At 38.4% G+C, this 274,663-nt stretch overlaps 1 protein-coding gene across 1 annotated transcript; it reads right to left on the reverse strand.

The window, feature by feature from the left end:
- Positions 1-13,378: 13,378 nt before the first annotated feature.
- Positions 13,379-223,665, reverse strand: TRHDE (thyrotropin releasing hormone degrading enzyme). Its single transcript, XM_063155038.1, has 19 exons — positions 222,541-223,665; positions 216,828-217,101; positions 184,130-184,256; positions 143,817-143,971; positions 137,919-138,032; positions 126,541-126,678; positions 110,330-110,395; positions 92,820-92,885; positions 90,289-90,476; positions 71,200-71,288; positions 61,695-61,828; positions 61,541-61,596; positions 44,636-44,783; positions 42,430-42,527; positions 41,831-41,938; positions 30,094-30,261; positions 29,434-29,574; positions 23,001-23,082; positions 13,379-21,133 (listed from the first exon to the last, which is right to left on the reverse strand). The coding sequence occupies exons 1-19, from the start codon at positions 223,353-223,355 to the stop codon at positions 20,990-20,992; spliced, it is 3,111 nt and encodes a 1,036-aa protein (XP_063011108.1). The 5' UTR covers positions 223,356-223,665; the 3' UTR covers positions 13,379-20,989.
- Between the last annotated feature and the right edge of the window lie 50,998 nt (positions 223,666-274,663).

The raw sequence follows: 274,663 nt of genomic DNA on the forward strand, positions 1-274,663 counted from the left end.
CTTAAATTTAAAAATAACTTTTAATTCGTGTTATTCTTGTTTTGGTAACTATGAATGTGACAGAATTGTTTTGTGTTCTAATTATCTTGCTAATATGTTGTGCCTTTTATGGTTTTAATTTTTCAAGGCAGTTGCATATGCAAGCAGCCTATGATGAGAGCCCTTTCAAGAGAATTCCCCATCATTTGTCTAATCTTTATTGCTCTTTGATTCATATGAGGGATTCATGTGGGAAAGCTTTCCCTGAATTCCTTCTGGAGAAAATTGAACCAGAAGATGCACTTCAGCAGCTAATAGGCATTTATCCCATGGGAGCAGACCTGAGCTACATCAGAAACAAATTTCCTGCTGCTTAGGTCCAGTCTCTCTGCACAGAGCTGCTGCTCCTGACACACACCCACACCCCCACACAACTTGTCAGCCTTAGCCAGTGACTCGCCGTGCCACATTTTAACACTCTATACCTCATGTGATGCAATTCTGGACCAAATCATTGTTCTCCCTTGTGTATGTCCCCGTGATGAACAACTCTTTGGCATTTTAACCTGACAAGACAGAACTTCAGTTTAGCTTTACCATAAGTAATTTTCTACAATGTAGAATGGAAAAAATAAAAGGATAGCAATCCTTTTATGAGCCCAGAAGCCAGAATTCAACCTTCATTTTCCTTTGGTTTAAGTATTTTTTCCCACTTGTGTGCCAAAATAACTCATTTTGTAACATGATGATAAATATTTGCAATGCATTCACTTCTACCTGAACTTCTGAAACACTTTGCTTCTTCTTGCCCTGTTATCCTCCCAGTAGTGGAATATATTGCCACTGCTGCTGACTGCATTTTTATTCTCTCCTGTCAGGACTCAGATCACTCAAAATGTGGCACACTGCAGCACAAATTGTGTCTCTTTAAAGAAGTTGATCCCTGAAATCTAATTCTGCAAGCTGACACCCTTTTTCCTATGTTATGCATTTTTAACGTGATGGGAAAAATGTGCAGTGCTGTATTTTGACAATATGGAGGTACGTTTATCCCACAGGTGCCTTCCTTTGGCACTTCAGGTTGTAATTTATCTCATTTGATTTCTTCTGCTCCATGTGATGGAGAATGTGAAATTTGATTCTTGAGGTTTAGCATTTTTGTTGCAGACAAGCTTGACAAAGACTGTGTTATTACTTTTAGCTTAGACTACTAAAAGGATTCATGTACAGTACTTCAATCACTCATTATTTTGCCTTACTCTTTTCTTTGATTGATTAAATGTCTAGTATTCAAAAATGCTACATTTTAGGCCTACCACTTATTTTGACTACAATTCATTGTTAGGACTGATCATTTCATAAATATTGATTGAGGAAGCTGCTCAGAATTCACAAGTTAGATGGTAGTGGTCTTGTATAACTCTGCTTCCAGATAATAAAGATACATTTACAATTAATTTCGTTGGGAAAGAAGTACAACAAGCTTCACAACCTCTTTTGAATATCATGATGGTTTTGCCCAACAAAAGGCAAGTAAAGCACTCCCTTGGAAAACTGCTCTCTTAGAGTCCCATTATATGGACACAGAAGGAAGAGAGAATACATTGAGAATTCTGTGGAAAAAACTATGCAGGATCTGCTGCTGGAGTCCCTACAAAGTATAATAAAAAATGTGTCCATAGGCTCTTGTTTAATTACACCAATAATAGGAAGTAAGAGTATAATGCTAAGTGCTGCAAGGCTCAAGATTTCTTTTCATAAAAGTCCTTCTCTAGGGAAGAAGAATATAATTAAAACCTTAGTTTTTACAGAAAGTATGGAGATCTGAAAAAACATGGGAGTTGGAAGGAAAGTCATTATTCTTGATCAAAGTTATTTGATAGAAAATTACAGTCTTCCTTTGCTAAATGTGCCTGCTTACGATGTGAGAAAAATGACTATATTAACTTTTACTACACCATCTTGGCTTAAAAGACAATTGCTTTCTCTATTGCTTGTGATTAAATATTCTAAAATATTACTCCTGGATGCAGATAATATTCTTTTGGTGAATTGGTTCTGTCTGGTAACGCCAATCACTGGGAACATTTTAATGACTGTGGATATAATATCATCCTCACCTGCAGAGGCAATAAGTCATCAGCTACAATGACATCTACGGAATTTGGGGAGTTTGGATTGCAACATATGGCCTTCACCAGGTGTTTGTTGATGTAGGCTATAAATATCCAATGGGCTCTCTTGGTTATTTCAAAAAGAAAATGTGGCCTTGGGCTTTTCTGTACTTCACAAAAGGTGAATGAACTTCCTTGAAGACTAGCCCAAAAAACATACCTTTGAATTTACCCTGAAGCAGAAGTGGCATTAATTGAAATGATAATATTTGCATCTGAGTCCTCAAGGATAGTAATTTCCAGCCATGAGTCTTCCCCAGAGACTGGAACAAGAAGGATTCAATGAAGAACTTAAAAACTACTATAGTATGAAGCTAGACTAGATTATTCTAGAAATATGAGCTAAAGATTGCAAACTTCATGTGAGAATTGCCTGTGAGCAATCTGAAGATCCTTGGTTCCGAGGCAGCAGGCAGAAAAGTATCCACTTATTTGTTCTGCTATGAAAGTGACATAGTTAGCTTAAAGCTATCTATAATAACACTTGTGTAGCTACAGTGTAAGCATACACTTTGATGGGAAGCCAGAAAGAGTTTTTAAATGAGGGAATTATCATAATTTTGATAGTGCTTTGAAGTGTTTCTCTGATCAGGCGGCACTGCTCTTCCCGTGAGATCACTAACCACAGAAATTACTGCTGCTTTGTCAAGACACTCTGGCTTGAAAAAGAGAACCACGAGTCTGGAAGAGGTGTTCTGCCATTGGATTTCTTTGTGTCCATCTTTCCCAAGGAAAAATGTACACAGATTTTATAAGTATCTCCCAAAATTGTACTGGTTTCTCTTCTGCTTTAGGGACCAATTAACTCCTGGGAGTCACCCATGCCAAAAACTGTGTGAGTAACAGATGAAAGTGTCAAAAAATTACTATTAGCTAAGTTGAACCAGAAAAAAAAAGGATAACTGCTATTTCCACTGCAGAAATATACCTCTGCCATCTTTTTTATTGAATTATTTGGCAAATTGTAGAGGCATCCAGCCCTAAGGCTGGGAAGCCAGTGTGCAGACAGAGAGCCACTAGAAAGCCCAACTCCCCACAGCACCCTGTGTCAATGACAGACACCAGCTTGTCTGTGTGCACACGCTGCCAAAGGCTCACCAGTCACCAGCAGGAACTGATGGTGGGTACTGCTGGCAGGAGAGAGGAAGAGGAGCCTTGAGAAGGACGGTACTAAAGCAGCTGCTTTTTAATTCCATCTTCTCTCACAGCCTGGTTGGTGCCCTGTGCCTCTCTGAGGATACTGAGCATGAGCTCCCCCCCCATCTGCAGCTAAAGTTTTATTTTCAGGCCTCTTCCAGCAGATGGAAACTGCAGTGGCAGCACTTTTTCCCAGCTTTGACTCTTCCAGAAACATTGCTCAGTGTCCTTCCCATCTTCCTTGTAAGGCACAATGAAAATCCCTCACATTAGAAGGTATCTGGGAAGGTCAACCATCCAAGTCAATTAAACTGTGCCGCAGTCAGCACAGCCACACATAGATCTTGTATGTTCCTCTTTCTGCTAGAGTTACATTCTCCAAGGCTAATGCCTCTGCCAGTGATCGAGCATGTGAATTATTTTCATTTTCTCCAGTGATTTTTATTGCACCTTCTCAAAAAATATATTAACTTTGGTTCAAGCTCTGGATAGAGTGTCAAAGATCACAGATCTTTTACAACAATATTTTGAAACATTAATGCTAAATACTGAATTATTACAAAAAATAAATGTGGAGAATATAATTACAAACACAGTCAGGATGTTATTGAGTTCACTCACCACACATCTGTCAGCCCCAACTCCATCATGAGTGAGAAATCTCCAGGGCAGCAGCTATTCATCTATCCATCCATTTTCACACCTTCTTTTAGCTTTCAACTTAGAAACAGCAGCATTAGCATCAGCTGATAAAGACATCATGATGGTGACGGATGGAGTTGCAGAATCTTACACTGGGAATTTGACTGATCTCAGACATTTACATAAATTAAATAAAGACGCTGTATTCAGCCAATGTCTTGATTTCCCTTACCAAAAGACTCTCACTGAACTATGCAGTCATTTATCAGATGATATGGTAATTGAAGTAGTGTCAGCAAGGCATCTTGGCAGTCTTCAATGAGTAGAGTTTGTAAATTTTTGCAGAAATCCTGTTACTGCAGCCAGGAATGCCCACAAAAAGGCTGTACAAAGCTGGTAGGCAAAATATAATTTTTATTCAACCTACTGATGGATTTGGAGAAAGTGCCTAAGATTTCTGGCACAAAATCCCTTCTTTAGTTTTGAAACAGAACAATTAGAGGTAAGTTTAAATTGCTGCTTAACTTAACCGTGCTAATCAGTAATCAGTGAGACTGGGGCAATAGAGCAGTTTGTACCTGTGGGGGAGAAAACAGTACCAACCACTCAGTCCCTTTGAACAGTGCAGTCCTTAAGCTAACAAACCCATTATAGAAGAGTGGTAAAAAAACAAAACAGGCAGTCAGGCTATGAGCTGGACTGGAGGGACCACAGTAGTGCACTGTGTCAACAAATGTGCCTCAGAGATCTGGGGATCCCACGAAATCCTTCAAGGACCAGCCACGTCCCTGTTGCACTGAGTGCATCCTTTTGGAGAACACTTTGCATGGACATAAAGAGGTTGGGGACGTGTCAACCTTCTGTTTCAAGGTATCAGTGACAGCTGGATAACAACTGCATCAGTGTCAGCCTTGCCAAGACACAAGGAAATTTCAGCAGAAATGAGCAGGAAATGGCTATTAAGAGTGGTACATAGCAAATCATCCTGCCCATCACAGCATGTTAAAACAAGAAAATTTTGAATTTGCAAACCAACTTTTACCAAACACTCTCTGAACTCTTTCCCACCTTTCAACACTCAGATCTCCCAATATCCCTTGGGGGTAAAGTATTATTATGCAAAGACTAAATGACTTGAATTCTGCTAGGGATAAATGATTTGCCTCAAGACAAAGAGCAAATCAGTGGCTTTGATTTATAGCTATGCTCTGTCCTGACTGCAAGGGAAGACTTTTCTGGATTTGCATAGTCTCACTGAAGACTCCAGCCCCAATGGAAAAGAACCAGTGCAGGATCAGAATCCAGCAGAGTGTCAATACTCAATTTAGGAGTCAGTGGTCACCTTTTTTCTTGCCCAAAGTTCTGTTTGCGGAGTAAAGCCTGCAATGTATTTGCATTTGACAGGAAAATTAAAAGAATATAATGAGAATACTAAGATGTGATAATGTATGTTTATATGCATTGCCACTCTTCTTAAAATTGTGTTTGAGCAATCTAGCTCTAATATTTCTTTTTTTCTATAGAACTCTTTGCTAGCTAATTTTGCAAGTGTGTCTGATCAGGCTCATTTAATTAATCATTTTTGTTTGACTCATTAATCTCTGCCTCTCCTCTGAAAGATAATCTGCATTTAATGGCTATGTTATGTAATAGGCAGCAAGCCAGGGATATCTTGCACACTTTCAGAAGGCAATATTGTAGTGTGTCACCAGATTTATCTATGCATCTGGATCTCATTTTTAAAATGCTCAAAGTGCTAGCTACAATCCATTTCCAGTGGCAGATGTCAATCTACACTGCTTTTAGCTAGCAAGCGAATGTGGTTGATGTTTTTCAAACATCTTTTAGAGACACAAACTGACAGCAGATGGGGAAATTTAAAGATGTGACTGGGCAGTAAATCTGACCCGCTATTGATTTTGATTCACCTTTTATAATGTTCTTTAGACTGGAGAGGCAATAGCAGGTAGACCACTCACCTGGGTCTGGCATTCCTTTTTTTACCTTTGTCCCATTATTCTTTCTGGAAGATTCAGCCCATCTATTCTATTAAATTTTGGACAACTAAGCTACGGGCACCTCTCCCTTGCCCTTCTTATTGCCCCTAAAGGCCCATGTTATCATAGCAGATGTAAGGATACAAATAGCAAACACACAAATGATCAATGTACTTCAAGATAACACTGCGAATATTCTTCCTATAGGTATTAGGATTCTTCTTGTCTTCAGATACAATCATAGAAACTTCCTCCACTTTACTGTACTCATAGGCTGTTTTAGTGATTGGTCTTTCATTTAAAATTTTCTAAATTTTCCTATACCTACAGATAAATACACACACATTTTATTTTCATGATCTCTTTGCCAAGGACTGAATTTCATTAACAAGTTGAGATATGTAATTGGAGGAATCAATTGCCATCTCTTTAAATCTTGTTTTATTTCTCATCCTGAATTCATTCCTATTTCTTAAATTCTTTCTGAGAATGAAAAATTATATCCGATTGTAGTCAAACTAAAATTAGTAGACAAAGATTCCTTGCTCAGTGAAATTATGCTTTACAGTGTGATCTCATAAGGTACTTGCTCATTTACTCGCTCAATAGTTGCTACTACAACTCATTGTGAACTTGCACTTTCTTTGCTCTGACAGTTCCTCTAGACTGTGTTGCTCTGATACTATTTAGGTTTCTCCATTCTACAGAATAACTAAGTAACTGAGCTTGTAAATGGCTTTTTCCAGGAGAATTAGCCCAAAATTAGAGCTGAATCTTATTTCCTGTCCATTATAAAATTCATTACTTAGGGTCCCATAAATTTTCCCCATTCTCACAGTTGTTAACAAGTCCCTCACACTGCACAATTCATTAAAAGACTGGTTTTTTCATTCCTTTCTGAAAAATCATTAACAAGATATTAAAATTTCAGCAAATCCAGATATCCTCTAGATATCTCTCCCAAGTCTTACAGATTGACACTCCTCCTTCTCTTTTGTTAACAGTTTTTCAGACAATTTCACTCTGTGTGAACAAGTTCGTTTCCTGGTCAAATTGAATTAATTTGGAAAGCTGCTGTCTAATGCTCTATGAAAATCTAAATACCTGATAGCTATTGGTCCGAATTCATCCAATAATCTTGCACTTTTATCCAAAAAAGAACAATCATTCGGTTTATCATGCAAGATCTGTACTTGGTAAATTCACTTAGTAAAAGCTACTTAATGTTCTTGCTTTCATTATCCACCCCAACTCCAGAAATGCCTTTTTCCCCCAACACTTTTGATTTAACAACCTAATCATCAATATTAGAGTTATTAAAGGGCAACACTCTGGCTACCTAAGTATACATAATTGTTGTGTATTGCCACCCACAATTTTCTGAAGCCCAGCAGTAGGTAATAATTGTTTCATTTCTATTCTTTCACTTGTCTACCTTATTTTAATGGTTTGAAATATGTGTAGAGGCTGTGCAGCCTAAAGCTGCTTTTTCCTTGGACAAAGGCAATAATTCATCTTTATACATAATTTCCAGATTATTGACACTGTATTGTTACACTTCCATACTTCTCTCTCAGTATCTTTCTTCACTAAGTAGTCAGCTGTCTGTTGCCCTTTTCCTGTATCAGATTACAGTTGTATGCTAATCCATTTAAGTCCAATGCCTTTATTCATCATGATGAGTATTTATTTTATTTGTTTTATATTCCTACAATATTTTATTTCTTTTTTTTTTTCTCTTTTCTTCTTTCTTTTTTTCTACAGCTACCTTGTTTATAACTTATTGCCATGTGGCTGCACTACAACGAAATCATTATGTCTGCGACCACAGAGAGCTTAAATACTACCTAGCTCTCTTTTTATAACACAAGACATTACAAACTGAAAAGACAACACAATATAAAGGATTTTCTGTATCAAGTAACATCTTCCCTAACATGACATCAAAGACGAATGAAAAAATTATATTATTCATGAATAAAGCAAACCAGAGCCTTGCTCAGTGACTGCATCTGCTCTCTGCCCTTGGAGCACTCCTGGAGTTACACTAGTCTGTTCTTGATATATGTCATCAGTAAACAGGCAAATCCTAAATACACACTAATCAAGTGAACAAAAGCAAGTATCTCACATAATAAAAAAGGTTTAAAAAAAATCTGGGTTTAAATCAGATTAAAACAAAGAATCAATTTTTCTACTCTGCAGCAATTATCCACTCCAGAGGATTGTCATCTGTCAGAACAGACAGTGTCTGTCTTCAAACATATTTTGATTGGGATTTATTGCTTCCTATCCAACACAAGTGACAGAGCTCTATGAAAAAAATCCTAAACTCCTGCTGAGGCTCCCTTAGCTTGATGGTTCGCTTTTTTCATTGAGGTTCTGTCCAACTCCCTGAGCTGGGCTTCAATTATTAATTTAATTAACAGTAAATGCTGTGAAGTTTTTCCCGCAAGCTCATCTTTCACTTCAGGTTATTCCTTAACATTTCCTACGTGCATTATCCTACTACCAAAATTTATTATAGTCAGCATTTCTATCCACCTTAATGCACTAGTTGCATATTTTATGATGAGATTTGTTGGTTTTTTTACCGTGTTGGCTAAGGGATCCTCAACAACCAGCTCAGATGCAGGCTGATCTATCTAGTAGACAACTAAACTTAGCAAGTCTGACACACACTGCAGGAACCAGGCTCTTTGGAAGGAGTAGATTGCACTCATTGTCTCAGCTGTTCAAATCTCTCCAGCTCTGCCAGCATAGGATTGGACAGTACATTAATTGAATCATTACTTTGAGGACACATGGTAGTCCCAACTGTGCTGTGCTTTCAGACCACTGGATGCAAGTCTTCTGCCACCAACTCTGACACAAATCAGAAGTTACTAGCACAATGCAGAGGAAGTGAATGCACTGACTGTTAGGAAGACAAACTCAATCTTGCCCAACTGAAAATGAGTGAGCTCTGTTTATTTGAGCTTATTGCCTTGTCTGTATATACCTGCACTTAGTTTGTTCAAGTTTGTAGAGCAAATTAACGTGATGCACTTTCTTTAATCCAATCTCTTTGTTTACACCAATTTCTGAAATGTAGCTTCTATATCAGAAGATGCAAGTTCAATATATGTAGAGGGGACGTAGTAGAATTCTGTCCTTTTGTAAGCCTAGACAAATTATTTAGACCCTTAAAATATTTAGCACCATTTTATATCCAATTACAAAGTACAATTGCTGAATGTAAGTGAAATGCTTTTAAAGTTGCAATTGCATTTGCACACGTAATTTTAAAAATATGACTTTCATTTTCCCACTTATTATGTGTGTAATTTTGATTACTTAGCCTCCATAGAAATTCCATGCAGCTATATCAACTAAATATTTACCCATGTTAATTTATTGTGCACACAAAAATAGTAAAATGCAACCCCCACCCATGCCTTTGAAGTTTTTATAGTAGACAAGGTCACAGAAGAATGAATTATGTACAGAGAGATGCAGAAAGTGCTTTTATGAACCATAATCCTGATATTTTGTCATTAGTTTTTTATTCATCTGACTATTTTTCCCAGGTTGAACTATGAGTTACTGAAAAATATGCTCTTCAATAAGGAGATTGAAAAAGAACAAAAAAATTCCTGAGTCAACCATTTATCTCCTACTGAATTGTGTGAACTAAACTTAGTTCAAGCAAGAGCTCTCCCTGAGCAGTTCATATATTTTAATATGGTACAAGCACTCTGGATACATGGTGCAGTTTATGGCTTAATTTGGTTTAAAACTAAAGGGAAAAATTCGCAGCTGTGGTGAAATTCTAACCAAGGCTTCTGGCTCACCAGCCTAAACCAGGCACAATAAGGCAATATGGAAGCCTTCACCTTTTACTGCTTCTCAAACCCTTCACATTTAGCTGTGACAGTCAACCAGCATTTCTCTGAAGCAGAAATAACATCTTACAGCTGATGGTAACTGCAGAAGGAATATTTTTGAAGTGCATGTTTCATTAATCTTGTCCAGTGAAAATATTCAGCTCTCTCCTGTAATGGTGGAGATTATCATTAATTGGACCTGTTGATGTGAAATAACCCTTTGTAGATAACTTTTAGTCTTTTCATTCAGAATTTAGTTTTAAGTGCCTTCTCTGTAAGCTTTTCCCAGAGCCACAGTCCCCATTCTTGCTTTTTTGTCTTGGCTTTTTGTTTCTCCTGACTTGTTTTTTTTTTTGTCCTCATTTTTGATCGGTATCTTCCTCTGCTTGCCCTTTATAGCTACACAGATCTTCAGAAATCAAGAAAGAACCCCTCCTCAAACTGCCTGTGCTCTCCATGCTGACATGGTCTCCTTTGGAGGAATGCACCTGTCTTTGGGGTTACTTACCTGCTAGGTTTAATCTACTTTTGATATCAACCATCTAAAACCCTAAAACCCTATAGGCATTTTAAATGGACATAACTACTCTGATTTCCACTGACATACATATATGAAAATATATGCTGATTTTGTGGTAAGAATTACATAATTTTGTGATCTCCATGAAAATGTATTTGAAACATATCAATTAGCCAAGCAGATGAGTGGGATGAGAAAAAGATGTGTTACATACATGACTTTACAACAGAAACAATCTACACTTTTGGTATTAACTGTAAAGAGTTAATGGGTCTAAAACTGCATCTCTGAAAATCATAACATTTCTTCAAATCATTATTTCATCTTTTTAAGGGCCAGATTCACATTTGTGCTTGTGCCTATTGCAACCTTTTGACAGTTTTATTGTTGAAAAATTCAAGGTACATCTCATAATTGTACCAGGAACATGCATTTATCATTGGCAACAGCTCTGTGCTACATGAAATGAATTACTGTAATAGACATGCCATGTAATAGCATCTTATTATCCTCTCCCTCTTTCTCCTCACCTTCTGCAATGAGCAGGTCAAAAATGACTGCAAGTGGAACAGACAAAATGACTCCTGAAAAAGTTCAGTAAGCAAAATTATGCATGCTAAAAATAACGCTCCAGCAGTACAATGAGTAATTAATTCTAGGTCCAATACACTACATAATGAAAGCCCTAATGCTGCTGCTCAGCCCTAGCAGTGCAGCAGGGAGTGAGGCACTTTGGTGGATCAGGGAATGAAGGCCAGCACCATGGAAGACCAAGGCCCTTTATATCCTTCTGCCCTAGTTTCCTCACTGCAGCCCTCTAATTACTGCTAAAAGGCAAGGTGATACAAAGGCAAAACATTACAAAACTCACCTGGACTTTCTCTGCTGTTCCTACAAGTTGCTGTGGCCTGAGAAGCACAGCAACAGGACCATGCCAGACAGGCCAGGAGGTGACACATGGAACGCGTGCCACGAGGATCCATTGTCACCACGACCCTGCTGATGCAGTTCTCACTGAGCCTGGCACCATTAGCCTAGGTTCTTATGGGATAGCTTTGGACAAATCGACACAGAGAGGAGAGTATGGGCTAATTTGCTGCTTCAAACAATAGAGAGGAGTTTCTATAGTTTGGCATCAGCCCCATGAAGCAAACAGCCCACGGGTAGGGTGCAGCATGTCTCCTTTTAACCTTTCAGGAAATTTTAGTTTAATTCAATTTTGGCCACAATAAATGTGGATGCTAACTCAAAGATTGCATTTCAGCATAGTGAAGCTTTAATTTCCCAAGCATACCCTCATTACTTCACATAACTTACCTTTAATACAGTTTTCTTACAAATATCTTTGTGCTCATTTTCCCATCCCATCTGTAAGACAGCCTCAGTCACGTCACTCTCAATACTGTACCCCTAACATGAGGTTTATGTGCTCAATTCTCAGAAAAGATGGGACTGTCATCAGCTCACTGAATTGCTTCTTTCCACTTTCCTAGCAATATGCAGCAGAGTGCCTCTGATAGCACTGCAACTCTGAGTGGTGGCTTCCACGCTGAAGCTGCTGCTTAAAGGAACTAGATATATTTTTGCTATGAATAGGAGGAAGTAGCAAATTAGCCAGCAAAAGCTGATTTTCTGTTTTTAAGATAGCAAATACTCCTAAGTCAATTTACAAGCCAAAGGCTCTAGGCTTCTTTTCCTCCTACACCCTGCAGCTCAGCTGAGGAGCTTTCAAAGAAAATGGGTCCCTTTAAAGTTCTGCTTTTACTGAAGACACTGAGCTGAGAGCAAATAAACAGCTCTTCATTTGGTCATGTATGAAAATGTTCAACTTGAAAGCAGCTCAGCCAGACTGAAGTGCTGCTGATTGCAGTGGCCACACTGGGGAGGAAACAAGCATGTTCTCTCTGATGTTTGATTAGGAGATGTGCTGCCAGTGGGATTTCAGAGGGAAGTGCCATTTCTCTCTCCTACATCCTTCCAGGGATGCCTCCAAGGTGGTCATGCCCTTTTTCTCACCTTATTCAACAGTCACAGAGAGAGACATGTAGCAGAAAAGGGAGGGGCAAAGACCTTACTTCAGGCAGTACATCCTAGCCTCTCACATTTCATCTTACATTCCACTATCTCCTCTCTGCTGGCGCCAAGCCAACTCCTTAGGCCCACTGAACTCCTGATCAAGACCTTAACACAGGGAAAAAAAAAGGGCATGAAAGTTACATTTACATACTCTGCTGAAATACTGGATGTTTGAAATTCTAGCCCCAGCATAATACAGTGAAGTGTATAAAGGTGGGATACTATGAACACATTAATTTAGGCCACAGCTCTGCTTACCTCAGTTCCAAGCAACAAAGCTGCCTATTGTGCTTTGTGAAATCAGTACCTTAAAAATTCCCTTCAGCTTTTCAGCAGACTGAGATGTGCAATACAGAAAAAAAACATCTTTATTGCTAAAGAAAAAAGGCATTCTGGCATTGAAAGCTGTATTTTGAAAAATACAGGGCTGGCTTTTACTCCCAGTGATGTCAATGTCAAAGCTCCAATTGACTCCAGTGGGAACATGATTGTATCCAATGGGTAAATAATTGCACATATTTCACATCCAATTGTTACTGAAAACTGTTCTTCAAAAAAGGAAAATAATAGCCTGGATTCAAGGACTCTATTAAAAAGTCATTTGAACTGCATTCTAGTTGAAATCACTTTTACCAATGAAAAGATCTTTTTGTTTATTCAAAATTTACATAATTAGAAAAGCACAAGAGACTTTTCTTTTTTCTCCAGTCAGTCCTGTCAGTCTTGAAGTGCTTAAGAGTATCTCCAAGTCCATATTTTGTATCTTTCTTTGGTTCTCTGCTTTCTACTAGTCCCAGAATTTTAATATGTTTTGAGAAATTCCTCATGTCAAGAAATACCTTCTCTTGCATGGTTTTCATTGTAAAACATCAGCATATCTACTCAGTCATTAAACTGATACCTGAATGAAATGGGAACACAATCAAAAGGTTGGGCATTATTTATCACAGCTATGTCTCCACGTCAGAAAATTAAGACAGTGATGAATTACATATTACTATACAAAATTTTATTATCAGAGACAAAATTCAAATTTGTTTTGCTTAAAATACAGAAGATCAAGTTTCTCTTAAAAAGAAATTCCATTTAGTCAGTCCTTAGAGAGGAATAAAAATTCTATGTTGAACACACAGCAGTCCCATATTTATGTAATCATTGTTAAAGGCATGTAACAAAAAACACTGTTCTCATAAATTCATATACTTTATTTGGCTAATGGTTTCCATTTCTGATCACTTCTATATTCACTAATTAGCATTGTAAGAATAATTCTGCTTTTATTCAAAAGGCCTAAAAGGCTACAAAAAAAATGAAAAACTTTGTTCAGTGTGGCATTTTAGATATACTGAAAATCAGTAAACATCTTCCTTCTATATGCAAAATATATCCTTTTCTGTGAAAAAAGAAAAAAGAGAGAGAGTAGTTGGCTCTATATAAAGCTGTGATTTTAAATTCAGCAAAAACATATTACCATATACTGCACCTGAAACCTGTGCAGAAACAGGTTTTAACCTAACTCACATTCCAGAAACACTAGTTCAGTCATATGCAGGAGCGTATGTGAATATACATTAATTTGAAGCGCACGATTAATCCCACAGACATCAGTGGGACTGCCTACAGATATATATATGGTGGAATTTTGGTCAACACAGACTCACATCATGCCTTACATCCAACTGTTTTGCTGAGTTGAAACTGTTTGGGTAAGATCTATAAATACAAATAAACAATGAATAATCTTTCAGAGCAAAATGTCCAGAACTAAAAGCTATACATGCATGTACACATGGTACACAGAAAGAGAAATGCGATATTATGCAATCATCTGTATTTTCTCTATATGAAAATGGCATTCGGATCTGGCAAACAGACATTTATGTGAAAACACTGGTGAACTGTATCTAAACAAAGTCAGTTTACATGACACCTCTTACATAACAAAAACCTGAACTCCAAAGAGTACAGATTTGAGAACTGATGGAAAAATATGTTTTTCTAAGTACAGTATTGAGAATTAATCTAAGGTTGAGAGAGAATTAACAGAGGGACTCATCCATTATAACCAGCATTAACAGCTGCAGGGTGACTTCTTTCTTCTCAAGGTGTCAAAAGATCTTACATGTGGAGTCTTTTGGAAAAATAATGAAATTTATCATCAGTCCTTGCTTTTCAATAATAGGATTCATTTATGTCATTGTGTGTGTAGTTAGTTTTTCAGATAACTAGTTTATATTTATCTTCTGCAAAAATACAGCAACACCTTTCAGTAAAACATCAGACAGGGATATACAATCTGTTTTTATAAGGCTGTATGTTTCACCCACACCAAAGCCTACTGTCTCCCAAACATAACAATAACAGCAAAATTACATTTACACATATAATAAAGCTGTCTTTATACAGGATAGTTATACAGTAATTACAATGATTTTTCCATTAGGAATGGTCAGTTTGTTTTTTCTTCACTGAGTGTCTAAGTCCAGGAAAGTCCATCTCTGCTGAAATCTACTGTTCGCAGGAAAAAGAGAGGGTAGTAGCCACAGTCTTCACAGTACAGTATTCTACAGTTCTCCAAGAATATTATAAAGCTTTATCATGTTGGAACTAATCACAAAGTATTATTCTAATGAGAAGACAAAGGAAAATGTAAAACATTTGTCATCCAATATGTGCTACTGAAACCTAGATACAAATAGGTAGAATATCCTGTACAGCAGCCGAGGCGCCACCTCCGGGGCTGTCTTGGGGCAGTGGGGAAGATCCTCAGCTGGAATTCACATCAGTCACTTCAACGGATCTACCTCACTGTGCGCCAAGAGAGGCTCTGCGGCCACACACGCTCCACCAGTCTGGCTGCAGAGTATTTTGAAATTACAGAAACCAACATATTAAGTGGAGTGAAACGCATCACAAAAAACTGAGACTCCATCTTGGTTCCTGGCCTGGTCCATTGTACCATGGCTATCCTGATCAAGCAAATCCAAGTGACACTGTCCAGAAAACACTGGGACACTCTGGCAAGAGCCTCCTGGCACATGACTGCCTGCTGCAGTATGGCCCCTCTGCCCTCACAAAGCTGCTCACCTGTGCTCTCTACCAGCACTGCTGCGATGCTCTTAGGAAACGGTACACATGAAATAAGCAAAGCATTCTGAAATTCTGTTTGGCAAAGTCACACTTACTTCACTAGTTAAAAATCAGTCAAATATAAATGCCTTTTCTTCTGAGAAATTACATTTGGTCTGACTCACAGCACTTCTCATGTGGGTGATTCTCCTTAAACACATCTCAATGAAACTGGCTCCCTATGTCTTTTAAATTCCAGCCTCAACTGTGTTACCATACTCTGAGATCAAGCTCAGAACCCCCCTCCACTGTCAACATGGACACAGGACAGAGCTAAGTTTAACCAGGTTCTTCAAAATATACTTGATTTTAAAATTCTGCCCAATGAGGGCATGTGGCCTTACTTAGGCGAAAAATCCTTACTTATCTTCCTGCCCACTGAAAACAAAATTACTCATGTCAGCATGGACTACTTGCTCAAGTCAGAGTGGTTTCACTGAGTTTCAGAGCTGGTATTAAGACTGGCAGAACCTTGCAGAATTGTATGAGAAACAAAGTGACCAATTTTTTACATTTCTGTATGCAAAAGGGGTGCTGCACCATCACTGGTGCCATACAGGTTTATGTAGGCATCTGATTGGTGGGTTTTTGGGTTTTTTGGGGTTTTTTTTTTTTTTGGTTTTTAGGGTTTTGAATGGTATGAGTACAGTTACTATAATAACTGGAATTATTACCACAAATAATTTGTAGTACATCCTTCCAGCCCACCTGTTAGAAAAAAACCCAAGAAATTCTTGTTACACTTTCAAATATTAACAAAAATATCATAAAGAAACAGAGTGTCTGTGTTCCTATTCATACTTGAAAATTAAATATTTGACTGTTTGAAAATACTTCTGAAGAAGGGACACTATATTATTCTAGACCTTTACAAACATTTTGGTCAGTGTTTTTCGGCTGGGGTGGCCAGAGCTCAGGGCTTATGTTTTTTCTGAGCAGTGCAGGTTCATTAGCTGGACCTTTGCTTTCTGCTAGCACAAGGCAATGGCATTCATCTCTGAAGATCACCCACAACCCATACTCAGACAAAGGACCTTCTGTCTGTTCCATACAGCTGAAAAAAAAGTTGGATGGAGCCCTTCTGCATTTCAGCAGTTCCCAGCTGCTTTCCTAACCCAAGTGGTCTGGCAGCAGTGGCAGGTGATACAGCCAGCAGTGGTCTGACTGCTTCATCCACAGCTGTGCAAACAGACTCTCTTCGGGCTGCTCCACAGCTGGATGGTCCTTTTACTCCTTCATATACACACTGACACTGTGGCTATATATCCTGCTTAAGGCAGGCAGCCTGATATGGCGAATACTCATAGCAAGAGGGAGTATAAGCTGATTATATACATTAGCAGTTTTCAAACCCACATTCATTTTCCTCTAAGAGGAAGTTGCACATTTTCCTAAAAGTCTATTTTCACTATCACTTATGATCATGTGGAAAACCAAAACCTTATTATCCAAGTATCTAAATAAAGGCACCCTCTCCTGCAAATATTAGCTTTGCTTTAGTCTATCCAAATTAGATTTTTATGGGAAAAGTATCTCTATGGAGGATTTTAAATACACACACACAGACACACACACCCCCACACACCACACACACTTTTCATTTTTTATTACTTACTACTAAAGACTTAATTGTATGCCTCAGGATCTGTGCTGTGGAAGCACCCTTTCTCATCAGGGCATATTTCCTTTGGCACCCTAAAGATCAGTGGAATATCTACAACAGACCAAAAACGACACAAAATTCACCTTCAGTTTCCAGTGTAATATCAGAATTCGTGCTATATTCACTGAAAAGATAATCGAAGGTCACAAATTTAGATGCACTTGAGATCACATGCAGTTTTTTTTAACATAATTAATGTCCAAGTACTCCCAGTGATAGCAGAAATGACATGTCATTTCAGAAGAATGCTTTCACAGTGTTCTGCCCTTGTCACAATTAGTAGCTAGTACCATTTTAACAGCTATTAGCAGTGGATACATGAATAATTCTACCAGCTACAAAGTAATAGGCCAGATACTTGTAGTGGACAATTTTATAAAAAATAATAGCTGTTTCGTTATGCTGGCATAGAATCATGTCTATTCATATGTCTTCCTATATGATTTAGGAAACCATATTAATTAATAACTACAAAGGATCCTGAGTCATACAAAGGCTGATTACAGATTCTACACTCATCAAATCTCTATAAAATGACACCCATGTCCATGCCCACACAGCATTCACATTTTGCACATTCTCCTCTCGCTAGAAAGGACAAAGTTAAACACTGGATTAGAAAATGCTGAAAAGTATGGAGTACTTGGCTTCCTAATCACAATCCAAATCATAAAAATGAGGACCATCTTTAGACATGGACAAGGAAAGAAAAGGACTGATAAAAGAGAAAGAAAATCAATATGATAAATAGATTTTTCTACTCAGGTTGTATTAGAACGTTCCATAAGGAATCAACTATTCTTTAACACACAGCTGTGTGAAACTTCTTAAAAAAAGGTTTCTAAAGACATGTAATAAAACGCAGGATGTTTGAATATTGCAGAAAACAGTTATGGGATTTTTTAGATTTAATCCATTTAAATTTAATCCTGATTCAGTGTGAAACAGCAAAATACAAAACATAAAAAATAAAATAATAGAGAATTATAACGGAAAGGCCAGTTCAACCTTAGAGCAATAATAATAACATTATAAGAATACAACCATTAAATAAGCAACACATCAACAGGTATGTATAATGTATACACTTAGGACTTGATATCTGTGGTAGACCAGTTGCTGAAGGCCACTAAAATATCAATTTACATCCAACACCAGCTAAATGTGCAAGAACTTCAATCCAAATGAGCAAGAGCGGGAATTTCTGTGCAGTGTGCAGAACACCACAGGCCGTAATGAACTTTTGACTTTGGAATATACTGTTATCAGTGGGAAGACCAGAAACTTTTATGTGCAAGTTGCAAGGTATGTGGTTCCATCTGTGGTTCTGGAAAAGAAAATTCATCAAAGACAATACTGACTACAATTGTAAAGGTAGAGACCATTTCACACGCTTCTGTTCTCTGAAATCTTCCAAGCAATTCATATTTGAGGGCTTGGCTTTCCGCACACTCTTTGGATATCACAATTTTGGCCTTCATTACAGGGTAGAGGTTATATTAAATAGTATTTGGCTTGCCTTTTTATTATTAAAAAAAAGTCTGCAAGTGATTTTTCTCAGAAGAAATTAAAAATGTGACGCTACATACTGGCATTAAGGTTGAGTTTGGTCAACCAGATAAAATAACACTTTTCACTTTTAAATGCCTTTCATAAGAAGATATTCAAGTGCTTTGCTAACATTAGTCAAGCCTCACAACACCCCTGTGAGGTAGGTAAAATACAAAGGAGGAGGAGGATTTCATTCAGCTTTAACATGATAATGTCTCTGGGCAGAAGGTTCACTAGCACTGCAACACAGCACAAAGGTTTAGGGCTTACTGCTATAAGGCAAAGAGTTAACAGTACAAGAGCACAGGATTCCCTCTTCTTTTGGTTATACATGAGTCAAGCTAATGTGCTACACAGCACTGAACAGCTGAACAAATGCCCACACAAAGATTTCATGCACCCAATCCACAAACAACAGCCTCCAAAAGTAAAGGGCACACAATGACAGGTGGAAGATCGGTACAACAGCTCTGTTTTGGGATGGGTCTGCTAGTTTTTGAGGAGCAGAATACCTTGGGAATGAGAGCCCAGAAAACAATACTGTCTCCACATAACTCTGAAAATATCTGAAGATGGTTAGATTTGGTTTTTTTCACATTAATGTTTCAATGCACAACTTACTGGGGATAAGCAACTGCAAGTGTAAAGTATGTTAGTTAATTTCCATGCCTTGTGGGGGCAACAACAAGATAGAATGGCTGCTCTCTGCTTTGGTGGGCCATGTGTTCCCAATGTACACAGCCATGATGTGGTCAGATGGTTGGGATAGCTTGCCCCCATCTACATTATACCTCTGAAGCTGCTGCAATCGGACTCCTGAAAACTATTCTTGTGGCTTTTTCCTCCACAGTGTAGACATGAGAGAGTATTTGGCCCCCACCAGTTTTATGCTCAGCATTTAGCTTCAGAGTGCAGATAGTCATTGTACAATTCCACTGTGTCACTGATCTTTCAGATTAAGGATTGAGAAGAAACAAGCTTGATTAAGAAAAATGCCATTCGTGAACAATAGTCTACGTGAAGTACAAGGGAACAGAAAGAAAACCATGTTCTTAGTATTAGTCAGTACAAATAAACACATGTACACCCCCCTCACTTTCTCCATATTTCACTTTTCAATGATGGCATAAATAGTACATTCTATATTTGCAAAAATATTGCCCATATAGAGAATCTGACCTGTCTACCTTAATAAATCACTACAGAGACTGGTCTACCACATGAAACACAGCCCTCTTAGGTAATTTTAAGTCTTTGCATGCAAGATATCTCCCTTTTTCCTAATTTTCATTTGAATCTTATGTTTATTTATAACACTTGTGCACTATGAGCTAAAAAACTTACTACTGCACAGGCTGGGTGACCTGGGTGATCCATTGTGAGTTTCAGTGCCTTGTAAAGTAGCTGAGAAGAGGTGGTTCATGGATTCTGTGATATCACTGCAAAGCTCCTGCCCCAGCAGGCATTCACAGTTGAAACTACACTGTTTCATTGCTCAGCAATGAACAAATGTAAATTATTATAATGTAATGATGACGTCCTTCTCATTTTCTCTCTCTAACCCTGCTCCTGGCCCTTTTCTATTTCTCCTCCCTCACTATTCTTCTATGCTTATTTAAATAAAGGAATATGGAGACTGCAGATACAGCTGATAACTTGAAAAATGAACTGGCATCTTTGTAATCATTAAGAGACAATCTGAGTGGTAGACAAACTGGAAGCAAGTGGGAAAGTTGATTTTACATCTCATACTGCCCCAAGCTGGAAGCCTTCTGCATTTCTTGTTCCTGGCTTTCCTTTTGTCCATTGAAACAGTGATTGTCGTAGAGTCTTTGTGCTTTGTATAATGCCCAACTTTGATGTAACCAGAACTCACATACAAAATGTGGCTGTTATACATAAGCATGCTAAAATACAGGCAGAGACAGTACAAGCATGCACAAAATAGTCTTTGAAGGGTTTTTGTTTGGTTTTTTTCCCAACATTTACATGCACCACTTAAATATCATGTTTGGTTGTGTACATTGAGGACTGGGTTTCACAAGCATTCATGATCTTCTCTTCTGAAAATCTTCTTGACAATTTAACAAGATTTCAGTGTAAAAAGCAAAATCCACAATGAAAAAAACAATAAACCAAAAAACCTTATCCCTGCAATCTGATCTTGTCTTCATGATTTTCATATTGAACACTTTTAAAATGTCTCCTCTTCCTCTTGCAGTGAGTCATGTTAAATGATTGGCTAAAAAGACAGATTACTGTGTCAAGGATTTTCTTAGCCACTGGAACAGTTCTTCCTTATAAAGCCTTTGCCACCGCACATTGGCTTCCACTGTTTCGACAGCACGAGAGAAAGAGACAGCAGCTCCCCCTTCATAACTCTTTATAAAGTTCTTTAGCTGGAAGTGCAAGTTAACAGGTTAAATTTGCAGCAACTAAAGAAAGCAAGAATTTCCAGTGCATACAAATAAGTCAGCCATTTAGGACAAACTTCCACAATCAATGTAGAAGCAAATGCAGTATCAGGTAGAAAGATTTAATAGGAAATATATTAAGACAGCAAACTGTCAATTAGATGTGATGCAATTGCTTCACATTGCACTGGAAGATATTGATATGTCAGTGTTGGATCACATTAATATAATTACCTCCTTCCCTCTTGCAGCTCAACTGCTGCACTGCGTAGATGGCTGCTCTAAACTTTTATTTGTACCTAAAAAACCAAACTGGGAACACTGGAATTGCTTCTAATTAAGGTTTATATGCAAATATCAGTAGAAGGCAGTACTGATGCCCTCTGGTTTTATCAAGCTTCAAAACACATTAATTTTATTTTGATGTGCAGATCCCTTTTGGGTATATAATACAGGTCAGTTGCTGAAAAAAGGAAGGGATTGTTACAGTGAGAAGAGAATGGCAAAATAGCAAGTAGGCATGCATTTGATAATCTTTGAATGCCTGAAACATACTCCTTCCCTTATATGAAAACTTTGACCTTTTTTTCTGCAGATTGAAAAGGCTCTTGTACTCTTCTTGTGTATACTCAAAGTACAGCACCGGCACTTGGATTATTATAACCAATGGTGCTGGCAGGTTTTCAATTATTGTTGTTCTTTTCAAGTGAAAATTGAAAGGCTGATCTGCACAATAGTTTGCAGGTTATGTTGACTCATACAAAATTAGATGGTTTTAGCAACACTTGTGAATAACTAGTTTATTTTTTTCTCCTGGTGACACCAAATTCATCTCGGTTCCTAAACTCTGACTTCCAGCAACATCTCTGTGCCTCGGCTCAAAACTGAAAAGGTTGATCCTGCAATTGTCTCATTCCCATCACAGTTAAAAGCATGAAAAGGACCTGGAAACTATCAAAATCAGACTTTACTTGATCTCTGTACTTCTTATACCAAAATGTTTACAATACCAGTTTCTTTTAGGGAAGTATAACCAGGCAGCTTACCAATCCTGTTATGAAGGTGGAAACTAAGAGTACAGAACACTTCCTTGTGCAGGGCAGTAACTCAAATATGACAAACAGTGTCATTCCCACCTGAAGGGAGGAAATCACCTGTGGCCACTCCCTAAGCTACTGAGGCCACTAGACTTGAGTGCAGTCAAATGGTTGGATGCAAAACATCAGAGCACAATCAGAGTTCACATATTAGTGGTTGTGCTGCTTAAGAATCACTGTATCCATTTGGAGCAGCATTGAGTAGGTGCTAAACAGGGTGCAGCACAACTATACAACTACCTCATTCAGAACCAGTGTTAAGTTAAAATGAGAAATCTTTCCCATCTAAATAAGAAGTACAAATTATTGTGGTGTCATTTGGCCAACATATTCAGTTAGCAGATTTTCTCACATGGAAAATACTCTGAGAAAAACAGACAACACATGGGCAGCTTCTACTTTCAACACTGATGTTCTCAAGGACTGCCCTCTGCAGCATAAGCTAATGAAGATAGAAACATCTCATCTTCAGTTTCTCAACCAATAGTGAAGAGAAAAAGACAAACCTTCATATCCAGCCGAGCACAAAAAACTGCCTGCACAGTACCCCTCCTGTGACACCAACTCTACACACTTGTGCTTTTGTGATCTGCTCCTCATCCTTGTGCTGCCCAACAGTTGGTGCTGCACAGGCAATTGAGGCTTAAACTGCAGCAGAGAGAACAGAGTTTCTGGACAACCGTATTATTGTTCCTGCCCTGCTCCCTGCTTGCAATGAACACAGCCTCACATGACAGAAGTAGTTTAAAAATTACCTCTCTTAGTTCTCCTTCAGTATTGAGGAATTCCGTGACCCCACTGACAAGCTTTGAATTCATAAATAATGCTTCTCCATACCTGCAAGGGCAAAAAGAAGATGTACAGAGAGTTACTGCAAGAGCCAGGTCAACTGAAAACTAGGATGTAATCTTCTGTAATCAAGAGAGAAGGCATAGGACTGATTTTGGGGGATCAAGGGAATAGCACTGGAACGGGGTACTGGTATTTCAGGCTGAAAACCTAAACTGAGACCTTCTTCTAGGCTGACATGTTTCTAATCATTAAGTCAGATGCTATTAAGCAGAATGGCTGTAACTACAGGCACAGATGAGTGCTCCAGAGGAGGAGAGGACCAAACCACCTCCCACTAAATGGAACAGAGGGAGGAATTCATGGCAGTCTACAACTTCCCTATGAGGGGAAGAGGAGCGACAGGCACTGATCTCTTCTCTGTGGTGTCCAGTGACAGGACCTGAGGGAATGGCCTCAAGTTGTGTCAGGGGACGTTTAGGTAGGATATCAGGAAAAAGTTCTTCACCCAGAGAGTGGTTGGGCATCAGAACAGGCTCCCCAGGGAAGTGCTCAGAGCACCAAACCTGTCTGAGTTGAAGCAGTGCTTGGACAATGCTCTTGGGCACACATTGGGAATGGCCCAGTGCAGGACACGGTTGGACTCAATGATCCTTGTGTCATTGTGGATCCCTTCCGACTCAGCTTATTCTGTGATTCTGTGAAATAAAGCTCAAAATACAGGTGCCAATGAAGGAGCAGAGCAGCAACTATGGAGAATTATTCTGAAGAACCCTTCAAGCTGTACCATTAAATCAGACTTTTTGATGTGCTGTAGCCTTCTGTGTATTTTGTATTCATCCATCTCATCTACATTACAAATAGCCTCTCAAAAACTGAACTGCATCAAATTTTCTTGTTCCACTACCTGATAATTAAAATAAATAATGCTGATAGGAATAATACTACTAAAATAATCCCCAGGGCCACAACGCAGCATTTCAAAGAACCAGCCTGGAATGAAAATTTGAAAGCCTGGACAAGGAATATTTAAAGGATATGCAGAAGCAATCAGGAATGACATTTGGCAGGCAGTTGCTTTGAAACTGGCTGTTCAAATCCTCCTTTTCACTTGTTTTTCCACAAGTTTTTCAATCCTCCAAATGAAGCACTATAGCACCACTGACCTAGTGATCACTCCTTAAGTTTTACATTTTATGTTGGAAATAGTTTAGTTTGTGGAGTTTGTTGTTTTGGGGCTTGGGGTATAATTCCACTGGAAACCAGAAGTAAGTCAAGTTATATATCATTCAGCATAGTAAGAGGCACTTGACAAATAGTTACCCTTATCTTTATCTGCATGTATGTCCAAAGCAGTATCTAGCTAATCTAAACATGACTGGTTTTAAGATAGGGAATCCAGATCTCCTGTCAGACATGTGCAAGTATTACCAATAGACTTTACTGAAATTATGTTCATCTGGGGGAACAATTCAATTCATCGTCCACTTTTACAGACTGATTTATAGAATGAGTTCAAAATTCAAAGTGAAACGAACCAGCACAGTCACAGCTTTCTGTTCTGCTTCTGTTAATCCCAAATTGATTACCCTCAAATGCTTAGGTACTCTAAGCCACAGTTCTTTCAAAGGGGAGAAAGAAAGAGAAGGAAAATCAAAGCAATAGGTACAGAAAGATCAAGAGGGATCTCTCTGAGAAGATTCTGTTTTAGGGAATGCTTACACTATATTGCTTGCTATCTTGAGCTCTTGTGAGGAGAAACACTGTTAGAGGTATCAAAAACTCCCTGACCACTAATAAATGAATTAATAATGGCTATTTCAGCAAGTACATATCTTTTCCCAAAGTTTCAGTCACATTGGCATATACAGACATCCAGAGGCAAACTACGGGAAGCAGGGATTTCATGGTACTTTAAGTACATTTAGGCTTTCTAACAAAGCCCTTTATTATTACAGTCTCAGACATAACTGACTATTTGGAAAATGGGAAGCTCCTCTTGATGGGGTATTTTGACAAGGTTACCAATCCACTTTAGACAAGCAACTTCATAAAAACAGCTGCAGGAATTTTATTTTTCTTACAGTCTACTGTAGCCACCACAGTGCTAACAAGAAGTGACAGAATTCCTTCCACTAAAAATGATACCTTCATGCACACCTGTGCCGATTACTGCCCATTATGTATACTTGGTAAGAAGTCAGCCATTTACAGCAATTTCTACAGAAGCTCTGCTGATGAAAAAGCTAGAAAAGTCACGTTCCAAAACAGTATTTTGCAGGTGTGAAACATAAGAATAAATAGGAAAAGTGTTTGGTCTTACAAGTGTCAGTCTTCTCATCCTTCACAGGATAGACAACAGCACAAGAGATTCAGGGCCTCACATGCCTGAACTTCAGGGAAACATTCTGCAGACACAGACTCTCCAGTGCCCCTTTCCTTCTGTGGATGTAAACCCTCCAGTGCCCCATGTTTGTACAGGCTTTGCACTTGTGCAATCTCTAGAGGCAGCATAGTCCATTTACTTTGGACAGATATAAATGCCTTCCCAAATACTGTCAAGTTCCCAAATGCTGACAAATGATTCAGCACTTGAGAATGAAGGAATTCTTATAGGCATCTGATGTATTAAATTTTCACACACTGACACGTGCTCACAGGATGAAAATGCTTTAGGAGACAAGGTAGTGCATGCTCAGGTAACATGAAGTCAAGCACAGTATTTTCAATTCTCTTTTTCAGAGTTGTAGCACAGATTAGTCCCACAGATTTCTTACTAAAGACTTGTTTAGGCACCTCAATTTTTAAGTCACCTGTGTAAATTATACGAGTGACTTTGAAGACGTTATACATCATCAATATGCTCTGGAAAATGTGAATACAAGCATACTGGAAAATATGAAGGATTAAAAATATTTTGTGGCAATTCTAATTCCCTGACATGCTATGTTTAAAAGAGGAAATAGAGTTGTAATTTAATCCCCCTCAGCTATTTCACTTTACTATCTGAAACATCAACACTTTTTACATTAAATTAAATGGAAAATACCACTGAGATATCACCTTATTAAATTAATGTTTTATACAAAGTATTTTAAATGTGAATCAAATTAAATAATAAATTATAATCATAGAAAAAAGGATGCCTTGGGACAAAGTCTTCTTGAATCATAGAATCCTAGAATGGTTGGGGTTGGAACTAAAATCCAGTTCCAATCCCCTTGCTATGGGCAGGGACACCTTTCACTAGACCAGGTTGCCCAAAGTCCTATCCAACAAGACCTCACCACTCTCACAGTAAAAGAATTCTTCCTACTATCTGATTCAAACCTGCCGTCCTTCAGTTTGTAGCTCTTCCCCCTTGCCTTATCACCACATGCCCTTGTAAAAATCCCTCTTCAGCTTTCCTGTAAGGACCCTTTAGGTATTGGAATGTGCTGTAAGGTCTCCCCAGAGCCTTCTCTTCCTCAGCCTGTACATTCCCAACTCTCTCTCTCTCTTCATAGGTCAGATACATCAGGCATCATATTATCTTTGTGACTGTCCTTGGCACTTGCTCCAAGAAGTGCATGTTCTTCTTGAACCATAATTCCACAATAAAGCTTGTATTTTTAAAATGCAAATGAGCTGTGGTGAGCTCATGTCAGAAACCTAATCACAGAATCACAGAACATTAAAGGATTAGAATGAACCTTAAAGATCATCCAGTTCCAACCCCCACCCTTCCATGTGCAGGGACACCTCCTGCTAGACCAGGCTCCTCAAGGCCTTATCCAATCTGGCTTTGAACCTTGCCAAGGGATGGTTGTCCAACCTCCCTGGACAACCAGTTCCAGTGTCTCATCACCCTCACTGTAAAAATTTCTCTCTAATATCTAACTTATTTCTTCTATTTGTACCCATACCCATCCCAGTTCCTGATGAACACTCCCCCTCTGGCTCCATGGTAGGCTCCCTTCAAATACTGGAAAGTTGCTATTAGGTCTCCAGACAGCCTTCTCTTCTCGGGACTGAACAACTCCAAGTTCCTCAGCCTGTCTTTGTAGGAGAGGTTCTCCAGTCCTCTTACCAACTTTATGGCCTTCCTCTGAACTTGCTGCAACAGCTCCATGTCCTTCATACTCTGGGGACACTTGAACAGTACACAGCTCCCCAGGTGGGGTCTCATCAGAGCAGAGTAGAGGGGCAGAATCCCCTGCCTTGCCCTGCTTTGGGCGCAGCCCAGGGTTGGCTTTCTGGGCTGTGAATGGACATGGCCAGGTCATGCTGAGGTCTTTCCTCAACATCACCCCCAAGTCCTTCTCTTCAGGGCTGCTCTCAAATCCCTTCTCTGCCCACCCAGGGTGTGGGTGTTCCTGGGACTGCCATGACCTTGCATGCTATCGTGTCACTGTTTCCCTGAACAGTTAAGGGGCAAGGTATTAACTAGACTCTACTCTTTCAAAGTCTCATCTAAAATGTTCTAATCTATGATTACAAACAACATTATTTTTAATATATAACATGTATGTATAGCTTGCGTTAACTGTTTCATTTCACTGCACTGAATCTTTTAGTCATCAAAAGAAATTCAAGTGGATGTCATGCTTAGAAAAAGCAACAGCTACAATCTTTTTGGTGGCTCTGACTTGTGTTTGGAGATCAAACTGAATGAAGGTAACACAAAGAGAGTGTCGAGCAATAAGAGAAACTCTCTGTTATTTTCCTTTAAAAAAGGACAGTAGCAGGTCTTTTATTAGGTCTTACTGATTGTTATGAATCCAGATTACACAATGATGCATCCCAAACAAGCAAAATAAGTACAATTCAAATTCTAGGTGAAGTTAAGCTATTTTAAATTATAACCCAAAATATTTGGCATGTGGCAGTTTGTTAAATATTTTCTATTTGTGTACACTGCTTAACATTGTCCATATCTAAAATCACAGGTGTTAGCCGGGGTGTCAGATAAATATACTTACTAAGGCAGGACACAACTACAGCATATGTGTTTGTAGCAACACAAATTGTGATGGCTTTATGCCTAAACTCTGGATAAATCCCTGGAGGAACCTGAAAAATTATTTGCTATCTGAACTGGCTTGTGTAATAGTAACACATCTGCCATCCAGTTTCTATCTAAAAGTACAGTTCCTGGAATAATCACACCAAAAGCAGAGAATTCTTAATTTTTAAACTCTTCAGCACTCTTAGAGATTTTTTGGAAATGGCTTTCAAGAAGTATGCTTCTGCAATATGAATTTCCAAAACCAATTCCAGCTCAAACCTATTTTCCTAGATGAACTTCTAAAATCTCACTATACTACTAAGTATTATCCAAAACGGCATGAACAATATTCTGAATTTTTAGGAAAACTAAACTCAGTGTCTGAGTTTCTTTGACATTTACTTTGATGATGTAAAACCTGTAGGAAGTTAGCACCTGTACTCATCAAGCACTGGGATTTAGTTGCTTAAATACACCACTTTAAATATACCATTTCAAATATTCTGTGGTACAATAGTTGGCTCCTCACAAGTCCAGAAAGGAACAGATCTGCAATGCCTTTCCTGCCAACACCAAAGGTGTGACCTGGCATGGGATGCCTTAAAATCTTGGACACCTGCCTTTCAGAATCTGAATCTCATCCAAGCTGTGGTCCTTTTTAATCTGTCAGTATCAGATGAGCTGCTGTGCAATCTTTCAGGCCCTCAGGCTGTCCCTACAGAACTACAGAATTTTGTGATTCATTGAATTAATATCAAAATCTTCATCAAAAAGGATTTAAAAATGTTGACTGGGCTTCAGAGTAGGCACATGTAGCACTTGTTCAAAGAGAAAGAGAAGCAGGTGTAAGGAGCAATCTTGTCTCCTTTCTGTTCATCTATTTTTAATTCAAAATGTTGCTCCTTTATTACATGAAACTCACCTAAAACACAGAGTGGAAAGAAAGGGGATGACACTATATTAACATCCTTTTGAAAATGGAAATGTTTCATAGTGTGCATTTTTTCCACAACTGAAATAATATTTTTGAAAAGAGTATTTTTTCTATCTGACTTTAAATCAGAAAAATTTCTTGGGAACTGCTGTTTTTTCTCTGTATAGAAATAGGACTGCAGCCCTTGACATATAGATAAAATTCATAATCATAAGCACAGACACAATACACTAGTATACATACAGATGATTGCCAAGAGACAAATGTCTCTATGCATGTGTGTGATAATCTATGAATAAATGCATTTATGACTCATATGCAGCTATTTCATATTTAGAGATTTAGAGACATCTCTATTCATGGATTAAAAGAGAATGGACTAGATTCAGGAACTTACAGAAATACACACCTATACAATACTTACACATATTATATAAAGATAAGAAAATAAAAATAAATTAAGAATTTTTATATATACCTAGCATTCAGTATTTTCCATTTCTCTCTGAAAAACTTCCAAGCAAGATCCCTTCCATGTGGATTTCGAGCTACGTGGATTATCACATCAATTGCATCCTGATCCAGAACAACTTCAGAGTTGAGAGACAAATTCAAAAGTCTAGTGGGAGAAACAAGAACATTTAATTTCACAAACACATTGTCCAACGTCAGTGCATCAGAAAACTTTTGGAAAAAGAAGATCTCTGCTGAATTGTTTAAGTCTCCAAGTGAGTTCAGCAGATTATTTCTATGATTCCAAAGACTGGAAACATTTAGGAATCAGAAAAATCTTGATGTAAAAAGATTTCAGGAAAAGCTGAGTGCAACTTTACATGTGCATTTTTACTGATCTGTAAGATAAGATTGGTCAAGACATGGTAAATAAAGGACACGGTAACAAAAAAATACCCACAATTATTACAGGATTTAAAACATTTCCAATGAAGAAAGGAAAATCTGGAACTGAAATATGTGTCAGTTTTCATATGCATTAATGCAAAAGTGTAAGATGGTTTAAACAGACAGTAAGCCTGTACTTGAAAAGCAAATTTCTGTCCTTTAGATGAAAGCTCAAGTGATGATCCATAACTGTTGAAGTGATTATTAGTAACAGATCCAAATATTGAATAATTTTTACCTGTTAAGCAAGTTTCTGTCATCACTGCAAGTTAAGGCTTCTAATAGTATTTTCTTCTCAGACACTGCTGTGGTAGAATGAAATTTCATCCAAATGAATTCCCATACGTCTTCATCCATCAGTGAAACTCCTGTACAGTAGACAATGTCTCTCACATTGAGAGGGATTCTACAAGAGAAACCAGTATTAGCATTTTGGTAAACAAGCAGCCTCCTGATATTGGATACAAAGGAGGACCATTTCGGAGATTTCAAATTTATTGTCCAATAGTAATGGGATTTTTAGAAAATTACATTTGCTTCTCTTTACTGCTGCCAACACTTTCCAGGCCATCCTAATGGGCTTTCTAAAGGGTAGCATTTTCTTCATAACATCATCACATTGTCAGAAGACTATAAAATATGGTCACGGAGTTCATCAACTTATAATGTGCCACATAACCTACAGGTAACATAAGCTCTCCAAATTAGTATGGAGATTATCACTGCTGCTGGGCTATGTGCCAAATCTGCTCTTCCTGTCTTTTCCACTGTTTTACAACAGGACCTGAGCAGCCAGAAACTCTTTCTTGCTTGGGCTGGAAAGGGCTTCATCTTCATATAGTAACATACAAGCAAGAAAGGATGCGCTGTGACAATGATACTAAAACATGATATTGTGAGGAAGAAAGATTTGGGTGTTTTTTTTAGCATATAATACCAGTACAGAACCAACTGTGCCATAGAGAACTGTAATTACTGCTAAATTAGTATCAACTTAAACTACAGTTAAATTACCAAATTCAGACCTAGTGTATATACAGTATGTGCATATGTACAGTGTTCTTCTAAAAAGGTCTCATCTGGGCTTTCAATTTCCTACCTTGCTTATGTTTCCTATACAGGCATAGAAGCTGAAACATTTGTACCATTGAGCCATTAATTCAGGTAGGAACTGTGGGCTGGAAGGACTGTCACTCTGTGTTTGGCTAGTACAGACACAGCAGCAGATGTACCAGAAGTGGATGTCTAACCCCAGAATAGATAGTACTCCTCACTTTCAAAATTTACAGTAAAATGTATCAATTCAATGGGCTTTCCCAGCTAGCCATTTTTTACATTCTAAGGGCCAACACCAGCAATTTTAGCAGCAGTGTAGTCAGTAAGCACAGGATCATTGGCATCTCTGGAAAGGAACGAGATCTTAAGACAAGGGATGGAGCTGATCCCATGATCATAGCCTAGATGTCACCACTTTCCTCGCTAAGAAAACTCTACTGCCACCAAATCAGTAGTATTATACTTGCAGTGCTGCAGCAGATCTAATCAAAATTATCCAACCAACTGCTCCAGGGAAAGTTTTAGGTCTGTACCTATAAGCTAAGTAATTAGGATAATGTGAAAAACTCAGCCCTTACAAACCAAGACATCGAACACAAATACTGCTTTTAAAAGGCTGACTTTCAGAAACTACAAAATGTACAGCTATGAAACACTACCAACTTCTCCTGTGAGAGGCTTGCAATCAGCACTGTAGACAGGGGGGGTTCCTTTTGTGGAAATGAAAATTGCTTATGAAAGTGCAAATGTCCCCAAAGTAATTTCTCTTTAACTATTGCTCCTACAGAGAGTCCTCTAATTGAATTTTGTCCATTTGTGGGGATTTTTGCTTTCTCACTTGTCCAGTCATTTTGGGCGTGCATTCTATCATTATCTAAATATCTGAAATCTCTTCAGTCTACAGGTTTTTTAGTATTATAGATTCCTGGAAAATTGCAGTTCCAAGGCACTAGATCAGCATGTGGATGTTTGTCCCTTGTATTAACCAAATCAAGTGCATAAAATTACCATTATTTTGGTACTGCTTGGGTCCTAACACTGCAGAACACATCCTGTTGTTAGTGAAACCTCATCTGTGCATTCAAGGCTGCTCTTTTTTTTAAAGAGCTAATATGATTGATGGATACTTCAGAAGAATAAAAATAAACGTTTAAGAGCATCACTTTAAATGGCTTTAATTTGAATACTGATCCAATTTATTAAACTTTCTTTTTCTTGCATTAGAGATATGATGGTGAGAATGAAATGTGTAGTTAGTCAAGCTCATTTAAAAATTAAACACTTTAGGAGAAAAAGTTAAAAATTAAACAGTTAGGAAAAAATGAACTAAAATCGTGCTATGCCTTTACAGGGATTTCTTTCTTTCAAGAGTGAATTATAAAGCTCTACAATGAGCTAAGAATAATGTTCTAAGTCATAATTAATTGGTACATATTTGCTCCTATTTAAAGTATGTTCTAACAATTGAAGATACACTTATAAAATTGGACCATAATTATTTATCTTCTGAGGAAATTGTGTTCTAATTTTTTAAATGTAAATGCACGCAGATTAGACAGTTCTTTGATTAAGTAACAAGTTTCAACACCATTTAGGGTTCTATTTGACAAAGAAAATTAACCAGGACCATTATTCTTATTTTTGCAACAATTTAACATTTAACTTAAGCCTATTTTTCTTGATGACTATATTTATAATCTTGTTTAATAGGTTACAAGGCTAAGATAAGAAACAAGAATGAAGTATTAATACTTTGTTGGCAGATCTGTAATACAGATTCTATTACAAAAAAGAGCACCATACAGCTTATTTTTAAAAAGTTCAATCCCAAATCTTATACTCCCATTCTCTATTACAAACTCCAGGAGTCATGCTGCGGGCACCATTGTGCAGAAGGATCCTCTGCCATAGCACATACCCAGTCTATAGAGAGAGGGCAGATCTTTCCCTTGAAAATTGAGGTACAGAGGTGTGATGGGCTCGACATTCAGGCGCCTGTCCCACCTAGAATTGAGGGGACATTAACTGAGGATGTGGCTACTCAAGGTGTCTGGGGCAAAGCTATGTACAGTCCCTGTCCTGTGCTCCCAAGTTTCAGGTATCACATGGGTCTGACAGAGGCAGGCAGAGAATACATCATCCCTCAAGTGATGGTTACTGCTATTGCTCCTTCCCATTCCCACTGCAGATCCCCCACAAGTGAACATGCAAGCAGCATAGTCAAGCTCTTCAACACTGACTTTAATAACTGAGTGATGAGTTAAGTACTTCTTTCTGGCACCAGTCCCTAAGCAGATATGTCTTTGTCCATTCTGGACAGTTTTTGCAACAAAAATATGGTCGTTTCTGATCATAAAAAAAATAATGGTCATTTTCCAAAGTTGTGGAGACATCATCCCTGAATGAGAAAATTGGAAGCTAATCTATCGAAATTTTAAAGATTTCAAATTAATTACTGCTAATCCGTAATCACTACATATAGGGTCATTTTACTGTGGTGACACACAGAAGTCAGAAGACAAAAAATACTGTCTGAACTAGCTGCCCCATAATGCCCTGCTTCACCTTTCACAAGATGAAGTCCTCTCTCTATTTAGACCCAGATGGTCTTCCAGAGTGCTAAGTCCTTGATTAACTCATGCACTCAACAGTGGGTTTTTCCTCCTTAAGTTTTATTGACTTGAGTGCAAGATTCTACTCAAATGTTGTAACAACCTATTAATTACTAAATCACTTCAGCAACATTGGCTCACATTAGCTGGCAAAGCTCCAGAAACATTTCAAAATGCATGAATAGCTATGCCTGACTTTTTTTCAGTAATTAAAGCTTCTAGGGGTTGCAAACACAGAAGAAGGGATTCACTTTATTTTTTTTACATTTATCAGACACTCATGTGTGAAAAACATTAAAATAACTCTCATTTTTTCATGTTTGCTGCTAACAACTTCCAAAAATAGCTGCTAGGCATCAATCCCTTGAAAGAACCCAGTGCCTCTTCCAAGAAAATAACAAAAGTAATTAACCTGTTGGCCATGTTCTCACAAATACTTATGTAGGCGGTTAAACTCAAGTATATTTCTAAGTTGTTGCAAGACAGTAGCACTACTATGTCCACGTGAAACACAGAAATAAAATTATCTATCACAAGTAATTACATAGAGAAATAAAGGAGAAAGAAAAGGAAAGAAAAAAACGGTTGTTTGGAAAAACTTTTGATTTTCTATCACCTAAGCCAGACTTCATTGAAATTACTTCAATTAATGACTGGTAATTTACTACTCCCTCAGATCTACAGGGAGTTTTGTTTATAGACATGCAACACACTCCTATACATGCCTGCAATTGTTTTTCTGGTGGCATTTCCACTGAGTTGTTAGAGGTGCAGGCAATTAAGCACACTGCCAGCTCAGGCAGGTGGATTGATACGAATCCGTTATTCCTTCTAGAGGAAACACAAAATTTCCATGAACAAGTGTGGAGGTTCACAATGCCCAAATTTGGCTTACTGGTTATCACTGTCCTTCAAATTATGTGATGGAAGACATTTACTTCACTATTTACACCTTTCTTAAGATGATAAAGAATTAACTAATGTTCCTAACCATCATAGCAGCATGACAGAAGTGAAATGAAGAACAGTAGCCACTGAAAAACTCCATATCTACATTATTACACTTTAAAAGAAGAGATGAGGTTGTTTAGTATTAGTGTGCAGAGATGTAAGATCCTGTTTTCATTACTTAGTAACCAAAAGTGGTTCATTTGTAATTCAAAGAACACACAGATGTGTTCTGACTTAAAACCCACAGACAGAACAGGAAAGTTCATATCTTCTTCTCTTTTCAGGGATCTCTGGTCTGTAGCAGGGGACCTTGCCCCCCACAAGAGCTTATCTGTTGCTTGTTAACCAGTCAGGTAACTGAAACAGGAATAGCTGTCTTGTAGTGAGTCCTTCTGGCATCACAGGGTTGACACAGGTATAGCAACTCACAACTGACACCTTAATGTTGATGTGAGATCCAGAAGATAAGTTAGATTTTCACTGACAGACACCTCACTTTACAAACTATATAAACTACACCAAACTCCCACAAGGCAGAAATCCTCTACACATTTCATGGAAATGTATGGGGTTTTTCCCATGAGAAGGGATGCATGCTTCCCTATTACTCCCACTGAGACTGAGTGAAGGAATCTGTGTACGTTGTCATTATTTCAGTGGTAAATTATATTTGACTCCTAATCAATACTGTATCTTTTGCTAGCTTTATTATAGGTACCTTGATGTCATGCACTGGCTTATGTCATGCTGTAATCTACTAGTTCCTTTTAGTTTTATACTGTGTAGTAACTCTGATTAAGATTTTTTGTCTTTTATCTCCTGTCTGTTCAATAAATAATTAATTTTATTAAAATAGATCTGATCTGCCATCCTTAGTACTTGCGGGCCAGAATAATGTCTTAATTGAAACTGTTGCCAAAACCTGAGGCTAAAACAGGACTTGTCTGAAGCTCCCACTGGTCCTGTGACATGGCTATTACAGCTGCCTGAGGAGGTCTTCATGGTGAGAGAAGGACGAGAATCTTGTTTGATGATCAGAAGGCTGGATTTATTGATATATGATATATAATACATTATAACTATACTAAAAAGAATAAAGAGAGAAGTTGCAGAGGCTAAGCTAAGAATAGAATAGAAAAGAATCCATCACAAAGTTCTGTGTCCAGGGAATCTTTCCCCGAGCTGCTCCTGTGATTGGCCCTTAACTGTACACATGGAACATGAACCAATCACAGGTGCATCCTATTGCATTCCACAGCAGCTGATAATCATTGTTTACATTCTCTTCTGGGGCCTCTGCTTCCCAGAAGATGGACAAATCTGAAAGAAAGGATTTCTATGAAAAAATGTCTGCGACACGTGGCCCCACCTCAGCACTCCAAGATTTCTCAGAACAGTCTGGATGATTAGACCAGAACAGTTTTAAAAGATCTGCATTTGCATTCAGAATGGTACATCAGTCTCTACTTCTTCCTCATTCACAAAGACAGACAAATGCAAACTTCATTAACCCATGGGTTACTGAATGGATGCTGGCTTAGCCTAATTCAGCGCAACAGTTTGCACTCCTCACTGCAAACATCAAAACTGATCAGAGTGATTGTGACAGAAAATTAATTGTACAAATAGTGAAAAATGCATTAAAGCTAAAATTACCCCAAAATCATATGACATCAGCATCAGTGAAATGCATTTACCCTAAGTTTTCTAGGGGTATTAAGGTGATTAATTAAGGTACTTTGTTTCCATGTAAATGACAGCAATAAATAGCAATGGTTATGTTTCTAAAGAAGTTAAAAATCAGAGCAAAGAAAAGTGGCTATGACTAGCTGGGGCCTTCCAATAGGTCTGGTATCATCTCACAGAACATGTGCACATAACTGTGTCCCATGCAATACTATCATCTCCCACTGTTCAGTGCTGCATGTCAGCACAAGAACAGGGTCACCACAGCCCTACTAAGAGAACCAGCACTCCTTTTTCTGCTGAAGGCAAAATCAGCTGTCTCAAATTAAAGCAGCTCTCTCATATATTCATGTTTACATCATCCTGTTTAACTTTGCCCCAAGCAAGCATACATCCACAGGCAACTTTGCCAGCAAAAATGTATATGTGGCAACCTGTAGCTGATGTATGGTAAGAGTAGCTGGGAGGTAACTGTGCCTGCACCCACAGAGATGTTTGTAAAAACAACCTCATGTCTATTGGTAAGTTACGCTTCAAGCCATCGTGGTGTGTATTTGAGTATTAACCCCCGTTATCACCTGTCAGGACTTTACATATTGCAGCTCTCCATGCATTCTTTCCTGAACTTCAGAAATACATGTTTACTCAACCTATCCAAAGGAAGTAGTCTGAAAATGCTAATCCTCTTAGAAACATGTTTTTCTTTCAGAATAGATGCAGTGAAGGTTAAAGGGGTTAACAAGGCTGATTATTAATCTCAGGCAGGCATTGAATGGTAATTTTGTTAATTTTTTAGGCTGAACCACAATGCTGCTATATCTAAGGAGTGTGAATAATGTATTTCTTCACACATGAAAGCTCCACAGGGATGAGCTCAGTTAAATGAAGGTAGAAGCAAACATCTTTATTTTCAGCCAACAGTAGCTTCCTCTTGTACAACATTCTGCTCTTGACTGAATCTCAGTAACTTTACATTCTCAAACTACAAGGGAAATTTCAACATGGTTATATGGTTTCTACTCTGTATTCTTCTGAACATCAGCATGGAAGTTTCAAGGGTTTTCATTGTTCCAGTACAGGAGCAGCATATATCCCAATTTAAGACAGTGAAAATAATTGTTTTAAGATCACCATCAAGTCAGAAGTAAATACAGCCCTTCAAGCAATGTAATTTAAAAAAAAGACTAAAACTACTTAAATTCATTGATTACAACACTGCAAGACCTACTTTGAGGTCTAACCCCAGATCTTCAGTAGAAAGAAATAATGACTATTTTTTAACAACTGCAAGGATTAAAACATACCAATTCCTAAACCAGCACAACAAGATGTGTCTTTACAATCTCTTCTGCTTCTGATGCTATGTGTTTGCCTTGCTCCTTGTACAAACAAATTTCTTTCTCAGACTTCTTTTTTTTCCATTGCATTTTGCCCTGAAAAAGTGATCATAAGCAATACCACCTAAAGCCCCTGGCACACTAAGTATTTCTGGTATTTCTGGTATTTCTGGTATTTCAGGTATTGAAGCTCCTTGTCCTTTAGATGAAGGCTCTCTCATCTTTAGACTGGAGAGCTGTATCATTTCTCTTGCTAATGAAATAAATTCCAGAGGCTGAGCTGAAGCCACAAGAGGAAAGTGTGTTGCAGTATCTTAACACTGTCCCAAACACCTCGCAGACAGGTCATCAGGCTCGCGTTCTGCATTGGCACATACAGGGCTGAGGTATAAACCAAAGCACAGCAAACTGCTGGAATCTCAGCACTACTGCTTGAAATGGTGTTGAAGAGCAGTTGTGCTGGAAAAGAAAAGGAGCAGTCATTTTCCTGTTTTAGTGACAACATTGAAAGGCATCTTTTGCAAGGACCCCATACTCTACGATTGCCATTTATGTATTCATTTGATATAGGTATCCTTCCTACTACCTGTAGTGCTGGACCCTAAGAGGGCCCACTCACACTTCAGAATCTCATGTTAAGAGGCTCTTCTCAGCTCTTCTGCCAGCTGCACTTCAGAGGCCCCTAAATACCCCTGTAGGAAGCATAACTCTGAGCATCTGATTCTGCTCTATGAGCCAAGCATCCAAAAATGAAGCAATACCTAAGTCACTTTAAAAATTCCAGTCTTCACAGCCTCTCAGCTGTGACTTCCACTTTCATGCATAGAGGCTAGTGTTGTAGATCACACATAAATTGGGATTTTTCACTAATTCCAGAAGAAAATCTGCAGCACTATAGCTGGAAATCTAAGTACTGTTTTTCAAACAGTACTGAAAATACAAGAAGACCTCTGCTCTTGCACCAAGAATGACCATTATTTTACTTGGTGAACAGTGGCAAATTATTTGCACAGTAAAGAGTATATAATTACAAAATGCCAACAGTATCTGATATCACAATTACTTCACTTTTGTATCGTGAAGAGTAGATGGTAATTCATTTCTGGACCTACCAGATTGAATGTAATTACTAAAAACCACAGCAATTGTAAGCATATGCCAGTAAAACACAGATGTTACTATACTACCTGACATTTCATCCAAAACCAAGTATTACAAGTAAAACATTTCAAAAGGACATCTAAAAAGTCATAGATTATTAATGTGGCTAAAATGTTATGAATGTTAGGATTTCTTCAGTATTATTAATAGCACATTCTCTGTTATAGTTATTTCAGCTTTAATTGCAGTAACTGCCAGGGAATCAAAAACCTCCCTTATATGATTTACTGATTGTGCATTTATGTGGTATTTAATATCATATTTTAATTTGATACTCACTTAATTTTCACTTGATTAAAATCTTGAGACACAAACCTAATTTCACTGTCTCTACTGCTTTGAAAAATTTCTGTCATCTTCCAGAATAAAGTTTCTGGGCGGGAGGATGGGTGGTAATGCTGCAAATTAACCTTTATTTTTACTGTCACAGTGACACTCAAATTATTTCTATATATAAAATATCTCTGAGCTCTCTGGAACTCTGTTTTTGCACTCTGGCTATTCAAACCCACCAAAACCAGGCTTTCTGCAACCATCAGTCAATTACATGGCCTTGTTTCAGAAAAGGGAATGGCAAACCCAACATTATTTGCTGATGAGGAATCGAACAGGCAAGGAAACACAGAGTTTCTGTATCTGTCACCAACTTTTCTCACCAGTTGTGAGAAAAGTCTGGAGAAAGAGGACAGTGAGCTTCCCCTTCTTTGTGAGGAAGCAAGGTCTGAGGGAATCTTACAGGTTCTGAGGAGGCTGTTTGCAACAAATTCACAAGCAGCTGTTAAGGGCATCAAATTGAGCAAAACACTTGATTGATGACAAAGAATACAAGCTAGTACCTCTTAGATATGCTCTATGCATATAATTTGTACTTATCTTGCCCTTTGCACTTGAGCTAGTTATTGCCTCTAAAGTGCTAAAAGAAGCAGAAGCATGACTCAAACACCATGCTAATTAAATTCTGATTGTGGAATCATTGGTTTCTTAGTAAAAAAGCAGGAAAAATAGCCCTTGCTTTACTTTCAGGTTTCAGTCTGAGTTAGCTTAAACTGAGTAAAGGCGCTGTGGGATAGTTCTGATTCAACAGGATCTGAACATTCCTGAGAACACTGACAAACCCTATGAATGTTGTTCATTGTGGGAAAAACAAGCTGATTTTATGTTTACTGAGCTGCTATTACCAGTGGTGTTTGTAATGTTGTTTCAATGTAAGTAGATAGGAAATAAGTTTTGTACATATATTAGTTACATGCAGGATGTGAGACTGTTCTGAGAAAACTGGGAAATTCTGGGGCGCAGGACAGAACAAATCCTACAATCTTAAAAAATAAATAAAAGTGTGTCTCTATCTTCTTTGCCAGTCGTGCCCCTATTTATGAGCTGACTGTCAATCTCTATTCTGTAATTACATTATTTGCTGCAGCCATTCTTCAAAACTGTGCAGTTCCTTTGAGAAACACATTGCTTTAACTTAGTAGCTATTCTCCTCTGCCCTGCTGTGGTTCTTTTATCATAATACACATCATATGCTGGCAACCACAATCTTCTGCTACCAAAAATGGCCCCATTGAAAGGCTAAGATGAATCTTCAGACAGCTCCTTAAATTTATTCCTTTTCTCTCTTGCTACTGTTAGTAAAGCAGTAAGCTTGTGTTTTGTTATGTTTTTCTTTTCTGATGCCTCCTTTCTTAATCCTATTGGAAAGACACAGGCAGGTAGCTTTGCAGGGTGACAGCTTTTTAAACAGTGAATAATCTACTGCTGTGCATGCTAATAGGTAATGCTAGGTTTGATTAACTAATTTTGCAAATGAATATCTAAGTAAATTACTTTTGCAGACTGTTTCCAATGATTCTTTCTCTATAATTGCCTCTTTAAATAGCTTCATACTGATTGTTGCTGCTTATGATAAGAATTCATATAAAACCCTGGGGTATGTATTTCATAGTAAATATATCTGGTGTCACCTTACACAAGAAAACCTTCCACCTCACACACACCTTACTTAAAGGTATCCAGTAACAGTTTCAAGCTACTATTTTTCCAGATTTCCTTTCCTGGTTGGTTTTAAAAGACACTTGGACACTTATGTTACTGAGTATGCCCATACAGGATTTTTAAAGATTACAAAGACAGACAGACAGAGATAAGTTAATTGCAAACAAACACTGATAAGTCCAAGAAATCTCTGAAAAATCCTGCTTACTTGTATGGCTAGAGAGATCTGATTCTTTTGACAAGCTAATACAAGACTGTGACTAAAAATGAGGGACTTTTTCTCTTATTTTTTTCTTTTCTATTTGAAAGTATAATATTCTCTTTAAAACCAAAATATTACGTCACTTATAAATGTATACAGTGTAAATATTTCACATAACCAGAAAATCCACTATTCTTTCTAAAGAAGTCGTGATCTTAACCTATACTCCCCACCGACCTCATTGTCCATAGATCACTACTTACTTAAATATTTGAAATTTCAGTTATTTCATATTTCTTAGATGCTTGCCTTTAAAAGATAAACTTCATACACAATCCATGGCCCATGTTCCTTTACCTCAGCTGAATAAACCTGTGTCTTGGCAGCCTAACTTACACATTTGTTGTCAAACCACTACAATGCTGCTTATGCTAAAGGCATCAACTGTAATATTATCTGCCCTCTGAAATCTTACACAAGCTTTTCCATGTATTCCTGAATCACATTAGTTTTCAAGTCTTCACCCTTAAATATTTTGTAACATTTCCCTCCAAAACATCTCCTTCCTTATTTCTCAGTCCTTCTGTCTCTAACTCCCATCACCTCTTTAAATGTTTAGCACCTTCTGCTCTCTTACCTCAACACAGGTTTCATGTTTGTCTGACAACAAGGTGTTCACTCATCTTCCTTCCTTTAAATCATCCTTAAAACTTGCCTTCTCATCTTCTAGCACAGAATTATCCAACAGTAATTGACCAGGAGTGGGCAGAATCCCCTTCACCCACTCATATATGCAAAGTCAAATAATTCGTTCTGAAACTCCACAGACATTTTTAAATGACAGCCAGAAACCTCTGCTTCCTCCAGTAACAAACTTTGCAGAAGAGGGCACAGCAGAGAAGGCAGGCAGGAAAGGAAGAGCTGCACTGCCTTTCAGTAGGAGAGCTGTGAGATACACATGTCAGCTCCACTTACCGGTTCCTATTGCTGGAAATCCAGTCTGAGATTAACGTCGCAGCCTGCTGGTGACAGTGTTTGTTCCCGAAGCTGCAGGCCAACATGATGACTTCCCGACGCAGCTCTCTGGCCAAATTGAAGAAAGCAAGAAGGCTGCTTTAACAAATGTGTTTGAGTGTTTGCAAAAAATACTTCTTATAACAAGTGACAGCAACCAGTAGTTGGGCAACATATCAAAGACAATCTGGCTTTAGAAATCTCAGCGTCAGTTTGATGCCTGCAACAACTAAAGAAAGGTCATGGATCAAAACCAGCCCCCATTTACACTTAGGCACTCTTCCCGACCTCTGTGGACACATAAGTACAAGTTCTTAGAAATCCACAGCAATCAGATATTAAGCTGGGGCTTAGGAAATCATGTTCTCCCAACTTAAGAAAGAAGAATTCATCTTACAGCATGTTTGTACTTTCCCTGCAACCCAGAATGGAAAAAAACAGAGGGGTGACAGAGCTAAGGAATTACAATTGATTATGCTAAACATTAATAATTTTTAGGAGGGTGCATTTCTATAATTATATTTCTCAAATAATCAATAAAAAGGTAAATATAACAGTACTCATGTTGGTATGATGCTTGAACAAGTGATTTGTTTAAATTGTTTGTTGGCCATCCAAGCTTCAGATACATTGATGCCACTTGTCTTAAAATATACTCCTGGGGAGAAAAAGAAAAGTATATTTAACGTTAAAAATAATTTATTTTACTTGAAACTGAAATACTGCTGACTAGTGAGGTTTGGTCTCTCTTTGGACCCTCAAATAATGTCCAACTCCAAAGACTTAGCAAAGCTACTTGTCCACTTAAAATCTTCCTTCACTGCTATAGTAAGAAGCAGTCTCTAGACGAGCTACTTGATTAGATGCCTAGTACAAGACAATTTATTGTTATAAAATCCATGAATTTCAAAAGTTTATCACATGCTACTTTGAACTCACAATGCACAGCTGAAAAATTACAAGGGTGTCAATAGCTTAATTTCTACTTTGTGGCCAATCTTGACTACACCTTACATATTCACTTTTAAAAGAACTCTGTTTTAATATCCATAACCGTGGTCAAAACATTATGTGAGTACAGTCAATTGACTTCAGAATATGCAACAATGTGGCTGCAAATAAGCTCTGTAAACTTAATGACACTATGCTTTAAGTTTAGGCTCCTGGTGTGCTTAAGGAACAAAACAAGCACAAGATATATTTTAGCAACTTCTACTTTTCACACAGACGACATATTTACATATTCTGACCAGTTTTGAAGAAAACCATTGTCTGTTTATTCAGTGTAATCTTTTTCCAGTGGAATTCACCAATTTGAAAAAGAGAACTAAGATATACAGAACTGCATAGGAGAGCATCTATTTTATTATTACAGATGCATAGGCATGTATATATGTCAACACAAAAGAAGATTCATACTGCAGCTTTCTCTAGCAGATATGTTATTCTGTGACTCAAAAGACTTTTTATTTTCTCTGCTATCACCTCAGCTTTCAAAACTCCCATCAGTAGTGATAAAACATAACCCAGCTGTGAATTTTACTGGTTTTATTTATTAAAATTGTGTTTTCTTTATACAACCAGGTTTAAAAGTGAAATAGCAATGGCAGACTCCCAAGAATTTTTCTTTACAGTTAACAGCAGACTAAATATGCAAATTATTTCAACTGCATTTTACATTAAGGCTCTGGTTTATATGTAGGCCTTAGCATATGTTTTACAAAAATAATCTTCCATGTCATCAGGTAACTCTGTGTATATGTATGCGGTGTGTGTGTGTGTGTTTATCTATATATCTATATATCTACATCTGTATTAACATCTACATATATACATACAGTCACTTCTAATTTTCTTCTCTCTAAGCATGGTGTCTATGCTCACATACACACAAACAAATATGCATTTAAGAAGCAAAAAGCATCCTTAGGCTTTTCAGGCTTTAAAAAGCTCCTTCATTTGAAGGCTTTACAACATTACATAAAGCTACCGTATGCTGGCTGTTGAAAATATGTAGACTACATAAAATTCATAGTGAATAAAAACCCCAAGAGTTCATAATTGTCACTGGCTGCAGTCAAATCTGTGTACTTCATAAACCATGCTTCATTGTAGCTACAGCTAAATGTTAAAATATTTGCCATGTCTATCTTAATTATCTACTATGAGCTGTTACTGCTGTCCCTTTGGACACAATTATGAATGGGCTTTTGACTCAACGGTGATCTAATTCTTGTTAATTAAGGTAACTGCATTGAATTCACCACGGATTTTGGGAGGAAATAATGACTACAAATCTTTGCTTCAGTTGCATGTATTCTGCTCAGTTGTGCCTACATTTGCTGTTCTTGCTGATCTTGGGCATCCACCTAAATATCACCATGGGGCTCCTCGAAAGAGAAAATCTGGCAATAGAATACTTTGACTCTTCTAAGTGAAATACTTTATTTGTCATAACATTTTACACAAGGGATAATTACCTTTCCTTCTTCTAGTCATATATGCCTCAAACAACAGTTATCACTGTTCAATTGCAAATGAACCAAAGCTTGATAATCGCTATGTTTAAATAAAGAGTAATTAAGATGAAAGTTAATATCCCTAGGTCATTAACAGTATCTCCCTGGGGAACAGTTCAAATCTTGGCAATAAAATGAGAGAATAAGAGGCAAAAGGAAGAAAGGCAGGAAGGACAGACAGACGGAGAAAGTGGAAGAAAGACAGGAAGAACTGGAGGAAGAAAGAAAGGAAGACTGTATCTCTTACATTGAAGATATTGTAGTTTTCTGTACGGTCCAACAATTTATCTAGAGGATAAAGAGCTCGGCTGGCAGCATGCCAAGGCAGAAAATCCTTTTCCTCTGAAAGGTACCTCATAATCTCCAAAGGAATATTCTGAGGCAAATAACCAGCTCTGCACAATAAAAGAAGTTAGTACTAAATTGGTTTTCAGAAGATGGAGCATAAACAATTTCTTTTTTCTCAAATGAAATTAAAATGAAGAAAAACATAATAAACTCATCACATTTTAATGACATAAAAATCAACCTTATAAAATACCAGCAACTTGCAGTCTCTCCCAACACAGAGAAGCATACTGACTTGATGAAGTAAGGTATGAACACACATGAAAGAAAACAGACAAGCTATCCGTACTTTAAACTGATTCCTGTGGCTATGAAAGACATGAATGAAAAGTCATTGCCGTTAAGGAAAAGAAATTTAAAAATATCCAAAACAAAAGGAAGGTGCTACACTGTTGATTTGTAAGACAGAAAGCTGTCTGCATAAAATCAACAACCAAAGGCATTTTGCTTGAGAAAACATTTCTACTGACCATCAGCAATTGAAAATAACTGGTGCTGAAGAAAAAGCTTTAGTGTTATTCTCCTCACTCTTTTCTCTCTCCTTTAGAACTTCCTTGTCTTCTATCCACCTTAAGTCACTTTGGAAGGACTTATCCAGTGACATCACTTTGGTTCAGGATGTTCCAGCACTTTGCATACAAATTACAGATTTTTTTTTTAGGTGTTTATAAATAAACCAGCTAAAATTTTGTCCTATTTTTGCAATCATAAAAGACCTCCCCCTGCATGGGAAAGAGTGTACAGGGGGATACAGGAAGGGTTCTGAAATAATAGCATTACATGTAAAATGCAATACAGACACAAGAATTTGAAAGGTACTTTAAAAAGCTTTAGCTTTTGCTCATTTTTTTTTTCAGAACAGCACTTTTTTCTTAATTATCCAGACTGCAGAAACAAAGTGCAACCCTGTGGGTGTGAACCTTCCAGAAACAAGTTGTCTATTCTTCTCCTAATGCAGGTGTTTAAATCCAAAAGGAGTAAACCATCTGCCTAGAGAGGAGATATTGATTCTCTTTTCATTAAATAGTTAAAATCAGCAAGGTAGATTCCACAAAGTTCAATTTATTAGGCTACAGTATAATATAGCTTCATAGACTAGGTTTTCTCCTTCACTGCACATGTTCCCTTAATTTCCATCAATGTGGAAGAAATGCAAGCATATAGCAAATAAATAATATTACACACATTAGTACAGAAATTAACCATTTCATACATGTTAATATAATTTTTTATCTCTGCTGTAATAACATGTAAAAACTGCCTCACTGCTTGAAATAGTTTGTTTCCTTGCAATGTGCACCACATCTTGCAGACCTTCATTTTTTACACTCTCTGTTGGAAGAATTACACTCTGTTCCCTTCATGTTCTCAGGAAAAAAGTGAGTGAGTTCATGTAACAGATTTCAAAAGTATCTATCCCACCCTCCAGTCTGCTTTATGTCATTTTTGTCCACATTTTATCAGCTCTGTTTTCAACTCTGGTTCCAGCACATACTCAAGCACGAAAAACAAGATCACTTAAGGCGCCCAACTGTGCCAAGTGAGGAACTGAGCAGATATGAAATGAAAATGGTAAAGCATCTAGAGTAGGCAGTGGACAAAGTCCAATGCATCTGAAGATAGAAGGCTACTCCATTTTATCGGTCTTGTTTCTGAATCAGCAGAGTATCATTAAGAAGAGTTCTAATACTTAATACTTTGTAAAGATTTCTAAACATAATTAATGGAGCCAGAAGCGTATTGCACTGACTGCATTTAAAAATCTTGGAGGTAATGTTAGCAAAGAGGTACACTAGCCTAAAGTGGCATATACATCATAAGTTTCTAACAGAATTTCTGATTATTTTTACTGATAATGTGGTTTACATTAAAAAGTGTGGAGTAAGGAACAAGAGAAATAGCTCTAGAAAACATGTTGCTTAGGGAATAAATAGATTGATGTTTATTATAGCTGCACTAATGGACATTTAAGTTCATGTTTTGAAATTAAATTTACCTACACTAAGTACAGAAAGGAAATCAACACTGCGAAACAAACAGATAATTTCTTTTTAAGCTTAGCTTCTCCATAAAGACATGAGTGAAGTCAGAGATTGATCTCTTATTCCTGAGCTCGGAGTTTCCTGGTGAGTTTCAAAATCATGATTCTTGGATGACGATAGTCACCCATCCTCTTCACAACACCTGTTACTCTCATCTCTCACTCACTTCTAACTTGCAAATTTATCAGACTATTCAATTATGTCTGTCTCACCCCATGACTCTCACTTTTCCCATTGTTTCAGTGAGACTACTGCACAACTTACACGAACAGACTGTGGCAAAGTTAGCTTTTTTTCCTGTTTATTCCTGACCCTCCTTTCCTTTCTGGGTATGACCCTAGAAGAGCTTACACCCAGTGTCATCAGGATCACCCTCTCAACCCCACATCAACCAATTGGTCGTAAGAGAAGGGATGGGGATGAAGGGAGATGAAGGATTCTTGGGGATGAAGGAAGATTGTTGTCATTATTAAATAAATGACAACAAATTCATCGCTTCAGATAATGGTTTAGAGGAAATGTGGTGATGGCTGCTCAACTGATGTTAAACTCTTCAGTCAGCACATGCTGGGCAGTCCAGATGCTAAGATGAACCTTTGAGAGAACTTTAGCAGAGACATTCCTCAAATCCTTTTACAGTGGCAGTTAAGACAGCAACTTTCCTGAAGAAAACGTAAGTGCTTCAGGAACATTGCCTTGGCAGAATGTTCTTTGTACTTTCCACTACTTTATTTCATGGATGCCCACAGAAAATCATGATAGCCCTATTCTTTTACCCTAGTCACTAAGCCACGTTTATGAACTTTTTACTCCAAATACACTGCACTCCTAGACTATTTGGCATTAAATAGCTTCTGTCAAGAGGTAGTACGTACATTTATTGTTTCACCTTTTTCATAAAAAGTGGTATATAATGTGTATGTTATAAATTATTAACTACATACTACAGTTTTCATAACTTGAGGAGTATTTTCATTCAAAAAAAAAATCTAAAAAACCAAAAAGGAAAGATTTTAGTAAGGGTAAAGCCAAAACACTAAGGCTGCTAATTTTTACATTCATAGTTGAGAAAATAGGATATAAAGAAAAACTCTCACCCTAAACTATAAAAGGTATAAATCGTGTATAAGAAGTCCAAAAATTCAGATCACAGATCTAGGACCTGTGGGAAGCATCCCAGGAGGTAACATGACTACCATGACAACCAGGTCAGCAGAAGACAGAACCTCGATAAAGCAGTGTGACTGTGTGGTCACAGAATATTAGAGCTATGCTCTAATATTCTGCATCTTCACAAAGCCCAACAACTGGTTTCTTAAATTCTGTATTTTAGTACAGTCTCACTCTCAGTTTACACTAAAAGCTTGTCCAGTCCTAAGAGAAACTTCAAGACTCCTCTTTCCCAGGGAATACTGCATTCAGCAAGATGCACTGGGCTCACTTGAACAGTGGCAAACCAGACAAACGATGCTGGCATGATTCTAGGATTCTCCTTCACTAAGCTCAAAAAACTAGGTTCAAAGATGGTTACATAGGATCTGGTCAGCAAAAGCATTTCTGGAGTAGGACAATAACCAAAATGAGGAAAAAAGGCAGAACAGAAAATGAGCCTGTTCTACGCCTCTCTGTGAAATCTGGAAAACACCGATCTGTGGAAATGTTATACAGAAATGTTCCACAATCATTTTAGCAATAATAAAAAAACTAAAAACATCAACCTTCCCATCAAAAGCAAAACTGTAAAATAATTTCCCTGACACATAATTGCCTAGAAATATTCACTCAAAAGTACTACAGAGTGTAAGTTTAGTACATACTGTACACATGCAGCTTGACTTATTACTCTCTCTTTCAAGAAAGTCGCTGGAAGGTCAATGATAGAAATCCTTATTTTTCTTGTGTCTTTTTAGCCATGAATCATATGGCTATCTTTAAGTCCAGCAAAATTACTATCAGATATTGCCTGTCAAAGTCCAAATGCATAAGTGACAGGGCTAAGAGAGAAGGTTCTTTTCTAGCCTAGCCATCTTTCCAGGAGGAAAACTGAAATATTGTCTGTCATTAGGGGAAGAACTGATTATGAGCTATACTGAAACGAGGTGACAAGCATAAATGTCACAGAAATGTTGTGATGTCCAATCTTATGTCTAGTCTGAAACAGGCTCAGTTTTTTGTAGGTATGTCTACAGTAGCCAACTGGGAATCTTAGCAAGCATGTATCTCTTCCTTAAAAAAATTACATAGAGGAAGAATCTGGGATAATTTTGGCAAGCATTTTAACAGATAAATTAGTTAATCAAACAGTGTTTGTGGAGAGTTTAGTTCAAGCATGGCTTAAAGAAAAAGGCCATGAAGGCATACAGTTGAGAGAAAAGTAAAAGGTAGTTGTAAAGCAGTTCCAAAAGCAGTTCCCAGGCTTGATTTCTATAAACAATTAGGCTCTCTCATGCATCACTTTATAAGCAATAAGGTTCTCAGACAGTCTTCCCATAACAAGCAAAACATCCTCTCTGGGAAAAGATGGCACCCTGGGAACAGATATGGAAGTTTTGGGAACCTTTCATATCACAGTGGGAACGCTAGTTCTGTTTCTAATAAACAATCATAGGTATTGTAAAACAAAAGGAGTGGTTAGAGTTTTCTCTGTTAACCTATCGTGAGCTTGGATTTTGCAATATGCATGAAGTTAATTAACACTGTTATATAAAGTGACTGATCGATCAATAAATCGGAGTTCGATGCATCAATCGGATGGTCGTCTCCCCTTCACTTCAATAAGTGTTGATACATAAACAGTGGCTGAAAGCATACTGATGTTCAGGTAAAACACTTCTCAAGGGCAAGGTTAAAAAGCTTACAAAATTTCATCTATAGTGCCTGGAATTAAAAGAGCCTTAAGAACTCATCTAGTGTCTTCCTACCCAAAGCAGATTCATACCAGTGCCATTCCTGACAGATTTTTATTTTTTTATATAGACCTCTAGCAATGGATATCCTAGGAACACTACTATTTCAGTACTGTTCTGTCATGAGGAGATAAGAATATCATAGCTCTGCTCTTTTGCCCTGTAAATATTCATAGAAGAGTACCAACAGATCTATTTCATGTTATATATAAAATGATTTGTGGTTTACATATCTTCAGTATAAACTATGAAAAGCAGACATCCCTCTTAACAGTATTTCAGATTAGAGAGTTTTGATCTGACATCATGGGTCATGCAGAAAGCAGCCTAGACTAAAAACAGCCTCTACAAGCCCTCTCTAATCCAACTTTCCCCATACTGGGTCATTTGAAACACACGACTACAAAAGCAAAATTTAACCAAAAAAATCCCATTTTGATATGCTTCATTGCTTTATCAATTTCTACATAACTGTCCTAACTCCATCAGTTTACCACCACGTGAATCATTCTGTAGCCACCACAACACACAAGAACATGTGTTAGAAACACGGCACCACATGAGTTTTGTCTTGCTATCTAAGTTCCTGATTTCACAGTTGCCTGCCAAACTGAACAGGAGAACAGGAACATGGACTGGCAAAAAGATCTGGTTTAGTTATTAGACAGATTACCTCTATATAAACATCCTGGTTCAGCAGGTTTTCATGCCAAAGGAGACTGCTGATGAACTGTATTGAAAATGTGGTCTATCATTTTTATGGAAGGACAGAGGTGGAAAAAGATTTTCCAGAACTTATATTTAAGTATTATGTGGTTTATGATACCATATCATATAATATCATAAGCACCAGTGCTTAGCAAGGTACTATCCTGCTTACACTGAAGAAGTTGCTACAGTAGCCATTGCTAAAGAGAAAAGTGGTAATGAAGAGAAAAAGAAAGTACTGAACATGGTAGTGGAATATCCCTCACAAATAATTCCCAATAAAAATTTCATGGCAATCAAAAATAATCTTTAAATTACATGAGGTTTTAATGAGTCAGATAAAAGCAGAAAATCTAGATTATATTATGAAACATCAGTGTGTACTCAACTGCATTCTGACCTTGATTTGTTCTTTACACTGAGCCACTGAACTTATGGACAGATCCTAGCACATTCATTTTCCCCTTAGGGACAAAGTACCAAATGGTAGTGTAATTGCCAAGGGAAAATTATTACTCTGTTCTGAATTATTTCTATCATAAATCCAGCAGCAGTCAAACAGACTCCGTCACAAAAACGACAGGGTTGCCGTACAGTGATGAGAGTCCCACATACAAGGGCACCATAAATCCTTTAGTCCCACCACCCAACAAAGACATTATAAGTCATGTGTTTAAATCAAAATTAGAAAATCCAAGCTGGCAGCAAACTGGTCTGCATTACAGCAACAATGGAAATGAGGTGATTTACTTGCTGCTGGTTTAAAACTCACCCTGCCTTGTCTGTTTCTCAGAAATGTGTAAAACATGACTAGCTTTTTGTCTGGGTAATTTTGAAGGGGTAAAATGCAGCTCTTCAGAACACAGATGTGCAACTCAGATTAACATCAGTTCTGTTTCTGTGCATGTGCAATATATGAATAATTAGACTATACTCATTAACTCCTAGAGACAGTTTAAAGCAAGTTAGGATTCTTAACAGTTGATTCATTCTTTTATCTTAACAGTCAAGCGTGTGGAATAGAATAACTCAGAGAAACTTGGCACCAATGAACATCCACATATAACTTTATCTGCCTTTTTCATTTTTTCAGGGCCTATCAAGGACTAGTGTCTCCACCAATGTATTCAGAATATTCTTGTCCACAGTACTTTAACAGCAATTCCTTGATAGCTGAGAAAGAACATGTACGTTGAACCTTGACATGTCAAAAAAGCTTTGGGCAAGGCAACTCATAGAGCTGGGAAATTAACTCTTGTAGTCACAGACATCCCCTTCAACTCCAGCAGGGCTAGAAGTCAACGATTTAAAAAACTTAAGATGACTGGTACCATGTTCAAACACAGAAGCTGCAGAAAGAATGTTTTATCATAGAAATGGACAATCTGTAAAAAAGGCCCTGTGATCTCCAGTATCAAAGAATAATCTGCCTCATACTTCCCTCCCAGGACTGAGCTGACTTTACATCAGGACCATGTAAGGACTTTATTTTTCTAAGATGCCAAAGTGACTTGATGGAGACATTATGATCTGTACCAGCTATGGACCTCCACATAAACAGGAGAGGAATGCATATCTGCTCTTTGATGAATACAACAGCAATTTTTGGCTTACAAGATCATTTTAAGAACTACATTTAATTAGCATTCAATGTCTCCAACATTAAAAGATTCAGAGAGTAAGACAGTTTGAAGTGAAGCCTGCTTCTTATTATGTTTTCTCCCATGCTAAATATTTAAGGACTCTTCAAGTGACATTCAACTCCACACAAGTGCATTTGAAGCATCCTACAAAGAATAGTTCAAATTCAATGCAATTATCGGAGTATTATGTGGCTTAAATTATCTTGCACAGTTTTAGAGTTGCCACATAAGCAAAGACTAATATTAATTTGAATTACTCACCTCCGTTGAAAACAGAAGAAAACCTCAAATTTAAACCCCTCTATGCTTGTAAAAAAATTCCTTCAAATTGTAGTTCACAATCTCTCCTTTCCTCTTCTTCTCCATATGAAAGAAAAATGAATTTAAAAGGAGAAATACAAGAAGAAAAGGAATAATCTAGCTGCTAAAAATTAAGGCTATGCAATAAGGTATGTCATGTTTTTCATCATCATGAAACCATGATTTTTGAGAAGTATGTAATTCACAGGGTTACATTAAGTAAAGAAATTTGAATCTATTTCAGGGGCTAATAGACATCAGTTTCAGATGACTCAATTATTATAAATGTTATTTATTTTCTTTCTCGGTGATTTTTGTTGGGAAGGGTAGAATGAAACAGCTCTTCTATTCATTAAGTTGTCAACAGGTGATGATATCTATGAGAGCATGTTTGAGCAGAATCAAAATTGAATTAGTTTATTACTATGCAGAATACTTTTTCAACACTCCCTGTCTGCCTGGTCTAATGTTTATAATTTGCATATCAGTCACCCAAGTGAAATATGTGTTTAAAAGTTAGAAATTTCATATAGACAGCACAGAATTCCGATCCTGAAAACACACACATACAATCCATATTTTGTTTGTCACAATATCTGCAGAATTGGATATTCCTTTTCTAAAAGCAATTCCCAATAAACATATTTATAATAAAAGATTCTCTGAAATTCTCGTAAATCCTCACCTATTCTCTTATCTCCACTTTGCAGAGAGGAAGAAGACACAAACAATTTAAGTTATTTTACTAAGATGACCTAGGAAGACTACAGCAGAAACAGCATCCCAGGTTACTTCAGTCCCTGTGCTTTAGTCATAACACAGTCCTTCCTGTCATTTATTGCTTGATTTCTGGATAGAGGAAAACACACTTCTAGCCAGATAGGAAGGAGCTAATCTATTACAACACTGCAGGAGACAGAGCATACATGAACAAAGACCAGACCTCCTCTAGACAACAATCTTGGTCAACAGCTATAAGCTCAAAAGTAGGATAATTTCTGAGAGGCAATGGTGCAGTCAGATCAAAACAGGAGGCAAAGCAGTGACTAGCCTGTCAGACTTCTTTCTTTATGCTAGTGAGGCATCAGTCTTGTCTTTTATAACTACAAAAGTTGGCTTATGCCTTCATTCATATACCCTTTGCTGATGCTAGGAAAGTCAAGGTATTTAGATCAGCACCTCCAGCTTCTCAGAGTGCCCTGATTTTGCTACCTTAACCAATGTAGCAGAAGGATCTTTTGCTCTGCACATTAGGGAGAAATTTCCACTGCAGGTCTGTCAGACCCATAGAAAGGTAAGTAATCAGGTTCTGGGGTAAGGGGTCAAAAAAGCTGCTTGTGTTGAGAGGACAGCTGAAGGATGTAGAGACTAGGGCTGATCAGACAGCTGTGGGGAAGAAAAAGGGCTATGTAAATGATATGAAGTCCCAGGGAATGGATGTATGCTTGCTATGAGAAGATTGGGTTCCCAAAGAATGCCACAGGTTTTGAGGCTGTACAAAAACTTCCCCCTACCCCACCCACACATATTCCTCAAGCCAAGCTGTATTTGCAGCTCTTAGCTCTGTTTCCAGTACTTGAAGTTGCAAAGAAGCCTTCAGCAAGCTCCACTCATTAATTCCTCTTCTTCTTTAACCTCAGACTCCAGTGTTTTTTGAAGCGTAATTCAGCATAATTCAGCATAATTCTGGTTCAATTAATACTCACAAAACAAATTTCAGATACTGTTCCCTTGCACTCACTACACAGCAGCCCCTGGCAGCTGCACTGCAAAACGATACATCCATACCAAGCTGACTCCAGAGACCAGCTTGAACTCTGAGACTAAGACTATGTGGTAAAAAGAGAATGAGTTAACACCATTAGCTAAAAATAACTCTGTCACTCCCTTGAAACCAGAGTCAAGTCTTCCTGACAGTTCATTCTGGGTTTGGCTAAGAATAGAGTTAATGTAGCTTACAGGACAAAACAATTACTGCTATAATTAATCAGAAGTACCAGAAATAATTTTGGCAAATTTTGCTGGGATATGACTAGACCAAGACCTTCCCTCTGCACCAAACACTTTGCAGTGAGATCTACGGGATTGGTTTTTAGTACATGCTGAAGAGCCTTCAACTTCTTCCCTGATTCTCAGCAGGTATTTGTATATTTCAAGACACTCTCACACCAACAGCACCAACACTTTCCTGGAATGTGCTGTACAATTTGCTTTACTGCCTTTAGTTATGTAACAGGATCAGATGCACAAATTACACACATACTACAAAAGCAGAATTGGCTTTTAGTGTGCTTAGTTGCAGGAATTGCTTTGTTTCCTCTTGTTACAAACACATGCAAATGTTAGCTGAAATATGTATGGCCACATAAAGCAGATACCAATGCTGTGATATGTCACAAAACATACGGACTGACATGCAGCATATGGAATGAATTATGGCTACCTTAAAATAATTGAAACTTTCTATTTTCTCTAAAAAAGGCACATCTACTTTGGCCCATTGAGAGAGTATTTATGTCAAAAGAAACCAAACAACTTCTGTTGGAAACCATATGTAAATCAATTGCTAGTGAACCATCACCAAAATTTGCCTGACAGTGAATGAGAGTTACTGTGGCATCTGCTGAAATAATTCAGATGAGGCCTCATTTATTAAAACAGTAAATCTATACCACTATTAATCAAGCGTGATACAAAGTATTGATCTATAACTCCCTTAGCTCATACTCAGAGGCACTAATTAAGGGAGCTGCATAACACATCTTGTTTTCCTCAGAGTTGAACTATTAGAAAATGCAATCAGGAGTAAAGATGAAGGCTAGAGTAGAACTGCAGTTGACTAATTTAAATAGATCCTATATGACTGTTTCTGAATAGCCCAACAAAACAAAGTCAACAACCCTGAATGCGGCTGTTGAAATTTTGAAGCATTTTGAAGTACATTAATTGCAATGAGAATTTCTATCTTTGTCACCTACTTATTATCCAGACCCAGAATTTCACAGGGACCCTCAAATGCCTTGACTTCTCCCGGCATTACACTGAACAGAACTTGAAGTAGCACAAACAAGCATAACATGGAACCAATTAGCCCACATATTTTGGAGGACTTAAAATGCTACAAGAAATGAAATCTTAATCTCTCTGAAGGGAAAGAGCAAGGAAGATCATTTCAATTCCATAATTTAGTTTTGCAATACATGTATTTCCATCAGACATTTCAAGAATAATTCTGGATTTTTTATGGAAGTATATGAACTGCAGTCCTAGTGATGAGTTAACTATCATTTTCCAGAAATAAGAACAGCTAATCATTATGTGGGTTGGTGCTGCCTCAGGTAGCTGAATGGATTTTTTTTTTTTCCTCAGCGTCAAGATTCCACAGCCAGAAATCAATTTTTTAAGAAACAATAAAATAGTGGGTACTAAAGACATGATTTTACAGATCCAAAAACTATACTTGATTAAGCAAGACTTACTTTTTAAATTAATTTCTCTCTAAAAGCTGATGAGAAAGTGATCTGGAGTCACCATTAGCTTACTTCAATATTTTACTTCTGGAATCAATCTTGGAATCAAATGCAGCAGCTGTTAAAGATACATTTATGTGAAGGGAGATAACTGGGATTTATATTTTGAAAACTAGGTTGGCACTGCCTTTTCTCTTGCCCTCAGACATGGGTTTTATAGAGTCAGCAGAACTCACAGCTTGCAAAGAAACAAGCCACAAAGAATTGTTTAACAACAGGAAAACAATCATCATAATTCATCATTTATCTATTTGCACCAGGATCCTGGTTTTGGTCTGATGTAGGAAATTCTGACAGAACACTTATGAAGGCCATCTACAGCATGGAAGTCACTTAGTTCACAGAAAATTCTGAAGGTACATTTTTTCTTGTTGCTAATTTCTGATACAGCTCTCCGTATTTGTGAAGCCTACAGGGGCTCTTTCATTGAAGAGAGTATAGCTCAACCTGCCCTTAATCTGTGCATGGCAATGGACAGCACTCCAACACAGGCATCCATCCTTGGAGCCTGAGAACAATTACCAACAACACCACTTTGTGCTTTCTCATTCAGTGCTTACAGAACTGGAAACAACAACAGTGATTTTAGATGACAGTAAAAGAGATATTCACAGTCACATCTGATTCAACACTGATTAACATTAAACATTAACCAGACCTATTTCTTTCACATAATACTAGACCAAGGCAACCAGTTTAATGAGAGAAATCTTTTATGAAGATTTAGAGCCCATCAAGGAAGAACCAGGGATGACACAACACTCCTAACATTAAGTGAATACTTTATCTTATGTGGTTAAGTGGTTTTGAGAGGTCAGGTGTATGTTTCTTTCCATTAACTGTCAGTGCACTACAAGGTGAGAATGTCACATTTACAGGTCTATCTTTGTGATGCCTAAAGTAAATTGGGGGGCATCCCACCTCATATACTCACTAACTGACCCCTTATCTTAAGGAAAGAGAAAGACATGAGAAGTTGACAAGGTTATTCACACTCTTATGAAACAGTGAAACTTTTGTTAATTATTGTGATGCTGCTTATTGGAGCTACCAGACTTGCCCTCTGCTCTGTCTAAACTTAGATAAGAACCACAGTTCTGTTTGTCTTCTCATGGCTTCTGGGCTTTTTCAGTCAACATTTACTAGCATCATTTACTAGAATTAACAAATTTTTAAATTCTACCGAAACCTCATGCAAACAGAAAGATAAAGAATCTTCAAGAAGAAGGGAAGAGGGAGTGTCAAGGTGCTATTCTATGTTCTGCCAAGGATACAGCTTTTTATACCGTAAGGGTATGTGCATGCACTACAGCCAAGAATTATGCTTAAAAATCTGAAAAACAAACAAATTGTAACTTTCTTTTGTTGTTATTATTCCACTCAACTCTCCTTGATGAATGTTATATAAACCAAAATACAGCAAGAAGGAAGATGAAGGAATGCATTTCCATATAAAATGGACCCAAAAAATGCAATTAAAAGCTACAGAGTTTTAAATATTCCTTGGTAGCATCATTTCATTTATGTTGTTGATTTTCAAGAAATCACTGTGCTGGTCAGTAAAAGGATAAAAAACATTTCAGAGGAATGAAATCAAAGACACCTTTAAAAAAATAAAACGTGCCATTCCAAAACAATTTATATGAGCACTTTCTTTCATTTTTCTCAAGTTTTAAATATTATTAAATTTTACTATAGAGAAGAGTGGCACTTGTTCCACAAACAAATCAATTAGCTGTATAATGACACAGAAATAATCATATTAGGACAGACAATATTATAACAGTGGAAAAATTCAGTCAAAACCTTTTGGTATTATCTGCATCAAGTAGGAAGTACTTTAGAAGTTTCTAAGGAGGACAGGGTATTTTGAAGAAATACAGTCTCCACAGGACAGTAAAAAAAACTGTTTACATCAGAAGCAATTTTTGAAAGGACCAGCATGACTTTAAGAAATTATGTTTTAATTTTTGCATTATTTAGCACTAAAGATGATAGCTAGGGATTAGAATTAAAGTATGTATTCCACAGTTCTCTTCCCTCTCTCAAAACATACATGCTTATAGTTGTAGACTACAAGAAAACACATCACTGCAACAAGGGACCAAAACTGAGGACTGAATTACTGTTAAAAACAGCCAGTCTTCTCAGAAATCAGATGTGAACTACCAAGTACTACTTCTATGTCTGGTCAATAAGGTTACTGACCTTCTCTCACGTCACAGGCAGAGACAAGTGCACGTGTTTAATGTCCCCATCACGCAATGTCACACAGGCAGGGAGAAACGCTCACTGTGCGTCGGACACGACACTGAATCAGCACAGCACATCCAGCTATGGTACTGCTCCAAAATAAAGTGGGGCAACTTTCTGCACTGCACCTTGCAGCCAGGGGAGGGAAAGCTAAGCTGCTTTTAGGCTGATGGTGGCCTTTTGAACAGTGACTTTTTCAGAAAATTGAAAGAGTCTGTGTTAGTCTGATAGCCCTCAGAGCTTGTTTTAGGATCACTGCTGTGTCACAGCAAAGTCCCAGATGTGGCAGGAGAAGCTACACCACACTGCAGCATCAGGGTTCAATTCCCATTGCCTCTCCTAGCAAGAGCTTTTCCAACTACTTTCTTATTCTTAATTCTGATGCTTTGACATCAAGGCCAGTCCTCAACATCCTGTTAAGTGTCTCTTAATGCCTTTCTAGTCCTATTCATCATAGAGGAACATAGCATGTATTAGGCCTGGTCTTTTTTTTTGGTCTGGGGCAAAAGGAGAATGAAAATACAAAATACCAAGCTTTTCCTAAAAACTTACCATACTCTCAGCCAGCCAATCATAATAACTTCAGCATCATTATAATTGTTTTTGTTTTTTTTTTTTTTTTTTTAATAGGAAGATGATAGATTGTCTTAGGTTGAAAGATGTAGCTGGAGGTGTGTATTCTATTTGCCATTTGTTAGAGGTGGGGCAGTTATCTTCTGTTAATTGGGCAGTTTTCTTTGTCTCTTCCACAGACCAATCCTCCCTCCAGGAAGCACCTTCTGTTAATGGGCCACTGAGTGTCACTGCATGACTGATAAAATTACATCATCCCATTGGGAGATGCTCCACCCAGGGGGAGGCGCCAAGCATTCCTGCCTACTATATAACCTGAGATCTGGAACACCACAGGCAGCCTTTTCCCACCAGATTCCCGGAGGAGCAGCTTTCTTCCCCACTGGATTCCCAGAGGAAAACCAGGCCCATCTACACCACCACCAGACTCTTCAGAGGAAAACTCCACCCTTCCACAGGATCCATGCTTAACAGAACCACATCTGTCACTGCAGGAGGACTGCAGCCACCATCCAATTGGACTGCTACCAACACCCTGACCAAGAGAGTGTCAGGTCATATTCTGACTCTGTCAGTGTTTTTTTTTTCCATTTGTATTATTGAATTTGGGGCTTTTTAGTTTTCCTAGTCAAAAACTGTTATTCCTATTCTCATATCATTGCCTGAGAGCCTCCTAATTTCAAAATTATAGTAATTTGGAGGGAGGGGGTTTACATTTTCCATATCAAGAGAGGATCCTGCCTTCCTTAACAGACACCTGTCTTTTCAAACCAAGACAGATTAACAATGTAATAAAGATCAACAAGAAGTATACCCTACATGGCAAGTTTAGCCAGGTCCACATATCTTATTGCTACTCTTGAACTACAGACCATAAATCCACTGTTTGCAAACAGATCCAAACTGGCTTGTAAGGCACACACTCAAGGCAACACTATTGACAGGACTCTGGAAACAGGAGTCTAGCTGCATATCCCTATTGGAAGAATATTTCCTCTTAAGTGATATCCATGTATGCACATGTGTCTAGACATACATTTATAGCTCCACTACTTTTTTCCACAGTGCATGAAGACCAAATGCAGCAGCAGTCTGCTGCAGACCATCATTAACGAAATAAAGTCAAGGGTTTTTTTAATGTGAAATCTTGTGAAAGACTTCATAAGGTTCTAGTGTAGTTACCTCTGAAAAAGGTGCCGGCTCTAGTATTCCCAAGTATCTCCATAAAAGTACTTCAGAAAATTAGTGGGGAATGCACTACTCATCTAATCTTTTGAGTGATTTTTAGGTAGATGAAACTTGGTCAGACAATTCAGGTTGGGTCTTTAATCAAGACCTCACCTTAATACTCTATAAACAAGACATCCTAGAGCACTGGCTCAGTACTGATTCCAAAGAAAACCACTCACCTACAAAAACTGGCTTAAGAAACAGCTTTTTTTAATGATCTAGACTTTCAGGGAAGTCTAGGCACATCTGACTGCATTAAGTGCATGGAAAAAGGTGATGTACTGGCTCTGTGTAACAGCATACTACTTCTCTGAGGTTTCAAAATGAAATAAAATTTGAACAGATTATGAATTTACTCAACATCTGGTAGTTCTAATAGTCTAAATATTTCAGAATAATCTGCAATAGTCTTCTAGTCAGAGAGTACACAAATCATGACCTACTGAATAAGTCAAATAATGACCTTTTCATAGTTTTTACTGTTACCAATGGGAAGATGTCACAAAGCAAGAATGAAGGGCCATGCCAAAAGCAAATGGATACACCTCTCCTCATGATACCTTCTTCCCTACTACATCTCTGGATTGTTAAGTAAGGGCTAATCACTACTTTATGTCAGCAGCAGGAACAGAGTGGTAGGGCACACAACTGTGTTTTTACTGCAGTGATGCTAGAACATCACTGAGCTGTGACACTGTGACTGAAGCCCAAACAGCCCCAGTGACCATTTGTAGTTAAATCTAAAGACACTAGTATCAGGAATTCTTTTCATGCTCCCTTTGACATGACAGTGCAAGTAAAATCCCATTATTTGCAATTTTACAATTAAATCTGTTATTATGCAATCAAAACCCTATGCTAATGCTATGTTCCCAGTACCTCAAAATCAAAAAGCTACAAATGTTCCACTATTTTCCCCTCATTTTACACTTTCACTGTCAACATAATGGCTTTCAAAATGGGGACCAATCCATTGCCTCCATTTGTAAAGAAGGAACTACCTAACCAGCACTGTATGAGGTAATTATTAGCTCTCATCATAATAAAACAAAAAATGTTGCATAAATTCCAGAAATGCTCAATGGAACTGCTTTTCCATTATGTTTGAAAAGCACCACAGAGGAAAAAAGGGGTCTGTACTAGCAGATTATAAAAAAGGAAAGATACTGGAAAAATGATATAATAGTACAAGTTAGGGCAAAAAAATTACTGAAGCTTGAAGGTGCCTTCCATCTCAAATTAAATACAACACAAGGATCAGTGGTAAAAGAAAGGAGAGGTGGGACATCTGGGAGAAACGGAAGAAGAAACCCTCAGTCATTAGAGAAAGAGGAAAGAGATTATTTATCTGCAAAGTGTTAAATTGAACTTGCTGCAAAATTGATCAAATCTCTTCAGACTCGGAAATACCCTACGGCAATTATTGATCAAGAGTAGTGAATGTGCTACAGACCATTTTTATGAGCTATACAAAAAAAAAAAAAAAAAAAGCAGAGGAGCGAAACTAAAGTGTGTTTAAAACACACTTAACTTTGAAACACACTCAACTGCTAAGTTAATGGTTGCATGAGTTATCGCAGCAGTGTGTATGAGGATAGATGATCTTCAGGAAAACATACCTGGCTAGATTGAATGCATCATCAATCAAGCCTGCTCGATTACTGACAGAGATAACCTGTGAGGGGCAAGCACAAAAATTGAACAATTTAAGGTGATGAAACAGTGAAGGTTCATCGATGAAAGCAGATTTTAGGGATGAGAAGAGGATCTTACCTCATGGTTCCTTGTTAGCTGGTTAATTAGCAGCTTCCAATTCCTAATATCATAATTAACTCTGAAGTAGCCAGTCTGGTTGATGTTCCCCAGCAACCAACTTGCCTCTTCCAAAGCAGGAACTCTGTGGTGTTCTGGAAACAAAGAAGAAGAAGGGAAGGGGTCTTGGTTTCAAATTTAAAAATTCTAAAGGTGCATCTGTTACATTTTCTCCTTCTTTAAATATACGTGAAGGCAGTAAAATTAATTCAAAGACTAACAAAAATACCGTGTTAGATTAATAATTTCTTTCATCTGTTCTGATGTAGAGAGATGCCAACTGACATTCCCATGTAAATGGGGGCCATTTACACACACAGAACTTCAAGTGTGCTTTTTCTTTCCTGCCAAGTATTATTTTTATGAGAGGTACCCGCTTTAAGTCTGGTACCCTTATTCTGGCCATGCTTAAATAGTTTTCTACAATTGTAACTCAAAAAACTCAATGAATGTGCTATAGAGAGAAGAGTAAACCTGTGATTAAAAAAATTGATTCTTAAGTGTTTCTGCATGTATTTGATTAAGTTTTTACATTGGATTTTAAATTAAAGTACTTCCAGTTGAACAGCTTCTACCTACTAAGCACTGAGAGCTTCCTCTTTAGAGCTGGACCTATTAACCTTATATCCCCTGAGCTGTTCTTCATCTTTCCCCTTGTTTTAATTAACCACTTTAGGGCTGAAAGTCTAAATTTATTACTGTTTTTCTGCAGTCAGGCACTCCACAACAATTTGCAGAAATAGGGATTTCAAAATTTCAGCAACAGAAATGCCCTGAACTCACAACATGCCCTTCTTTTTTATCAGGCACAAAGCATCAGGCTTCAACACCCCTGGAAGAAGTCTTCAATATAGTAAATGATTTTGACAAAACTAACCATGAACAAGAACTCACTAAAAATTCAGAAACACTTTTTTCTACCAATAAAATTATTTTTTACACTGTTGAAGGAGTAGTCTTGTCATTCATTTAAAAAAAAAATAAATAAATACATAAAATTTGTTATAAAATGCAATTCCATTAGAGAATTTTTTAGTGTGCTTGAACTCCCTGAAGGTAACAAATGGGAAAAAAGTTAGGAGTAAGGTCTTTACAATTCACTCATACTATCTAGTACATAGCCTTCCCAAAGAAGTTTATTTGTTTTAGTCCTTCTTGTATAAAAGTAGTTTCTGAGGAAATTATAGTTAACTAGGGCTACAGATAAAAGTTGTGCTTCTCCCTTGACTAACAGCAAGCCCACAAATAACTACTACTTTAAAGTGCAATAAGTACAAAGATCAGCAAGACCCAAATCTTAAAAACACACAATTATATGTTTAAATTCATGGACCTTCATTATGCATATGGATTAAGATAAAAAACTGCAGGATTAAAATAGATAGTCCTCTTTTCCCCTAGGTATTTCTGAAACCATTAAAATCTCTGAAAAATACGCTTATTAAAAATATTAATCCCAGAATAATTCCATTGTTGCCTGTTCCATTCACCTGTTATTGCTCTTTTATCTGTGGTAAAGCACCAAGCAGACACATTCTTTAGGACCCAATATATCCTGCAGAAATAGAACTGAGGAAATCTGAATTGAGTCCTACAATTCTGTGGACTTCTCAGGTGTTCGTACTGTCAAAGTACCTAAGATGCTTCTGCCAGACAATCTGATTTGGAACAAGGCTGTAACACTTGTGTGTCCTTTCTTCCACAAGGAGCAGTACCAATCAGTCCTAAGCAAATTCTCTTAGACTTGCTTGCTGCTCTATTTAAATCCTTTTTAGCTTGGGTCCAAGTCAGATCCAACCCATTGCTCCATCCTATTAAGAGAAGACTTGAATCCTGTTCCTCAGTAACCTTGTGCCACCTTAACGCAGTACAGCTTTCTGCCCATGCTCTTTGGTTGCACACTAACTTTTAAATGCCACCAGTCCTGAAAGCAGCTGCTTGAAACTAGCTAATCTTTGCACCTCTACAATGCTACCTAAAAGCATACCAAATTGGCTATCAGCACACATTAAAAAACAATTGGGTAAATAAACACATTAAATGGAAATTTTCAAAATCTTATGCAATTAAAAAATACATGCACCTTTTCTCCTTTGGGCATTTGTATTACATTTTCACCTCCAAAGTGTGGAAATTACTTATGCTTCAACAGAGTATTGAATGATACTTCCCAGCCAAATATGACAAGTTCAGAATAAGCTATTTCACATGTAACAGCTATGCAACACCCCCAGTATGTATCACTATAAAGGAAGAGAGTATCTATCCAAATCACGATGGCATTACTGCTGTTTCAGTCAGTTTAAATGCAACCATTAACCTCCTGCTATTATTTTTCAATAAGACCACTCATGTATTGACCTTCTCCTGAAATAAAGGACAGAAATCTTTCACACTTTCCCAACTTACATAAAGAGGTGGCTATTTTACAGGACTGCCTGATACATGTTCTTCATACAGTGCTATATAATTTACTAGAATTTGATATTTGTGTCTGTCAGTTCTCATGCTTTCTTACAAAAGAAATTATTTATTTTGGTAATTACAGGCACTAAACATTTCTATACCTGGGTAATGTTTCCACTCACAACAAAAACTTTTATTAGTTTTCTGTTAAAAGTATTATAGTTAGCAAAAGGTAGTAACTCAGTGTTAAACTCTACATTAAACCATTCATTACTTTCTAAACAACAACAAAGATTTCATTTGGAATGAAATCCATCTTTGAAGGTTTTAGTTCACCTCTCAAAAGTCAATCAAAAATATATATCCCATTATATGTGAGATTAAAGGGCATTTTTTTAAATCTTCCTCCATCAGAAACTGTTTTTCCATGGTCATGATTTGTGTGGATGCCTCAGAAAATAACACGGCTCTAAAACTTCTAGTTTTGCCGCATACTTGTAGGAAATATTTAGGAGGAAACGTTTCAACTTATTTGTTTTGAGGTAAAAAATTCAGTTAGGGTCTCATTTTTCTCCCCAGTTTTTCTGCTCACAAAGTGTGAGATAGTTACTCCAGCAGGCATACGTAGCTTGAAGTTCTGAGCACTCCCAACAATTTCAATTCCATTAAAACCAGCATGTGGGGCAGTTGTGGGAGAAGGGCACCTTTCTGCAAGAGAGTACTGCCAAAAGTATGGGCTAAACACAGTTCCAGTACCATCTCAAGTCTTTTGACTCACAGTTGTTATTTTAACTCTTTACCTTATACAACCCCTAGCATACTAAGAAATTGGTTTAAGCTAGTAGAATCCCTACTGGGGAAATGCATTTCGCTGCAAAAAACAACTGCACAAGTATAGCACAATTTCTTGACAACAACAGCAAGCAAAATTTTGCTGACAAAAAAGTTTTCCATGAGGACTTTCATAATAATTTATACTGGCTTTACTAAATCCTGCATATCTTCTTGCAAGAACTTTTCATACAGGGAGAAGAAGAAAACATTCTATCTATCTCACTTGCCATGTTGACATAGCTCCATGCTGAAAGAAAATATTTTGGTATAGAGATTAGCACAATAAATGGAGCACATCAGGAAATATGATCATGCTCCATCTCACAAAACTCTTTCTTCAAATTACCCTTCTCTCCATTAATATACCTATATGATGGAACTGCTAATGACTAAGGTGATACACAATGTAAGCAGCAGTCTTCTGCTAGGATCCTCAGCTGTCAGAATAAGGGGAATGATTCTGACTCGTTTTGTCAAAATTACACAAGATTCCAAGTCCTGTATCTCTGGTCCTAACTACAGCTGGCTGAGGCTCAAAGCAGGACCTGTATGTTGATCTTTTTTCACAGTGCTTCCCTTCTTCCTACTTTTGAAACATGAAGGAGTGGAGTCTGGAAGCAACACAGGTAAATCTCAGCAGCTGAGTTTCAGAAAAGAAAAGAAAGGGTATTTTTCTAAAGCTGCAGCTAATGCTCTGCTCCCCAGCAGGCAGCCAGCAAACCCCAGCTCAGAAGCATCTGACTTCAACAAAACACTTCCTGGAGGAGAATCTGACTGTTGAGTGGCTTAAAGTAGAGATTGTCTAGTAGGAGGTGGCAAAGTAAATTGGGACTTGCTGTTGGAAGGGAATTACCCTTCCAACCCTTGAACTTTCTTTCCCCCATCTCATGGCAATCCTGAGGAGATATTAGGAGCAATCTGAACAGCAGTCACTTTAACTGCGGTAGGGACGTCTATCTAAGGAGTGTTTCCTTGGAACATAACAAATCAGTTAATAAATAGGAGGTGGGGATGGAAAGGGCCGGGACTAAAGCTGTGTCAGCTACTTCAGCAGCACTTGCTGAGTTGCATGGAAATGTTTCCTATTTGGAGACTGAGCATCAGAAAAATTATTCCCAGGGAACAGCAAGTATGTCTTTTTCCAAAGCCCTGCTCACCTATTGGAAATGGATGCTAGCTAAACCTCCTCACTTGAGGTTAAGGTCGGTTCTAGATTTGGAGAAACATGCACAGGTAAGCCTGTGCTTCCACACCTAGTACAGCTTCATCAGAAATCACCAACACATCCCCACAAGCCCTGCTTAGCAGTCATAAGCATGGAATGGGTCCAAAGCTGGTTCCTGGCTTTCTACCCACTACTGATTTTGGACTGACCCCAAAACGCTATGGATACATGATCACTGATCATTATAGCAACTACAAAAGAGGCAACTTATCTAGGAGAAATAGAAACAAGCCCTGAAATATGACAGAGCAGAAGTTTGTAACACCAATGATTTCCACAATGCCAGTAAAATTTATCATTCAGCAGACCTGCAAGATTGAGGCACAAAGAGCACTGCAGCCATCTTAGCATGATGCTTCCAACCTCAGCATGGATAGGAAGCTCTAGCACAAGATTTTCCCTTTGTGACTGGTTTACAGTTACCTGAAGCAGAACAGCCTCATCTATGGCCATGGGGAGAGAACAGGGAAAAGGTGCTGGTGACCTTTGTGCAGCACTCTGAGAGCAAATGAGACAGTTCCACTTCACACACCAGACAAACTGAACCCAGTAAAAGGACCATCATCTGATGGCTGGTATATGAACTGATGAGCAGAAATACAGTTACATAAATGATATGGTTCATTGGGTAAGGAGAAGAGAGACTGGCAGAAGCACCTGCAAAATGAAAAGCTTTCAAAACTATGCCTACATTGTGCCTTCCACAAACAGGTGGGAAGAGCTATATTAGATTTGAAACATCTTGGATATTATGCACTGTGGATGCGACAGCCTGGTCAGAGAACAAGAAAACTAGGTAAGTTTTCCCAGAATCGGCTTGTGAGACTTTAGGGAGTTGAAGATAAACGATGATAGCCTGTTATTATAAACAACCTGCAGGTGTTGTTTTCCTACTCTGTTTTCCTATTTTTCTCAAAGATTGTTTATAAGAAAAGTGTTTTGTTAATTAACCAATCAAGTGAAAAGTATTAATTAATTGACCAATCTAGTCTATCTGTATCAGAACAATGTGTAAAAAAAGAGAATCCGAAGTAAAACAACTATGCTTGGCAACAACTGGCAAACCAGCCTTCTAGTAAGTCTGTGCTGTTTCTTACTCAACAGCGACAATGCACTTTGTCAAACAAGTTGCCAAGGCCTGGCACTGTCCTCTCTACAGGATTTCCTGCAAAGGACAATGAACTGCAACTCAAAAAGACACTGTGCAGCTGTAATTTCCAGTGTGTTCCTTCACTTCAGTGTTGTGAAGAACGGACAGACCTAGCATTGTTGCCAACAACTGTGGTGAGATGCAGTTATCTGAACTGATCCTGCCCAGCATATTGAACAATCAGTGATCGGCATGCTCACTACCCCTGGCATGTAGCCAGAGACAGACAAGATGAGGAAAGAGCAGCAACTCAATCATCCTAAATTCATGTCAGTCTCACAGAGCTGGAGAGCAGCCTCATATCTTTTTGTTCATGAAAATACCAACAGGTATCCAAAACCATCTTGATGAGGTCACAGACACAGTGGCAGAGAGGACGCAAAAATCAACAATTCTTGCTTTTGTCTTTCTGGATGTACATGAAGGAAAAGCCTCTTACATCAGCAAATAACCATTCTTGGTGAGCTAGGGCAAGGCACAGGGTTAACTCCTGATGGATACTCTTATTCAAAATATCACCAAAAAAAAAAAAAAGGAGGAACATGTTTTGATGTATTTCTATATGTAGCTATTTCAAAACTGCTATGGTTTCATTTCTATCAGATAACCCACAGACAAGGTTAATTTTATTGGAAGATTTATGTGATATGCCAAGATATCACAGTGGTAGTCATCAACTTGAATCCTTTTCCCTATTGGCAGCTGAAATTAGGTGTATGATCAGTAATAATGACTATGTTGGGTTTGCATGGGCAGGTTTGGTAGCAGAGGGGAGGCTAGAGAAATGCCATAGAGGCGTGAGAAGCTGTCAGAAGCTTTTCCATGTCCAGCAGAGGCAATACCAGCTGGGTCCAAGACGGACATGCTGCTTGCCAAAGCTGGGCCAACCAGAATTGGCAGTAATGCCTCTGTGACAACAGATTTAAGAACAAGAAGAAGGAAAAAAGAAGTTATTGCTCAGATGTAACTGTGGCCAGAGAAGAGCAGGGTGAGAACGTGTGAGAGGAACAACCCTGCAGACACCAAGGTCAGTGGAGAAGGAGGGGCAGGAGGTGCTCCAGGCACCAGAGCTGGGATTCCTCTGCAGCCCATGGTGCAGCCCATGGCGAGGCAGCTGTGCCCCTGCAGCCCATGGGGATCCACAGGGATGCAGAGATCGACCTGCAGCCTGTGGAGGAGACCCACACCAGAGCAGGTGGATGCCTGAGAGGAGGCTGTGACTCTGAGGGAGGGACAGTGGGAGAAACAACATGTGATGAACTGGCCATAAGCCCCATTCGCTTATCCCGGCACCGCTGGGGGAGAGGAGGCAGAGCTAGGAAACAGGGAGGGGTGGAGAGCGGGGGAAGGCATTTTAAGGTCTGTTTTTACTTCTCATTATCCTGCTCCCATTTCAAGTCTGCTTTGCTGAGACAGTACTTGGTGAGGGGTCTCTAACTCAGGCTTTATTAAAGATCTATGAACACTTTTTTATATTCTGTCTCCCGTGTCCAGCTTCAGAGGGGAGTGATAAAGTGAGTTTGGTGGGTGCCTGGTGGCCAGCCAGCGTCAACAGATCCCTGAGTCAACAGAGAGCTGTTCATTAGCTCCTGTCCACTCTTCCAGTCATACTGGAAGCTCCTTCACACAACAGTTTAGTCAACAAGAAGGAATTGCCTACTCTTTCCTAAAAAGGGCACAGAAAACACCCTCATGAATGGCATTTATTCCAAAATTGATTTGCATATCTGCATTTAACTACACGCACTTGAAGAACAATGTGACCTCTTCCAATCTTCCAAATATCCTCTGCAGCAGCTTGTTTCACCTCCAGCTTGCAGACTTTTTCCAAGACTACCCACTGGGACAATACTGAAACTGTCCTCTGTACAACAGAAAGTCTTCAAAATTCTTCCAGTCCACAAGAATCAAACCTGGAAATTCTCATTTGGAGTCTCAGAATTCCTCCCTCATCCCCATGAAACAAACGTACCAGCTGCAGAAAAACTCCCAGGAATCATGTGTACCAGCCTCAATACATAGCAGCCTAGACCACAATAAGTAGAAGCAAGAGGCCATTCTTGCTGTAGTCATAAGTTTACAGTCTCATTTTCAATGAGGTACAGCAAGTGAATAAGTGAGTGAAAGTAATGAGGAAGAACAAGGATAATGACAACAGATCACAGTGTCATTGATTTGCTACACAGGAGACTGATGACTCAGAAAGGTTCCTCTTTAATTTCTATGTAGTAGCCAACCCAAAATAATTGCTCACACTGGCCATCATTAATTTGTTGATTTCTTGAAAGCATTCCAACAGAAGCAGTAGATCTTAAAAGAGTGGGTAGCAGTTTTATGGACTTGTTCCTCCACAGCACCCTGCAAGTAAAAGGCAGTGAGGAAGCATCTATGTAGATAATAGTAACATGCTGAACTTTGAAGGAGGGAGTGAAGGGAGGGAGACATGCATGTGCAACCTAATGAGATGGGATCATCAGCTAGCTCTGAAGTTAGTGGGAACCTTCCTACTAACTTCAATGAGAGTTCAATCAAGCCCTAAAGAACAAAAGTAGAACAGGTCATTAAGGCAGGCTCTGAAAGTGCAAACAGGTCTTGAAGTATTCTGGAAATGCTAATGTTAAAAAGTATAGCCAAAATAGTAAGTTCTGAAAAGTAAGAGAGAACCTATATGCTTTGATGAGAGCATGTTCTCTAGATATGAAAATTGCTCTGGCTGCAGGCACACTGCTAGATCATTCTACCATGGGAGCAGCATAAAACATGTTACTTTCTCATAGGCTGCAAACGATCTGGCTAACAGCACATACCTTGTACCACTAGAAGGTTGGGGTACTCAGATTTCGGCTGATCATACACCATTCATTTCCAGTCCTTCTGGCTGCTAAGCTCTATGTGTCTAACATATTTTAGTAACTTAGGAAAGAGAAAAAACATCTCACACGGGTTTGACTCCCCTCTCTCACATTTATTTTCTATTAGAGGGAAATCTCTATATCTTTCTAATTATATAAGAAAGGGTCAGTTCTCCCTCTACAGTCCACATGTCAAGGGGATGCATGCATCCTTCTTTTCCCTTCTATATAACAATTCCATTCAAGTTCCCACATGTCTTCCCTCACTCTCTTTAATTCTAGTCCAAAACTCTCAGACAATGTAGCATGAAGTGCTAAGGAAATAGATAAATATTTCATGAAATTTCTTCGGTGGGCTTCTTTTCTTAGGTGATAAAAAACCACTGGCATCTAGCACTCACTCTCCTCCAGACAGTAACTAATACTGTTACAATCATCCAGGAACTGAGGAGGAAGAAAATAACGTAGCAAGCACAACATTGCACTTTTGAATTCCAGCATATGGTTTTCTAATAGAGAGAACAAATATTTTTTATAGATCAATAAGGAAAATTTTAATGACAGCAACCATTTCTTAGGCCTGGTTGAGACTATGGATCAAGTTAAAAATGCTAGAATTCTATGTGTTCTAAAGCATACTCATCATATCTGCTTCATTATACAATATTACATTTAACTTTCACCCATCAATAAAGTGAATTGCATTCATCAGTGATTTGATATGTTTTGCCAAATATAAAATACTTAGCACTTTACGTTTCTGTGTAAAAGCTTTACATTATACTGTCTAAATTCTGCAATATTATAAATCTAGATTGTTGCTTATCCTTCATCCTCCTCCCTCCCTTCCCAGCTCTGCTTTTTTCACAATCCATTTTAAGCAGTTAAAACTGGGTGCAGAGCAACTAAACAATTATCTAGGATCAATTCCAAAGATACATTTGAGGAAAACACAAGTATGCTTTATGAGATTCCACCGGGAGGAAAGTTTATTTTTACCTGATTTGTTAGACACCCATATAATTGCCTCTGATGAGATGTGGCTCGTATTTCCTACTGCAATTGTTAATGGAATCTGCCACAAGTAGCTGCAAGACAAAGGAGGGGGAATCTAAGAACAAAAATACTGAACTGATTCTTCTTACAGCAATCAGGGATCATGTCAAAGAAATCAAAACACAATCTCAGTAGCAGTGTAAAGATCTGTGAATTCTAACAAGTTACTTTGATTTTGAAATGCATTTGCATTAGCAATAAAACAAAGAAATATAATTTATTTAAAAAAAAAAACCCAACCTAGATTATATTTCCCATTTTTTCACAGTCTATCATCATATGAGGACTTTTTAACAAAGCTTTTCCTAGTTTAAAAATGCTTTACAAAAGAGGAAAAAATGATTAGTCATAAAAAGAAAAACACTTTTTTACATTTACTTAGAAAAAACCTCCACATAAGACATGATTTGATTTATAGGGACTTCAAAGTTAAAAATACCATACTCTTCTAGAAACTTCTTAAAAAGCTACAATGGGATTTCACTGCTGCTGGTTTAAAAAAACAAAATGAATGGGACAGATCTCCACTTCTTGGCACCATTTATGACCACCTATGCATATGCAAACTGGGCAAAACATATTACATGTGGGTTTGGTGATACACTGGTATAATCAGACCCCATCTTCCCTATAGAGTACTACAAATTGTTTCTCATTAGAAGTAAATGTTATAAATAACATCTTTATCCAAATAAACAGAAATTGACTGTATGAAGTGAATATTTTTTAGGGACAGATGGAAAGGATTATTTCCTTCATGTCTTCATCATCACCTCTACTTCTTAACTCTCAAAAGTAGCATTTCACCAGTCAGTGAAAAAGTAGATATTTCCCTCACAGGCCTGCCGTGTCATTTTGTAAATCAGTAAAGGAGAAGCACTCAGTAATGGTACAGGTGGTCCCTTTGCCTTAGGTGCCTTACAGATGGTCCCTTGGTAGGTGGTCAGTGGTAGTATGTGTGCAGTTAAGCAAGGCAGCATGGCAAGAGACTGGCCCCAACTCATATATCACCATATAGCACCACTTTGATACCAAGAATATAATTTTAGACTGATTGCATTAAGATGTTGCAAAGATGAGTGCGGGCCAGTTCTCTCCTGCTAGAACACAGCAGTGCAAAACTAGCCCACTGTACTGAAGAAAAAAATTAGGTTTGTTCCTTTCCACTCACCCAGAAGCCTGCACCATTTAACTACAAACACCACCCAAATATTCCACAGCCACAGTCAACATGGGCTGGCTTCCAAGGGCTGCCTTGCTGGCATGACTTGGGAAGCTGAGGGAGGGACAGAGCCCTGCCCCGCCACCACAGATGGCTCACAGCTCCCCACCCATTTGCAAAGAGCCCCCAGGACACACAGGACTATGCACTGCTTAGAACACAACTGTGCGCAGGGAAACACTTGTCCATACAGCAAAGATTCAGCAAAGATGGGAGTTATTTGGACAACCATACAGCTGGAAGAGCTATGAGTGACACTAGAAATAAAACGTGGCATTTACTGCCATATGAAAGAACACTTTCCATGTCATTTTACGTTCTCTGAATGTTAGTACCATGACATGAGGAAAATAATTAGCTCTACTGCACTGAAGATGAGCTCCACATAAGCACATACTCTGGCAGACACTTTTTGTTCTGTGTCATAATTAAGCTGTGTCATTTGAAGATTCTCTTGGCTTTATCAGTCTGCCCATTTCTTGGGCTGGATATTATCACACTCCACAGCATAGCCAGCAGAAAAGGATGTCCACTGGTGCATTAGTGCAACAGAAAAGGATGTCCATTGGTGCCAGTTCCCAGTCTGGGGATGTTACCTTCCTTTCTGGCTTAACTAATACTCTGGACTGCGAACTGGATTCTTAAGATACAGTGTGTGCTGTGTCCTGCTGCTTCAGCTGCGGCAGCAGTAACTCCTGGGTTCAACAGGTGAGGGCAGTCAGGAAACGCTGTGAAGTGATGCGCTGAAGTGTATGCACTACTGCCCTAAATACCTTATACCTTACTAGGCACACTAAAACCCACCAGTGTTTTAGGGTCTGTCCATAAAAACCTCCTAGTAAATACATCACCTTTAGAAACACACCCACTTCTAAATACTTGTCTCTCCAGAATGAAAAAGATCCTAGCAAACTATGATTGAGAAAAATAAGGCAAAAATTAGCATGGAGTTTCTACATTATGCAAAAAAAAAAATTAAAACTGTATTTGCATGGAATTTTTATGACACCTCAACTCCTACTGAAAAAGCTAAACTGCAAAATAAAAGATGCTGTGAGCTGATTTAAGCACATATATGCACACCCACAAATATTCATGTATGAACAAATTCATGGACACCTGTTATTTTGAGAAGGAGCTTCACAGAATGGTATTCTGTACACTGTAATATCTACACAGAGAACAATTTTATACTTCCTTACAATATTTTATATTGCCTCCAATTGAGGTAAATCCTGCTGAAGTAAAGACTGATCCTTCTCTGAAAGGGGATCTAGCTGAAGAACAAGTGTCACAAAATCTACCCACCAGATAACATGTTGGATTTAGTTGGGAATATTAGTACTGGCAAATGTAACTTTTATCTACCCAACATAAGAGACCTCCTGACATTCTTAGTGCTTTTCAGAACCTCCAAATCTCACTCTCTTGGTTAGTGGTTTCCCAGAGGAACCACAGGTGTCCTTTTAGCAGACATCCAGGAAAAAATAAACATTTTTTCCTACTTAACTGCTGCTGTTTTCTCTGTTTATCTGTCTTCTCCTTCCATTCTTCTTCATTCTCAGAGAAACTTCTGCTGCTGTTGCAGAAGAAGGTGTTGCTAACTTCTGTGTATGTGAGGGCTGGGAGCATCTGGCTCACCTTCCAAAAAGGTGCCTTCCATTCATTGTCTCTGAATGATCTGTATGGACTGTGTTCTCCAGGTATGACTAGAAAGAAGCAGACTTTTCTTGTGCTTTTCTGTCAGGGGTCTTCTAATTTACAGAGCAAAGAGGAAAAAGGGGGCCCACTCTCCTGTCTTCCTCCTGCTTTGTCTGAGAGTTGTGCAGACCCTTTATTTATTCTTTGTATATTGAGAGCACCACCAACATGCTCTCAGTATGTATCTAACTGGGGGAAAAAGCATCCCATTCCACCTGGCCACCTGCTGCCTGCTGTGACAAACGAGCTGCAGTGACAATAAGAATCCAGCCTTGAGGGCCCAGTGACCAGGGCAGCAAGGCTTGAAACAACCCATTTAGTCCTCTTACTGTCACGATTATGTCTGCAGGACTCAGATGCCTGTACAGATAGCCCACTCAGTCCCTGGGTGAAATTATGCTAATGAACTGTGTGTTCAGTCTGCCTGAGATGCTGCTCAGCTGCAGAGGTGTCCCTCATAATGCCTCTCCACAATCAAACCAGATCACTTTGACGGGCAGCTAAAGGCAAACCTCTTATTGGGGAAAAACTAAGGGCTATTTCAGGAATTTAAAAAAAACCATCTCTGAAGCTGAGGAGGAGAGCCACCTAAAACTAGAACAGACATGTTAACATGAACTGTGCTAAACATAACATTGTTCAATCTTCAAGAAATGTAAGGAAAGGGGAATCTTGTTGAAAGGTAGTATAAATATACCTTTTTTTTGCTGATCTACAAGTGAGAAACTGCTCATGTGAAATAGTTAAACTTAGGTTGACAGGATAATGCACGAGGGAATGCATTAGTGGATTTTTTGGTAGCACTACATCAATGCATAATACTGAAGCTTATTCATTCTGCTTAAAGATTAGTCAGAAGGACTTGTTTCACAAAGTATCAGAATCTTGCATCTGTCAAGGTACATGCAATACTAGAAACTAGCTAATGCAATACTAGAAGCAAAGTAATTATGCACTGTGTGGATTATATAGATTTTTTTTTGTCTTAAACATTACATAATGACTAGGCAGGCAGTATTAGTATACTTTATCTCACTTGCAAAATTATCATATTTCTTTAAAAATTATCATATTTAAATTATCTCACTTGCAAAATTATCGTATGATTACTTGCTTACAACTTGATTTTCAGCAAAAAAGAACTAGATCCCTTTGTGGGCAAATCCTGAGACCATAAAACACTAAACAATCACAATGCCTCACACTATTGCCTCTGATTAATAGTAATATTGTAGTAACATTGGGTTTCCCGTGGCTTCTTTGCAAAGAGCTATGCAAAACCAGAAAAGGGGCAGTAGTTTATTTCCTCTACTTACAAAATAAAGATCTCAGGTAATTAAAAACAAAAAGGTAAGGTTCCTAGCATTTCAGATTTTGCACACCTTTTCAACTATTTTTTCATATTAATGAAATGTGAAATGTTTTTGCTGGGATGTAAATCCATACAATTTCAAGATTCATCTTCCCAGTAGCCATAATGTACCAGGCTTCCACACAGTGCCAGCAGTGAATACCACATTCTTCCAGCGGCATTTCTCCCTTCTCCCCTAGATTCAAAACTAAACAAAGAAGTATATGTATTCCTAGTCATTACTCACAGAACAATGAAGGTACCTGCTCAATATTCAGAGGCTTATTATCCTGCATTATAAGGAGTATACGAGCAATGTGGCTGTTGCACATAAAGTGACAGAACATCTGTAACTGAAGTACCACTGTAAAGTTCAGCTTACCTACATTTGAATGGCAGAGAAAGTGAACAACCACAGTCTTCTTTTATTCTGCTTTTACAGATCTCTGGCTTAAAGACTTCTAATCTATCCTGCTGTTCTTTACAAAGAAACTGTGCTTAATCCTTCTTATTGTCCACCTCTGTATTTTTTTCTACCTATTATTTCAGGTTAGAAAACCAAGCCTTTCTTCAGTGCTTTGAAGGCATATCTACAAGGGATTAAAACTGGCATAATTCTTTTCTTTTCTACACACTTTATCCTTTTAAAAATGCTCCTTTTCTACTAATCCTTACTGTCCTATTTACTTGCTTGACCATGTCTGGACAGTGAGCTGATGTTTACACAATATTACCTACCACAGGTCCAAGATCTCCTCCTGAGAGAAAATAGTTTCTTCAGAACCCACCACTGAGTATCTGAGTTAGAACTGCTTTCCCCACATGTATCACCTCATTATCAACATTAAGCTCCATCTGCCTTTTTATTACCATGTCAACTAGCACTAAGGACTACTTCTGTCATCTTGGTAAGTAATACTTGTTTTTATTACACTCACAAAACTCCTATTACAGAAAACTCTTGACACCTAACTCTTCCACACCCTTTATCACATAGCTTAATAAGGAAAAAACTTAGAGCAGGTTTCTCAAGAATTTCATGGGCTGTGACCTTCCACTAAAAAATTCAACCATCTAATTTTTCACTTTTTGCTTGTATTTCTAAAAAGTTCTTCTCGCTTTTCCTGGTACAGATTAATTTCTTTAGGAATATGTAAGAAGGAAGCTGGACCTCAAAAACCACATAAAAACCCAGTTAAATTACAAGAAGCTACATACATCTAGATTTAGAAGACATCCATTAATAGTCTTTGATTATATATTTAGCCAGGAAATCAAAGGAGAAGAACTATGGCAAGGCAGAAGAATAGAACAATGCACAGATTTAAGGAAAAAAATTACTTATTTAGTACATCTAACAACAGAAAAATGAGGGACAAAATTAAAAAGCTTTGCACAAAAGCAAATTAAGTGAATTGGCTCTTAGCAGGATATAAGGATAATTAATTTAAAGTGTAGTGGCAATCATAAACTTGAATTATAGAATGATTTAGGTGGGAAGAGACTAGAGATAAAGCCTTCTGCTCTAATGTGATCAGAGCACAGGAAAACAAGTCTCACTGTAGGTAGAACATGATATCAGAGGAGGATATACAGCCTGTACATTCAATGGCATCACACAAAATCAATCAAGTCAATTGAGGCAAATGATTTGCCATCTGCTTTTTTCCTAATCTCTTCCACTTCAAAGCTGCTACACAATTACTTTCAGGAAATCTTAACACCAAAAGCTGTATGTATTTTCAAATACCCCAGCAGGCTGAGAAATGAAATTGTGAGTTATCTTGGGCTGGAAGAACAGCAGTCATGTACCCATCAGCTGGCACAGGTGAAATCCCAACCACCACTCTTCCATGACTCAGTTTCTCTGGGATAAATTCAGTTGTTCAAGGTGATGGCAAATGAGAGGGTAGGGTATTTGAGACCTCTGCTATGGTCTGTAAGACAATAAGGATGCTCTCGCTGGTTGGCAGCACAAGGTAAAGTAAGGTACCTGATGGCACCTTGAATGGCACCAGTCACACATGCAAGCAACTACATGGGCCTTTCCATCCCCTCAGTGTTGACAAAGAGACATTCCATAATTAAACTATGAATTTTTTTCATTTCTAAGTGAAAAAGGCAAATTTTCAAAACCAAGCTGCTTGTAAGAAAAGGAAGGATTCAGCACAGATTTTTGAACACAGCATTTAAAAAAGGCACTGCTGCAACACTTTATAAGTACTGTTTTAAAGAAGAACTTTCAGTTTGCTGATTCAAAAAATTGCAGGGAGAAGTTGGAATTATTGAAACTAAAATATAAGGTAGTTAAATTACAGAATTGAAATTAATGTTCTAAACCAATTTTCCCCCAGTTTTTGCTTTGAGTTTTGTCCTGATTCAGTGCAGGGAAATGTTTTGATATGTTGAAAATTTCTGTGGGATGGGAATCCATTTCTTGTTCATTGGTAACACTTACTAATCTTTGTTAAGTATTTTGAGAGCATAACAATCTGAAATCTCATATCACTGAGGGATATGATTAAAGCTATTTAACACAGAGAGGAAGTGAGGCATAAAAATAGTTTTAAGAGTAAAAACCATAAAAAAGAAAATCCAAGATTAAAACTGACTGGTTAAGACACCTATCTCCTTATTTTAACCCACTTAATACCCAAAATGCTAACTCTGTCTCTTTAGTTAAAGATAACAGGCTGAAGATCAGAAACAACTCCTTGGCATTAGTTTCTGTTCTCAGCTCTCTCCAGATGGAACTCCTGAAGTCTCATGCATAAACACATATGCTCAGCTGAGCAGCCCTGAGTCTGAGAAGGGAGCAGTTTCCCAGTGTGGCCCTTGCAAACACTGGTGATTCCCTGAACAGGTTAGGATGATGACATTAGCATTTCTTATCAAGGGAATATATTGTTATGAGTCATCTACATGAACTCATATGCTTTGATTTCAGACACAAAAAAGCCACAAAAGCAAAGTAATGAGAAAATCTGACCTTTTGAAAGTAAGTAAATTTCACAGAACAAAAACTAAGATTTAAAGATTTGTATTTTTACTTCAGTTAAATACCTGGCTGATCCTAGCAGATATATTTGTATATCTGAGACATATACAAATAGTGGCAAGTAAAAGAAGCATTTAGATGGATGGCTGCAGATGTTTCTGGCTAATGACCTTAATGCTTATTACAAATTAAAAGGCATAGAAAAGTTGGTAACAAACTAAATAAAGGATTGTGTGATATTTGGATATTAAATCGTTAGAGAAGGCAGACAGTAGAGATCTCTCACTTTTCTTGCCAAGACAAGTACAGTTTCTATTAGCAAGATTAGCAGGGTTTGGACTACTACTTCATAGTAGCTGGTAAGGGGCTATTGTTTTGACTGTTACTGAAAACAGTTTTGATAAAAAAGGGATGTTTTAGCTATTGCTGAGCAGTACTTACACAGCACCAAGGCCTTTCCTGTCTCTCACCCCACCCTACCAGCAAGGAGGTTTGGGGTGCACAAGAAGCTGGGAGGACGCATGGCTGGGACAACAGACCCCATGTGACCCAAGGAATGCTCCATACCATGTGACTTCATGCTCAGTATATAAAGCTGGGGGAAGAAGAAGGAAGAGGGACATCACAGCATTTGTCTGTCTACAGTCCCAAGTAACTGTCAAGCATGATGCAGCCTGGCTTTCGTGGGGATTGCTGAAAACCTCCCTGCCCATGGAAAGCAGTGACTAAAATCCTTGTTTTTCTTTGTGCATGCAGCTTTTGCTTTCCCTTTTAAGCTGATTTTGTCTCAAGCAATTTTGTCTCAAAGTTTTCTCACTTCTCCAGTTCTCTCCCCCATCCCAACGCAGGGAGTGAGCAAGTGGCTGTGTAGGGCTCAGATGACGGCTGAGGATGAACCACAACACAAGCCAAAAGAAAGCCTTTGTTTTCACTGTTAAGATTGTGAAAGTTCAAAGGTAAATTGTTAACAGAAAACCTTATGGTGTATTCAACTCATCTATAAAATCACAAGCCTTGTTGCAGTGATACCTGGAAGCGTTTCATCCTACGCTGAGAGCACAAGCACGTGTAAGGTGGTCAGTGGAATAGGAGTGAAAGCTATTGAACAGTAGAACAGCTTCAGAGCTTCCTACTACAGAAAAAGATTGTACAAGAAGCAGAACTCAGTAGGATACAATTTTGTAAGCCACACTTTCTTGAAAGATTGTGTTGGGAAAGACAATTTAAAAATATCATAGAGATTTTCCCAGGTTATTATATAGTATAGTATCTCATTCAGTAAGGAGTAATTCAGGTTCCAGGGAAAGCTCATGTGAGTATCACAGGAAATCACACATTTTTATTAAGTGCAATTCTACAAGAGTGTTAGTTCAGTTTATTGTATAAGGAGCTGACAATATATTCATGTTGTGAGTATCATTCTCAAAAGACCGAGGAACACAGAGATTTCATTAGATTTAATACATGCCAGTAAAGTGATTGCAGGCTGTGCCCAGAGGCATAACACAACAGAAGATGTTATTCCCTCTTTCACAATTATTACACTTCCTACACTGAGACAGTGTGTCAAGGGATTCCTTGTACCCTGTGAGCATGGAAGATGGCAGATAGGAAGGGAAGATTTCACTAACTTTGTAGCAAAGACAAATAGAAATGAAAGACTGATAAAAAAGAACTATTTGAAATAACTGAGATCCCCTGAACATAGCTTGAGGTACTCACTGGTCATCTGCATATGCCCAGTGTGACCTTAATTCCTGAGTTCAAATTGAGAACAAGGAGTTTAATACAAAGAACAGTGAGAAACACATGAGAAACACTGGTAAAGGCAACTGACTAAGCTGAATTCCCCTACAAGGAGCATGAAATAGCAGTCAACACCAGACTTTTTCATCAAGGAAAAGGTTGCAGTCAGCTAACTTAAAACCAGAAAGGACAGTATCTTAGTTATATAAACAGAAGAAGGCCTCCTGATGTCTGAAATGGACAGGACTTTCACAAATCCTGTAGGTAGACAATTTCTGCCTGCAACACTGTGTGCAGCGCAGAAATGAAACAGCAGGGCACAGTAATAGTGATACGCACCACATTAATTGTAGGATCCACAGTTTGCTGGGTTTAAGCAAAATGAGGAAAGGAAATGGTACTGACATCAGGATTCTGGGGTTACAGGGGTTCTGCCCTCACCCAAGACTAACAGACTGGTCAACAATCAGGTCAGGTAAGGGAAAAAAAAGAAAAAAAAGAGAAAGAGAGAGAAATTAATAACACCGACTACATGAGCAACTGGAAAAAGACTGGAAGAAAAAGGTTGTGGAAATGCTTATTCTAAGATTATTCTACACTATACTGGTCAGGAGTTTTGTGCTCCTTTACAAAATTTTGGTGGATTTGATGGACTCTGAATTAAAGACAGTGCTCCAGCATTGTCTTTAAGGAGCTCTATCGGGCTGTAATACAGACTAATTTTTTCAGTCAAGAGTCCAGATACAGTGAATGTAAGGTGCAATATAATATGCTTACACTATTGTGTAAGCAGGTAACAAAATTCCAAGTGAGGCAGACAGTATTACTCAGAAATTATTGGTCTTCTTGTTACTATCTAAGCCAAACACAGTCAAAATCCACCTGAGTTTTTTGTATCAGTTCTTCTCTTCTTTCTCCCTAATGCCCCAACTATGGAGGTGATTAAATTTTTCAGCCAGAACAACCCAACAGGGTCGGGTCATGATAGGTGCTGCCAGGCAGATAATGGCTCCACCACCACGTGGCTCTGAATGGGATTCACAGCTGAGGTGTCAGATTTTGAAGAGCATTTCAGGTTTTTAATAGAAGTGAACTCAGAAGATGTCTCATGGATGAACAGTAATCAATTTGTAGAGCAGTCTTGCCTCTTAACTACTAAGATTTACCTACTTTGTCTAAGGCTTTGATTGGATGGGCTCTTGAATATAGCTAATGTATATTTCAGAGGGAAGCAAAACTCTGGGATTTGGAAGGTATTTGGAATTGTGAACCTATTATAATTTTGAACACAAATTATACTTAGCTGCACACATGAAGGAAACTATGAATAATCTTTATGGTTTGGAGAAATATTTAAAATTGCATGAGAGTGACTAGAAAGATCATATTCTAGTCTCAAAAGAGGCTAGCACATCTAGGATGACTTGCTTCTGATTTTAAGCTTCTTTATTTGCAGGTCTGCCTCAATACAGCTGCTAATTTTATATCTTTGTCTATTACATATGCTTTCATTTAGAAACATTATTAAAAAATGCAATCATATTAGTATACTCTAAAGGAAAGGTTGACAGCTGCTTCTAAGAGCAACTACTTATACAATGGATGATGGATTGTTTGGGTTTTTTTCTGTATTTGGACCTAAATACAAATATATAGAGAGAAAATATGTCCAATGTCAGTACAGGATTGCTGGAATGTATTTGAGAGGAATGAATTTTAGAAGCATTTATTTCAAAACAATAATTGACACTACAATTCATTTGTAGTCATAACAGTGATTAACATGTTTAACAGCAATGTATTAAAGATGCAGATTTTGTGGTTTTCCTTTACTCTGCCAGAGTCCTAATTCCTCTGGATTTTGCAAGAGTCTTTGGAATAATTTTTGGCAATAAGTAAATCCTAGAGCAGGAAAAGGGAAAAAATTTACATTTTCCAGGAGTATTATGCAAAATACAATGCCCTTACCAATGTAACAACAACACAAAGTTTCAGACATAAAAAAGATTCACTGCTGTAGCAGCAGCCCTAGCTTGAAAGAGCACCTGTGTGGCTCTGCACTGTGGGTCTGCCTTAAGATGACAACCTGCATATTCTGTTAGAAAACAGCTGTATGTCTTCAGCCATCCTGTCTAAACTTCAGTATCCTTTTTTTTTTAAGGGTAGACACAAGGTAATTTAAATGACTAAATTTGATTTAAATTACCAAATTTGAAGGAAAAGAAAAAAGCATTGTCTGATAATAACATAACATAGCATAGCTAATATAATTATCTGATTACTAAACCTTCTATAAAATTTTGTTTAATATTAGCTAAATATTTCATCCAAAAATAAATTATAAATGAGACTATTATGAATATTGTGAAGCCATCTAAAACTGACTCATTTCAGTGCCAGTGCTGGCAGAGTACCTTACCAAATTTAGAAAAATGATGCAGGCAAAGAACCAATACTACAAATTCTTTGTTAGCACACACTTTTTCCTCCCTGCCTAACAGTACCTTTTAAACTAAAGCACAAAAGGCTTCATTTTCAGAAGTGACAAGCAGCTCTGAGTGCTGAATCATAGATGGACACAAAGAAGCTTTAGCAGTGTTAAGTGTCTGTCCCAACAGCTGCCGCTTTACCCTGGAATAAAGGCTCTCAATCTCTTCAACATCCTCTGTTCTGCCTTCAACCAGTGCAAAACACCCTTGCAGAATTGCACACAAAGTGCTGATCATGCAAACCCCACGTCTGTGCCGTCCTTCACCCAGAAGCATAACCCCCTGACTAGAGCACAGATCTGAGATTTCTCTGAGCAGAGCACAAGGATGTGTTATGGACTGAGAAGGATCCACAGGAGTAAGAGACAGCACTTCAGCTATGTTTACAGTCCTCCAGTATGTTCTCAGAGACTTAGTACCAAATGTTTTCAACATATTCCAGTGCTCAGTTCTGATTTTTCCTTTGAATACTGTGAATTTAAGCAAGATTAAAATATAATTCCTATGATGTTTTCTCTTTCCTCAGTAAACTTCCTGAGAATCCCCTACCAAAGTATCTCCTCCATAAAACTCAAGATTCTAATATTGAGTGTAAAGGCTCATGCAAAGGGATAAGAAAAGAAAGCCATTATCAGTAACTTCAAAAAGCAGGAGGAAGAAGATATAAAAAATGGAGCATGTTAGAAGTTTTACCCTCTGATCTACAATGGTGAACTCACATCTCAGATTGTTCCAAAGCCAACAAAATACGCCATTTATCCAATCTCATCCCTCCTATAAAACTTCTCTCTGCCAATGCTGTCTGGGTCTTCCCCAATCTGGTCTTTCCCTCACTAAAGCCCTCACTTTAAATCCCTTTCCCATTTCCCTATTCCATATTTGCCTATTCCAGCCACATAACTTTAATGCTCCAACTTTGGCTCACACTTGCACCCTGCCATGCCATGTTACGTCTCCTACCCCCGACAGGTTAAGCAGCTCCTTCCAAACACCTCTATCCATATTCTCCTCTTCATCTCCCAAAGACTCCACTCTATACTAAAACAACACTGCCCTCAAGTACATGCTCCTTTCCTCAGCATGAAATTGATTTAATTAATGTGAGTCAATTAACTAGATTGGGTATCTAGCAATTCCTGAGAGTTAATGTTAGCAAATAAGAAGAGGAAAGTGGCACATTCTGCAGTGACAATAAAATACAACAGCAGCTTTTCTCTGTCAGCCTAACTTCTATCAGGATATAAGTGCGGCCACCACACAGGAAGCAATGACACAATACACTAATTGTGTCTTCTTTAGCATTCTGCAAATTCTAACACTGAAAGTTGCCTGTATACTGCACACCAGAGTGTCCTGGAAGTTTCCCAGTGAGAAGATGTTCTTGCAAATAGAAGCTGTGAAATGGTTTTGGAAATGAAGTGTTAAATTATAATTGGCATTTCTGCTGTCTTTGATAGCAGCATAATCTTGCTGGAGACACTACCACAGATATGTATTGGAAGAAATTTTAAGAGTATTTTCTATTCTGATTTTTTTAAAAATGCAACAATCAGAAAAGCCTCTAAAAATGAAAAAGCAGGACAAAAAAACAGGATGTTCTAGTGGCTTTTACAGAAAAGAAAAAACCCTATTGCAACAGGGAGCACACAGCACAAGAGCTGGGCTAGTAAACACAGCAATGTTCCATCACGTGCCCAAGGCAGGCAGGCTTGCTCCAGGTCACTCACCAAGGCAGCCCCTGTGCCTGTTCCTATGGAGAAGCAGCACTGAGCACAGCACTGTCCTCTCTCAGGCTGCTGGGATTAAGGACTGTCCTTATGCACATCAAAGGACAAGATCTATTGGTGTCACAGAGCTGGCCTCTACTCCAGTGTGCATTTCAAGAGAGGGAACACCCCACGCTTTCCCACTCTTCTGCAAGAACAAGTATTTTCAAGTCCCTGCTTGACTAGCTAAAAAAAAAAAAAAATTGTTAAATCAATATCTGGCAGTGTTCACACACAGTTTTGTGATCCACTGAGGACTCTTGATTTTTTTCATCTCATTCCTGTTAATTCCATTTTCTCTGTGCCTAATACACTGGTACCTTTCTTTCCTGGAGCCTGTTCCCTTCATCATCTTTACAGCAGACAGAGAGACATTTAGGTCACTAGGGGTACCACACCCACTCCCTAGGTAACAACACAATAGTTGTTTCTCTTAGAAACACTGAGTTTATAAGAAAATATACAGGCACAATTTCAGGTATAGTGAAGATGAAAGGCATAACAAGAGAACACTCAAAGGACCCGAGAAAATGGAAGATGAGAGGATATTTCTCAGAGACAGGGAGGTAAATGAGCACTTTGCTTTCTATTTATATTTTGTTAGCCCTCTTTTCTCAGTTTATGGAACAATATTTGTCCATATTATGGTCCTTTTTTATTACATAATTAATACTACATATGCTACATTAATCTGCAATTGCTCTAAGAACATAGCAAAGATACTAATTAGCATTGTGCTCCCTTGTGCTCCTAATATTTTGGTTTGTGTTTAACCAGCTCCTTAGCTGGTAAGTGGACAGAGTAAGTTCCCCATCACTGCTCAAATAATAATGCTATACAACTATGTAAGAAGACACATGGCAATACCCAAGCACAGCAATGCTTTTACTATGAAAATCACTATCAGTAAAGGGACAAGCACAGCCCTTTTTCTGCAAAGCCTGAATAAATAAAGGAGCTTTGTCTAGGAAATTCAGAAGAGACTTGAAGGGAAATAAATTCTGCAGTTAATCATTCATCTTGGAGTGTCTGCTGAGCAGCTCTGCAGCCCACTCTAAAGCCTTTCAGCTGTGGCAATTACTACAGGGTGTTAGACCCAGGGGTCTGTACAGCTCTGGTTTTGCTGGTCATGTCCATGGCTTGCACTGTTCAACTGAATTTTCCCCAGCACAGCTACACAGAGAAAGGCACTCAGGATTACCACGCCACAGCATGCATGCACATCCTGTCCATATCCCAATCTGTACATCTTCCTGTTTTTCTCTTTCCACATCTAACTGTCTTCAGTGCCTAGCAAGACATTCCCCTTCAGGATATTGTCCTGAACAAGCAAAGATTAGCTATGGAAACTGCATGCTTGATAAGGACACCATATAAATGAATATTATTCCAGCAACATTAACTTAATTATTTTGATAACATTGGAAAGGTTACGTCTTGACTTTTACAGAGACAAGCTCTGTATATTTTTAGAGGGCAAAACAACCAGAAATCTTTGGTCTGCTCTTCAATATAGTATATAAAAGGTTTATGGATTTCATCAAAACTGGTTAGTTTATTGTCTAGACCACAGATTATTTTTCATAAGATTTTTGTCATATCTGTGAGCTGTTTTGTAATGATGGATGAGACTATTGCCTTAAAATCATCATTTTCTCTAAGCAGGGAAACCCACTGAACCCTGTCAGATAGAATATCGCCTTCTCCCCTGGAGGCTTATAAACTAAGGGCATAATCTATTCTCACATGGGTATACAGGAGTCCAGGACCAAGCTACACTTAACTAAAGGGTTGTTATACAGGGGTAGAATATGAATTATACAGTTATAATAGGAGTTTCAAAGTTTTGCTTGCAAAAGCTGAAATTGTTACTGAAACATTATACCAACCACAGGCTTTGGCACTCAAATCAAAGTTGGTGATTTCAGCCCCTCTAAGGAATGATGTTTCTAGAAACAGTGTCTGTCATTGTTAGTTTTGTTTTTTCATAAAATAAGAACAGTGGATCATGTGAAGGCGTAAGTGTCAAGTAAAATCTATGCTCAGTTTACAAAGAAGCGAAATTGTGTCCCTTCTATAATTTCAGTCCAAATGCTAGAGCTTAGCAAGCCATACAGTCAATTATATGCACAGAAATAAATCACAGTTTCTATATGTACGGCTCTTGAAACACATTTTTCTTCAGGTATAATGACAAGGAGCACAAATATACAGGAGATTGGAAAACGCGTAATCACTCTCTTCTGCAGAAAAATTAAAAACACTTATAGTAATGGACTAGGCATCAACCACTGCCAAAGGTATCAACAATTTTCACTTTTATCATTTATCACTTAGAAAAATCTGCTCGCTGCTTCTGTCTTACTCTACATGACTTCAGAGTTAAAAATTAAATATGCAGCTTCACATTTCATTTTTAACAGTTAATTGCTGCATAAATACACAGCGTAAAGCAAAGCACAGACACTTTAAAAACCACAATGGTTCCAAAATATTCAGTTGCCTCTTTATTTACATTTCTTATGCAGCAGATACATTTGAAAGACCTACTCTGAAGTGACTCTTTCTACAGTAAGGCAAAAAATTTAAACTCCTCATCATTTTGAAAGCAATAGAATTGACATTTATTGCTGTGCCATACCAAACTACAGCCCCACCTCTCGATAACAAAAGACTACAGGGTAGATGGATGCTTTAAGAGCCTTCCCTGGAGCCCTCCAGTGTGTACTGTGTTGTCTGTTTAGATTATAAACTCCTGAAAATGCCTGGACCTGAACATTTTTTCTGTGTTTTGTGCAGATCTACTTCTTATGGTGTTTAGAATGATCATCACGATTAATCCATAGATAAACTACCCTAAGGAAGCCAATGTTGCCTGCCCTGCAAGAGCACGGCCTCAGATGTGGCATAAATAGCATTTGCTCTCCGTTATTTACAGCGCCTATTATGGCTCCCCAGGGAGACATGAGTCCAACGCCCAAATTCATGGGTCATGCCGGGGAGGCAAGCACCAACTTTATTAGACTGTGAATTAGGCCACTGATCTGTAACACCCACAAAGCTTGCATGCTGATGAGATATATATATATATATATCTCATCAGCAGACATCAGTAAACCCCTGCCAACTCTCCTGACCAAAGACACCCACAGAACAAGCCAGAACACTGCAGTGCTACAGAGGTAGCAGTGCTACCTCTCCCCTTGGTGAATCTGTAGAAAAACTGAGTCATGTCATACCAAGTTCAGCCCTTTCAATATTAAAAACCAAGATAGAATAATGCATCTCAAATTATCTAATGACCACACACTAATGTGATCTTCCCTGTCTACTGCTTTCGCAATAACTGAAGCAATAGTCACTTCAGCAATGGAAAAAAAAAGAAATAAAATAGCCAAACAACTGAAAAATATCTAGGTCACTACCAACTAAAAGATTAACTTTATTCTTAGTATCTCAACCTTTTTTTTTAGTTAATTTGATGGTATGAAATGACATTATTGACACATGGCCATTGTGCATACCCAGCCGCATGTGCCTGTGGGCAGTGCATGGATGAATTCCATGGCCAGTGTTATAACACACAGACACCAACTTACAACTAACCATAGGACTTTAGTGTAAGTTGATGGATGATTTTTGAAAGGTGAATGGCAGAGTTAAGTTTCCCCTTTTGCTAAATATATATGGTTCCTGTTCTTTGTATTTATACTTATGGAACGTGACTTTCAAATAACTTCACCTGGGAAGCGGCAAACTAGCTCTGTGTGCTAACTGGCTGGAGTAAACAACCCATCTGTAAAGCTTTCCTTGAGCAAGGGGTTTCTTTTCTGTTTGTGCTTAAAAGAAAATGGAAGCATAGAAAAAAAAAACAATTCAAAGGGGGAAGAGACCTGCCAAAGGAGATACATATATGTACTGTACTGACTGTTAGGGTACTGAATTCCTGGCAGAGCTCACATGGATGTCTTTCTCTGTGCTCTCTCTAGCACTAAATCTTATTTCCAATGTTTAGAAACAAGAATTGTAATATAATTTGTGAATAAAATCTCCTAAGAAACCCAGCAGAATTTTCCCTGGTGGTATTGCCCTGGCCATTCCACATATGACAACATACAGTTTGAATTACAAATTAATGTCATGTATGAAAATAAAACTAAGTCTAATTCTCACCTGTACTGGGTTTCCATGGCAAGGTTTTGGTGTGTTACAGGGGTGGCTTCTGTGAGAAGCTAACAGGACCTTCCCCCATGTTCAGCAAAGCCAATGCCAGCCCCAGGAGAGGCCCATTGCTGGCCAAGGCCAAGCCCTATCAGTCAGAGTCAACTCACCATATCACCCTGGTATCATTTACACACCCAGTAGTCTTCACTCATACATTACAGTAACAGTTACTTCAATCAATATTGAATACCTAAAAAATCTATTTTTAAAAGTCTCTACAACACTTAGAAGGCTTATCTGTTTTAGTAAATAAAACACTTATCTGTTTTAGTAAATAAAAAAAATAATAATTGCTGTTCTGAGTAGTAAAATCCACTCACATTACATTACACGTATATAAACTTGCACAAAAGAAATTTTCAAGAGAGGAAGGGAGAATTTCTCTCCTGCTGCAGAGCTGTGAGTCATGAACACTTCCAATAGTCCACATTCAGTTCTTTAATCTCTTTTTCACAAAGGAACTAATTTCAGCCCAGAATTTAGACAGATGCTTAATGCCCTGTTAGGTTGCTCCAATACAGCTAGAAAAACAACTATTTACTCTGTGTCATGTTTGAGTTCCATAGTATTCATGTTCTAGAAAAAGATAATGAACTTCTAAATACTTTCCAGTAAATGTTACTATCATTTTAGGCCTTCTTCAACAGGAATATTCTACAAGCTCCAGATATGTCAACCAAAATTTTGTATTAAATTTTATTTTTCAACAATTTATATCTACTGGACTAACACAGAATATTCCAGGTTAATAGTGTACCCTCTTTCACACTGAGCATGAACAGGTCAACACAGAAACTTCAAAGGCCATCTTGAAATTCTCTAGCATCAGCTAGCAAGGGCTATTCTTGGCCTTAAAATATGATGCCAAAACTGCTCGAAACAATGAGGATTCCCCAGGATCAGGCAGGAACGTTATCTTGTCTTTGGGATGAAGGAAGCATATAGAGTCAGATGGGAGGAGGAACAAAACAATCTAATAAATGGAAAAGGCGTGGAGACAGGGACGCTGATTTCAGACAGTGTAACAGTTCCTATAGGACCAGTTCAGCTGCCTCCAAAAATGAAAGAGCTGGAACCCCCTGCCTTCTACAGAGGTCCAGTTCAGCTCCTGACTCCTTCCCAAGTCAAGCAAGGTTTGTAGCTGATATACATTTACATCTGCCTACTCAGTGTATGAGTGTCAAGAGGTTCATTCCACAAAATTTCTTAAGAGCTATCAGACCTACCAATCACATTCCAAATTACTTCATGGAATGTGACAAAATCAAAAGAAAAGAGGAGGAAATAGATGAGTGATGCAAGACACTGCCACAGAGAATTGTCAGAATGCAACTGGGGATTTTTTTTCCAATTCTTTTAATTAGCCTCAACTTTACTACAGTTCAAATTAAAGTATCACCACAGGCTATTGACCCCAAGCAAAGCTCAGATTTCTAAAAAAAAAAAAAAAAGCATTTGCATAAAACTACACATATAAAATACTTACTTAAACAACTACTGCATCTTGAAAGATAGTAATTGAGAAATACAAGTACCTGGTGTCCCCACGGGCAGGATCCTTGGGTTTAGTATCACTGTCATAAACAAAACGCTCTTGGGAGATGACTATGATGTTGTCTGTAGTTTCATTTCCCAAGATAGTGATAACAGGATAACCCATCTGTAGTGTCCACTGATCCATTACCTCTTGGATATTTACAGATTTTCCAACCCTTTTTAAAGCCTTGGAAAAAAAAAGAAAAGTTTCAATACACTGAAGCAGTATCAATATGTAAAACTTTTTTTTTTTTTGTCCCAGGATCAAAACTGTTTTTGGAGGGTAAAATAACCATCACACATGTATGCAGATACACACACACACACACCCAACACACAGACACTACATAATTGAACTCAAGGCTCTCACTACATAATTGAACTTAAGGCTCTGTGTATCTTTAAAATAAATGTTGAGTAATCTTAAAAGAGAGGAGAGTGACAGTCAGAAAGTCATGTTTTCCACATCATTCAAGTACATCTGCTGAAACAGAGAAATAACCTGCTTTACAGGATTTTAACAAGGGCCACAGAAATACAGGGTAGCTATACTTAGCCAGCTAAGGTTAAAAAAGACACAATGTTAGTTGATCTAGGCACTTATTATAAGGCATATTTGAAGGGCCTTAATTTCTAAAAATATAGTGCTTCTCTGTTCTGAAAATCAAAATGACTAGTTATTTGAAAATACTGTCCCTTATATCCAAAGTGAGGCTATGTATACCAAGATATCCCCTGCTGCTTCATAAACTGCACCTGTTAGAACACATGGAGGACTAATGTGTTCATATTTGATTCCATATGTCAATAAAAAGGCTGTTTTACAAGTGGATTTTTGTCTAAAACACAGAGATACTACAGCATCGTGGGAGATGAGACTGCATATGAGGAGAAAGAGGCATCATTTGTTCTGCAGCGACAGACATGCTCCTAGCTGTCGAACAGTCCAAGATCACAGACTGAGCAATCTCTGATGAATACAAGCAGAAGATGTCTTCAGAACTGAAGCTGCAGTTGCACTGCCTTAGGAACAAAGGGGCTGGCAACAAATGCATTTACAACTGAGGCAAACAGAATTATTAGCTGCAACAGTAGATATGAGCATACAGTATAGCTACAGTGGTTATGGACCAGAATACAGTCTCATTTTTGTTCCACTTCATTAGCTGCAGATTCTGCTGTTCTTTCAAGACAGCATTCATTCCTCTGACCTCCCATGGCCCAGAACTGTCCCAGAGGCTTTAACAGAGGCTGGAAAGAAAGATTTCTTGTGGTGACATTCAGCTACAGATTAAGACACAGATTTAAAAGCCTGACTGTATGTTACTTGTCTCAACTCTCATTAGTAGTCAGTACAGACAGAGGACTTGGTTCAGTTGCCCACATGTATGTGAATAATGACATTTGACCTTTACCAGGCACTTCAGAAGAGCAGAGATTTCCCCATATATCTGATGCTAAATTGGTTAGACACACATGAATGTCTTAAACATCCTACTGTACCTAACCTGGCACTAGTTGCCTATATTTGAACAATTATCTCAAGTCTCTAGTCAACAGTCAGTGGTTCAGGCTTATTATAAAATAATCATGTAGTGGCTAGCCAACTGAATTACTTTCTAAGCTCTGCTGACTATATTGACTAGATTTCTGGCAGTCCAGTTGTTCCTGTTCACTAGTGTCAAATGACATGTCCTAAAATACTCAACGCATTCTTTCAGAACCATTGTATCTACAACAGACATGCTTCTCAGGTGGCAGCTGGAAGCCAGGTAGAATAAATTAAGGTAAAAGCTGTTAAAAGTCTGTGATTCAGCAACTGAAGACTCAGTGAGAAGAACAGGATCTTGGACATCTAATTTACATGTATATACCTGCTTCTCTAGGTGTCTTGACCTCCAGCTAAATCCTAGTTTAGGTGTCAGTGGTTAAAACTAGATTGTGATGTTTTGTATGGCTTGAACTGGTACCTGTGCCAAAACTCTCTGACTGTACTCCACATTGTCCTCCACTCAGTCTATTTCTGGGGAAGACTTAGACTAGCTCAGACTAGTCCCATAGGGGAGAAATTCAGGGACACTTTGCTCATCTTAGAAATGATGAGCCACTGTGGAGCACTAGACCAGGTTCTAGAACTCAAGCCAAGCTTGGATATGTAAGTCTCTACAGCATGCCAAATATTACAGTAAATAGTTCTCTGTTTACATCATACTTTGAAGCTTTAATATGTTTGTCCTTCACAAAAATCTTAACTCCATACAAAATCACAGACACGTGATGGAAATGCCAAAGCTCAGCACTTTCATGTGTTTCATATATTCTAACATAACAAAGAATAGAAATGCTGCAGATCTCATCTTTTTAATATGGTTTCCTAGTTTAACTCAAATGAAATTTCTTTGCATCAGTTTTGATATTTGCTCTGTGGTTTGAAGATCTCAGTGTGCACTATTCACTCCTGATCTCACCAAGAAAAACACCAGAGCAAATTCCTATTTCTCCCGCAGTGCAATAGATTAAAGCATTTTACCTTTGACAATGTGTTCCAGAGATCATTTCTGGCTGCATTGCCATACTTGTGAATGGTTAAATAGTCCTACAAAAATAAAATAAAAATAAAAATCAGTATTAAAATACATAGGCCAAACAACTGGAGCTGTGCAACACTGCTATTAGGAGTTAAATCACATCAATGTTTGCATTTGTTAGAAATCTAGAAATACACAATATGTTTATCCTAAGGGAATAAATAAACAGTTTCTTAAGCTACTTTGCAATGCAAAAATTGTTGCTAAAAATTAAATGCTCTTCCTTTTCTGTGTAAGTCATTTTAGAAGCTAAATATCTTTAATATATATAATTTAAGCTAAATATCTTTAATATATATCTTTAGAATACACGTCTAATCTTGGGAAAGGTTCCTAGGTAATTTTCAGCAATGAAAGGAGAAGCTGTTAAAAGACAGTTCCAGTTGCTATTTTTGCTGGTCATTCTGCTTTGTCTAGTGTCAAAAATTTGTGCACTTGGATGACAGTTGGATTCATTACAGAAGATTTAACTGAGCAATAGTCCATCTGAACTCAAAACTCTCATCTAGGGAGATCCTGGCCCCCCAGTGTCAAAACACATAATGCTAGCTACTAGGGCTGCAACAGATTATCACAAAGGCTCTCCACAACAGAAAGCAGTGGAGGACATATGACAGTGGAGGACATCCGACTCCATGCTTGTGCACAGGAACTTACATGTGTGTTTTCAAGCCACCTGTGACTCAGAGTCTGAGGAGGTTCTAAACTGAATGCTTTCATTTATTCCACCACAGTTTCAATAGCTGAAGGTCCATTGTTCTCCCAAGAAAGATAATTCTCAATAAGCTTCCAGCATATTACAATAACTTCCAAAATTAATAGTTTAAGCATACTACCAGCTTGGGTCTAGGTCTTTCACGCATAAAATACTTGCTTTTTAAAATGACTTCTGGAGAGACAACACTGTTGTTTCCCACTATCCCATGTCCCTTGATAACAGTTCATTCAGTTACAAAAGTGAAATTCAGCAGCGATTATTTGAATAATATACATTTCAAGCATTTGATTGGGAGAATTAAGTGAAAAACACAGATCAGAGGTTGTACGTCAACTGGTTCTCCTACAATTGAATTTCTACCATCTTCACTTTGCACAATGGTAGAAGACAAACCCTAATTTACTGCACAATGATAAAACTAGGACAAATTTGCTGACTGTGTTATCTGTGCTTTGTGTGAAGTAAGATACTTTGGGAATAATTAGTATTTGGAAAGCAAATTTTCTGATACACAAATTGTAGCACCTGTGACAGATTTAGCTTTTGTCAGCCAACTTATAGTGAAACAAACAACAACTCCCATTTAATCACAGACTAAGACGGCTAAATGAGAACACTGACTCTTTAAATGCAGTGCTGAGTCTTAACAATGTCATGAGACTAACTCAGAAAAAAGACAATATTATACAGGCTGCCCCTATAGCACACTGTGTTTCCATTTTGTCTAAAAATACAGAACCATTTAAGGCACAGTGAAACATTCAATAGCTTCCAAGACTAAAAAAGCTGAATTGCAAATTAGAAAGCTAAAATGGGAATAAACAAAAGTGGAACAAGGTAAATAAATAACAACAGATATACAATCCACATTTTAAGCAATACTAGAAAATGTTGCATATATTGGTCCTTCAGAGAGATGCTGTTAGAATCATTACAGAGCAAAAGAAAATGGGTGCAATACTTGAGGACTTCATCCAGGCAATAATCCTGCTTACCACTCTACCATTAGACATTATATTTGACTTCTACATTTTGTGTTCAGAAAGACTGCAGAGTTTAAATGCTTCTTCCTTTTCTTTAGGGTTTGGTTTTGTTCGTTTTTTTTCCTCCCAACACATGGATTGGACAGTTCAAATGTGGCTTGTCACTTAGTTAAAAATTTATTATCCTCCAATCTAACATGTTTAGCTCACAAAGAAAAACAAAAGCAATCCTAACCTTTACCATGAAATAAGAATACACAATAGGAAACACAATGTCTTGGTACGTTCCTTGTACCATACAGCCTAATCATCAATTTTGTCATTATTTCATGAAAGTTGCATCAAGAGCATAAACACAACATAAAACTAGGAGTGCTATCAAACACATGCACAAAAATCAGTCCTAAGTGACAGTGTGTATCAACATAGGCTTTCATTAGTAAACCGACATTGCAATCTGAAATCTGAGTGTGCTTTCGAAAGCCACAAGAGCATAAGGCTTCTGAAACAGGTCTCATCAAATATCCTCTTATTCCTAGCCTCATATATATTTTTTTCAACAATAACCAGTAGAAAACACCTGAAAACAGTATAAAACTAGAAAAGCATGCAGTGGTACCTCCCACAACTGCTCTTCCATCACCCAGCACTTCACAGAACCAGAAATCCTAAGCAGATTAGTATCCTTGCATTTAATAGTTATCTTCTGTGAATTCGGCTGGTTGCTTTCTGAACAAATCAGCATTTGCAATACCTTATGAAAAATCATTTCTCACTTCAGTGATCTGTTGTGTGATACCTGTTCCAAATACCTGCCTGTCTGCTGGTTTCATCTGCTGCTTCCTACTTCTAGCATTAGAAGACACAGTGCATTACTGTTCCCCACTTCACTCTCCCCAAGCCACTCGTGTTTTTACAGATCTTTATGGAATGTGTACAGCCTTTATATTGAGAACTCTGCCAGACCCAACCACTCCCAGCTCTGCTGCAAAGTTATATTGCCACCCGAGCTGCTGACTCCAAAGGTAGTTTGGATAGCTTCTGACCCTGCCTGAACTTTCATTACCAGATGATGAGTCTCACTTCTTCTTCCACTGACAGGCATTCAGCTTAAAAAGGAAAAGACATATCAGCATCAAATACATATCAGGAAATAGTAAAATAGGAGCCAAAGATCTATACATACCCTGCTTGTCTATTCTAAGGATGGAACAAGCAGGAATAGAATCCATTTTTCCTCCTGGGGACACATATCTAAGTCTTAAGCAGCTTGCAGAGGGGCAGAATACACGCTCTCATTCACTGTAATTCTCCAGGGCTGGAGTATTAGCCACCCCTTTGCCTGTACATTTAGTAGAAAAACCAAAGCCAACAGAACAGAGATGCAAGCCACAAAACAGAAAAGGAGGATGACACTGAAAACACAGCTGTCTGAATCTAAGCTGTGCTCAGCACAGCTCCAAAGGAGGTGAAGTGACTTAAAGCCACTTATTCATAAACACATATGCCCAAAACCATCTGGCTGCAAGGCTGCTTCCCGTCATAAACTTGCAAGTCTATCACTGACAAAAGCTGTTCCATTGACTGGAGTATGCTGGAGCATGAAGATATGCATTAGCCACCTCCCTGTCAGCTATAGCCCTACAGTGTATGTGAGCACAAAAGATGGCAGGCAAATCTCTTTAACAACTCAAAGACTCAAGAGCGCTCTTCTACAACTCTTCCATTCTCCTTCACTGTAATGCTGCCTCTAAAGTTTTTCATTGTCATGAAGAAAGTAGGAAGAGTTCACAGACCCTAGGGCACTGTCACACAACACGAAAATTAATCAAAAACACACAACCAAATGTAATTAGCTGGGTTTACATTTTCAGCACGCATCCTCTTGTAATAGTCTTCCTAATATTTTCACTTTAAAACATGAAGCCACTCTTTGCCAAAAAGAATAATGGAATGTGATCAATTCACATCTATCAATAAAAAATTAATCAGACAATGCAGTTTTCTAACATGTTTTAGCAAGTCTTAACATTGAGGAAATAAATAAATAAATAAGCAACTAAGTATCCTGACTCTGTGATACCATGAAAACAAAGTCCATTTATTGCACATCCAAAGGATAAGATCCTTCCAAAAATCCCAACAGATTTAGACTACAGTATAATGTGTTATCGAACAGTAATCCTAATCCCCTCCCAAAATAGAATTAAAAGGCTCAATGCTTTTGAAATTATTTCTTGTAAACTGGAGAAGATAGATTGAACAGTAATAGGAACAGTGAAAAATACTAAAAGATTTTGAAAGATAGTTTCAGTAATGCTGCACTGATTAAGCTTTCAGATCTTTTATTGTATTAGATATTTCTAAGAAAAGGAGATTATTTAAAAGGGAAAAGTCTTTCATTTCTTTGCAATATTGCCTATTAAGAAAGCCTCTTGGTTGCAAAATAAATGAACTACCCCACTATCCAAACATGATAATGCTCACAACTAACAAAACGCAGTGACTGATAAATACAAAACAGTTAATACCAAAAAGTTAAGCAAGTATAAAGGAGGAGTAAGTCTCCAAACATGTGCCTTAGTTTCAGGGGAGATTTTACATCTATAAACAGAAACCAAAATATCAGACCTAGGACTAAATTCCTTTCTCAGTTAATCTGTATGAAGCTGACTGCTCAGCTGAAGGAACAGCTCCAGACTTCCATGAGTGATGCTGAGATCTTAAACAGATTGAGAAACTTCATTTTTCTCCTAAAGAAAACTGGAAAATTCCACTATATGAGGGAGGGAAATGTAGCAAACTATTTTCATCTCCAATTCTTGTGGCTATTTTTCTCCTTTCCCAGGGCTCAGGTAAAGCAGACCTGCCTCTACCTCCCGTTTTTTGTATTTCATTCCTACTCCTCAGTACACATCCTCCTCCCTTTGGCCTCCAATATGTTCCTGTTCAGTGCTTTTATACATGACTGCTGTATATCACTGAAGATTTAACGCTACAAATAAAAACATTTTCTTCAGGTAGAAGTCAGTCTCTAAGGCTCCAGGTATCAAATCCAGCATGTTTGTTTTCCTAGAAATTTATATACCTAACCTTAAGCCAACAGACACCATCTGACAGATGCTGACTCTGACTATAACATGACCCTTTTTCTTCCCTTCCTTCACACTGCTAGAATCAAATCTGCTATCACACATTATTTTAACATTGTCTAACATTCAAATAAAAAAGCTTGGGCCAGGATCAGAGTAGTGCACATGGCCGCAAAGGTGAGCAACAAACAAGAGGGAGTGAGAACCAGTGGTAAAGGACTACCAGCAAGCTACAAAACTCTGAAGATTCCCATAAGAGAGGAAGACTACTGAATAGAAAAGTTAAAATAGCCAACTACATTTGCAGTATTTTTCAGCTTTACAAGAGACTAATCCTGAAGAAACAGCCATAAGGAAGAGAAGTGATCACCCTCTCAGCTGGGCAGTCAGCCAAGCAACAAAGGAGTAGGTAAATTCACCTTACTGGTCATGGTCAACACTGTGTAAGGCAAAGTAGTTGGTGGTTAACTCTATTTGTGTCGGTGGTTAACTCTATTTGTGTCGAGAATTAATTTGTACAGTGGGTCAAGCTGCAGAGGTACCTCCAAACTGAAAGAACAGCTGTTATCAGACCAGTTGTCAAAGCACTACTGCAATGCCAGCCAAGAAAAAAACTGGAAAACAGGTTTTTCCTGGACAAGTAAGCCAAACAACTGCTTCACTTTCAACATGGTCTTACTAGAAGTGCCCAAAACTGCTTTCAGGCAGTCTAGTAAGAAACTGCCAACATACAGAATATACTAGAGTCATAGAATATATTTTCATCATAGCTTCCACCAGAGGATCAAAAATGTTGATTTTCTTCCTATACTTTAATCTATAATGGCATTAAAATGTTCTTCCTATGAAAACTAAAGTTACTCAAAAGCCAAGAATTTAACTAACTAAAAAACATTTAAACTCAAAATAACAAAAAGGCAGCATCAAAATTATATTGAAATAGCAAGCACATAAGGAATATAAGGTAATGCCTGCAGATAGCAGGCCTGACTATGTAGATAGCCCTTACCTAGTATTAAAATTATCACATCTGTTACAGTCACAGCATCAAATGCATTCCTGTATCTGCCTTGAGCATCACAGTTTGATGATACTTTAGTGGTACAGCCAGACTAAGCAGGTCTCACAATCTTTGCTGTTCCTTGGACCCATGCCCCTGTTTCTGATGCTACTTTTCAGATTAGAACTCCAAAATTGCCTATATAGGAGTGAATCTAGCATTCCCCACTAATGACACCCTTCCTTCCTTGATCAAGCTTACCAAGGAGGACTCCAAACTCCACTGGAATAAATGAAGTGGTGTTGGGTGGCCATGAATGGAGGAGAACAAGCAGCTGGAGGCAGCATTGAGGAAAACAGAACAGTGGTTTCCTAAGCCAGTGGCCTGTCCAAGTATGTGCCAAGTATCATGAAAGACACTGGACAGAAAGATACACAGTGGTGATTTCAGAATATAGCTAAGAGAAAGATTATCAGTGCATCACATTTAAGAGGAACAAAATTTCATTTAGAAGTGTATTTCTCTAAAAGTGATGCTCAAATGTTCTTTTCAAATGTTTAAGTAACAGTTGGTAGTGTCATTTCTCATCAATAAGCTAATTTTTATAGTGAATTAGTTAACCTTCATTAGAAATCATGTGTGGACGCTGCATTCAAAACTGAAGTAGACTAAACTCAGAAACTTAATAAAAACACTACAATCAGAAATCAAAGAAATGAAAGAAAGGAAATAACATTTAACTTCAGTTTTTAAAGTGTCCACATCGGGCTACCATGAGGTTCAACTAATCCAATTATAATTACCACCCTCTGCAGTTTTGAATGAACTTTTGTATTACCCTGTTTAAAATGTCTACTACCAGGAGCTTCTTAGCCAGCTTCTAGTTCAAACTCACAAATAGGTAAAAAGAAGCTTAAAAAAAGCCCAAAAGGTGTGCAACATACTTCAAAGCCATCATACAAAAATTCACTTCAGCTGTGTTTTGCCTTCTCTTTGGGTCACTATTTCAGGGAACACATAAAATCCTAGGGAAGAAACTCAGTGGAATCCTATCACTGTACATGTGCTGAAATTCCAGCCCTTAATTTCCAAAAGGTGCATTTAGACTTTTTTCACGTACAACAGTGATATCATGCTGACAAACCAGCAGCAACTGGAAAATATCCTGTCAATATGTAATATCTACAATTAAATCATTATGTCTAAACAGCAAGCTATAACTACTAATCAGAAAGAGTTAAACTGGAACCACACATGGAAATAAATCTTAATTCTCTCTGGAGCCAATGATGCTGAATGGGCCACATAATTATAGCATTTTATTTTGTCCTTTTTCCTTTGTAATTCATGATACTCCCATTGATGCTAACGATAATCAGATCAGCAGAACTGACATTTCTGGCATTATAAGGGCCAATGGGAGTTTTAACATTGATTTTGTGGGAGAAAATTTAGGGCAATGTTAAGAATATCTCATCCATTATATTAGAAGTATAACATTCATTTAGAGGATCCAGACAGGACCTGTGCCCTGTTATATGCAGGCTGAGATACAGGAAAAGCCAGTAAAAGAAAGCAGGCAAGAGCCATCGTTAAGTCACTGGGATTGCTTTCTTTGCTGGTTGATAAGAAACCAGTATTATAAATTAGAAATAAGCCAACTAAAATCAACATGGCCCTTCATTTTCATTCCAACACAAGAAGAAAAACTTCAAGTGACTGTAAAGAGTTCAATTTTTCAATTAATAATCTTCTGTAGTGCAACTCCATGAACCCAATGTAAATGGGGCATCTAAAACTGAATAAAAATCTGTATTCCGGCAAATTTACAGCTACTTTAAAATATATCCTGCTTTGCTGAGAATCCTTGATAAAATATGAGAAATATTAAATTGAGAGGTTTATTTCCCTTGTAAAATTCAACTTCACCTTTTAGCTATGAATATGAAGAGGAGGATGGTTCCATTTTGAAACACAGCAGCAGCAGTTGCAGTGTGGTGGCAAAGCAGTTTGTAAGTGAAGTCTAAAGGGAACAGTTAGAAGGATTGTGAAGTTAGTGCATGGCAGCGTTAGATGGTATCTGCTGTGCAGGGAGAAACCTGCTAGTATATGAAGCTTGGCTTTAAACAAAAATGTATTTGATATATTATTTGGTAGCAGTACTGAAATACTGAGCTAAGGACAAATCCTACAGAATAAAGCACTCTCTGAAATCGAACTGCATACATTTGATTGAATTTGTACATTAATTTAATTCTGTCTTGTCTGGTTGTATAATACACTTTAACCTAAAACCACACATTGCTCAAAAATTATACTTTCAGTGCACAAAAAAAAAAAAAGATGGAAAGTTTTCCAGAGATATTTAGATGGCACATGCTAATAGTGACAGGTTGGCTGCTCATTCCTCTGCATTCATCTGAACTATGACCAAGAATTGCTAACCAGGCAAAATCTCTGCTGTACTTTTCTGTAATAATTTTCTCTATATAAACACCAGACTTGGAAAAAAGTTATTGCTCTTTATTATGAAAAGGTGTCCGTAAACCAATCAAGAAAATTTTCTGCAAGCATGTCACCGTGTCTAGACCATAAGGACCTGCAACACTCACACATTAACAGTGAATAACAGATAGAGAATCAATGAGCAAATGTTTCTCATTTTGCAAAACACCTTTACACAATTCAGTACCTAGAGCTGCACCTTTTTTTTTTCCAAAATATAGACACCTTAAAAATCATTAGCCTTTACATCTGGAGACGTGTGTCAAGTTAGCCACAGTAACTTAGCTTTAAATGCATGTAGGGGAAGGAAAAGGAAGAGGAAGGGGAAGAGAAAAAAGGGAGGAGGAAGAGAAGAAAGAGATGATAAAGAAGAGGAGAAAGTTTTCCAAGAGCATGTTTTGTCCAGTACAGATTCAGGATATTTTTTCTGAATGTCCTCCACTAGACTGAAGTAGATTGATCTATTTGTTTAATTTCCAATATATATAATGTGTTAACTAGGAGTTCAATCCAGCTGTATTTGTTCTGAAAATATCCTCACTGACTTCTAAAGAGCTAATGGAAATTCTGATTGCATAAGAGCAGCAAAATCACGCACAAAATTATTCCCTTCCAGTGCCCTGTAAAATCCACTGAGCTGCCTCATAACAACAGAGGTAAGGCTGGCAAAAACAGTGTAATTCTATTCCAAAAGAAAACATTTTTGTAAATAGCTGCTGAGTCTGCTGACATTATCTGGAAATTCCTATCTTTCACTCTTTCCCTTAATAATTCCTATAATAAAAATGAAAGAGAAAACAGTCATAACTGAATTTCATATGCAACAAAAAGAAGCTCACTGAAGGCACACCAAGTGAATAGCTATGCAGTATCTGTAACATGACTGACTCTAACATTGCCATAAAGGGCCATGCTGTTCCAAGAAAACAAACTTGGTTTATACACAGTGTGTATACTAATTTTTTCTTTTTGTAAAAGCTTTATCGGCACAGCAAATTAACATTTTATCCTAGCTGAAGAACACCATGACTTCTTCCTAATGAAGGCAATACCATCCATAACCTTGCTCTGAACCCAGGCACGAGGGACACTGCTGGCTTTTGAGGTTCAGCAGCAGCCACCCTCACCACATTTTATGTTCTTTGCTGCAATCTCCAATGTGGGCAAAGTGTAACTGTGTGAACTGAAATCCTGTCTTCAAAGAGTACATCTTAGATAGAATTCTTCTCCAAAATTTTAGTCAACACCAGAAAGTACTGAAAAATACCACTTCTTTTTCTTTTTTTTTTTTTTTTAATCAGTGTGTCCTTCCATCTGCTGTCCCCATGCACTGGAGCACAGCTCTAAAGGTCAGAAGGAAAATGATCTTGTTTCAGGAAAATGCTTTTTCCTAGCACTGATCACTTAGATATCCCAGGAGCAACAGAGACCCTCTCTCTCCCTGCACCGACCGCTCACAGCTGCTTACACTCAGAGGGAGACTCAGGCCCTGAAGCAGAAAGCAAAGAGCCCATGTCTCCCTTCTCCTGGCAACTCCCACAACTCGGGAAGAAAACTGATCCAAATGCTCCAGGAACATAAAGCAGAGCAGAAAGATGGAAAGGAGATAATTTAACCTAACAGGAATATTCTGTTAATGCACCAGTTCAGGAAAAAGCTCCCTTTGCAGAGCACCAACGTTATATGGGGCAAAAATCCACCAGCACACATGATGTGTGGCTGCTAAAACTGTGGGTGCATTGTGTTCAGCCTTGCCAATGTTCTGCTTTCCAAAATGTAATAGTTAAACTGTAGAACTGTAGATAAACCAAATACCCTCACTGCTTGTTGCATACCAGGACAGCACTGTGGTCTCATTTGTAGCAGAGCTGGACTCTGTGACTGATCCTGATGTGACATCTGTTCTGAATATCTCAAGTGGTTTATAATACTAAACATTTTAACAGAATATCTTCTTGGGTTTCAAAATAGATATCCAAATTTCATGGCTCTTTTTCATTTTACTCACATTGGTCCAATTTCCCTTCAGATGTACAGGCACTCCATTCTCATTAATCTATTTAAAGAAATATTAGTTGAATGATCAGCATGTTCTGGAGGCTCACCTTGGTGTCTTCACAGGCAGAGCAGCTGCCACATAGTTGACAATGATGGCAGTGGAAGCTGTGCTTTGAACACATAAATTCTTCTGACCCCTAAGTGCTAAGACTTGGGAGTTTTGCGTACTTCACACCTATGTCAATTTTAACTTCAATTTCTCTGTGCCTAGATCTCCACCCTAGCACCATGCCTTTCTTTCCCTATCAGGTTTCTGTCCTCTACATTAACTGTTGGTGATGCACCCTGACACCACACTGGATGACATTTAAGAAAATTGAATGTAGCAATTAGGAACTGGGCTACAAAGCAAGTAAGAAGTATATGAAACTACTGAACAAAAGAACAATTCAGTTAGCATGGTCCACCCTGTGAACTGAATCAGACATTGTCCTATGTAGAAAACACTGGGTACTTGCATAATTAAAAAAGTGATAAAGGTGGACACACAGGAAAAAATAAAAAAGAATGGAAAAATAAAATTAACTTTAGCATTTCTCAAAAACTTTACATTTAAATTATGCAACTTCAAACACAATTTTCCTTTAAGCATTAGCATTTTGCTACATACACTATACTCAAATACTCTTGGAGTTAGAGGAAGAATTTCCATTTTTGGAGTGATATCCAAGTCTGGCCCTTACTATGCTATAAGTCTTTAACATTTTGAAAGGAAAAAAATATTGTGACACGAAAACTTATGGAAGTTTCTTATGCAAGAAACAGACCTACTGTCTTTTACTGACCTGTGCAAGTCAAGGTCTATAGAAATTCAGCTCATAACGCTGAATTCATTTAACAAATGTAAACTAAAATCCAGAGTGATGTAAATTAGAAGCAAAAGACATACTGAGGGGGGGAAAAAAGGTGAAAGATGCTAACAATCTCATAGGACATGCACTGTAGAAAAAGTGATGTCAGCTCCTATGAGATTTCCCATGATTTCTGAAGTCCTCCCTTTAACATGCTCAAGTTCTCCAGCTGACAATTCTCAGCTAAAGGGACTGGTAACAACTACTTCAGACAGTTAATTGCCAGAACATCTATGATGATACTTTGATGTTCACTAAGGTCATACACTCTGCTTTTCTAAACCAGAGGAGGTGGGTGCAGAATCAGCTGAAAAGTACTTTACTCAACACCTAGTAAATGCACCAGCTACAGTACCAGAGGTACTGTAGATGTTAAGAGGCTCCTCCTGGGTGGCAAAAGTTACATCCTTTGACTGAGCAAAAGAAGACTCCAGGTACTTCCATGTGCACTGTTGATATGCAGGGAGCATTGCAGTTTACTGCTTCATTGACCTCGATCCTAAGATGTCTTTTTGTTTGTCTTTGCAGATTTTTTATGCTTTTACAGAAAATTCTTGAAAAGAATTCTCTAATGATGTCTCATTAAAGACAGCAAACAACTAACTGTAATGAATTGATAAGAAAGATATAATAAATAGGTATTATTTGGGTACACTGTTTAATACGCTATGTAAAAAATAGATCATCATGTAATACCATGGAAATAGATGAAAGTATTTCATGCATTACTATTTTGTGCACATGGTCAGTGTCTAAAAAACAGGAAAAAGCAGTGTAGATGAAAGGAAGTTTAAATAGCCAGCAATATGATACTAGGAAGTAACTGAGATTTGAACCTTGCTGTATTTAATAGCCTGAACACCACACTTCCCCAGACAGCTCCTGTGAAAGACTGACTAATTTGTTTCAATACAGTGGCCATTCTACAGCACCAAAAGAGACAGTGTCTATCCAAAGCACTGTATGAAAATCCCTCCAAATGTACAATGTGAAGCCTAAAAAGTAGTTAATTTATCACAGAAGCAGAGATTCCTACGGTAACTAATTCAAACTGCTGATGATGCACTAAATCAGAGTGAATGATGAACACATACATAGCAGCAAGTGAAGTTCAAAAGGATACAGATCTATGTGATCAATGAGCTGTCACACAGCAAGTGAAATGCAGTGTTGACAAATGTACAGTAATAGAGATGAAGCTCCAAAATAATCAAACCAAATATAAGAAAATAAACCAGTGCAGAAATATATCTCATTACAGCACTGGAGGTGCCTTTTAAAACATATCTACCAAACATTCAAATCACTGGTACCTCTCTCTCTATTTAATTTGAAAAAAATAAAAACCAAGCACTGATTACTTGAAGAGATGCATTGACGTAACACAGTAAAATCTTCCCAAAAACGCAATCCAGTGACACCAGACATGTAAGAAACAATTTGTTTCAGGCACAGAGTTGGAACAACAGCCTACAGAAGAAAATCTCACACAGACCTAGTATCGTATTGCACGTTACCATGCTGAGTGATGACTGAATGATAAAGCCAACTTTTGGCTTCTACCTCTATCAATTTGTGTAGATCAGAAACATAATCAGAGCAAGTGGTGCTGACCAAGCCTCTTCATATACTAACCAACTTCTTACCTGATTAATAGCTTTTTGACTGAAAAGCAACACCATTTTGTAAGAAGAGTACTGGCATTCAGTGATGTGCACTTCTTGAATTTTCCTGGGGCATAAGAAACTGCACATCATGAAAGATGCCAGAGCCTTTACAAAGACATTAATCACCTGCTGTGAGAAGGAAGGATTTATTAGACATTCTCTACAAAAATAATAGCTGTAACTTTCTCATATGCAAGTGTTACCAACTGTGGCTACTGCTGTCATTATTCAATTATTCATTACAGCCAATAGAAATATATTCTCTTTTGCTTTTGCCTGCAGAGTGGTACAGTGAGAATTTTCTGTCTTTAACTAAATCTCCTGTTTGAAATGCCATATAATTCAAGACATCATATCTTTGAAGGGCTTTTCAAAAATCCTGCCTTCACTAGTCTCTTGGATGCAGCTTTATTGTATAATCAAATGCCCTTTCAAGTATATTTACCATCATAGGAACAGTCCAGTTACTTTTGACAGATATGAATCTCTACAAAGACATCTACACTGTAAAAATAAGCACTTCTACCAGAATTTTACTTCCTTTCAGACTCCTTAACAGAACAGTTTGCTAAACTGTTACAGATCACATGCACATTTGTAAATTTCCATCAGATTATATTTATTGGTAAAAAATATCCACCAAAGAATCTCATTTTCCTCCATCAACTTTTCTCTGCTTTTTAATGCAATTGATTGTTTTCTTTGACAAATAAGGGATTTTTCAACCCCAGCCTGTCTCCACCTGCTATTTAAAAAGTCCACATGCCAAGTGAGTAAGAAAAAACAAGCAATTAACGAATAAGGTAGTAATCCTATTTGCTTCTTGTTCTAAACCTTATTTTTTCCTCTCCCCAACCCAAAGTTAAGTTACACCTTGTCTGTTGTAGTGTCTCCTATATTAAAGCTCTAATTCTTAGCTCTTAATAATATGATGAATCATGCCTTGATTTGGATGAAACCACAAACAAATCCAACACAAATAAAGAACTACACGTTTTTGTTTATGCTACTTTATAAGACCTCAGAATTACTCTTTTTCATCTGTTAAACACTTAAGGACATAGCTAATACATTAAAAAGAACTGAAATAATACTGGAAATCTAATGGAGTGGAGAGGTAACAATAGAGAAGGTTCCTGGAGCGTGTGGAAGTTAACTTCCAGACACAGCTGCTGAGCAAGACAACTAAAAAAGCAGCCCCGCAGGAGCTCTTGTTTGTGAACAAAGACTGGGACTGGTGGGTGACGTGATGATTGGAAGGCATCATGGGCTCAGCAATTATGAAATGACAGAGTTTGAGTTCTCAATTCTTGGAGAAATTAGGAGAGGGGTCAGCAGAAATGCTACCTCGGCCTGTTTATGACACTCTTTGAGAGAGCCCCTTGGGTTTTTGCCTGAAGAGCAAAGGAGTCCAGGAATGCTGAACATATTTAAGAAATCCTAAAGGTGCTGGAGCTGGCCATCCCCACATGCTGAAAGACAAGCCAGTGGGGAAGACCATCAGCCTGGCTGCACAGAGAGCTTTGTCTGCAGCTCAGATAACAAAAACAAGTTTATGACCTTTGGAAGAAGGGGCAAGCAACTCAGGAGGACTACAAGGGCATTGTGAGGTTATGCAGGCAGAAAACTTGAAGAGTCAAAGTCAAAGTAGAACTTTATCTAGACACTGCTGTAAAACACATTAAAAATATGTTTCTATAAATACATTAGCAACAGAAGGAGGGCTGAGAATCTCCATTTTTGGCAGAATATGGGGAATAACATTTTGACAAAGAATGAGGAAAAGGCTGGGGCACTTAATGCCTTCTTAGTCTCAGTCTTTCATAGTAAGACCAATTGTTCATTGGGTACCCGGCCCCCTGAGCTGGACAACAGAGACAGAGAGCAGAACTAAAGCACCAAACATCTGAGAGAAATGGTTGGCAGTCTTTTACACCACTTAGATACACAGAAGTCTATGGGAAAGGACAGGATCCATCCAAGGGTCCTGAAGGAGCTGGCAGCAGTGCCCACCAAGTCACTTTCCATCATTTACCAGTAGTTCTGGCTCACTGGGTAAGTCCTGGACAACCAGAGGTGGGCAATGTGACACCCATTTACAAGAAGGGCTGGAAGGATGTTCTGAGGAATGACAGGCCTGTCAGCCTGACCTCAGTGCCAGGGAAGGTCATGGAGCAGATTGTCTTGAGTGCCACCAAACGGCAGATGCAAGACAACCAGGGTGTCAGGCCAGCCAGCATGCTGTAAGAAAGGTCCTGTTTGACCTACCTGACCCCTTCCTGTGACCTGCTTTGTGGATGAGGGAAGGCAGTGGATTTTGTCTACCTAAACTTACTAAAGCTTTTGACACCTTTTCCCACAGGATTCTCCCGGAAAAACTGGCTGTGTAGGTCTTTTAGAACTCAGTTACTCAGCAAGCCATTAGAATGGCACAGGAGGAATGAACCATCAAGTGCATTTTTAGAATATTTGTTATCTGAAGAGATTTACAAATAGTAGTAGTATTCAATTTTGCTATTCTACAGAAATGACATTTAGTTGAATATTAGAGTTCCATGTTAAAACAGGATTCAAGACAACATAATTCAAAAACCCAAATGATGGTACCAAGCTAAAGAGCTAAAATGCCTAAACCAGTGCATACCCCAGAAAGGGTAAATTAATCCTCCGATTTCCCTTGTCATTAGCAAAGATATGGCCCCCCAAATATACAGTGCAGGAACAGTATTTTGTTAGATTTGCAAAATGCAAAATATTAAATGACTGACAGATATTTCCCACTGTATAATTTGTAGCTTGTGAAAAACTTACGAACTTCATGTTTTATTTTGTTCAGCTTGAAAACATACACATGGAAAATCTCTATCTGGATTTCAAACTGATTTTAGTTAAAATCATCATCTTCCTACTGAACTGATGCCAAGACTTGCACTAGTCAGACTTTCACAGTTAGATTTTTCATAGACTTTCATTAGTAAACAGAATGGTTTCTATTCAGAGCCAAACTAGTGAAAAGCAGAAATAATAAGAAACCATTCAAATCAAAAACCAAAGCTCCATTACAACTTTATGGTAATTATGATTAATCCCTGAATAGCTATTCTTTGATCTGAGCTTTTTTCTCAGTCTATTTCAAGATAATTTGCACACTGTTATTTCTCAGGCAAATGTAGAAGAAAACAGAAAAACACAGTTTAAGATGTACACACTAAAACTTTTCCTTTCTAAAACCCTGAGTGACATACTCCACTGGGAAAAAGTGCTACTGAAATCTTCTGTGAACGGATCTGTCCAAACAGAAGTTTCTGGCTGGAATATGGAGTTTGCTAGACTTAGGACAGAAGTCTTACTGTGTTAAATGACATGATGGTTTTACCCTTGACGTACACAAGCCTTTGTGAAGGAAACTTCTGATTTAAAAAGTTCTCATCTGGATGAGAAATTTATCTAATTGATCTGACCTGGTGTTACAACTAATCAAATGATCAAGGTGGTCCTATGAGTAAGTTATGCTACAAACCCTGATTGTACTGTAAATTCTCCAAAAAGCTGCATTTCCTCAGCAAGTTTCCTTTCATTGCCTTTGCACAGAAAATATCTCTCTGACATGACCAATGCATTCATTTAATTTTTGGTTTATATTTTATCTTCCAATTTATTTTGGTTAGAGGTAGAATTATTCTGTTAAAAAATGACCTGATCCTAGATGTAGTTTATTTAAATTTCAAAATGAAAAGCTTACTAAGAACAGATAAGATTGATTACTCCTTCCAACTTAGCATAATTGTATTTCAGGTGAACATCAATTTACTTTAAAGGACACTTCTAAGTAGCAGGCTGTATCATACATAATTCATCAATCACAGCTGCCTGTAACATGATTTACTCAAGCAGATTTCAATGGAATAGAGGGAATTGCATTGTTTTTTATGCTTTGGCTTGTTTGTTTTTAAATAGTTTACGAAACACTCCTTTGTCCTGAATTATTGCTGAAAGGAGTTCATCCTTGGTAATCAGCATGTTGAATTTCTTTCTCTTTCCATAGAAATGTTACCTCTTCAAATTTCTTTTAAAAGACAGAGTGAGTTTTCAAAACATCGTTAAGGCAGAGAGCACTCCATGCTTATTGAAGGTAAAAATAAAGCTCAAGGATTTTACTACGGAGGAAAGCATGGCAAAATATTTATCTGAAAAGCATTATTCATTTTAGGGCTGTTTATTTTCCAGCTGGCTTATATTGTTATTATTTGTTAGACCAGTGAAATGCAGGTGAAGAAAAGTAGTTACTTCCTGAGCTAGTCCACATATTTGTCATATGGATAAAGTGGCTTTTATGTGGCACTCTACACAAAACTGTATGCCAGTTGAAGTACAATCACTTCATATATCAAGAAATATAGGTGAAACTGCATCTTCAATCAAATTCAGCTTCAGGGACATGGTGGTACTTCAGATGGTCCTAAGGTAAAGAAATATTTCCAGAAATTGATGCAAATACAGCTTCAAAAGAAAAAAGAGGGAGCAAGAGAAACTGCTAGAAATACACATCTACAGAAAGATGGAAATGCCTTCACTTACTTGTAAGCCCATTTGAAACACAGAGTGACCCATAAAGCCAGCCAACATTCGAATCAGAGCTGCACCCTATGGGAAACAATAGAGAAACAAAGTTACCAGTTTTGAATTCCAATATAACACAATAAATACACTCAGAAGCAGGCATTTCCACCCAACACTAATATGCCTGAAACCTGTAACTTATACAATCTTTATTTCTGCTAGAATGAAAGAGAGAGAGAGAGAGAGAGAGAGAGAGAGAGAGAGATAAGATAATGCAAATGCTTACTAGGAAAAGTGAGGAGGCAAAGTGATAATAAGTGTTAATAAGTGATAATAAGCATTAATATCCTGCCCCATATGTTGAATAAGGCGCAGGTCAAACAACACACTCTCCCTACTGCTGGAGCATGCCTGTGTCAGTTCCACTGGTGACTGACCCCAACCCTTCTATGCACTCAACAGAAAGGCCCAGTTTTAACTGAGAGCAAAGAAATCGTGTCAACTGCAAATTCTACCTCAGTGATTATCCACAATACTTTTATCTCCATTACACTATTGTACATCAGGATTCAGTGATACTACTTCCCTTTGTAACACCTTCAAGATCTGGGGACTAAAAGCAAATAATTTCCATTAGAATTTTATAAGATGTGGATATATATATTTGACCTATTAATAGTCAGGTTACTTTCCAGACTATCGTGCAAAGATACTTGTACAGCACTCTTTCTCTACTTATAGCAGTTTTTAGCCTCTTCCTCTTCAGGCAAAGCATAGAGATCTAAAAGACAAGTGATTCTAAATCCCAGTACTTACTGCAAGAAGCAGACAGATACTTGCAAGAGCAGCTTTTTTTAACCATCCTTGTGTCTTCTCACACACTCTCAGAAACACAGTTGCTGTGTATTTTCCCTTTGCCCAAGTGCTCTATTTCAAGCAGAAATAACTTTGCAGATGTGATCAGTTGGCTATAATATCTGATGTGACCATTTAGCTATAATATCCCACTTTACAATATAATTTCAAGGCAACCAGTCTTCCAATCCCAATATATAAATGTTTTACTTAGTACTGATCACCATACAAGAAGGGAGGACACTTGTGATTGCAAATCCATGAATTAAAGGCTTTAAGAAAACATGATGCTAGAACTCAACCACCTCATCTAGAGATGAAGGTCCATAAATTAGGTTAACACTCAATCAGACAATAATAAAGAAAGAGGGAAGATTACATAGATTCAAAAATCTACAGATTCTAAAGCCAAAATGACTTATATAAAATTTGTTCTGCATTAATTTAGTTATTTAGGCAAAAAAACCCTATGGTTTCTCTTTCTATTTTAGAAAATTCAAGATCTGAATAATGTTTCAGAGTACTATCTAATGTGTCACAACTACTGTTTACTCTCACAGTGAAACTACACACCTCTTCACTAATTGGAAGATACCTAGTTTCATTTACTTGAATTTATCTAGCTTCAGCTTTCAAAACAAAACTCTGTGTCTTTTCCTGCTAAATTAAAGTTCAGGATAGTCTGGAAATTTAACTTTTGTACTTTTGTCCAATTTTTAGACCATTTTACACGTTCCACTGATTTTTTTTATACAGTGACTATTTTTAAATACTGAATGGATCTGTAATAAACAACACTTGAAATAATGACATAAATAAAAAGTATTTGTAAATTATTAGTAAGTTGTAAGAAAACAAAGTCCTTCAAATAGGCAGCAAAACCAAACACTGTATAGGTTGCAGAGTAACTGAGCTGCTTTTAGGAATTGAATAGTGAATAAACCAAAACATGATTTTTGCATTATTAACACTAGGGTATGTTGTTATGGTGGTATATGATCTTACTGGAAGACAAATCATGTCTGGAACACATTGCAGAATAGGAAGTAACACCTTTCAAAACAGATTATTACCTGTGCAGACAATACCATAGGTCAGGAAACATTATTGCCCTTATATTACTAGAGAAACAGATTGAGTGAAGTTCTCAGAGACATTTAAGTAGATAAACAGTAGATATATCTGTTTAAGCAGATACAGATTTTTTTTTTAATCTCATAAATAGGTAAATCCTACTTATTCTGTAAGTAACTTGGTCAGGGCAATCCAAAACATCTGTAGCAGAAACAAAAAACCCATGAAACATACCAGACAAAATCCTTAACAAAATGACATTTTTCCATTCATCGCACATCTTTTTTCCTACTCACTATTTAATATTCCAGGATGCCCTGGTTTCTTCCTCACAGTTAAACTTCACATAGTAATGAAAGACATCTTGACTCTACTGACTTCTGTAAAAAGTAAGCAAGCTAATAGAGTCTTTTTTTCTATCCAGAGACCAAGAAATATAATGTACATGTAAAGAAATTACAGAATTCCTGTCACAGGTAACATTTAGACACATGTTGGATGGCTGGTCATATTATACAGCAGACAAAATAAAACAGCAAGTAAAAACTGAATGGAGAGTCAAGGCACAAACACAGGACTCTTCTCTCAAGATAGATCTCTTTTCACAGCTACTTTAGAAGTACTTTCTACCAATTAATTACCTTCAGGAAACTCAGAAACCCTACTTAGAGCTTACAGAACAATAGCCTTGTCACAATTCTGCCATCTTCCCCACTCAGGGAAAGCAAATGCTTTCTTGACTTGTTTCAGGAAGGGAATGGATTCAAAAAAGCAAGGGAACCTTAAGAGGGGCAAAAGTGTCTTCGAGAGATGGGAGAAGAAACAAGAGCAAATGAAGCCCTTGGTGTGGAGGGCAAAGAAATTGGAGAAAACCATTCATTTCATCTTTCCTGAACTTTTGAGAGTAGGCAGAACAGAGAACCATAATACATTCATAAGCAGCACAGAAGCTCTCCAGACATTCACAGCTCTGGAAAGCAGAGCAGGATAAGGCAGCAAACACTTGCACTTTGACTATGGAGGAAGCAAAACAGGTTTGCAGGCAGAAGGATAAAAAGCAAGAGGTATAGAGAGTAACTGGCATAAAGAAGAGTGGCTTACTGAAAGGAGAAGCTTGGAAGATGACCCTAAACAGAGGGAGGTGGGAGGTGCAGAAGGTATGTGCAGTAAGTTCAGTTATAGGAAAAACAAAATACGTAGATGGAGTGCCACACCTTCCAAAAGCTTCTTGACCTAGACCTAAACCTACAGAAAAATCTCAACAAATCTGTCCTGCTGGAGTTGATGCTCTTTGGAACCTATTGGCATCACTTTCTGAACACCCTGACATGCAAGGAGCCTGCTCCCCACTTGAATCTCAGAGCCACTTCTGTTTCACCAACCTTTGTCCAATAGAGGAACAAACAACACAGGATGTCTTGAGAAGCGAACTTGCCTCTCCTGCTGGGCAGGATGACTGTTTATTGATGATTTAAGTGCTTTCCTCCAGGCAGTGGATGACTCAGTACCTTGTCAAGAGGTAAAGCACACTGGTTTAAGAGGTCTAGTGGAAAGCAATTCTTTCCTATTCAAAAAACGTACCTAGTTCCTGTCAGTGTAAAATCTGACTTGCCTTAAGCCATTGTACCCTATCTTAATTTGTCTACCCAGACAAATACACTAGTTATTCATCCAATGATTAATGGCACTACCTGGGTCTGGTGAAGCACTGCTCATTAGCAGATCTCACTAAGATTAATGCCAATATTCTGCAAATTAAAAGGAAACTGTGGCACACCCTAGTGAAATCACTTGCCAAAGATCACCCAGATCCTCATATAACCTATATGCTCCTTGTATAACCCATGATACAGCTGAAGCTTTCTCAGCCTCAACATTGATATTCCACTGCTATAGGAAAGGAAAGTAGAACATGTTGGCTACTTCAAGGAAATTAGGTACATAGAGCCCTTTTTTGCAAAGTGCTCTTGGGAAAAGACTCACTCATGGACAGTTAGCCAACACTGCCTGAAGGGATGAAAGTTTATGCACTTTCTTCCCCTGAAGAAACTTGGATACTCACAACCTGGTAAAGACAAGCTATAACCAAACTTAGAAGAATTCCTCTGTACGCAAACTGAACATGTCTTTGAAATCTAAAAAATGCAGAGCTGAGCTAAGGTATTCAGTCCAATTTTCTCCATGTAGCCTAATTCGCTCCATGCCAACACAAAATGATGTGATTTTATCCTTGATCCCAGATTAGTTTTAACTAATTTTTAAAGACCCACTTCTACATCTTGATCCTCTTAAGTCGTTACAGATCACAATTACTGTAAGTCAATTTAATTCTACAACTTATTGAATATCTCAATTTTATTATACTTGAAATTCCTTAATTAATTGTTTCACTTGCAACTTACATCGTGTAAAAGTTTTTTAATACAAAAGATAGTACTGAATGGAATTTCATTAACAGGAAACAAACTAAGTCTTATGCATGAACCCACAAGAACATGACTACTACTAAAATACAGTACTGTGACAGAGCACACAGGAAGTGATTCAGTTGATTCAATGCAGGTATTTGTAGCACCTGTGACTATAATCACTTCAGCTGTTTAGACTTCCCTTAGAGTTGATGGGCTTTACGAGTCACCTCTGGATGCACTTTAGCTAATCTTAAAGTAAACCTCAGGTGGGGGGAATTGTACTCTAAAAGCACTCACCTCTTGTAATTCACTCCAAAAGCAGGCTTGAGTGACTAGCTCATATGTACACATCTGTGCTGCAGACAATCTAAAGTGCCGTGAGATTCATTCAACTGCACTGTCCAAAAAGACCATACAGAGATTGATTCCCTGTTCTGGGGGAACTCCTGAATTGTGGAGGTACTAAACCAGTGTGATCCTTTCATATATATAGTCAAATAACAAATATCATCTCTCACTTTATTCTACACATCATAAACTTTTACTTAAGAAGACTAGCAAGGGTAGGTATTCAACAGAAAGCCCTGGAGAGAGGGCAGAGTGCCTGCTAGCTGAAGGTAGATGCTCTATCCTGAACAGAAAGCAAAGAAGAGCACTTGAAATAAAGAACTGGTGAAGCAGTTGCAGGGAAGGGAACAATAAAAAAATCAGCAAACCAGCACATAGGGTTATGCAGAAGGCAAGAGGCAGGGACAAGAGGCCAAATGTGAAGAGATACAAGTAAGCTAGAAACTCCTTCAGCATTATTCTTTGAAGAACCAAAAATTATGTCATTATTCTAAAAAGTTCTCATGTGAGAAAAATGTCAGCAACACAAACCAGAAACCGTGAACTACAGCTGATTTTCTTTGTAGGGGCAAAATAATTGATTGTTCTGAAAATGCATTAGAGTGGGGGAAGGAAAAGAGCTCATAATAGGATGACCTGGAAAACACACAGCTCTTCCATCCTTCTTTCATTTTTTCATTTTTTCCTTCAATATCAACTTCTATTTCTTTTTAGTTGTGCCTTTGTGTGCTTCATTGTTTTTGTTTTAACCATAGGATTGAGATTCATCTAACTGAGTGCAAATACCTACATTGTAGCTAAGTGGTGCTTACTCAGTTGTACACAGCTGAGGCAGCTGCCCACGCCTCCTTTAAAGGCAAAGGAGAGAGAAGCAAGAACTTAAGTTCATCCTGATTCATCCAAAGACATACATCTAAAATAGGACAGATGAATTTCACCCTGAAGGTGCCTGTTAATCTTCACAGATGATACAGGGAGATGGGGGCTACTCAGTTGCAGGTGTCTACATGGTGACCATCTCAAGTGAGATGACATCAATCCCTCTGAAGATATTTTACCCTGTAAATTACGAAACATCGAAACATTAAAAATCATGAAAAGGTTAACAGTGGGAAAACACCTCATCGAGTTTGCGAGGGCCAATACAGCATCGTGCAGCCTTCCCTATTAATTATCTCATGTAACACCAAGTATCAATCATAGTAATTACACAGACCTCAATTTATCTCTTCTTCACTGAATGCCCACCTTGCCACCCTTCTTTAGGAATTGAAGCTGTTTGATTTAGTTCATAAAAATACTTTTGTGACAAAAAAAACTAAAATCAGGAAGAATCCTGTTAGAAAACCATCCCCATGGCATCCAAGGTGCAAGCAGGGAGTGAGATGCTGAGGAGGGGAACATTGGAGTACCAGAAAAAATTATATAACTGAGGTTCTAAACCAGAAATTTAATACATCAATTTTCCACAAAATCTCTACCTTTTGCTTCCTCTACATTTTGCTTCCTCTTCTCATTAAATAAACATAACCAAAACCTAAATACAGGTGATTTATTAACTTTCTTCTATTGTGCAGTAGTCAATTCAAAATCAGTCTTGATTAATATGTAATAACACCACCTGTTTTTCAAATTCAGTGGGACACAAACAGAAGACCTACAATTATTCTTCTGTGTGCTGATAAACCTGCAATACAGGATTAAGGTTACCTTCCCTCTAGCTAAGAGAAATAACTATAAATAACTATAACTAATTCTCTATAACTATAGAGAATTACTCTATCTTCTGCCTCAATTACACTAAATTTTATTCATACTGTTAGAGCTACTGTTATCAATAGTAAGTTCTTATAATCAGCTTCCTTTTCACTGATTAAAACAAGACTCAGACCACACACAGGCACACACAAAGGCATAATTCTTTCATAAAGACCTTCTGATTGAAGATGAGAATCAATATACAAAATTTCACAGCTAGTACTATATACCTGATATATACTAGTATTAGTGGTTTTTAATTAATCAGCCACAGTACACACACTTTAAATAGTTCTTTCCTTAAATGATTCACCCTGAGCTATAGGTGGTGTGACTTGTCAAAAACTTTTTTAAAATCCATTGTCTTCTTACTCTCCCCTCAAGAACTCCGGCTGGATAGTAAGAACAAATTCCCCTTTGCAGCAGTGATGACTAGTCAAGATCAACTGACTAATCCATGTCCTCACTTATCTTACCCTTTATACGCTATAGAGTCCCCACTTCATTGGAGAAGGAAGACAAACTCACCAGCCTACAGCTCCCAAGCAATCCTCTGGCACTGCAACTATTTGTTAAGATGGTCTACATCCCACTGCCAGAAGTTCTGCAGCTCCACATCTGGTTACCCTCAGAAGGTGCAAGTGGATGCCACTCAGATCTGCAGACTTTCTAACAACTAACAGTTCTTTTAGCTAGTGTTTCCCACACACCTACCTCAAACTGGTGGTTTCTGCAACCTGTTACAAAGAATAAACTGAGCATGGGAATTAACCTGTTCTTCAGCAGGAACGTCCAGCACAAAAAATTCATTGCACTCCCCTGGTAGATCCTTAAAAATCTCAGTCCCCATTTTACACTTTGACCATGATATGGTCCCTCACTACATAAGCCAGAGCTTATAAACAGCTTATAAACCTGCTGCATACAGTCAGTCAGGCCTACACTAGCTCACCAGAATCACCTCAGAACACAGAAAAACTTCCAAATTTTGGCTAATGTGTTTACAGATTGAAACATATCTTCTCTTCATGAAACACACAAAGAAGAATTTTCTTTTAGAATTGTGAATGTAACAGAAGCAGCATACAGGTTGTGGTTTTTTCTTTTAAATGTTGAACATATTTTTACAGTTTTCTGTCAAATAGAAGCCTAAGGATATCCACAATCAAATCAGCTTTTAAGTGAGTGAGTATCATTTCATTTCAGCTTAAATTTCCTAAATTCATACATTATTCTTTAGTTCTCAAAATCTGGGGTAATTCTGTGAGTCTAAGTTCATTTAAAATATTAGAAGAGCACGTTACCAAGCACTTATATAAAGAATGCATATTTGCACTTTAATTTTGCAATGTGAACACTAGCCAACAAGTAATATCCAAGTCACGTGTTTCAAAACAATCATTCTTTGTTGGTACTAAGCAACCACAGCTGGAAACCCCAGGAAATTTAGCTTATTGGGAAAAAACACAGCATGAATTAAAGTAAAAGAATAATATACATCAAACACATAGCAAAAATGTGACATTTTAAAAAAGACTTACTTTTTTTAAAAAAAAAAACCCAAAATTAAATGTGCTGCATCTTGGAGATATCTAACAGAAAAGAATTATGTTTTGACTAAGTCACACCTGTGGAATTTGCTCAAAGAAGAGCAGAGAGGTAGACAGAGGTACATGTATGTAAATGAATTATTTAAAAATTTGGTTAACTGATGTAAGTAGTGTAACATGTTACACTAGATGCAGTGCACTGAATTTACTGAATTCTTCTGTATAAAGTGAACACTGGGTCCACTTTCGAACACAGGTATTGCATTTCAGCTGCATTTCCTTAAGCAAACACATTCACTGTATGCTCTCCTTTTTTTTTATTCTCCCACAAAGGGAGAAGTTCAGCCATTCCTCAGCTCCCACTCAGAAGGTTATGCTGAAATGTATTTTACTTTCCTACCTTTATCACCTGAACAGTCTTTTATCTTATGTGGCCTTACTCTGACAATTATGGAACAAGAGTGTCCTATTCATGGCATCAGTTACAACATGATCCTGTTGCAGACTCCAGAGAGATCTTTGCTAAAGCACTTCTATCAAGCTGTAACAGCAGAGATAATTGCAAAGGCTTCTCTGGAATTCTTCAGCTGTCTCTATCAAAACTATCTCATCTCTGAGAACTGCGTAAGTACCCACTGAGAAATTCTTTTCAGGGAATTAATTAGATTGTATCATGAGTCACCAACACTAAATTCCTCTTTCATTTTCAGAAACTGAGCACTGTAATACAACAGCGTAGCTATCTTCTGTATTCTCCAATGGCACCTCCAAATATTACAAGAAAAAATGAAGCTTAATGCAAGTGAATTTGATACATGCAAATGCTTCCTTATTCCATTAGGGTAACAGAACATACTTGTTTAAATGAGTAAACATGTGCTTATGATTTCCTCCCTGCGACAGAAATGTAAAATGTTTAACTTAATTCCAGAGGCTTTGTCTCTGGATAACCCACATAAAAGCCAAGGGAAGAAGTACAGAAGGAGATAGGTATATGCAGATCATGCAGCATACTGGTACCAAATGTCACAATATGAGACTATCCTGAGGGTCTTTGCCCAGGCAATCATTCAGTGATGCACTGAAGTACCTTAAGCATACAAGCAACCCAAACAAATTCCCCAGCCTTACACGCATAAAGTTGAACATCTATGTACTTTGCTGATTGTGGCTCTCACTGGTTTCCCTGCACTTGGCAACACTTGTTAAACATTAAGGGACTACAAGGGACCAAACAAAACCATCCGTACTTGATTTTAATGATACAGACTAGAAAAAAAATCAGTCATTTAATTAATCTTCTTTACTTTTTAAAGCAACAGAATTTCCAATTGATATTTGCTTATCAGGCAGTTCACACTCAGAAATTAACATGTTGTTTATATTCAGCAATAAAACCAGGATATGTTTTAATAAAAAAAGTTAACTTAAATGGCTTTTAAAACTTCATTAATAGCATGGGTAAACCACTATTTTTCAAATCAGCAAGTATACCTGCAAACCTGTAATGTTTCTTTTAAATCCTCAAAGATGCATAAAAGCACCTTACAGAATTAATTTTACAGAATGAAAGGCCATTTATCTGATGCCAAAACATCACTGAAAAAGCAACATTATATTCAAGGAGAGCTTTTCACTTGGAAATCATAATAATTTTCTATTCTGACAAACACAGCTGTTCTAGGGCTGGATAATACCAAAATGGTCAGACAGTAAGATGGCTTTGGCAAAATAACTGTCTTAGTCATAAATTCGACCACAAATTTTAGGAACATGACACAAAGAAGAAATTTCAGGGGTACATGACCATAACTAATCATATTCTTCAGCTGGATATTGTCACATCATTTTCTCTGAATAATAAAATATTATCCATTGCCCAGAGAAAATGCTATCGTGACTCAACTTACAACAGGAGTTTTACTTGGCCTCAGCACCAAAACCCCTCTTACATGTTCTGACACCAGTGACAAGGACAAAGGAACATTACACTTTTTTATTAACTGCCTTTATTAAAAATCTTCCAAAAAAAATACTATTTTTAGTTCACTAAATACCACATAAGAATCTCAATCCATTTGCCTAAGACTGATTTGCAACTATCTATGACTAAACATGCCATTCTAATTTCTCTTTTTTGATACCTCCTTTACGCTCCATAAGTTATCCAGTCAACATCAACATATCTTTATCATATCTTTAACCATATCTTAAACATATCTTTAAAAAGAACAGCAGCAACAACAAAATAGTGTTCCAGAGGTTTTTCTAAAGAGTCGCTTTTTGAATAGAAATCTTACAGGATCATATTTTGATCAAAATATTGACCATATTCTTATGTCAAGTTGTTTGTTCCTTTTGTTCTATTTCACAAACTCAAATTTATTTTCTATTTCTAATTCTTACAATTTCTTCCAAATTACTTTAACACTTGTAACTTCCTCTTCTGTTTGTTGATCTAAACCAGGACGTGTATCAGCAAAATCAGCCCTTGTCTGTACACGGGCATATTTTTTGGACTCCTTCAGGGCAAAAAAAGAAAATACCTGTAACTTTCTGCTTTGCCCTTTGCTGAAAATGATCATTACAAAGCAGAAACAGAAAGGCAGAAAAGGCAAGTGCATGTCAAGTGCAAGTGCAACTACCTCCATGTACACCTGTCTTTATGAACACTATTTTAAGTCATGAAAATATCTGAGACACAGATGCACTATTTTGTTCCTTCTAATGGTTTCTGGGGAAGGAAGGATGGTAGGACATGGTGTCTAGACCTACTGTTGCCATTTCTGCTTTGATAATCTCCTCCAGCCCTTAGGAGCTGGCATTTGCCACAGCCTTTCCATGGGAAACAGGCAGAAGGCTTGGACCACAACAGGTTGTATCCTCCCGAAATCTCTGCCTTCATGGAGTGGTCTAGTCTAATGAACTCTTCTTTAAAATAAAATGCTTTTATTAACATTTGTGCTCCATCTTCATTATTTCCAGTCAAACCCATATGCAATTGTCCCTGGCATGTGGAATACATAACATTCCTGAAGCACTGTCCATGTGTAGCTGCTTATATAGCACACACTGTAGTTTCCATGTTTCTTCTTCAGAAAATAATAACTAGAATACACTAACCAGTGTAAAGGGTTTTAAAGACCATTTGCTCCTGTTTGAGTCAGGATGGTAGGAAGATGAGTTAAGATAAGTATTTCAAGTATCTTGAAGCACCTGCCTAGCTTTAAGCATTGGCAGCCACCAGCTAAACTGGGACAGCCTCCATACTTCAGGACAAGCACTCTCAGAGCTGCTCTGAACTTGAACCTGTTTGTTTCACTGACTCCATTGCAATGACTTTCATACAGGAAGCAGCAACAACCTACAGCCTTTTTATCTGAACAGAAAGACATTATTTTCATTACAAGATACCTCCTCTGTTACAATGCATTAGGAACAAATGGCTCCTGAAAGCACCTTCTGCAATCTGGGAACTGACCTGTTGCACTCACAAGTCATGGAAGAAAAATCAGCATCACACAAATGTGCACCCTCTGGACTTAATGGCATCCACAGACAACAGTACAGCTAAAATAGGGAAAACAAAAAGCTTTTCCTTTGTACCATGGCAAGTGAAGGGGTTCCAAAGCCATCTCTTTTGTATTGTAAGACTTTCAACAAGTCTGATATCACCTTATGCTACCAATTCAACTAAATAAAAAATAAAACCTATTGTACAATTTTTAGGGATTTATCTAGCATTTCTTTCATTGTTAATGAGCTACTCCCACTCTTTTGTCACATTCAGAGATGCACATCATCACAACTTCATTGCACTCATGAACTGGCTTTCTTATAAACTACTATTCCTGAATAGAATATGGGGTAGTGGTTTGGAGTTTTTGTTTTGGTTTGGTTTTATTTTGTTATTTCATTGTGATTGTGCTTCCCAGTGCCTGAGGAACAGAAGTAAAAAAATGAAGTTTTTAGAGAGCCTTTCCAGCGACTGTATTAGCCCTCCTGTTCTTCCACATTCTTGCAGAACACGCTACATTGTAAATTTTCAAAGAGAATTACACCCAAAAGGGTGAGCGAGCCACTGCTTTCAATTTCTTAAATTCTCCTTTGCCAGAATGCAGGGAAGCTGTGCATTTTTCTTTGTGTAAAGTTTTAGTTGAACTGATCTCCTAATGCAGAATGTTGCTTTTGAGGGGAAGCAGGAAGCATGGTTTCCCTTTATTACTATCAGAAATAAATCTTCCTTCCATCACCTGACACTGAAAGAAGAAAAAGGAAATTTTAAAGATGTGGAATAGAGTTAAAAACGAAAAGGAAGTTATACATACAAGGGTTTAGGAAATAATTAATTGTTTGCATTATAAAGTTGGGGTCAGTAACAGGTCTCGCGCTGAGGTTAATTTAGCTTACATGGAAGGAAAAAATGAATATTCTTCCCTATTCCAGTCATCCTCTTCCTTGTTTTGATTATTGTTTGTCACTTCCCAAGGCATATTCTTTTGGGGGTACTTCTATAGCTACACTCCATCATAATGGTCTTGCCTGCACTGATTGCTGCCAGAATCTCCAACCAGCACACTTCAAAGCGTGCAGCAGGCTGACTGAACTGACTTCAGATATCTGGCTCCCTAGATGTCCTTTCATCCCTTCTCTTGTCTGGCTGCAGCTGCTCATCTAGGGCTATGACTCCTTTAGTTCTGTCTGAGATGGCTCTCCCTCAGGTTGCTCGGGCTCTGGCTGTTGCCTTTGAGATGCAGCTGCCTTGTTTCTCTATTTTATTAGAGTTGGTTTTTCCATGCTGATTGTTGCTCCTCGTGTTATTCTTGCTGCACTCTCTCCTCCTCTGATGCTGCAGCTCTCCAAGGCAATGATTCCTGCTGTCAGTTATTTCTGGTGTGGAAAGGCTGTCACGCTTTTTGCTTTGATTTAACAATTCTCAGTTCTACTCTTGTGTTCAACAGGCTATATTTTCTACTGCACTTGGGATATAACCACTTTTCCCGTCATCGTGGGAGGACACTATCTCACTTCCAGCTGCACTGGGAAGACATATGCACTCTCTGATGCAACTTGAGAGCCTTGAATCATCTACCAGTACTGTTTATTAATGAACTATCACGACTTCTCATTTTTTCTCTATTTATTTGTGGCCCTAGTGGAGGATGACATGCTTCAATCTGAAGAATGACTAGCATGATGCTTTTCAAAGAGGCAAGCTTTACCCTCAACCATTTAAGTGGAAAAACATTGTGTGCTGCCAAGCTGTAGTGTCTGCTTCACTCTGCTTGTGGGATTACCTGAATGCCATGGGGTTTATGTCCTGGATTTCTTCACACATGCAATCACCAAGGATGAGAAAGTAGAAATGAAAAATATATTCAACTGTGAGGCAACTAAATAGCAGATTTTCAATGGTCATTTCTGAAGTGTGTAGAAAAAGGCATGACTTTAGAATGACAGCTAAGTGTGTAGCAGCGATGGGTACTTTAATGGTGTCTGATTTATACCATATTGATGACAGTAAAGACAATGAAATAACAAGAACATTCTATGACTGTCATTTCACTGAACAAAACTTATATCAGAGAAATTTTCATCATTTCAATATCTTGTAGAAAATTGCAGAGAGAATAGAGATCACATGGGCAATCCAAGCACTCAGGGAGCACAAGATGGACATTTAAATAAAAAGTTAAAAGACCATGAAAAAAAATCTAAAATGCAGGGAATGGATGCTGCACATAGTGGTAAACTCTTTAAAAATATTTTATTTAAGACAGTAGAAAAGTCCTCACCGATGGTCTCGACCCAAAGTTTAGTAGAGTCAAGAGAAAAAAATTCCTGACAGCCTAATGATTTACAGCAATTTAAAAAGTCACTCAACCAAAGACAACCAAAAAGTCATCCCAGAAACACCACTAATAATTTTCCTTCAGCAGGGTTCATTGTGTGTCAAGGGCTTTGTGGCACCTGAAAATATTTGAGCCCACACTTGACCAGGTGAGAGCCTTCAGTGTAATTTTACAGTTTGGATTTTACCGACACACTATTCACCATAGCATTTACACCAGTAGACACTAGAGAGCTAGAGGAATAGGCTCTATTCTGGGTATCTAATAAATAAACTTATTTCCAAAGCTGATTTTCAGTGAAAGCAATGAATGCATGCATACAAGATTTTCTAGGAAAGAAACGATGCAAGATATGTTAAATTTGCTCTAATTTATCCTCAGAAGGAACAGTGTAAGGTTTTTCAAGGAAGGTACTGAAAAGAACAGCTACAAAATAAGTCAGGAAAGTTTCTTCCTATTAAACAATAGGCATGTATGCTGTTAATGAAACTTTTATGCTTCCTATTATATAATTAAGCTTGTATCTTAAACCAAAAGGATAAACAGCTACAGAGAATAGCAGACAGACAAATTATCATACAGGAAAAAAAAAGACCTCGTAGGTGAAAGAGTGGTTATTTTAATCTCCCCACCTATGAAAGTGTGTAAGTAAATTCGGCTACTGCCATTTCCTAAGGTAGTTTGCTAGATTTGGTAACTGGGCTCAAAATTTACAGGATCATGCCCTGGTATGAACACATCCAATGTCACCTAAGGGGAACTGGCCACCAGAGCAGCTAAGAGGAGAGATGCTGCTGTATCCACTGGGCATGGCCACTGTTACTTAAAAGGAACATTTACACAGATAGATACAAGACAAATTTTGTACTGTAATCTCCACAAAAAACAGACTGATCCTATTAGCCTGCATAAAACAGCTATCAGTATACAGATGTGTCCTATTGTCCTATTTGTCATTTCAATGTAAATGAAAATTACTCAATGGTTGCAGTTCATAAAATTGTCAGGTACTACAGTTAACTGTAAGATAGTGCTATTACTGTATAAATTAGCAAAAATAATTAGATTGAAATATGAAGATGCTCATGTAAGATAAGCCTCTGAACCTATCAAGGTCTAGCTATCACCAGAAATCATATGATTGAAAGATTTAAACAATGGGAATATTCAGTATGCTAAAAGCTGCTGGCTGTTATAGCTTAATTGACCTAGAGAAATATTTTCCAACATACCTAAGGGATTTTTGAAAATGTTACTTGGGCTCTTGAGCAACTGCAGCATTTTAAAATCTTGTCATAAGTAATTTGTGGTTTTATATTCCATCATAGCTACTTATTACATGGTCACATATACCCACACATACACACACACTGATTTGCCCATCCTTACAGACGTATGATCCTTTCATGGAAGAAGACCAAGGTGAAGTTATTGCAGTCTATGAATAGTTTATGACTACAAGACAGGATAACACCTCTTTTTTATCCCAGAATGAGCAGGTTCAGTCACCAAGTCAGTTCTATGCTGCTTTGCTACAGTCTCATGTTAGGCAGAAAATTATGCAGAAGAAAAGATAATTAGACACAAAGGTCACAGTCAAAAGACTCCTGCAACTGAATCATCATCAGAGAGCTCCTGTACAGAAAGGCTGCAGGCAGCAGCCACTGTGTCACACAGCAAACACATATGGCCATGATACACAATTTTATATGTCATAGCCTGTAGCAGAGAATAAGCTATATGGTATGGTGGGAAACACCAGCTTTCAGGCCATGTGCTAACAGCAAGCCCAGTCATGTTATGGAGGAGGGAAAACCCTCTCACTCCTGCACAGAAGCTGCTGAATCCAGAAACTGGCCAGAAGACTTCCAAATCATTGAAATGCAATTCAAAATTGATTGAATTTAGTATCTATTCTTTCACCAGACCAGAAGGCAGTTTCTCCACTCCCAGTGTTCAGCAATGACTTCAGAGTTTTCACTAGCTGACAGTAAAACTCTTATGCACAGAAAAAACTTTACATTTAGATTTAGCCCTTGGTAAATTTTCTAGAGAGTTTCAATAGGACAAAAACTACATCCTTTTGCTTTTTAAAGCATCTAACACAATTCAGACCCTGTCAAAAAAAATACATAGTAATAAAAAGCCCTAAATCTTGTTAGTGAATTTTGACAGCCTCCCAAGTTTATTTATAACATTTACTAACACTTGATATGTTGAATGTAATTGGCTATAATCACTTTAGAACATTCCAAATGCATTCCACACAGATTAGTTTCCCATAAATAGTTTAACAATGGTATTTCTTTTACAGGTGGAACATGATCTTCTTATAGCTCCTGAATTATCTGTATCATATAGATAAGCTTAGTTAGTCTCACCTTTTTATAGGCAATCCAGTCAAACACCCTGTCGATGTCTGAGGCTTGCTGCACTTCCTGGGATACTGGATGTGAACTGGCCAACCCATCCAGCAACATCACTTCATGTAGGACATCTGTCAGAAATCTCTGCTTTTCCTGAAATACAGCATATGCAGTAGTATCACAGACAAATACATATTTACAGAAATTCAGAAATTATGCACAGTTACCAGAGGCAGTTGGCTACCATTACAGTTGACTAAAATCAGACCTTCTGCTTTGAATGTAAACCACCATGACCTCCCACAATCTTGAACAGGTATTTGGAATAGACTCAGACTTGAGATCCTTTGCTGCAGGGAAACTTGACTGAAATTAAAAGAGCATTAAATGAATCAAAATGCATCCATATGTGCAGACTGGAATTCTGATTATGATTATTCATACACACAAGGAGTGGGGAGAGAGGAAACTAGCAAAATGTTCAATCACAAAAATAGCTGTCCTCGAGCTCACTGCATATGCAGGTACAAAATTTTTTGACAAAGATGGGTAAATACAATTACTACTTTTATGTAGTGAAGTTTAAGTTATTTGGCTCTTAGTGACAAGTTCACTTAGCAGATTAGTGTGGGACAGTACAATTAAGAGATTTCACAGCAGTGTCACAGCAGATGCTTGCACTCTTTCATGACTCTGGTATAGAAATCCTTCCTCCTCAAGAGCTTGAGCCATCTACAGACTTTGTAATTTCCATCTGAAGAAAACCATTATCATGTCTCTTCACAAGTGGGAAAAGAGCTGCATGCAGTTTAAATGACATAGTCAAAGTCACAGCTACATCAGAGGCAGGTACAACCCAAACAACATCCAACACAAGCACTTGTTTGATTACCTTCTATAAATATGGATAGCAGAGGTATTTCAAAACGGCTGCCTATTTACTCTGGCAGCAACACTAATGAAATGTTCATGTATACTCTATGCATTGTGCTGCAGTCATTTGTACAGTACAACTAGATGGGGCTTTTTCAGGTGAGAAATGACATGCCCTCCTCATATTGCATTCACATAGATGTCTTTTATCCAAAACACTTTGTCAGGAAAGAAGAGCTTTATTTACTTGCTTTTTCAAGTCAAAAATAAATGCAAAGAATGAATTAAAAATTACATAAGGATTAAATAAGCTTTTTCACCTGAAATGGCATATCTCAAACTTTATCTAAATTATAACAATTCCTGAATCAATGTCAACCTACTGCCATGATATAAAGAAACTGGGGAATGCAGCATTTTTTTCAAAAGCCACCTTGATGTCATGAGGTAAAATACACACACAATTGCATAATAAATTCTATGTTTAATTTCTTGGGTGGCAAGGTTTTGGTATCAATGTGTTACTTTAAATTATTTTTATAAGACAGCTGAAAAACTCTCCCAGTGTGGATCTATCTAGAAATAAACCTTTATGTTAAAATTCATTAGAGCACAAGAAATGTACCTTGAGCTGACTGCATATCCAGGCAATTAAAACACAGGGTGCAGGAAAGCCAATTACCTACACACTATTAGCATTCTCATCTGGCTGCATGAGGTAAGGGTTTGTAAAACAAAAACTAATGTCTTTTTCATATCATTGTTAATTTTCTTAGGCATAAGCAGTTAGTAACTGTCCTTTTTTAATGGGGAAAAAAGTGTAGAGAAACAATTATAATGACAGTTCTACTCTGGAGGAAATTGCTGAGGTGTAAAAATTGTAGATATATTTGTTACACTTCACTCACATTCCTTATCAGTCAGTTACAAAGCCCCAGTTTCATCAAATGTATGATATGTAACAGATACAGGTGGAACACACCTGTCTCATAATTCAGGTTTGGGTCCCAAAAGACAAACAATTGTGTGAGTAGATTGTTACTGTTTGGAATTAACTCATTAAAAAGACCTTGGATAACCACAAATTAATACCTTAAACACAGAACCAGAACCAAGAAAATCGGCACATGACAAACAAAGCGAAGATGCAAGAAGAAAACTATGCATTTAAAAAGAATAGGATACATTTTGGTTTTCTCTTTGTTTCTTTGGCTATGTCCTGAAGGACTGAAAAGGAGAACTTCAGATTCATGACCATTCATTCAAGTTACGTAGCTGAAAAAACTTCCTTGAAATTTACGGCGGACTGTCATACTGCGATACAAATGGAATAGTTAGTATGCCTCCGAAAACGCAAACCTACAGGTTACTCAGAATTAAGAAGGCTTTTGACCTATAAAGCTAAATTTCTTGAACTAAAACGATTTCCACAACATTCCCAGCCCTTCCCTTTAGAATAAAGCCCCTGAGAGCAGATTGGAGAAGCAGACTCAAATATAACTCCCAGGAGGCACAGACAGACTGCTGGTTGACAAGGGACCTACACCTTGAAGAGGTAACAAGCAGCAAACGTGCAGAAAGAAACTTAAACTGCCTTAATTATGTTGACAAAACACTACTTAAGCTCTTGAAGTCCTAATATCACATTAAGGGGAAAAGGTCAATATGTGTGACCAAACTGCTTACACAGATGGAAGAAGGGCCTCTATTCCCTAGTTATTTTACCCTGTGCATACAGTGGAATTGATCTGTTCTAACTGACACCAAAGGAGTAAAGAAACACTCATGACAGAAATGGTAAAGGAAATCGATCTTGGAATGTGTTTAATGAGACCAGCAAGTCGGAAACATGATAGGTGTCAGGTTTGCAACTACACATTGAAACAATGACAAAATGCTGTTAAAGATGACCCTTCCCTTAGGGAGTTCAACTGCCAGAAAAAAGGCAAAGACTGTGATCCAGCTGTGAGGAAAAGAGGGCTTCAGGTGAGTTCTGCAGCCTTGCTTGGGAAGTGTCAGTAGCCACGTGCAAGTGCCACGTGAACACAGGGCCAGGGCTCTGAGCAGGAAGGATATCACAGCAGCACAAGGTGAGTCTGAAATAAGGACAGAGCTGCTTCCACACAAATTTGTGGCTCACTTTAAAGACAAAGAGGAAGCTCCTCCACTCCCTGTCTTCCTACTGCGCACTTGGAATCCCAACTCTCCATCTCTTCTCCTCAGAGCTTTTCTTGAACTGTGTATAGTCAAAGTCTGAGACACCAGACCTTTGTTGAAAATAAAACATATGACAATCATATCTGGTGGTTCTCTTTCTTATTCTTTAGAATGCTTCCAGGTGCAGGGACTGAAGTGCTGTTATCAGATGAACATGTCTTTAAAATATCTACATTTTCTGACTATTCCCAAATATCTGTGGTCACTAGACTCAAGTATTTGTCTCTTCATAGGAATGATTTCTTTCAGTCTTCACCAGTAAGACCTTCTCTGCTTTGCACAAGATTTCCATGAAAGACTTGTCCTTTTTCTGTGCTGTCCCCTCCCTAGCCAACACTCAAATTCACCTTGTTCTGAGATAGTGGCCACTCTTCATGTATAAATGTCCTGTACCTTCAAGAAGCATTTACCTTCAAGAAAAATGTATTGTGTACAACAGGGTAACAATGATGTAATGGAGAGAGGTTGCTGCTGGTGATTTTACAACATCATATTGAGGTATAATGTAAGAGCAAAAGCATGACAATAATGTAATACTTAAAGACAGTCACGTAATTTTTAATTTCTAAAAATTAATATGAAACACTAAGGAAAAGAACTAAAATGAAAGAAAAAAAAAAAGGAATTAAAGAAGCACCATAATGAAAGCCCAAACTGATAATTAGTACGCAAAAGAGATCAAAGGCCTCAATATTAAAGTCATTGCCTTTGTTCTGGGACAGCCATTTGAACACTTTATGGACTGCGAAATCTACATGAATAAAGCTTAACATTGGTGTGCAAATCTGAAAATGACCTTGCTGACAAATTTTCTGAAAATATCATCTCCACAAGAGCTTTAGTAGCCACCAAGAATACAAAGAAGATAAGTGATCTTTCATGCCTAAGAGAACAAGCATTTGCAAGACACAAATATTTGGGTTTACATGGAAAGGGCACCCTAGGGAAAAAGAAACAGGGGCAAATTTTTAAAGCAACCAAAGAACACCAGCATATACACTACCAGCAGTTGAGTTCTAACAAAATATATTACAGGATGAAGCTTAAAAAAACAGAGGAATATAATCTATGAGGAAACCTAAGGTTTGGTAAAATACATTAGGGCCAGATGAGATCCACTGAGAGCCGAAATCAAGTTCTTTCTGTCTACATGCTTACAAATCCTAAGTTGTCATAGCACAGGAAGTCTCCTGAGTACTTGCAAACAACAGCAATGTTTCCTTCTTGCTTTCCAATAGTAATCTTTTGTAAATACCTTGAGCAATTGAAAAACTGGGGTTTTTTTAAGTTTTCATCTCTGATGTGTGCCTCAATTATGTGTATAATTTACTGAAGGAGGCCTGGAACACATTCTACATTGATCACCTGTAAACATGTCACAGTTCCATATCTACCTTCATAACCTTCTTTTCTGCATTTCCTGTCAAAGATCTTGCAAAATTTATTAAGAAATTTTCACGCTGATGGACAAAAAGGCCTATTTCATTCTCCAAGATCATGTTTTGCCACCATATATGTAGTAGCCTTCACTGAAATAGAGTCATTAAGCAAACAGATGAACAGAGTTTTCCTCATGCATTTGCCTTTAGAGCATTTTAAAATATTAGGCAACAAAGCATGAAGCTTATCCTCTAATTCAAACACTACAGAGGAAATTTGTAAAGGAAAATCACCTCAATTCAAGAAACAGTAAATAATATTTAAAAGTGGCTTTATGATGTAGTTGGCATACTGAGTCAACTTCCAGCAACTACTGTCAGAGGCTACCATTCATGAAAATACTTTTCAGGTATTGCACACCTAGACTGTGCTTCAATCTGAAAGTGATGATATTCAACAAGTTAAGTCCTGAAGGAAGCAAAGATGTTATGCAGACACACCAAAAATTACTTACCAGTTTGTGCTCCAAGTAACTGCACACTGCCACAACTTTAAAATAAAGAGGTAGCACATTCAGGATTGCTGAAAATTTGAGAATCGGTCTTTCAGTTAAGAATGCCCTCAAAAATACAACTGAACTTTTCTATTGAATTTCCCATATCAACCATACTTTCTGATGAAGTGCATATTCTTGTTTCAGCAGGGAAACCCTGTAATGAGTCCTTGCTTTGAGGCAAAAGTTGCTGCAAAGTTTCTCATCTTTACTGAAGATGAAGTGTCTACTGATTCAAAATTATGTGAAATTCAGACAGCTGAGTGAAGTTTTTTTCTGAAATGAAAGCTTCATCTAAACCCTGAACTCAGTAGGTTTGAACTCACATTACTCCAAAGCTCCCATCATAATGTCATTTAAACTGCTGTCTCAAGATGAGCAGAAAATGACACGAAGCTAGGAGAGAGTGACATTCTCCAAACCCCTACTTAATCTCCTGAATAAATGTTTCATCTAAATGTTGATCTTCACTTATGTCTGATCTCTAACTGTTAAGAGTTAACTACTTAAAGAATTCCCTATATTAATCTACTTTGCCAGAGCATTAAAAAAATGCAAACCTGTCTTTAGGAAGTAAACATGGAAATGGAAATTCTTTTCTTAGTTATAAGCAAAATTTAGTATAAGGATTTCTTACCTGGTATGCTTAAAAAGGGCTAGTAATTAGGAATGAGATCATGCACCTTACCTTTAAAATCTCTTTTCTTCCCGCCAAAGTCAATTATACATGAGATTCTAGTTAATTTTACACTGAAAGCTTCCCCCGTAGTCAAGTAAAAACAAAAAATCATACAAGGATTGACTTCACTGAGCAGTTACTGGAGGAAAAACACTCCATGTGGTATTAATTAAAGCCTTACTGTACACCAGCATGGGGAGCCTTTAACGAAAAAAAAGAAAAGATGAAAGTAGTTTTAAAAAACGAGAGGCTGAATCCCTCTCCTTTAATGCTGAGCCAGCATGATATTTATGTTGGGTTAGATGGATCAAGCAGGCTATAGCTCAGGTCTGAAATGCCAAAATAATAATGAAATAAATCAAAAAGGTCCATATCTTAAGTCTACTTCAAAACTTGTAATGATTTTCTGGGTTTTCTATGAGTCCAACAATGGCTTAGAAATTTTTACTGATGGAGGCAAATGCATTAGGAGGCATGTGAGACAAAGCACTTTAAAGATATGCATGTGTCCAGTGGCTGAATTCACCCATTATTCCAACCAAATCAATGAGAAAGATGGGCAACTAAGATCATTTATCTATTTCTTACTTGTTATGATACAGACACGTTGATACACAGCCTCATTATTACTTTCAGCTGTCTGTGGTAATAGCAGGATTGTCCAGACTGTGGAACCTAATAGTGTAAAGGAAGCACAGCTCACTTAAGGAAGGAGGAAAGATACCCTTCCATACAGGTAAAAAGTTTTCAAGTTAATAAGAAAAACTAATTTAAAATTTCATTTTTAAGAAAAATTCTGGCAGATATGACCATCCTTAATTAAAAAAGTAGTAAGCAAATAAGAAAGTAGAAAATCCTATCCCAAGGCACTAATGGATCAAGAAGACATAGGATCCAAAGCTATTGCTGGTATGCTACACCTTGACTCAGCCAGTGAAGTTGTCAGCAAAGCTAACTTTTATATAATAAAAAAAGGGAGAAGGCAGCTGGGCTCTGTGAAATGCTTTCTCAGCACCAAGCCAGGTACTGACTGCTAAAGTATTTGATGCTCATTTGATGGATGTATGGTCAAATTACATGCCAGTAATTCCTGCTGTCATAGTCCTCAAAATCTAACCCAGTACCAGAGACATTCAAGGACAAACATGATGGTTCCTTCTACCAGAAAATATGGAGGGAAAAGATCAGCCAATAAATTTCTGGATCTGCAAGCCTCAGCTGAATTCCTTCCTTCACAAAGCCACATGCAAAGGACTTCAGGATATGAGAGAAACAAGCCAAGAGAAAGATGGAATATACAGCTGCAAACAGGCCTCTGAGAGGAGGAAGGAGAGCATGGTAGATGAGAAAAGACAGAGCGCTGAAGTGGAAATTACCATCATGGAGTTTTCCACTGTAATTTTCTCTGATTCTAAAACCAGCAAAGGCCCCTTCCACAGAAGTGAGATTACCTTGTATTGGTCATAAGATCTTACAGCTCAAGAACTCACATCCAGCTGTGGTTGCTTTTTGATGACATGGAGAAACAACCATAGGGGAAGCCTCTAAAACAGAAATCTTGCCTTTTTCTAAATCATGAAATAGCAACAGCCAGGGAATTCACATGCAGATGACTATTCTGAGCACACATGATCAAGCAAAATTTCCCGATCTCAGAGGAACACTTTGCAAACACAGCTTTCTTTTTAAAATCATCCTGACAACATAGAAACAACTGTTTAAAGTTCCCATACCATTAAGAATGAAATCTAGCAGTAAGAATTTGAGGCATTTCAGAATTAGAATTTAAAAAACTCTTAATTTGGGAGACAGGCAAGGCAAGAGGATGAAATGGGAAGAATGGTGAATTCCTTCCCATGGCAAATGTCTAATCACTGTATAGCAGAGAGAGCTTTCCTGCAAAATTAAACATAGCTTCATCTTCACAAGGTAAAAAGTAACATGCAGAGCCTTCTTTTTTTAGCTAAAGGAAAGAAATGAGAAATTCTAGCTTTAATCTGAAGCGACTTAGCTTTGGAAAAGGATATTAAGACACTGGGATAATAATTAAGAATCTCAGCACAGAAAGCTCATCTTACTGTTTTAAAACCAGCAAAACTTCATTCCCTTCCTTGGGAAAGTTCTGATGTATTTTACATTCATTGTAATGGATAATGGACACTTCCATCAGAATGCCTCTTCATTCTCTTTTTCACCCAAAATGTTAATCACAGAATAATCTGAGCTGAAAGGGACCCACAAGGAACACCGAGTCCAAGTCCTGGCTCTGGAGAGGACCACCACTAAGAGTCACACCATGTGTCCAAGAGCACTGTCCAAACACTGCTTCAACTCAGATGGACTTGGTGCTGTGACCACTTCCCTGGGGAGCCTGTTCCAGTGCCCAGCCACCTCTGGATGAAGAACCTTTTCCTAATAGCTAACTTCAACCTCCCCGGATATCTTCAGGCCATTCCCTCCGGTCATCAGGCATCACAGATCAGTGCCTGCCCTTCCTCTTCCCCTCATGAGGAAGTGGTAGATTGCTATGAGGTCCCCTCAGTCTGCTCTCCTCTGGGCTGAACAGACCAAGTGACCTCAGCTAGAGGATCCAGGACATAAGGACAGCAAGGGTTTAATAAGGACTGGATTTCCTTTCTCATTAAGATTATGCAAGCATGATGAAGTATGGCAGTAGATGCCTTCTGGACAACACAAGAAATTCCTGACATATTGGAATGCTCAATAAAGTGTTGCAGCTCCATGGTAGTTGGCACTGTTATCCATTCATCTTTCCTATTGTAAAATAGTCTATGAGACAATTAAAGAAAAACTGATAAAATGAAAAATGGCAGGGGGAAGAAATATTTAAGAAAGCTAAAGAAGCTGGAGAAGAAGGAAAAGCCAAGACATAGGTTTCAGACAAGAATCATAGATCCCTGTTTTGTGCAGAACTTGGTGCTTTTGGTTTAAGTAGAATTGGTATGAACATGCCTAGAAGACAGCTCTTCTCAAGAGTCTCAGGTTCAGCCATACCAAGGCTGTGAATGCCTGATAAGATGGAAACTGAAAAATGCTCAGCTCTGCTAAAAGAGAAACAATTTCAGACAAGTCATATCAAAACTTTAGTGGTTTATAAGCCTTAACGGTGAAAGCTTACATTCCTGTAGCCTATAAATATCAACAACTTAGAGAGGAAGCTGCAGATAGATACCATTTTTTCAGGTGTATCCATTGCCCAAGTTGCATTTCCAGACAAAAGTGCTTTTTCTGGAATGGACTACCAGTCTTCTGCTTCTACAATTATCCAAAAAAGAATGTGACAAAAAGTCTTTAGTAAGCTAAAAATAAGCTGATTTTGACATTTTAATCCATGGGCATCTTGAGCAAACCTTCAAGGTTAACATTTCAAAATTATGAGGGAAAGAAGTTAGCTATCTAACTTTCCCAATTCTTTAGAAATAAAGAGGATTTTAGTTTATCACTGTTTTCCTGACACAAAGAGCTGTGGTAACATACATCATACATTTTTTTATTTATAATTCATAGGTGTGACTTACTACTGACAAAACACCAAACAGAATACTGGAGTATTGCACTATTTGGCCATCATGACAGAAAATAAGGTTTCTAGTTCTTGTTTTTGCAACTTGTACTTCATCCTTCTCTTGTAAAAAACAGTAAGTTGCTTGGAACAGTTTCTCTTTTTACACATGATTGCTTTAATTTTTTCAAGTTTACAAATGTCAGTCAATATGTTTAAACAGCAAATGCACTTTATAGCAATAACAAAATTTTCAGCAAGACAAATTTCAGTAAGTGTAACTCTTACTTCCTCTTCCTACAATCTGTGTAATCAACATGCTGAAACACAACAGTATTGATTCCTACTCTAGTAGTCTGCAAAAGAATGAAGTATGATTAAGCCATTTTGAGTTTCATCTCATTTTGTCATCATTTAAATATGTCAATATGATCATTTTTATATCAAAAGCCAGATATCCAAAGCCTTATGAACAATATATGTGTCCCTTTTTTTTAATTTAAGGAAAAACTTGATAGATTAATACTTTTTCAGGCACAGCAATATTACGTAGTTAATTCTAATTTATGCAGCACATTTCTGATTTCCCAGTTTAACTGCCATCTCCTGCTCAATCCACTCTTCTTGCTTGTATTCTGCTAAAATGCCAAGATTTCACATGATCGGCATGTTATTTGCATAACAGTGAACATTATATTCATTCCACATAAATTTCAAGCAAATATACTATATTCCAAATGACTTCTTAAGCATAGTAATTCTGAATTTGTTAGACTGATTATGTGAAGAACAAATGACTGATGATTTGAAGATAAAATTCAGTGTATAAATGTTGTCATCTATGACACTTCACTATCCTAAAAACACAAAGGCCTGCCAGATTTCATTGCATTCATAATTAGAATCATTACATTGTAATTCAGGTTGTGTTCTTTATAAAGATTAATAGAATGAGTTTAAATATAGCCAAACCCAGGGAAACCCAACAAGCCTACCTATGCAACAAAGTTGTCAATTCAAATAAAGGTTTGTTTTCCTTTTCATAATGCAATTATAAATAATAATTGACACCTGCATGAAAATATTAAAATACTACAAAGAATTCAAATTTCACAAGAAGCATAACTAACTCAAGAGTAACCTGTACACAACTATTTTTTTTTAATTGGTTTTAACTCATAATTATAGCATCTTCATTTTATGGTGCCATAAGTTAATGGGATAAGTATACTCAAGAAAGCACATAGAAATGGAAAAAATATTCAGACATTAGTTTTTAAGAGCTTAAGCAAAATATCCAAGCCCCAAAAACTCTGTCAGACAATCATGACCTATAATAAATATTTTGCCACATAATCAAACATATATAAGCACAAAAGGTTAGCAAACATTAGCACGTGTCCAAAGGACAATAAAAATCTCTATTGGAACCTTCAACACGATCTCATATATGATTTCCTTGTACTGAGGTCTCATCTCTCTTATTTTTCTTACAAATATAATATAGCTAGACTACAGCAATTCATAAAAATTCTGTCAAGAAACAATATTATATAACAGAAGGACTCCAAAATAATGTCCCATTATGGAATTCCCAGTTCCCTCAGAGAGTTCCTGTATTTGCACACTGGTTGAAAAAGCATGTCCCACTGTGTACAGCTACAAACCATACCAAAACATAAATTCTCAATTTATGCAACCAATGTTAATTTAACATTTCCTTTAGATATGCAAACAATACCAGGAAGATTAAAAGAGTATATTTAGGGAGACAAGAACAGAATACTGTAAGAAAAAATATGCTCATTTTCATAGAATGTTTTAGCCAAACATTTCTTTCCAATTTATCTTGTGGATAAAATTCAATGTTCTCAATGTTTTAAAAAATAGTCCATGTTAAATCATAACTGCTTTAATCAAAAATATTTCTAAGCAGAGAGACAGTAGCTATTTTAATGCTGGGTTACGATAGACACAACATTATTTCTTTTGCAATAAATTGCAGATTACACTTTTGCAATGCTGTAAAATTACTTCACACCTAGCAATTTTGCTTCATTCGACATCTGATACTTGCATGCATCATTTGGTACTTTTCAGCAGTCCCTGTCTAACAGCAGAGCAACTTTTCTGTGGATCTCCACACTAACAAAATAGAACTGACTTACCATGTTCCACCCTGGGTAGAGGTAGTCTGTCCCAACAAACTCAAAATAGTGAGCAAAACCTTCTTTCAACCACACATCCTCCCACCAAACTGGAGTCACAAGGTCACCAAACCACTGGAAAAACAAAAAGTTCACATGAACAACTTTAACAACCTTTAGGAAACCATGTTTGCATATATTTCACCTAGACAAACACATTCTCCACTTGTATTAATAAAACAGTAGTTTCTACCTCACACTGAAATTCACTAACTGTATTTCTCCTGTGCTAATTAATTCAACATTACAGGATGAACAAGTTAATGAAGTAAAACATTAGAAAAGAACAAGCAGGGCAAAAGAAGCATTGAGGACAGTATTCACAGAGTCAAGTTTAGTTCTCTGAAGTAGATGCTCACCTAGGTTTAACAGACTAACATACACACTGGACAGAAAAAGGCTTCTAACTCAAGTAATCTGATCCATTACATGGGAATTTCATGATGCATAGTGTGAATAACAAAAAACATATATTTGAGAATGGGAACACATTCTCCACCCCAGACCTAAATTTTAGCATTTCTTTCTCCCTGCTCTCTGCCCACTAACATCTACCATACTACTTATGCTCCTCTCCTTGGCAGGTTTCTTAAAGAAAGCAGCTTTACACAACAATGCCAGCTCTCTGTGGGTAGGACTCAGAAGCTAAAAAGCAGGAAGTTGATGGCATTTAGAGAAGATACTAGGGTATGTGAGATACTCACAAAGGCCCAGGAAATTTCATACATGACTTAAAGGACATGAGCAGCCTTCACAAACAGCAATCAGAAGCAGAGGTATCTGAAATGGCACAGCCTACCTGTGCATATTCAAAGGAGCCCTACTTGGGCTGCCTGCCTTTCCCATTTCCTCCAGATGATTCTTCAACATCCCCACTGACTTCAATCTAATTTATCATGGACAGAAATCTCGAGGCTAACTAAACTCCATGAACTCCACAAGTAAATAAAGATCATCAGCTGAAAAGAGGATAAGGGCCTGAGCTGAGGGCAAGGCAGGAACACAACCTGTTCACAGAGTACACCTCAACAGACACAACTCTCATAGTACAGGACTTGTAGGTGTCAGAGGGATTTTACACAGAGCTAGGATGATCACTGGAAAACAGATGAGGACTGGAATTCATAGGAAACCAGATGTCATATATTCTATCTGCTGATGGATGATCCTGTTTAAATTATTATTTAAATGCTTGTAATATGTAACCTGAATAATGTTACACCGGTGGTAAGAACAAAAACATTGACAGTATTATGAAAACCTATTTCATACTCTCTGTAGCATCTCTTCTGCCAAAAAAATAACAAAACTTTGTTGAAGTAACATTATCTTCCAGTTTTCTCTTAATATTTATAAAAATATCAGAGAGATAATTTTGAGCTTTCATGTGTAAGCAAGCTCTAAAAATACAGAGAGGGAGCAGAAAGTATTCTAGAGGGAAAAACTCAGGTCAGAGCAGAGGAACTGATGCTGAAGTGTAATGAGAGTGAGGAAAGAGTGAAAACAGAGATGGCCCATAAGCAGTTTGATTTCATGACAGCTGGCTTGTTTGAAGGGTTTGTCTGGGACCTGAATGAAAGATATCACTTCTGAGCATGTCTTTGTGGAGTGAGAATGACATGCACAGAAGGATCCGTAGTGATGTGAACACTGGAGCTTCAAAGGACAGACTAGCAAGCAAAGACCAGACTAGCTGGAAGATTACCAGAAATCCACATAAGGTTCAGCAAACAGAATTCAAATGAAAACAATGAAGAAAAAAATGGCAATGAATGTCTCTGAAGACCACCTTAAGAATTTAGAGAGAAAAGATGAGGTTGCTAGAAGTCATGTTCATACACTATGTGAAGCTAAACTTAATGCACACTCAGTATGCATAATGTAGTTGAAGGCTATCAATAAATTAACTCTCTACAAAGCCACTAAACATAGATCCTGATCTTAAGAACATTTAACTGAAAAGACAAAGCAATGCTAGAAATATATTCATATAGCTTCTGCAGAATTTAAAACAATAAAATGAATATAACTTTCATATACCAAGAAGTATGGAAGCTAAATTCATACCAGAGTAGGCTGCTTAAATGATTTCTAATGACTAAACATAACAGCATTTATTATAACAGAGTTTATTTCCTGAATTACAGGAGTACTACTGAACAAATATGAAACCAGTGGTACAAATGTCATTTTGAACTATGACTAGTCAGAGAGACTTTTAGAAAATAAAGGTTTTAAAGTCCATAATACCTCATCCTGTAATTTGAATTAATAACATTAATTTATGGTGCTACAAAAGAGAATTTCTTCTACTCCTTTTTGAGTTTTCTGGGTTCATTTGTTAATGATATAATTAAAATTATTTGTTTAATTATCCACCTAAAGAAAGAATTGTTTTAAAGGCATTAAACCAGTATGTGATATCAATATGACAATGTAGGGAATTCACTTAACTACTTTTGAACAGTATCAGAGAGAGTTATGGATGTCAGAGACAGAGCAGTACCCAGAGGCTGTAAGCAAGAAAGACAAAATTTTCCAGCAGAAAGGTGCTATTATCTTCCTAGGTGTTACATGTCTCAAAGGAAAACTGTAATTAAATTTCTTTAAGTAATTATTTATTTATTTGTGTGTTTGACTATAGGCTCTATCTCCCTGGAGTGAAGACCATCACTTCATTCTGAAATGCATTGCTCACATAAATTTCTATTCTCCTTCAGGTATTATGTTCAACCTGATATGCAGAAAGTACTTAATTACAGATACACTGAAAGGACACTCTTTTCTATACATTTTTTTAGAGATTATTAAAAAAAATGTTGATTTAGAAGTTTTTAATTTTCTTTCTGCTTTCATGCTTCTGTAACTCAATCTGTCACACCAAGTTTTGTGCTCAGGTGGGAAAACTATCACAAAAAATTATGATGCATAAATTCAAATGACTCTTTCTTCAAAGGCTATAGGTGGAACTGATCTATGATATGCAAATAAAACTGATTACTACCCTAAAAGAATTATTTTAATAAATTATGGTAATTATTTCAGGCTATCAAATTAAGCTGGTGGAAATACATGTGTTTTGACCAACTCATCTTTTGGAGCTTGTAGGACAAGATTTTATGCCAAAACACTTATGACCAATTTTCTTTTTAATTAAACAAATAAATATTCTGAAAGAACACTCAAGCTGAAATATCAAAAAATAGCACCCTACAAAACTATTGAACCAACACTACTGAAGTAACTTTATTGCATCTCTCCCAACACGTGTACCTAAAATACCTGGTCAAACATGAGAAGTCAGCTATGAAGAAACTGGACATGAAATCCTTTCTTACACACTTTTTACTTGGCTTTTAGCAACCACTGAATTTTTCCTTTTGCAGTGCTGTCTCTCATTTTTATCTGTCTTGAGGACTGTGCTCAAGCATTAATACAGAGCAGGTTTGGTAATTACAATTTTTAAAAAGTCAAATCGAAAGGCAAGAATACGGATTTTTAATATTAATCTGGTTTCTCTAATCTTGGAAACATTAGCAAAGAAATTGCTATGTTACTCTAAGTAACAGGTCTCTTATATAGATCAGTTTACTACATGCTCAGATATGTTCCATAAATCTTGAAGTCATGGATTTAAAGTCAGGGAAACTGGTAAATGACACAATTAAAATAAAATTTAAAAAAAAAAAATCCACACAAATTTTAGAAGAGTTTCATTTTCCCCTTCCCTGAAATCCAAAAAAAGCCCCAATAAATAAAAACCAAAACTGGCAATGTGGATTCCAGTTTTGCTTGCACCAGAGAGAATTTGGTTAATTTTTGTTATTCTATGTGTAAAAATGAGTGAAGGGGAAGAATATTAATGCATCACCACAGGCTAACAGGTGATATGATGCACAGCCAAAGACAATGAAAAATGCAGTGAATAAGTAACAATTAAACAGCAGAGGCAAGAGATCCTGGACCTAACCTGGTCTTGGTTCAGTACATTTTCATCTAAGATTGTATCATTTAGAGCTCCTTGAGGGGCTTCTGAGTATGGTAAGATAAAGATAGAAAAAAGGGCTAAATAAAGACAATGTGATGGAGATACTAGACAGTGTTTTTTATGTTATGTTTTTTTAGTTTTCTCCCTTTAAACTTTATTTGCAGGTGAATAATCCATATTCTGTGTGACAATTCTGCATCCAAAAAGTAGAAAAAATGGTTCTTTAACTTCAATTTTTTCTGTCTTGTCTAGCTACCCAGTGAAGTAGCTGAGCAAATACCTAATCTGCATGGTACTGAAACAGAACCAGCAGCAACAGGAATAGAAGAAGTTACTTTTAATTAAGCAAACAGCGCTGGAAGTAATATCAACATGGATATCAAGTAAACCTCCTCATCTGCAATTTTACGGTCACTTAAATGCACTTTATGATCATATTTCTACCTTAAAATAAATTCACCTATAGTTTTTGCTCACTTCATGATCCTCTAAAATTCCCACAACAATGCAAAAAGGCTTCAGTGTCTATGAGAATTAAATAAACAAACTTGGCCAGTTACTGATGTGATAATTGCCCATATCTGAAGTACAAATTGCTCTGGAAGCAGAGGAAATTGTCAAAGCAGTACAAAGAATAAATGGAAGTAATGAAACTATTTCAGAAAAACCAAGACTTAAGGTGAACACTTGGGAATAGTTACTTACTATCAGATTTAATCAAAAGCTTTTAAGGGAAGCCATATAACCCTGTAATCAGGAGCACAGAACCCGGCACTACAAACACATCACGTGGAAAAATCCAATACTCACAGGAGCTGGGACTTGATGACCTAATGTATGTTTTCCACACATGGTTCCTAAGGCACTGTAATTTTTCTAGCTGAACTGTGTACTACTCTATTGCACTGCACAGTGAAGAGCTTATAGCAAAATCAGGTGATAGTATCAAGATCAAACCAGCAGTAACTTTCAATAAAAATTTCCTGTTTTAGTTGAGGACTTCATATTCATTGACCAATGAGCATTATTTTCAGGTTCATCTCCCAAAACGCCATTTCAATGACTTCCTTTCACATGGTACTTTTTATTTGCAGAAAGTGTTAAGAATTTGCATTGCCTTTAAAGAATACTGTGTAAATTCACAGATGTAAGCCATGGTGATTACACAGTAGGATTTCATTCATTTTAACCTGAAGGCTATGATTATGCCTCTTAGGAGTGTAAGAAAGCGTTTCCTGCCCCTGTAGCAAATTTCTTCAATAACATTTGCATTCAATTCAATATTACTAACACTTGTAATGTGTTTAGCTTGAGATAAGAAGATGGGAAAAATGTAAAATAAATTGTAATACGGGTTTATTATTTTAAGTTTTCTTATTGACACAATAGCTTCTGTACACATAAAGACTCACTTATCCACTGCTGGTGAACAGAGAGGGTCAATATCAAACTGGGAAAAAAAACTAAGAAAGAGAAAATGGATATATGTATATACCACAGAAGACAAAGACTACTACTAAATTGATTTCAGCCAAAATATTTTTTGACATGAACATGAAACTTAGCATGAATCTGCTATCAACAAATTTATTCTACATACCAGTAACAAATACAGTGACACACAACACACAGAATATACTGCTACAGAAGACAGAGAAGCTGTTTATTGCTACCAGTTTTCTCTTCTAACCCCATTTTGAGCCTTCACAGTTTCTGTGTTGGAGGGATTTGTCTTACAGACCTCCACGTTCCATGGATTCCAGCTACAACAGAATTCACAACCATTCATATGTACAATACAAATTCATTTTCAGTTCTGAAAAGCATATGCTTTCTGACATTAAGCTCAAATATGTGAACACCTTAAATACCTGATGACATAGCTCATGTACAATGACCATGGTGACATCCAGTAGGTATAAAATAGAAGAAATGCTTGGATCTAGCAGTATCCTTTGCTCCACGAAAACACTCAGTCCCCAGTTTTCCATAGCAGCATATGGATGCTTAGGCACAGCCAACAGATCTAGAAATAGAAAATATACATGTTAACTCCTTGTGGGAGCTACTATGCTGAAGCGCTATTGTAAGAAGGACCACAAATCATCACTAAAAGCATTTTATATAACATACATGGGGGAAAAAAAAGCACTCTGGTAATATTTCTTAGGAAACATTAATAAAGTATTCATTTTTATCTTATGCCACTATCTGCTCACAAATGATAACCATGTTATTGATGTAATACAGTACTAAGTATTTCTAACAAAGGTTTTTATATAGAATCCAGCTTATTTACAACACCTTGTTGATTTACTTCTGAGTTTGATACTGCTTCAAATGTTTACTACACCATATCAGCACAGTAACACAGACTCTTACTACAAGCATTTTTTTATCTTTTCATTAAAGCAACTCCTTTATGAACATCTTACACATCAAACTGTATGTAATGATTGAAATTTAGGGGTGCACTGAAGAAATATCGTTTCATAACATCAAGAAAAATGGCAAACTGTTCAGAATCCCCAGTTCTTACTGAACAAGGCATTTTACAATGTACACTGTTACTAGCCTGCATCCTCTGGGAGCAAGACTGTTGACAGCCACCTCTCAGCCCTGCCAGCTGGAACAATGGAACCATATGCAACTTAAGGAACTTTAGTTCAGTTTTGTATTTATTAAGTGAGAAAACATTAGGAACAATATGGGACGGTCCTTCATCGAGTAAAAAAAAGCACCAAGGAATCTGTCCCTGTGGCATGAGGCTGAACAACTCAATACTACAATACATGTCTTATAAAAATCTTACTGCCAAGATTGAAAAGGAACTAAATTGACTACCAGTCTGGAAAGAAATCTAAAATTGCAGTAAATTTCCTTAGGTTCAATATAGGTTCATAAACGAACCAATACACAATTCTGCAAAAAATTTCTGAAAGAGCCCAGAAACAACTTGTTTGTCTATTTGAAGCCCAGTACAACCCGTGTGCAAATCAGACAGCATTTTGGAAGCTGCAATGTGACATCAGCATGGTGCTCCCTCCAGTCATACTAATTAGCCTGACTTCTTAATTAATTAGCCTGGCTGCCACACTCCTCCCTCATTTGCCTCTACTACTTCTGCTTCCAAAGCTAGTTCATTGGCAGTTATCACAAGTCTGTCTAGGTGGTCCTTCACTGGGTGACTTCCTAACATGAACAAGTGAAATTCTGACCTAATTATTCTAAATAACACTATAAATTGTATTTCAGCATTGACACTTCTCCTAGGTTTGTCTGTTTTGGCTTGCCGATGCATGTGCTGGAATTGGCTTGGAGAACAAACAGAAGTCCTGCTCCAAGATTCAAAGGAAGTTGCCACTGAAATACTGGGAAATGAGAATTTGGGCATATTCTGGCATTCCTAAAAAGGGCCTGCTTTAAGAAGCATAAAAATACCAGCCTCCTAGTGAATTCAAGGCAAGTCTAGTAGCTACTTCCCAATACATGCAGAAAACATCCAAATCACAAAGACACACTTCAAATGTTAAAAAATAAATATTTTATAGAAAAGCAAACACTAGAACACAAGCCTAATTAAAGAAAAAAAGGAAAAATCCAAAACATGGTGCTCAAAATAAGGCCTTTAAATTCGAAACTACATGTTTTCCTTTTCTTCTTCAGTTGAAGCCTGAACTGTACTATTTTTTTAGAATAACTGCAATTTTTTATACATTACATGCAAAATGAAAAGCTCCTGTCTGCTATACAAAGAAGGAATAGGGATGGGGGTGACAAAAAAGACACAAACATTACCACGTGGAATCACTGAAGTTAATGGTAAGTTTTCATTAACATTAAAGAGGGATCTCTCCCATTCTCAACTCTGTAAAGGAAGCCATAACTTCTCTTACACCAATTAAACTTTCCCCCAAAAGGTGTCTTTAAAAGATGAATACTGTTCTTATTTACCCCAATTAAGTTTCCAGCACTTCCCTTTAAACACAGAACAGAACAAGCACAAAAGTAAAACCAAGTCCCTATTTTTCACTAGTCCTTTCAACTCTTTATTCTCCTTTTGGTTCATTTGTAGTTTTTGGTCTTTCTTTCCAGCCAAAATGGATAGATTTTGTCAGTGTCATCCAGTAATAAACTGGAATAACTCTTGCAGAACTGGGAAACAAGGGTGAGGTCTCACACTAAACACATTTATAGGCTAATTACAGACTGTCTTTCAGTGTTTGTGTCATTGTTATTGCTTTTCTGGTTTGGACTGATACTTTACAGCACTGACACACCAACAAAACCTTCCAATCTGATGGACAGATAAGTGCCTTGCAGGAAGGCAGCCACAGAGGGATATTTTAAATCACTTTCATCCAACATAGCCCCATTTCTCTGCAAGCCTGAAAAGTCCTTTCACGCACTGGCTACTGCTGAAAGGGCTTTTTTGAGAGAGAAAACAAAACATATTAGATAACCCTGTCAGTTTCCAGAATGGTAATCCCTGCAGGTACCAATAATGTTGAGTGAATATGAGCACACTATCATTTCCTAGTACAGAGACTGATACACTACACTTTAATGCCCAAGAGACTTTCTTAATCTCCACTGACTGACAGAATGGTCTCTGAAAATACTCATCGTCATGAAATTTTTTGCTTCTTATTGTCTACATCTAAATTCTGAATATCCAAGTCTCAATGTTAATTTTTCAGTGGCTGGTCTTTGATAGCTTAAAAAATTTCTACAACCTTTAAATAAAATTCCAACCACGTCTAGTTTTGTGGTAAAAGACACAATAATCTATATCTTTCTCTGGGGAGTAATAAACGCTTCATTTCAGAGGAACAATGTGTGATGTTCAAGTCTCAACATGAGAATTTGTATTTCCCTGTTTATCACACCATTAGAGCCCTGAGCAAGGTATCCTATGATTCTGGAGGTGACATCTGTTAAGGTTTTAGTGTCATTTTTAAGAAGTAAGGTACAAAGGGAGGAGTGATAATGCACATTTTGATGGAAATATCATTCAACATATTACTGCACAAAAGTGTTCTGCACTAACTGCAAATTGGGAACTACTGAATATCTAACAGCTTGTGTACATGCTGCATCCAGTCACTCTGCACACTATTTAATTAAATTCTTTGTAAAGCACTTGTGAATGTTTGATTATGTGGATATTGCTGGGGAAATAGAAATGTGTGTTATTGCTTGCAGAGAATAATATCCTCATGCGTCATAAAACTGTTACTTGAGATTTCCTGATACAGCAGTGCAGAGTCCCATGCAGCGCTGGAATAATAAAGGGTTTCTACCTCCTGGCTTCCACAGAAACTAAATTCATGACCAACAAGTAAAAATTATACATCTAAATTAAAATCACAAGACAAAAATGTGTTGGAGCTTCACACTAACATGCTATACTGGTACAATTATTTGAATAGAAGGACAGCATTTGAGTTAGATTAATAGATTTAATAAATTTTTAAAAATCTATTTCTGTGTGACTTGCATGAAAAAGAAATTAAGTTACAAAAATTGTACATAGCTCAACAACTTGTTTTATTTCCAAACATTTAATTAAGGCATCAAAACTATGTGAGCTTACATCAAAATATAATCCTCTGATATTATCAGCAAGCTATCATCATACTGCAAAATAGAAATTAGCAATTTCACACCTAAGTTGGCCACAAAGAAAATACACATTTGATGGGGATTTTTTTATCTATGAACTTAGTATCTGTGCAATTTGTACAAATGATACTGTTTTTCAATCTTTGCCACTCAGTCACGGTATCTTCTAGGTTCTGTTAAAAACCATTATATTCCCCAAAGCACAAACTGGGAACATCACTCTTACTTTAAATGATAGCAAGGTTAGAACAGAAAAGGATTAAATGCAAAAAGATCCAGCTCTCTCATGGATCTGTGGGGCCTTTCCCCCCCACCCCTTTACCATCCTACTCTCTTGCAAACATCAAAGCATCTTCTTCATCACGGTGATTCTACTACATTTAACCACCTCCATTTGAAGCTGGACAAGGATATTGCACCCATGCACACATCCTCACTCTACATATAAATATGAGTGCATGAATATACACCAACAGACATCCACATTTACTAACATTATGCACTGCAATATTATTTGTTTTAGCTGTTGGTTGTAATGTAACCAAGGGCCAGATACTCCAGAACACATGACAGTATTAAATTTCTAATACTCATGACAGAAGTTAAAAAGCACTAAAGGGGAAAAAAAACTAGATGTATGAATTATTTCTGCACATTTTCTGTTAGCATACAGGACAAGTCTCCCAAATAAATAGCTGAGACCCTTGAAACATCACAAGTTGTAAATGAGAACAAAGTGAGAGACAAGAATTTTCTGTCAAGCGTCTTTACACATACATTTTCCTTAATAAACCCAGGAGGCATGCAGGGATAAACTATTCACTCCATGAACTCCATGTTTTTTCCTTATAATCCCTACTTTTATTACAAAAAATGACACTACAAAAATAATTTGAATTTATCTATGTGCTCTCACAATGTTATTTTCGTTCATTTCTTCAAAAACTTTCTTCGGGATATTGATGCAGGTATCTTGCTCTTGGGATTTCCACTTTTTTGGCAGCAAATTCAACAAGTTAAGAGGAAGCATGGACTAATATCAGTTTATTTAAGTCATGCCATAAGTATGTTTTTTGCTCTTTCCTAGTACTGCATAATGCAATCAATAGCTTTATTAAAGCTCTCTAAAGGCCTTGCGCAATTTCCTAAATGAATGCTACTGTACCAATAGGAAAAAAAAAAAAGAACTGTTTACCAGAAGAGTGTATATTTCTGCCACGCAGATTCCTTAATCAAAGTAATTTGTTTTACTAAGTAGAAGATGCTTTTCTGTAGCACAATACCATTTCATGATTTATACAGATTTTTAAGGAACAAGCCAAATACAAAAAGTGACAGATCTCATTAAAAAACATGAAGTCAAACAGTAGTTATTGTAAGAAATATTCAAATTTTCTACTGATAAAGAACTACTGATAATGGTACTTATAAGAAATATATAAATTAGCTGCTGATTTTTTTTTCTGCACTGTTTGATTAGTATATGTCAAAGAAGTTTGTTCTGGAAAACCAAGTCACTTCATTATATAATTTCATCCCCTTAAAATATGTGGGGGAGGGAGGAGGCAGGCAGGGAAATGATACAGTGGGATGACACACCAAAAAACCAAACATCCCAGGGTTGGTAAAAGCTCTATCAAGCCCACGTTTACCTTGAGACAGTTTGAAACACCCTATTTTCAGAAAATACTAAGTGCATGTTTCCTGAAAACTAAATCAATTCAGTATTTCACTTTTGGCAGTTAGGACCTAAATATCCTGAATTAGCTGTCTTTAAACTTAATAGTATTGCTCTGCCTTGTCCCAGTACATGTTAAGTATTCAAACACACAGAAGCCACAAACAACCTGGATGACACTCCCACAGGAGAGCTTCAATGAATGCTTCTGTTCAGCCAAATGCTTATTCTGGCACCCATCAGTTTTTATCTCCAGGACTATACCACCACCACCCTTCTGTAAGCTTGACACTTCACAACCCACACGGACACTGGCCTGCAGAGTTAATGGACAGGTCTAAAAATGTTTGCTGTTATTCTGGTCAAATCAAATGGCTTGCTGCAGGCCCTGAGGAGAAATCACTACCACACAGCAGTTTATTGCTGGGGCTTTTATTGCTTCTTATTGCTGTACAAAGTATTACTTAACATTAACTGATATAAACAATGGATGGATTCTCAGAGTATTTGATACGTATAGCAGATGTTTAATGCAATGTGAATATTAAAGGATCCAAGAGGGAAAAAAATGTGGGAGAGAAAGCTGTGAAGGGAAAGGAGAAAGAATATGCAGAAACACAGAAAGAAAAACTGATATGTTTTCAAGCAACTGAGCCTTGACACTGGGTGACAGCTAGTTTATAGTTTCAGAAAATAAAATAGAAATCTGTTGATTTTATTTGACTTGCATATCATTAAATTTCTTTCAATTTTGATACCCCCAGTCCATAGATCAGTGCTTTGTTATTTCAAAGTATATCAAATGATTCAATGTTAAAATGAAAAATTAATGCAATCACCCATTGAGGATGAATTGTGCATCATCCAGGTTGTATCGATCTGCACAGGAGCAATGCTTTTCTTTTAAAATAATACCTGGACAGATCATTATGAATTTCTGCTCAGTATTAAACAAGGAAAAAAAAAATCTTTCACAAAGTTTCTTTATAAATATAAACTTTTTTTTCACAGTTTCAGCCTTACGTGGGGATTCAAACAGGGAGCTGTATGGCTCAAACTGGGACACAGGCTGAAATGAGCTCAGGTTTCCTTACTCCAGGTAACATGGGTAGTACTGTATATGCATCCTCTACAGGATGTAAACAACAGACAAACAGAGAAAATACATTGCCACTCCCAACACGGAAATATCCAGAGAGAGGAAAAAACAAGAAATACTTTTGTTGCCTTCATAAATACTGTTTCTAACGTAAATACTAAGAGCACTGACACGATGGAAAATTGCCAACAGCCATTTTCCTACCACCAGAGTTAATAGAGCATGAGGATTCTATGGTTGAAAACAACACGACACTGATTACTGAGCACTATCAGTATGAATGCTGCTGCAAAGAAAATGATCAAGTGCCACTGCCATATTCCTTCTCTTTGCTGCAAAATCAAGGTGCAGGTACACAGAAAACTCCAGAACTCCATTCTACTTAAGAGTAGTAATGAGATTTATTTTTTTTCATCTGGCACACATTAAACTGATTTGCACCACAGTAATAAAGAGATGAATGTCTGCATATGTACAACACTCTATATACCAAGATTTACCTCTTTTATGTTTGCTTTAAAGTGAGATCACATTCACAGGTGATGGGCACAGTTTAATAGGGAAAGCAGAAATAGGAATTTTGCAAAGACAGGCAGTTATTTAGCATTAGCAGTATCTTACATTTCACCTGGAGATAAAATTACAATGTACCTAATCATATTCACTAAATCTGAAGGCAATGTTTTTGTGAGGACTGTATCTGTTTATTTTCTTTTCCAGAGTAAGATGAAGAAATGCAAATGGACTGCGCTGTATAGCTCCTGAGATACTGTTTTTAGATCTTGCTGTGTATCCTAAGTCCTAGAATAGATTTTATCTTACATTCTTATGCAAATCCTTTCGATATAGTAGATCAGGATAAAACTTTACTATCTCAACACTAAAAATAGTAATCCATTCATCACTTTATTTATTAAATTATGCTAATAAAAGAATTAGTATGTTTCTATGACATATCACAATAAAAACCTATCACCTTTAATTTTAAAGAAACATAAGTAACAGAGGAGTCACTTTGTCCCTTCATGCAAGTCCAAACTCTCTCCTTCTCACTCATAGCTAAGGATGCAACCATAAAAACTAAGTCTTATCACAGAATCCATATTCACAAGAGGCTCAAATTACACCCTGATGAATTAGAATACAGAAGTCCAAGGTGAACTCCTTTATGCATTTAGATTTCCTAGAGAGATTTAACTAAGTGAATTTACTACTTCACTCTGTTACCTATCAGCATGGGCACAGCCTGCCAACCATGAGCTGTGCAGCTACTCACGACAGGCCAAAAAGTCAGTTAAAAATCACATATGCAAGACTGTGACAGAAAAAAAATCATGCCTCTGCACAGTCACCCTGCATTTCCCACAGTAAAACGCAGCACCAAAATCTGAACCATCAAGAAGCTTCATTTTCCTGCTGCTGGAGAGCTGAGTGGTGGGCTCCACCCTGTACCCACGCTGTTATGCAGAGGCAGGCAGTAACATGTCTCCAAATAAAGAGGGTCTTTGCTTAAGCATCTGGGCCCAGACTAAACCCCACATGGTTATCTGAGGGGGAGGGGAGAATAATTAAAAGAAATCAAAGAAATTAGCAAGATGGAAAAGCAGAATAGCTTCACCACAGCTGAAAATCTCTCTGAGCATGAAAAACAATGGGAAGAGCTGAAAATGGTGCTTCATTCTGCACCTGGAAGCAACTGATACTAGTGACAATAAAGGCAGCAATTATTAAGTAGCCTTTTTTCTGACAGTTGTGGTTCCAGACACACTGCAAGTGTTTAATAGTTTCAGTTAACTCAGAGAGTAGAACCCAAACATGAAAATCTGTCACAAAAAAGGAATACTGCAAACTGTAAAAATAAAATACCCTAGGAAAGACATATTTGTTATCTGAAGTTACAAAAGAATAGTGACATACTAAAGAGTGACCAATACCAAATGAACTGTACTACTTAGTTTGGCACGGAGCTAACCAGAACTGACAACAAAAGAGATAGGGACAGGCCTGGGACAAGTATTTCAGTCAGACTCCTGACTTCCTCAGAAAAAAAGGAAAAGCAGAGCCTGGCAAACAACAGGAACCACCTAGTCCAGAACGAAGTTTACAGAGATCAGTCAGGTCTCTGACACAGAGAGTAAGATTGATAATCCAATATCCAACCAGAAAATAAATTCAAGACAGAAAATCATCCACCAATATCCCACCAGAAAATAAATTCAAGACAGAAAATCACCCAGAGCTCAGAGAACATGTGGAGCTGCACACAGTGACAGTCTGGACAAGCAACAGTCCTCATCAAAGTGGGGGAAGAAATTCTGAAAAGGTGATGGATTACAGCTCTCCACTCTACCAACAGAGTGACTATACTGACAAGGGGGATGATGACAGCAACACTTACTCCTATTAGTATTTCCTTTTTACTTTCATGACACACAAATGCCCTAGGGTATGGCATTGCTATATTTTTATATTAAGCATGCCTTCTTTGTTCCCTTAAATCACATTTAAGCCAAATTCAGGTAAAAAAATCAGTCATACATTTTATCAATAACTTTCAAATCTGACAACATTGCTGAATGCTTACTAAAGTTATCACCAAACAGACAAAATCTATGTTTAATGTAGTTACACTGATCTGTACCTACATCCATATTGAGCTGGCACTGACAAGGAGGTAATCACAGCTCAGGTCCTTGTGCACACCTTATGTTTCACATTTTCCCTATCATCAAAAAATTATTCACAAGTTCTGGTCTGAGAATTCATCTGCAAATGATGAATGTCTCACTGAGTACCTTCAGGTGCACTCCTCCATTCCCTCTGAAATCTTCATAGTCTTTTGTCAGTTAAATCACAACAGGCTTTGAAATGTTCCTGGGATCTAAATGGATTTACATCTTTCATCCTCACTCCTTCTGTTTCCTCCTTTTTTGAGATGAAGTCTGTCCATTTTTCTTAATAGTGCTTGTTCACTTCCTTAGATATGCAAATATCTGTTTATTAGACTAAAAGACATCTTCCCTGCCAAACTGGCTGGTAAGCAGCTTCTTACTTCAGTGGGGGATAACAACATTTTCCTCTCACTTTAGTAATTCATTTGCATTTTTTCAGTGTCTAATTTGACCTCCACCAGAGTTTACATTCTGTACCAATCCTTACTTGCATTATCCAAAGATCTAAACAAACACAATGTACACAGCTCATTGCTGATTGAGACCAATAATCCCAACCCACTAGTAACAAACCACTATGGGATAACAGTGGGCTTACAGCAACTGAATCCCACTGCAGCCTTGCTATTCTCAAAGTTACAGCAGAGTAAGACAACTGCAGAATATAACAAATAAGAAAACAAAGTAGCTACATCATCCCTTGCTTTTGAACAAGGATGAATCTGCTTAATTTGGAACTTTTTTACTGCCTACAAAAGGAAGTAATTTGAGAGGCCATTGATATCAGGTATTCCTGTGTTAGATGAATGTGCAAAATTCAGGCAGATGCCATTTGAAAAGGTTATGCATTCATCTTATGATGGCACAGACAGGGTATCAAGTTTTACAGAGTAACATTTCCTATGGGAAAAAACAGGAAGAGAAAGCAGCAAGAGGCATTCAACAACTTTGGAAAGATGGGGAAAAGGCCAAGCTAAAACCAAACACACACACACACAAAAAAAAAAGCATAATGGATATACATGGGAAGTATTGTATTGGGAGTACAGAGAGCTGTTAGTGCATTGAGATGTGCAGGTAGAGTACAACAGCATTATCATCATGTCTAGCCAACATAAGAGACACTGAGAGTCCTTGGAATAATGAATTATATAACCAAATTTCTGCCAGATGTAGGGGGTTTTTAATCAGCAATTACTGTAACCATTACGGAGAAATCCTGTTTACAGACATCATAGAAGTCTGAAAAGGCAACAAGAACTGAGATAAAGAGATCTCCCTGTAATCCCACAGCCGATTCAGAAAAAGGATGACAGAAAACATAAATCTAAATTTTTGAAGTACCTTTAACATGGCATCAGGGCAGTCCTCTAACAGATTCACACAATGGTTGGGACTGGAAGGAACCATCAAGGGCCATCAAGACCCAGGGTACCGAAGACTATATCCACATGGCTTTTGAGTATTTCTAAGGACTGAGACACCACAATCTCTGTGCTCCCTGGGGTTTAGCAGATTATCTTTCCAAGTTTAGTAGTCTGTCATTCTTTAAGACTTCATCAAACAGTTTGAATATTACCTCAAATTTAAATTAGCAGAATAGAACAAAGATCAATCAGGCCTACATAAATCCACTACAATTTACAATCTTAGTTCAAAAGAGAGTATTTTATGCTAAAGTCTGATTTAAAATATGTTTTAAATAACAGCATTTTGTACACTTTTACTAATTTATTTCCCGTAAAGTATTTTTCTGTTAGTGTCCATGTTTTACTTAGAATACTACTCTGTGTAAACAGAGAACTCTTGTCATGGCCAAATGAAGAGTATTTTCAGTACTCAAGAGCCAGAAGAATTGCAGACAAAGAAGTATATCTACTTTTTTTTCACATATTTTGCATTTCACGAATTGCAGGGTGATGACCTTAACAATTCTATGAAACAGCTATGAAACAGCTTTACATGGTGCAGTTGTATTTGAGAGCAAACTACACAAAATGCAGTGACACGGAGAATTGAATGACCACATGAGTATCAAAGATGTGGAAGGAAAAACAGCAGTTAAGCTGAACAAGTAAAAGAAGCCATAAAAAGAAGTTTGAATAAAGTGAACATAAACCAGACAGAAATTCAGTTCAATCAGTTGCATCTGACAGGTACAGAAGCTGAGAACCTTCCTGATCCGCCCCTGGCAACAAGAAAGATACCAAAACAGATGTAGCACGTTCTTCTCCTGAAATAGCACTATTTGTCCAAGTGCAATCTTGTTTATGCCCCATGTTCTACCATGACATTACAAAGTCATGGAGATAGATGTCTGCTCCCAGTACTACTAGCCCAATGAATATATAAACTTTTCCAATTACACAGAAATCAGAATTGTTTCCCTGAGTAGAATTCCATTCTCTGCATCACAGATTTAAACATTAAAGTTATATTAAAGTTATATTAAAGAATCATAACAAAGTTAGGTTCACAAACCTCATCCAAACTTGATAACCAATGAATAATTTACATTAAGATAATACAGGTCTCATTTTAAAATGTTTCTATTATGACTTTTCTCTGTTAGAATCATAATTTTCCCAAACCATCCTGCTTCATTATTATTTACAGAAAACACAATTTCTGATCATTCCTCTTAAAAGTAAAAACCCAATTAAAGATTTTGCTGCATCAGTGATGTTTGATGTTTGACTGAGCATACAGGCTTTTCTTTTCGGAAAATGTAAGAATAACTTGCACAAAACAAGTATTGTAATGTCTGCTAGAAGAAAGAGAATAAATTGCTAGATCTTCAGTATAATGAAAGGCACAAAAGAATGCCTAGTATGGAATGAGAATTTAATAGTCCCTGAATTTAGGAAGTCTTTGTTCTGACTCCTACCTACACAGGGTACACAGCTAATTCAATGTGCACTATAGAAGCATTCCTAAAGATCTTAGTAATATTATGCAGAGGACCATTGCAGTTCTGTAGTGAACCTAGTAAGCCAGGACACCAAGTCATCAAATCATCTGCACTGGAAGTATGCGAAATTCACATGGAAGACTTTGAACCAAGTTCTCCTTCACACCACAGGCAGGACCTTTTCTTCCTAAAAGACAGGCTATTAAACAGCCTGAATGAAACACTGTTTACAAGTGGATCATGGGCCCTTTTCAACACTGGAACAATATAAATCAGATGCTAGTTCAAATGTAAAAGAGATTCTAAAGGACTAAGACTTGCTTAAAGCGAATTATTAAGTATGTGAAAGATCAAAGTCAGCGCCCTACTGGCATCTGAGAATGCAAATGAGAGATGCAGACAAGGCTGAAGAAAAACAAAGGAGAACTGAGGGATTCTTTCTTGGTGCAAGCATTAAAAATCTACTGGTTTAAATTAAACAGTAACAATTATATCAGTGGAGGAATCCTCTCCTTATCTTATCACTTTACTTGATGGAAGGCACATTACAGGTATTTCAATAAGAGGCCAATTTGGTTTGCTTTTTCGCGCTAGTATTTTGATACTTCTCAACATCTTTTACTCCTTAGGCCAGTTTTGTTCTCTCACTTTTAGTAAACACTGATTTCCCCCCCCCCCCCCCCGTCTGCATTTCAAATAGAGCTAAAACAAGCAAGGGTGGTTTTGCTTAACACGTTCAAAGGTGCTGAACCTCCTCTGGCTAGGTGCAATAAAAATCCACAGCTCTTTAACCAGCTCTTTATGGATACCCCAATCCAAATTTCTTCTTTAAAGCTTCAAAAACTGTTTAAAGTAAGTCCAGTGCATTCTTCTTCAAAGATAACAGGAATGGTACTGTATTTTGTATTACCATACATAATCTCAGTACATTCCTTGCTGTCTGCGCTGACTGGGAGTTCAGCTTGATGTCAGCTTGAAGGTATGGCAGTGATGGCCAAAGACAGTCATCCACAGAGACAAATTACTAGTGCCTCCAAGAATACCAGCTATCCTGCCAGCAAGAAAAAAATTAAACACATATTTATTAAAAAACACTTTTGTCCCTTGCCACAGCTATATGCTGCACAAGGAACTGCTGTTTCATTTACAAGTGAAGGGGCAGTGTTGCAGTGACAATGAAAACATCAGCGAATGGAGTACTATGCTTGACTAAGTGATGAGGTACAATATTATTACTTGTCCTTTCAAACTTCAGCACTTGAAGTAACCAATGGAAAGCTTTAGAAGCATCAGACAAAAGCTAAAAAGTCCCAACCATCACTTTAGAATCTAGAGGAGGACATCCTTCCATTTGGTATTTAACAATCTATATACTCAGTTTTTTCCACAGACATTCTCTCATCATTTTACAGTAACTATTTTTTATAAAATACTAAACTATTTCATTTATTTTTGTAATAAAAAATATTTTTTGTAATAAAATAGCTTCAATTGAAAACAAATGTCCAAACACAATGAATTAATTGTATGCAATTGTATGCAATACAGAGAAATGCATAATTATAGAAATATATTCTAGCAACTAACAAAGAAAGACAAGGAACCCTGATGATGAAAGTTATCACAGAATTCTGCTACTTAGTCTATAGAGTATTAGTCCTTCTGACACTAGCAAAGTGTCTTTCCTAGAGATTTCAGCTCTTGAAGTGTTTTTCCATAGTCAGAGAATTGACTTGCATCAGCATGCCATCTGATTTACAAAAGTACTGTTGAAATCACAGCTAAGAGAGCACATCTCCAGGCACATGAATTCCAGTAATGACTTGGCCTGGTGAAAATCCAGGCATTCTGGCCTTCACATAACTGTCACTGTCAATTCAGCATACCTCTTCTGCCTCATTATATTTGTTAACTTGTCTCCTCTCCTAGTACTGTAATGATGTCTCCCTTCCTCTTGATCAAAACTCTTTATCTTCTTTCTGATTATATTAGATTACTGCCTTTCACACCCTTAGGTACATTTGCAATTTTCAGTGTTTGGATGCTGCAAAGGAGTAAGAAAAACTCAAGAGAGAACTGAATCTTATGTGACCCCCCAAGAAAGAAAAGTAGTTGTGTCATGAATCCTTGAAATTCTTTGGGTGCATGTAATCAAAGACCAGAAAGAATCTCTTCACCAGCCTTCCTTATGCAGAATCAGCAATTCTACCTTTTTGACACCCTGTTAGTGTCTCACACTGATATCCCAGAAACTTTCCCCTGCATCACAGTGGTACAGGTCCATACTTATACTGGTCCAGTCTGTGCAGTAATACATGGTCAGCTTACCAAGCTCATACAGGAAATTTTGTTTAACATATTTCCGAGCACAATGAAAATTTAGACCTCTTGGTCTCCCGTTTTCTTTCCAAATTTGAGGCTTTTAACTTTTGTACTAAAAGTTTTAAGGATGCTGCAAACAGTGGGGCAGTATTTTGTGGCTTTTTCTGAACTAAATTACTATTAAGTAGGCATCTGCAATTGAAGGTGACCAGATTTTGTTTTTCAATTGTTTTCTTGTAAGTCTGGTAATTTTCTATCCCTCCCTCTCCCACCAGCACAGTATATCAGAAAACCCTATCTGTATATCTCTGTGATCAGATCTCAGGTTGAAGGTAACATAATGATGTCGATATAAAATTGTAATAACCTGGTACTTCCTAGACTTCATACTCTGTTCAGGTCCACATTGTTTTCAGCACACTACTGACTGAATTTGCAGGAGTCTGTTACTTTGGCTGAAGCAGGACCACTGATCCTCTTGCTTGCAACAGAATGCAAGAGGAAGAGCAGATCTGCTGCAATGTGTTTTTTCTTGACCATGTCAAGGTTCTGTAGGGTATTTGAACAAAGATAGTGCTGGTAAAGCATAAAATGCTCAGGAAAAACACCAACTTAGGGCATACCTGAAGCAGCATTCTTCTGCACAGTTCCAGACTACATCTATCTTCCTTTGCCACTTGATGCAAAGCTGTGTCTGCCAGCCCAAATAGGAAATATGTTCGACGTGATTGAACGGCTCATCCAAATATGCTGAAGTGGCACACACTGCCACCTCATTGTAATTTTGCACCAATAAATCAACAGTTAAAAGGCATATAATACAAGGTGACTTGAAGTGACTGTCATTAATTATGTTCTATCTTTTGCTTAGTAACCACCACAACACAGCCTTCAATAAAACTAATCCTAATTACAGTCTGACAAGTTTCCCAAATTATGCTTATGATTTATTTTAGCATGACAGTTTTGGAAACTGCAAGAGCTGTTCACTTCCTTTTTATTTCACAAGTATATCCAGCAGTTACAGTCAGAGATAAACAAATATGTAAAAAGTGACATTTCAACATCGAGGAAGCAGCAAAGTCAGTGACAGAAGATGCTAGTGTACCCTGAAAATACGAAAAATTAAACTTTTAGTAACCACAGTATCAGTTTCAGAAACTGATAAAAAGGTGGCAACTTCCATCCAATTCCTTACTGGAGCAAATTAATCAAAAATTCTCTCCTGCACTTCATTAAAGACTTAAAAAGTACTTTCTTCTATCTATTTCAAACCAATCTCCTACCACTTTTGATGAGCATGAGAGGTAGTAGTGTCCCTTGCAGGACTTGATGAACTATAGTTCTGCATGAATTCATTTACAGTTTTATCCTTCTCTTTAATAAACTCTCTGTGAAAAACCCTCTTAATAACGTATTTTTTACTCTCAAAGTCAAACTGTTTTGGATAAAAATAGGGGAGACTAGAAAGAAGAGAGAAGGAGAGAAATTTTTAATTTTTAATTCCACCTTTCAGAATAATTCTCATCCAAATAATTTCAACATTGTGAAATACATTTTTCTTCGTTGTTACCCTCCTTTTCTCCTGAAAACAAGGAAATAAAAAAACATGTTACTGTTTTTGCCCACTTTACAAAGAAAATTCAGGATGAAATGTTACAACAGGGGAAAAAAAATCAGCCTTCACTACTGAAACATATAGCCAAATTCAAAGAGCTGTCTTTATGTAACATAGCTTTATAAACTTTTAATAGGTATCCTATCAGCTAGCTTTCTATACCCCTATAACCAGGACAGGAACCCTCACTTCTGCCACAATGGCAGTTAGAATTAAATTTAAATTCATGTGTTACAGGAAGGACTTTATAATCACCCTTCAAATCATGAGTATGCAGCTAACAAAGGAAGTGTCATATCTCCCATACTCTCAAGTCACTCATACCTGAACTGTTTCCAGGAAAGGCAGAATCCTTGAATTGGCCACACCTGTTCCACCTCAGCTTTGGTGAAAAATGGGTTAGTTAATAAAAAATGAAAGATCGAATATCTTCTCTGCCTTCAGTCTGAAGTGTACATGCACCAGCCTTTGCTATACATTTTCCCCTTTAGCTGACATTAGTCCTAGAGTGGAATATACTAGAAAAAATTACATAGCACTGCTAGCGTAACTTTAACCCTAAAACTGATTTCAGAGAGGTACCAGCCTCAAAGAACACAATGCTCTTACTGCCTTGCTTGCAAGACCAGGCTTCTTTTTTCAGAAACTCGTTCATACCAGTGCAAAGACTCCAGGTGTTGCTCCATGCTCTGTCTGCATTGATCCTCGGCTGATAGCTGGGACACTGCAGATAATGCCAATTATAGGGGTCTCGGACACTGTCAGCATTTATAGAAGAGCCTCTGCTTGATCTCACTCCCAGCACAAGGAAGCTGGCACACCTCGTGATCCAGAGTGAAGCAACAGATGGGAAGGAGGGGAGAAGAAAGAAACTCAAAGCTGTTTCATGCTTTTTGCTCAGAGGTTGCCAAAACAGGCACTGACAGCAAGTAGCCATAGGGAATCCAGGCGAGCTTAAATTCTAATTTCTCAGCAGGTGCAAAGCAAGGAGATAGCGTTTTAAAACAACCCCCTAGGAAACCCTATCTTTTTCCCTCTATCCCTTCCTTTCTTCTTTCTTTTCTCCTAAACAGTTTCATCCTCTAACAAACAAAATTGCCAGTGGCTTTCAACTTACAGCAACAACCTGGAGGCAACTCATGAGTACTTTGTCAACAATGCTAATCCATAAGCCAAAGAAAAAAGACTTCCATTTACAGTTTAAAAAAATAGAAAATAGTTGTTTTCTCTGCAAAACAGGCTTAGGAAATGTAAACTGATACAATCAGGTCCCTAGGGCATTCCACAATACAAGTTCCGCCTCTCTTCCAACACTGCAGATCTGTCTTTCTGTCTCGCTCTCTTACACATCCATATTTCTATTATATTACACTTACTCTTGTATTTATGTCACAGAAATCACACAGAATGACTCTGTATGCTCTGGTGTGCAGACATTCACTTAACACACATTAGCAACCACATGTGCTAGACTTTCCCTCTTTATCACTGGAGGACACTTCTCCAAATCAATGAATTAAAAACTATTCAATGCCACTGAAGGGGAGAAGTAGCTTCTTTCTATGCCCTTGAATTTAGAAGCAGGATATTTAGTTAATATAGTACTCCAACATTCCATTTTTAAAGAGCATTACAAGCAACAGGAAGCATATTAAAGTGAACTAGTTATTTTTAAATCAGCCCTAAATTGAGTTAAAGTGAAGCAAACATACTCGTGTCCTAAACACAAACAGCAGCCTGCAGTTAAAAGGAAAAGTATGATAATTTGGAGAGAAGGAAGAACTCTGAACTTCAACCATCTTTAGAAGTTTCTACCACACTCTATTATTTAATTAGTAAACCAGTAGTTTTGCCAACTAAGAACTGTTATTTTCACCATATCTCCTTCACCTACCCCTGACCAAAAAGGAGTCCAAATAACAAGACATTTTTCCTCCTATGACCCAGATCTGTAATTCTAATTCTTCACTTTTCAGTCTCTTTCACTTCCACACCTTCTGCCAGAAAAACTCTTATTTGTATGCATCAATCCAGGCTGAAAGAAATTTAGTATTTTCACCTATCTTACTGGCATATTCTGCCTTGGTAGTGCTAATGTGAGAGGTGACACCCAAACAGTGCCTGGACTGACAACAAGTGAACTTTCAACAAGTTATTTTCTACAAGGCATGAGACTCATTCCACTGAAGACTAAACATTGCATATTCATAGCCTGACACTGATTGAAACACATTAGTCTCTTATTTTATAGAGAGGTACACAGAGCACATGTGTGACACACACAAAAAGCAACATAGTCTTTTTACTGAGAGCTACTATGTTGGTAACAAGTGTCTTTGGGATGATAATAATTTTGAGATGAACTGATCTCAATCCTGTCTGGAAGGGAACATAGATAGCTTAAAAAATAACTTAAAGTGACTTTGCACCCAGAATTAGAAAATACAACCTCTCATCCCCTCCAGTAACCATGTAACCTTTGCATCTTAATTAACCCAAATGCTTTAGTAAGTAGCACCACTGCAAAGGAAGAGCTGTAAAAAGCCTACAGCACAACCTGATCCTTTTTCTCATTTGTTAGCTTCTCTCTCTCCTGCCCTTCCATCTCTGTCAATCAGCAGGTGTATTATGTGCTAGAGCAAGAGGGTTTACGTATCTCAAAAAGTCTCAGATAATCTACTGTAAATTAATACTTTTATTCATCTGACTCTTCCTTTTCACAAGACCTGCAAGGTTCTGGCCTTGATGAGAACTGGAAACACCAGGTTTTACAAATTAATCTGCCTCCCCAGGCACAGTGGGGATTTTCTAAGACCCGGATCTGGGAAAGAATTGTCTGAGTAAAGCCAGACATGGCCCCTTATCAATACATGAAATAGAAAGAAACTGAATGGATTTAGGAAATATGTAGAAGTGACAGCTTGAAGAAGAGAAATAATAGCCATATGATAGTATCCCACAAAACAGAAACAACATAAATGATCCAGTTACTGTTACTTCTGGACCTCAGTAGCAGCATCTGACAAAAGGGCCAAACCCAGGACATCCAGATTTTCCATTCTTCATCTTTTGTGAAGTAGCTAGGGGTCCTAAGAGGAAACAGGGTTGTGCCTAAATTGTCAGACCTTCCCTTGATTGAGCCCTTTTTTGAATGAGCCCTTTTTCTCTGATTTGTTTCTCCTCTCTGCTCCAGGCATAAGGTATGACAGAAAGTCAAAATGTTTTCTTTCAAAGCAATGAACTACACATAAGATCTAGATACAGTCTTTCCTACTTGCACATTTTCCTTACTGCATACTCTTTATAGACCAATGAAAGCTATCAAGTCCAAGAAGGACACAGCTATTTGTTAAAAGACAGCTCACTCCTTCCTTTACCAGGTCAGGACACATTTACTGTGGAAGAAACAAAAAACTTTAAATATAATGTTCTATATGGCAGGCTTTAAAATCAATGTTTTCATTTTCTTCTGAAAAGTAGTGTAAAATGAAGCATTTGGCCACCACAACCAGAATTCAGACTTCATGATATGCAATTCTTTCAAGAAATTCTGAATCCAGAACATTTTCTGGTATGAGTATTGGAATCAGAAGACTCTAGACATATTTAAACTGAAGTCTGATGAGTTGCTGATATAGCTGGTTGTCAAACACAGAAGGTAGGACCGGGTGCAACAACTCAGGAGGTCCTTTTCCAGGCTGTGTCCCCAGCTACATGATGCACTCTCTTAACTTGGCTCTAACAAACGCTGCATTTTCTCCTCTTCAGCATGGTCCCACCACAAGACATTTTTACTCCTGTGAAAATATTTATAGTAAGTGTACAAGTTATCTTTCTGGGGCTGTTGTCCAACAGTATTTTAGAAGAAATGTCAGACTGGGGAAAGAAAAAAGCAACTAGTGGCACTCAGAGATATGTAACTATTTCTGTTTGCCTGTGCTTCTTTCTTGGTCACTTAGTTGTTGGATGCCATTATCACTTGTGTGCCAAGCAAGAGTTAACTGAAGACATTTTTAGCCCTTTCAGAAGCCTGACACCAAAAGAACAGTTCTGTATGTTTCTTTTAAAGTACAATACAAAAAGTAACAGCTTTGATTCTGAAAAGTCTGATCCACAAAACAACCAGCATACATATACCACATGTATGCTATGAAAGAATACATGGAAAGCAGACAGAAATATGACTTAAATATGTTTCTATCACTTGACATTTCCCACAATAGAGATGGAGAAAAAATAAGTCCCTTCATCCCTGAGAGAGAGCTTGGGATGCTCATACAAGCACCACAGAAGTGAAATATCAATAGCCAAAGTAAACTCTACTTTTGCCTTTTTTTTAATTATTTTCTTTGCTGTCCTCCAAAAGGACACTACACTGAAGGAAATACACTTCTTGGTGTTCAGAATGAAGTGTTAGCTAGGAGGACGAACTTACTCACTCAGCACTTCCCCAGATAACACAACATTTGACCAAAGAGTTTCCTTCTAGAAATGCTGATTCACCAATGAGTGGGATAACTGAGCAACAACAGCAGTGATGTACACATGTCATGGGCTTCATCTCCCACAGTTCAAGAAACAAGAAATGCTACCAAGAATCATGTTGTTGTAGTGCCATTCTTTTCCCCATTTCCTCAGATCAGCCTGTAGCCAGAACATGCAGGTGATGCCGTGGAAGAAAAAGTAGCGATGTCATGAAAGAAAAAGTAGCGATGCCTATGTATCTGAAACCAAGGGAAGCCTTGCTGCCAATCTCCTACAGAAACCAGGTGTGAAGTTCAGCTCCTTGCCTTGAAGCAGTGAGTAGAGTCTTGCCTGTATGCAACTCAAAAACTTGACTGGGGCACATGAACAGCAAAAGCTCTATGCTGCAGACAGATTTCTATGCATTTATTAGGCCATGCAGAAATCTGCAAGCTTCTTCTCCAGTCCAGAAGGGAATACAAATTCACAGCTACTAATCCACAAACTTAAATCTGGAGTAGATTTTTAGTAAACAGAAATTCAGTGAAATTTGAAGAAGCTTCTGCCGTGTGCCACATGATCTCCCCACGTTTCAAATTCTGTCTTTAACACTGAAAGCAAAATATCAGTTCCTCTCTCAGTAGCCACCAGGCACCTCACTTTTGCAATGCTGCAAGCCTGTCTAAAACAATAAGGTGCAACAAACCTCCTTCACATCAACAACATCACTGGTTTAGGAAGACCATCCACCAGAGCATCCCACCAGAGTGTGTATCTACTATCAGGAAAACACATATATTCATTCTGCTACTGCACAGAGACTCTGCTGTCTTGAGAATCTTGCCTTATGGTTTTGACACAGGAGGAAAAAAGAGACAGCTTCTTTCTAGAGATTTAGGTAGTATTTCCTTGCAATAAAGATTCTTTCTAGCCATAAAGGAAAGCAAGAAAGGTCAGGGAACATCCTTTGGTCCAAAGCCTAGAATTAAAAGATGGATTAGAGCTTGTGAAGAAATTCTGAGTTTATGAAATTGCTTGATAAAAGCACAATATAGCTCTTTACATCCAGAAGAGGGACAAGAAATGAGGGGCAAGAAATTGGCTTCCTGATTCTGCCAGCTCAAAGCTTTGAATCGATATCTGTGGAAACCATTCCAGGTTTCTCCCCTTGGCTCCTCTGGGCATGGAATTATGCTTCAAACAACCTGTATAGCTGAGGCTCCAATTATTTTGCTGTATCTGAAGATTATCCCTTGGGCTTTTCTCTGTGATTATTTTCTCCAGATGCTTTTATTCTATTTTAGAAATCATTTAACAAATAATGTAAATTGTCCACAACATGATAGAAAAGACAATTTGCTTTGTCAGCCAGGAAAAAGTCAATGCAAATGATTCTGTCTCTTTTTACATAATTTACTTGGGTTATAGCATCTTAAGATGCCAGTGTACAGGGCTCCCTATACTAGTTCTTCAAGGGAATACAGCCTGTTCTTCTCAACAACCTTTTTCACTACTGTCTTGTCAACATGAGCTTGACAAAAGATCTCAGAGAAAGAGAAAGAAACAAAAACAGAGGTAGAGCAATTCTTACCCGATTAACAACTTTTTAGCAACAGTAACAATCTGCCCCAAACCTCTCCAGCTACTTTTAACATGATCCCAGAGACACTGAAAACTGGTGACTCTATTCAGCCTCATTTGCAAAGGCAAAAAGAAATTTTTAGCTGCCCAAGCAACTTATGAAAACTACAGAAAAACCTCTGAAAGCTAATAAAATATTAGCTTGTTGGCAGAAAGCAAAATTAAACAAACCAATCACAAGAAAAATATGACTCTTATAATAGGGTCAAAAAAAGAACCACACAATGATTATAAATCTGGTTTAGAGAAATGCTGACTTCGGTCCATTGCTTTTGCATTTTGAGTAAGTGATTCTGGGCACTCTTTCATGAGATATTCCCTCATATTAATACACAAGATACTGGGAGGGGTAGGTATTAATTATTAGATGTAAAGTGTCTTCTCCCTTCATGTATCTTTTAAAAACTGAATGTTTATCTCCTTAAAAGATCCCAGGGTCCAGGAGAATCCTTCCTAGCAGCTTATTTTTACTTGAGTCATTTCAATAGGCTGATTGACAGCAATATTTAATAACCATTTTAATGGCCCATGAGTGGAAAAAGTGTGAACAAGCCGTAACAGGCAGAGGTGCTTCATAATCCAGACTTTTCTGGCAGCTGTCAATGTATGGTATAATTACATTCCAAAATAAAATCTGAGAGGACCCAACAAGGAAAACTTCCCAGTGTTGTAGACACAAAAAGAGACCACGGATTCAAAAGCACAAGTGAAGAGTACTTCTGGAAAGAAAACTGATTTTTCTTTAATTTGAATTTACATTTGAGTAACCTAACATTTGGTCCTTAAGACAGTAATTTCAAGGAAACCCGAGTGGCATTGAAAAGGCTTACTGCTCTGTTACTCTTGCTACTGATATTTGTATTTCCAGGATGGGAAAATGCTAATGCAGAGTGCTGTATGGAGCCATACTACACTGAAGTGTTGTCCAAATGAGCCAAAGATTCCTCAGGCAGATGATGGCTGAAAAGGTGACCCCAAGCAGTTGTACCATGTGCCAGCACAAATGTTAGTACTCCTGGAAATCTAACAGTATGATATCAATTAGAAAAACACCTTTTCATGAACTCTACATGCACTTTAATATAATTTGTAGTTTACTTCTCATGCAGGCAATGCAGGAAATCAGCTACAAATTTGAGAGGAAAGGATTACTTAAAACTGAAAATCTAGGACTGAAAATCCATAGCAAAAATTCCATCAAACCTAAATGAAAGCAGACTTTGTCTGAAGCACCTTCCATTAACTGAAATATTCCACAAAATTCTTCTTTCCTATTGAAGGAATTTGAAAAATGGTTTCTTCTGCAACCAGGTATCAGGAAAAAGGTGTTTGAAAATTTGTTCTAAGTACTGGTCATATTTTTGCCATGAAAGCTTATTTTAGACAATTGCAAACCATTACTTACCACCTGAGGTTTTTTCCATTTTTATGAATTATAAACCTCAGCACAGTCAATGCTGAAAAGGTCAGTTTACATGTTTGTTCAAAAGTAATGTCTCTAGCAAGTAAAAAATATGCATTGCATCTAGTTCAGCTTTTTCTTCATTTATATTTTATTATATGAATCTTAAACATTTATTCTGTAAGCACATTGATATTGACATCTGTTAACTACCAAACATTCTCACGTTTAATACCAGTACAGATACAAATCACCTGTTAGCATCCCCCCGTTATGTATTGAAAAGTTCAGGGGAATGAGGTACTTAATTATGTTAGGTTTGAGTCAGCAAAAAATAATCATGTACTTAAATTCAAAAATGACTTGTTCAATAGCTCTTGGATTGAAATCTCCATTGAGAAATTGTTCATTTGAATCTATAGGGCTGCACAACTCTTCTTCTTCTATTATGTTCTTACTGAAAAAAAAGCTATTTTCTATGTCCATTGCGGGCACGCCAGTTAACAGGCCTAAAACACTGGATACATTTTAAAACCACCTTTCTTCCAAAAATGTTTACTGCTATGTGAAAACAAAAATCAGTAGTACTATTTTTAACCACAAAATACAATAATTTTTTAATAATTCCAAGTATTATTCAGTGGGAATATTTTTAGCATGTTTGGATATCACTCTACACTCTAATGTTGCCTATTCCAGAAAATCCCTTTAGCAACACTGTTAATCTTTTTATAAATCTAATTTTCAAGCCCTTATAAAATCTGCAATCTCACAGCCATTGTACTTTATAATGCCAAATAGTTCTGGTCACATAAATATTCTTCCGTCCTTACGCATCACCATATGAAAATATATACAGCGTGTAATTTATTCTGACATTTATAGTACGACACAAGACTTTCATTTCATACTCTATGCTATATATATTCGAGAGACAACATACAGAAATTACGGGCATCTAACAATAATATTTCATTGAAGAAAAAGTAAGGATACAAATTATATCTTATCTGAACTATAGAATTTAGTGGATAATGAGTGATGACAGATTTTATAGCACTTCAATAGTGACTTAATCACTTCACTTATTATTCCGAAGTGGTTTTGGTTTAACGGGGTTTTAGTTGTGGGACAATCATTGTCACAGAAACACAATTTACACTATGGAGAAATTTCACCAAATGTAACTATCCATATGTATACTGCACCAAATGGGAAACTATTTTAAGGCATTGACGCAGTGAAGGATTTCTTTGGGTTTATTTCATCCTACTGCAAAAGAAGAATTGACTTGGTCAGAAGCAGAACATCAACTGAATTAAAAGACTGTATTCCCAACAAGACAGCCTCTATACAAACTCTGGTCATGCCTAGCCATGTTTGATTGATGATAGCTGATGGGATTACAGCCTAGCTGAGGCAGCCAACAATACACAAACGTGCTATTAGTAGTATCATACATTAATCAATAGTGATGAGTACAAAAAAAATTTAAACCACTCTGATCTCAATATGTTTTACTTAGTCTTTATATGCAGTAATGGGAAACTTAAGCACAAGCCCATATGCACTGATTGTACACTATACCTTAACTGCATATTCAAAACTCCTATTTTAAAAAGTTTTTTGTCTACATAAATACAGCCTACAAAAACTCCCCAATCTCATCTTCTAAAATTGCACTATATTTTTGCTTTGGGCAGAAACAAGAAAGGAAAAGAAATCAACTTTTGTTAATTACATCAACATCTAAAAGAAGCATAAAAGAAGACGATAAAGTTTGATCCAATTGAATAAACTGTCTTAACTAAAAACATTCTAAATCAGATTTATGATAAACTCAAGGCCTAAGTGAGGTATCACCTTTTAAGAGCAAGCATACAGAACATTATCTTTATGTCTGAAACCATCTTCTTAAAATGTATATTTTGGTGCCATCCCATTTAGAAAATAACTTAAGTATGCACACTGAGTAGCAAGGACAACCAGTTAGTAGCCCACAGTCAGGCAGTCAGGCAGTTCATATTGATTCTTAAATCTGCAACTCATCCCAGCTCCTGGCAGCTCTCCAACCATATACTGAATTTCTAGTCTAACTGCACCTGGGATTCCCCATCTCAGTGCTTATCACAATGTATAAAAACATGAAAGGAAGATGTCAAGCAAAGATTGCTGTAATAGAGTTTAAAGAAGGAGAGATGAGTTCAATGTTAGAACAGCTCCAGTGGACATAAAAATAATGTCAAGAGCAGAGAAGGTAAACAAAAAGTTATTTATATGCTGTTAAGTACTACAACTGTACTGCATTCACAAACATGTTGGCAGGGATGCAGAAGTTAACACAGCAGTGTAGAGAAGCTAGTAAGCACAGATTCAACTGTCCAGTCCACCTCACAAACCAAAATTTCCAAATGAAGTCCAAGTAAATCCATAATCCCAAATGTCATAACATGTGACTTCAGGTGACATAAGTAAAGAAGGGAAAAATCCTTTTTCATCTCTATTTTAACTGGTACAGAAAAAAATCTTTTTCAAGAACACAAATCTTACTATGCTGCTAAAATCCATCACATTTCATTACATGTAATTTTTAAACCTGAAGTAAATCTCAGAGGGTAGTTTTAAGCAATCAGGTACAGGCTTCAGCTTCAGCTTCTTGCTAACTGAGTCTGGAAAACACAGTACACCACAGAGGCATGTGATGTACAAATAAGAAAACAGTTTGACTCAAACGCCACTGCCATCAAAAATGGCACACACAGAAAGACCAGAAAAGGATAACAAAGGCAATTAGCACTATAATAATGATACTCAGCACTCAGTCTACACAGTCAATCCTCCCCAAGACAGCAAAAATGAGAAAATATTATTATTAGATTTTGAAGTAAAACTCAGTGATCAGCATAAAGAAAAGTGTAAGCCAAAGGTTCTAATATTTCTTTATTATAAAATCCAATGTGTGCATCTGCTCTTCCATTTTTCACTAAATCTGCTAAGGCAAGAAAGAAAAAAAGTTGCACCAATGAAGATTCTAATATGGATTATACCAAAAATGCAACTTATTCATGCTGAAAGAAATGCAACATGGTCTATGCTTTTGAGAATGTGTCCCCGCTAAGAGATTTGTGAGAGGATGAAGATGCCTTTCCTTTACTGAGGTATTTCACACACACCTCTAGAAAAGTGTCAGTCATTGGAAAAGAAGGAACTGTATATGAGATTAATGCACTCATACAATTTCTCCATCAGAGCATGAGACACAGAGCTACTGACAAAAAAATCATAAACATGTTTTGAGAGAACAACACCAACAAATGGAAATTTACTACCTTTCTACAATACATCTTTGACTAGCATGCTTAGTTTAGGAAGAACAAGTTTCTAGAATATTAGGATAAAGGAAAGACGTCTTACTGAAGAGACCCCATCTGCATGTGAGTGTTTTTCTAAATCCAGTTCTATACAGATCTGCATAACAAATGAGGCTTTAGCAACTTGAAGAAAGGCATTATCCCTTGCAGGTGATGATAAATGGATAAAGACATTCAAAAAAGCTTTTAAATATACCTGAGTGGTTCTGCGTTTTAATACCATGAACCAATCAGAATTTTCCATCTTCAGACAAAGATGGAATAACACTGTGCCACCTCGACTTGCTCATAATCCCTAGGTCAAAATGCCTTGATCCTGGATGTGCAGGGAAGGCAAAATCCCAGCTGGGAGTTTTAAAATGAGTTTCAGTGAAGCTCACCAGTCTCACAGATCAAAGAATATGCTGTCAAAAGACTAGTTCTGCATGGAATTACCTTCCAAAATATAAAACAGCTTGCTTGTCAAGTCAAAAGTTTTGATATGAAGAAAGACATTTATATTATCTCTAGTCTTATTACCTCTCTATAGGAGCCCCACTCCTAAATGTGAATATTGAAGGGAAACAATTTTACAGCTTCTCTGTCTGTCAACTTTTACTTATAGACCACTTGAATAATGGAAATAAGCTGCTAGTGGTAGAGTATAAGACAGTTCTTTATCTCTAGGTGGGTTGACTCTGCCACCTTTATGTTGCTGACAGAAATCAGGGGCTTTCTGATGCTGAGGTCCCTGATTTTGATAACACACACAACATACACTAGAATGTTACAAGCTACTTTGGAATTACACTTAGCTTTATACTGCTGTACCATCTATGACTATAATCTTCCAGGGTTATAGATTCATGCATACTGGCAGCAGACCTGACTCAAGAAGTTCTGGATAGATCAGCCAGCAGCAGCTTCTCAGCACTGCAGCTGAACTGTGGGACCAGCCTGAAAAACAGTTCTCTGGAAAGAGCTGGTTAAAAATAACCCCCAAAAAATCAAAGGGAAGAAAACTACTTTACACCACTGAAGTTAATGTCTTATAAAACTGCATCTAGGACAGTCTGCTTGCCTGATCCTTCTTGACTCTGATGAAAAAGAACTGCAGTGATGATTTCTAAGTGGAGGAGGCAACTGAAAAAAGGTCAGGAGACTTCTGAAATGAGGGACAACTAGTTCACAACCAGTGAACAGGACCCATCTTCTCCATGGAACCCACAAGACAAAAGCCTGGAAACTGCCACAATGTCAAGCACAAGCAGCAGCCAAGCACCACAGAATAGCTCACTCCCCCACCAGCGATATCAGGGAGAGAATCAGAAAAATGAAAGCTGGAAAACTTGCATGTTGAGATAAAGACACTTTAATAGGGAAAGCAGGAGCTGTGCACACAAGCAAAGCAAAACAAGGAATGAACGCATCACTTCCCATGGGCAGGCAGGTGTTCAGCCATCTCCAGGAGAGCCCCGTCAGGACCTGGGATGACAAACACCCTCACTCCACACATCACCCCCTTCCTCCTGCTTTCCCCAGTTGATACACTGAGCATGATGTCAGATGGTCTGGAATGCCCCTTTGCCCAGTTTGGGTGACGTGTTCTGGCTGTGTCTCCTCCCAAGCCCGAGGCATCCCCAGCTCCCTCACCAGTGTGGCAGCATGAAAAGCAGCAAAGGCCTTGGCCCGGTGTAAGCCCTGCCCAGCAATCACACAAACATCTCTGTGTTCTGAACCCTGTGTTCAGCACAAATCCAAAACACAGCCCCACATCAGCCACCAAAAGAAAATTAACTCTACGCCAACAAAAACCAGCATGTCCAATCTTCTCATTATCCACATTTCCAAAATCATCACATGCTTGTAAGATGTTCCCAGATTCCTTATCCCATGTGCACACTCCTTGGTTCCAAGATCAGACTTACACCTCTTACATATGACAGCAGAAAGGTAGGAACTATAGTTTGGGAGAGTCTCCATAAAAGTCTGGAATCTGCTGACTGAAATTTTATCTACAGATGTGTTCTCACAGTCTTTATAGGCCTACCATTGTAAAGTACAGCCAGGATGTATGGTTGGACAGACAGATTAATATTAAAGGAACATCCAAAGACAAGTATATGTAAAATTTCAAGAGGTTAGAACTACTTGTAGGAAGATTTGTTTTTAATGTTTAAAATTACATTTTACTCACTTGTAATGTTTTTTTTTTTGCACTTCACTATTGAAACATTAAATTATCCTTCAGCTGTGTACTCAGATTTGACCATTTTATACTCCACATGAAAGCTGTCACACAGCAGTTGTATTTTGATTGCAAAGAGCAAGTTTTTTTGTTTTTTTTTCAAGTAACAGACTGACAAAGATAAAACAGTGAATTTTTCTGGGCTGGACTTCCATCCAGCTGCCCCCAAATACAATATAAGCATTACAAAAAGCTGTCTGTTCACTATTACTCTGAATGACTTAGAGCAATTTCAAATATCCTTCAGTATCACTTGTCAACATTCTTTCTTTGGCAGGTTTTATTAAGAGTTACATAAGATCATTGTGTTATCAATCATAACTCGTACAATTCAGAGACCCTTTTAATCACTTGGAAACTGCTGTAGGTTTCTACAGAAAATCCTGGAGATAGAGCATGAGGCATAAAACTGCATTTCTAATGCATCTGTTTGATACTGAGTAACAGCCAAATAAACAGCCAGTAAAATTCAGTTCTCTGTGATTACCTTAAAAGAGGAAGCAAAGCTTAAAACACTTCAAGAATATGGAGAAAAGATGCCTTGGAATCAATTTTTACATTACTAGTGAAAAGACATATAATGCTTTTTTCTATGTATCTAAGTTAGGGCTGACAGTTTTGTGAAGCTTCATATATTTCCACACCTGAGAATTAGCACCCTAGGAAGAACACCTCTCACTTTAAAGCAGGAAATATTGCAGTCACCTGTACGTCCCTCACATAAATCATCAATACTTAACCATGAAAGAATGTAAGTTCCAGCTGCCTGTCTCAATGCATACTCAAATTCTATCTCACAGATATAACTTATATTATTATATAAATTATATTATTAGATATAAATTATATCATTAGATAAATTATATCTCTTTCTCTGAACATTTTATACACACCTGACCAGCAAAACATCTGCCTGCCCTCACTCTTTGGCTTTCAGCTGAGCATCTAAATACGACAACAGAACTGTGGTGTGGAAACATCTCACATAATTTCTTATGAGGAATTCAACCACTGACCTCTGTTTGTGTTTGGGAGTCACATCATAAAGAGCCACGCATTAAGTTCTGTCAAATTACCTGTGCTTTTACAACATGACTTCAAAAGGAAACCTAGTGTCACAGTGGTGGTGACAGACCAAAGCCCCTGCTAAATAAAAAACATATCAGGACCTCTCTTGGCATGATCCGTTCCATGGGTAAGTTCCCTCTTGTTGCAGAGCTCAGGATCAATTACAAAGACACAAACTCAAGCACTATTTGGAAAAAGTTTCTAAAGATTTATCTAAGCCTCCCAGAGAGACAACAATAGCTGCAGAAACTTCCAACAAGAGTCTCCAAAGTACACACCTAAGTTCTTTCGTGCACTTGTCCCTTCTCTCCCACTCCCACCCACTTCAGGATTGAACTGGCCAGTACTTACGAAAGCAGAACAACGTGTAGCAGTGCTAAACACTCCAAGAAGAAAAAGCAACTGGATTTTTCTAGACTACCATGTTGCCCAAGTTTAATTTCGGTAAGCAGTAGCATATGACAAGGAACATATTTTTTAGTTGAACGGTGGGAGTTGTTTTAGCTTAATACACTTCCTGAAGTGTGCTATCACTATGACAAATATGCATCTTCACAAGGACAGCTTTGTTAGAAGTGTTACTGATAAGAATCAGAGAGAGCGACAGAAATCGCAGTCTTCACAGAGCTGATCCTGAATCTGGAAATGTTATGGTTTAAATACATAAGCAGATGGCAATTAAATAAATTAGAAGAAAAGGAGAATTCACATACAACAAGAGAAAACAGAGAAAGCAAGTTTAGCAGTACCTACCAAAGATCTCCACCAAATTTTAATTTAGTGATTCTTTCAATGTCCATATACCATTTTAAGAAGCTTGCTAGCACCCAGGAAGCAAGGTGGGGCAAGGGAAAAATGCACAATGGTAATTCACTTGTTTAATTTAAAGTTGTTCAGCCATCTTAATATTTTCATTGTTACACTGAAAATCATGGGTTTCCATAATGTAAAAATGAAGTTGCTTCAGGCATGGAACTGCAAATGTAGCATAATTCATTGTGTTAGGATATTTTTCAGTTACAATATCCTTAGCAAAAGCAATAAAAGGTGAGCACATACATCCCTTTGAATTTCAGTAGCTTACAGAAACTAGCTAGTACAGGTGGAAGGTTTATAACTAAGCCAGCAGAATCTAGCCAGCAGCAATAGGTTTATTCAGCTCAGTAGCTATACACTTTCTTACATCTTTTGTATGAACAGAAATCTCTGGCCTACTTAAGTCCCACTTTAATGTGTTACAATCTTTTCAAGACACTGTAATAATCTCTTGAAAGAAACTTTGTGTGCTCTGTGCTGATACATGAAAATGTATCTTCTTTACATCTGTATCTATAGGGTTTTTTTACAGTTCATAAATAAGATGTGAAAGCTCATTTTCAAACATCTACATAAAGATTTTTAGCTGTGTCTAATACTCAGGATATTTGGAGTGGTAACTTTTTCCAACTCTGACTGCATCAGTAATGCATACCTTTTAGATTTACTAGGAAGAACACTAATTATATTATTTTGAGTTACTCTGTCTGTGTGTGTGCACTTCCCTCATCTATTTTCTTTATGGCACAAGGTTCATAGTGAAGAAGAATGCTCTTAGTAGGGACAATTACAGAGTTTTCATGATGTTGGCATTACATTATGTCTGAATGGATAACATTTTAGAATACATCGATTCTTATTTCAAAACAAACAAAAGAAAATAAGCAAAGCCAAATACAAATCAGTTTCAGTGAGGCAGTGGGCAAAGCGCTTTATCATCAGTTTTGCCTAGTGAAATTTCTGTTTCTCAATGTAATATATTTGCTGCCCTCAAATCAGCATCTAATGGAAAGTGAACTTTGTCACAATATCATCTGCAGAGCGTAACGAACTACCCCAAAGAAGCACAATCCTAAAACTGAAAACATGGAGAGTTAACAGGAACACTTCTTCAGTGCTGCAGGGGAAAAAAAATGAAAACAAAAAAACAAAACCGATTGTTCTTCTTCTCACTCACTTTTAGCAATGATACTGATGTGAAAAATAAATAAATTCACACACTCCTAAAGGTCCTAATAGCCAGCCTGAAACTGATGGCAGGACTTTTGAAATTGCTGTGAAAAAATTGCTACCTATGCAAAAGGAACAACACAATGCAAGTATTGTTAAAATCTTCTTTTAGTCTTTCTGCATGGAAGTTTTCATCTCAGCCATTCAGAGACTTTGAATAAGTGACAGAAGGTACAGATTAGCTCTGAAATTAAACATCCTAAATCAGTTTGCTAACTCCTCAAACAGCAGGCTTACCCCCTAAAGGAAGGAAGGCAAGGAGTTATGCAAACCCCAACAGCTCTAAGTGCCTCCTGTGAGGGAGAGATGCAGGACAAATATCTTTTAAGGCTTTCTTGCCTGTCTTGACCAAGGAAATAGGCTATAGTACAACTTTCAGGCTAAATAAAATTGTGCTTCTGAAACACAACTCTGAACAGACTTCTGAAAAAAGACTCTGAACATTGTCATAACATTACCTCTTCCAGGGCTGGAGATCCAATACTGTAACCATAGGGTTCAGCAAGCAAAACACTAGGGCTAAAACTGGTACAAAACACATTTTCAGACAGGAATGGCAAAACAGATTCCATTGTATTGATTTTTATTTCCTCTTAGACTCATTTCAACTTGTTTCTGAGTCCGGCCAGACACTGAGCTGTCTTCACTTTTCAAATCAAATGTGGGAGGCCAAAAAACCACAATCCTGAATGAGAAGAAAATACTAGTGGAGGTTATTGCTGCTGTTGCTACTGAAGTATGTAAAACTACCTGTCTCAATCAATTCACACTAAAAATAGAATTGACCTGTACTCAAACTGCACATGTTAAACAAAAAGTATGAGTGAACTGTGTCAGTGTTTGATGTAGACAGTCCTATAATCTGCCTTTTTTTTTTTCTCTCACCAGCACAACACTTGATTTTGCTGAGTTTCACTCTTCAGGACATCCTCTACTTCACATGCTAAATGCTAAGACAGAAAAAACAAGAGTCACCATAGTATCCTTGTTCACACTCCTTCCATTTGAAACTGCAAGGTTAAATGAAAACTGGAACCTTAATAAATGGAACCTGAAATTATTTCAAGTTTGTCATATGACTATGAATCAAAATTACACATGAGCAAGTCAGCTGTAAACTTTCATATTTACTCAAATACTGTCATTATTAACACATTAGTCCATTACATATTACTCCATTAGCTCTGTTTGTAAATATACAGTTCTCTTGAAGGTGCTTTTTAAATAATGCCCAGTATATAAGACTACATAGGGGGACTACACGTTTCAGTAAGTCAACAACAGCCATTTCCTTTTCCACCCCAGGACAACATACTTGAGTAGATTGTGTAACACTTCTGTCTTATTTTAGATATAGATGGTGTCAGGTTTCTACCTCAATTCTGAGAGAAAAGGCCATTACTTTGTCCTTGCTACTCTAATTGATGTAGATCAACAGCATTACCTACTTCATTCAAACTAAATGCTATAGGTACAATTTTCAAAAGAAAAAAAATAATGGTTTAGCAGATTCTACTGCAATCCAATCTTCCTGAACACTGCCCAAGGATTCACACATCCCTTTTCTTGAGCACCATCTAAATCTACCACAGTATCCTCAGTGATATCATTTATCTTTTATCCAAACGCTTTTGTATTTGTTTTCCTGCCACGTAGCTCTGAGCTTTGCATGGGAACTTTCACAGTGTCACACCATGCACAGAAAGTAACTCTCACAGTATCCTAATGACATATAGACCCTGTCCTATAATAAAAACTACCATGCATGATGCCTATACAAACATGAAGTTCATTGTGGACCAAAGACCTAAGCTATTCCTAGACACACTCCTTTAAACTAAAGCTACAGTTACTGGTATAAAAGATCTCAGCTGCTGGTCAGTCTCCGATGAACCCTCTTGACTCTCCAACAGGTTATTAAAATTGTTCTGTAGCCTCTCTTAAAAATAAAATTAGTTCAAAAGCTGGACATGGTCAATCAGGTATGAGAGCTCTGCTCAGGCAAGTGAAAGGAACTATAATGAAAACTACTCCAGTCACAGCTTTGTAAAAAGCATTTTGGATTCATGTGCTTTTCAGGCGTTTAACCATCTCATAACAGGTGGAAGTTCAAACAGTTTTCTGGTGATTCCCATAATTTCTATGGGGTTTCTGTGTGTCCAAGATCTCACTCCATTTCATAAATCCTACAGAAGTATTCACTTCATCTTTTATCAATCTAAAAATCAGAGATCAAATTTAAACTATCCAGATTAGTCGCCTCTCTGTGTAGCCAAAAGAGATACCTTTACTGGTACCTTCTCAGCCAAAATTTCTCCTAACTCACCATAAAATGTATCATTTTCTGAAGGCATCTGTGTTTTTCACAAGGTAGAGAACTAAGAATAGACACTGCTGAAATTCAGTGCACCCACTTCTTCACTGGTACTAACTGTTCAAATTACACATACTGAAGAGTAGCTTGGGAAAAATCTATTTACATTCAGATGAAGGATTCTCCTGGCTCAAAAACAGCCCTGACATTTCCAGGAAATCTCCCACAATCCCACATGCTATTACCCTCTCATAATAGCATCACTCTCAGGTGTTGTTTTTTTCTTTTTTTCTTTTTTTTTTTTTTTTTTTTTGATTACTCATTTAAAAGCCAAGCTGATTTAGCCAAGTAGCCAGTGGGGACACTGTCAGACTGGGTCACCTTCTTTTTATTCTGGGATGACTGAATTGCTACTGGCAATAATACTCCTGGACACTTTCCTTATCTGAGAAGTATGGCTTCTATTTGTGTCACAGTTAAGAGGGAAGGGAAACCACAACATAATGAAAACATTCCATTCAGAACAGGATTATTTCCACCAGGACATTCATCTTTATTCTATATAAGACTACTTTATTCCTATATGTAACTTTTCCCATCTCCTGCAAACAGTATCACACTTGCTACGCTAATGCAACAGAGAGATCAGGTACCCCTTAACAAACTTCCAAACCTGTTCAAATGCCCATTGTGAGCCATATTAAACTCACTAATGGAAATAATTAGTTTATCATTTGAAATAGTTTAGAGCAATATAGTAAGTTGTAAGTGATGACTATTTTTCCCTTCTTTGTTAACGCTATACCATGGATTGATCTCCTACGTGGTTTGTTTCAGTTTAGTAATTCACAGTTCCTCTTTTATATCAGTGCATTGTTCTGAGAAAACACATTTCTTTTACTTATGACTGGAGCTGAAATTTTTCACCCTGATGTCCTGACCAGTTTCTGTTTTGAAGTGCTCACAGCTGAGAAATTTAAAAAAGGGGGAAAAAAAAAAAAAAAGCCCTCACATGCCAAAACCACACCCCAAAGGGACTAAGTGACACAGTTTCTCTGTGTAGGAATGATCTGTATCAACAAATAGTCCTCCATGTGCATAAGCATTATGCTTTCTTCAAGTAGTTGGTCGAAGAAAATAGCAGGCTTCAACTGTGATGCCTAAACATGGGTGATAGCCCTAACTGAGAATTTCAAAGCTATTAAAAGGCAATAAATCCACGTTAAACTGTCAGGTATGGGCCAGCCATGGCCCAACAGAATTTCATATGAAAACCAGCAGGACATTAGCTAAGAGTTCTCACGATATCCCATGGCATTTGACAGTACCAGTTAACTTTGCTTAGGCACATGAATCAAGTTTTCAGTGCCTGCTATACTAATTAATGCTTTAATTTTATAGACAGAGAAGAAAAAACAAGCTATCATGCTTGGTGTTGTACAATAATTCCAGTTCAGAGCTGGTCAGGTGGCAGGAAGCCTTGCCTTGCTAGAGAGAAAGCATGAGGGTAGAATTGTGAAACATTTAGCATAACTTTAGCAGAGAATGCAGGCAACAACATAGAGGTTCGCCCTACAAAGAGCAGCAGAGACAGAAGGAAGGACAAACAAAGGGGAAGAAAGCAGTAGCACAAGAAGTACTGATGAAGATGATGGAAGATCAAGTAGGGCAGAAGGCAACATTGCAATGAACAGGTCAAGAGCATGTCCAAGAGTCAAGCTAATAGTACTTAAGCACTTAAATCAAAAGGAACAGTTAATCACTAGCGCTCCCAGCAAGTCAGCTGGCTAAGATAACAACAACATCTCAACACATTTTCTCTGGCCTGCAATGACTCACACTGCATGAGGCAGCAGCAGTTCTCTCTCACCAAAATGTTCACTGTCAACCATGAGGGAATGGAACAGAGGTACATGAGTTTCTCTTAAAAATCAGAATGGAAACATTCCCCTGCTAAACTTCTTCAGTCTAATGCCTGAGTTATTTTCTGTCTCATACGAAAGAGTTTAAATTCTTCAGTGACATACTTTAAAAACTGATTCTTCCAAAAATACTGCATGAGCAAATGTTAATGGTGAAATCTAACCTTCCATTGTGCAGCATGTTCACTAAATCCCTTGGAAAATCATTTTCTGAGACCTTGCATTCACAATATCAAAGTGTTTTATGCAGCATAATGAAAAAAACCCATAAAATTTTTGTATGAAGTAGGTAATTAGTACCTCAACTACAACTGCAAAGGAAAAAAATCCCACCAAACAATAACCACATAAAATATATCAGATGGAACTACCAAGTTTACTACACGGCAAATCTAGAGAAAAAGACTTTCAGAAGTCGGAAATATATTTCACTTAGGGGTGTTGGTGGAGGAGAGGCTGGACAGGAGCCAATCTGGGCTGTATCAAAAGCAGTGTGACCAGTAGGGTGAGGGAGGGGGGAAGGGGATTCTGTCTCTCTACTCCACGCTCGTGTGACCCCTCATGAAGTGGAGTCTCAGTTGGAAAAGCCAGTCAGCCCCTCCACCTCAAACCATTTACAACTAAAGAATCACAGCTGTCCACATAGCAAGAGGGCTTGATTACATTTTCATTCCCCATAGTGTGACTCTGACCTTTGAAACCTCTCTTTTAAGGTGGTTTTTCTGTTTGTTTGGTTTTGTTTTTTTTTCTTTTTAAATTTCTAAGCTCTGTGCACTTCAAAACATTAACTGGTCAGGGCTTCAGGGGGAAAAATTCAAGACCTCTCCAGTCTAAAGACCCTCATAAGGAAAAGCTCTATGCATACAAAGCAGTTTTTCGTGCAATGCAAACAGGATTAAAAACAACTATGTCACATAAATACGGAAATATTTTGTATTCACTAGTCATAAGAATATAATTAAAAATCCTTCTGCATATCTTTTTAGATTAAATAAAATTCCATAGTTTAGCCTGCACCACTTTAACCAATGTTTACAATGATAGTATTATAGTCTTGGGAAAATCTAGGTTTTGTTTAAAAGACACGATTTATTTTTCATAAATGAAATTCATATAAAAATTATTGGTTTAAAACCCTACACAAGCACCTTCCAGTTCATAGTATGAACTGGAGAATAGAAAAAAAGCTACATGGTATGTAGAAGTTTTAACTGCGGAAATTGTGAATTCCAGTCAGAGAAATTCCCAATTCACATTCATTACCAGAATTCATATCAATGGGAAAACAAATCTACTTCTCCAGTGCATTCAGAAGGCAGTACAGATCATATAGGATGTAAAAAACCTTAGCCACAGCCATCTGATTGCATGCAAGCACAGCAAAAAACCCTGGTCACCACCAGTCAGGTAGTCAAGATCAACAGGAGGAATTGCTTCCTGTAGAGAACACGGGCTGATGTGTTACAAACTCAAGTAAGGAGCACTAGTTTCAAATGCCTTGGAAATGGACCCCAATGACTCAGAAGAGAAAAAATGAACAGAGATCTTCCTGATACATCTAAAGAGCCTAAATGTCCTCAGATACTCCTACCATATAGAGAGCTCAAATGGACGACCACACAGATGACAAAGTGCTTTGTGGGTGGCAGGTCCCTTGTCCAGGGAGAATCACCTGTAGTTCCAACTCTAAAACACAGACAGCCCCACAGACAGCACCGACACCAAAAAGGTCTCACCCAATAGCCAGTACAGCACCTCCATAGTCAACTGGTCAGTATTTCAAAAAAATTATTTTGTAAATATAAACTGCACTTTCAACAAAAATAATTCCATTTGGTTAAGTTTTTTCTTGTTAGAACTGAAAAGTACGTGAATCATTTTTTAAAAATCTGTTTGAAACAGAACATTTTCCATAAAACTGTTGACATTAAAAAGCTTTCCAAAGTACATTCCTCATTTTTCACTCCCACTTTCACATTTAGAAGTGAAATTAAAGACTTCTGAAATGCCCTGCTGAAGGAAACATGCTCGTTTTTCTTAAAACCATAATAAAGTACTCAATCCTTTGCAGTGCTGACAGCAGTAAATCAGATGAGTCCTAAGCTTTTGGAGAGCCCAGGTGCATTTTTAGTATCAACACATCTACCTGATGCACATGCTTTATCCATTGCTGTCGTTAATGCTGTTTTGTCTTTTCAGTTGGGAAATTCTTCAATACTACTGCAAAATCCCTATCATAGACAGATTACATTATTAACATTTTTAGTCCTTCTATTCACCCATCAGACTACTGGTCCCTAACTTTCTAAACTTTGATATTTTTTTACAAGTTTTACAAGTCTTCACATAATATTTCCTATTAACAATTTTACTGCAAATATTTGATGAAAAAAACCAACTTTACTTGTGACTATTCTTCCTGTTCTGTTCCAAAAAGATCCAAACTGAAATATATTCACTTACAATTAGATATTTTTAAAAGATATGCCACAGCACAATGACAATGGATATAGCATGTTGGTTTTAAAGATCATATGCTACAGTTCTGAAAGATACTCTGAAGCAGATACAATTACTAGCACTGCTGCCAGCTGGCATTCCCAATAAACTACCTGCAGTAATGATGTTTGGATATTTAGATGACCTTTAAGATCCCTTCCAACCAAAACCACTCTATGTTCATCTTTTCTATTCAACAAGTTCTTGATTATATTTTCTCCCTCTGAATTTATGCCCCCTGTAAGCCTAGTACTTCCTTTACAAAGCTTTATTAATATGTTTGAGGACATAAATGAAAGTATACACAGAAAGTTTGTGTATACTTAAATAGGCCTTATGCCTGTAACCTGTTATTAAAAGACACCAAGAAATAAATGCCACAACATACTTAGAAAAATATTCATGCAATACCCTCATCTAGAAACATCAATTACATTATCTATCTCCTACACCATTAGCTGTAAGTCCAATAAACCTCCTCAGCAGGTAAGGGATTTAATGAAATAAACCCCGACTTCCTGGGAGGATCACCTGTGGTTCTAACTCTAATACTTCTGATCAAATATATGCTCTCTTCCTGCTGCTGAGCAACAGGCTCTTCTGAATCTCTATCAAACATGCTCCAAAGGAGGGAGGGCGTAATACTGTGGAAAGTATTTAAACGAGTAGGAGACCAACTGATTGTGGTGAAAGGGAGGATGAGAAGAAGCTATATTTTTAAAATAAGATAAATTTATGGGGTTTACATTTAAAAGATCACAGTAAAACAAAATCACAGCACTTTTTTCAACAAACAACAAGACAATAAGCTTCTCTACTAATCATCATTAATAAGCCATATAAGCCACAAAATCAAAAAAGAAAAAAAACAGGACCACAGTCTTGCACTGCTACAGGTTGCCAGTTTCCACAAATATTTTCACTTCTGTTCCCCATTTAAGGCTGAGGCACCAAGGTGCAAGTATTACAGAATAAACATCTTCCAGTGGCTATCTCAGAGGAGTAAGGACCTAAACTGACAACATCAAAAAAACTAAGAAAAACTGAGCCCACTTATCAGTGAAAGGTCTCAGGTTCTCTACCCATTGTCTAACAAATGTAAATACTGACTGCTTCCTGCTCCTTTCATTTCCAGGCTGGAGAAACCATATTTTGGTTTCCCTTCCTCCACAAGGAAAAATTTCTTACTTACTGATCCTCCTAAATTAACCCAAGCATTTAACTTGCAATCCAATACATTACATTCCTTTAGCTGACTTAATCCCTCATTTCTGGGTTAACTTCACATTCTTTGGGAAATCTTACCCAATTTTGGCAGGGAATAGGGCACTTTAAAATAATCTTCATAAAACTCAATGAGTCTCCTTGTAATATTTAGAGCATAGTCCCCTGATCCTCTTCGGATTGCATCAGGCCTTGCATATAACCGTACCTGTTAAAAAACAAAGCAAAAGTCCAATTTCAGCATCTGCCTTTTACACCTATCCTACCAGAAGAGGTGAATTAATTACTTTATGGTCGCTATAAGGTGGCAGGATTATTCCCTTAAAGCCAAATATGATTGTCATACATTAGTCAAGTCATATCATAGTTGAAAACCAGAACTACCACAATTAAAGTTACAAAGTTCAGAAGTCACAATCTCCTACTTATTTGTGTTGCCAAGTAAAAAACTTGCACTCCTTGTATCAAAATAAATATTCAAAGAAAATACATGTGTTTGTTAGAGATATGATGGAAGAGTGGATTAGTATAATGGTTCTCTGCCTACACTGAATGTAGGCAGGATGCAGTGACTCAGTAGGAGAGAAGTTCATGGTTTGTTAAAGGCATATTATATCAAACCCTGGAAATATTAGCAGACTGTGAAGAAAAAAAAAATCGTTCTCTTTTCTCCTCTCCAGCAGTGACACTGTTACCCTCGATGAGCTATGGGAAGACTGCAAAAACGACCATTTCTAAGCTCATTCATGTACACAAACAATTAACATTCCTGAAACCTCCATGACTGCTTCAGGCTTCTGTTTGCAGAAAGCTGTAAATTAAAGCTGTTTGTATAAGCCACAGACTGCTCTGTTCAGTACAACACAGCTCACACATTTTAATACCTGGAGTGAACAGAACTCACCTTCATAATTCAGCATTCAAGTGTGACCCTGATTAGGGACATAGCAGAAATTACTGCCAGGTTATTATTTCTTCCTTGTCCTTACAGTCTGTAGCAATTCCTTCATGCAAAGATGACACAGAGCCTACAACTGCTAATCGAGATGGGGACAGAAAGGAGAACCACTTTTTGTCCTCTCTCCTCATACCCTGCCTGATGGAAGCAGCACGTCCTTTGTCTCTAGTGACTGTGACAGAAGGTCTCTCCCCACAGTTCATAATGACCTGATGTAAATGAGACTCTCCCAAAGGTCAATCCTAATAATAATATCTGACTCGCCAGTACTTTCTGTGGTAGGATTAAATCCCAGCCAGGGCTCCCAAGGAAAGCAGTAGTGCAGAAATCAGAAAGTAACAATGCAAACATGAAGGAGAAATATCAGCTTTGGAATGTTTCTAAATGCTCTACTCTGGATTAAGAAAAGCCAATGGGATTTTTGGCTTCAGTGAAAGTATTACCAATACCAAGTATTGCTTTACTGCTCTTTTCCTGAAGCAGTTCAGCTATCCAAGTGGAAACCAGATATCAAGCCTAAGTACAGTGTACCTGCAATTCTCTTTAAACCCACTGCCTCTTGAGTTTCAGTATGGAGACACATTATTTGCTTCATTACAATGTCTATCTTCATATTTAATCTTTGTGTTGTATTAGACTCAATGTACAATCAACCATATAGTTATCATTCATAACATAAAATAGGTACTGGTGTAACCTGATGAGACATGTAATAAAGCAGACTCCTTATAATCACTACCTGAAAGCACATAGATCATCATCTGCACTCCTCCAAATACTATTTTTATTTATTGCTTCTTTTCAAAGTTAACAGTAACGTGTACATTGAAATGTTCCCTTATCTACTAAACTAAATACAGGTTTTAAAACAAAACACGTATTAACCACAGAGTTTATGGAAGGATGTTAAGAATCACAATTAGATTTGTGATGAACACTGTTTTGTATCATTAAACCTTTATACACAATTTTGCATAATTGCTTTACTGGCACAGTTGACTGTATCAGCAAATTAGGGAAAAAAAGAGTCAACCAAGTATGCAAAAAATCATTCAATTTGACAGTGGCCAAATCTGTCCATAATAAGAAAGAGGACAACAGAAGGGAAGAAAATAATAAGGAAATAGAAGAAAAATCAAGGTTCAACTTACTGCATTACAATGAATGTCTCCTGGCAAATATAGAAAAGGCATTTAATGGTGTCTGAGATGGAGCCAAGGTACAAAAGCTGCAATGCTGCAAACTCTCATTTGTCTCCTGCCTAATGCTGAATGTAGTTTTATTTTGCCCATAAAGTTTCCCTATGTGCCCCTCTGCCTGCCGAGAATAGCTCTGGACTGCCAGGCTTCCATGGCTCACACCAAGGTCCCCTGTAAGATGGAACACAGTTCAGAAACCACCCACACCTTTGTCCAGGTCTCTCAGGGGCTTTGAGGCAATAGACATTGTCAAAGCAGTCAACCATCTTCAAACACTGGGTCTTCCTTCTGCCTTTCACCCAGCAACCACCGAGCATGAAACGTATGGAGAACCTTGGACACACCACTACAGCCCTACCCCGGCCTCAGAAATTCCCTCTTGGTCAGCAGAGGGCTACCACAGGGAACAAACAGTCTGTGACACTGCCTACCTGGCTAGCTGCTTTGGATGGCACATTCTGGTCACATTTGGTGCCATCACAAAGTGAGGAGCTTGGTCCAGAATTCAGTCTAAAGGTTGGCACCTATAAGTTTGAAACTGAAGCCCCTAACTTTCACACACTGATGTTTCTTTAATGTGTTTGGGCTTATTTTGACCATATCTTACTTCCAAATCCATCAAATAGGGACTATATTATTTCCTTAGTTTATAAGATTTTCAGTCAAAAGTAATTAAGTTTTTATATTCTACTCCAAAGAGGAACTTAAGTAAAACAGAATGACAATTAAGACATGAGATTTGTTTACAATAATTTGTTTGCTTCCTATTTGCATTTCAAAAGACAAGTGGGTAGTGTTACTTTAAAACTGCATTGGACTGAACAACAATGCCGAATTTTTATTTATTTTCCCACAGGCTGTTTGACCACTGTCCTAAGATCTTGATTTTACAGTAATTTAAATAAGAGAAAAAACAAAGTTTTCTGCAGGGTCGGCCTAAATATATAACTACAAAAGGCAAACAGGTTTCCAGTATAAGTGCATCATTCATCACTCACCACAATGGCACCTACTGCCCTGCAAATAGTATTAATGCTCTTCTTCATAATCTTTGCAAGATTAGGTTAGACTATTATTTTCATGTGAGAAAGTGGAGACCAAAGAGAGACTAAGAGTAATTCTGGGTGCCTATCTTGACACCTCTCAATGTCAAGTCTATTTAACAGTTTTATTGCACTTAAAGCACTGTTCCCATTATATCTTACTGCAGCGGTGAACACTTTATCAAAGTTTTGGCCACAGGTGCTTTAGTTTGGGCATTCATAAAATCAGCAATACATGATTAATGACTAAATGAGACTCTGTCAGTTTATGTGATTTCCTTGGCATCCCACAGCAACTCTGGTGGCAGAGGCAGGGAGGGAATTCAAAGCAGGCATTCATCCTTGTGACCACTTAACAACCTGCACCAAGTACCTTCCACATCTGGGAATTAATAAGGTAGGTTCTGTTTGGACAACAGGTATATGAACAGAACACTGTTGGTCTTCTGATGCAGTCATAAGCATCCATTGAAAAATATCAGAAAAATGTTATGAAGAATCATATTTGTAATGACACTGCAATAATACCTAAAAATATAACAAAGTTTACACGTTTAACTCAAATTCTGAGGGTTTTTCTTAGCTCTCTCACATCTACATTTGCAACCACTACCAATTTTTCAACAGGAGTTTTGACTACAAAGGAAAAAAACCCAGCCCTCTCATTTCTCCCTCAAATGGAACCAAACTGTCTCCTTCCTATCACATGTTTGAGCAACTAGGTTTGTGCCTGCAGCCCTCCAAACCAGATCTCCTCTTTATAAGATACTTGTTAATAACCCTGAAAGTTATTAGACATTCTAAATGAAATCTCGGCAACATAAATTTCCCCATTCTTTTCTAAAGTGGGCAAAAATGCAAGTTGTTTCCCCTTGTTTGCCTTCCAGAGGCCTGGAGTAGTTTCATAATAACTTTAAATAAACTCAATATCAGCCACACTCAGACAATATCTAAAAAAAAATTCATTGTGAAGTATTACTTTAAAAATATTAGTAACCTTACTCAGGTTCTTAGAATTATTTTGGCAGCATTAGCAGAAAAAGTACTAAAATATTCCTGAAACTTGTATGGTAAATTCCTTGTATTTCTTATAAGTGATCAACAGCCTACTCCTCTATAGTTAGTCAAAATTATTTGCTATAAAACAGCATACTTTTACAAACAATTTGTAAATATTGCAACATTTTCTCTAGTCTGTCTCAGTATTTCAGCATCTGCTACATAAAATAAGTCGAAGAAATTTTAAAATATTGGCAATACCAGGTTGCCAGAACAGATAAATGTGGTTGTAAAATAAAAACTGTTTCCCACAGAGAGTCATGATATATGCTAAGAAATGTGCAACATACTTAAAACAAATCTCATCTAACTGAAGTCAGGTTATTACAGAGCATGAGAAAAATCTTCCTATCTACAACAGGTAAAAATTATCCATCAAAAAGAAAGCTAGCACTTGAAAAGAAAAGAGAGATTTTCTTGTCTTATTACCTCAGAGCACTTCCAAAAAATGTGAACTAGTAACTATCTACACTGGGTAAAATTCTGAGAAGTACAACTCTAGACAGCAACACACACCTTAATTTCTAGAGAATAGCAGGTTCACCAAAATTGTTTCTGTTGTACCAAAGACTAGTGATAATTTTACCATGTAAAAAAACAGAGGAACAGAATAAAAAGAAATAGAATTGTTCTATTTTGAAATTTTAAAACCACTACTTTTCTCTCTCTTTTTTTTTTTTTTTTTTTTTGCATTAAAAGTTAAGTGAAAAGGAGCAGAGGATTAAACAGATGACAAATGGTAAGGAAAAACCTGCAGTAATTTTTTCACACTATGTGAAATACTTTGGATCAAACCAAAGGGTCTGTACAGTTCTGTAGGTTGAAAGAATATGGAATACGTTCAGCATTTTGATCACAGCAACAAAAAGGGAAAATTCATTATTTACATGTGTCTAATTGCAGAAAGACTGTGTTCCAATATTCTCCCATACATGAATTCACTGCAGATAAAGGAAGACCGGAGAGAATGGCACAATGTTCTTCCTCTGGCACTAGAGGATACCTTTGCCACAAGCCTGCCAACCTGCTTTCCCAGGGAATTAAGGAAGTTGACAACCAGGCAGAAATCAGCATGTTACAGTAAGAAGTCTGCATGCCTGAAGCATGCCATACACCAGAGCCCACCTCTTACTGTAGAATTAAATATGCACATCTTTGAAACCTCTGTTTTTGCAATGGTGCTATGTTTTTAGGGGAGCATCACCTTGCTTCATATCAAGACATTTGTATTCTTTTATTTATTGCTATAGTAAAGTTTACTAATCACAATAATCCTCTATAATAGTCTGCATTCATTCTGCAAGGCATCTTTTCTTTAAATGTTTAGCCATCTTTTCCACGTCTTAAGACCACTCCAACTGCCATCACTGTCATCCTCTATGCCCTGGGGGGAATCACAGCACACTGGATGAAAAATCCTGCTCCAAGGAAATAAAGTGGACCTCTATTTTAGCAAGGAAAGGCTTGGGAAAGCAGATGGCTCATTGGGCTCTGAAGAGCTAAAACAACATCTGCTGACTTCAACTGAATGACTCCTGTTAACTACAGGGGCTTTCAGACATTATGGAGACATGACTGGTCCAGCCTCTGGGCTAGGGACACTTCTACCAAGGCAATCTTCACCAACAGCATCTGCCATGCGTACAGTCCCTGTTTTTAGATCACCACTCAAGCAGTCCTTGTTAGTCAGTTGCACAGTAAGAAAAAAAAAGGAATAAAAGAATTTCTTTACATACAGGACTGGGACTGAGCTTGGCTGTGGCCACTGATAGTTCAGATCATGCAAAGCAGGACTGGATCTCACACTTCTATCTCGTGCTATAAACAGCTCTCTGAATCTTGAAAACAGCCTGATGCAGGATTTACACAGGGGTAACTACTGCTGTATCTCTGTCACAGAATCAGGTACAACAAGGTCAGCTTTGAGGCCGACAAGGAGAGAAGAGGCATGTATAATCCTAACCCTTGGATGACACTATCAGAATTCACAGATATTGCCAACCACCTCACCACACAAAACCACTCCCAAAGGTACCCACATGGAGAGCCTTTTCCCACCCCTGAATGCTGTCACATCGCATAGGCATGTGGAAGCAAAAGAGAGTTGAGCCTTGCTCTCATTTAGCTTCCCACAATTGGAGAGATGCTGATCTCTCCAAGCAAACAGGGCTAATGTTCCAAGGCTAGCACATACCTGTTTTGCTTATGTCTAGGTGTCCTCTTCTCCCTTCTCCTGTCTTTGATCCATTTTACATGTACTTAAGTTACATGTTACATGTACTTAAGTCTGGACAGAGCAAATGCGAGTATGGAAACTGAGCCTAAGTCTGGTGACAACCATAAGTCTTGTTTTCTCAGGCAAGCACTGATTAGGTAACCTTGTATCAACACAGGAATTCACTTCACAATTAAGGATAGTTATCCCTTCCACCTACTTCCCACAGAATTAAAAGTAACTTTGTCAGGTGTTTTAAAGGAGCTTGGAGTGCTTTCCCATTATGAAACAGATGCTTCTGCTCATCAACTGGTGTCAGCAAAGCCATCCTGGGAATAATGTCTCTTCTTTAATCCCTTCCTCAAAGCCAGGAGGCTCCACACAAAGCACTGCTCTTGGGAGGCCCCTCCAGATAAGCTCCAGCTCCAGATAAGCTCTATGCGACTATACCCCTAGGCTTAGTCCAGCACTGGTACATTTGGGATATTAAAATGATTTTAAAATCTCAGATCAGAAAGGGCTTATGTGTTAGTTTAATTTCAAATATATGTTTAACCTCAGACATACCTTTACATGTTATAGATACAGAAGGCCCTAGTATTACAATAGAGCAGCACTTAAAAATTTTATAAAGGCCAATTAATAGTGTGTTGCTCTTTATTTCATCTGCAGCATCTTCAGCAGTGACACTCTCAGCTAAAAAACACATGCATTGCCTCTGTACTTAAGTGCTTCAATTTACCTGATAATCTGAAATCTTTTATAGATATTTTGCTCACTGACTATTTTAGGCACAGGTATTGTTTTTACCATTGTTACAGAGATAAAGATAGGGTCACATCACACATTCAATGCAGCAGACATACGTCTGGATCCAACAGCCATGGCTGTGAACTCCCTGGATCACTTCTGCAACCAAGGCATTGCATCTCAAATGGGCTTTTAAATGTAATAAATTCAAAATAAATAACAGTTCACTACACCCACAAATAAGCTACAGGCCAGGTTCCACTAAGAATACGTATGAATTGTTCCACATGTGCATGCACATATCTCCACAAGTTTTGTGTGGTGCAAATGCAATAAATTTTACAACACTGATAAGTAAAAGAAAGAGAGAGAGAGGTAGCTGTATTGAAATATCAATTCTGCTGTAGTGAACATAGTTAGATGTGATAATGGGAAGAAATTACCGAAGAATGCCTTTTTTCAATCTCCTATTCATTATTCATCATGGGCAATACTCAAAAAAGACTGCACAATAATGAAATGTGCTTACTGAATACTGAAGGAACAGCTCACCTTTAAAAGATGATTTTACTCCAAACTAAGCAGTCACACACAGCACTGCATTAAGCCTTTTTTGAATATAAATAAAACAAAACATGTTTAAAAATTTGAAGAATTGTCTTAGAGTTAGCTGAAATCAATGAGCATTCAATGACCAGATACTTAGGAACAACCTCTGCAAGAGACTGGATGGAACTCTTTTGTTATAGTAAGCAAACCCAGTCTTGGAATCCTTATTCCAGATTCAGTTAACAGACCAGTTAAAATAAGAGAAGCCATTACTAAAGATAAAGTGTAAATGAAAGAAATGGTCACTGAGGGAATTACAGCGGTGGAGAGATGTCTCAGGGAACTATATGCAAGCATTAGGGGGGCCAGAACATTGTTGCAGGGCAAGGCAAAGAGGCTTTGAACAGAAACAATTGATATTCCTGGATGAAAACTTGTAGTATGACCCTGAAGGAGAAAGAAGTGAGACAAACTTCAGGAGTTCTAGGTGACAGTGGGCAAATGAGGAATATTAAGCAAAAAGACTGCCAGGTATTTTCAGAGTTGTGAAAGAGGGAGGATAGTTTTGTGCAGCCCCTTTCTAAGTAAACATGACCACATGAGACAAGCATCTAGTTACCTCATCAATTCCTCATCTGAACCAAAACAAATGCAACTGCTCCAGTCAAAGATGTAACAATATATTCTACCAGGAGGCAAAACTGTCACGAAGATATGCAGCAATTTCTAACTTGAGATCATAAAATACTTTGGAAAGTTAATGAGCTGCACTCACATATAAATCCAACCAGTGCTCAGCTGGCATACAATAAAATACTGGCTATGCCACTGACCACAGTGCCATTAAGATTAATTTAGAGCACTTAGAATCTCTATCATCTTGTTGAAATGGCTCAGGGACAGAAACTGAACATGTTAACAACTAATGTAGAACAAATGTAATTACAGACACAATTTCATAGCCATTTCAGCCAACTAAAACTGCCACAATCTCACCACCATATACTCAGTCATTTGGGCTCAACTCTTCCATCAGCACTGGACTTCATCTCCTCTCACATGAGGAGAACTCTCATCTCTCAGATGAGTCAGCTAACTATGACAGGTGGGTAGTGTCCACATAGCCCAGCTTACTCACCTGGCCACCACAAGTTCAGTGCTAGAAAAAGCATGAGAAAGCATTTGCGGAGAGAAGAGAGGACCGTGACAGACTGCTTACAGATTAATTCAAATTATTACAGAACTTCAACCTACAAACAAGGTTCAAGTTCTTCCAAAGTGCTACTGTAGGGAATTCAGTGTCTAAACTGTTGAGATTCACAGTGGTTAAAGCTCCTTCCAGTCCTTTGTAGTTGGTGAAAAATCAGCATAGCTTCAGTTAACAAAGCGCAAAGATTTACATTTTTTACCTATTACACAAAGTTCTATATCACAAACCCAGTGGTAAGATGATGTGAGAATGGCTTTTTCTTCCAGAAAAACATATTTGCAGTAGATGTATCCCAAAAGTTAACACCTATTTTGATTTCCATTTGTTGGCCAGGGACTGACTGAATTGTCTTATTTCAAGTACTATTTATTCCCTCTTTTATAGTCAAAGCATTCGTATCACACATCATTCACAGATAATATTTCACCTAGTCTTGGTTAAAAAAAGAAGAGCTTAAGAAGTACACAAGTTTAAAGAAAATGCTAACAAGGGGCCTACAATGTTCAGCAGCCCTATAGCATGCCCAATTTCACCTGGCTAGAGACTGCTTTGTCACAAGCACACATATGTTACCTTAGAGTAATTCCATTTGAAATGATAATGTGAAAACTGTAAGTGCTTATTTATATTTTGGCATTGCCTAGAGACTGTCAATATGACAGCACAATCCTTTAGTCAACTTAGTGCTTAGTCAACTACATAAATAGAAGTAAGAGATGTTTGTTATTGTCAGTCTCTCTGCCTAAAGACTAACAAGCAAAACATGGGGAAAATGAACTGTTATCATCTTCATTTTATAAATGAAAGTTACAGAAAGATGAACTTAATATCAGGAAGAAAGTCTAAAAAAGAGACAGAAATAGAAATTGAATATCACTTCCCTAAACTGATGAATCATCTTTTCATCATAAATCAACAACTTACTATTGCCAAAACACATTTTCGGAAAAATACTGCCTTTTCCATCACAAATTTAAAAAACAAATAAATTCTATTTTTAGATTCCTTGGTCACAACATTTGTTTTTCAAAAACCAAACCTAAACTTCATTCCAAACTGTAGACCTGTATCCCTGAAATTGCTTAACTTAGAAGCATTCTGAACACTGGTTTCTCACACTAACTCATGTCTAAGAGTAACCATCCCACTCCCATAACACCTTTTGTCAAGTGGCTACTATGCTGAGACTTATTTAGGTTTGTTTAAAGGCAAAGGTTATTTTATTATTCACTTAAAAGTAATTACTTCAAGAGATGTCAATATAGTGGTCCCCTACAAAACGGCTACTGAGTAAAGTGATGTACCTGTCCAGAGCATAACAAAAAAAGACAGGAGGAGACAGAGACAGATTGTTCATGACAAACCAAAGATGAATGCAAGGACATGTCAATACTCTCCCGCTCCACATAAATTCTGCACAACCATAGTGGAAACCCACTATGTATCTACTTCACCCTACTCATCATATGTTTGCAGTAATCCTGACCAGCATTAGGAAAAAAAAAAATAAGGTGTGGTAAATAAAGGGAAGCACTGACAAAATGCAACCACAAGAAAAGCAAAGGAGAAGCACAGCTCACCTGTAACCTCAAGAGCATTTACTCAATGCATCGCTTTGTAACAGCGGCAGTAAGCAAGAAGAACACAGCAAAGTATCTTGCGAGATACATGTAAACTTAATAGAAAAACTGCTTGCAAGGTAAACAGATCAAAGCTATAAGGTGCTAAATTTTAAAGTATCCTTTAGAGTTTGTTGCCATTGAGGAAACACAGTACTTTGTAGACAAGTCTGCACTGTGCTGGATTGAGCTGGAGATTTTGTGAAAAATTGCACGTAGCTCTTAGAAGGGAGAAAAATATGCACATGGGAAATTTTGTGCTCTGGCTGGTACAAAAGCCATAACACAACCAAAAACAGGCTACACCAATACGAGCAACAACCATATTAACAGTGAGAGCTCCTTCAGGCTAAAAGGAGCAAAGAGACAAGCAATTAGGCCAGTGAAAACAAAAGCCATAAACCATGAAACAGGGAATCAAGAAATCAAACTTTTTGTATGAAGGCACACTAAAATCCACTAAAAAGCTTCATTAGGAGCTCTGGTTCTCACGCTCAAATAATGTTTCAAATCTTTTTTTAATCTCCAAATTGATAGAACAATATAAAAATAAAATACAAGCTAAATGCACTAATAATATTCAAACACTTTTGCTCAACTAGCCTCTGACAAAACCATGGGCAAATTAGGAGAGAGGTAGTTATCTGTCATTAACATCTCCAACTGGAAGTATTTCAGCCCCCTTCTGAGAACACCAATCTCAGTGTAAAACATGAAAACTAACAGAGAAAAAAAATTCAAAGGCAAGTTACAATTGTAAATAGTGAAAACAAAATAGAGGAGTGAATCAATTAGAACATTATTCCTGTGTCAAGACAGCCATCTGAGAAAGATGAAGGCCACAACCAGGAAAGAAAGTGGCTCACCACCTAACCACTAGCCAGGACACACAGATAAGTACCAAACTGAAGATCTGCACCTTAAGACAGAAGAAGCTGAAAAATTTAAGTACTCTGACACATACAAACTTAAGCAAGTAAAGATGACTCTGAAGTATGCTGGTTTTAGTCTGCAAAATACACATTAATGTAACGTGAATTGTTTAAATTAAAGTAGTATAAAATGTTTAACCACAGGGTTATTAAATGAATCCCTTTGATTAAATAAATTTCATATATTTCCAATATATTAAATACTCAGATGATCATGAAAAATATTTTTGCACACTTTATCATTCAAATTACATTCCTCACCTTAAAAATTGCACTACTCAGGACATATGTCCTGTCAGGAAGACATGAGTTAATCAACAATGTCCTCTGCATGCCTATGAAAAAGGTCAATTTGCTAATGCTTGCTCATCAGTCACAGCTCAAACACCACATCTGGTTTACATCCAAACAGCCAGGCAGTCAGCTAAGCAGCTGAGGTTAAACTAGGTCTGGGTGACTATCACAGAAGTTTCCTAAAACAAAACAATTTGCTGAGAGCTGACCTCTTCATTCATATCAATGTGCTGGCTCTCATTACATTAAAATGAAGTGTTTAAGACAGGATCAATTACAAGAAGAAACCCTTCCTTACAAAAAAGTCAAGGCAACTCCTTTCTCAGGAAGGTAACTAGCACAAAGCAACAATATGGTCCAATGGATTATGGGAAGATGGAAAGAAGAGAAAATTTTCTGACACCTGGTATCAAGCACAGTGACATCTCAGGCAAAACTGAACTTGCACTAAAGGTTTAAGTCTTAAATAGCATGTCAATTAGGGAAATGGGAATACCAAAACATTTTTACCACCATCATTACTTCAGTTCCTAGCATAAAAAATAGACTGCACAAATATGTTTCTTTGCTGACAGTGGAGCAGATCACTGTTACTTGAACAGTCCTTCCTTCTCTTTTTTCTAGCTGATGAAGAATGCTATTCCCTTGCTTAGCTTCCAGCTGACATTCACATCAACAGCTTCATTAGTCTAACACTTTCTTACAGCCTAAGATAGAATCTCCTCTCATGAGATACCCTGACTGCACAGTGCAAAGTAAACCTTTAAAATGGCAGTCTTTATTTGCTCCTCTTGTATCTCTACCCATAGCATAAACTGTGTCTACAACTAGAGGATCTGCAGATTACAAACAATTACTGCAGCAATATCAACAGTGCATGGGCAAAACCAGCATTTGTGCACTTAAGCAAGTAGACACCAAAAAATACAAAATTTTTTGGAAGCTTTCATAGGATAAAAGCACTAGAAAGGATAAAACGGGACCTTGCAAGGAAGGCTCCTCTTAAGTTTAACATATCAGAACAGCACATCAAATAGCCCTTTTCCCCAAAGTTTCTGGTGTTTGGGTGTTGTTGGCAGGACAACAAAAGACAAGACCTGTCCCCCAGTTCATGTACTCTTAATATGTGCAACAAAGTACCAGTGAGGACTTGAATCCCTGAGCTCGAAAATTCGATTTCCATAAGAAACAAACTGTCACTAGTATCACAGCTAAAAGACTATTATGAACAAAAGCAGACCAAAGGAGCTAGGCTGAGAAAATTAAGAGAGTCTTCAGATAAGTCTACAAAGTGAAGGAAACTGCTACCAGAAGCTTCTATGAAAAACATTTGTATAAATATCATTGACTAATATTCAGCTGCCAGTTTTGCCTAAAGCTCTCAAGCAGAGGCTACTGCCTCTAAAGTATCTACTATACTTTTCCCATGAGAGTGTTCAAAGCTGCCATTTTCTATTAGGCAGAGCAAGGGGGGAAAAAAAAGATGAGGGAATAAGAAAGAAATCCCAGGGAGAAGTATTGCTGCTGGATTGCCTGCTCACAGTGCTGACTGACTCATTCTTAAATGGAAGGCCAAAGCTTAAAATGTTCCCTGGTTCAAGGACCAGTCAATCTCAACCCAACCCAAGGGATTAAGGCTATGAGACAGCCAACTTTAGCTGCTGTACTTCAGGGCCTCCCAAATGCTACCCAGGCCATGCACCTCCATGCATTACATCTACAAATCTATACAGGTCTCCTGACTTTTACTGTATTTTACTATTGCCCAGCTTGTTCAAGAAAAAAATAATAAAGGTCAGTCACAGATTATGTTAAACAGTTATTAGAAAACTGCACCTCTGTTTTTTCCCTAACAAAATGAAAGGGGTCTGATTCACTCACAAAAAAAGAGAAACCTAAACTAACCACAAGATAACTGCAGGCCTCTAGGTGGTGAGCTTATAAAATGGTATGCTTTTGAAAGAGAAGACACACAGAGATGAGAGCAACTTCAGCAACTTCAACGGACCTTATTAGTGAGGAGATCTCCTCTCAAGAGCAGAGCATGGCACAAAGAGCTGGCAGGCACACCAGCATCACTGGGCATTACAATCCAGCACTACTCAAAGACACAGGCATGGCAGAGGCAGAGCCGTGTCTGAGCTAATAAATCCTGACTTGCAAAACAGCAAATGACCTGGGACACGATGCTCTGCTGACAACGCTATCCCACTTTCTATTCTAGATCCCATTAAGGGATCCTCATACTTGTACTTGCTCTGTACTCCACTGAGAATTACTCATCTCTCCCTAAAAAGAGCAGATGATCTTCATCTTCACAGGAATGGGGTCAAGTATGGGCCGTGAAATAGCTATAAGTCAACTGAACAGCCATCATTCTTCACACTCTTCTCCATTATTTTCTGTATCTGGACACTGTAACACAGCAGCCAAGGCCACTCCAATGATCTTCTCTGAACCAAGTTTCACTGATGCACATTCTGCAAAGCACACTCAAGACTGAGAAATAAGTCTTGTTCAAATGTTGATTTTCACTGCCATTTGTGCTGAAATGGCTAAAGGCCTTTCAGACTCTTGAGCAATAGGCATCCTGAAAGCTCTATGAATGTTAAAAAAAGAACAGTTTAATAGGTGGTGGCCTCTGAGCCCATAAAAACCAAAGCATCTTCATCATACTCACAGAAGTGCAGATATTTTGGAACAAACTCCAACTCCTAGATCACTGAAGGCTTGGGAATTATGGAAACAGATCAATTTACAAGGTTGCTCACATAAGAAAGCCAGCAAGCACAGTAAGGAAAAAATGTAGTAGCATTTCCTGCCATTTTGGTCCTGTAGCTTCAGAAGAAAAGTGAGATAAGAGAGCAAATACAAATTTAAGGGTTTGTCTACATTGAACACTGCAGTGTTTTAGGAGCTGACCTGCAGTGCATTCAGTCCCACATTACACAGCATTGTCACAATTATACAGTCTCTCCAATTAAATTAGTGGTATTTCTAGACCTGACCTTAGTGGGTATGTTACCTAGCCCTGCTAGTTTATATAACAGCAGCTTTCCTAGCAGTACATTGCTCTGCATTCATATGAATATAACCAGGATTTAAAACTTACAACAATCAATATCAACACAAAGATTAACAAAGTTAAGGAAAGGATGAAACAATGACACCCTGTGAACATTTCTGACTCATTTAACTCCTGTGATAAGAAAAAAATTAAATCATTCTGTGGATACAAAACTAGAGTTCTGAATAGGTTTGTATATCTAATCTGAAAAGAAAGAGAACTCTGATTAAAAAGTTTCCTGTACACTTGTGGATTCCAAGATTCATTTATTGAAATGAAGAAGCTGGGAAAGAACAACCTAGAAAACAAATGTATTTTCAGCTGTACAAGGTGTTTAGAGGGCATTTGCAGTAATTTTGAGTCATCATAAACAGACAATAGCACATTATACTACTATGAAATGCTACCCAGAATGTTGAATTTTAACTGGGAGGAAAGAGATTTCATTGTTGCTATTATTAAGATTATTATATTACTATACTGCAAATAGGTACTGTGGAGACATAGCATCCATGATTACAGAGCCTGTGATTCCACAGTCAGCTGTGGAATTCAAGAAGAAAATTCTAGCTTGCAAACAGTTTGCAGATGTTCAAGACTTCATTAAAAATACATTGTCAGACCCAATCGGGAACAAAATGCAAGTTTGCAGAAGTCTTTCAGAGTTGTTGCGGATTCCTTTCTGTGTTTTGATTCCAGTGTAGGCATATTCCCAAATGAATTCTGTTTCCATTGTGAGTTTACCACAAACAGTACTGCACTGTGCTAATGTAAAATAACTTAAAACATTTTATTTTGAAATAAAACAGAAAATGCACTTTCATTATTTCTTTTGACAAAATGAAATTGGTAAGTTTGCAAAAATTAAGTATTTTACTACTACTACAACTACATTCAATTCCAATGTAACTTGGTCATGTAGATATCACCACTACAGCCTATAACCCTAAGTGGTAGCTCTGCTTTCACAACCCAGAGGTTCAGCTGCCTGCCCACTCAGGTCCATTTCTGGTATTGCCTAGCTCTATAACTACCGGAAAAGAGTTAAAGGAAGTCTGGAAGGAGATAAGAGTTACAGACTGTTGTCAGTACAGAAAGTTACAGACTTTAAGATTATTGAGACACCATCATTAGGTCAAGGATTCAAGAAGGAAGTACCAACACAAAGGTATAAAATCATAGAGCATGGTTAGCTGGTCCCATTGGGAATCATTAACTCCAGTCATCACCATCGGCAGTGTTGACAGAGCTGGTGGAAGATGGCAGCTCAGCAACACCAATTCTATAGAAAGGAGCCACACTGGACAATCCTGTCCAGCCAGTGCTTGCCAGGCTAGCATGGATTGTGAGCAGTGGGGAGCACAGTAAAACAGAACCTAGCAGCTCATTAACTCCTAGATATCTTGTGTATGCATTATCAAACAAATAATTCCTTTACACTTTTAAGATGAATGTATCCTATACAGAATCCTTTTATACCCTGCCAAAACAACGTAACAGTGGTTGAAACAGGCTTTGCCAGTAATGGAATTTTGTTGTTGCCAAGGTAAATCCAATAACTAAAGAGGTTCTAAACATGTAAGTCATACTCATTCTTAGGATTTTACAGAATCAGGGAATCTATTTCCCCTACAATCAACTAATGATGAAGTAATTTTTCTTTATATAAATACAAGAATAAAATATAAAAGGCATGTACTTTAAAACACGGTCTGGGGTTAGCCATACCGGGCAATTGTGCATTGCCAGGCACTGATTTGATTTTCATTATACTGCACTGACGGCAAAGTCATTTATCTTTTCTGCTCCCAGTCTCCTTTTATCTTTTCCGTATGCTTCTGTACTTTTCCTCTATCCTGCAGGGTTGCTGAATGCTGATGAGCAGAAAATGGTACAAAGCCACAGACAGCCTCTTTCAGATTAAAAGTTCAGGTATGGAAGGTCCAACTTTTTCCATTTTGGGGTTTCCAAAGAAGCTGTATATTTGGCATTGTCAGGTTTATAAAGATCAGTTAAATACTTCACTGGCAGGCATTCTCTAGAACAGACAGACTTTCAAACAATGAATGATGTTTCACTCATAGTTCTAGTTCTTTCCCATTAAAAACAGAAATTATACTCCTGTCACTGTAGCCTTGGACATACCAGAACGATTATTTTTTAACTTTTTTTTTTTTTTTAACTTTTTGTTATATTCTTAGATTACTAGCATTCCATAAAAGTCAGGAAATATGGCAATATAAAGAAAAGTATCTTCCTAGCCTTATGGTACTTATCCTTTACATGTTAGGATCTCACCGGCGATGTGCATACAACTGACAACTATCAACACACCAGCTGAACTTGTCATTATTGGTTTGTTAGTACTGAATCAGGACTGCTGTAATCCTGTTTCTCACCAAAACAAAACCTAAGTGTATAATGTCATGAGAGACAATACATCCCTCTTGAAATAAAGTGGAATGAAAATTTGTTCAAACAGAATTACAGTCGGAACTCAACAGCTGACGCTTGACAAAGCAGAGACTTCAGTTGCATTTCAGATCCCAAAGGTCTCTATGCTGTTCATGTCTGTAGACAAGATGGTATCTGTACCTCTGCTGTCAGGCAGTGGCAGTCTGTTCAACAGAGTTAATAGCACCTAAAGAAGGATTCAGAATACTCCTGAACACAGGCTAAAATGCACTCAGAAGAGTTGAAGATGTTGGTCAATCTCAGCACAATTTTCACTGCTAATGTTATCAGACTTCTCACATAGCAGTGACCTGAACCATAACTACCCATGACTTCTAACAACAACCACCTTTATATTCTCTATTCACCTGATTAGGCATATATATTATCACACTATCTGCATCTTTTTCAGCAAGACATTTTCGTCACCTTCCATACAAGTTCCCTGCCACAAAACAGAACACACAATTGCTATCTTCTTGTAGGGCATGAACTCTTCTGAGTGTCATGAACCCTGCCACAGCAGCAGAGATAAGCAATAAGGAAAGTGTCCAGAACTGATGTGGACAAATAAGAAGAAAAGCGTTCAGTCTACACAGAATTATTCAGAACAGTCATATGTACAAAATGCTGCAGGTGAATCTCATGACAGCAAGTGGCTGGTTGGTAAAACAGTGGAAGAAATTTAACATCAGTAAGTGCAAAGAAATGTAAACAGAAAAACATAACCCTGACTATGCATACACATTAGCAGTCTACATTAGCTACAGCTCAGGGAAGAATTCTTGGGAATCTCTGTGGCCAGCTCTCTGAAAACATCAGCTCAGTGCTCAACAGATATTCAACAGGCAAACACAAAGTTACAAGTGATTAAGGAAAGGAAAAAAAAACCCAAAACATTATTATGCCACAGAACAAACACAAGCATATCAACTTTGAGCATTGTAGGCAGTTGCGACACCACCCCTCTCTCTTGTGCATTGTTTCAAACAGACACTATAGAACTTAAAATGCACAGAGAAAGGTGAAAAGAATAGAAAGAGACGGGAAGTGAATTCTGTGCAAAGAGAGATTAAGTAATTTTGAGTTCTGAAAAAGAACAGCTAAACTATCTATAGACTCTGGACTGGTACATAGCAAATGGAAAACAATCAGTCACTGATCATCACAGAAAAAAGAGAGAGAGGACAATGAAAATGTGGAATAAATGCATTTAAGTAAATGAGACATGTAAGTAAAATACAGATCTTGTTGCCACCAATTGTCAGAGTGTGAAGTTCAACAGCTTCCAATCCCGATAATGCACATTCACAGAGAGCAAGTCCTTTGGCCAGGGGCCCATGTACAACTCCAGGTCAGGGGCACTGATAAACTAGAGTTTAGGAGTAGTACTCCACTGACTGTCTTCTCTAAACTGGTCTCCATATAGAGCATAGGAAAATATTTTCCTCTGTGTCTGTTTTTACATTCGCTGTGCTGTGTTTTTTAATAAATACTGGGGAAAAAAATATCGCAGTGTAAACTACTATGACTCAAAGACCAGCTCTGGCTGTGGGTCCTTTACAGACCCCTTCCTTGGATAACAGGACTTTTCCCTTCAATATTATTACCAAAACAGCTCGATTTCAGAAAATAAATGATAACAGGTTCTTAATAATCAGGAAGGTGAGGTACAGATAGAGGAACAGTAACATCTCACTCTTCTGAATGAGCTTGCTTGTAATGCCAAACACTGGCATTAACTTCTCTATCTGAGCAACAGCTTGGTTGTCATTAATTGTCATCCCTCATGGTTAGAGGGATGCTTCACGAAGTTAGAGAGTTAAGGTTAGTCATATTTCTCAATGACACCTCCACGAGTCATCAAGAGTGGCAAAGTTTCTTCATAGAGTTTTATATTGTTCTTTCTCCACATTTATGACAGCATATCACTAAAAAGGACAGCTGTGCATTTCCTTCTCCTCCCAAATTAGATCCACAGACTATCCACATATTGGATGAGATGGTTGTCAAAAGGGGTCATTAAATTTTTTTTAGTTTCTCATTAGACAATGCCAGGCTCACTGTCCAACCACAGATCACTAGATTTGACAGAAATGATACAGCAAAGTGTGCAGGCAAAGGACAGGAAGGAACAACACAAGTCTGTTCAGTAGTAACTTTCAGCTACGCTGCTTCACTCACAATGGTGAAATGCAATCCATGGTGTTGGAGTCCTGGATGCTGAGAATTTGAGACTTACTGTGCTGACAGACTCTGACTCCCAGGAAGGCACTGCATTTGACCTCCCCAAGCGTGGAGAAGGCTTCCAAAATTGACTGATAGCACTGGGACTACTGTTAGTTTGATTAGAAGTGCGTAATATCACAGGGTGGAAAACTTAAGAGTTTAAGGTTTGAGAATATAGTAATATTTATAGAGCAAGATGGATGTTTTAGGGTGGAGGCTGGTCCTTCTTTACCTTCTTCTTCCTTCCTTCTTCTTCATGGGTTTGGGTGGTATTTTGTAATTGGACAGAAAAGTCTGCATTGCGGACTTTGAGTGATTAGTTATTGCGTTAAAAGTGAAAATAATTTAAGTGTCATTTCTTAACTGGATAGTTTAGCCTTAAAAGACCTTGTAACAAAAGATAGCCATTTTGTACCTTGTTAGTGAACTACTGCAGAACTCACTTCCCATGAGACTGTAGCATATATAAGAAAATAAACATCTAAGCCTAAACATGAAATATTATCTCCAGAGTTTCTATCCCAACCTTGACAGAGATAGAGAAAAGAAGCTGAAAACCAGCACTGTGTTTAAGCAGCACTATTTGAACTTGGTCTGCTGAATGGAAAACACAATTCCTTGGACCTGAAAGATGGTGAGCCTGAAGTGACTAGAAACCACAAAGCAGTCAACAAAAAAAATCAAGAAAAGGTGGTAAAATCTGTGGTTAGAGGATGTTAGATAAAGCAGAGCTTGTTCAAGTTCAGGTGACAGAACTCCAAAAATATGAAAAACACTTCAACTTGTAATTGTAATTACAACAACAGCTCAACTTAATGAAAACATCCCAGCATCAGTAAATCATGACTGCCTTTAAGAGGAAGTATCTTTCAGAGCAGATAGATTCTGCTGGGAAATCAGTTTTGTTCTTTTCTGGACTTCCTCATGTAGGTACTGCAAGGTGTAACTGTACTGGTGAGATCAGTTACGGAACAGAATGTATAATTAAATGTATTTAAATACTTCAAATTCTGCTAAAGCACAAATGTACATACAAAACAGCACTCAGGATATTTCTTCAGAGCCATCAACCCTGAATAACAGAACTGTGAAGCCAGGCAACTCTACACTACCAGCTGCACTATGATTCAGAGATCCTTTTTATCCTCACAATACTTCATGGTAGTATAATCATTCCTAGTCATGTGTGATTCATCAAAGTATTTTGTAGTAAAGACAAATGTTATAATACGTCCTATTGTAACCATGCAAATTACTGATGTTCATTTCCATACCTAAATTATGCTTTTGCTGAACTTTTTCTGCAGCTTAAGCAGCTCTCATGTTCCAAGCTAGTTCAGCATTTCAAAGTTGCTTCATAGCAAGGAGTCCCAAGTTTTCTAAGAGGTGGCCTTCTTCATCCCCGTTCACTTTCTCAAGCCTCTTTATGCTTTACACATCACTGTTTTGAAGAGGTTTGCACTAGGATCTTAACTCTAAGCTATCACCCAATCTCCTCTGTATGCCTCACATGTTTCCTGTGGACAGAAGTTACGTAAGCTCACTTGGCAGACAAACTATACAGTACTTGCCTCAGCAACTGGGAATGACAGGTGTTCTGTACATCATCACAAGCCAAGCAACACAGAGACACAGGGAAAAGTTTCAACCCTCCTTTTTTACATAAAGATACATCTTCGCAAAGGATTCATCTTTCTGCTCTCCTGGGGCTTATTTTTTTTTTTTAAGTGATCATCAGGGTCAGCAGGTGACTGCAAAGCTATTTTAGAATGGCTCATATTAACTGCCTAAATTTCCACTTCAGACCTGATGGTCTTGGCTTAAGAATAAACATTCAACAGCCCCAGAGGAAGTCAAATAGAACACAAGTACAAACCACCACTCCACATTCTACAGTTATAACAAGAAATCACAATAAAGATCGAATACAACCTGAGCATGGCATGATAGGAGACTTCCAAAGAAAGGCAGAATGCTACTACAGTAAGTTACCTCTCCTGGTGCTTACTGCAGGAAGGTTGTACAGTAAAAATATTGTGGACTGAAACAAATCAGGTATTTCCTGTGATCACTCTGTTCTTTTACTTAAGAGCTGGATATTTAACATTTTAAACATATAAAATTGCTAAGGAATAAACAGCAAAGGTTAATGATAAGAAGAAAAGCAAGTTTGAGCACCACACACAGAATCACACAGAAGGACAAGGCTGGAAGAGACATTCAAGATCATCAAGTCCAACCCACACCCTATGCACCTTAACTAAACCATGGCACCAAGTGCCATATCCAGTCTTTTTTTGAACACATCCAGGGATGGTGACTCCACCACCTCCCCAGGTAGACCATTCCAATATTTTATCACTCTTTCTGTGAAAAACTTCTTCCTAATATCTAACCCATATTCCCCTTGATGCAGCCTGAGACTGCGTCCTCTTGTTCTGACAGTTGTTGCCCGGAGAAAGAGACCGGCCCCTTCCTGACTTTTCATCCCCCAAATCCTGTTAGTAGAATTTCAGTAAGAAACTGAGTGAAGATTGAGAAGAATTATTCATTTAGTTTTGTGAGAGGAAAAAAAAACCCCACTGTATGTCATCTCTGATTCAGCAGTGGCCAAAAATCTATTTATGAATGCATACACATTCATATATATGACTTTGAATAAAGCAATACATCTTATCACTCACTGACATTCCCACATGCAGATTTGGGCTTCTACCTGAAAAACAGACATCCAACTATCAGACAAAATACTAAAACTATCAAACTTTCTCATCAGGTATAAACCCTTTTCTCCATGGTATGTAAAGTGCAACAATGAACTTACAACAACATTATCAAATTTCAAACATATAGGAACACTTTCCAGTAAAACAAAACACAGCGTGATCTTATTTATTGTTCAACAATGGTCTGTGATTTATTTAGCCAGGGGATTGAAGAGCTACAAGAAACACATGTGGTATGCAAATGATTCAGTAGGTGTACTTTCTTTGAAATTATTCTCTAGGAATCCATTTCCCTTCTTCCTCCTCCACATTTTATTTCCTTTTACCTTTATTAACTGAGGTACTGCTTGCCATCCTGAGGATATGCAGGAAACTCTTTAACTGAGGTTCCAAGCTGCTGTGACTACCAAACTATCACCATGCTTGGGAAAAGGGAGGTGAGAGGGGAAAAAAAAAAGTGTGAGTAACCCCAGAGGTAAATGCTAATAATCACCTTTTGCTTCTTATCCTCTCCGCCATCCAGTAATTTCAAATAAATAAAATATTAGTCTTCTTGTTCTGTCCCACATTGCCGCACAGCGCCACTGCATGCTATGAAACAAAATGCATTGCTAAACATTTTCATGATAATCCACTGTGGGATAACTTTTTAATAAACTTTAGGTCATTTACCCTTCAAAGAGAAACATAATCTGCTTTCAAAGTATGCTGTTCCAAATACAAAGATAACATGCTCAGTTCTCATTTCTAACTGCTCTTGCTAGGTCTCAACAGCATGCAGCAGCCAGAAAGCTGCCAGGCAGGAGCAGCAGAGGATCTCCTAGGGGTACCATTCAGTGGAACCAGGCCAACAGAGCTGGTTCTCTGGCACCTGTCCCCACCTAAGTGTATGAGAGGCATGCCAGGGGATGGGGCCACGTGCAGAGCTCGAGCAGTTGGACAGTCACAGCAACCACTATGAGCTGGAATAACTTGAGAATGAGAGCATTGCCTACAAGGCAGTCAGTCAGCCTCACTATTTCCACTGCAGCAGTTTGCCCTGTGCAAACAGCACCCCTGGAGAATAGCAGGAAAGGACATGTCAAGCCATGGAGGCTAGACTCTGGAAAAGCATATTTACAGATTCACAGAATATTCTGAGTTGGAAAGGATCCATCAGGATCATCGAGCCCAACTCCTGGCCCTGCACAGCACCATCTCCAAGAATCACTCCATGTGCCTGAAAGCGTTGTCCAAATGCTTCTTGAACTCTTGACAGGTTTAGTGCTATGACCACTTCCCTGGGGAGCCTGTTCCAGTGTTCAAGCACACTCTGGGGGAAAAACCTTTTCCTGATATCCAGCCTAAATCTCCCTGACTCAGCTTCATGCCATCTCCTTGAGTCCTGTCACTGGTCACAAGAGTGAAGAGATCCATACCTGCTCCTCTGCTTCCCCTCATAAGAATGTTGAAGACACAATGAGATATCTCCTCAGTCTCCTCTTCTCCAGGCTGAACAGACCAAGTGACCTCAGCCACTCCTCACAAGGCTTCCCCTCAAGGCCCTTTGTTGGAATCCATAAAGTTAGAAAGTTTTTAGGAAATAGTTAAAAAAGTATAAGCCTCAGACTAAAGTTTTGTTAGCATTGCAGATACAGCAGAAAAGTTTCCCAAGCAGTAGAGCATACGTGACAAATAACAATAGGCCTCTGTAGAATTGGCTTAAAGATAACAACAATGTTATTTAATGTATATCTTTAGAAAGTTAGCATGAATAGAGCTCTGTTCTTTGTCTCTTATGAACCAGTGTTTGTTCTAACTACCATTACATGTGTTTTATAAGATTGGATAGAATGCTTGTCAATATGTGTTGTTCTATGTATGATTAGCTGAAATCTAGACTGAGATAGTTTTATGTCATTCTGTATTACCCCACCTTCTCTAGCATTCCCTGTAGATCAGCGAGCTGTTAACATCCTGTCTCCGTTGTCTAGCAATGTCCTGAGACTAATGTGCTGAGAAAATAAAAGCAAAAAGCTCTTGTCACTAGTCTAGTTTGTCCAGTGTTATCCATATTTAGACATTCTACCGCAGCGAGTTCTTTTTTTAAAACGTGAGTTCCTGACACAATTGAACATATATTTTCCCATATATACCTAAACCCCACACCCTTCACCATCCTCATGGCTCTTTTCTGGACACTCTCTAATAGTTTAATATCTTTTTGATATTGTGGCACCCAGAACTGCCCCCAGCACTTGAGGTGAGGCTGCCCCAGTGCAGAGCAGAGCAGGACAGTCCCCTCCCTTGCCTGGCTGGTGATGCTGTGCCTGATGGACCCCGGGACAGGGTTGGCCTCTCCTGGCTGCCAGGGCACTGCTGACCTATGTTCAGCCATCAACCAGGATCCTGAAGTCACTTTCTGCAGCACTGTTCTCCAGCATCTCATTCCATTTCAGCACCTGATTAAAAAAAGCTTTCAAAAAAGGTACCCGAAGTGTGAAAGCACCCCACTGTAAAAGAGCTCTGTAAACCCTACAATGCCTTAGAAGAAAATCGAATTGACTAGGTATTCTACTAGTAAAAATGGGGGCAAATAACATAAACCTTCAGGCAGCAAAAAATACTGGGACAAAGGCAAAAAATAAGGTGGCATTTGTGCAGGTTTTCCAACACAAAAACAATAGGTCAAGGCAAGCCTAAAAGGTGAACATTACAGACATCTGACTGTCTGTCCTCAAAAAAGAGGCTTGGACCAGCAACAGGCATGAATTTCCAAAGTAAGAGGTTTCTTTCTCACCATTGGCTATAAAAACTGGGAACAAACAGGTTAAGTTTCTCATTCCTGTAAGAAAAATACAATTTAAATTTACCTAAACCCTGGAGGAGACACTGGTCTATAAATAAATATAAGCACACATCACTCTCCTCCATCAATGAATACTGTATCTGTCACTCAACTAGATGTCAGCTAAGTCTGTAATCCATTTTCACTGCTAGAGCACAGTTACTACAGTAGGCACACAGGAAAGCACTGGCTTGACTGACAGATGTTCAGGCTGGTGCAGGAATGTGTTCACCTTTACGTTGTTCTGGTGTGAGATACATCCTACAGATTATTTGGCACATCACTTTTGCTTTTATAGTAAGAGTATGACTCTTACAGAAAGACCCTAACAGACTTGTGCTACTTCTTTGGGTGTCAGAGAGCAGTATTCATGCTGATTCTAAGGACAGACGAATAAGTTAATGAAATAAAATATGACAGCACAACATAAGCAGCATAAGGAGAGATGAAACAACATAGTACAGAAAGCAGAGTGCAGCTTGAGTGCTCAGTCTTGGCCATGAGTTGCACTGTCACAGCACATACTACTAAGCATATGTTCATTAGCACATGAAAGGGAAGTCTTCTCTTACATCTCCCTCCTTTCCTTGCTTGTAATGTGGGAAGTAGGAGGAACTGCATGCACTTCACCCTACTCTCCTCTGGGCAAATGGCAGGGAAGGAGTGGGAAATACTGTCTCAGACCTTTCTTTTCCTTCATTAGCCAGCAGAGACCCCAGATGAAGCACTACAGGCTGAACTGCTCTTGAATGTACAGAACTACAATTAGGAAGCTGCTCTGACAACCATCAGGCCAGGACACATGTGCTGCCTCTCCCTCCTCACTGTAATTGCAAGCAAGCCATAAACCTACAAAATAGCCACAAATTAAGAAACTGATTTGTGCTTTTCAACAGTCTTCTTGCTACTATATACGAAGTACACCACTGCCCCCAGATACTGACAGGTGATCTTCCTAGCCTAAACCAAAATAAAACAATGCTTCCAAACTCAAGTTTTTCAATTTAATAGCATTATTTGCAGAGTGCACCTGGGCATTGACATTAGTAAAACAAATATCACATTTAAACACAGCATGTACTACAAGTGCTGACAGAGAGAAATTTTTAAAGGAGTAAGCACAATAAATGTACAGTGTTTTCCTAGTGCATTCGACTTGCAAATTCAACCAGAAATCAATAACAATGGATTGCAAGTTTGCAATTTATGTTTTTAACAAATTCCCTGGCATATTCAGTTTAGCATGGATGCTGATCACATAGGTTTTTGTTTGTTTGTATCATGTTTTGTAGCTACAGTATTTAAAAATTAATAAACTAGAAGTTATTTTCAATATACAAATCTGAAATAGAATGGGTAAACACATACTGATGCAGTGAATCTGAAAAAGCTACAATTTCTTTGGATTCCTATTGCATTATAATACACTTAAAGTAATTCACACTAGTAAGCACTGAACTGAGTAAAAGATACTTGCAGAATCAGCCTATTGTTACTACAGAGATACACTCGCAAAGAAAGCACAAACACACCTATCTATATCCATGTGTGCTTTTTTAGCTCAACTTAATTGCATACTTTCCAATACACTCTTTCCAACATGCTGATGAAAGCTGTTCTGAAGATGGTAAGTGTGGGACATCAGTGGGAAAAAGCAAAAACGAATGTGCATCATTGTAAGATTCATGGACATATAAGGATTAAATATTACAAGTCTGCATTGTACCAGGCTTCAGAATTATGCCTGGTGCTTCCTGTGTTAGCTGTTACCTGTTTATCAGATAAACATGTGGCCTCCCAGTGGTAAGTGATGGGCTAACAAAAGTTACTTTGCGGGGCTTCAAAAGTAGAGCACAACTCTGGAGCTGGACTTAAATTCAGGCTGCAGAGGAAGAAAATTTTAATTGAAGACAAGTACTACTTTTGATAGCATTACCATTCTACTGTAACCAATATGCTCACCCACAAAGAATTATCTCACATATAATTGCTTTAATACTGATGAATAAATAATAACTGATGAAGAGACTTTGCTGGCAGTTACTACCATCAGCTGAAGAGAGGGCCTAAGGAAGAGCCTCAGGCCTTTAACCCAGCTAGTCATCAGCAGACAGAAATTGTCTGGTCTTGAGGTCATTCTTGCTATTAGACAAAAGTATTAATACATTTTTCAAATACAAAATAATTTTATAAAAGCTACTAACCGAATTGCATAGTAAGTGCATAGTTATTTTAAACAAGACTGATATTTTCAGTTTTTTCTAGTGACTAGCAAATGACAAAACTCACTGGGAAAAAGTTATTCTGCTGATCAACACCAGGTTTTTTCTTTTTCTTAGACTATTACTGCAAGTCAGCTCTTTAGTCTCCTCAGACTGATCACCACACTTCAGGTAAGGGAATGCCCAACACAGCTGTCCAGCTGGAAGCACTGTATTATATCCAGTCATCTTGTCTTAAGGACATGAATAAAACCATGGTCCCATGCTGGAACTAAATGAACATGAGTTGCTGGACATGTACTGATCCTGACCTAAATCTGCTTAGGTGACTCTATTCACTAGCTCTTCCTGGAAAAAAATAATTTTTCACTTTTGCAGATCAAGCAATTATTACTACACAGATCACATTCTTGAGATCACTAGGTCTTTCTTAGTTGTATTAAGCCAAACTGAGTGAGCCCCCCAGGCACATGTCTGAGGGAATTCAATGCCAGGACTTCTATACAGGCTCTCTGCAAGGCAGAAAGCACAACAGAAACGCTAATTATCTTACTTTCCTTTAGCCAGATTATTAGAGCTCCTCCTCATTGGCCAGGGTAAGACTTAAATGTACTTTACAGCTTGTGAACATTAATTACATCTTAGATAAAGCAATATCAAAACAAAAGCAGTGCAATAAAGGTTGACTTTATTCTGGTGTAATTCTAATAGTAAGAGCTTTCTTAGCCTTAAGGTCTTTGTATCATGACAAAGTACTCAGCGCTGATGGCACTACAGTAACACTTAATACAGCTGAAACCAAGACATATCTGGTCATCAAGGTCTCTTTAGAAAGGAACATGCATGGGTTCAGTCAGTGGAGGTCCTACCCTGAGCAGCTGAACCAGCTGTGGTCAGGCAGACACTGCCAGCCCTGCAAAATGTGCTGCCACCACTTTGGAATAGAAGCAGGGGTAGGAAAAGTGAAACCACGCAAAATTCTTCTTTGGGTACTGTCTTCCCTCAGCATTTCTCCTCCTACTCACCACCATCCAGCTAGATAGCCACTTTCTTTCACAGCTGCTCATCCCATCTGCTCTGGTACTGTCTGCACTTGTCTCTTTAACCCCTGCATCCACAATTGCTCCTGACTTCACTTCTTTCCATACACTTTCTTTTTCTGTTTTGAGCAGATACTCCCCCAGGCAAAAGAAACACTTTAGTGTTGCCAGTTGGCATTTTATTTCTATACCTATCTCCACATCCCATCCACAGCAAAAAGGAAGAATAGGAGAAGATGAATCTCCCAGAAACATCTTTGCCAGCCATACATTCATCTCCACTGATACACTGTGTGCTCCCTCCTTCCACTAATTCAAAAACAGAAAGAATTTACAGGGGGAAAAATTAATTAACTTATGAGACACTGAAAAGCCATGCAGAAAATAGCGAGTTTTCCATGTTCACCTGACAAAGGAATGAGAAACAGAGGGTTTAGAGAACAGAAGCACTAATCCAAGCAGGGGAAAAAATAAAGCAACAATAGTTGGAAAAGGCCTGGTGGATTGAAAGCACAAATAAAGACATCAATGAAGGAAAGAAACACAGAGATGATGTGACAGAAGGAATACAATCCAACCAGCAATATTTTGCTTTTAAAAATAAGTTCTTTAACAAAGAACTTATGATGCATGATTAGGAAATGCAAAATAAGACAGCAAGCATGTGGAGGTAAGTGGAGTTTGCTGGATTATTGTACTGTGCAAAGATGACAGTATAGAGATCCCATGATTTTCCCCAACTGCAGCTGGTACAACTGCTAGAGCCATACACTGATCAGCTAAGCCTGCTTGCAAGGGCCCCCCTCCTCCCTCAAAACAACATTACCTCAGGCATCACCCTCATAGAACTACACTGCTCCCTTAGTCCGTAGCAGCACAGATGACTGCACCACTGTCCTTTACACAGGAATAAAGTCCCTGCCTGAAGACAAAGGCAGTTGCTGTGATCTTCTGTAATCCCAGCTGAATCTGAACAACATATTATATACCTGTAATACATATAAAAAACCAGGTCTGCTTTTAAATTACTTAATCTGGAAGGGATATGGATCAAACCCACATGGACTTCAGAGTTATGCTTGTGATAGTGATTCACATCCACTACAAGATGCTCCTAAAAATAGCTGTTTGTCTTAATTCCCTTTTTCCAAATAATTTTAATAAAATACAAAACATCTTCATGCAAGAATTATATATGCTATAGCCACATAAGTATTTTGATTGGCTACCTAAGCTTTCCAAAAGGCAGTTTCTATTTAAAACTTGACTTGTATTGAATGCCATGCTTAAGTTTAAACTAATTTGAAAGTCAGTCACATTCTTTGAGAAAAAATGAAAAGTCAAGATTTAAGCAAGTTTGACCAAAAAATCTGCTTTTCATCTCACAGCTAGTTCTATTCCTCAGAGTTTATCTTCCTTTGACCACAGTATTTTATTAATACTGCTCAGCTGGAAAAGAAGTGATATTATAATCATTAGCATGCTGTCAAAATTTGAAAGGACAGCCCACTCCCCCCAAAATGTTTTGTGAACTACAATGAGGTTCACAGAACTGCCAAAAGAAAAGCATAATTATATGCAAGCTGTGGTCTTTTAAGTGTCTACTAACAAATATAATAGACACTGCATTAACTAAAATGAAGATTAACCAAGACAAGAAAGAGCCTATCAAGATGCTTATGCTGAAGGTTTGGGTAATTTTCATGAAAATCCATTCATTTTTATAAGCAAATTTACTTTAATTATACATTTAACTTAACTGCCATGGATATGAGGATAACTGTATTTTAGTAAAAAATGGCTTTGAAGGAAACGAAGAAATTTGAAATTCCATGTACAAGGATTCCAATGATTTCAAATTCACTCAGTAACATCCACAAACTCCTGGCATTGCAATATAAAAGACTCAAAAAGATGGATTACCGCAGCAATTCATCTGAAAAAATGCAGCTCTGAACTGAAGTACTTGCCATGAGTTCATACCTTAAAACACACTCTTTCAACAAAACTGAACCATGATAAAAGATAATCAGATCCCAAATCCAACTGAAAAACAGCAAGATATATTTAACCAATAACCCAGTGCAAACTACTTCAGTATTCCTGGGCATTATTATAGCTCTGTGATAAGTGCTTTATAAAAAAACAAGAGCTAAAACTCTAGACTAACCAAGTAATTTTACATGGTAACAGACTATCTCAATTTACGTAGGATTTTGGTCTCAAAGTTTTCACGAAGATTAGCTTACTAATTTTCATAATTGTTGGCAAAGTTCTGTCCAGTGGTACAAGCTGGTCGGATATACATGTGTATCTCCTACATATGCTGAACCAATAGATTCAAGCATAACTACAAGGCCCTAGTAATCAATAACTCCTAACAAAAGAATACTTGGATTTTCTGTTCAGATTCCAGGTAAATCGAAAGTCTTGAAAGCAGTTTTGAAAAAAAAAAAAAAAACAAGAACAGCAGAAAGCTATCTGTTGTTTTACAAGACAAGTGTGCCTCTGTTTTCAAGGCATCAAATGTATTCAAGCAGCAAAAGTCTACAGGATATGAGCTCTAAACAATACTACAATAAAATGAGTTATGGAGGAAGTAGGTTGCATGCTTCAAATTGATGGTCCTGAGTTCCATCCCCAACCTTTCAAATATCTGGTTATGCCAATAGTGGTGATAAGATGAGGAGTAACAGTTTCAAAACAAAAGGGGGCAGGTTCAGATTAGGTGTTATGAAGAAATTCCTTACTCTGAGGGTGGTGAGATACTGGAACAGGTTGCTCAGAAAAGCTATGGATGACCCATCCCTGGAAGTGCTCAAGGCCAGGTTGGATGTGGTTTTTGAGTAACCTGGTCTAGTGGAAGGTGTGCTTGCCTGTGGCACAGGGGTTCAGAACTAGATGGTCTTTATGGTCCTTTCCAACCCAAACTGTTCTATGATCCTATGACGATTACTTAAGTCTCAGCAGTTCCCATATCATTATAGGTTAAAGCACCTCAGGAGAACCACTTCCAAGTCATACTTCCTCCTTGTGTGGTGCCAGAGAGTACTGTCACAGTCTGCTGGTTATGGCAGAAAAGGGCTGAAGAAAGGCCTCCAGTGTCCTACTCAACTGTTCCAATAACAAAAATAAGACTTATTTGTTGATCCCTTCAGAACAGCCTAAATGAGCCTAAATGCCAGTGCTTCCCGGGTCTGCCTTCCATCAGCACAGCCTCAAATCCATGCTAGGACTCTGATAGCAGAACAAAAAGCCAGATCAGTGAACTGTTTTTGCTGAAAACTCACCACATTTCTGGTTATTTTTCAGGTCAGTTTTCAGCCAGATCATATGGCTGTACAGAGCTGATGGCTGGCACAAGGAAGGCCAAGAACACCTTTGGCTCAGGGAAGGTGGATCAATCAGCTCCCTCCATTGCAGCACAATGCTCAGGCTGGCTCAAAGTGTCTAAGGAGATATTTCCTGATATGAACAGTCTGCAGCCCTTCCTCAAGCCCCCAGGCTACAGCACAAAATCATACAGCATTTGCTGGAGTATAAGGTGAACACTCCTTTGCCCAGGCTCACAGCTCAAACTGTTGTCTGGCCCTCTACTTCCAGAACTGGCTCTGTTTCGTTATTCACAGCAACTAAATAGGAAGGCTTTCTCTGTATGTTCACCTGAAAATCAAGATGACAGCGCTGTAAAATATTCTATTAAGCTGACAGCATTTCTCATGTATGTTTTGGTTTGTTATACAGTTCTGAGCTTGATATTTGTACACAAAACCAAAACTGACATAAACAAATAAAGGATTTTCTCTCTTGTTTGTTTCTTTTTTTTCAAGGCATAACTCCTGGAATCATGCCATAGTTGCAAAAAACACCTTCAGAAACTTAGGACTTCCATCAGCCTCAGGAAGCAGATAGGTTGCAAAGTCCTGTTCCTGGGCAAAAGATCTAAGAGAGAAATTACTATATCAGCCTTCTGAGCTACTATACAGCACACCAAGGGATACGTCAGTAGCAAAGGAAGGATACTGGAAACCTTACCAGTATTGCCACTTTAATAACCTCATGAACGCTCATAATGAAAAGGCTACAGGAAAAACAAGAAAAAAATTCCCAAAAAAAAAAACAAAGTGTAGTTTAACAGCATATTTAAAAGTTTAAAACTTCATCAGATAACCACACCTACTAAGCTAACCATGTACAAAAGGCACAAGACAAACTAAAAATGTTAGACAAACCTCCAGGAAAGGTCCCAAACAATACACATAATCATTAAATAGACAAGCAAATTTTTAAAATATTAATCAAGAATATATTTTAAATATTTGCTGGTACAATCTCTTTAGGGTTTTCAAAGTAACGAAATGTTTTTGGTATGTTAGAAATACTTACAACTACTCCACTCTTGGTGACAGTTTCCCGGTATGTAAAATTGCACACCGCCCAAGCCAGGTAATAGGTGGACATGAGAGGGGTCTGTGAAAAGTGATCTGTAACCCATCCATCTTCTTCAAAAACAGAAGTTTCAACTGGCATATTGGACAAAGATAAGTAAGTAGCTTGATGTCTGATGCTGATTTTGAATGTGGCCTTGTAGATGGGCTCGTCAAAGCAAGGAAAGGCTTTTCTGGCATGAGTAGGAGAAAACTGTGTAACACCAAGAAACCTAGAAAAGCAGAAAACAAAAATAAAAATTGATTATTAATTGTGCCTAGCACTTGATCACAGACATACCAAATAAGACACTGCTTGACCATTGTGATTTAAAGGAGGAAATAATTACAACTGTAATACACAAAATATATAGTGTTTGAACACTGCTTGATCATTTTCTTACTACATCTACTGCAATGCAATAGATACAAATTAATGGTCTACAAATTTCCTATAAATTTACAGACACCACACTAACACTAAAGAAATCAACCCTCGCCTTGCATCAAACTTCAGGTTCTCGCAGTATTGTTCATCAATATGTGGGGGAAAAAGCAAGCCACTGTTGGCTACACAATGCAAAACAAGCACACTCAGTTCAAACCAGGATTTAAGAGCCTTCAGGGAATTCACTCTGCCCTGAGACACTGACAGGGCGCTTTACCTTTCTCTGGGCATGAGAACTTACGGTCACACAGCGCACTCAGGAGGGTCATTGTTTTCCACAGCTGATTACTTCTCTACCAGCTGCATGTAGGCCTGGGACACAGTACTACATATCACTGCCGTGTCTGTGCACCTCCAAAAAAACCATCCTGTGAGCTTAGCAGAATCACAAATGAAAGCAAATTATTAAACCTGCATAAAGTATTTCACCATTCTTCTACACGTGTTTTTTTTTTCCTGGTGTACTTTATAGAGAGCAAATCCATGTTCTCAGTTAATGGGCCAAATTTTGGAAAGATCTTTGAAGGAGGTAAAGGTATTTATTAAGCATGAATGGAAAGAATGGGAAGGCTTGAGCTTGACAATAAAACCTGTCACTTTTTTTTTTTTTTTAACTAAATAAATTTTGATCCAGATACAGAATAGGACACCTTCTGAATGGAGACATGTATTTACACATTTGGAAAAAACCCATGGTCTTTTTGTAGAAAAAATAAGCTAAACTTAAAAGGTTGAAATATGGAGTTTGGTAAGAGTATTTTCTGGAGGCATGTAGAACAAGAAAATTACCATGGGCCAACCATGTAAATGTGAAGGTAGCATGCATGTAGGCCTTTTGATTCATGTCTCACCTTCCAAGGTTTCATCTGTGGAAATAACTGTGCAATTTTAGATACCAGGCAAACATTTATCAAGATTTTAGAGGCTGGCTGTTATTCAGCTGTTATTCCTCTGAGGGAAAAAGATGGGTGAATAGCTTTGATGTAATGAAAATGGTGATACCTATTATTAATCAGTATATAACTATTAATCTGCAATATGATACTCTAACATTGATAAAACAAAAACATAGGTACCCCATAGGGAAAAAAAGTATCATTAACTTTTTTTAAAACTTTTTGGATTTTACACATATTTTGGAGGCAATGAAGAAATAATTTTATTGAAACATTATACCTTTTTCTTGATAAGAGTGCCTGATAGAACTAGATATATGTTTTCAATAAGGATAACTTTTTTAAAACTTGAAAAAATTTTCCACCACTGAAGCAGTTACCATTGGTCTTCTTTCTAAAATAAAAAGCCTTTTTTGGCTAACAATTATTGAAGGTATTCACATTTTTCTTGCCTCATGAAAAAACATGGATTATTAAAACCAGCATTTTGGATAAGATTGCTAAATCTAAAGTAAAAAGTTAGTGCCAGATATCTCCGTGTTAATCCAAAAAACTCCCATATCAATGGATTTGTACTGCTGCAACAAAGCCAAATCAGCCAATTAAATGAAGCAAAGCAACTTAATTTATATGCAAAGTATTTCAAGTGGACCTGATTCTGCATTCCAGGCACACTCTAAACAGCTACAGACATCAACAGAGGCTTCAAGTGAGCATGGAAAACTGTACTGGCCTGTTATTAACAAAGCAAGAATGATGAACTTTCCTCTGCAATTAACAATTTTAATGAGCTCCGACACACACGTAAATGCGTACTTAGGAAATACTGGTCATACTGTGATACCCTCTAAATAAGGAAGCTTTCCCGTGCCCTCTCTCCACATCTTCACCCCACTTCTCAGAGATCTTATCAGTCATCTTTAGTACATATTAGGCCACTGAAACAATCCCTTCATCAGGCTAATAAACCCTGGTAAACTCTTCATCTTCTGTGTTTTCACAGAGAGACGGATATATCCACATAGACATAACTGGGCAAACACAGAGCAGTCAATATTTCATACTAAAAATACACCAACTACCAATAATAGTGATATCTACAACATGTGCATTACTATCAAACATCGATTTGCTTGTTGTGCCACAAAGCAAAACAAACAAAATCTTAAAACTGCTTAAAAAAAAAACCCCTAACCATTTAAAGAAAACAAACAAGCTAAACCTAAAACATTGTTTATCTATTTCACTCTGTGTTCAAGTAAAACAAGCAGACTTCTACAGCGTGGCAAAAGTGAAGGGCAGTTTGACTATTTCATCCTTCCCTTTACACAGCTCTCTGGGTACCAACACTTTTACCTCCTGTTCCCAAAAATACCACCACAAAAGGTTGTACTTGAGGGCATGACGGGCTCACAGTCTGTCTCCTCAGAATACCCATGGCAGTAACTGGCAGGTGTTTTAACTCTATCTTGTCTATTAAAGGAAGATGTGTTTCCTCAATAACCTATTTTGACATCTTAGTTGTTAGAGATTAAAGAATACATCTTTGTTTTCTCTGCATGATATAAGAATTTTTTTTCCTTTTCACTTCCCAACTTTGATGTTCATTTATATTATGCCTGCATACTCCTCCTGTAGCTCTGTATTATATTGCTGTTGATTATTGTCAGTAAATTCTAGCACATAATGCAAAGTAAATTTGTAGCATATCACTTGCATTTTACATTTCAAGTACAGTAAGAAAGATTTCAGTCCAAAAATAAACACTTGAACATAGCTTTTACCTTTCAGGCTGATTTACAACATTCACCTGTGAAGGCCAGAGAAAGTAACTTTTGGGGAAAAAAATCATAAAGTGAAGGCATTAATATGTTTGTGATGCCTCCCAGCAGAGTTATTTGCTCCTCATGTACAACAAAAGTGAAAAATGATGGTTTGGACCCTTTTACAGCAAGTACTACTCCAATGAGGCTGATGTACTTTATTTGAATATAAAGTTGTCAAAAAATCAAAGCCCTGCTGGAACAGCAAGGTCTCCCAGAGCATGCAAGTCTGTCTGTCTATCATAACAGAAGCTGTCTGTGTTTGAGGACTAAAAACAGTTATATGTATCATATTAAAAAATGGGTTATTAATCGGAATGCAAATTGTTACTGTAAGAGCACTCTCTGATCAAAAAAGTTCCCTGGTTTAGAATGGGTATTATTCACTTTATACTATAGTGAGTCATTAAGCCTCTGACAGATGAAAAGGAAAAACACTTTTTCTATTTAACACCTTAAACTACAACCAAGCAATAACTACAGTTATAAAAATATTTTACTGAAGGAAATATAAGTGAGCTGGTGTAAAGCAAAAACATGCCACTGATTTCAATATAGCAATGCTACCTTACGTAAAGTAAGTAATTTGCCCATGACTATACTTAACTGTATTAAAAACAAAGTAATTTATATCTGAAAACTTACACACGGAGCACTGCGAAAAACATTTTACCATCACCTTCCACTCTGTCTTAAACTATCCTGACGACTGAAGCAGTGAACAGACCTTTTTTTGTTGGTGATGGTTTCTAAATCTCAACTAGGGGATAAGTGTAGTACAGTAGCTCTGGAGAAATGTCACTGCCACACCTATTTGACAGTTCAATTATTCCTACACAAAGTCAAAGTACACGAGAATAATAACTGCTTAAATAACTTCTCAGATTTGCAAAGTGAATTATACCCCCTGCTGTTAACAGTATTTTGTTTTCTCATTTGCCCATTTCAATACAGGTCTGTAAGAACTCCCTATTACCCCAACCATTCAGTCAACTGTGACAAAAGGCATTTTATCCGCATCTTTTCTTACAACTGTGCTTTTTCAAATTTCCTTTTTATTTCACTCTGATGACAAATTGCAAAAACTTAATTTCGATCCCGCTTGAGGTTCTAATATCAGGCTTTTGAAAATTGTCAGTAATCATAGTAATGAAAATATGTTTTAATAAAAGGGCTTTTGACTTAATTGAGTTGGTGAGGATGCTTTTCATGTCTTAATATTTTTGCCCGGTTCTACCAACTATAAAATCTTTGTTTCATTTAAATTGTTACCACAATCTAAAACACTAAGATTCAGGAAAAGAAAACCTGTCACTGCACAGATATTTCAAGAAAGGACAGCTTAAAAAGAATCCAATTCTAAAATTATAAACCATGCCAGAACTATCAAGAAGTCCATCCTTGCCTTTCTTTTCCATTACAAAGCCTCAATGTGGTGAGAAAACACCTTCTTTAAAAAGAAAGCCTCTGTAACTGAACGGGGCCCTCCACAATAACCCTGCCCACCAGAACAAGGGCCCAGACAGGGACCCAAGGGGCTTTAACTACGTGAGTAAATACAGATCAAGACTGAATCTTGCTCTGCCCGCAAATGAAGCAGGTTTGTCGGGTCACAGGGTGTAAATCTGCCGCGACCCAGCTGTACTGTAAACGCATTCAGCATATGTGAAAACTCATCCCACTACGTTTTTTGCTTTACCAAACAGAATAAAAGCAAAACAGAAGTCTCGCTGCCCTACACGCTGCTATGTGTAACCTGACGAGGCTCTGTCATACCAGGGCACACGGCAGCCGAACACAGTGTCTTTGTGTGAAACAGACCCGGAGCCTCTGCCTTGACAAGTACCTAGCGGACGTTCTGCCTCACCGGCGGCACCCTCGCAAGTTTGCTCCTTGCCACCGTCCGTCCCCAAGCTGCGCCGGGCCATCTCCCGACCCGGCGGCCGCTCCCCGCAGCCCTGCCCGCGCAGGCGGGGCGTGCAGGGTGCAGGCGGAGCGCTCCGCTCACCGGCGGCGGCCCCGGCTCACCCCGGCCCGGCCTCCGCACGGCCCAGCCCGCACCGCCCCGCGGCAGCTCCGCCCGCCCCCGCTCGCTCCCGCGCAGTCCCGCAGCCTCGGCCGCCCTCCAGCCGCTCTCACGGCTGGCTCACGACACCGGCCGGTGGCTTGGAGCGGGCCAGGGCTCGCGGTCCCCGAGAACGCCCGCATCTCTGCTCTGACAGCCGAGCCCTACGGAGATGACCTGACAGAGGTGACGGGGGGATGCGAGGCCTGGCCTGCGCTCAGCAGCCGGCCGGCCTTGGCGGCCGTAGCCCCTCCCGGGCAGCCGGCCGAGCCCCGCACCCTTCGGCGGGACCACCGGGGCCGAGCAGCGCGGAGCCAGCGGCATCACCCGCCTGGCGGCGCCGCGGCCGCCGGGTCCTAGCGCCGCCCTAGCCGAAGTTGGCGCGGGGGCCGCCAACTTCGGACAGAGATGGGTTTGAGGCGACGCGGCCCGTCCGCTACCTTCGCTCGCCGTGGAGGACGTAGGAGCTGCGGAAAAAGCCCAGCAGCTCGTTCTCGATGAGGGCGTTGTAGATGATCTTAAGGTTGTAACTTCTCTGCACCTCCAGGCTGCGGTTGAGGACCACGACGAACACCTGGGTCTGGGGGTAGAAGAAGGTGCGGGCCACCCGCACTCCGCCGGCCAGCTTGTCCTCGGCCACGCGGACCGCCTCGATGTGCATGCGGTGGGCGTGCAGCACGATGTAGCGGCTGGCGTTACGCACCTCCAGCTGCACGTTCACCTCCCCGCTGAAGGTGAAGTTCTCCATGAAGGCGGTCAGCATCAGGTTGTAGTGCAGCGGCCGCAGGTGCCGCGGCAGCCGCGGCCGGGCCCAGGGCGGCAGCTCCCGCCGCCGCTGCCACTCCTCCTCCTCCTCCTCCTCCTCTTCCTCCGCCGCTTCCCCGCCCCGCGCATCCTCCTCCGGCCGGCCGGGGGGTTGCCCCGCACCGTGCGGCTGCCGGGCTACCCCCGAAAGGCTCCCGTTGCCGCCGGCCCGCGGCGGACCGTCGGCGGCGGCGCCGCACTCCTCGAAGCGGACGCTGAGCAGCACGGCAATCATGGTCACTGCCAGCAGCGCTAGGATGGAGACAGCGAAGCCCAGCACCAGGCGCTTGTGCACGGCGATGTGCCGCTCCGTGGTGCGGGGTCTTGGCCCCGCCGCTTCGGCCCAAGGTCCCGGCGGCAGCCCCCGGCTGCCGTTCCGCAAGGCGGCCTCCTCCTCGATCATCATGGGGGTGACGGGCGGGCGCTTCTCACGCTTCTCCTCCAGGGCCATCACGGCAGCGCCGCCCCCGCCTCCCGCGGGGCCGCCGCCACCCGAGGGGGCCCCGACAGCATGGGAGACTCCGAGGCAGGGGGCCCTCGGCCCGCGTGGGACGCACGGTCTCTCACTTCCCAACGAGCCGCATCACCCTGGCCGCCGGGAGCCCCGCGTTGGAGCAGCCCTCAGGGAGGGGAACGGGACGAGGACGAGGTCGGGTCGGGTCAGGCTAGAGGCGGCAGGCGCTCCCCGCCGTCCGGCCGCCGGGCCACGGCGCGCAGGCAACTTGTGCGGCTTCTGCGGGGCACTTCAGCACATGCCGCCGAGCGCACCTCGGCGCCCGGGGGGGAGGGCTCTGCCGCCCCGGCCCCCCGCTAGCGCCGCCGTCCGCAGGGAGCTCTCTTTCCCCCGCGTCCCGAGCCGCCGAGGCCAGGGTCGGGCTCCTCGCCCGGCCCCGGCAGCGCCCGAGCCATGCGCGCCCCCGGGGCGCCGCCGCGCAGGTCGGCCCGTCCCAGCGGGGCTCGCCCGGCACCGGGGGCGGTGGCACCGGACAGCGGCGCGGGCCGGGCCCGTCCTCCTCTTCCTGATAGCGGGTCAGGCTCCTGAGAGTCGCTTCTCTTATTTTCTCTTTCCTGTCTCCTGCAGGTACAGAGCAATCTCCCGGCTGGCTCGAGCAGAGGCGGCTATATATAGGCACCGGGGAGAGGCGAGGGAAGGGAAGGGAAAGGATGGGAAGGGGGGAGAGGCGGGCAAGCCCCGCCGCCCCTCGGCTTCAGCGGCTGCTCCGGCTGCCGGCGGTGACGGCGGCGCCCCGGGGGAGCGGGCGGGGGCGGGAGGCGGGGGCGACGCGGGGACGAGGGAGGCTTTTCTCCGGTGTGTCACACGCGGCGGCTCCGGGGGAGGTCGCTGAGGCGGCGGAGGGAGCCCCGGCCGGGGCGGGCGCAGGGCGAGGGCCAGGCTGCGCCGGGAGTGGGGAGGCTGCAAAGCCTCCGAGCCGCAGGACTGCCCGGGATTACACACGAATGCGTGTGCTCTCCACATAAATATTGAATGCCCTTACTGTGCCATATTTATAGAGACTTAATAAAGAGCCGCCGACTACGTGTTTGAACGACAATAGTGCTGTCATACTAACGTGAGGATGGAGCTCAGAAAAGGATAAATACTCCTACTTAAATCGATAGGATTAATATGCCCGGGAAAAAATCGTGCCGTAAGCGTTGGCTGGTACTTTCAGAAATCCCCCTGCCGTAACTCCGCGGCCCAAGGACTTTGTCTCTTGCTCTCCTTGTTGTCAGTGCTGAACCCCCACCCCTCAGCTGGAAGGATTTAAAGATGTGTTAAATGCTGCCTGCGATAATACAGCAACGCTTGGCTTGAGTACCCCTAGGAGTGAGTCCCTGTGTGGAAAGCCGAATCAGCCTACTTTTTCCAATTGCACCCAAACTTTTGTACATAGGATCTGCAAACACACAGAATTAATATATACAGCAAGGATCTAGATCAATGTCTGAGAGCATCTCTGTTCCCCTTATTTTGCTTGCATACTTCAAAAACCATCTCTGTTCATTTTCACTTTTGAAGCTCTTCAGCTCCAATCTTGTAAGCAGTCACAGATGTGTCTATCTTTGGCATTCAGTCCTGTGGAATCTATGGGAATATATGCTGTACATCAAGTTAAATGCATACATAACAATTCACAGGATAAATGCCTTACTTTCCATAGTGAAGAGAAAAGAACAAAAAATCAAGTCCTGCACTTCTTTCATAAGCAAAGCAAATCTGAAGTTTCATTAAATGTGATATATTAGCCATTTTACTTCAAGAGGAAATGCCTAATCTTTCTTTGTCCTGAATCTTCGACATCTTCAAGAAGTGTTACATCACTTTGCATACTGTTGCAGAATACAAATGATCATTTATTGACACTTAAACCAGATTAAGGATTACCAGTTTCAGTATAAGGAGTTTGCTAGCTTCCTTATATATTCCTATAGAAGGATTGTATTCAGGTCTACTTTCTCTGGAAAGAAATTAGCCTTTATTTTTATCTTGCAGCACAGTCTAAAAAAGGTTTTTAATCTTAACAAATTTTAATTAGAGGTATGTTGATACACTTTCCATTGTGTTTGTATGTCCTAGGAGGACTAAGATTTTGCTCAATAATGAGTGTTGCCCTGTATTTCCTGTGGTGATATTTGGCTGCCCACCTGTTAGAACAGGTCAAAGAACAGAAACATTTTATTATCTGAAAAGAGCCTTCATTACTTGTTGACTGAAGTTTGAAGCAGAAAGGTAGAAAACTATTGCTATGTGATTTGGAAAAAAAAAAAGAAACTGACATGGCAAAATAACATCCAAAGCTACAGGTTTAAAATGTCAGTTTCTATATGTTTCATTAAACCCTTTAAAAGTGGGCACAAAAGGAAGTGCCTGAGTGCTTTTAAGATTTTGTGTACAGGCTGTCAGCATCAGGCATTAGTAAAATAGGCAGTGTTTTCCTCTGTCGCTCTCTGAACTGCACTTTCAGTTATGTTTGTTCTTGTCAGCGGTGCAGGGAGATGTTCAGGCAAAGATGTAATCAAGAGTAGAAGTAACCTGGAATAAAGTAGTACATTATGCCCTATTTATAAACATTTCTGACTTTTGATAATTTTAATTAAATACAGTTCAATAGTTAAAAGTTTCACAGGTTAAGGTTTTTGTGAAGCCTTTTCAGAAAAGCAGTGAGTAGTTGGGCAAACCAGATTTGCCACTTTTAGAGAGGAAGATACAAGTGTGTGTGTGTATGGGAACACAGGAGCATGATTCTGGCCATCTGATGTACAGATAACAAATACATAACTCTCCAGGATGAAATCTTTCAAGCCCTGCCAAGGGAGTCAGTCGTGCGATTTAGCTTCAACAATAATAGGCTATAAATTGTAGGGTCAGTATGAGAGAGGGTATGCAAAAGGTTTAAGTTGCATCCTTATGAGGAGCTGTGAGGCTGATTCCTTTTAAGCCAGGTTGGAATAGCACTCCAAAAACTGGCACAAGGCATGAGTGGTGGGAATTAAGGCTGTCTAGATTCCCCTCCAAATTTCATCATTGCAGAAGCAAAGTATTGAGAGGCTTGCGACCCCTCCTCTTTGGGCTTGTCAGTCTGGAGACTTACAATAAGAAGGTGCAGCTAGGTATTGTGTTAAATAGCTCATGAGCCTTAACTCATCCATCATTCTGAAACTTCATATTACCAGATTAACCTCTTCTTCATATTAGTAATGACAGGTTTCTAAAATATAGCTTGACCAGATACAGGTCAAAGAAGGTATTAACTTGGTAATTTGTTCTCAAATGCTACTCTCTGCAAGTAGTTTAGTGTACAGACTGTTACATATAGCCATTTTGCTGAAGAAAATACAAAGGCATGCGGCTCCCAAAAAAACTTGTGTGTACATCTGGGAAAAATTCTTGTTTTTTCATCTGTCCATGGTTATAAACATAGACATGGATTTCATGGGTTTTGCCTCTGAAGCTTGCAACTCCTTTGGTCTTTCTGCAAAGGCTGTTAGAAAATACACCAGATCATAGTTCATTTTTTCCAGCAAAGTCCTGACTTCCTGTTGTTCAAAACTTCCCCTAGGCCATCAACATCTTATATGCAATCTCATTTTATGAGCTTATAGCCTGGGTTTTCAGGTATTCATACAAAATAAAAGAGAAGGTCTCACCTTAACTCAATTTCTATGGAGATGGCCCTACCTAGACAAGTATCAGAAGAAACATGGATAAACTTCAGATAGCACAATTTCCAATTCTATACCAGCTTATAGCATGGCTCCCAAAGAGCTGGTGAGGGACCCACATAAGGCTGTAGTTTATGTTACATTAAGATTGCACACAACACCTCTCAGTATTCACACTGGTGCTTTACAGTCTTGGAAGAAAAGCACTATAAATGAGTAACTTCATTGTATATCATGCAGCTGGGTACAGTTCATCCAACCCAAAGATTGGCACATTATATTTTTCTGAGTCTGCCTAAATATGGCTGCTTTTTAATCCAAGTGATCCATCCTTCATTCATCTGTATATAGCAGAAGTTTACAGACAGACTTTATCATACTGACACTACTCACATAAAAAAAAAAAAAAAAAAAAAAAAAAAAAAAAAAAAAAAAAGGAGGTTCAGAAAACGTCCTTCTATGCAAAGCGCAAAATCAACAATTTATATTGGGAAAAATTACAGGGGAAAAAAGACTGCATCAGCCCCTATCATTCAGTGCTCCACTGACCCTTTCAGCCTCAGTCAGGCATTTCTCTGGTCATAGCTGGATTCTCCTTGCATACTTTAAAGTCAAGTCAAGACCCATAGGTCTTAATCCCTCCTGTTTAAGTTCTAAAATGGACTACACTTCATACCCTACTAATATATTGGCCAAAAAACATCAACAAGGTGACCTCTCAGAGTGTTATGAACTACTCACTCCCCACAGACACAGCTTCTGTCTAGCTGTTACTTACAAGACCAAGTGGGGGATGACTGTTTCCAGCCACACAGGTTTCCAGTGAAGAAAAAGAGGAAATTATCAGTCTATCATCCACTGACTTTTCAGTTATGACTAATTCCTCAAAGAATTGATACTGCCTAATGGGATAGCTGTGTGCTCTTGAGGCTTACAAGTAGGCCAAAGAGAGTGGAGTGGGACAGTGGTCCTATATTTAGTGGTTTTTTAGTTGGTTTTGTTTTGCTTTGTTTTTTCCAAAAGACATTTTCAGTAACATGTCAGGTTTAACATATGGCACTGGGGAATACACCTTCTGTTTAGTTTAAAAATTGCTGCTAAGAAAAATGCTAAGGGAAAGACTTTCTAATTAAAAGTGAAAACACTGGATTGTAAAACAAGCTGTCACACGGTGATTTGTGCTGGCTTAAACATCCCAAGAAAAGGAACATGTTTTCCATTGTTTTCTGCTCCTTCACCCTCATGTCATCTGTATAAATGACCTTTCTTACTTGAGTTCATTGACAGTAAGCACTATTTATGTTTAGTTTATAGCTAGAGATGTCCAGATGTCTAGGTATGGCTTTATCGTGGACAAGTTTTATGTTTCCTTTTTTTAAAGGAGTAGATGCATGAGGAAGGGGCTTGGTGCTGTGGGCAAGGTCCTATGGAGTGAGAAGATAAAAGTTTGCCACAGGACAGAGGCTCTGTAGTAATCTCAATCCTTCTCTTCCCCTCCTTTTTTCTCTTATCATCACCTCTTGCTTTCCTGTCACCTCTGGAGTTGGAAGGAACCTCAGAGGAGGCATCAATAGAGCATTGTCTGGGCACCACCAGGCCCCAGTGACCACCTGCTGCTTTCCATTCACCTTGTGCCTTGAAATCACACCATCGCCACCCTTTGTTGGGGAATTTACTGCCTTTATATTCCAGTCCTTTTAAACTACTCAGTACTACCCTACAAAGTCATAATACTTTTTCATTTTTCAAAAGTCAGCATTTTCTTTCTCAAGTTTTAGGAATAGAGTATCTACTTTCATATGAGACCTAAATTTTTAAAATTTTCAATTTGGGTGTATGAAATGTATTCTTTTCCCCAGATGTTCTGTTTTCATATTTATCCACATCTAATCAGCAACTGATTTTTCTTTTTCTTCCTTCCATTTCTTTTTCTTCATTACAGCAGTAATTTAAGAAGGAAAATAAGTGTCCTCATTCTCCACTAGCAAGTTTTAGTTAAAGTATATTCCAACTTATCTATAAGGGTTTTTTTTCCTCAGTGTTTTTAAACACAGCTTCTTGAAGATACCTTTTTTCCAAGCATGAACCATTTCAATTCCACAAGTTCAATAATGCCATGGTTTTAGTAGTGGAATGTAGAGCATAGATATAATAGTGTTTGTTTCTTTCACTGAATAATTACACTTAAAACTGGCTAATTGGAATCAATTAGTAGTAAGAAGTTAGTCTCAGGGGGACAAGAAGAATTATTTGTGGAAACTTCAGATTGTGTTAAGAACCAAGATTTACATGTCTAGATTGTGTCTTATCTACTGAACCTTTTTCATTAAAAATACAAAAAACGTTGTAGTGGGCAAGGCAAGGGTTTACTTCCATTAAAATTTAGACTAATCCCCATTTTTAAAAACATCTGTGGATAATCTCTTCATCCTTTAAACTCTACAATAAATATTCACGCTTCTGGAATTGGATTTCAAGACATTTTGTAACATTACAGTAATTATAAACATAATATGCTCTTTTGTTTCTTTCTATGTCCCATTTCCATTTTACAAGGCAAAAATAGGGATATTTCCTTGTGGGTCTCCTGATTCAGCTTATCTAGATAGTCCCACCTTATGCAAGAATACTTGTGCTTTACCATCACCTGCCTCAGGCCCCATATTTGTGTCTAGTAGACATTATATGAGAATATGAATGTATTTTGTCAGCTCCACTATAATCTTTCGTATCCTGCTATGAGCTCCGTGAGAAAGGATATGTGCACTGATGCTCACCTCAGCCTTCAATGATCACCTCCCTTGATCTTCACAATCTAAATACCTTAGAGATCTTTGATTTGCCAAATGTCCAGCATAAGCATAAAATAGGCAATATTTTCAGAAATGTGGCCAAAATTTTACAGCTGAGGAAGATCAGCCCACAGTAGTCCTTCAGGAAGAATGATCTGCTAGAACAATCACCAGCATCTACAAACAGAAGCACTGTGAGATCCCTCAGTCTAAATGCTGATTGATCACAAACTTTCTCTGAATAAGGACTGCAAGGAAAAAAGTCAGTGTGTTTATGGTTGCTGTGATTTTATAATTCATTCCAAGAAAGTACTTTGGTACCTTCCTGAACATTACTTTCTTTTGGTTGGCCTTTGCAATGGAGCAAGTGCAGAAGAGTCATAAACAGGGGACACAAATTATGAAAGGGAAGATGAGTTCAGTGACTGGGCAAGATTGTTTGCTCTTTTTAGCCAAAATTATTCTGGGTTTGATTTTACTGGGATCCTGAGGATTAGATGATTCAATTTTCTCACAAAATGAATAATGTGAGTGAATCAAACAAGGTCTTTGAATGTAGAATACCAGTTATTGATTTTTAAAAAATGAAACCAAAAACAAAATAAGTAACTACTTGTAGTGATAAAACTATTCTAAATGCAGCAGCAGCAGCACTGATAATTTAACCAACATTTAAAATACTTTAAAATATCCTACTTAGTAATAATTCTAGATTCAAGCCTTTCAAACTACACATAGGTGACTCCTGATTTCCTGGGTGGTTGTAAAGTTGCAATTTCATTAAGGATCAAAATACATTACCAATATATCTGATCATTTGATGGGCCCCAGAGCCCACTACCAGGTATTCTGTAACTCTGCTCAATTCAGAGAAAAGTATTTCATAATAGTTTAAGGATTTTCTTCTTAATGCATTAGTACTATTTTGAGTTTGTTTCTGCAAGTAAACTCCTGCCCCCTATCGCCATAATAGTGCTGATACCATAGGCATGCATCTCAGGAAAATTCAAAATATTATAACTAGTCTGGTTTTAAAGGTCTAAAATTGACTCAGATACAACTTTTTCATTATTTTGTAAGCTTCATGTCAGCATTTTACAGAGTAGTCTACAGCAGTCATGGCTCCTACTTTCTTGTTAGAAAAGTGTTAATCTAACTACTCACGTAAAACTTGGATCTCAAAAAGAGTTTTACTAATAAGATGGTTTTGGTGCGGATTCATTTTCATCATCAAAGTGGCAAGATTTAACCCCTGTTGGTACATAATTCCTGATCACAGAACCCAATTCTTCAAATAATTTGCTTATGAGGTAAGACCAGAGCACTTAACAACAAAGCCACAAAAATTAAACAATCAAAACATTCCAGAAGAAAATGCATTTACATTGCAGGCAATACACAATTCCTGATATCATACCTCTTACCAATATGACTAATGACTCAAAAGTTTTCAGGTTGTAGTTCATTTGAATTCCTTATTCCCTAGAGAAGAAAATTAATTAAACTACATTTTGATCACAATCACCTTAAGATTCTGGAGCTGTGATAAGCAGACAGCCTCTGTCTTGCTCATTCTTTTAAAAACTTAACTTTTGATGTGGGATGGGGGCAATGAACCATCCTTGCTGCTGTATAGCTTTAAGGCTTTTCAGAAAATAAAATTTAACTGACAATAAAGGAACTATGCTCCTAATTAAAATAATATTGATTCAGCATATGGTATTTTGCCTTTGGTTTTCACTTTTTATTAGCCAAGTTGTCACTTTTCTCTTTAGTGCCACCTTGTGGGTCAGCCAGTTATAAAAGCACAGAAATATCTCCTGCACTAAGAATAGTCTGGATCTGGCATTCATCACATCATAGGGAAGGGGGAGGTTTGGTTTAAGAGTTTAGGCCATCTCTTTTTTTAATAAAAAAAGCAATAATTTATGGTGAAAATGTTTGCTATTCATTTATAATAGGTATGCAAGAAGACAGAACAATCTCTCTGGATTGAAAATAATGGGATCTACAGAAAAAAAATCAATGTTCATTTAAAGGATAATCATCAAACTTACCCTGGAAAATGTAAGTGGCAAACTCTGACTTGTGTGATTTTTGCCACAAGAAAAATGGTTTTGTATCTTAGTGACATTAATTTTGCAACACCTTTTCAAGAGAAGTAAAGCTAGATAATTGTAAACTCCCACTAATCCCACTTTTGGAGAAGATGAATGATCAGATACAGCATCATAGCATACTTGCCTAAATTCAGGGTGGATTTGCACACACCAGCTTTTCATTCTGCTGATAAAACACAGAAATTAAAAAGTATTTATAAAAATTAAAAGTGTCAGGGGATATGTACTGCAAAGGACATTCAGATGAAAACTTAGCTGGAGTGTGGTCACAATAGGCATTGTTTAATACAACACTAGTGACTAGCTGTCCCCTCACCTTACAGAACAGCTCAACCTCTCCTCATTCATTACTTGGACAACTGTGGACAGTGAAATTATGGTCAGTCTGTCTTCTTGAAAGGAGCAGGGAGAATGTTTCTGGTGCTTCTAATTTTTAAAGAGCCCTTTTTGTTACTTTCATTTATCCTTTTTGTTACTTTTCCCAATGCTGACAGTTTTGGAAGCTACAAGAAAAATAATTTTTTGTACATTATAGGCCCTCATTTTGTTCTGCATTAAAAGCACTTGAAGCTTGCAGATTCTGGTTTTTATCTAGACAGCTCCTTTGCATTCTTTCTTACTAAAATACAGGCTTATAAAGAAAAATAATTCCTCCCTGAAAATCTCTTCAATTTAATCAAGCAGTCACATATCAGGTAACCTTTCTGGTAAGGAGAGGGGTTATTTTAAATAGTAGCCTTGGGTTTTACTGAAATTAGGTATCATCCTTAAAACACATGATCAGAACAAATGACAAAAAATATAACACAGAAGAAAATGTAGTTTCCCATGATCAGATATAGCTATTTCTCAGATGGAGAGAGACTAAGGATGTTCACAGAAGCATATGCAACAGCAAGCATTGAAATTCAAGGAAACTTCCCAAGCATGAAAAGCCCAGTAAACTCCCCTACCAACAAGTAGGTGGGTGTCCAGCAGTTTCTCTGAGCCTTACATAAATTCAAACACAGTAAGTTCGGGTCAAGCAATAGAAAGGATGGTCCAACAGCTGGTTCTCTAGCCCAGACTGAAGAAAACTCAGCAGCTGACTTCTGAATACAGCCACAGCCTTTTTCTATAGCCTCTTCGCTACCTTCACCCCTCCAAACACTGGAAAAGCTTTTGAGGAAAAGAGCTATTGATGACTGTATGGTGCCTAGATGCTGCACCCCATGGAAACACTGAAATAGCAACATCTGGAATAGCTGATCATGTTCCAAAATTCTCTGTGAGTTGAACAGCCACCCGCTGCAAAACACCAATGGGAAAATGCTTCTCTACTGAGAAGACAGGAGGAAGGAAAGGAGTTACAATGAGGTTGAGCAAAGAATGGCACACAGCAAGGGAGAGAGCTTTCACCCTGTGCTCACATTTCAGCAGTTGAAGAGGATACAGCTACAGAGAGAGCCATCTCTGCATGACTCCACCATGCACGAGTTCTTATCACTTTTTCCCCATTTTTCCTCCCCAAACCCCAGACTATGAGTTACCAGGTGCTTCTACATAATTACCAGCACTAGGAGACAGACTGGCAACCTGCCTGTTGGAACATTGCACTTACTGTACTGAGAAATGGCTGCATGCTTAAAAATGAGATATGAATATATGTTTGGGGGGGGTTACAGGCTTGAAATCCTGGCATTCTGAAAAAGTATTTAAATGGTGGGAGTGAGAGTAATGGCACAAAACAAGTACTCTAAAGAAAAAGTAGTGGGATACCCAGGACTGCAACATCGTAAGTCCTTTTGTAATTTTCAGGAAGTACTTAATAGAACTGAGTTCCATTTCTTATGAGGGGTTTCTAGCTTCTGCTTTATCAGAAAGAACAGGAATACATCACAAGCTATGCTTCTGCCAGGTCAGTCTCCTGCCAAACACACCAAGCATGATGCCCTTCAGCTCCAGCTGGGTGCACTCTGACCTTCTCACTGGCAGCTGTGCTCACATATAGCCAGGTTCGAGTCAGACAGTGACAGAATACATACCCCAGTTTTGCAGGGATGTGGCCTTCTAGCCTGCCCCCCTCCTGAAACAATTTTCATGTAGCTCCCTTCCTAAAAAAGCTGCTAAATTTGCTTTTGAAAAGTTACGTACATAAGTAATTTCCCATGGTTTTATTTGAAGTGTAAGTTCTTCAGACCCCAGGAAATTCCAATTCTAAGATCATATGAATATGCAGACGGCAAACTTAATTTTCCAAGTCTGCAGGATAGAGAAGACTAGTAGTGTCACGCTATTTCAGCAAACCCCAGAGCCTTGCTTTTGCAATATTTTTACTCTATCTATATAGCACAGCATCACCTGGAAGAGCTGTGATCCAGCTGGGGTTAAGAGGTTTAGCTGCTTTAAACACTGTGCTGTTCAGACTGCTCCAACATGTTTTCCAGCAAGATCACCTGTGCAAGAGCAAGCACGACAAAGTTGTCACACAGTGCTGCTGTCAGAGGTAGCCTCAGGGTCTCTGCACAGCACTGAACTGTATTGTACAGCTGAATCTCCACCAAGACAGCAGAAGCCTGCTCTACATGCTTGCAGCAAAGAAAAGCATCCCAATTCCATGCCAGCCTACCCAATCATAATAGCACCACCCTGTGACCCTGTAAAAGGGCTTGCAAACTCAGTTATGAGCCCTTGCTTTAACTTCAAACACCCTAGGCCATTCAGGTGGGACGTCCAGAGATGCTCTTTCCTGACAGCTTTAGAGCAAGCAATAGCAGATCACCTTTCCCTACCTCTCCTCCTTCTGTTGCATCTTCCTATCTCCCTGCTTGGCAGTTTTTCTCTCCACATAGCTTTTTCTACCACTCCTGTCAGCCTGTATCTCTGAAGCCTCCAGGGCAGCCTGCAGCTTCACCATTTGCTGCTCCATAATGCCCAGGCAGCTGTCTCTTACAGCAGCTGGTTCAGATCCTCAGCTTGATCTCAGCTAGGGGAGGTAATGAAGCCATTAACCCTTCCTTGGGCTTTGGGCAGGCACAGTGTACCTACCCCATCTCAGTAACTGTGGGGTGCAGAAGCATCTCTGGGTTATCATCCTGCATATGAGCCAGCACTAGGGAGCCCAGGTGCCAATCAGCTTTACAGAAACGTCTTTAGCAATAGCAAAAAGGTTAAATCTGTGTGAGAATTTGGAAAGAATGTGTTCTTTTATGAATATCCTTCTGTCCTCCCCTCCTCTCCAAAACTGATGCTTTTTGCTTCAACCACTTCATTCTACTTTAACTCCCTTGTCAATCCCCAGACATCTTGCCTCAGTTTTAGTCTCCATTCCTCAGGCTCCTCATCACTGCATCAATCTCTTGGAACACCTCAGTACTGAAAATCCTGACATGACATTTATAAATACAGTTTTTATGTGAGATTGCCAATAAGGTCTCAGATTTCACCATGAGGCCTAACTGTCTTTGTACAGCTGAAATTTAGCAAAGCAAAATTTCATTCCATAGTTTTGGTTCTGAAATGCATCATAGCAGAGTACAGATTAAATATAAATAGAAAACAGTGCTCAGTTGTAAGGTCTCTCCAAATTAACTTCCTCAAGAAATATTTTTAAGGCTGACAAATCATATGCAAGGTCTTTTCCCACATGAGAATTTTTCTTGGATTCATTTAGTAGTTGAAGGTTGTGTCATATGTCACTGAAAAGGTAATTTTTCCTAGTTTATGAAAAATGCCTTGAATTTGACTTTGCTGTCACAGGGGAATAATGATATCTCTACAGGTAATAAACTGGCACACAGAGATTGCTATTGGTATCTTTGCAAGAGGTGTACTATCTTATGGAGGATGATAGGAAGTAGCAGGGTAAATTAATATCAAATATGCAATTTATTTCTATAATGTCTACATGACTCAGGTTACCAGCATTTGTAATATTCTTTTAAATATTAATGTGTAAAGCATAACAAACACAAGATCATTTTAGAGGAGCTAATGCACAACTCTGTAAATTCAGTAAGCGATGGCCATTAATGTTCTCTTTTGTCTTCCAGACAGAAAATCAAAGCTATTTAAATTAAAGGATGTGTATAAAATCAATGTATGTTGATAAGGTGTGCACATTAACTATAATGTTTGCAAACATTCTTTGTAACTTGTATATATAATCTTTTTCTGGATAGGAAGCACATTAGCTAGCATAATCAGGAGCTCTTTAAATTAATTTCTTCCTTTATTTTTTTTACATTATTAATTTTAAGCCTGTATGGTTGCAGCCTAAGGGAGGCTGTAGTGGTGCAGGTGTTATGGTGACACAACTGTCTGTGCTCTTGGAAGAGTGAGATGTTCCCATACAGCCTTTTTGCCCAGGCTGAGGCTGGAAGCCAAGGAAGCTGGTTTGTGGTGAGCTTGGATTTGGACCCAGGCAAGCCCTGCAGCCAAGGTCAGCCAACCTTGGCCCCTCTGCCAGCTCCTGCCTCCCAGCTGAGATCCCCACCAGCCCAGGGGATGATTCCCAACACAGCACCCCTCAGCAGCTGTGACCCATTGGTCAGGCCCTCATGGCTTCGCTGGAGGCAGCTGGTCACTGTTCATATGACGTGCAATTCCAATGGCACAAGCACAGGACATTTTGTTTCCTAAGATGGATTGAGTCCAGAATGAGGGGAGCAAAGTGTAGGCGCTAACTGGGTGGAAAAACAGGCAATTAAGAGTATAACTACAGGCTGAGACTAAGATCAAATGTGCAAAATAGGCTTAGCTTTAGCTTAGGAAGTGATTATTGAAATCCTGAACACGCAGCTTTGGCACATGACAGCTACAGTAGAGAGATTTAACACACTAAAAAGAACAAGAATAAAATGGTGTCTATTTTCAAATTATTATCTGTGCATTCATCATATCCACACTTGCATCCACATTTTGTAATTAAAACTAGTTAGAGAAGGTTCCATGTAATCACTACTTATTTCATGTGGTATGGTCCAGCTAAATATTGTAGCTGGTTGCATAAACCTCAGCCTTAACATTCATCATTTAGCTGTGATCTATATAGGTATAAAATTCGCCCCACACCAACTTGCAACCAGGGTAGAGGCCAAGCTTCCAATGCAGAACGTTTATGCCTAGGCCTTCTGCTAGCAAAAATGTCTTGGAAAGGATGAAAATAGAGCGAGATGGCCTTTTGTTCCTGTAAGTCACTGAATCAGAAGAGATCAAAAATGACTTGGCAAGGCAGCTTGACAGAATCAAAACAAAGGCCATACAAGGCATCGTTCCGCGAGAAAAGGAGCTCCGTTGGCTGTGGGCAATGGAACTGCAGGATGTCATTTCTGGGGTGTGCACAGAAAGGCACTGGCACTGAGATAGCTCCTCAGAGCAAGGAACATCCTAACAGGTTTTGAGGAGGGCTGCAGCCCAAATATGTAAAAGATAAAGACACCAGATATAATCATATTAACATGAAGGATTTTTTTTTTCAGATTCTGCATGGGCTGAAACCCTTTTACTCCAAAGCAAATGGTTTGGAGTAAAAGGGTTTCAGCCCATGCAGAAGTTTTTCCCCAAACAAAAACCATCAGAATTGATCTTCTGAAAAGCTTTTTTATATGAATAATTACACCTTAAGAAAACCATGGCAGGTCTATTTATCTGTGGTCAAATTTACTGGAAATATTTGAAACACAATATATTTTTCAGTAAGAGATGCAGGAACAAAACCCCATGTTCCAATGTCAACCTTAAAGCTTCAGAATTTTATTTCTGGAATAACCAGGAGCGCTCTGTTGCCTTCCAAACTTGAGCCCAGACACATGAGCAAAATATCAGATCTCACTTTCAAAGGTGCCACTTTAAAAGAGACAGTTTGACAGTAAAGTTGAATCAGCCTTTCTCTCCTTGGCAAAGTGCCTAATGAGGTACAGAAAAAAAGGGTTACACCTGTTTAGAAGCCAAAAGCCTTTTTACAGAAATAGAAAGGGATGCTCAATAAGAATGAGAACCTGAATCATTACTGTCAGGAGCTTGACTGGGTGGCAGGGACAGGGGTACAATGGAAAAGTCACAGCCGCATAATCAATGCCACATCTAAGGCATACCACAGACTGTGGTTTATTTAATTGCCATCTTCTTGTACTACCTTCCCAAACTGAAGATAAATGTAATAATCATCATTAAAAGAGTATATTATCCAGTGCCAAATTTTGAAAATAGTTCCTTACAAATGGCTTTTTGCTCAATAAAAATTAATTAAGCAAATTAGGTAAAAAATATATCCTTGGGTAGAATATGTTCAACACAATGAAAACAATCCATCCTTTAGAACAGAATCTGTTGGCAATAATCCTCAACACCATTATTCCCACCAGATGTAAGACCTGTCACTTACACAGTAGCTGCTATAAGTAGTTGCAGATTTGTCCATCATCTGTTAATATGTAGATGTAAAGTTCAAAATCAGTTTGAGCTTTGCCAGTGCCAAAGTGAACAGTCATGCACATAACTTCATATAATTACTTTTAAAGTGTGCACAGATACATACATCTTACATCCACTTTAAATCTTGTATTTAAAAGAAGTTGAGGAAAAATATTAACTATTTCATATATTTTTCCAAGACTGCTGCAAGAAATAGTGGACAGTTTAAAGTTAAAACAAATTATTATATGATTTTATTCACAAACCAGGAAATTATTCACATCATGTGAATATGTCTATGGACAAAGCAATATTATTGTGATGATTATTGTATTTAGCATGCAGTTACAATTTGTGTGCTTTTTACTCTGAGTACACTGTATAAATGGATATTTTTGGGAAGGAGGGAGAAGAAGGGAGAATCAGACTGTGCCAGATTTAGTAAATATAAAGGATTAGACCAAAAATGTTTCCAGTTTTAGTCAGTACTTATTTGAGCTACTGTATGCATGTATGTAAGTTAATAATGCTAAGGAATAAGAAAGCAAACCTATAGTACCATTCATTTTCTCTTTATATATTGAAGCATTTCCTCTCCAGTTCTTTTGAATTTGGTTTTTCATACACCTGTTCTGAATATCTGAGTGGATTATCTGTGTCCATTAATTTTCTAATTTTATCTGTCAAATATGCTCTCCAATTTCCTTTACTTTTTAATAAGACTGTGCACGAAAACATGGCTTACTGGAAATCGCTTCTGGAGAATGCTATAATAGATGCTTGTCAGGTATATTATATGGGAAAGGCTTTGTTTATTTCCCCATGTAATCTGACACAATTAGGATATAACCAATTAGAATATAATTCATGTCCTGTGTTTCACGAGGTCCTTTGAAGGAGCTGAATACTATGTAACTCTTTACTTTCCCCTAAACACAAAATCTGCCATTTTTTTCTGAAAGAAGTCATTACATCTTGATTATTGAAAAATAATACAGGACAAGTATTTTTTCCTCAACAGGGTTAAACCTTATTAGCCTTTGGTAATGCTATTTTCTAAAGGGTAATTAATGTGTGACCAGCAGCTGCTCCACGGAAAACTGGACAGTGTTTTTTATGAATAATTGCAAAAAAAGAACCTTTATCTTTGTGAGCAGGTTTCTCATCAGTGTGCATTTCACTAACTCTCAGCACCCCAGACATGTCAGCTGGCCATCAATCATCCTCTAGCACCGGCTATCTGAGGCCCTTAAGATGGAAAACCTCAATAAAGCTGTTTTAAAAATCCAAAATTGTGATTATTAAAATCTTACAGATTTCAGTAATAATGAGTCACAAAGTGGTAGGATCTGGGATCAACCACCCTTGAGCAGCAGAAGGGATAAGTGATAAAAATTAAGTCTTTCTGCATAGCTGCTTGGTCCAAAACTTCCTGTGTCAGAGGAGAATTATTAGAAATTGATCATTGTTTCTTTGCTCTGGGATTAGTTTTGTTGGCATGGCCAGCAGTAGGAGGGCAAGCATGAGTCACACGGTTGAACTCACCAAATTACAGGGCTCAGTGCTTAGTCTGGCCAACGAGGAGTGAAGGTCAAAACTGTGCTTAGCATGGCTGACTCCCAGGTCAGGTGTTTGGGAAAAGGATGATATCTTATGGAGGGCAACCCTGCTCATTCATCTGGGCTACCAAAGCTTCATATGCCCCTGAAGACATTGACAAAGAGCCACAGGGGCTTACTCTTTGCTTTACTTTTGTGACTTCGATCCACCAAGCTGGCCGAAAATTGATAGTAGGTTTCTTTTACTTTCTAGATGGAAAGTCTATGTAATTATGTTGGCATCCTTGAAAAGTAATGCTTCAGTGTTATTCACTATTTCAGAAATCTGAGGGTTTGAGTCAGTTGGACCTTTACAACACCCACACTCACCTTCCCTGTTATCTGCTTGATAGAGTAGCTGCAAAGCAGTGTAGGAAGACAGAAACAAAATTGCTATTTATTCTGCTTACTCTTAATTGATTTTTTCTTCTTTATTCTCTGTGTCTTACAAATGAGTCTTTTATGATTCTGAGATATGATAATCTAGTTTTACAACTTCATGTCACCTCACGCCTTCATGCTATTTCCCCCCTCCTTTGTAATATATGTATTACACAAATAATGTGCATTACAGAATATTAGACAATTCTCTCTTTCCTTGCTAGGTTAAAGAATGATATACTTTTTCAATTTATTTTCAATGAAACTTAGGAAATGACAGCTATATTTGGTTTTTATTATGTAAAGTGAATGATAGTGGCTCACCAACTGATTTATTTATTTCTGTTCTTTCCACACTGTGCTACAATTGTAAAATACTAGTCTGGTTTAGCTTGGAAGAACGATACTTGACTGAGTCCTTGGCTTTTGAAATTTAAAAATATATAAATAAATGTTAGTAATTCTGGGCAGAATAAACTCTCACAAGGGCCTTAAATCTACACAGAATTATCCTAATTATTCCTTACAGATCCCTGAGAGCAAGGATGCAGCGAAAGAGGTGTTTTACAGGGGTTACAAGATTACAGAGAGGTTGCTCATCTTTTTTCAAATACATAGGCATTATTAAAAGGAGCTAAACTATTCCTTTATGTTTAAGAAACGGTTTAGAATTTTCTCTGTAATTGCCTTAATGTCAATCAAAATGATGTAAAAGTCTTGAAAGGAAAAATGTATATGATCTATTAAAACAACTCCATTTATAATGTATGGGTTGACAGAAGAGGACATGAGGAGGCTGAGGAGGGACATTACAATTTCTCATCAAAAACTCTTCCTGCACACAGTTATATTTTTCTTGTCATATACCAAAAGTTCCTTCTCTTCAACAGCTCTCCCAGAAGAGGTGTCAAAGGAGGTAAGACAAGTATACTACAGTCAAAACCATAGATTTGCTGCAGTACTGCTATATCAGCTTAGCAACTTTGCCATCTCTGTATTCATGGGACTCTGGCCTGGGTTCCCACAAGGTAATTAAAGTGAAGCCTATATGCTTATACTCAAAATTTGGATGCTAAATGCTGCTCTGAAGCAGGTGTTGTCCAAAAAATGTTTAGATCTATATCTCCCAAAATAAATCATAACAATATAAGAATATTCTCTCCTTGCTTATGAAGATGTGGCTTTCAATACCTTCAAAGGGAGGAGTGTTAGCCCTCTGTTTCACACCTTGGCTGGAGACTCTATCCTTTTTTTTTTTTAGTTTTTTTTTTTTAGTTTTTTTTAGTGTTTAGTTTTTGGTTTTAAGAAAAATAATGATCGACAGAGCCATGTGATGTAAGACATGTGCCATTTGGACTGCCCTCTCCTGCCCAATTCCTCACTTGCTAACTCCACATTCTAACCTGTTTTCCATGAGGTCCTCTCTAGTTGCTGAGAGCTTATCCTTTTTATACTGGCCTGAGCATCTATCCAGAGCATTTGTGTAAACAGATATTTGTAAAGAGGCAATACTTCTCTGTATTAGTTTTATGGCAATTTCAAGATATGATACACAGATCATGAAATATTCCAAATTTCAAGGGACCCACACAATCATCAAGCCCAGCTTTAGCTGAATGGCCTGTACAGGGATCAAACCCACTGCCTTAGTGCTATTAGCACCATGCTCTAAACAGCTGAGCTAATCTCAGGGTCACTTTTATCCCTAACTATTTTCTACTTATCACTGAGTGGTTGCACATACATTATTGTCAATTCCTTAGCGTTTATGTGAATTAGAAGTTGGTGAACATTACTGATCCCTATTTGCCAGAAAAGTTTTCATTAGTCTTCCCCTCACTCAGGTGACAATGTGGTTCCGTTTAAAAATGTAAAAAGGGCTCCATGATCAATACTGAATGCAAAGAATAGTCAGAAAAACAAACTCATGCTCAGGAAATTATAGCTAAACACAATTATTCTCAGATGTGTAAATAAAGCACAGAGTTTACTGTTGTAAGTATGCCAATACTCTTTCAGTGGTGATATAAACATTGTTCATGTGATGTGATAACATACAAAAATACCTTGAAACCATCTCACAGAGTTAAGTACTTCAGGAACAAACTGCTCCAGCCTGAGTCCCTCACAATTTCACTAGTCATGCCAGCAAACCTGCTCTGCTGTGGGCTCCTCTTTCCACAGGGTCATGGGTCCTGCCAGGACCCTGCTCCAGCATGGGCTTCCCACTAGGTCACAGCCTCCATCAGGCCTCTACCTGCTCCACTGTGGGGTTTTCCATGGGCTGGGTGGATATCTGCTCCCCTGTGCACCTTCAGTGAGGACAGTGAGACAGCCTGTCTCACCATGGTCTGCACCACAGGCTGCAGAGGAATCTCTGCTTCAGTGCCTGGAGCACCTCTTCCCTCCTTCTTCTCTGATTGTGGTGTCTACAGGGCTCTTGCTCTCACATTTCCTCACCCTGGTCTCTGGATGATGATGCACGGGCTTTGTTTCCCCCCTTATTAAATGTGCTACCACCCTCACTGATGTGCTGGGCCTTGGTCCATCCTGGAGCTGGCTGACATTGGCTCTGCTGGACACAGGGGAAGCTCCTAGCAGCTTCTCACAGAAGTCAGCCCTATAGATACCCACTACCAAAACCTTTCCATGCAAACAAATACACTGTTGGTCAAGAAATATGTGCTAAAACCTGTGCTGTCAAGAACGCCTTTGCACCACCACAGGTTTCATCCATGTTCCTTCAGAGATGTTGTGTGACATGGGCTATACAAGGAAAGGGATACAGAAGGAGTGAAAATTCAGCACATATTCCTTTCAGGTCTCCCAAATACAATAAGAAAGACTTCAGGGAGTATTTACAAGAGCTGCCAATGCTGTTCTGCCCCCATGGTCTCTGCAGACCTTGCACAGAGGGACGCAACCCCCATTCTGCCCCACAGACTGGTGCCTGCTCTGATTTGGCTCCTTGAGCAGCCCCTTTTGCCCTTAGACTTTAAGCAGTAGCTGGCTACCATTATCTTCATCAGACTGCTGATGACTGACACAAACCCCCTGTAAGGTGAACAAATCCCACATAAGAGAATGAAGAGACCAGAGATTGCAACTGGATAGCCAAATTCCAGTCATGTTCCCAACCCAAATTAATCACAGTGGCCACTGCACAGATGTAATAATTGAAGAATAGGCCGCATAAATATAAAGGTGTGTGATTTTTATATTTGCCACTTTAAAAACCAGTGATAGTCTCACAGCGAGGAAAATGCTGCATTTTATGAGTCATTAGCCCCCTTTATGAGATACATTTTGGACTGTATATCACTGTATTGCAAGAGAAAGTATTTCAATAAGATTAATTAGCTGATGTTTGTAAAACATTTTGAATCTGGGAAGCATCGTATAAATGTGAGCTATTATTATTGTTATTTATTATAAGGGAGATGCAAATCCTCTCTAACTGTTGACTAAAGCCTTGCAATGTTTATGGTCACAACTTTGTCAAAAAGATTTTTATCTTCCTAGCAGCAATGCGCTCCCAAAGATGTTGAGTCTTTAATCAACAGCTGTGATACCTCAAGCAAGTTATGAATTTTACTTGATTTACAGCAATTGGGTCTTTTAAAATTTATTTTAGGGATGGGGCGGGGAGAAGTGTGTCCTTTTCAAAACATGTAACATAAGGCCAAAAGCTCCTTGGAGGAAAACCACGTCCACCACAGCGAGGGTATTAAATTCATGTTCAGGCACTCAGTGAATGACCTGATTTTCATCGCACGTAGGAGGTAATGATTCCCTCTGAACCTGCCAGGAGCTGTTCCGGGATCATACACCCTAAACAGCATCACTTACTTTCTTGTCTAGGTCTGGCAGGATCCTCTGTTTAGACATGACTAGATTGTTTTTTGATTGTTTTTTCTGTTTGTAGCTACCTGCTTGTTTGCTTTAAATCCTGGTCCTTCATACAGAGAGAGCTGTGCAAATACCAAGGGAGCTTTTCAACAGTTGAAAAGGGAAAGGAAGCTCCCCCACAACTTCCCCAGAGCCCTGATAATTATTCCACATGGTAAGAATTCCTGAGGGAATCCCTTAGGGGAGTTGTCAGCAGCCTTTTTATACACTCTTAACCTGATGCAGACAGCAACACATGTGTAAGCCAAGGACAGATAGAAACTGACTCTTCTGTCAGATTCTCCCTCAGGGTGTCATCCTGGGCAAAGTTTACTTTGGACACTGAGGACACTTGTGTGAAGAAAAGCTATTCTCTACCTTAGTATTTTTGAAAAAACACCTGGAAGAAGCAAAGGATAAATTTTGTGGTATTCAACCAATAGGATCACTTAGAAAGGAGTTCTGGGAAGCTGCGATTCTCCTAGAACTGATGGCAGTGTTTCACATTTTTCACATGCATACACACAACCTACTCTTTCAGGTATGCACTTGGATCAGAAAAGTTTTAAAACACTGCCTTTTTGCACGCCCGCAGTGTGGCAATTGCAATACTACAGGCTTGATGCAGAGTGGCTGGGGAGTTGCCTGGCAGAAAAGGACCTTGGAGCAGCGGTTCACAGCAGCTGAACATGAGCCAGTGTGTGTCTGGGTGGCCAAGAAGGCCAGTGGCATCCTGGCCTGTATCAGCAATAGAGAGGCCAGCGGGACCAGGGCAGTGTCCCCTGTACTTGGCACTGGTGAGGCCACACCTTGAATACTGTGTTGGACCCCTCACTGCAAGAGGGGCATCAAGGTGCTGAAGCAAGTCCAGAGAAGGGCAACAAAGCTGGTGAGGGGTCAGGAGCACAAGTCTGATGAGAGGCAGCTGAGGGAGATGGGGGTGTTTAATCTGGAGGAAAGGAGGCTGAGGAGAGAACTTATCACTCTCTACAGCTGCCTGAAAGGAGGTTGTAGCCAGGTGGGGGTTGGCTCCTTCTCCCTGGCGGCAAGTGACAGGACATGAGGAAATGGTCTCAAGCTGCATTAGGTAGATTTAGATTGGATATTAGGAAAAATGTAATAAGAGACAGGATTGTCAATCACTGGAACCGGCTGCTCAGGGGAGTGGTTAAATCCCCAAATCTGGATGTATTTACAAGATGTTTAGATGTGGCACTTAAAGCCATGGTCTGTTGGTGGACTCAGCTGTGCTGGATTGATGGTTGGACACCAGGATCCTAAAGGTCTTTTCCAAACTAAATGATGCTGTGATCATTTCCTGGGGGAGATGCTGTGATTATTGTCTAGGGAAGATGTACATCATACATGATACATGAAATCAACTTTAAATTGTGAGTCACACATATACTTTCCAATCATATCTGGTTTTCTGCATAACAAACATTTCTGTCCAGCAATTCTCTTTAAAGACATCAGTGGAGAACTTCACCAGATTATTGCTGGAACAGGTTAGGTCACTGAGAGGGCCACATCTCTTACAAATGCCAGCCAAATCCACTGTCTTATCAGTGAAATACTGCATTTTAATAATAATATTTAAATCAATATTAATCACTATTACATTTATTTTATCATTTGGAACATTCAGTGTCAGGGATATGTGTGCAGCCTTCCGTTTGCCTTTAGAACATGAGTCCACCAGGAGGTCCATCTCCCACTAACAGAATCTTCTGCAGACCCATGGTTACCTCAATCCTGATCCAAAGCTCCATGAACCCTAATAATTCATCTGTCCACAACTGAATGCAAGTTACAGGCACCTACTTACACACAGGCAGGTTATTGCACCAACTGTTTTGGGCCAAACCCTGCAAATCTCTTATATGCATGACTTTAACTCAGTGGCAGTAAAATGCAGGTATAAGGTAAGGCAGAAAAGGTTTTGTTGCTGGTTTTATATTGAAAGAAAATTAAAGCTTTTTTAATGAAATTATGTGAATATGTGGATCAACCAGCCATTCCCCACGGGAGAAAAGAAGGTGGCATTGAGAGATAGAGGAGTCACATGTGGATATTAGTTTCTTCTCCCATCCCACAGCACAAACTCCTCATCCACAGTGATCTCCTCTAGTGCTTCTTGAATTTGACCCATAAATAGTACTTCAAAGCATACACACAGTAAAGGTGAACTTCAAAATTCTGTTGCCTTATTTATTTTGCCTACATAGTATAGCACTGGCATATCAGGACAGATGCTTTTTTTTGGTTTTTTTTTTTTCAAAAAATAAGCATATTTTAATTAAATCCTGCAGTAAATAATTACAATTTAACTCCAGGGCTGTCAAATATTTCATTTAAAAATCAACGTAAAATAAATACTTCTATTGAAAATGTTGTTTTTCCTTAACTCCAGTTTGCCTCTATATCCATACTGAAAGACACGAATATGTCTCTCTGACACGTATTTAGCTGAGAGGGTTATATTTTGCTCTGTTTCCCACTAAACATTGTGACAAAGTTATGTGGATGTTGCATGGCAATTTGATGTTTCAACTGAAATTTAAAAGCTGCTGTATATGCATACCTTTATGCTTCACTAGATTGTGACACGAAAGCCCTCAGTATTCTATTGAATCCACAGCTACCTTAAATTTGTAGACATTGTTATCTGTTGGAGAATTTTGCTCAGAAATGGCTTAAAAGGCAGCTGCGAGGAGCAAATTCTCACAGCCTGTTTCTGTAACAGCTAAGTTCTCAAGCCTGTCTTCAATAACATGGAGGCCTTGAGAACTTTCATAACAGGGTGAGAAAATAAATCTTGGTTTCAATAACAAACCACAGGTATTGAAAACAAAAGGAGGGGTTAGTGTTTGATCTGTGGCCTATGAGGAGCTCGGGTTTGCAATATGCATGAACTTAATTAACACGGTTATATAAACATGCCTTTTGGATCAATAAATGGAGTTTGATGCTGATCAACAAGGATGGGTCGTCTCCCTTCACTTTCAACAGTTATCCCTGCATAAGAATCACCCATTAAAATTGGGATGATTGGAGAACTATTTTTGGGCTTTTCAGAGATTAACCAGACTTTACTTCCCACCATTGAAAATGTTTCTGCAACATGCTGTGCATTGGCAATGGAATAAGATTTTGACAGGTGCAACAAATTGCTACGTCCCCTCAGATGTTCATTGGGCTTTTACAAGATGAGCTCTCAGAAAGCTGCTGGGTACTGCTGTATGGGAGCAGTTACTGTGAGTACTAGAGAAATGTGTTAACTAGGCAATCTGCATATACTTAGCAGTAGGGACTCCAAGGGAATGGAGCTTCTCCAACAAATCTCAAGGAACAGAGTGTGCTGTTCCCATCCCACAAACCCGGGTGTGCAGAATAGGGGAAGAGGCAGGGAAGAACTGAGCCACTGCCGTTTCTTCTTCATCCCCCTCATCCCATTCAAGTTCATGATAGTTTAAGAAATGGGAATGAGTTTGGTAGAAGCAAAAGCTTTCCTTCTGAAGCTAAACTCATCTTACACAGTCAGATATTATGTGTTTAACAACACAGTCATGCAGTGACTGGAAGAAAGGTTTTCTGTGCTGGACAGGAACACGCAGCTAATTTATCTGTGAAGATAGCCAGCCTCACTGCATACAACTTTGCCAGAGGTGCACTGAATGAGTCCATGCACATATTTTGTACCTCTCAGTATTGACATTCAGGTAGAAGAATACAAGCATGTATTCTTCCAAGATAACATCTTTCGCATTTCTTTTTAAATTATAAAAATACCTTTGCTGAACATAAACAGTGTGTTCACGTGATGTGTTGTGTGCTCAAAATTTTTATTGGCATCCGCTGTGCTGCAGAAAAGTCTTACACTGAAGGAACCAGCTCTTTTCTCAAAACGCTTGTGTGACTGTGCTGAGACTGTGACCCAGGTCAGGATAGCCCTTGCATGTAACTGGTTATTTCCCATAAGGTCTGGGCTTGCAATGCAATTTCTTGCATTCACAGTCATGAGTCCCAGGCAGCCTACTTAGATCACACCTGCCTGAGTAACCCCTCTTTTCCCAATTCCCCCTGACCACCTGCTTCAGCACCAATGTCTGCTTCGAGTACCCAAAAACAGAAGAGGGAAAGAGCAGGGAAGAAATAGTCCTTCTGATTCCCCTCTTTTTCCTGGACCTCAGAAGGGGTCAGGGACACATCTTCATCAGCAGAGATACTAAGAAATTGGCTGGACGAAATCCTGAACAGCATGATTTCAGTGGACCTGCATCAATTCAGGGCTTGGACAAGATAACCAGGTGATTCAACACAGGTGAACCGAACTACCCTACTGCACTCTGACCTCCAAGGGCACTGAAATAAGGGGAGTTGCCACATATGCTGGGTACATTTAATGCTTTATACAAATTTCTAGCCCCAGATTGGAGTTATCACTTGGGTTTTATGTCTGATGAGGACATGCTTCGGCAAGCATCCCAAACTCATGCTGATAAAGGTTTGCATGCATTTGTTCTATAGCTATCTATCTGTCAGAAGACTTATGTGGTAATTTAATGCTTGATGGCAAGTGTCTGATAGTAAATGAAGCAATCAAAACCCACCAAATATTCTGCTAGGTAGTAACAGGGAAGAGTTACCAGGGTCTTGTGTGTCATTATCTCCCCCACTGATCCTCTGGGATTTCTTTTTACCATTTCTGTCTCCATAGCAAAAACATTGTCCTCTTCCTACTATTCACTTCATTAGTTACCACTGCACCGTCACAGCACTTGACTATAACAAAATTAGGGAAGCAACCTTGTCCCCCTGAATGTCATTGTGCTAGTACAGCCTCCTTCTGCAAGCAGGATGACCTTACTTCCTATGCTTGTGATCCTAAAGACATCAAAGTATGCAGAGACGAGTCATTGTTTCCTTTCAATGACATACCACTGGAACAAAACACCAAGCATTTGTTTGTCATAGGAAATGCACCTATCCACGATGAATTAAATAGCAATTTACTCAATAAATTGCAGGGATTAATGGAAACCTCAAAGCAAATGTAAATGGTCCTGGTGGGAAAACAAAAATCTGGAAATCACATTGCCTTTAGTTAATTCAAATCTATCAGCATTGACTGAAAAACATGTGCAAATATGCATCACTTAAGTAAATTCATCCTTCTCCACTAAAATCTATCAATCACAGGAACAATTAATATCTCTGGATGACGACATTTTGAATGTTGAGTGAATTTTGTACTAATTGTAGTATTTTATTATGTCATCAAGTGAAGGAAAACTGCCAGTATTCTCAATAGCTGTACACAATAAATGCCTGAGAGATTGTTGCCATGAGTATTATCTGTCAAGCAAATATCTGTGCCTCAATTACAGTTTCCCTTCAGCAAATATAGAATCAACCCACGAAGAGTGACAGTGGAAGAGCACTGTCACATTTATAGTTCTGTAGCTCTGCCAGGGAATGATTTAGCCAAATACCCATATGGTGTGAATCAACACAGCTCCAGAATTCTTCAGAATTAAACTACTTTAGACCATCCAAAAACATGGCCCATGGAAATCACCAGTAGGTCTTCCAGTCACAAAAGTGTGGAATTGTCCACTGCACTCTCAGCATTCCAGCCTCTCTTAAACTTAGCCTAAATCTCCCTCCATCAGTGCCACCATTGACAGGAAATCTCAGCATCCTTGGGAAAAAATAATATGCTGTTGGTAGCCTGAATGCTTGAAGAAGCTTGATATAAGAGTTTTTTTTAATCATAAGTAATAATAAAAAAGAACATAAATCAAAAGATTAATAAAATGGGAATTTTTAGCTACAGATATTGTCTCCGAATTTGTAAACCACATCTCCTCATTTTTTGGACATTACACAGCCCTGCTAATATGTTTTGATCGGTTAAGATAGTAAGACAAAAAATACTGCTTCTTTCCCATTTTCTGCAAGAAACATGTAATTGAACCTCTTCCTTCTTCAGGATGTTTTTCCTGACAGTGTCATAATTTTCTTCTTCACAATTTCTCTTCTATAAGAACTTGGGAGCATTTCAGATTTCAGGCACTTGATATTACCTTTTGTTTGAGATTCTCTTTCGGAAGTTGATTGCAGTCCATTTATTGGAAAAATGGACCAAGAAAGGAAGTGCATTCAAGAAAAAACTTCCATGTCCAGAGTTTTGCAGAGCTACAAATGCATCATCCACACAGACATATAACTTAATCCTCACTTGTAATGATTGCAGTAGCTGGTAGTACTGATCCACTTTAAACTCTATCCATTTTCAAAATCTCTATGACTTTCTTCTATGTGCAATATCCCCTTTCACAAAGTCTTCAATTTTGATCAGGTTGTGTTTACGAAAAGAGAGATGGCTCCTAAAATCAGGAAACCACTTTTTAAAGTAAATTCCTCTGTCCTCTTCCTCCTACATGGGCTACAATAAAACAGCTTTAGCAGGGTTGATTCCTACTGAAATAACATAGGAGAAAATGTAAAGCACTGAGAGGGCATTATGAACTTCTGGTAAATCTGTTGCCCCACATGGATAAGTTTGCAATATGGCTTTGCAATAGTTTGTCCCAGTAAAAAGTTCTTTGACAGGTTAAAAAGCCATTGTTGTCTATTTCAGTGGTTTTCTGGCATGTTATAATTAATGACTTTCTGTGCTGATTCATTTTTTCTGTATTCATTAAAATGATACAATCAAGTCATTTGGGCAAAATATTTAATAAAGTTTTTTGAAAGCAAATTTAGTCTTTAATATTCATGCTATTGAATAATTACAGAGAAAAAAATCAAATAAAAGCTTGTTCACATGAAAAATTAGAACAGCTATTTCACTTTAAAGTCATGTCCTTCCTTAAGCCTAAATAACTCTCAAAAAAGCCTAATTTAGGGATTGAGTAGAACAATGAACTTATGCCTGTGTAACTTGGTTTATACACAGGACCTAAATTGCCTCCATTTGTCAATTTTAGTGAAATGCTATTACAAATAGGAGATTTTCTAGGCATATGCTCCCAGCCATGTGCAGGCCCATCCCATCACCATTTTTTGACTCCTATCCTAGCACGCTGTGCCTTTGTATATATGTGTGAGTATACACAGAGCATTCCTATTGCCTCAGATGCCTGGTATGCACTTTATATATCTGACTGTTGCTAGATATGGGGCAACATGCTGTGGCGGCTAATGAATTGTTTCCTGATCAAGGGATTGTGGGGTCTTCTCCAGCAGCAGGTTTTGTGCTAACCTAGGTTATGCTAATACCACACAAAACTAGATGAAAGACTCGGTCACTGTATTTCAAGTATTTCAAGAATACCTTGGAATACCTTTGCACATTCTTTCTCCCTTTAATGTATTTAAATTTCTGTCCTGAATGATTCAAGAGCAACCTCTGAATTCAATTGTATCCTTTCAATTGATTCCCAGTGTATTTCCAACCCTGCTTGAGGTCAAGTTCAAATAATGGGCCAACAGAAGCCTTATGAAATTCAAAAAGGACAAATGCAGTGTGGTTCTCCTGGGAGGAAGAAGTCCTTGCGACAAGGTAGTCTGGGGAGCAGCTCTGCACAGGAGCTCCTGGGCACACCAGGGGTCAGCCCAGGCCAGCACTGCCCTGGGCTCCACCGGCAGGAGTACAGCCAGCAGATCAAGGAAAGGGATTCTTCCCTGTACCCAGCAGCTGTTGGACCACATCTGGAGCCCTGTGTCCAGTTTGGGGCTCCACGGTGTGAGAAAGGCATCAACAAACTGGAGCAAGCAAACTGGACGCTGTGGTGGGCAGGGATGGAGCATGTGCCCTGAGAGGACAAGCTGTGAGGAACTAAGGCGTGCTCACCCAGAGAGGAACCACAGAAAAGGCCCCAGCACCAGTGAGGAGCTTCTCAAGGACATGGAGCCAGGCTTCTCCCAGTGGCTTTTGTCTGGAGAATGAAAGGCAAAGGACATTAAGTGAAACTATAGAAGTTCAGAACAGACAGAAGAAATATTTCCTGTGAGGATAACCAAGCAGAGGAGCCAGGTTGCCAAAGGAGATCTACAGTCTCTCTCCCTGGAGGTTTTAAAGTGCACACTCTGTGTACAGTCCAGAGCAATCTGTTCTGAACTTTTGAGCATGGGCTTGCACTAGAGAACTCGTGAGGCCCCTTCCAGTCCAAATTACCCTGTAATCCAACATGGGCCAGAGAGGAATTAAGCTATGCAATATATTCCCTTTGTGATTAGGGCAATATGAAATGTCACCAATGTTCTTCTCCCCCTCAAGACATGCATTGTTTCAAATTCTGCAGGCATGTCACAAAGCTTACCTAAGCAAGCCTAGGAAATAAGCTGAAAAAATTCTTCCTTTTTTTTTTTTTTATTCTGAGAGTTATGAAACATGAGAATAAGATGAAATAATGCATTGCTAAAACCAGAATAATTTGCAGCAGCATTCAATCAGATAGTTTAGAGGAAATAAAGCCCTAGTATTAGGTTATGCTAAATATAAAGAGCCAAACTAAGTCTGGATGTAACTCTTTAGGGTTTTGATTCAATAATTTGATACCTGAATGGAATATGAAAATACTTTTGAGTTTTTCACATAGCTAATGCCCTGATGGCCTGGAAAAGGGATTAGAAATTCAAAGACATAAGAAGAATTGTGTCAGAGCAAGAATCTGGCGGTAGGGAAACCTCAGAGTATCTCATAGATGCTTTCACTTAGTGATTTGCCTATGACTAAATGTCTCCCCCAAACACAAAGAGCAGAGAGGACATTGCATTAAGTATAAATTATTAGAAGTATTATCTGGCTGACCCGACTTGGATTTTTAAACTGAAAATTTCAAACCAGTCAAAAAGTGAATTACTATTTACTTTTATTAATTATTAAATATTATTAATTATTTTGCATTATTAGCATCCTATAATGCTACTATTAATTCTTATCTTTTGAACTTTAGTTGTCTTTAACCTAGCAAGACTTCTGACTCTCCACATCATTGAGAAGGCATGTAAACAGAGCTATGTAATTATACTATAAAATCATCTCTATACTTCATTAGCAAAGAAATAATTCAGTGTAAGCTATTGGAAGCAGAGACCCTTTCCTATTAGTACTATTAGTATTGCTACTACTTAGAAAAATATTAAAACAAATATAGAAGTACCTTGGCATGAAGTGAGAAAAAAAAATTATACTTAACAAAAAGCAATCTTCTCAGGTTCTTGACATGTCAAAAATAGTTAACTGCTCAGCAGTCCCAGCCCTAACTTCTAATGGGATAAATCTAAAACCTTTGTCAATTAATTAACTTATCCCCACATCTCAAATTAAGAAATCAAATAAAAATAAACATGTAATTTTCTTTTCTTCCATGCTTCAGTTCCGAAAAGTAATGCAAGCACATTTTCCATGAACAGCCTTAAATGATGCAAATGATGCAAAAGGTACAGTAGATAAATACAGACAGAAATAAACCCCTGAAATGCTGTTCTCTATTTGTTTAGAAGAAAAAAAGAGGAAGTGTTGAAGTACAGAGGTGTTCAAAAGTAGGTGAATAAGACTCTGCCTCTGAAAACTGACTGCAAAATTCCCAGTGAAGTTTTTCTGCACAGAAAAGGAAGCAGATACAGAGGACCCTCTAGTGCCTGCTTAATAAAATGTCAAATGGGGCTCTTCCTCCTGTTCATTTCTAACAAAAAGATAAAGAGACACTTATTATCCTCTTCTTCAAAATCCTTATCAATTTAGGATGTCGTTACCCAGAAGTGACTTGTATCCACATCTGCTGCAAGAGTCCAAACCAATAGTTTTTCAGGGGAGTTGAAAAAATGTAACGAAACTGGGACATTTTCACTTAAAAAGGAGGAAAATAAGTGTTGCTATCAGTGGATGTTCTGCTGCTCTTCTCACGCAGGTAGGTGTGTCATGGAGCCAGTGGGAAGAACTGCAGGGCGTGGCAGTCACGGGGATCTTTATGGTGGTGCAGCTCCGTCCAGCCTGTAGCTCTGTGCTTGGGAGCTTCAGTCCAGAGAGGCCATTAGTTGGACTTCTGATCCTGGGACTTTCTCCTTTACACAAATGTCTCTTGTTAATTCCAAATTTCAAGGAAAGAGAATTGTTAGTCCCATTCGTTGATCAAATGGGTGTCAGAGAAGACAGACAGATTTAGGCTGAGAATGGTGGTGCATTTCTATCACCTTGAGTTCAGCACTGGAGCTCCAGACTGATGTTGGAAAAGCAATTTTGGATGGGTTCCTCTTGTATAATTCTGAACTAGTTCCTGTGAACAATTGCTTGTTTTTCCACTTCAGTGAAGGGATCTTCATTTACCACTACACAGCACATGGCATAGGAGAGTTAAGGACTTCACTTTGGGAGCTGGTAATCAGATACCCATACAGATACCCAAAAAGTTGCATCTTGGCAAGTGACTCTTTACTGGTCATGTCCGCCGCTGGCAAGAATATATCCTTATTCATATCCTCCATATGAATTCTGTCCCTAAAACATAAGGATCCTAATTTGACACTGGGGAGTTCAAATGCTGTGATTTTTTTTTTCCCTATGACAAAAAGAAAGATTGTGGAAAGGAAAAGTATGGGGGAAAGGTACTTGCTTATGAATTAATGGATAATCAAACAGAATATGTTTGAATGTGAAAATACAGCTGAAATAAATAAATTCTTAATCTACCTAGTTTTAAGAAGATGATAGTAGGTTTTATAGGTTTCTTTTGTCTTCAGGGAGCCCATTTGCCATTTCTTCTGCACACCAGAAGCCTCCATCAACCAGTGGTTGTTCTTGAGATATCTCACTATCTCAGAGAAAACCCTTGTTGCAATTTAAGTCATCTTGTCTAACACACAGATAACAAATCTGAAGGTGAGACTCTTCTATTTCTCAGTGTAAGATAAGGATGCAACTAATTCATGTCAGCAGTCACTATATAAAACAGAAATTATTTCAGATTATTTTAGGAATTCTTTAAGCCTAAGCCTATCAGCCCAGCAAGGTATTTGGACATCTCAGCTTAAAGCATATGAGCTACCCTAGGATTTCATGTGATTAAGATAACTTGAGTTCATTTACTGAATCAGTTTTGCATGAAACACTAATCCTTCTCTTGCCTCCCTCTGACATGTATTACTGTGGATGGCAGGTACTCCAGTTTCAGAACTGGGCACACAATTTCAACAGTAGTTGTGGGTTTGGGGGAAATAGCATTAAAAATTATGCCCAGGAACAGTTTTACCTGTTACTGTATTCCAAAAAGGTGACATACAATTATAGGATTTATACCTAGTGTAAAATTGTACATGCATTAAATGTTTATAGAAGAGATCATACTTTCTAGGTATTCAACAATGACTCATATCAAAAGCCCTGCCACCCAGTGTGAACAGACTCCCTCAAGTTTTCCAATGAGAGACCTTCAGTTTATGGCAGAAATTACTCTTAAGGCCCCACTATCTTGACAGATCCCATAGACTACAGACCTACCACAGTTTTTCTTTGCATTTTCTTTTTTGTTTTGTGTTTTGGGTTTTTGGGTTTTTTTTTGTTTCATTTGTTTGATGAGATTTTTTTTTTGGTTTGTTTTGTTGGGGTTTTTTTCTTGCGCTGTTTTGGGTTTGTTGGGGCTGGGAGTGGTGGGGTTGGTTGGGGTTTTTGTGGTTCCATGTCGCAGACATTTTTTCACAGAAATTCTTTCTTCCAGATTTCTGTGTCTTCTGGAGGGCAGATGCCTCAGAAGATAATGTAAACAATTATTATCAGCTGCTGTGGAATGCAACAGGGGCACCTATTTTGATTGGTGATTGGTTCATGCTCCGATGTTTATAATTAAGGGCCAATCACAAGTAACAAGCTAGGGACAGAGTCCTTGGACACAACTTTGTTATAGATTCTTTCTTTCTATTCTTAGCTTAGCCTAGCAGCTCTGCAAACTTCTCTCTCTTTATTCTATTTAGTATAGTCATAATGTAATATATATCATATACCAATAAATCCAGCCTTCTGATCTAGAAACAAGATTCACCGTCTCTCTCTCACCCTCAGCGACCCACACAGGACGCAGTAATAGTTCCAATTATGTCCCAAGGCATAATACTGCAGAAATACCTACAGAAAGAAGCTGTGGTGATGGACACAATGGACACAGCCTGTGTGTTTCTTCAGGCACAGCATGCCTGGGGAGCTAGGCTGATATCTAAAAGATGAAGCTGCCATCTGGGAGACTGCTGCTTCCCCTCCCGGCCTAGGGGTCAGACAGGCTCTTCTGGGTGCTCAGGCTGGCACAGGCCAGGTAAGCAAAGGTGCAGTTAAGCAGGGAGACATTTTGTGCAGGGAGTGGGTGGCCCTCACTTATCTCCATATCTAGACACCCATTTCTACAAAAAATGGGTTTTGATTGTAGCCTGTGCCTACCTGAAGGTGTGATCTGCAGGACATTTTTGATGTCATTAATTATTAGATTTGCTTGTGTTGGCTTACACAAATATACTCACCCCACGTACTACCACGTTGACATAAATCTGGAACACATGCCAACTAAGGGTCTCCATGTGTAAAGTTTTCTATTATGTTTATCATAGGAAAAGGCAAGCTGCACCTGACAGGTACATTGGAGATAGCAACCTCCAGTCCCTATGAATGATCTGTTTTAATGCAAAAACTGAATCTAGCCCAAGACCTGATCCCATCCCTTCTCTTGGGATATCGAATTGTTTTGCCAGCCCTGCTGTCCTCTTTGCCCATGGCCCTGTGCCGTGTCTTCACTAGGCCAAAAGGAAATGCCTTCACCACATAACCAAAACACCACGGCTGGCTGGCACGTGCCAGCTCTGTGAGCTCTCTGTGGCCAGTACTGTGTGGTGGCAGGGGTGACGTCCCCTCATCTGGCTGGAAACACAACACTCCTGTAATGAGAGTACATGGCTGAGGTTGGGGACCTCCCTGTCATATGGGTAATGATGACCAATCTGCCCACATGATGGAAACACATCCTGGCCTGTGATAACAAGGGGCTGGACTACTCCACTAGGAAACCTTATCCAACCTGCTCCAGTTGAAATATTCCTGCCAATGATGCACATCCTGATGCATTTTTTATTATTTTGTCAGCTCCTTCTAAGCCACTCCTTATCACATACTAAGTGTGTCTTTAGGGGCTTGATCCTGCACTCAAAAGCCCATTTTTGTGCTAAAATCCTTGTTTAGTCACATGAGAATCAGGCATGTGCTCAGGTCATTGTGTGAATGAGTTCAGGTTGTTAAGAGAGAGCAGAATGACCAAATCCTACAGAATTATATGCCCAAGCCACCCTTTCCAGCCTTCTCTCCACAGAAAGGAGGATGCATATTTGCACTACAAGTCAACGGGCACACGTCTTTTCATCAATGGACCCAGTTCTTAGACAGAATTCAGCACAGGCCACAGGCTTCACACCATTCCTTTAACAAGTGCAGCCACTTAATCTGAGAGTTTTAAGGATCAAGCAACTGAAGCAAATTTATTGAAGTGAAGGCACAAAAATTTCAATTAATGATGGTTGACATCACACAAATTGCTCCTTTTATGAAATACACGTTAGAAAGTGTCTTCAAAGGAATTATTTGACAGTTTCATTAATACATTTCTATGATTATAGCTCCCAGACTTATCTCTCAACTTACTTTCTTTCCATTCACAACAAAAAAAATTAAAAGGTTGTAGGGGTTTTATTTTTTGCAGAGGAGTAGAGTTTATATCTTGGAGTGTGTTTTGAGAGAATAAAAATCAGGGTAAGCCTAGTAAACAATATAAAAGAGTCTTGGTTTTTGTTCATAGGAGAGAGGTTCCACTTGCTAAAAAGTGGCAATTATACGCCACATGAATAAATTGACTCTGGATACACCATGTCATATACATCTCCTTGTCAGATACAAGTAAGTGCTTACTTCTTCATGCACATGAAAATCTTAAAACATTCACTTTTAGTGAAAGAAAATAATCTTGCTTCTAAAGCAGGTGGGTTGTGGTAGCCTAAAGTAATCTGCAAAGCAGAAAATGCCTCAGGTTATTAAGTATTTTGTTATTCAATGCATGTGCATTGTTCAATATAGAATCATAGACTATCTCATATGTACTAAGCACATAAATATTTATTATAGTTTTATAATTGCACTTTTACTGCCTGGTTCACTGACACAGGGCTTAGAAATTTTGTCTGTTTCCTAGTTTTGCATTTAATAAGATGTACGCCAAAGTCCAATTCTCAGATCGAATAGTGCTGAGTGAACTGAGATGTACAGACACTTATGTCTGGCTCTCTGTGCACTACATAAAATTGCCAAAGTGTATTTACAAGACAGAAAGAGAGCATCTCAGAGGAACTACTCTCACGCCTTCTAACAACACTGCAGATTTGTTTCAAGTTGAAACCCTTCTTGCTGGCTACTTCTTCTAGAACTGTAAATATAAACAAACATGTTTAGTAATGACAAATGCTACCTTCCACATACCAATCATATCTGTTGTTAGTTACTGCAATTTCTACCAAAAAAGAAGTGCCCACAAACCATTGCAGCTATATAGACACTTATCATTTTTAAGACCTGGAGTAAAGCCAGTCACTTGAATTGTGGATATGTCCATTCCAAGTATATTTTCTGTAGTGATCATTGCTGACTCGTCATCAAAATCTAATGGCCTTCTCCAGTTTCTTTACTGCTGAAAAATAATTGTATTTTTCAGTATTTAAGGTCTTCCTTTCATAAGCTTTCTGCTTTTGTTCACAATATTATTTAACTTGTTCTTCTAAATAAATCTGAAGGAACCTTTGCTCAAAATCACAATGCCAATTTTATCTCCTTTAGCATCCTTTCAGCTTTCAGACTGAGTCAAATTCCCAAGTTTTCATGGCACATTGAACTGTAAGTTCTTAATTAATCTCTTCAACAGCAAGTGAAAAAAGAACTTTAATGCAATCCACTCTGACACATATTCAGAAAATAGTGTGCACTCAGCTCAGAACTGGTCTGAAGAGGGAATGAGCAGTTTCCAATCTTTATACCTGAGTCCGACAGTTCGTGATTAATGATAAGCAGCAGAAAGGCCTCTGCTTTGCATCTGCACAATGACAGCAAGAAGGGAGATGTCCAGGCATCTGGCCATCACTGCAGCATCATGAATACCCACCTTTACAAGCAAGTTAAAAATCACTGAGCACTGAAATCCTCAAAATACTCAGTGAACAAGAAAAAGGATGTGAAAATGGAAGCAGTCACTGTGGCCCTGACACTTGGGATCCATATGAATGTTTAAAAATGCAAGGCTTACATTTGCTGTAAGGCAAACCTGTGCATAGAAATTGCTATTTGCCAAATACAATAAATATATCTTCAGCCTCTGCCTCAGTTTTCTTTTAAATTAATGGAGTGTTTCAAGAGAAAAAGAAGTTTTAGGGGCAGAATATATATGCTGTATCCAGAATGCCCTTAAAAACTGAGATATACCAAGTCCAAAATCACAGCAAAGGACAGCAACAAAAATTCTCAACTCATTTTGGAAACGTTATTGACCACAGTATATCTTTTGAAGAAATACACCTGCTTGAGAGGGGATCTATGTCAGTGAAGGAACCATCTTCTTTTGACTAGATAGCTATATTCTTGATAACAGTGTATCAAAGAATTTCACCTCCTCAACTTCCTGTTAACATTTTTTATACATAGATTAATATTTAGTCACTGAGAAAGCAAAAGCAACACATGCAAGCAAAGCACGACAAGGAATGGGTTCATCACTTCCCATGGGCAGGCTGGTGTTCAGCCATCTCCAGGACAGCAGGGCCCCATCACCTGTGACAGTTACTTGGGAAGACAAAAGCCACCACTCCAAATGTCACCCTCTTTGTCCTTCTTTCACCCACTTTATACACTGAGCATGATGTCAGGTGGTCAGGAGTATCCCTTTGGTCAGCTGGGATCGCCTGTCCTGGCTGTGTCTCCTCCCAGTCTCCCACTCATCCTCAGTCTCCTCACCAGTATGGCAGTATGAAAACCTGGAAAGGCCTTGGCTCTGTAAAAGCTTTTTGTGTTATGATCACTGTGTTCAGCATAAATCCAAAAGACAGCCCCATACCATTCACTGTGAAGAAAATTAACTCTACGCCAGCCTAAACCAGCACAGCACCATATACAAACTGCTACCCCTTCTCCTCTGCACGTGGGTGGAGAATAGCAAGTGGACCAAATAACACGTCAAAAAAACATCAAAAAGGGAAGGTACACAATTTTCTCTTCCTTCAGAAATTTGTAAACCCAGACAGTGACTGTGGATCTCCAGGAGATTATTCATTAAATCAGACTACAGCCATTAGCACAGCTTAAATAGACTCCAAGCAAGTTCAGTGTAAACAAAGAATAAAGGGTTGAATACAAACACAGGAATTCAGCTGCCATCAGATAAGAAGAAAGCGAGCACAGCTCCTGCAGTGACTCAGCTCTGAGTGGGGAGTGAGACACAGCTGCTGGATCTCCTTTTCACTGACAATACTTATAACAGTTTGCTATGCTAATTTCCTGCAGGTCCTCCTGGATTTTATCAGCCTATATATTTTGCCAAAAAACAGTTTTTACTTTATCTGCTTTACGAACATTGTGATTTACAGCAAGTGGCTTTGTTTCAGTCTAGGGATTTCTTAAGCCTTAACTTTTCATGCTTCCTCAAATAAAGACTCAGTTCTCCAACCAAATAAACATATAAATAGTGCAGCTTGTGGTCTGGTGATTGCGTTGTCACAAAACTATTTCTAAAGAAAACAAGGAATCATTGAAAATCATCTTTTCCCTTTAGAACCAATTATTCTTTTAGCTCTGCTCATCCCAGCAAAGAAAGCCCTTTTATTTAAGACAAATCACATGCAAACAGCATGATCTGCCCATGCTGTGTTTTTAACTGGAAAGTGTTTACAGAGGGTATTTTCATCCCTCTCTTCTTTCCTTAGTGTTCTTTAGAAGTCTTGTCCAAAACTAGCACCAACTTTAGTAACTCACTATACTGAGAAGTAAATGAGAGTCCCACTCAGCAGTAGAAAATTGATGTGCAATCCCATCTGACATGTTTATAGCAGCATTTAATTATTTAATCAATTTAATAACAGAATATTTGAACCACCATTAAAAAAAATCACCGGGCATAACCAATTCAGACTATAAATCAGACATTTTGCTCTCTATTTTCATTCTCCAATTACATTCTGTGAACTAATCGGCAACAGTTGATGGGAATATAGGATGTAGACAGACTATAACAGGTGGAGCAATCAGCTCTTCACAAGAAATTAATTTGTACAGCAGCTATTACTCTCTCATACACACAAATTCTGATTTGCACACATAGCCAAGCAAATAGCTCTGAGTATTGCTAATTGTGATTACAGCCAAAAGTCGTAAAACACATTTCATTACATTCAGGAGAACGATAGCTGTGCTCATTCATTTATCTTTCTGTTATCTTTGAAGTTATTTTTGTAATCATCAGATATACTTTTTTATTTTCTTCCCCATTTTTGAGCAAAATAATTGTTTTGTATCCCAGTATTCATACTGGGTTTATTTGAACTTCATTAAAACCACACTGTTAATTTCTGAATTGAATAAAAAGTATGTCAAAAAGTATAATGATGGTTCTTTTGAGACTTGATGAGCCAGTTCAGTGCAAAAAGCAATAAAATGTTTATAACAATATTCCATCAAGGCATTTTTTTTCCCCATCATGCATCCTCATTCCAACCAGCTAAAATTCTTACTTTTATTAAAGCAAGAGATTCTGGCCCTGGGAAACACTCTTAGACATTAAGATTATCTCTCTTCACCTTTCTGAAGCCCCCAGGTGCCTCTTCATTCTCACAGCACGTCTGCTGCTTGGCCCTCCAGCAAGAGCTGGTGCCTTGCCCGTGGGCTGGACCTCCTCCAGCAAACATCAAAACCTGGCAGGCACTGGCCTGTAAACACTGCTTGAGAGGCTTCAGCAGCTCAGAAAAAAGCCTCTTCCAAGGCAAACTGTAATTGAACCTCTTTTTCAGAAAGCTGTTAAAAACAGCATACAAAAGATAGCGCTGCATGCAAGGTGTCCTGTGCTGGGTTTGCTGTTCCCAGGAATTCACACTTCATGAGCTCTACTGGGATTTTAAGAATTGTCTGGGAAATTTAAATTTTAGGGATGACTTGAGGAGTAAAGTGGTTAGTCAAAGAACCTTGTATGGATTGGCTCCTCAGAACTTCAGCACAATAACCTGCCAGCCAGCCATTCAGTATGGAATTATATGGGAATGCTTAAATCTCTGTTCTGAATAAAAGCTAGATATCTCCTTCATGCAGCACCACTATGCTGGAGCAGGGCTGCTGCAGAACCCTTGAGAACCTTATAGAAAAGAACAGATACAAGATGTACATTTGTAGCCCAGACAAAAGGGCTGGAAACCACTTGTGGTTTCTAACTCCCACCATCTCTTGGGCTCCTGGCATCCCTTCTCAGCTCAGCCACACTGCACCTCTCCATTCCCAGAGGGGCTCTCTAACAGAAGGGCTCGCTGGGACTTGTGGACATCTGAAGGGACAAAATCCTTTGCAACCCGTGTTTGAATAGTGCCTGGCCCTCTGCATCACCCAAACACATCTTCTCTCCAATTTATCATCACTGTACAAGAAAGAAGGAAACATTTACCTTATAATCAGCTGACTGGATAATAAAGAGCCACATCAGTCATCAGTTTTGTATCTTGCATTTCCACAAATTTCAAGTTGTAAGACAGCTGAGTGCCCAGAGACTCTTGGTTGGGGCTTATCTTTCATTCTTTCAACCTACCATTAAGAAAAAAAAAAATAGGAGAATATTCTTGTCATCATTAAGTCAAGAATGATACAGACCCCAAGTGAGAAGGCTAAGAGACTAAAAGCCCCACCTTTATTGAAACTCCTTTTATACCCTGGTCTGATAGAGGTGGACCTGATTGGTCATTTAATCAACATATTTCACATAATTGGCTAATTAAGACACCCTTTGGGGTAAAACATCTTACAAAAAACAATTTGTTACAAATACCACCTGCAGATTGTTTACAATTCTTTCTCTCCAGCTCCCTAAAGCCTCCCAGACCAATTCATGGAAAAGCTTATTTAGCTTTCTCTCTCTCTGACCAGACTGTCATATCCACGTATTCTAATATTCTGTGGGTAAAAGGAAAAAACGGAATAAACCAGAAAGTGACCAAGACACTTCTGACACAACAGGAGGAATGGGAGACAATGCTCAACAGAGCTGCAGAAGAAAAAAGCTTCTTGCCATGACTATGTGTCTATCTGAAATCCCAGCAGAGCAGGGACATGTTATCAGGAGAGTTGTGTCAAGGGGTGCATTCTCTAAAACCTGTGCATGTAGGTAGTAGTAGCTCACATTCAGCCTAAGGTTTGTTATAGCTGTAGCTCAGCAGGATGCTCTGTCTTCCTCTCCCATTTTGGCTGACATTACTGACATTTCCAAAGTAGTCAGAAGTACGAATAGAGCCTGGCTGCCAGTCAGCTCCAGTTCCAAGAGATATCTTTGTGCTGAGCATGGTCTCCCAGAGGGCCCTTCTAGCAGGGCCTTCTCAACATTGAACGTCACTCTCTTGGTAGTCAATAGTTCATTGTTCTCCAAAGCATAAAGAGAAGCCCATATGTCTGCTGTCAGGGGGGAAAAAATGCCAGAATTCTCTCATAATACCACCCATCCTCATGGCTATGTTACAATACATGCAGCTTATTTGTTAAGAAGTAATCAGTTTTTACAACCAGGTCTATACACAAGTGCTGGAGCACCTATAGCAGAGAACTGAGGCTGCCTGTTTCCATTTTATGAGTGTGCAAATACAAAAAAACACATTTGAGACCCAAATTTACAGCAGCTGCAATAAAGGCCTTTTGTTTTCACTTTCAACTAAGCTCAACAGGGGACAGAGCACAGTCAAGCTAACTTACTAAAATAACTATTGCACTTAATTAGTAGAAAACAGAGTGGCTGCAAGTGATAAATCATCTAGACCCAGGGATGCAGAGTGAAGTCTGACATGGTGTCTCTGCTTCACACCATTAAGTTTTTGTCACAGCTTTGGGGGTTAGAGACAGAGATTCAGTCTTAGTTCTAAAATAGAAAATATATCTCATTCTTTCCATTGTTTCAGTTTAGCCTTTATATTTAACTGTAGATTACCCTTCTCATGCAGAGAGCTTATTACAGTTTTCATTTTCTCTTGTTTTCATATCAATTTTTTCTCACCATTCTGCAATTTAGAGGATGTTCAATGACGCTAATGTTAATGGCATATATTACACTTCTGTTCCACCACAGTGCATGTTTTTTAAAAACATGAAGTGCCCATTGTGCAGATGCTCCAACAATTTCATACTTTTATCCCTGCCTCCACTCTGCAGTTATAAAGAATCTTGACTTAACCAAAAGGGATGTCAAAAGATCAGAAATGTCTCAATTAATTCCATCCAAGATCTCTCACAATCTCGCTGCTCAGATGGAGGGTGGTTATCCACAGCTTCGTTGGTGCAAGCAAACAGCATTCAAAGAGCTAAACACATGTGGAAGAGCAGCTGTCAGCAGGAGGAATTGTGTCCCAGTTTATAATTGAAGAACTCTCCAGTGTCAGGATGTCATTGGAGATCACAGCAGAACCACGAAGAGAATAAGATGCAGGCAGAGCATCTGCCTTCATAGCTTAACACCCTGGCAAGTCCAGGAGGGAAACACTATAGTGTTTTCAATAAGGAGATTAAGATCTTCCCCACTCAACCTGAGTTGAGTATTCTCCCTAAACAAGCCTGTGAAAACAAAGAGATTAAAATCCCACTGTGCCTTATACCCCAGAGTGAGAGCTTTTCTTAAGCGCTCACAATGGCTTTCTGAGAAGCCATTTCAGGAAAGATCCTCATTTCACAGGATTTTTTGAAACTGCTGTGTGAGGCCAATACAAAGACTCTACCCAGTAGATGAACAGGAGAACTGTAGCTATTCTTACTGCTGAACACCAACATTAGATCTGGTCACACTGAGAAACTATCCAGAACCTATTCCAAGCTAAACAGATGTTCACTTTTATTGCTCTTTTACATAGCAGTGGTCATATCTGATGGCTGAGGTTGTTCCTTCATAGAAACTAAAGTTCCCACATAGGTGTGTGCAAAAGGGCTTGGGAGGGAAATGTTAGGGGCTTTTGTGGGAAGAAACGTGTCATAAAACTGCTTCTTATTACAAAGTCAAAATCCTAAACAATTAAATATTTTGTATCCAAAACTAAGAAATAAAAGGTCTGTTCTTCTTACGCCTTTCATAATGTCCCCTTTATCCCTATCTTTTCAATGTGTATGTGTACATGTATTCCTCCCCTTCCCTTATATGCTCATCAGAATAAGTGGGTTCACAAGAGACTGATTTATTCCTTCACATAGGAGATGGGCTGCAGTTTTCCCACTCCTGCACCTTAGAAACCATTTGCAAATGTCTTTTGTGCATGTCACATGGGGTATTTTAGCTAATAGATTCTACTGGCTCTCTCAGGAATATCAATTTTTTCCCCATTTTTGAGGAAAACTAGTGGACTACATAAGTGGTTCAGACTATGATGTATGTAACACTGTGAGGAAAGGGATACAGTGTGCATGCATGGACCAAATGTTCTCCAGAGGCTTGATCTCACCTCTCATTAATGAAAATACAAGATCCCAGCTGTGCTAGCACTGACCAGGTCAAACAGGAGAAATGCTATTTGCTGGTTTGCTGGTTCAGTGGCAGATTTTTCAAGGTATTGCTTAAAGTATGAACAGCTGCTTACACACATTCACAGCAGGCTTGTCCCTGTTTCTCACTTTTCCAACCTGCCTGCAGCTGTGGAGACACAAACTACGGGTTTTTCTGTTATTTTGCACTAACCTTCCCCATTTCATCCAGGCAGTTTCTCCCTTTTATTTATTTTTTTAATTAGTTTAGAGTTGGTGAGGCCCATTAGAGGCAATAATTAAGGCAGTCTTATTTTAAGGTTACGCCAGATACAGGTAACTGGCAGAGCTTTAGTTCTTTTAAAATGAAATTTAATTCCTCATACTACTACCATTGAAAAAAACATTTGCTATCCCAATTTTTTTCAAATTCCCTTTTTTTTTCTTGCAAAACTACCAACGGCAAAGACAGCAAAGTGATATTCTGTGGTCCACACACTGCAGCAAGATATAAACACTTGATTGTGCCCGACCAACCAGGCTATTTTAGGCTTTAATTATATGAGTTGTCCTTGCTCATTAGCCATATACTACTGAAGTGCAACAAAAATAAGTGATTCATTGCTGACACATGGCATTTCATGAGCAGTCATTAATTAGCAAAGTAGCACTTGTATATAAATTGGTGAAGAGCATCAGCAAATGGAACTTTAATCAGAGATCACCCTTAACCCTCCTCTTCGTGTGCACCTCCATGGCATCCAGAGGCTGATCTCCAGTGGAAGCACAGCACAGCCCCCAGCAGCAGAGCATTCCTTGCAAATCATCACCAGTGCTGTGAGCTCCAGCTGCAGCTGTGTTCACATACATCAGTCAGCACCAACGCCTGCTGGAGTGGGGCAAGCCCACCAAGCAGGAAAGGGAGTGTTTTCTTTCTGAAATCAAGAAGAAAGGAAATTTGCTCCTGTTCAAAGGGCTCCTAGTCAAGGGCTTGCCTGCTGCATGCAGTCCTTTCCTTCTCTGCAATCCTTCTGAAGACTGGCAAACATGTTCATTCAGAATTGATGTATTTGCAATTTTGACATAAAGTGCATTGAGTGCAATGGAAAAGAAGCAGCAGAAGGCTTCACAGTAAACCACTCTAGGTTCTTTACAAGATACACAAAGCAGGCTCCTCTGCCTAAGTGGGGGTAAAATAGCTCAAACTTTACCCTATTTGCATCAGTGGACATAGAAGGGAGGTCATGCTGCTTTTGCTGTTGAAGAATGCTGAGGCCAGACTGAAAACAACCCCAAAGTTAAACACTTTGAGAATGTGCAAAACAATGTATCCTGACAGGAACTTTCACTGGGGAGGATGTGACAGAAAAAATTCCTGATAAAGGAACCAACAAGTGATAGTAGTGATAACTTATCTAGAGCTGCTGAGCTAAAGGCTGCAGAGCTGATGTAGCTGGCCAAGAAACACATGACTGACGGTCAATCACTTCAAATAATTAAGGTACAGTCCCACTTTTGAACAGCAAGGACTTCTAGAATACTCCTGCTAGGAGTGCATGTGGAGATTGCTCCCTTGGGAGGGGATGCCCCTCAAAGTTACACCTCGAGGCTGAATGCAAGATATTTGACCACAGTCATTGGTAGTGGTAAATCAATCTCTCTTAATAATTATTTTGCTAGCTTAGAAATTATTTATTTAATGAATAGTTTACTATACTTGTAACTATTACTATCTATACTGTGGTAACTTATTCAGACTAAAGTCTTTTAGTCAAATCATTATTATCATCAATTTAAATAAACAATTCATTGGTTTGCCATCCTTAATCCTGAAGGATGAAGTAGTATAAAGGCTCAGTTATGCCTATATAATCCTTTAGACATAAACCATTGACCAAGTCTGGGACTAGAACTGGATCCAGCCACACATAGACTGCACTCTGAGAAGGAGTTCCAAAAGCCAGGGGGTCCTTCCTGCACCTCATGACTCAACAGGAGTTTCTCACTGATAATCTTTGTCTGAAGCTTCTATGAACAAGACAGTATGTAACAGTGCTTTAAAAAGAACAAATAAATAAAGTGAAAGTATAAAAGCAAAAGCATGAGAAGAGACCTTTCAATGCCATGACTTTGCTAATACAATTGGACTTCTGTCTGATAAATTTCACTACCATGGAAATCAATGGAATTAATGCTTTGTCAATTCTGCCAGAAGGCTAGGACAAGTCTCTATTCTATTTTCCAGTCCCAAGAATTGGAAAATCAAACCTTTACAACACCAGAGCTTTGTAGTCCCCTCACAGTTAGTGAGAGAGGCGTTTATCCACATGACATTATAAAACTGGAGAATGCAGTTTACTCAAAATAACTATACTTGAAAGGGTTTCAGAGTTTGTAAGTTCATGCAGTGATTTGGTGTATTGCAGTTGGGCAACCAGCCTTTGTAGGAATTATATTTACAAGAGAGATATGAAAACTGTGCTGGTTTCAGCATAGGCTGATTATGTATTCAGGATATATTTGCAGATACCTAAGGCTACTGGGTATTGAACCAGAAGAGTATAAAAATCAAATCCTCTTTCAAAAGTTACTGTTATTTTTCTCAGCTGGAACATCAATTTAAAATTTATGGGGAACTGCTTTCTTTTTAAAGTGATGCTGTGAAGAGAAATTTCCACTGGTAGGTGACTGAGAACAATTTATTCATCCTGTTGTAGCTATGCTAAGTTCTATCATAGATGAAGAGTTATTAGACAGCAGAACCAGGCAACCCCCTTCCTGCAATGGTCCTACTCTCTCTGCAGGAACTTAGCACATAGAAAACCTCAGGGAGATATTTTAGAGGAGCTGTGAGGAGCAGGCATTCCTTTAGAAAAAAACTATAGGTTCCACTAAAATAACAACAAAACAAGGAGAGATCTTATAATGTAAGTAGGGAATTTTGGTGGTTCCTGCCCTGAGCTGACCTTTAAAGTGTTAATCTGAACTAACAGAGGAGAGAAGATGTTTACAGATGCCACAGCCTACTAAGTCTACAGGTAAACAGTTTGTTATTTGAGAATTCATACTTTTAACATCATGGCTATATACACAAACAGTGGAATCTAAAGCAGAGACACCTGAAAAGGATCCATGCAGTAGGCACTGGCTCATGGGTTTCAGCCAAGGCAGCCCCAGGTGCAGTTTGGAGAACAGCCAGTCTATCCTGACAGGGAGGACACCAGGAAAGGTCAGAAGCATGAGGTCCAGCTCCCTCAGCTACATCAATTCAGATCCATAGCAAAGTTTATCCATCACAAAGAGATGTGGCTCAGCTGGGGGAATCAGGGGATCAATAAGCAAATGCAAACCCCTTTACCCTCAAACAACCAGTTAAAATCTTTTTCTAAACATTGTCATCACTTGACCCAAGCCTTTCATTTGCTTTCTGGGCCGGTGTGAGGGTGTTTTGAATTCAGTTTCACAGATAGATGCAATGCCATGGCTGCAGACCCTGAATGGCAATAGTAAGACCGAGATCAATGACTTAACAAGCACAAAAACACTTCACTTTCTGTGGTGGATAATGAAAAATAAAGGTGATGCTTATAGAGTCAGGCATGGATTCAAATTTGGCTTCCTTGCACAGACACCCTTCTTTTCCAAACTGCCTCACAGTACAATTCCTCTTTTACAAATCTGGAGAACAAACAGACCTGCATTTCCAACTCTCCAGTATTCCCTACAAAAGCCAAAGCTATATAAGAAACACTGGTATGGAACTCTGCAATATTTTTATTCAAAACAAACTGCCTGAGGAGTGAAATTTAATTGCTACACTTGCGGCAATGATTCATCAAATGGTTGCTACTTACTTCTGTGCAAGAAAAAAATCTTTTTACTGTGTGTTATTATCCTTTAAAACTAAATAGCTTGCAAGAAAAAGATAGTTTTTTTTTTCTCCAACATAATGATCAATCCTGTAAAAACCCAGGGAGGGCTACTATTGAAGTTTCACACTAAATGAAAAGTATACTGTCTTTTGATACAACTTGAGGCACATTTACCTCACCATTAAAATGGACCAGGAGTACTATCAGGTCAGTAATTATTTAGACAAAATAATAAGCAGTATAGAATTTAGTAGCCATTAGGTCAGTTCTAAATTTTGCACTAAAATTTTAGCATACAGCTAAATTCAACCCCTGTGTTTCCTGAAGACATAGGTCAGCCTCTGCAAATTAATAAGAAATACACTTCATGCTCAGTACATTTTTGTGCATATAAATTATAAAGTTTGTTAGTTTATGAATGTCTCATTTAAAATCATGCTTAGAACACCTCTAAGAACATTACTACTATTCTGACAAACAAATCAATTCCAGGTATCAACTGGAATTGATCAACTTCTAGAGGTATCAACTGACCTACCTAGTGTGTATGGGCTTCTAATGCATGCTGCTAAATTGTATTTGTGATTTGGTTTATGATCTAGGTATTTCCGTGTAACAAGAAATTGAAGACATTTTATAGAATAAAGACCAGGGATATTCAGCACCTCAACCTGTAATTGAGGCTAAGCAAATATCACAATTCAAAACTTATTTCTCTGTGAGTTTTTAAGGGTGTTGCTTTAAGATCATGTAGATCTCTATTTGAGACTCAGATGCAATATCACATGGAAGCCAAGTCCTGCACATGTTTGATACAGAATTGCTTCACCTGCTTTTAAGGCACAAAAGACAGGACACAAGACTGTACGACTATATTTAGATATATTCTAATATATCTATATTCTCTTATATTATTATGATTCTCGGAAACTCATTAATGGTTTCCGTAAATGCATTGTATTATCATGTTGTAAACTAGTGTTCAAACACACACATGCTAAACCGCAAGTACCCTCAAATTTTGTTCTTGTTGGTTGCTGGCAATCACAGACATGTATCTAAAGATCTACTGAAGAAATTCACTGCAGCTCCTGTGCCTACTGAAATACCACATACAACTTTAGGGAACTCACTTACTGCATCTCAGTTATCGTGGTCTTTTGTGAGACTGAGCAGAACACCCCACCCAGATGCCGGGGGACTGCACTCACTCACGTGCTGTGCGTATTGTGAGTATAACCAAGAAACAGGGAATGGGTAGATTTCAGTATGACACCTTGTCCAGATCTAAGCATGACACTTAGGGGAGTACCTAAGCCATTGCAGCCACACTCCTGAGCTTTGCTGCTCACAAACAGGCAGGCAGACAACAGGCAGGCAGAACAAGTGCACCTGAACAGGCAGATGGACTGATACACTTGTAAGAGCCACAAACAGTTTAAAACAACAACCCCTTCTAAAAACTTTGAACACTATGACACACATCTTTGTTGAAGAAATGGGCCAAATTCCTTGTACTCTGTGTCACCATGTCCCCTCACCACCACCTCATGGAGGATGGAATTATATATTAGCTTAGCACTTGTCATGTCTCAAACGCAGTGAACTCTGCAGCTGCTCAACCAGAAAACACAGCAGGCAGAGGAGGAGACTGAAAATGTGAAACAGGACAAAAATACAACATGAGCAAAAATTGTGCCAAGAGCTCTGACTCTGAAATGCTCCTTGTCCCTGCATCTGAGCTAACAATGGTGAGTTTCAAAGAGAACAGCATGGCTACTATGGAATGACATCAAACCCCAGAGAAAGGAAATATGAGACCAATGCTGATACATCCTAGATATATCTATTTTATTTCTCTGATGGAAAGCTGTATTCCCTGAATGTATGAAGTATTTTCTAACTCTCTTGCAGACAACTGATTTGAATTATACAGAGGTCTCAGGGGTATATGTATTGTTTCTCTTCTTTATTTTTGATGCATATATCCTTATTTTCATCTGTGATATAGGATCTATTGTTCCAAGAAGGCAGATTTGCCACTAAGTCTCTACATATTTACTAGTCATATCCTAAGAAACTAGCATATATTCCCCCAGTTGCATATTTAAGAGAGATTGAGTGTGTATTGTTATTCATTGGTCCATTTTAGATTTTTTTCTTTTGCCTATTTTTATGACATTTCATTGTTAAAAGAAAAAGAAAAAAAGATACTACCAGTAAATCATCTGTTACCATTTACATATACATAGCATAGCTGCAGATAAGTCTTCCTTTTCCTTCTGGATTTCAGATTTTATCTTTCTGTAACATCTGTACATCCTGAATTCAAAATATAACATGACCTTTATTTTCTTAGTCTGCTCCAACCTCTGGGATAGAACCAATAGCCTTTTTTTTATAAAAGCCAATTCAGATGTTAATTTAGCTGGATCCAGCAACTGGCTGATTCATATTAGTGAAGTGAACATACAAAGCTCTCAGTCAGACCCATTTTATGAGTTTACAAAAGAAAAAAATACTGAAAAAATTATACACATCTATTACTGAAACCAGAACTGCATTCATGAAAATGAGTACAGTTAACAGATTGGATCCTAGGTTTAAGAAGAGTCCAGATCTAGACCCACCAGACGTGACAATCTGGAAGCTCTCACCACTGCCCCACAAAAAAACTGACAGATGCTCATCAGAATCATTACAAAATGTTCTGGCTAATCCCTAACAATTTCAAAACAGATGCTTAAGTCCCTACTTTAACTCAAGCTGAATCCAGCAACTGAGGACATAATGAAACTGGATCAGGTGGGTTTTTAAAAGTATAAATCATAAAATGGTATGTCAAAGGGCTGTTTTCCTAGTGATAAGAGAGTAGGGAAATATAATAGTGGATAAATGGTCTGTGTGGGAAGAAGATACAATACATTGTAGCCAGCTTCACGTTGATGTTAAAAATGAAGGGCATTGAATTTAAATGAGAGACAGGAGAAAATACATCTTACAGGATTTAAATGGCACATTCCAGAGACCATTTCATTAGCAGTTTTGAATAATATGATACTCATTTGCCAAAGTTTATGACTAAAAAAAATCAAAATAATTTATGAAACCATTATTAAAACATTTCAGCTTCTGAAAACTTCTTTTACAGGGTATCTCTTTTTCTTTTATTAAACCATAAATATGTCAATGCAATTTCATTAAAACCATAATGAAAGACATTACTAGCAACGGTGGGAAATGGATTCATTTGACAATTTGCAAAACAAGAACTGGCAGTATTCCTCTTGCTTTTCCTAATGACACTTCAGGTATTTGGACTACTTTCCCAGGGGAAAAAGCCGATAAAATGAATAAATGGCTTCCCCCAAGTACTGTGAGAGTGTGCTGAATGGCTCTGTGACTGGGTGCTTTCTAGGCGCAGGCATTTGGCACAGTGGAAGGCAACAACCTCTTCTGAAATAAATCAGGTAAGATTCAGGCCCCAAAAGGGACTTAAAACCTGCCTTCTCTCCATGTGGCTCCCCTTCAGGGGGGAAGCACAGCACCTCATTTCCAAAGGCACAAGGAGCTCTTGGGTAGAGGAGTTCCACGTGGGCAGAGGAGTTGGTGAGTGACAGAGGACACAAAAGGCCAACATGCACCCCCAGATCAGCTCCCCAGGGAGGAGAGGGGCTCCCCCCAGAGAGGCTGAGCACCAGGAGCTGGGCCACCAGAGCTGCGTGCTGGTGAGCTCTCTAGGGATCTGCCCAGCTTCTTTTCTCTCTCCCTGAGGTCTCACTGACAGCCAACAGCAGGAACAGGCTATTTGCCACTCATCACTTCTCACAGGACCATGGCTTGGTAAGGCAAACTGTAACTTTTCCATTTCTGAATCCAGAAACTGTAGGACGTGGCAAAAGCAGCACAGAATTGCCAGAAAACATTTTTTAAATAATCTCTATTGAATCCAGTGCATTTTAGGGGTCTTGTTTTGACCAAAATGCTCTTAAAATCTTGACAAACCATCTCCTTTTCTAAATATGCTTCTTCTTCCCACTTCCCCTACATCCCAAGGGGGAAACAGTCTAGGATATTAAATGACGTGGACTGAACCTACATTATAGATATAATTTTTCCTACCAGCAGAGAGAAATTAGAGGAAAAGAGAGGAACACATATTAATTCACGATTCCCTTAGGAGAAATAGCTCCAGCCTCAGCCTCCCCCATATATACTATTATTCCAAGAGTTGCCTTCATTAAAGAATATTCCAAGGGTAAACAAATCTCTATTTCCTCAATATTGAAAAAACACATTTTAGCTCTGATTCATCTGAATTCTTCTGGCCTCTTCTAACCTAAGGAAAATCAAGCAAGAAAGCAGCAAACAAACACATCATACTTCTGCCACCTTTACACTGTGCATTTTAATCTTACAATCACTAAATACTTGAAACCTGTCACATCATGAAGCACTACAAAAAGCCAAGCAGAAAGAAAATACTGTGCCACTAGAGATACACAGCTCAAGCTCAGGCTCATGAAGGAAAATATTTTTACATCTTTTCCTGAAAAATTAGACTTAATTGGATAGCCCCTATAGTGGAGCTGCCTCTTTCTCTGCTGGGACTGAACAAACCACTTGCTGCAAGGGACGGCTTAGTGTCTGGCAGTGGGATTAGCAATACCCTCTCTGTGTGCTGTGACTGAGATTGGACATGGCCTTTGTGTTAACACATCCTGTGTTTGAGCTCCTGCAGTCCACATGCAGGCAGTTTTTGTGATGGAATTCATTCACAGGAAAGCACAGTCT

Source organism: Melospiza melodia, chromosome 4 (genome assembly GCF_035770615.1).
Source record: "Melospiza melodia melodia isolate bMelMel2 chromosome 4, bMelMel2.pri, whole genome shotgun sequence".
Lineage (NCBI taxonomy): Eukaryota > Metazoa > Chordata > Aves > Passeriformes > Passerellidae > Melospiza > Melospiza melodia.

Excerpts from the sequence above, each read along its gene's own strand:
- TRHDE (XM_063155038.1), bottom strand. The coding sequence starts at position 223,355 with ATGGCCCTGGAGGAGAAGCGTGAGAAGCGCCCGCCCGTCACCCCCATG. Across the intron at positions 143,972-184,129 it reads CTATTCCCTGCCAAAATTGG|ATCTGTTGGCTGTGCCTAAG; the intron begins GTAAGATTTCCC and ends TTCTATTTCTAG. Across the intron at positions 138,033-143,816 it reads TACATGAGCTATGTCATCAG|TGGTTTGGTGACCTTGTGAC; the intron begins GTATTTAAGGTG and ends TTGTTTTTCCAG.